Here is a 230694-nt window from a genome sequence, read left to right as displayed (position 1 = left end):
TTACCACTGTAGAGGTGATTGTGTAAATCAGTTGAGACAATGTAGATTTTGACAAGAAGGGAAACACACACTAAAACCAAAATGTCTACTTTTCACAATGAACAGGTGAGAGTAATGAAACTTCCCACAACTAATTTAAAAAGGCACATATGTAATTAAATGGGAGGCAAGTGGAAGATGGCATTTCTTGAAAATATGTTGGTATTGTAAGTACATGATCAATTAGAAAACTAGCCACCATGCGTAAATAAATTGAGCACTGGAACACTCAGGCTAGGAAATATGCAGAGAAACAGTGTGGATTATTATTACTTTTTTTTTTTTTTTGCATGACTCAAGAACACAACTGGGCATCACTTTTTAAAAAAATTAAAAAATAGACTAATGCTGATGAAATATTGCAATAAAACCCATTGAGCAAAATTCTTTAGCATATTCTTACTGATGCAAAGTAAATAATTATACCCAGCTGTAATCATCTGGCTAGCCCGGGTAGGTTTTTACTTGCAAGTCTAAAATAAGCAGACGCATATTATTTTTAAAAGGTCACTTTTTTTTTTTCCAAAACATAGGAATTCAATATTCTGTGGTCCTTTGATGAAAAAGTTTCAGAGGAAAATATTTAAATCCGATAAAAAGCAGAAGTTTGATGTATCATAACAATTTGGTGCAATTTAGTCAGCTTTTAAAAAAGTCTCAATTTAGGAAAATTGTGCAGCTAAATTTTTTAAACCCTAAAGGAATGTGTGTGAGGCAGCTTTTTTGGAATTAACAGAGTAGCATTAAACTGATATTATCTTGCCAAAGTTTCAAACAAAAGCTATCAAGGCTTTATCTAATAACTGCAAAATTCAGGAGGAATTTGAAAACTCTTAATTCCATGAGACATTTTACACAATGATGTTCAAAACCGACTGGCCCATGGATGGGTATTTATAACAAAACCCCAAAGAAAAACATCACAGAACAAAGCCAAAATTTTGTTACTTTACACAGAGACTTGAGGGACAGGCTAAATGGAATAGGTGATTCCAACTATAACTGCTTTAATTCACAATTTAGTCATGTAGGTTACACATTTGTCCCTAGTACAAGTGCACAGCCATCTGAGCAGAGGAAATTACATTTGGAAAGTAAGAAATAGAAAAAGGGGAAATGGTTGGAATTGTTTCTAGGGTCAATTCTCAGGGTGAGCCAGAAAGCAGCTGCAGAATCACCCAGACACAAATATCTGGAAGGATGTGGTTAAAACAAAACAACGAATTCCGCTATTACAGAATGTGATATCAGTCAGCCCTCAGCAGCCCTCAGGGCCTAGAAAGATTGGTGATTTAGGATCAAGACAACTATGAAGCCACATATTTGTGTGAATGTTTATACTACTTCACATTCACCCATACTCTTTTCTCAGGTGATTTAGCCTTTCCACTTCTCCTTGCTAAAATGGGTGGCCGCAACTTCCTTATTTTCAACATTTAGGAACATTGCAAGGGGGAAAATGCAGACAATAAAACCACATGACATGAGAAGCAAAAAAGTTATCCAGCTGAGTTTGGCAAGTCTGTGCAAGGCTTCCACTGCAAATTCAAACTCCAGCCCCCCTGAAAATTTCCTTTGGTCTCTTCAAGCTCCGTGTAGCCTATAAAGCAAGACAATGGGTTTTCACGCACTTCTTTAGCTGGTTAAGAAAATTACGACCCCAAACAATCTTTTTGGGGTGGTGTATGCCAGTGGTGGGTTTCTACCGGTTCGGGCGAATCGGTAGTGGCGGTGGCAGGAGGCTCCGCCCACCCACCTGGATGCATCACGGACGCTCTGCGCATGTGCAGAAGGTTCTGCAAATGTGCAGAAGCACCCCACGCACGAGCCCTCACAGTTCCTAACCGGTAGTGAAGGTAAGTGGAACCCACTATTGGTGTAAGCTATTTATCTAATGCATTATGTGAAAGAAACAGATTTAAAAAGATATGAAAATATAGAAGTTTCTTCTCCAAGGGCCCAAACTAAGCTGGAGCAGACTTCCACCAAAATAAAAGACACCTTCAGCATAAAACACTGACCAGCGTATAATGAAGTGAGAAGATGTCATTTAACTATCTCCTTCATTAGCCTTCAAACATTGAAATAAACTTTAATTAAAACTACATTCTGAACGTATTCACTAAATAATAACAATGAGGAAGGAGCCATTTTCAAGAAGAAGAGATAAATGGGACACACTTAAAAATCTGGTTTAAAAGCTCCTATTCTCACTATCTAAACAGGTTCATCTCTGCTACCAGGTTACTGGGATGGGCAAAAAACAGTTGAAAAGCTGTGGGGAACTGACAAACCAACACAATCAGGCTTATCCCAGAAATGTGATTAGCTTGTTTAGCCATCTCAGTACAGCAGTTCAGAAACATACACAAAAAACAACCAGAATGATGAGAAGACATATTGGAAACAATAAACCCTGCTAAAAAACTTGATGTGCCTTAAGTCTTTTGTTTTAACTGACTCCATCATAAGTGGTTAATGAAATACGCATTGCTGGCTTCCAATACCCCATCCATTTTCTCCAGGATAAGAAATTTTTTTTTAAAATTCCATGTTGCATTAAAAGAGAAGGGTGGCACGATGCAAGTATAGATAAAAGCAGGAGAAGGAAATACAATGAAACATTATTTACACCTCTTTTCAGTATGAAGTGGACAACAAAAATAAAATATTTACATACCGGTAAACAAGTGTTTCTACAAGAAACAGCCAATCCATCTGGACTAGATATATACACAACTTTCTTCTCCTAAGAAAAAAAAAATATGGAAGGAGGGGGGGTTGGGGTAAGGTCTTAGTTTATGCTATGAGCCAGATGATTGAGGCCATAACTGTAGGAAAGAAACAGTTCCCTTAATTATGTGGGTTCTGGATTTTTTCTCCTCAATACCTATTGCAAGGCAAACAACACAAGGAAAGGGAGGTTTGATCTGAATGGCACCAAACAATTACTTTTCAGAATTGGCTATTGTAACCTTAAGTGTATGGTTGGAAGAATAAATGGCTGATGGAATTAGGAATAAATCATCTGAAGTCAGAAAAGTTTCAAATCTTTGCACATGGTAAAAAATATAGCTAAATGGAACCAGGAAGTGATAATCCCCAGGTAATCTTGGCTATATCTAGCAAGGATTCAGGGAAAACTCTGAAAATCAGAAAAAAGTCCACTTAGGAAAGGATTTACTTTCAGAACTGTTTTCATATTCATCTCAATAAACCTAGAATGATTTATAAAAGAATCCAATGGTTTAAAAAACTCAACTATAAAATTTCAAGGATTCATCAACTCTTAGCTACGTGTACCATTATGCCCTTCAAGAACATTGAACATTGAATGGTCTCAAAATCCTTCATGGGCTTTTCTTGGACCCTGCAATTCCTAAAGTTTTATTAACTGACCTCAACACGCTGAAGATCCTTAAACTGAAGGGAATCAATTTTGTTTAGTGTACCCCTAAGTGAACAGGAGGCTCAAACTTTTTGCCAAATTTAAAAGCAGAACTAACGTATAGGCGATTAAGATTAAAGCTGTTCTTAATCCAAGGAGGGAGAGGTATTTAACTGATACCTGTTTTGGAACTGGATCAAAAATGACAGAAACACCAATGTAAAAGAGAAGGAGAGAACCATTTCTGATTGACTGGAAGAAAAGGAAATTTTTCACTGATTAGGAACCTGAGGAGAGGCAAATGGAAAACTTCTAAAAGATTCCAGATGGGTTTTAAGGCGACTGAGAACTTTCCCACGTAACTCTGTTGGAAGAGATACTAAACTACTGGTGAAAAATGGGATGAGCAAACAAAATAAATAGGAATGCCAGGCTTCTGTTTCAATTCAGGGTCCCCCGACAGTTTTCTGTGCCACATAAGCAGGGAATCTTGTTCTCTTCAATTGGGAATTTGTAGTCATATGTAATCTCCTCATTGATGCTGATAGGCTGCTTGGAGTAGATAACAATCTTCTTCTGGGACTCTATCGTGATGACTTTGGCATAGCAGTTGGGCTAAAGAAAGGAAAGACAGACGCTCTTAAGGAAGAGGCTCTTAAAGAAAGCAGCAGGCCACCTTTCAAACTCCATTCTGTGGTTGCCATTGCATTAGAAAGGAAATAGAACCCAAAGGCCACTTGGGACTGAAACAAGATGCTGGGAACCAGGGAAGTGGCAAGGGAAACGTATGTTCCTGATTGATCAGCATTCTGCGAATGAGTTCACGAGGGCTCTTCCCCTTTCCCCTACACCACTGTCCCAAGACATTTCTTGATGGTGCAGATAGACACCTAGAGTCCTGATCCTGGCAAGACTTTAAATGCGATTAGGCAGAGAGCAGAATAGACTGCCCTATTCTAAGGAGTGCCAATATATTAAATGCTAAGTCTGTTGAAAGAATCTTTTCTCTCTCATGCAGCCACATGCCCATCCAAGATGTTCTCTATAAAAGGCTAAACTTAGCACAGAACAGACAGCATCAAGAATCACAACCAGGGACCATCCCCATATAACTCACCGTGCAGCAATGATTGATGAAGCGAGCAAGATTGCCACACTTGGTAGCATCGATGATAGTGTCATGGTCCACACGGAAAAGATAGCTGCTCCCGATACCTTCCTGGGCGTACCGCTTTTCACGCATATCAGCGACCATCTTTGAAAAGGAATGAGCATAGCAGAGACTCAGAATAGAAGTGAAACCTCCTTCCTTGGGGAAAGGGGAGGGGGAGGCAGTCCTGAGACTGTTCAAACTACAACTGCGCAGTCTTCCAACTAGTGCTCTCCATGCTTTTATTCAGGTGGATGCAAAATCAGCTAGCATTTATTCAATCCATCCTCCAAACAAGCTCTCAGCATTGAGAAAGCATGGCTATTCCATGCAGCCTTCACAGTGCCCTCTAGTGCCAATTAGCTGCATGTGCCTCCCACAGACCAACACTAAAAGCCTTACATGAATAAACTCAGGTCAAGTTCCCCTTAATTTCACTATATATGTTTCATCTACTCTAGCTGCTGCACATTTTCACCATTTATAAAAAAAAACAATAATAGGTAATTTAATGACAAAGTAGAAGACAGGCAAGGGACGAGGTCAGCTTCCAAATAGGAGCCAAATAGTTCTCTTGATATTATATCACAATCAGAAGCATCAGAGGAAAAAAGAATCTGTAACTATGGCATTAGCTGCCTTGGAAACCATTCAAACTTTATATTTTATTTTTTTAACAGGCTCATATATATGAAAAGACTGGGGACTTCCTTAACTGTATAGGGTTTAGCATCTCACTTAAAGCTTGAAGAAAATAAAAGCTATGGATTGAAGCTGGAAGCATGAGTTGGACTACTCCATGGATGGGGAACCTGAATCAGCCCACAAACTCATTGCTGAATGACGAACTGATTTTTCAGAGTAAAAACTGAATTAAGATGCCCTAAACTTTTAAATAAGCTAAGCATGTCTAAAATTCAAGCAAGAAACAGAAAAGAAACATTAACAAAAGTAGGAACTTGAAAAATATGAGGATTAAATCATGAAAAACTCTGCTCTGCATATCACTGCCAGTTATCTACTACTCAACTGGGCTGAAAAAGAAAAAGCCTCTGCAAAACTTTTAGAAATGGCTATCTCACCTGCTAATCAGAAAATATGATGAAGAATAACGAAAAGTACAATAGTGCTATTAAAACTAGAAAACAGCATAAATGAGTGACATTTGTAAAAATTAAAAGTATGATGATAGAATGTTGATAGAGGACTAGCACATATTAGTAAATCTAACCATATTAATCATCTAGTGTTCCATCTTCTAGGTTTTAGTATACTGTGTTTGTTATTTTAATTCGGTGATATTTATATAATAGACTCTTAATATTCTCTTACATAGGGGCTTTAGAGTATTAAATGCAGATAAGAGAGAACAAAATAAAAAGAATATGATATTCTATCAATATTGCAGATGTTCAGGTGTTAATGTTCCAAGCATTATAACTGTCTTTTCTTCAAAATTAAATAAAATCAATGTATTAAAAAACAGCACACATTAAATTACAGTAATAGTTTTGGTCATAAGGTAAATTACTCGTTAAAAATCTCCATCATGTTGTTGCCTCCAACATCTGGCAGGACTGATGAAGGTATTAAAAAACAGAAGTAGTGTTACTTTACAGAGGTTGGACTGCTTTTGCTTACCTGGCGGATGTTCTGCCCCACATATTCAATGACCATTTCATCGGCAGCGATTGGCTCCATTGCAAACAGGCCCCACTCGTGAATTCGACTCCGTCCAAACCGGAGTTTCTTTTTCCGGAACTGCAGGGAAATATAAGGAAGAGGGAAACCCCAGGAATGGAGTGTAAATTCTTTATTCTGCTGCCTGAGAGAAATTGCCTTGTGTACACAAAAAATCCCAGCATGTAAACTGGATTTTATTATTTCCCAAAGGTGCTTTTTTTCAAGAGGTATCTGGACTTTCTGGGGGTGTTTTTTGAAGATGTTTCACTTCTCATCCAAGAAGCTTCTTCAGCTCCTTTTTCAGAGCTGACGAAGCTTCTTGGATGAGAAGCGAAATGTCTTCAAAGAAAAACTAGAAAGTCCAGTTGCCTCTTGAAAGAAAGCACCTTTGGGGCAACCATAACCTGGATGACTGAGAACCTCCATAGGATTGTATAATGATTTTATCATTTTTTTTAAAATATAGGATGATCAGTCCTCAAAATTCTAAAGGGAAGTTGCACCAAAAAGGAAATGTGTCTTCAATTTTGGCCAATTAAAAAATAAAATACCTAAAATAAATGAAAAGGGGAAAGAGAATTATTTAATTTACAGTATTATCACTATTCATCTGCTTAAATAAAAAGATGCTTTAATATATCCTACGCTTAATGGAAAACGTCATCAGGCAATATCATTCAACTAAAGTTTACTGCCCCAATTTTTTCCATCCACAATGCTCCCAACCCTAGTTGACATCTTCTCTTCCATTTTTTTTTTCAATTTGCTTAATAAAATTGCTTTGGTACCTTCAGCTGATTAAGTTTCAGAAGGTCACTATCGAGGATGGCAGAGGTGCCAATGGCACTCAGCAGACGCCTTTGTTCAGATCTTCGCTCTGACAAGATGCGGTTGGTGCCCTGGAAAGACACAACAAGCTTGTTAGAAATAATGAATGTAAAGGAAGCAGTCAGGGGAAAAAAATTATTTTTTGAATTATGGATGTATTCATCCTTGGCAAGATGACAATGCCTTAAGGTGGACAGTGTTTCTCTCTGATAAGTGTTTCTTTATCTTGGCAACTTTACCGCCCTGAGTCCTTCAGGAGTAGGGCGGTATACAAATTCAATAAATAATAATAATAATAATAATAATAATAATAATAATAATAATAATAATAATAATAATAATAATAGGTGTGAACTTTAACTCCCAGAATTCCCTGGGACATCTAACTGGGGAATTATGGGAGCTGAAGTCCACATCGCTTAAACTTGTCAAGGTTGAGAAATACTGCTCTATGGCAGCAAAAATGATACCAGAATTTCTCACATATTCTATTTATCGCACAAGATCCAAAATAAACATACAAACTATCAATTTGCATATTATACTGAGAACAGTTAAAGCTTTTCATATAGTCTCCAATGCTGATAGTGCCTTAGGAGCTACCTGTAATACTTTTAAATTTTGCAATTTTGAGTATTCTTTTCCATAACACAGTAAGGCTTAACTCCTATACATTGATAATCTATATGCCTATAAAATAATAACTTGTAAGCCAATAAATAAATAAATCTAAATACTGAAATCTCTATAAATAAATCTAAATATCATAAATGAACCATAACTACTTCTAAATTATGGTATGGCTAACATATGCATGAACCATAACGTGAAATAACATTAACAAAGGTTGTTCCTTCTATAGTTACTAGGTTAATTAGTTGGAGCAATGACATGACATAAAATGAGAGCACACTCAACATTTCCACTTCACATAAACTGCACTTCTGCATTGCTTTCCCATTCTTCTGCTTTTTTGCTATTGGATTTTCAGTTTTAAAAACAGTTCCAATCTTTATTAATAAAGGAAAATGGCTAACAATTTTAAGCAATGTCTTGTGAAACCTAAGAATACTGAAGAATTGCTGAGAAACATTCCCAGGTTGCTGGTGGTGGATCTTCAGCATCTTAATCTTAACACCTCACTTGTCAATGATTACAAAATGTACCAGTAGGAAATTTCACAATTTAAAAAAAACCTAGTTAGACCACAAAGCTGAAAATGGTTGAGAGTGCTTCTCTCGCACAAGGTTTAAGAATTATCGTGGTGCAGAATTTTTCACTGTGGTTTATAGCCAGTCCTAGTCTTTATAATGTGTGACGGTCTACCTATGCTCATTGTATTTTGATGGTTCCATGAGTTATTCTGGAGTCAGTGCTGCACAGAACATGCTAAACAGATGAGCACATCACAAGAACAGGGGCCAAACCTGGGTATCAGCGGTGTCCAACTGCTGCACCGTGACTGGGCACATGTCAAGGTATTTGTCCTTCTCCTTCTTACTGATGTGGTAGTAGCCCTCACTACGGGCACAACCTGTTTGATGTTCCCGAAGGTCAGATGATTTCCTCTTCCGTTTGGGATTTGCGATGTTTGTGAGTGGAGGCAGGGAAATCAAGGAGAAGTATCATATAGAACTGATGACGTTACCTAGGTAGGTAGTGAAATGTCTACAAACAAACAATCAACCTCAGAGAGCACCAAAAACTCCACAGTTCATCCCTGAGCTACATATATTCTCATCTATTGGAAGACAAATATGAGCAGGAAGTATTGCCCCAAATACTTCCTGCTCACACAACTCTCCTTCTTTAAAGGCCTTGGACCAACAGGAAGGGAGGAGAAAACAGCCGTTTTTCCCCCTCCAGAATTTATATCTTTATATGTAAATAATCACAAAAAGAAGAGCCCTCCCCATTGTGCATCCTACTGTTTTTAAGACAGCATTAAAGCTGAATATGCAAATCTTGCAATCTTTGATTTTTATGACAGTTTTTTTTAAATACAAGCAAGACACAATTTAACAAACACAATTGGAACTGGCCACTTCGTTAAGTGAAGCAGTCAAAGTGAAACTGTGACTGTGATTGTGATATTACTTCAGCTAATCCTTTGTTTTACAAACCCATGAAGGTCTTAAATGCAAGGATTAGTCGTAAAGTTACTTTATCATCACAGTCATAATGGAAACCAGTCACTAATTCAGCCAGCTGCTAAATAAGAACTACATGTATCTTCTGCAATTTGTTTTAACCAGGTGGTCCAAAACTTTTGAATCTAGCATAGTAGTAAAAAATAATCCCAGTTTCAATATTTGCCATCAAACACAATCCAATCACCAACTGCAATTTGGTAAAAAAAAAAAAAAGAAAAAATGGGAGACTGAATATCTTTGGAGATTCTGTCACACAGGTCATATTGTCTCAAGGATGCTTTTTCAAAAGGCAACTGGACTGTTGTTTTTTTTTTTCCTTTGAGGAAGAAGTAGTTTCATTTCTCATCCCAGAAGCTTCATTGGTTCTGGAAGGATGGTGGGGGCGATGGAAAGAGGGACTCCTTCAATCGCCCCCACCATCCTACCAAAACCGATGAAGCTTTTTGGATAAGAAGCAAAATGTCTTCTTCCTCCTCAAACAAAAAACAGTCCAGTTGTCTTTTGAAAAAGCACCTTTGAGAGGAGACTGCATATTCAGCTCTGGAGGAGAGATAGTTATCATTGCACTTAAATATGATCTTGTACACCAAAAGTTCTGTTGTTTTGGAAAATAAAATTATTTATGCTGTATACTCCATGTTTGATAGAATTTCATTAAGTTTGCTCAATGAAGTCTAATAGAATCTGAAATTAACTCTTTTCCTACTTCCTTTAAATAAAATAGGTAATATAGTAGGAAGGATAGAAAGCCCTAGATCAGGGGTGTCAAACTGAAGGCCTGCCGGTCAAATCTGGCCTGTGGGGCCGTCCTGGAAACAGCAAAGGACTGGCCTGCGGTGCCTCTGCCAGAGAAAATGGAGCTCAGGAAAGCCACGCAAAGCCCTCCCAGGATGTGTTTTTGGTCCCGACGGCCTCCTACAGCCCTCTGACAGTGAAAACGGAACTCAGGGAGGGGGGCAAGCTCAGTTTTTGCTGGCAGAGGGCTGCAGGAGGCCATCGCAGCCAAAAATGGAGGGCACACACGGCCCTCCCAAGCTCCATTTTCACTGGCAGAGGGTTAGCAAAGCAAACTAAAAAAAATGATTCCCCTTTTGAGCATGCAAGAAGGAAAGAAAGGAGAAAGAGAAAGAGGAAAGAGGAAAGAAAAAGAAGGAAAAATGGGAAGAGAGCAAGGAAGGAAAAATAAGGAAAATGGGGAAGGAAGAAGAAAGGAGAGTGAAGTGAAAGGAAGAAGGTAGGTAGGCAGGTAGGAAGGAAGGATTATAATGAATGAGGGTCTGAGGGAGGTCCTGCCTAGCACTTGGTCACAACAGATGCCCCCAACACGAGTGACATCAAGCTGGACATGCCACTCTGCTCCCCCTGCCCACCGTCCGAGGTCAAACACAACCATGATGCGGCCCTCAATGAAATCAAGTTTGACACCCCTGCCCTAGATGTATTGACACTGCAGATTCCATCTTGGTTAACAGCCAATCCTTCTACCTAGAGAATTGCAGATCTTTGAAGGAAAAGAAGGAAGAGGACTAGAATGTGCAACAAAGGATTCCCAGGAGAACTCAACAAAATATAATACCCAGAAATCTCTGCTGATGGTGTGATAAGAGAGTGCTAAAGTGGGATAGAGAAGCTGTCCATATGCTGAACTACAATTCCCAGCCTGGCCTGTGCTGAAGAACACTGAAAACTGTAGCACAGAGGCACCTGGAAATCTGCAGGTTTGCTATCCTTTCAAAACAAGTACAGGAGAGCCACAGCCTACCCACAAATCTAACACATATTTCAGGAAGGATATTGGTATGCTGGACCCAATGAGTGTCATTCAGCCAGTCTGTGCTATTGTCCTCATGCAGCAAGCGCTCGTACGTCAGCCTCAAGTATTTCATGTCTTCAAAATCTAGCCCTGAATTCCAGATGTCATACAAGATTGTCATCTGTTCAAATTCACTGCGTGTCTCATAGACTGGAGGTGGAAGTGGGGGCTGGGCAGGGGTGTGCTTATGTGAATGAGAGCGCAGAGATCTCCTACGAATCTCCCCTTCGTCACTGCTGTCAAGGCTCTCGTCATCATCTTCCTCTTCCTCCTCTTCCTCCTCACTCTCAGAAGCGAACAGACTCTCTAGGCCAAAAGATAATGCTCCTGGATCTTTTACGGCCTCCTCCTTTAGGCCATATGGAAGTTTCTTCAGTGGCTGCTGCTGGTCTGGGACAGCAGGTACCTTAGGCTTTTCAAGAGGTTGGGGAGGGGGAGGTGCCAGTGCCAGAAGATCACCCACTTCAGATTCAGTTCTGACTTCATTGGCATCTGCCACGATCTCCTCAGGAGCCTCCAGAACCTCACTAATGTGCTCATTATATATGTCCATCTGCAACAGGTCAGCAGAACCAAGCAGCGTTGCTTCATCGTGTTTCCGGGAGACTGGTGCTGCACGCACTGCCATGGCATAGTTATGCTCCATGAAGATGCTGCTGACTTCAAGGGATATCATGGGTGGCAGAAGCAGACGCTTCGGCTCCTGAGATTCATCTGAGGTCTCCTCCAAATCCTTTCTACCTGCAACAGTGGGCATCTTGAGAGCCACATCTGCCAATATGGTCAGGTCAGGCTGATTCGCCAGCTCCAGTAGTGAGGAAGCCCCCATCTGCTCGCGCATGAGCAGTCTATCTTCCTCTGGGGGTTGTGGTACCCTCAAATGTTCTGAGCTTCGGGAGCGAGAGCGGTTTCGGGACCGACCGGTTGGCATATCCTCTGACCAACACTTTACAAGAGAAGCGTGGTCTGCTGGCAGGTTGCTGATTGTCCTTTGACTGGCTTTTGGCGGCTCCCGCCTGCGGCTTGGAGGAGCCATTAGCTTTAACAGGGTGGCTGTGGGAGGCAAGGGGCACATGACTGGAGCCGGGGCATCTGAGGTTAAGGACACTTGGGGTGGTAGCATGGGTTCCACAGGAACTAATGGAGATTGTGCTTCCTCTGCAGGGACAGGAGGAGGAGGTGGGGGTGGTGGGGCTAGGAGACCCAAACGTGCTGATTCCAGGGGCTTCTCCAAGGTCCCTTCATCCTCACCAGGAGCTGAGAAGGACACCGTTTTCCGGCGCTTCTTGGGTGGCGGCAGAAGTGGGATGGGCGAGGAAGGTCGTTCTTCTTGTCGTGTTCGCTCTTCTGGGGCTGTCCAGACACCTTTCTCCTCTGTTGCTGGGACTAGCAAAGTATCGTTCTGAGGTAAAGTAGGCTTCTCCTCAACAACATGGCCTATAGGAGGGAGATAAATTTTATGTTAGTGATTTAACGAGTCCTTTCGGGGCTAGGTATAAAGATGTAAAAAAAAAGTTTTTATTTTCAGCAATGAAGAGACAAAAAGAAAAAGTATTTATGGATTCTTGATTGGTCTATTTATTTAAATGGGGATTTTAATATTAGATTGCTAACATTAAAGAAGCAGGACAGGAAGAGTCTTGATGCTTTTGAATTGGTGTCAGTCAGCCCTTCCGGGTAAAGCAGACAGATAACACAACTAGATGAACTAAACCTACTTTATTGAAAGGCTACATCAAGAGAATTTTGCAAGTCTGAACGTAGAAAACTTCCCGATGCCACTTTTACTTGCTTGATTAATTAGGGGATTGGAGGCTAAAACATATAAAGAATGGTTGCTGGAACTCGGTATGTCTATTTTAGTGAAAAGAAGGACTAGGAGTGACATGATGGCAGTGTTCCAATATCTCAGGGGCTGCCACAAAGACGAGGGAGTCAAGCTATTCTCCAAAGGACCTGAGGACAGGACAAGAAGCAATGGGTGGAAAACTAATCAAGGAGAGAAGCAACTTAGAACTAGGGAGAAATCTCCTGACAGTTAGAACAATTAACCAGTGGAACAACTTGCCTCCAGAACTTGTGAATGCTCCAACAGTGGAAATTTTTAAGAAGATGTTGGATAACCATTTCTCTGAAATGGTATAAGGTTTCCTATCTAAGCAGGGGGTTGGACTAGAACAGTGTTTCCCAAACTTGGGACCTTTAAGAAGTGTGGACTTCAACTCCCAGAATTCCCCATCCAGCATGGCTGGCTGTGGGATTTGGGGAGTTGAAGTCCATACATCTTGAAGTTCCCAAGTTTGGGAAACACTGGACTAGAAGACCTCCAGGTCCTTTCCAACTTTGTTATTCTATTCTATTCAATTTATGAGAGTGGGTCTTTTCTAAGATTCTTCTCTGACTGTTAAGCCACTGGGATCTCCTCCCTCTCTTGTCTGATTGTTTCCTAGGCAGCGTCTCTTCCCCCCTTTCCCCACATTCCATTAGTGTTGCAGAATACCACAGGCAGTCAAAGAAACAACCAAATGGATCCTCTAAAGAAACCTGAGGCACAATGACCAGTTCTAAATTACCCAAGATAATCCAAGTTACCAAGATTTCCTCCCTTAAATATCATTTTTAGATTGCAATAACTTACTGTAATCCCTGTTTTGGCAATCAAAGCAATCATAGTTTCTCCTGGGTAAGGCTTTAATGCAAAATCATATCAATACCATGATGGGTGTGTACAACATTCCAGCAATTCAGACTTGTCTTGAGATCAAACACTTCTAACACAGTTAAAACAGGGAAATTGGGGACACCGACGTCTCCTAAATTCTGCTGAAGATGTTATCTAGCCTGGTAACAAAATGTTTGGAAACCAACCCACAAGCTCAGAGAATGAACCTCCACCCTCATGGTTAAAATAACTTATTTCACAGTCAAAGCAGCTAGTTTGCACAAAAAAATTAGCCATTCTGAGTGTAACCTTTTGGTGTTTCAAATGCAGATAGTCCTTGATTTATGACCACAACTGAACCCAAAATTTAGGTTGCTAAGCAAGACATTTGTTAAATGAGTTTTGATCCATTTTACGACCTTTCTTGCCACAATGAATTGCTACAGTTCTTAAATTAGTAAATGCAAAAGGTGATCACAGGACCCCAGGACACTGCAACCATCATAAATATGAATCAGTTGTCAAACATCCAAATTTTGATCATGTGACCATGGGGATGCTACAACGGTTGTAATGTGAAAAACGGTCTTAAGCCACTTTTCAGTGCCATTTTAACTTAGGTTACTAAACGAACTGTAAGTCGAGGACTATTTGTATGAAACATTCCACATTTCATTTGGAATGTTTTGCATTTCCCTTAACATCATCATGTCCAAGCAAAATGAACCCTTCTCCCTATTCCTATTCATGATAATTTATTATTAATTAGGCTGATCTGTTATCAATCATTCAGCATGGCCAGCATCTATTAGTCTGTCAAAAGGATCTTAGGCTGTGAGGGCTCCAGGTGCAACAATAGTGATGGTGAGGTGAAAGAGAGACATGAGAATTTCTATAGGAGTGTAAAAAAAAAAAGATGCCATATGATTTGGTGACAAACTGAAGATGGAAAGACAGATGTCAAAGAGAACATTAAGGTTTTATCTCTGATCAATAGGGTAGATTATGTCATTGTCAATGGGCACTGAAAGCTCATACAAAGAGGCCAGAGTTAAAATGGGTTAATCTTGGGCATATCAGTTCCGAGGCAGTATCAGAAAAACACTTGGAAATGTCTGGTGCAGAAAGATAGAACTAAGTGTTATCGGCAGAAAAGTGGCACCAAAAACCGCAATATAGAATTAAGTCACCTAGGGGCAGCATACATGTGTACAAACCCGGAGGTTGTTTTTGAATTAGTGGCTGCAAACAGGGCAGATTGCTCCTAGCTTCAAAGCACAGGAATCGTGATAAGATGCAACTGCTGTCCTCCCCATTTCTCAACCTTCATTCTGGAAGGACCAATAGGCTTTTCCGAGGGAAACCCAGAGCTTAGCATCTCACCTTGAAGCAGAGCTGCTTCTGACTTCTTCTTGCCCATCTCAATGTCTGTTGCTGGCCATATTCTTTCTTCTGTGCGTCCCAATGGCTCCGATGGATGGATATCTGTGGCAGAATCATCTACTTCCTCCATGCTCTCAACCTCATCCTCGTCAGATGATGACGAAGATGACAAGGAAGATGAGGAAGAAGAGCTGCTTTCAGAATCAGAGGTGCTGTCACTGTCCTCGTCAGACTCTTCATAAGGTGAATACTTGGACGAACCATCGCTATCACGATCTGTGCCAAGGATAAAGAACAAATAAAATAATTCCAAGATTTTCCACATGTTGCATGATGACGGGTCCAGAATTTAGCTTTCTCAGGATTCCATTATTATTACTGTTATTGTTTCAAATGAAAACAATACTTTTCAATGTGAGAAAACTGAAGAAACAGGAAGGCCAGACTTTAGACACTTGGATAATTCTTTGTCCTTCTTTCTGAATGGAAAATACCTGCAAAATATTTTCTTTTATACACTTATAGGAAAATAAATAAGGCCCAAACTGAATACTGTACACTGAGTTTAGTTTGGGGTTTTAATCAGTTTAAGCAGTGAGTAGCACATGGATATATTTGTATTAGTAACACTGCCAAGTGCTGATGTCCTGCTGACTTGTGGGACAGAGAAATGCTCTGAAAATGATAAGAATGGAGGGGAGATAATCTTGGAGTGGTGGAGGTGGCAAGTGCACATTTGGAAGAAGTGAATTCATTAAAAGCTTTATTAAACACATTTCTAAGAATTTGAAATGATTTGTTTAAAGAATTTACCTGGCTACCCACTGCAGCTCTCCAGACAGCGGACAATAAACCAAAAAACAAACAAAAACAACCCCAACAACAAAACAAGATAAACAGTTTCAATTTAAGCCCAGCTTTAACCTCCATAGGTATCAACAAATTGTTATTGTAATTAGCATGATGATGTAGATAATGGAATGTCACCATGTATGCCAGCTAATGAGGTCTCGTCAATTAATTATTAACTGAAAAATACCTTCAGATTGTTCCCTCTTTCTGCTGTGTCCTCTGGCACGTTGTTCATCTTCATGACGCCCTTCCTCTTCCTCCTAGGAAGATGGTGATAAAAAGTTCCTCAATGACAAGCCTATTATCCACTCATCCCCCAAAATGCATCCATAGCAAAGTCTGGCTAGAATTTCCAAATCACACAGCAGTAGATTTATCTCGACATTTAAGGCTTGCAAAATTATTCTGAATTCTGCAGGGGAATGATTTCCTTTGGGAGGCTTTTTTGGAGAAGCATGACAAGAAAAGAAAGGAGTTAAAGTTATCCTGGGAATCAGCACGCCATCTGACCAAGCACACAAGGGTAACAATGTGAATGTGTTACAGAAGCTAAGCCTTCTGTAACATATACACATTCAAACTGTCTCCAAGCTAATTTGTGGTGGGAACCAACTGTACATGGACAACCAAAAAAATATCAAGAATACATGAACATAATGCTGGCAGGAGCAGCTCAAACAATGTTAGTTTCCTCTCACCTTCTCTGAGGAAGAGTCCTCAGATGCCTCCTCTCCTTCACTGTCCAAACAAAAAAGTTTTCGACGCTTTCCTGGACCTTTGATCCTTTCATCGTCCCTCTTGGAGGTCTTGGGTATCTGTAAGGATTTTTTATCTGCAAAGTGGAATAGAGAGGCAAAATTAAGCAAGAGACACCAAGGAACTTCATCTCTCTTTCCTGCTGCAGCCATGTAGGCTCAGCCTCTCCCAAGACAATGAGACCAATGGACCAATGAGGAAAAGCAACATTAGCATTCTCAAGCGGGTGGTAGTCTCTAAACCTCCCTGGGCGGCCCATTCCATCACAGCTGGCCAAACCTATCTTGGTTTCATTTTTTTTTATCCAGTTCTGCATCACATCTATTCAGACTGTAACCCAGAGGAAGGGACAGACTGGTTTTTATTCAGATCATGGAAACTTTCCTGGCTAAAACAAGAGATACCGGTGCTTTGTAAGGAAATAAAAAATGTCATCCTCTTGCTGATTATAAAAGGTTAAAGAGTATAAACAACAATCTGGAGATGAGGCAACGTACCTTCCTCATCCTCTTCGGCAAGAGTAGAAGGGCGGGGCTGCTTCACTTCAATGCACTCTGAGATTTCAGATGGTTCTTTCCTTTTCACCTGCGGCAAAAGGAAACAGTGAGTTTCCTGAGTAGAGGATGTTTCAGATGGCAGTCAAACTAAATCATTTGCCCCTGAAGAAATATGAGTCTCACTCTGTACAGGCTTCCAAACACAGAAAATACCCTGGCCTTTAGAATGGAATGGAATAGAATAGGATTTGAAAGGGACCTTCCGAGCTCGGAAGGATGGAAGGCTGAGTCAACCTTGAGCCGGTGAAAACTGAACTGCTGGCAGTCAGCAGAATGAGCCTGCAATACTGCACTCACTTGACAACTTCCTCATTTAACAAGAAAAATTTTGGGTTCAATTTGGTCGTAAGTCCAAGACTATCTAATAATGAATAGAATAGAATAACAGAGTTGGAAGGGACCTGGGTGGTCTTCTAGTCCAACCCCCTGCTTAGGCAGGAAACCCTATACCATTTCAGACAAATGGTTATCCAATCTCTTCTTAAAAACCTCCATTGTTGGAGCACCCACAACTTTTGGAAGCAAGTTGTTCCACTGATTATTTGTTCTAAGGAAATTTCTCCTTAGTTCTAGGTTGCTTCTCTCTTTTATTAGTTTCCACCCATTGCTTCTTGTCCTGTCCTCAGGTCCTTTGGAGAATAGCTTGACCCCATCTTCTTTGTGGCAACCCTTGAGATGTTGGGAAACTGCCATCATGTCACCCCTAGTCCTTCCTTTCATTAAACTAAACATACCCAATGCCAGCAACCGTTCTTCGTATGTTTTAGCCTCCAGTCCCCTAATCATCTTTGTTGCTCTTTCTATTCTTTCTAGAGTCTCAACATTCTTTTTTACATTATGGTGACCAAAACTGGATGCAGTATTCCAAGTGTGGCCTTACCAAAGCATTACAAAGTGGTACTAACACTTCACGTGATCTTGATTCTATCCCTCTATTTATGCAGCCTAGAACTTCGTTGGCTTTTTTGGCAGCTGCTGCACACTGCTGGCTGATATTTAAATGGTTGTCCATTAAGACTCCAAGATCCCTCTCACAGTTGCTACTATTGAGCGAGGTACCACATATACTGTACCTGTGCATTTTGTTTTTCTTGCCTAAATGTAGAAACTTACTTTTTTCACCATTGTCAGATATAGCACCCAATGTTCAAGTTTGTCAAAATCCTTCTGTATCTTAAGCCTATCTGTATCTCAAGCCTTACCTTGAAGGAGGGGAGCCCGAGGACTCCTCGAAAGCCAGTCCCAAAGCCAAAGCTCTCCAGGCCACCAGTCCCACCACTCTTGGCCCAATCCACTAGGGAGAGAAGGGCAGGGTCTTTCAGTTTGGTTTTGTCCTTCTCCTCTTCCTTGGCTAGCTGTTTAACAGTGTTCTGGAAAGGCTAAAGACAGTAAGATTGCAGTGTTGATTATAGAATGATTCTAAGCATAGTGGAAGAAAATAGCATTCTGGATGTGGGGAATAAAGGAAGGTACACAATAGAAGAGTCTTCCAAAGTAGTAAGCTGGCCCACAGAACTAAAGTCTGAGAACTATTTTATTACTCTCAAAGTTTATGAAAGAACTCACTTCTTATAAAGGTTGCCAACCTATATGCCTATATACTATTGTCTTTGTCTTTCTCTCTCTCTCTTTCGCTCTCCCTTCCCCTCAGGCCCAATATTGCTAAGCTACTCAGATAAACAATACAGGTAGTCCTCAACTTACAATCACAATTGAGCCCAACATTTATGTTGTTACGTGAGAAATATGTAGTTATTTTGCTCCATTTTATGACTTTTCTCACCAAATTTGTTAAGTGAATCACCACAGTTCTTAAATTAGTAACACAATTGTTAAGTGGCTTCCCCATTGACTTTTCTTGTCAGAACGTCACAAACATGGATCACGTGACTCTGAGACCCTGCAACCATCACTAAATTAACTGTTGTAAGTCAAGGACTACCTATCTCCCATTTCCTTCCAATTTGCCTCAGATGGGTGGCAACCCAAAATCACCTTGGCCTTTTCCTCTTTGCACTCCCACCACTTGTCAAAGGTGTTGAAAGCCACATTCTCAACCATCTTGCGATTGAGGTCTCGCTGCATGATGTTCTTCATCTCCTGCATGAGGGTTGCAAGGACACTGTCCACTACAGAGGCGTGTGGATCTTCAGGAAGTGGTGGGAGCGGAGCCACCTCTTCCTGATATCCCCATGGAGCTGTCCGGAAATCAAGCAGCCTCTGTGGAGGGGGGAGAGGCGGCTGCTCTGAGGAATGTTGTTGTTGCTGCTGTTGTTGCTGCTGCTCTGAGGTCCCAACTGCTGATGGCTGCTGCATGAAAAGCTGGTCTCGCTGGAAGTGGTGACTGCCCTGCTCCAGTAAGTACCCAGCACCGTACAGAGGACGACCACAGAAAGAAGCCGCGTCCCGGTGATAGGAGAAAGGATCCTCATACTGGCCTTTGCTTTGACGCAGCTGCTGAAGGCGGCTCAGCATCTGGGTTTGCATCTGGAAGGACATGGGCATCCCACCCCACTGGTTGCCAAGCCGGTTCATGAGCTCCATGGAGTTGACAAAGTCATAGATGTGGGGAGCACCACGGCCCCCACCCACCACATTTGCTCGTCCTCTGAAATCGGACAGGCGATGACCCAGCCGGGGACCAACTTGGCCAAAATTAGAGAGTGAATGGGTTTTACCCGCCAGGTGAGGGAGGGAGACGGACATGAGAGGCTGGATTGGATAAGAGGGTGGTGGTTCTGGATGATGGTGGGAAGTAAAGGAGGACACCCCCAATTGCATGTGGCCCAGAACTGATGGCATAATAGAAAAATGTGGGTCGGACACCCCTGCCACAGGAGTTGGAGGCTCAACTTCGGCTTCATCTTCGGAAATTTCCATGTCTTCACCTGAAGACTGCTGAGATGCCTGATTAAGAATCAGAAGGAAAGAGAACAGCAAAGAAAGTGATAGAGTGAATAAACTGGGCAGATAAGCTATTCACCTGAAGGCAGTTCAATCAACTCTCAGTTCGCAAAATATTCCCCATTCCTGCATTCTCCTCATCTGCCCAATCTAATAAAGCTACTGATATTCTCGGCTTAAAAATCAAGAAAAACAGAGCCACATCATCCAAACTTTAAAATACTTGATTACAAAAAGGTTACTAGTCTGATTTCTAGTTCTAAACTTAACATGGGTTAAGTAACCCATTCAGTTCCCAAGAACTGATTATCTGCAAGATCAACAAAATTACTATCTGATAAGCATGCAAATTAAGCTAACATACTATTAAAATAATTCACATTATATACACTTAAAAACTGCAAAGTTTTCAGTGCATACAGACAGGGGAAAAGTACACCTATGCATCTAGCAGGCTTGTGTTCAAAATTGCAGAATAAAACTATTCTCTGGCTGCTCCATTTTATTGTCCTAATATTCTTTGGGCACTAAACATACTATTTCTTTCAGGCCCATTTAGGAGTTTTTCCTAGATCCTTAAAAAAAACAAACCACTTGTGCTTTAGCAAACTTCCAAAGACATCAGCCCTGAAACATTCTTCTGTGTGAATGGTGCTGTTCTGCACCAGAAGATTGCTTGTTCAAAGACTGCCAATAGAGAACTACTCACATCAATTCTATTAAACAAAACAAAAAGCAGATTCCAAATCCTGAAAACTTACTCTGTCTTGCCCATTAGCCTTCGGGGATTCGTCTCCTGCTGCCACATCCATTGCTGGCATCACATCTTCAAAGCTGACTGGAAGAGGTGGTGGTGGGGTGCAGGGGCCATGTGGCTCTGCTCCCTTGGTCCCCACTTTCTCTTCCTCTTCCTCTTCGGTGTCTGAATTGAGAAAAGAAAACTTGGACCGCTGCTCCTTCAGGAGCATCTCGATCCGGGAGTCCAAGCTGCTGTGCTGAGCAAAGGGTACGCTCTCATTGGTAGTCTCAGGGACAGGGGAACCAGACCGGGCTGGTGAGGTCTGCGCAGCAGGAGAATGAGATCGGTCATCAATCGCTGGGGCTACGGTCACCGCTGGGCTGATGTTCTCTTTAGTTTCCTGAGCAAGAAATTCTGTGGGAGGAAGGGAGTTGGCTGCAAATGTTTCTGCTGTGGGGAGCAGCCGGTAGTCCTGATCTACAGCATGGGGTTCTGCAGGCACAGAGAAGGGCTCTGGGGTGGCTGTGTAAGATGGGTAGAGCACACTGGGTGCTGGGAAGTGTTCCACACTCTGCTGGGCAAAACCATGACTGTTCTGGAACTGAATGCTTTCCGATGCTGTTGTCACAGAGGATGAGCAAGCTGCAGTGACAACGCAGGTGGAAGGAGTAGTGGTGGTGACGGTAGATGGAAGAGTAGGATCATCCCGTTGAGAACGTTCTCTGTGTCGGGAATGGAAGCCAGAGTCCTCCCTTGGATGAGAGCGATGAGAGGAAGAGGAGGAGGAAGATCGCCCTGAGGTGGATGAGAGGCGCTGATATCGGCTACTACTGGTTGTGGCTGCACTACTGCTGCTGCTGCTGCTGCCGCCACTGCCAAACTGCTGACTGTAAGGGGGGTAGTGATGGTCATTGCTACGGTAGTGAGTGGAGGAAGATGAAGAAGAGGATGAGGATGAGGATGATGTGTAGTGCCGGCGGAAGTACGAGTCTGAAAAGCTGTTCTCATGCCGAGAGGATTTGTATGACGTTGACTCTGGCTGGTAGCTTGAGTAGCCTGGGGTCCCTTGCCTTGGAAAGGAAAAAAAAGAAGCAGTTCCATGAGCACCTGCCCATCTTTTCTGCCCACCAATGAACTGGCTCTGAAAAGCTCATATACTATTTAAGATCATTTCCCCAAATTTTGTCTCAAGTGGGGGGAGGGAGGGGGAGAAGAAACCCTTACCTGCTAGAGTAGGCAGAATCCTGTGAATATGGAGTTCCTCCCCGAGGGGTATATGGAGTCCCCTGGGACTGGGGTGTATACTGGCCATAGGAAGAAGGTGTGTCTTGTCGGCCACTGGAGTATGGAGTGTCTTGAGAACAAGGGGTTCCGTTCCCGGGGGTTAAAGGCATTGCATTACTCGGGTACAATGAATTGGCTGAATGGTGTCTTCGAGATTCTGACTATAAAAAGAATAATGTTGACAATCGCTTGATATCACTTCTTGCCCAGAGTTCAAATTTGTGCAATGCAAAGCCATGTCGTTCATGCCACACTGCCTAATAGGTAAGCATCTGTCTTAGACGATACCTAACATTTTTTTTAGCTCACCTACTTCATTTACCAAAATGCACATATGGCAAAATTGAAGACTGTGCTACCTAAAGCAAGGCATCAGTTACTACCTATAGGACACAGGAGAGTTGCAGATAGGCAATGAATGCAGTTCAGCAGAGGGAAGGGAGCCTAGTTGTATCAAGAAAGCAGAAGTTAGTAAGAATTTTTCTCTTATTGGGCGATCAAACAATTCTTAAACAGAGCAAGTCTTAAAACCTATAGGGGAGATCTTGTGAAGAAAAAGGGGAACCTAAACTAATCTAGTAGATTCAAATAAGTTTCTAAAGCTACCGAATCAGCGGAGAACTTCTCATTCAGCATTTTGCTTCCTGTTGGGACGGTCTGGGGTGTGAAAGAGCCATTCACAATCAGTTCATAATATTTCATACGTTGTTGACCTGTAAAAACAAAACAAAAAAACCCCACCAGTTTATAGGAAGCAGATGCCATTCAAAATGGGGGAAGGGGGGAGGGAGGAGAATACTAAATTAGGAAAACAACTAAAGGAAAGTCATTACCTTTGATGTCAAGCTGGGCATGGATGATGTTGCCCATGACTGAAGTGTTGTGCAGGTTCTTGACTGTCTCCTTCGCCCCCCTTGTGCTGGTGAAGAGCACCTTGGCCAGGCCCAGGTGCTTACCATTCTTTGGATTATACAGTATCTCAATTTCCTCAATGTCACCATACTTTTTGCACATCTCACACAGAAAGGATTCCTTGATGTTATCATTGAGCCGGGCAAAAGTCACCTCCTTCAGAGGGATCTGGCCCACATAGTACTCATCTAGCTGCAGCAACAACAGAAATCAAGATGGGATGAGGAAGCTAAAATCAACCTCCAGTTATGTTACATACCAATAAGTAAGAAAATATTCAACTGGCAGATGGCAAAAATTTTAAAGAATGCTGATAAGGATAGACTCAGAAATCACAGTTCTGCTGGACTAAACTTCGGTCAGCTGGGTCCAGGTGTCTGGCCCTTGAAGTAAATGAAGCAGATATTTCTCCATTTAAATCCCTTATCATATTATTTCAAATACAATTTATTACCATTTCCCTGGCAGTAATTTCCAAAACTAAAATGGGCACTTTTATATACACTCACACACTTTGGATATCCTTTATTTACAGCCTCTGAAGATATCCTGTACTTCTTTGAAAGACTCTCTTCTTCTATTTTTTACAGTTGAAGCACACATTTATTATCCATTGATATTTTACCAAAATGCATCCAAAAGAAATACAGAAAGTCTAACAAAATGCAACAACATGGTCCACCCACCTGGGAGCCACTATTGCTGTTCTTGCTCAGTTTTGAAAATTTTAGTTTTTATAAAAGCTCTGTAGCAATCTCAGCATCAATGCCAAAGGAGGCAGATATATAAGCTTACTTTTTAAAATTGACAGGGCTCAGTTTCCCTATCAACTTACTCTTATCTTTCAACCTTCTTTATCCTGAGGAAATCTTTAGAAATGAAAGGAAATCCCAGAATGCATTTCCAAGGAATACAGGTGTAATACTTGGTGTTGTGCTAATGGATCTCGAAGCTTTAAGAGAACTGGAGAAAAATGATCTATAACCAAGTAAGCGTAGCTTACCTTAAACTTTGGGACAGGAAGAGAAAGATCTCTGGTTTTGGACCATTTCCTATGTCTCGGATCCTGCACAACTTTTACAGGAGTGTGACCTGAATCCTTGAGAAAAGATTAGAAAGTAATGATGATTCAAAAGCCTTATTGACAAAATGGCATTAAGTAGTTCTTGATTTTTATCAAATTAATATAGTTGCCCATTTCACAAATCTGACTCTAGGAGGTGTACAATAAAAACAGAATTAAAAATAAAACTTTTAAAGTCATTAAACAATTAAAACATAAACATAACTATTGTACATTATCCAGATTAATATTATTGTGAGATGGGCAACACATCATTTGCAGCAAAAAAAAAAAAAAGTCATACAATCAAGCATGACTCACTTAATGACCGTATCACTTAGTAAGTTGGGAAGCTTGGTTCACAATTGTGGTCATAAATAAAGTACTACCTGTATACGGATTCACAAATGTCAAATATATAAGGCACTAAACTTGACAAAAGGTTTAAAAATCACTCTGGAATAATTTTCTTTCCAGGTTCTCAATGTCTTTGAAATTATTTTGTCTCTATTAGTTCTGCTGCTTGGAGACATACCCAGGTAAAGTAATGTTTAATAAAGAAAAACCTCACAGGCTATGATGAATGTGAAATTAACATTCTGTACAGGAAGAAAAACAGTGAATAGTAGAAAAGATTCATTCCACTTCAAGTAACATCTTATTTCAAGGAGACAGCAGCTTGAAATCCCACTGAATTATAGAATGCAGAATTTTTTTTGAGTTCTTTTGATTTTGTTTGTGCTGTACATTGTTAAGCTAAAACTGGCATTATGAATTTAAGAAAAATTAAAGATGCATGTGATATACAGTCAGGTCCAGAAATATTGGGACATCGACACAATTCTAACATCTTTGGCTCTATACACCACCACAATGGAGTTGGAATGAAACAAACACAATGTGCATTAACTGCAGATTGTCAGCTTTAATTTGAGGGTATGTACATCCAACTCAGGTGAACGGTGTAGGACTTACAGCAGTTTGTATATGTGCCTCCCACTTGTTAAGGGACCAAAAGTAATGGGACAATTGGCTTCTCAGCTGTTCCACGGCCAGGTGTGTGATATTCCCTCATTACCCCAATTACAATATGCAGATAAAAGGCCCAGAGTTCATTTCAAGTGTGCTATTTGCATTTGGAATCTGTTGCTGTCAACTCTCAAGATGAGATCCAAAGAGCTGTCACTATCAGTGAAGCAAGCCATCATTAGGCTGAAGAAACAAAACAAACCCATCAGAGAGATAGCAAGAACATTAGGCATGGCCAAAACAACTGTTTGAAACTTTCTCAAAAAGAAGGAATGCACCGGTGAGCTCAGCAACACCAAAGACCTGGGAGACCACGGAAAACAAGTGTGGTGGATGACCAAAGAATTCTTTCCCTGGTGAAGAAAACACCCTTCACAACAGTTGGCCAGATCAAGAACACTCTCTAGGAGGTAGGTGTATGTGTGTCGAAGTCAACAATCAAGAGAAGATTTCACCAGAGTGAATACAGAGGGTTCACCACAAGATGTTTGCCAAACAACATCTAACAAAGCCTTCACAGTTCTGGAACAAGATCCTATGGACAGATGAGACCAAGATCAACTTGTACCAGAGTGATGGGAAGAGAAGCGTATGGAGAAGGAAAGGAATTGCTCATGATCCTAAGCATACCACCTCATCAGTGAAGCATGGTGGTGGTAGTGTCATGGCGTGGGCATGTATGGCTGCCAATGGAACTGGTTCTCTTGTATTTTTTGGTGATGTGACTGCTGACAAAAGCAGCAGGATGAATTCTGAAGTGTTTCGGGCAATATTATCTGCCCACATTCAGCCAAATGCTGCAGAACTCATTGGACGGCGCTTCACAGTGCAGATGGACAATGACCCAAAGCATACTGCAAAAGCAACCAAAGAGTTTTTGAAGGGATAGAAGTGGAATGTTATGCAATGGCCAAGTCAATCACCTGACCTGAATCCCATTGAGCATGCATTTCACTTGCTGAAGACAAAACTGAAGGGAAAATGCCCCAAGAACAAGCAGGAACTGAAGACAGTTGCAGTAGAGGCCTGGCAGACCATCACCAGGGATGAAACCCAGCATCTGGTGATGTCTATGCGTTCCAGACTTCAGGGTGTGATTGACTGCAAAGGATTTGCAACCAAGTATTAAGAAGGGAAAGTTTGATTTATGATTATTATTCTGTCCCATTACTTTTGGTCCCTTAACAAGTGGAAGGCACATATGCAAACTGCTGTATGTCCTACACCGTTCATCTGAGTTGGATGTACATACCCTCAAATTAAAGCTGACAGTCTGCAGTTAACGCACATTGTGTTTGTTTCATTCCAGCTCCATTGTGGTGGTGTATAGAGCCAAAGGTGTTGATGTCCCAATATTTCTGGACCTGACTGTACATGACTCTATATTCACATTATCTCCTGCCTAATTCAGAAGTAGAATAGCATTAAAAAATATATTCAGGCAAAATCAGACAACCATCTAAAACTGAATTATCAGAAAATGAGTTCTATCAAACTTCAAGCACGGTATATTAGAAGAAATGAAATTTAGAAAAAGTAGTGTTCCAATTCTAGGGGTGTGCAAAATGTTTTAACCACAAATTGTGAAATGTCCCATGCTGAGTGCAAGTTGTCTGTTGCTTTTAGAAGTGTTTTGAGCTTCAGAGTTAAAATACTTCCAACATTTGGCATAAGTCATAAATTTATTTCTGGATTCTTCTCAATGGTACTTTTTCCACAAATCAAGCAATACAGAAAAAACATTCCAATCCTAAACTAGGATACACTATATATTTCAGATTAAACCATACTGAGCTTAAAGTAGACTGTTCTAGTCTTTATTTCACAACCTGAACTGTTTGTTTTAATACTGAGAAACTCGTAGTAAGATATCATTGGCATTCGGATATTTAATATTTCATGATGCAAATATTTTGACTGAAAAAATTTGCATACCTCAATTTGATACAGATTACAGTGGAATATGTTTTATATTTCAATGGGATTTCAAAATATTTCCTTTTCAGGAAATTAGAAAAACAGCATGCTGAAGAAGACAATGTTAAGCATCAACAAATAATTATATCATGGAGGGCTAAGTGTGTAAAAGAGAAAATATGTAAGTGTGATTAGCAGTTAAGAAACAAGGACTGTGATTTTCACAGTGCTTCAAGATCAGTTTCCATTTCTAAGAATATCTTCAAAGGAAGCCATTTCTCTTTTATGATAGCTCTTATTAAAGAATTGATTGGGACTTTAAAAATTAACAGAGAATTTTATTTCTGGAACTCAGGGCCTGTCTCTTCCTTGAATTAGAAAGGAAAATATGGTTGTCCTGAACTTCTCCATTTGCTGTTACACAGTACACATTGAATAAACAGGCTTGGAAACATACCAGCACTCTTTCATAAGCCTTAATCATAATGCACTTTTCTTAATGTTAAAATACATAGGAACTAACTTTCTAAGAAACATTCTTGGAATTTTTGCCTTCTTAATCTACACAGAAAAACCTATGATCAACATGTGTTAGAAAAAGAAAGCAAGTTAAACTCCTACTGATTTTAGTGGACTTAAATGCTTGAGCATGCTAAGAAAATCACTAGCTACTATGAGATTTAAGCAAAAGCCTAGATACTATGTAAATTCAGTCAACTCCTACCTTCCCCCTCACTAAAATCACCACTTTTTTTTTATTCCTAGACCATCAGCAGGTTCAAATGAACCACAGGTCTATCAGAGACAACACGCAAGGTCCATTAGCCAAGTTTCACAGCAGAAATCTAGTGCATGCTAGATAGTACAAAATATTATTAAAATTGGCAAGTGATAGAGTGTAGATGATGTTCCTAAAAGCCAACCTCAATATGACAGAAGGAAATATCAGAATTTTTGGCAATGGCCCTTTTGAAAACTATGGAAAGTATTCAGGTTCTTGTGTTAGTTAATTTACATAATTTAAATGTATAATGACACACACAGAAAAAGAGCAATATGGAATAGAGAGCTTGTGGCAGTCATGAAGAAGCTGGACAAAGATCAGTACAGAACTGACTCATCCAAAGATTTGTGTCACACTGCACTGGATCTGCTCTCATGTAAGAGATGGAAAGCAAACTAAAATGTCAGCAAAATACAGTGCATGAAGAAAACAGGAAAAGCAATACATAGAATCTGGAAAAGATATTAAAAGAGGACCTAAAGATATTACCAAATATTAGACCATCCATCCTCAGCAGGAATGACTCACATGCTTTACAATTTAGTAAAAATAAAAAAATAAAAAAAAACCAATACTGTCCACTTACGTTAGTGCTGAAATGCACTCCATCATAGCGGTAGATCTTGTGCGGGCCATCCTTAAGCATAGGATCAACAATGAGCTTGTAGTTTCTCCACTGGAAGTTAGGGGTTTTCTGGAAGTCACCCCCACCTTCCTGATCCATTCTGACTCATTTACACTGCAGGATGCACATGGAATCAAAGGAATATATTAAATCACATGCTCATTTCCAGCAGAATTAATTTCAATGAGAGATTCTACTGCCATCCACCTTTGAAACTTTCATACTCAGAATCACTGTCTAAAGATATCTTTCTGTATATAAAGGAACCAGAAGTTTTAATATTAAGTACTGTGAAACAATCTGTTCAAAATTTCTCCTGCATCTATTTTAAGATCTATTTAGCATTCCCAGAGCTACTTACAGCATTCAGAAGGCTCAGTGGCTTATGCCAAAGTACCCGAATGTGCAAAGTTGACTTTGAAAATAGCTGAACTCCAGTTGCTATGTTCACATGATATCCAAAGTTATAAAGCCTAGTTAATGTACCTGCTCACCCTTCCCTTGAATAGTGCTACTAAATCTCAAATACTTTGATATTCTTTGTCTGGCGCTCTATGGTCAGTTTACCATAATTGTCTCAATACAAGAGACAATACTTCTGACTGAAACAACCTACTAAAAGTTGGGGTCATTTTCTTTCTTCAAGGAACCAGTGGACATATTTAAACTAATCAAGGCTTGTAGTCTACAGTACAAGGCTAACGTAATTCAATACTTAGAACAGAACAGAACTGCTAGGACTCATGATTCTGTAGTCTTATTTGTTCAGAGGCAGAGTAAATCTGCAAAATGCAGCAGATATAAATTTGCTTTAAAGTGTTTAAACGAGAACATTCAGACTTTTTAACTTATCTTTTTCTGAAAAGAAAAGTAAACCTCTATTTCTAATGACTGAAGAAATATTTGGTTAGCAAATGATGTGCAATCTCAGAAACTGAAGTATGATCAAAGTAAGACAGGACTTTTGTTATATGAAGAAACAAAGAAAAATAAGCTGATACCAAATAGTTCTTGAAAATCAGAAAAATAATGATTCTTTAATAAAATTGAACTATTGCCTTATGGAGGTATTTAGAAATGGGATATCTCCTCTATTCAGATATCCATCCCTAAATCAAACAATCTTGGAACTGAATGTAGACAGATGCCTGACCAAAAACTGTTGGGAAAAACCTCGTAGTAGTATATACTACAATATTATAAAATTATCAATAATTTTTTTTAAAAAAATCCCTAACTATAAGTTTTAATTTATTTCATTTTCACTTGACCCTAAATCATAACTTTTGTGTCAATGTATTCATAATCTGCCAGATGATTTTTTTTTAAAAAAAATATTGAATTAATTTTAAGTAGCAATGCAATCTTGGAAACCGTTTTAATTTACATTCTACTCCTATATGCAGCTGTTAATTGCATAAGGACAGGCATACATATCTCAGAATACATAGAAATTATATCACAGTAAAAGAAAGGAATAAACTTAAACCTGATGTAGATGATCTCTTCTGTGGTCAAACTACTGGTAAATTTCAATGTATAGCTATACAAGTATTTTTTTCTCCTTCTCAATAAAACCAGATAAGAGTGCGTTCATCCATAACTTGAAACAGAATATCTAAGAGACTAAGAAAAAATAGAAAAGTGTTTTAAAAAGCAAGCAACATGACATATTCTCATGAGGGATTCAAAGTTGAATTTTGAAATATTTTCAGACAGTAATCTTATAGCATTCTGAGTTTATATGCAAAATTCTGACGATAGATTAAATCTAGATATGAGGACCCAAATTTTAACTTTTGGGGATGACCACTTCCATATGAAGAAATGTATATGTTCACCAAAAAAAAAATAAAAAAAATAAGATAACCAAATTATTGAAATAATTAAAAAGTGAACATTACAGCTATTATTTATAATCAAACAAAATGGAGCAAACTAAACCCATAAAGAATAATCTAAGCTATGTTATAAAATTTCCTGTGGGGAAAATTCCCCCCGTTTGGTTCTTTTGCCAAGGGAATAATAAATAGCATAAACATATAATATTCTCTAAGCCTACAAAGCCTACGGACAAAGATTTGCCTTCATTTCAGTTGTCTATGTAGACAACTGAATGTTTCTACCTCAAGTATTTACCCCCCTATTTTCTTTACAGCTAAGAAAGCCCATCTTCAATCTCTGATTTATCTAAAGATAGTTTTAATTTCTTGATGCTTCTTTATCTTACAGAGAAGCCTTTCCAATTTCCAATTTCCTGCTCTTCTCAAGCAATTCTCTTAATTTTCCCATCTCCACAAGGAAGATACCATCTGCTTCTCCTTAGCCTCTCAATATCTCCACAACTCAATTTTATTCCCTTCTCTACCCTTATCTTTGACTCCCAGTGTCCCCTCTACATTGCTCTCCCACTGTATTGCTATCATATCACTGCTTGGGTTCCCCAAGGCACACAAGAAACACCTCTCTTACCTCATCCTATCTCTTCTAAATACCTGCTAGATTCTCTCCCCCCCCCCATTCACCTGAGGCTCAGCTCAGTTTAATGGTTGGCACAAAAACTGTACAAAGAGGGGTGAGTTAAAATTTCGGCTGAAGGAGGGTGCCTGGGGGCAGGGCCCGGATTGGAAGCATGGAACAACCCTTTGTACTTTGAGAAAGGGGGTCCCTCAAAACCATCCATCCCTCCTCTGCCCAAACGCCTCCCTCACAACTTTTAACGCCAAAAGCTCCCCCTTTTTTTCAGTCACTCTCCTCAGCGGAACCGTCTCGTCCCATCCTTGGAAAGGTGTCCAAAACTGTCCACAACAACCTCTCCTGAGCTTCCCCGGTTTAGGAGGCCTAAGAAACACAACCTTCTGTGCACATGAGAACATGCGTGTGTGGGGTGTGTGTGTGTGTGTGTGTAGGGGCTGCGATCCCACCTCTCTCTTTCTTTCTCTTTCTCTCTCTCCTCAGCCGGGACCCTCCCCCTCCTGTCCCGCCATCTCCCCCCACCTCGCTCTCTGAGGGCCCTTCCCTGCACCTCCTCCTCCCTGGACCCCATTTCGGTTATTTCCCCCCCCCACTCCCAATATTACACCTTCCCTTAACCCCTCCCATTTCCAAATCCCCTCCCCCTCAGCCTCCTCTTCCTCAAACCAGCCCCCCCCCTCAGGGTCTTTCCCCTCTCCATCATCAGGTATCCCCGACCCCGCCCACCAGATGCGCGCTCCCTCATCCCCGCCCGCCCGCCTACCCCCCCCCACCACCACCACACTCCCCCGCCGCCCAACACACCCGTCACTCAGGCGCGAGCCGCTCCTCCGCGGCGTGTTCCCCCCCCCCACACACACACATACAGCCGTGGCGGTGTGTGGGTAGGGGCGGGGGGGAGGGGTATCTCGCGCTGCGAACCCTCGTCGTCCAGCCCCCCCCCCCACAACCTCCGTGCGCGTCACCTGCTCCTACCCGCTCCTCCCCCCCTTTTCCTCCGTTCAAGGGGGCGCACGCGCGGCCCCCTCCTCCTTCTGCTGCTGCTGCTCCTCCTCCGGTCCGGCCTCGCGCTCCGCCGCTGGCCTTGCCTTTCCTCCTCGCGCCCTGTGAGGGAAGGACGAGGGGAAAGGGGGAGAAGAAGAAAAGAGGGAAAGGGGGGAAAAAGGGTGACAAGCCGCCGCTTCCACCGCCACAGACAGGGACCAAGGGGCGGGGCCAACGCACTCAGGAGAAAGCGTCTCGCGATAGGCGTCGCGAGAATCGCGCTCCTCTTTTTTTTTTTTTTTTTTTTTTGCCTCCACTAAACCCCGCCTCCGCGCGAGACTGGGCCCCCGCCGGATCTCCTTTTGTTCCTCTAATCGGTACTTTCGAGGCAAGCGAGGAGGAAAAGAAATTCGTTTCTCGCCTCCTGGCCCTTCGAGCACGCCGGGACGTTTGGCCGGAGGCTTTCGGGAGGCTCAGCGGCGCTTTGGGATTTTTTCCGGCGTTTCCACCGAGCGTTCCCTCGAGGCGAATCGGTGGTTCCGAAACGGCCGCTAGACTCCGACGGAGGGAAGCGAGGCGGCGATTCCGTCCTCGCAGATTCTTCCCTGCCTGACAGGAAAAAAAGACCTGTCATTTCAGGGACCCGACGGTTCGCCCTGGCGTCGTGATGCCTTGTAGGACGAGAGGTGGCCCCGGTGGAAATTTTTCGCCGAGGGCGAAAGGGCGAATCGGCGTGAGAGAAGCCGCCGCTCCTTCTAACGGGACGGGCGATACTTTTCGCCTCAGAGGAGAAAGGCCGGCGCTCCTTTTGCCGCGACAATGAAGCCAAAATGGAGACTTCGGTCCCTCGAAAGCCGCTTTTGGCTGGTTCACTCCCAGCTAAAGCGGTGAAACCTTCGTGGATTTCAGTCCCAGAAGAGAAACAAAACAGAGAGGATGCCTTGGCTAAGCGGGACAGATTTTTGAAAATATATTTTAATTCGCCATGTGGCAGAATAGTGGTTTTTCAACACAGTTGCATGGGCCTCAGCGTCCACTGGGGAATCCAGCAAGGAAGAGCACAACTATATCTCTGCGGTATTGCATAAAAATCTATTGGCTTCCCTTCGGGATGGGAGACATACAGTTGGGGGGGGGTAAAAAAAAGGGGGGAAATACAGGTAGTCCTCGATTTACGACCAGAATTGAGCTCCAAAATTCTGTTGCTAAGTGAGACATTCCACCTGCAGCAACTAAAAGCAAATAGCTGAGGGCTGTGCTAATACAGGTAGTCCTCAACTTACCACCACAAGTGAGTCCGAAGTTTCTGTTGTTCAGTGAGACGTTTAAGTGAGTTTTGCCCCATTTTACAATTTTTCTTGCCACAGTTGTTAAGTGAATTTCCCATTGATTTTGTTTGCCAGAAAATTGCAAAAGGGAATCACATGACCTTGGGACACAGTAACAGTCATAAGTATGACTCAGTTGCTAAGTGTCTGAATCAATGGTGAAATCTTCCCGTTTGCTACTGGTTCACTGCCCGTGCATGCGTGGTGTGTGCCAAATGCGCATGTGCAGTGCACGCTATGCACGTGTGTGCGTGCACAGTACACACCAAACGTGCTATGCACGGAAAAAGGAAACTTGGGAAGGTAAGTAGAATGGGGGGGTAGAGAACAGCTGTGCCACACAATTTAGATTCACTAGAAAGCAGGTTTTCCTGCTTTCTAGCAATTTTAAATCACATGGCACAGCTGATTGTCAGAAATATCGGTTTGGACCAACCAGTAGCTTTTTTTTTTACTATCAGTTCGCCGAATCGGTAGCTTTTATCACTACTGGTTCGCTCGAACTAGTGCGAACTGGTAGGATTTCACCACTGGTCTGAATTTTGATCACATGATCATGGGGAATGCTACAAAAGTTATAAGTATGAAAAACTGTCATAAGTCACTTCTTTTAGTGCTGTTGTAACTTTGAATGGTTGCTGAAGGAGCTGTTGTAAGTCGAGGACTACATATATTGCAGTCCTGTCAAATAAAGATACATCCACCCCCCCACCCTGCAGCCAAAAAAAAACATACCTTGAAGACTAACAAATTAAGGAGGTTCTGTGCCCTTAAAAGATGTGGGATAAGCAGAAATCCATCCCATGATTAATATGCTAGAAAAAGTGTTGTTGCTTCATTTGTACCGCCTTCAAGTAGAATGTCAGTAATAATTTGACCCGTTACTAAATTATCGAAGTTTTGCCAGCTCTAGAAAATACGGTACTGGGAAAGCTCATGGTAAAGCCAGATATAAAGTTCGCTTTGACTTATTTGCATGAGCTTTCTGGAACTAATAGAATAAATGTTCCCAGATATTCCTTCTAATTAATGCCCAAGGAGCCTGTTAAAGTCTGTACTAGAGATGTAACAATGCATATAGGAGGTAAAAATGCAACAATAGTATGCTTTCCTGAAAATTGATATTCAATGCTTACTTATTATAATAACAGTATTTTTATTATAACAATCACTGGCATGATGATGGTTAGATTTTTATATTACAATCCTTGTTGTTAACACATTGGTTTAAATATATAAGTAATATATTGCTTAATACGCCCACAGAAAATTACTTTTCTGGAAGGTTAAGCAAATAATGTTGTATGGTATGGAGGATGATGTGGAATTTTGATCAAAGAATGGGATCCAGAACATGGATGTCAAACTCATTGAGGGTCGCATCAGGGTTGTGTTTGACCTTGGAGAGCTGGGAGATGGTGGCCAGGGTGGTGGTGGTCATGGTGGCCGTGGCCGGGCAGAGTGGCCATGATGGGCATTTGACACAGACTCAAGAGGCATTTTTTTCTCTTCTTTCTTTCCACAGTTCTTTAACCATTTTCCTATCTCTTCTACAAGATACTACAGGCATATTACTTATTCTTCATCACTAAACATTTTATTTCTAAATTTATACCTCATTATTTAATAGTAAATTGCTTTTCCAGGCAGAAAAACTATTTATACTATTGTATTTTTATTATTCAACTACCATATTTTTCAGAGTATAAGAGGCACTTCCCCCCCTCCCAAAAGAGGCTGAAAATTTGGGTGTGTCTTATACTCCAAATGTAGCTTTTTGAAAGCTTTTTTTCAGCCCTAACGAGGCGCTAGCGAATGAAATGATCTTCTGAGCTTCGCCTGCTTTTCTCATTTCTTCTCTCTCCAAAGATCAGCTGTGCTTTAGAAGCTGTTTTTTAACCCCAAGCAAGAGATAAAAAGCGTGTGTGCACCCTCAAAACCAGCAAACTAATGTGCTGAAGCTGACCAGACTAAGGACGCTAGCCAGATGAATACCTGATAGGCATTTGCCCCGCCCCCATTTTCCTCCCCAAAACAGCTGAGTCTTATACTCCGAAAAATACAGTAATAATAATAATACAACAGCATAAATAACATGATAATATAAGATCTAACAGCAGAGGTAGATTTTCAGGATAGTAAATAAAAATGGCTGTCAATTTTAGATGGTTGATTGCAGATTAAATGGACCTATAATAGGTAAAATCTGGCATTAAACTGTAGTATTAACATAGGATGTTGCTTGTTTTCTATCCAGATCAGGCACTTACTTGAGGCCACATAATTGTAATCCAGTCCAATCCAGTCCTCCTGCAGCACTCTGCCGGGTGAAAATGGGCCATGAAAAGCAGGGGTGAAATGCTGCCGGCTCATGGGAGCTGGTAGTGCCAGCGGCAGGTAGTTCGGAGAACTGGTAGCGCCAGCGGCGGGAGACTTTGCCCCCCCACAACCGGGACGTTGTCACGTTCCGGTTTTGACCATCTGCACATGCGCAGAAGGCTTTGTGCATGCACAGATGACAGTGCATGCACATCAGCGAACCAGTAGGAAAGGTAAGTACATTTCACTCCTGGTCTGGAGGCTACACAGCCCGTTTTCGGCTGGCAGTGCACTGCAGGAGGCTGTGGAGGCTGAAAACAGGCTGTGGGGGGGCCCCCGCACATAGCCCACCCCTCCGCGGCTCATTTTGGCCGGCAGAGGCACTGTGGGATGGTCCTTTGATATTTCCAGGCCAGCCCCATGGGCCAGAATTAAGCACCCTGAGGGCCAATCTAGAACAACATTTCTCAACCTCAACAACTTTAAGATGGGTGTCTCAAAGTGCTTTTTCAAGAAGCAACTGATCTTTCTGGTTTTTCTTTGAAGACGTTTTGCTACTCATCCCAAAAGCTTCTTCAGCTTGTTTAAGATAGGTGGACTTCCAACTCCCAAAATTCCCAGCCAATTGCAGGCTGGGGGATTCTGGGAGTTGAAGTCACACATCTTAAAGTTTCTGAAGATGAGAAACACTGATCAAGAAGATCCAGATACATGTCGCCCCTCACCATAGATGTTTGCTGGGTGATTTTGGGCCGGTCACTCACAGCCCGATTTATGTCACAAGATTATTGCTGGGGGGGAATAAAGCAGGAGATAGTATTTATGCTTGTGGTATTTGAGCTCTTGAAATAGGCTATGAATACGAAATGAATGACCAAACAAAATTCTGTGAATGGCTTATAGGACATGGGAATTAAAATGGTGAAGTAGTTTGTTCATTGTACTGGAACATATGAAGAAATTCCACTAAGTATTAGCAAATCAGAGGACAGGTATGTGTATGTATGTGTATGTATGTATGTATATGTATGTATATATATATATATATATATATATATATATGTATGTATGTATGTATGTATGTATGTGTATATATATATATATATATATATACACACACACACATATATATATATATACATACATATATATATATATACATATATATATATATATATATACATACATACATACACACATACACATACATACATACATACATACATACATACAGGCCATATATATGTATAAAAGGAAAAAAATGGAGAGTGGTTTAAGAGAAAAGGTGATTGGGTAAAGGACAGGCAGAAATTAGTTTCCTATAGTTGAACTCAGTTGAACTGAGTTTTTTACTGTAAGCCACCCAAAGTCACTTAGATGAGATGGGTAGTATAAAAATATGTTTAAAAAATTCTGGATTATTTGTAAGTGTTCTGTAAGAGTTTAATATTCCCAATATAATAATAGTATATTTGCCTAAAAGAAAAAACTGGAATTCTTTTTTGCAATTTTTTTTTTATTGAAAAAGTTTTATAATTACATTTTCTCCTCAATTTCCCCCCTAACCCTCCCTAACCCCCCTTAACCCTCCCCTCCCCCCCAGACTTCCACAAAATATAATCCAAATCAAAATCTCCTTTTTATAACACTTGAACCCTTCCACCCCCAGTCTATTTTTCACATCTTCACAAAATTCAATTATTCTATCCCTATATAATACTTTCAGTTAAAAGCTATCTGATATTTCCTAGTTTGATATTTATTCTGCACATAGTCTATCCACTTTTTCCACTCCCATACATAAGTCTCTTGTGAGCGATCTTTTAAATATGCTGAAATCTTCGCCATCTCTGCGAAACTGGCCATCTTCAAAGTCCATTCTTCAATAGTAGGCATAGCTTCATTTTTCCAATATTGACCTATCAGTAATCTCGCTGCTGTTATCATGTACAATATCAACTTTGTTTCACCCAATGTAAAACCCTTAACTATACCCAATAAAAACAATTGTGGAGAAAACTGGATTTTTTTCTTCAAGACATTCTGCATAACCCACCAAATTTTTATCCAAAAAGCCTTCACTTTCTTACAAGTCCACCACATATGATAATATGTGGCATCTAGGCAATCACATCTCCAGCATTTTGGTTGAACATTAGGGTACATACACGATAATTTCTTAGGATCTAAATGCCATCTATAAAACGTTTTATAAAAATTTTCCCTCAAATTCTGCGATTGTGTAAATTTAACATTCTGAACCCATATTTTTTCCCATGTTTCCAACATCACTGGTTCTGCAAAATTTTGTGCCCACTTTATCATGCAATCTTTAACCAATTCAGTTTCTGAATCCCTTTCTAACAAAACATTATAAACCCTTTTAATATGCATTGGACCTTTCTTTTTTATGTGTCTAACCAATTCTTCCTCATGCATCATTATACCAATTTTTTGGTCCTCTTTCCATCTCAATTGAAGTTGATTATACTGTAACCAGGTTAAATTAATCCCTTCTTCCAACAGCGTTTCTAAAGTCTTGAGTCGCCATCTGCCCGCATCTACAAAAAGAATTTCTTTATATAACCCCCCCCCCGAGTGACATTATATTTGTATTCCACATGATATGACCAAGATCCAGCCATAACGGTATTTTGTAATCCCATTTGAGTCAGTGCTTCTTCCAAACTCTCATCAAAGAGTTTCTAAGTATGTGGCTTTTGAATACGTTATCCACTTTGTTCTCATAAAATAAGTAAGCATGCCAACCAAATTCAAGATCAAAACTTTCTATATTCAATATTCCAGTCTTTTTCCTTCCAAACCAATCACTTGCTTGCGTCAAAGCTGCTGCTTCATAATATAATTGTAGGTTTGGAAGTTTAAGACCTCCCCTTTCTGGAACATCTTGCATAATTTTCAGTTTAACTCTCGGCTTTTTCTCATTCTAGACAAATTTATTCAGTCCTCTTTGCCATTCTCTCAATTGTTTATCACTTTTAAGCACCGGAATCATTTGAAACAAAAAAAGAAATCTTGGCAAAATGTTCATCTTAACTGCTGCTATTCTTCCAAGTAGAGACAGCTGCAGTTTTTTCCAGGTCTCCATATCTTTCTGTACCTCTCTCCACAACACCTCATAATTATTTTGAAACAGTTTCATATTTGATTCTGCAACCTGAACTCCTAGATATTTAACCTTTGGTACTATCTCAAAACCTGCCTTGCTTTCAAGTTCCTGTTTTCGATCTTGTGTCATATTCTTAACTATCATTTTAGTTTTTTTCTGGTTCAGTCTAAATCCTGATACTGTACCATATTGTTTTATAATGTCTTTCATCTGGATTATTGATTCCATCGGCTGTGTTAGGGTAACAACCAGATCATCTGCAAATGCCCTTATTCTGTAATACTCTTGCCTTATCACTATTCCTTTCAAGGTGCTCGAGTCCCGTATTGTATTCAACAAGACTTCTAATGTTAAAATAAATAACAATGGGGATAACGGACAACCTTATCTTGTTCCTTTTTCAATATTAAAGTCTGTTGTCAAACTTCCATTAATAATAATCTGTGCCTTTTGTTCTTGATAAATTGCTGAAACCGCCTGTATAAATTGATCCCCAAAGTCCATCTTTTTTAAAGTCTTTAATAGAAAGTTCCAATCCACTCTATCAAAGGCCTTCTCCGCATCCAAGAAGACCAGCACTGCAGGGATCTGTTTATTCTTCTTGAGATATTCCAGTAAATCTATAACTTGCCTTACATTATCCTTCATGTATCTGCCTTCTATAAATCCCGCTTGATCACAATGAATCCCCTCTTGAATAACTGGCATCAACCTGTTGGCTAATACTTTTTCCAAATATTTTATAGTCATTATTCAGAAGAGATATTGGTCTAAAATTCTCAGGTTTTTTAGGACCTACTTGCTCTTTCGGTATCAATGAAATATATGCTGTTTTCCATGATGGGGGTATTTTACCCCCTTGTTGTATACTGCAAAATAAATCTTTAAGATGTTCAATCATTTCTGCTTGTAAAGTTTTATAATACACCGCAGTTAGACCATCCGTCCCAGGAGCTTTAGCTGTTTTCAATTGTTTAATTGCGCCAAAAATCTCAGCTGTTATAAGATGATTCATTCTCTCCTTTTGTTGATTAGTAATTTTTGTGACTCTTTTATTTTCTAGATATTTCTCTATAAGTCCATTCTGTGTATCATCTTTGGCATATAATTTAGTATAATAATCTACAAAAACTTCTTTAATTAATTTTTGTTGAGAAATTTCCTTCCCTCCAATATCAATACTATCAATGATCCGTGTACTCTGCTTCTTCCTTAGTGTATAAGCCAACCATCTGCCCGGTTTATTAGCGTTGCAAAATGTGTTATGTTTCGCAAATTGTAAATTTGTTGCTGTTCGTTCCGCCATAAGCATTTGAAATTGATCTTTCAGGAGTTTTATAGCTCCTCGTATTCTTTCATCTGTTGGGTTTTTTATAAGTAACTGTTCTTTATTCTTTATTTCTGCTTCCATTTCAGATCTTTTCTTTTGTTGATTTAATTTGTGTTTAGAGTTCATATGGATGAGTACCCCTCTCATATACGCTTTACTCGCATCCCACACGATTTCAATAGGGGTACCCTTATTCAAGTTCATTTCAAAAAATTCTTTCATCTGCTTTTTAAATTCTGTTATATTCTTTTCATATCTAAATAAATTTTCATTTAATCTCCATGATCTTGTCTCACTCTTTCCCATCTCAATTTCTATCCATATTGGTCTATGGTCAGTTAAAGTCCTTGGAAAAATCTTTGTTCTTTTTGTTTTTATGAGTAGGTCAGCTGATAGTAAAATAAAATCAATCCTAGAAAAAGATCTGTGTCTATTTGAGAAAAAAGTAAAGTCCAATTCTTTTGGGTTATGTATTCTCCAAATATCTTTTAATTCCAAATCTTCTTTCATATCAAAAAAAGTCTGTGGTAGTCTAATCCTTGACTTCGCCAAACTCTTTTTATCTATTTTAGAGTCAATTACACCATTCCAATCTCCCATAATTAAAATTGATCTATAGTCCCATTGCAATATTTTAGAATGCAGAGTTTTGTAAAAATTGTCCTATTGTTGATTAGGAGCATAAATTCCAATCACTAGAATTGGGCCACTTGCTGTGTACAGTTCAGTTGCTATAAACCTACCACATTCATCTGCTTCTATAATTTTAGCTGACAGTCTTTTATTTATATAAATAACCACACCATTCTTTTTTTCCAAATTTGAAGCTATAAAATGTGTTCCTAATCTTGAATTTATCAGATATTTTTGGTCTTGTGTTCTAATATGAGTTTCTTGTAAACAAATTATATCATTGTTAAATTGTCTCAAGTATGTAAATAATTTCTTCCTTTTCTGTGGTGAATTTAATCCATTCACATTCCAAGATAGAAACTTAATCGTCATGTACACTTTTTTGAAGCGACAAGCACATTTGCCCAAGATTTTCCGAGTCGGTAGTCTTCGGCTTTGCTCCCCCCATGGCTTCACATTCTTGTATATTACCCTTGACTCCTTTCTTATATTGCTGTGGCTTGGGCCTTTCCTGTTGTTGTTTTTCTTTGAGTTGCTTAGAAATTGCTCGAGTTATACGCTGATCTTTAGCTTCACACATCCGGGCTAGGTCCAAAGCCACTTCTCTTGTAGTCTTAGGTGGTTCAGTCACAATTTTTGAAGGAAGATCTAGCAGGGGCTCATCCAGAAAACCTCCTGTAGCTCCCTGCATTTCCATTGCCTCTAGTTCCAACTGCTTAGGCTTAGGCTGCTCTTCCATCTCTCGCTGAAATTGCTTCTCCTTATCACTCTCCTTTATCTCCAACACAGAGGATGTACATGGGAATGGTGAACTCTCTTTAAAGACATTAGAATAGAATTCTTCCACCTTCTGAACAGTATTTAATCAGTATCTTTCTCCCTTATACCTCAAGATTATACCAGTTGGAGCATCCCACCTAAATGGAATTTCTTGTTTTTTTAATTCATTCAGTAGAAATCCAAAATCCTTTCTGTCTTTTAACATCTTAGGTGGTAGCTCTTTATAAACTCCAATCTCCTTTCCCTCCACTTGTACAGCAGAGAGAAAAGACTTTTGCAAAATATCATTTCTCATTTTTCTGTTTGTAAAGTATATCACCACATCTCTGGGCAATTGTCTTTGGCTGGCCACCCACGAATTCACTCTGTACACTTTATCCGTTTTGCAAAAAAATCTCTTCAGGGCTAATCTTTAACAGCACAGCTAGAGCATCAGCACAAGTCTGTCTCAGGTCTTGTCTATCATTCTCTTTTAAGCCCCTCAACCTTATGGCAAATTCCATAGACCTGAACTGCATCATTGTAATCTCATTTTCAAGTCTCTGCATTTTATTGTCAGCATCAAAGATTTTATAATCAGTCTCCTTCATTTTGACATCCATTTCTGATTTAAATTCTTCCACCTTAGCATCAGTTTTAATAATTGCTTCTGACAATCCAGTCACCACTGTCATTAATTTTTGGGTCACCTTGTCATATTTTTCTTGCACCACCTCTTTAATTTCTTTAATCTCCTGTTTAATTTCCTGTTGTGACTTTTTAAAGTTTTCATCCAAATTTTCATCTTGCCTCATCAGAGCCTGAGTAATGAAATCCTTTAAACTTTCAAGATCAATCTCTTTTTTCTGGCTCTGCTGGCTGGGAGGCTGCTGTTCAGGTTTATGTGTGGGGGATCCCCCCCCTGCCGCCTTCACTTCCTGTTTAGTCTGCTTAGAAGCCATCCTGCCACGTAGTCTAGCTTTTCCAAAAAAGGAAATCCTTTTTCCCTTTCCTCCACCACAAAGTCCTCTAAAAAATTCCCCCAGGTTTAGTCCAATTAAAGGTGAAATTGAAGCAAAATCAGGCTTATTTTTAAAAGAAATTTTCTTTTCCTCCGCTTGTTACAGACAGTGCTACTTTGTAACTTGTTAGAATAACTTTACTAATCCACTCTTGCTTTCAGCTCATTAACGCTGAAGCCGGGCGCCATTTTCAAGAGACTTTCATTCACTCTTCAGTTTTAAAATTAATCACAGGGCTAGTAATACTTGCAGTTTCGTGGTTCAAGTTATGTTCCACCCTGTTTGTTTGAATTTGCTTTGTTTTCAATGGAAAGGTTGCTCCTGCCACCTTGTTCTACGCTGGGTAGACTCGTCCCACGCTGTCCGGAGTCTCGGCGAGCTGAAAGGGAGCCGCGCCTGTTTCCTCCCCAGAAGCAAAAAAATAGCTATCTGGGGGCTCACAGGGGCTCAACCTGCTCCTCGCCGACTCTACTCCACTAATCCTTCGGATTGGGGAACTTCCGAGCCGCTTCTCTTGATTGAAGCGGCTCTGACAGGCAGCGGGGCTGGCGGTCCAAAAACGGGACCGTCTTTCATCGACAGGAAGCAAACCGGAAGTCACCAGTGTGCCGCAAATTATAATAATAGTATATTTGCCTAAAAGAAAAAACTGGAATTCTTTTTTGCAAATCTTTTTGAAGGCTGGACATCTGCTTATCTGTATTTTAAGAACTTCAGGTATCTTTTGAAATATTGAAGCAGCACTTTACCTCTATGTTGAGCTTCTTATTGTTATTAAAATAATAAGAGTTACTTATTAGGTGGATGGATGGATGGATGGATGGATGGATGGATGGATGGATAGATAGATAGATAGATAGATAGATAGATAGATAGATAGATAAAAATAAAATACAGTAAATAAAATAAGACTTGGGTTATTTCTTTCAAAAAAGAGAGAAGCAAACATGAATAAATTCTACAGCCCTGGAACTTTTGACCATTCAGAAAAACCTGGTTAACATAATTGCTTTGACACCCAGCTAAACTGTAAAGTTAGTAAACTGCTTCCTAGCTTTGAGGAGTAATTATTTCAATGCAATAGCTTTTTAAATTTAAAAAGCATTTTTAAAACTTTTTTTTCCTCTTTAAATGGCTTGACATCTAAGTATATCTAGTTGTGAATGGTGGTGAACAGCAGCATTCTAAAATTTAGAATAATAAAGAAACCCAATTTTCACTATGTATCCATTTACTAACCTTGAAATTCTTTTGATGTGGTGCCTAAAGAACTACCTGCCATCTCATTCCTATTGTCCTTATCAAAAGGGGATATAAATTGGGATCATAATTAACATTCACATTATGAAATTAAAAATGTAACAAAAATATTTTTAACATTTGAGCCAGAAAAATTATATGTGTTTATATGTGTGATAAAAAATGGTGTCCGTGTTGATACGGTGAAAGCAGACATCTGATTTCAACATATTATAGTATCTTGCTTCCTAAAAGCTGCTTTGCTTTGAAATGTGTGTATGTAGTACAGCACTATTATTTTTTTCCGCTAGATGGCAATACTGTTAAAGTCTAACATTTAGCATCTGGCTGATCCTTAAAAAGATGACTGACAGGCAGAAATAGGATGGTTCTTCCTGGTTTTGGCTTCTATCTCTTTTCAGAAATAGTCGCCTTTCATCTAGTCCCTTATTACTGTAGTTTTCAAAACCCCTTTTGTAGTTGCTTTAGCTGCATGATTTTATTTCATGTAATATAGCTTTAGAAAGGATGGCCAGTTATACACAGACAACCTGTTCCATAATTACAAGAATCCTTTAAAATAAATTATGCTGAGTGAAATAATGGCTTGTAGTCTTCAATACAAGGAGCCTGCTGAGAGAAGATCTGGTTCTTCCTAGATCCTAGTTTGATTCTTGCCATGATTGATTTCAAGCAGAGTTCAATTTAGGCATTTCTGGAATTTCAAGGGGAAAGTGTATTGTCTTATGCTGCACTGAGTAGGCTTCATACATGCTACACTTCGACCAAAGGTGTGGGATGTTTAAAACCTCTCTTTCTCTTGTATGTAAATTACAAGGTCTTTACCCAATGAAGCCCAAATAAATACCCATATCTTACAAGCAACAGTGATTTGAAGCAGCAGCAAACAGGCCCAGCCTAAATACCAGTTCCTACTTGACAGACAGTAAAGAAGATGATTATAACATAAATAGGCAGGAACTGTTACCTAAACAAAAGCAGTTTAAGTCCAAAACAGTGAGATAACATTTGGAAGTGGTTCAGGCAGATGCCATCCTTATTCACTGAAGTCTAAGAAGGAGGAAGTGATATAGCACAATATTATTATTATAGCCAATCTCAATATAGTTTTAGCCTTCCTATGGAATTTATTTCCTGGTCTAATTTATTTAGTGAAACTGACACACGGCTATGCCAATAACCCTTGAGCAGAATTGATTGCCACAGCAGACTTTTCATTTTTACAAAATGTTAGGGAATAGCAGATAGAGATATATATAGTTTTTTTAAAAATTGACTTGTTGACATGAAGATTGACCCCTGGCCAGTACATTGTCATTATTTTCTTGGGAACAGTAAGGATATGCCATCCCTTTGCTTTCTCCCAGCATGTTTTTTGGGCTTCCTAGTGGTTTCAGATCCAGTTAACTCTTGAGATCAGCAAGATCAACTATGTGTACAACCTGCACTTACAAATGATGATGCAGTAGTGGTCAAATTGTATGATTTAACAAATTCCTACCTGAATACAAGATAACATATCTATGGTACTAAGCTATATGTGATGTCTTTCTGCTAATTTGAATGATGTTTACTCTTTATCTACAGCTTTTAATAGATTCAAAATAAATGCAAGAGGCTGGATATATTTCCAGTTGATTCACTGCTATGTTTTTTCTCTATACTACGGGTGTTACACTTGCAGCGTCAGGCCGTCATGTGACGTATTGCAGTTTTTTTCCCTTTGTGGAGCTGGGATGGCCATGGCCTGCGCGTGATGCATCCGGCCTATGGGCCACTAGTTTGACACCCCTGCTCTATACAGTAAACTTGTATTGTTAGGCCCAATTGACTTGTTAGGCCCAAAATTAATTGGACAAAGCTAATTCTAACCCTTCTAATCTTTTGGACTGTAAATAGATTGTCTGCTTTCAATAACTATGGGTTCCCCTAAACAGCTGCCTTAAGAATTTGAAAATGCAGATAATATATAGTGACAAAGTAAGGGAGAAATACATCTATTCTGTTTCCCTCCCCCCTCATGTTTCAGTTAGCATTTGAATTGTGAGAAACATTAAATGGAAATTATATGGAACTATTGAAATTTATTTATTTATTGGTTCGATTTATATGCCGCCCTTTTCCGGAGACTCAGGGCGGCTTACAATGCGTTAAGCAATAGCCTTCATACTTTTGTATATACCTGCTTAGTAGGGCTTTCAGCCCCCCATAAGTGGTGTTCTTTTTTATACAAAGTCAGCTTATTGCCCCCACAAACCGGGTCCTCATTTTAGCTACCTCGGAAGGATGGAAGGCTGAGTCAACCTTGAGCCTGGTGAGATTTGAACTTGCAGTAATTGCAGGCAGCTGGTGCTACTTTAACAGCACTTTAGTCTGCTGCGCCACCAAATCAAGGAAAGATTTGGCAAGATCAAGAAAAATCTCTTGATATAACTGCCTGAAAACTTCAAACAGCAAAGCAGAACCCACAAATCAGAAATTCTGAATATCCCATGTTCCGCACCATCTTTTCACTAAACAGAGCAGATCAGAGTTCAATCTGCCCAAAATGCTATTCCAGTAAGCATCTGTCAAGATAGACCACCAATCTGGCCTTTTAAACTTTATAGCCCCTGCAGCAGGAAAAGTCCCTTAGGAATCTGATCTGGATTTTTTTTTTTCCTGATTAGGGATAAATTTGCATCCCACCCCCAAGATGCAACCTAAGCATCAACGATAAAATGTTTTGAGTATGTCTACAATACAACAGTGGCAGATGAAAGAGAACATCCAATCCAGGTTGAGCATGTCTCAACTTGGGTGAATCTTCCTATACACAATCCTGTGTAATAAAATCTGAGCATGTTGAGGATGTTAGTGCAAAAGTTGGGCTAAAGAACTCTGATGAGGGACATATTTAATTTCAGTCTATTATTTTAATAATTTGACTTAGACAAACTTCAATTTTTTTTTTTTAAAACATTTTATTTTAAATATATATATATAAACATGCCCCTATTGGCAGTCGCTGTCCTTCATTAATAGAAATGAGAATACATGGTAAAGCGTGTACCAAGCTCTTAATTGTGTACCATTCACAAGTGTAAAAACTCTAACCCTGCATGATTAAGATGTAAACCACCTTTGCCACTCAGATGCAATGGACTACAAAAGTTATGATCATTCCAACTCAAGAGTTAGGGAAGCTGTGTTCCAGTGCATTCAGAAGAAGCCAGGCTAGCCAAAGCTTGCTTATTTATTTATTTATTTATTAGTTCGATTTATATGCCGCCTTCTCCAGAGACTCAGGGCGGCTGATGTAAACGAAACTATTTTCTCTAATACTTTTAAAAGCCAAGCTCTGAGATGTACAAGTAATTGAGCTGGCCTCATTAAGACTAAATTCATTTTTTAACCGGAAAGTAAAGCATTGCTTGATAGAACAAAGTGTTGAGCATTTAGCAGCCACTGTGCTTCAAATATTTTTAGCAGTATCCCCAGCCAACTTCCATGCATTTTCTTCTCATTACTGCTTGCATGATCTAGCACTCTTGCTTTTCAACCTTGGCAACTTTTTAGATGCATGGACTTCAACCTCCAGAATTGAAGAATTCACCCTCCCATGCTGGCTGGGGAATTCTGGGAGTTGAAGTCCATGCATCTTAACAGTTGCAGAGGTTGAGAAACACTGACCTCCTGGGAATGTCAACTGGGCTTCCTGAACATCTAATTCTGGTTTGACACCCACCCCCACCCCCACATCTTCCTACATGTACCGGTACATCTTGAAGATGTGTTTTTCTTTTCCAATAAAACAGCTGTAGAATCCATGATAAAGGACGGGTTATTTTTATCCATTCAAAAATCTCTTTCCCATCTTTCCAAATTATCTCTAACTACTTTGCTCCCCCAAAAAATAACCAATGGATCCATGTGGCTCCTAATCTTGAGGAAGCAGAACTCTTAAGGGAGAACATCTGAGCGTTCCTGAAGAGATGAACAGCTGAAGACTGAAGGCTTAAGCTGCTCCACTTCCTGTTCAGCAGGAAACCTGCTTCCACTGTGACCGTTCACTTGGATAAAGACCCATATGTATGTCTTGTGATATATTTGATAGAGCTGCCTGTGATATCTTGCTCTAATGTTCTCACTTCAGGCACTGCCTTCTAGAATGTGGCATTTCCTGTCTACAACTGCCGCTCTCAGCATCTTCATCCATGAGATAAGATTCTGCTCCACATCTGTGCACGACAGGAAGTTGAGGAAGATGAAGAGGGGGAAGATTGGTTTTAACGTTCAGTGGCTCTTCCTACCAAGGACTGAGACTGTTCTTAAAACGCAAGAGGCAAACAAAATTCCACCCCAACCCCCAAAATTCCTAAATTGGACTTAGATTTATTTAACTTCCACCACACCCCAATAGTCTGCTTCCTCCTCTGGAAAAATACCCCAAGCAATGAAGCCATCTCCCAGTGGAGCCAAGCAGTCTGTCCTACCTCCCTCCCCCCTGCCCCCCAAGATACTGTGTGACTTTGTCTCTATAAATAAGGATCCCTAGGGAGGGGCAGACAATTTATGACTGGAGGCAAAGCACATATATGGGGATAATATGCATGTCCTAGGAATTCCTGGGTCAGAAGTCCAACTTTCTGTACTGACCCCAACTCTGACAATGATCCAAAACTGATGCCAAGTTTCCATAGAGGTAAGCAAACAAGCATTTGAGGAATGGCATAGCCTGCATGCAAGAGTTTGGCTTCAGCAGAGTGTCCTCCATCCTAGCGCCTTCCAGATGTGCTAGATCAGTGTTGGTAAACCTTTTCGGCACCAAGTGCTGAAATGGGAGTGCGCATGCATGCATGCCTGAAACTGGAAGAGCAGCTGCCCACGCACTGGGAAGGTGATCTGGTTTCTGACGCACGCATGTGCACCAGCCACCTGGTCTTCCTGTTTCTGGCACACATGCGCATGTGAAGTCCAGCTGGCCTGTGCGCATGTGCACACCAGAAACCAGATGATCATCTTCCTGGTGTGTGCATGCACACTGGGCGGCTGCTTTTCCAGTTTCTGGCGCTCCTGCACATGTGAGAACCATCTGGCTGGCACGCTGGAAACCGAAAGAGCAACAGGCGACAGCTCATATACTCGGAGAGATGGCTCTGTGTGCCACTTTCGGCACGCGTGCCATAGGTTCGCAATCACGGTACTGGATCAAACACTCTGCCTGGGAATGTTGGATTCAGGGCATCCCAAGAAGGGTGGGCGGGGGAAGGGACCAACGGGAAGAATTGCATTTAGAATGCCGAATCAAAGATGCAAATACTTCCTACCCCCTTTGAGAATCCAAGGCCAGGCTTTCTGGAGATGCAGCGACTCTCCGTTAAATTGATGAAAAGATTTGGTATTAGGGATATTTTCAGGTTGTCCAACAAGCAGCAAGGGGAACTGCACAGTGAAAACTCAAGAGGACATCAGCTTGAGAACGTCAGGACTAATTAGGCCACAATGTTAGGCCTCTTTCTTGGCACCTAGCAGCTCAAACACTTGTTCAAAAGTTAGCCCAACCAATCTTGGTTGGTGATCTCTACCATGCCATATGTACAAAGATGAGAAGAGAAGCAAAACAGCAAATGAATGGACTGCACTAACCTTTTCAAACCCACCCATTTTGAAATGTCAGAAATACCAAAGACCTTTTGATTATCTTCTCCAGTTCTGCAGACAAAGTTGAAATCCTACAGGACAAAGCAACAGTCTCATCCCTGGAGAGACTAAAGCTGTCCATTCCCTTCCCCCGCAACAACTGCCTCCTGTAAACATTTTACTGTACGATCAAAAATCTACCAAATGGGGAAGTTCCCCAGGGAAGGCTCCCTAGATTTCACTCCCTGCTTTTCAGGAGCAGCCCATTTCAACAAGTTCTGATCTTGAAAATTGTCTCCTAGGAAATGCAAACAAATGTTATTGGGATATTGGGAGACTGTGGAGTGACATCAACATCACAGCTTTGGGGTTAAATTCCAACTGTGGCAGTTACTTAACAGTATTTCCATCGAGACAAAATCAGGATACAACCGACGGCGGGGCCTTTCTCTCTAAAAGTTCACGTCAGTTGCAGTTCAAGTGAGGCTGCCAACTCATACCACTTGCAGAGATGTGGCTTCTCCGTCCAACTGATATTTGATCTGGTTAAGTTCTTCCAGCTCTTGCTGGTGCCGATCAGTTTTGTGCCCCACCAAGGAACGGTAGAAATGCAAAGCAAAAATGATGAACACGACGCCAACTGGAACCATAATCACCGTGGAGGCCATGGCAGCGTTCCAGCCAGAGCTGTCTGTAGAGGTGGTGGCATTGCCATCATGGAGCCTCTCCGGAGCGCAGCACTTCCTGCTAGTTCCCATGTTCCCGACAGGCATAAACTTGACCCAGCAAATCAACACCACTTCAGTGAGGAAGAGGAAGATCCCCAAGGCCGTGGAGAAGCCCCAGGCCAGCTCAATGTAGTGGTGCATTCGTTCGTGGGGAGACTCGTTGACCGAATTGAGGTTGTGGATGTTACTGACGGCTTCGATATTGGGCAAGATGCAAGTGCTGACCATAAGAGCAAAGAGATGGACGGCCACCAGTACCGTCGTGCAGGCACTGAAGGCGACCAGGAGCTCCCAAGGGTAGTCATAGTCTTCCAGTTGCACCTCCACCATGGCTACCTGGAGAAAGATAGATTGTTGTAACTTAAAGAAAATAACCATTGGAGGTCGTTCAATGAACTTCCTGAGTTACTGCAAATGTGAGCCCAGCTTTTAATTATTATTTTTTTCGCTGTCAACTTATTTTTAAAAAGCCCAATATCTTGATGCTGTCTTTATTCCAGCAGGATAGCCCACTACTTTTCTAGTTTTACAGAGCAAATAATTTTGGGGGGTGGGTAATGGCAGATGTTGATTTAGAGACCTTCTTACGAGTGTTCAAACCTTCAGTTGGTCCAAGGACATTTACTGGAAAGTAAACGATACTAGTAGCCATATTAGCACCAGAAGCTTCCATGAATAAGGTTTGCAACCCATCACCAATTTTTCTGTGCCTCCAGATGTTTTTCCATACCCACACTACTTTCGAGCTAATTTTATGTAGTGGTTAAGGCAGTGTTTCTCAGTTTAGCAACTTCAGGATGTGCGGACTTCAACTCCCAGAATTATCCAGCCAGCCACGTTAGCTGGGGAATTCTGGGAGTTGAGGTCCACACCTCTCAAAGATTACAAGATTAAGAAATACTAGGTTAAGGCATCAGGCTAGAAACCAGGAGACCAGGAATTCTAGTCCTGCCATGGACATGGAGCCTTGGGCCAGCCACTCTCTTAACCCAAGGAAGAAGGCAATGGTAAACGACTTCTGAAATCTTGCTCAGAAAATTGCAGGGACTAGTTCAGGAAGTTGCCACTGATCAGAAGACATCATAAAAATCGAACAAGTAGAACAAGCCACCTGTTTTTGTCTTGGGGTAAAGAGGCTGGATGGCTGGTTTTGCAAAAAGCTAGAGTAACTAGACTCTATCCACGCCCTCTATTTTTATTTCCATGAATACAAGGTGGTCACTGTCATGCTTGGAGACCTTGAATCAACGAAGTAACCAAGACTGGTGCTTTGCTTCGCTGCATGCAACTTCCCTTTCTTTATATATCTTTTTAAAAACCCCTCATAATACCTAGGAAGCTTTGTTGTAAACACAGCACAATTTGCCTAACTTTTTTTTTAACCCACCCTGCTTTGAACTCAGGCGAAGCCACAGGAGCAAAGTTATTCTAACCCTGTTTGTTCAGAAATAATTCCCTGAGAGATCAAGGAGTCCCGCTCCTCAGTAGGTCTGTTTAGAATGCCGGCTTCCAGTTCCTTCCAGAGACATACACGGGCTTTGTAATGTTTTCTTTTTAAACTATTAAAAGAAAAATGAAAAACATAGCAAGAGCTGAAGGGAAAACGTGTTAGCTACACTCACATTGGTTTATGCAATTTATGCTCCCATGTCCAGATCTAAATCATCTTTAACAACTTTTAACCTTAACAACTTTACATTGGGTGGGCTTCAGCTCCCAGAATTCCCCAGCTAGCATGGTTGGAAATTCTGGGAGCTGAAGTCCACACAACTTAAAAGTTGCCAAGTTTAAGACCTTCTTCAATCTGGTGCCAGCCTGGTTTGATGACCATCTATTATCCCGTAGCCTGGGATAATAGGAGCTTAAGTTCAACACATCTGAACAGTCCACTTATTCAGGTGAGTATCCCTCTCTTCCTCTCTCTCTCTTTCTCCTTCTCTCACTTTCTCTCTCATCCACATCTACACATGAAGTCCTCAATGGGGGCAGTTACAGGCAGCCATTGACTTGCAATAGTGTTTAGGGACTGTTCAAAGTTACAACAGCACTGAAAAAAGTGACTTATGACCATTTTTCTCACTTACGACCATTGCGGCATCCTCATGATCATGTGATCAGAATTTAGACACCTGGCAACTGACTCCTATTTATGACCGTAGCAGCATCCCGGGATCGTGTGATCCCCTTTTGTGACTTTCTCACAAACAAAGCCAATGGGGAAGTCGGAAGTCACTTAACCACCGAGTTTCTAACTTTACAACTGCAGTGATTCACTTAACAACTCTGGCAAGAAAGGTCGTAAAATGGGGCAAAACTCAAATGTCTCACGGAACAAGAAAAATGTTGGTCTCAATTGTGGTGGTAAGTCAAGGGCTACTGTATTAGCACGGCCCTCAGCTATCAGCCCTCAGTTGTGCCGTGGTGCTGGTGTAATGACGGAGGCCCAGCCAAGTTTAGAATAGAATAGAATAGAATCTTTTATTGGGCAAGTGAGATTGGAAACCCAAGGAATTTGTCTTGGTGCATACGCTCTCAGTGTACATAAAAGAAAAGATATGTTCATCAAGAGTTTGATCAAAGTCTGCCGTTTTTAACCAAACATGTTTTTTTCAGGAGGCAACTGGACTTCCTTGTTTTTTTTCCTTTGAAGACGTTTGGCTTTTCATCCAAGAAGCTTCTTCAGCTCTGACAGTATAGTGGGGAATGGAAGGATTTAATTCCTTCCTTAAGCACCTTTGGGAAAAACCATGAACTGGATGACTGAGAATCTCTACAGACTGCTGTTTTTAAGCTTCCTTGGGGCTGCTTAGATCAGGGAACTCCAAACTCGGCAACTTTGAGACATGATAGGCTGACTAATTCTGGGAGTTGAAGTCTCCAAGTTTTAAAGTTGTCAAGTTCGGAGACTCCTGGCTTAGAAGATGATCCCAATTCTCTATGAGTTGATTGGAACTTGATGCAGAACAAGAGTAAATAAATCTCGCCGGTTATGTTGCAGTTTAACCACCCCTGCAGAAAACTCAGCTGCAGAAAGAAGACCGTGTGCAATTTGTCCTGGTGCTTGCCTCTACAGCCAAGTATGATCTGTAGTGCCTCTTAAAGCTATTAATCCCCAACTTGGCACATGAGCGTGCTGCCTGATGAAAATTGGGGGAGGGGCAGTGTCCCATATTCTGGTCTGACTGGTTATAGCTCCAGCTTTGGCTTAAGTTCCAGTTCCTTGGCAGTTTCCCCAGATAATTTGGGGAGGGGGGGAGGAGAGGAGGGAGATGGAACAGGCGGCTGGCTTTAAGCCCCAGCAAAATGGCTCCCTCCATCTCATTCAACACCTTCTGGCAGATGCATAAACAGGAATTGTATAAAGCTCTTGAAAAGGGGAGCCTCTCCAGACCCACAAAAGGAAGTCTCTCCAAGCACTTTGGTGGGTCTCCCAACAAGAAGGGGGTTAATATGTCCCAGGAAAGTGCCCAACTGGAAGCCATGAATCAAGTTACTGGATAGGAGGGGGAAGAGAGGCAACGGATGAACAGTTTATTTTCCAAAAGTGGGCCACAGTTAAATGGAGCGGTGACAGCTAGCTGGCCGAAAGTCCAACAAGGTAGCACGTGCTGCCTGGCTGAGGATAAATAAGAAGACTTGAAGGAGGAGGTAGAGGACACCGACTTCATACTCAGTTGCAGGGTGGGAACATCCAGCTCTAGATTTTTTAATGGCGCCCTCCCCCCCTCCCCCAAATCCTAGCATTAAAAACCCCTATTTGGAGTCTCTTCTCTTGTACTTCCTGCTTTGCAAGAGAAACGGGGATCTCCCCACTGCACAGACACCTCCATTTAAAAGTTGGGTGAAAGAACAGGTAGTCCCTCGACTTAACAACAGTTCATTTAGTTGACTGTTCGAAGTTACAACAGGACTGAAAAAAAGTGACTTTTTCATAGTTGCAACTTTGGCAGAATTCCCCATGATCACATGATGAAAATTCAGATGCTTGGCAACGGGTTCATACTTAGGACCGTTGCTGTGTCCCATGGTCACGTGATCTCCTTTTGCGACCTTCTGGCAATGGGGGAAGCTAGATTCACTTAACAACCGGATTACTAACTTAACAACTGCAGAGGTTCACTTAACAACTGTAGCAAGGAAGGTCATAAAATGGGACAAAACTCACTTAACCAATGTCTCAATAACAGAAATTTTGGGCTCAATTGTGCTTGTACTTTGAGGACTACTTGTAATGATATCAGAAGATGAGTGTTTCTCAACCTGAGGCACTTAAGATGAGTGGACTTCAACTCCCAAAATTCATGCTGGCTGGGGAATTCTGGAAGTTGAAGTCTGTCCATCTTAAAGTGGCTCAGGTTGAAAAATAATACATTAGACTTTTTTTCCCCTAAGAATTTGAAAACCTGGCCCTTGGGCTGCCTACATGTTTTAGGAATGACCCAGATGACAATCTCATCAGTAGGTTGTGGTTTAGCTTTGTCAACTTTATTAAGAAGTTCCATTCTGAGAGCAATTGGGTGAAAAATGCAATTCAGATCCCAGAGGGACTTTGACAAAACATTCCAGTTTTGGCTCTTACAAACTCTGATGGGCCTCCTGCCAGCAGCGGCCTCTATTCCCACAGACTGAAAGCTGCCTCATATTTCCCTCATTTCTATTTTTTGCAGTTGCTTTAAAGATGCAATCCTATTTCCTGAAACCCAGGGCAGACCAAAATTTCTAGCCCATTCTCAGGTGAAGCTGCCTTGTTAAAAAAATAGAGGTAGCCATTGATTTACAGCCACAATTGAGGCCAACGTTTTTGTTGCTGACGGAGACCGTTGTTAAGTGAGTTTTGTCCCATTTTACAAGCTTTCTTGCCACAGTGGTTAAGTGGAATCACAGCAGTTGTTAAGTGAGTAGTATGGTTGTTAAGTGAATCTGGCTTCCTCATTGATTTTTCTTGTCAGAAGGTCACAATGGGTGACATAACCTGGAGACACTGCAACCCTCCTAAATATGAACTGATTGCCAAGCGTCCAAATATTGGTCATGTGATCATGCGGATGCTGCAACAGTCATAAGTGAAAAAGGTCGTAAGTCACTTTTTTCAGTGCAGTTGTGACTTTGAATAGTCACTGAACTAATTGTTGTAAATCAAGGACTATAAGAATTCTTTCTGGATCACCACATATGATCCCACTATAGTCCTTAAGCCTCCTAGCACACCTCCAGGTGCGTGGAATCTGCTGAGAAATACAATTTTTGAGGAGAAGGACTAGAGGTGACATGATAGCAGTATTCCAATATCTCAAGAGTTGCCACAAAGAAGGAGTCCAAAGCACCTGAGGGCAGGACAAGAAGCAAAAGGGTGGAAAACTAATCAAGGAGAGAAGCAACCTAGAACTAAGGGGAAATTTCCTGACAGTTAGAACAATTAATCAGTGGAACATATTGCCTCCAGAAATTGTGGATACTCCAACACTGGAAGTTTTTAAGAAGAGATTGGACAGTCATTTGTCTGAAATGTTATAGGGTTTCCTGCCTGAGCAGGGGGTTGGACTAGAAGACCTCCAAGGTCCCTTCCAACTCTGTTATTCTGACTATATCAAGAGACATTTTTTCTCCAAATTACCTTATTTTTGGGAGTATAAAACGCACTCCCCCCCCCAAAGAGGCTGAAAAATTGGGTGTGTCTTATACTCTGAATCAAAGCTTTTTTTCAGCCCTAACGCGCTAGCAAGTGAAAATCTCTGTGCTTTGCCTGCTTTTCTCATTGCTTCTCGCTCCAAAGATCAGCTGTGCTTTAGAAGCTACTTTTTATCTCCAAGCAGGGGATAAAAAGCATGCACGCACTCGCACGCTCAAAACCAGCAAACTAATGTACTGAAGCTAACTAGACTAAGGATGCTAGCCAGATGATTACCTGGTAGGCAGATTTTCCCCCCCTATTTTCCTCCCCAAAAACTAAGCTGCGTCTTATACGTCTTATAGTCTGAAAAATACGGTAAGTCCTGCAGGGCTAATCTATTTTCAAACTCTGTAGGGGCTGGTTTCTTTCAGTAGGTTGAATGAGAAATCTCTCTCCACATGCTTCTGTAGGATTTCCACTCTTCAACGGTCCTACTCTGAGGCCGGATTCAGACTAACAACAGAGAAGATCAACAACAACTCAGTATATTGTTGCTGGTTTCTCTAAACCAGTGATTTTCAGCCTTAGTAACTTTAGGATATGTGGACTTCAACACCCAGAATTCCTCAACCAGCATGCATACTGGCTGGGGAATTCTGGGAGTTGAAGTCCACATATCTTAAAGTTGCCAAGATGGAGAAACACTGCTTAAAAATATACAAATTGGAGCTCTGGCAGAGGAACTGTGACAGGTTGCTTGAACCAAAGTAAAATGAGAATTTACAGTATTTTTCCCTTCCTTAAAATGCCACTTTCCCACAATTATATTTTGGTGGGGGGAAATTTCCAAACAGAAACTCTTGATTCTGGAACAGGCCTTGCGACCAGTTCAATACTCAGCCTGAGCTCCCTGTTGCTTTGGTTTCTAACAACTAAGATCACACAGTTTTTGCCTTAGGATCTGGCAAGGTACACGGCAAGGCTTCCGAAGAGTTGTTTGATCCCACCCTTTCTGTAAGAAATTATGGGTGGCATCCAATGACCCACCCATATTTTGTAATCCCAAACAACAACCCAGTGAGGTACTTTATGCTGAGATGAATGTCAACCTCCAGGTCACACAGCTGCCCTCGCGACTGGATTTGAATTCATTTCAAAGTTCACACTTGGTTATAAGTGGGGTATCCATATAAATATTTGGAATAAACAAATAAATAAAGTTGGTCACAATCCAACCAGTCAGAACTCTCGAGCTTTTAGCTTTACCTCTGGATGTACAGACTTCAATTCCCAGAATTCCCCCCATTAGCAGGGCTGTTTCTAAGAATTCTGGGAGGTGAAGTCCCCAGGCTGCTCTACCTGCTATCCCTCGCTATCTATGATGAAAATAAAGCAATGCATATTAAAAACTAATCTGATGAAGCAACTCAGGATCACTATATGGGTGAAAGAAAATGTGTTGTATACAAGGCTCTGTAGAAGCAGAATATAGACACACACACACACACATTTATTTACACCTAATAAATGAATTCAAATTCCTTAATAGGTATGGATTTATGCAGTAGCATAGAACCCAGCAGTTTAAATAATAAATATTTAACATGTATGTATATAACATGTGTATATGTGTGTTATGTCTGTGTATGCTTTTTAGAGCAGGCAACAGAATTTCATTTATATTGTGTGCCAATGTGCCCACAGAAAAAAATGACAATAAATCTTAACTTGTCTTATCTTACATAGATGCATACATATACCCTGTTTCCCCCAAAATAAGACATCCCCTGATAATAAGGCCAATCAGGCTTTTGAGCGCAAGGCAATAAGGCCAAGCGCTTACCGTATTTTCCGGCGTATAAGACGACTTTTTAACACATGACAATCTTCTCAAAAGTCGGGGGTCGTCTTATACACCGGGTCTCGTTCTCCTGTAACCAGGCAGATCAGCCCGAAAGGCTCTGACGAGCCTTAAATGGCTCTGATGAGCCAAGCTCTGACCATCCCAGCTGAGTTGCCTGATTAGCAGGCAACTCAGCTGGGATCGCCAGAGCCATGTAAAAGGAAAAAAAAATTCCCCCTCCAGCTTGCTTATCTTAGCTGCTAGTCGCAACGCTTGCCTTGCTTCGCTTGCCTGAATCCATTTCATCAGCAAGCCACTCCCTGCCTGCAATCAAGCAGGCAGGGAGTTGTGGACTTCAACTCCCAGAATTCCTCAACCAGCAAAGCAAAGCTGGCTGAGGAATTCTGGGAGTTGAAGTCTACAAGTCTTAAAGTTGCCAAGGGTGGAGACCCTGTTCTATTGGGTAAGTTTTTTTCCCCTTTGGGAGCTTTAAAAAAATAGTTAATTGGGTTTTTTTTTAGTTGTTCTTTTTTAGACCTAGCCATTTAAAGTTTAGGAAGTTTTAAATTTAGCTTTCATATAAAAATAAAAATAAAATAAAATAATATTTGTGCAGCTTTCTGAGATTTAGTGTATTTCTGTAGTGTTGCACTCTAACTACACAAACACACAAAATCTCACAAAGCTGTATGTGGAATTTTGTGTGTGTAAAGTGTGAAAGTTGGGTTTTTGGGCTTTTTGTGGCTGTGTGAGGTTCCTGCTTGTTGCAGGGGCCATTTTGGGTCTAGCACAGCTGCTTTTACATTGTGGGTGAGCCAGTTGATGTTTTTTAATTTTAATTTGGTGTGCGTTGGAAGTGGGGTAGTCTTATACGGCGAGTATAGCCCAAACCCTATATTTTAACAGGAAAAATTGGGGGTCATCTTATATGCCCAGTTGTCTTATACGCTGGAAAATACGGTATTTCAGGGTTCAAAAAAATATAAGACAGGGTCTTATTTTGGGGGGAACGTGGTATATACATACGTGCATATACACACACATACATATACACAGTTCTCGAATTACAACTGTTCATTTAATGACCATTTGAACTTACAACGGCACTAAGAAAAACTGGCTTATGACCGATCCTCGCACTATGACTGTTGAAGCATCCCCATGGTCATGTGTTCAAAATTCAGGCATTTGAAAACAGGCAGGTATTTAACAACTGCAGTGATTTGCTTAACAGCCATGGCAAAAGGTGGTAAAATTGGGTGGAACTCACTTAAATTCTGGTCCCAATTGTGGTCATAAATCAAGGACTACAGGTAGTCAATCATATCTGAGGTCCCCCAGCTGGTTTTTTGTACCTAAAAGAGGGCGGCTGGGTTGCTTAAGAACTGTAGCCTAAATCCATCAGAAGAACGCCAAGTTAAGAGGAGCTGTCCTAGGAAACAGTATTCCAAATCCAGCAAACAGATAGAAGAGGCTGAGCCCCAAGTTGGTGGGAGAAAGTGAGGTGTAGGGGTTAACACACAACCTCGTATTTACAGTAGTGGCCAAATTGTCGAAACCTTTTGGGAAAAGTTATTTTTGAGGTTTGATGGCTAATAACACCACTTTTTTTTTTTTTTTGGAGTTTCAAGATAATCATATTCCACTGCTGGAATAGCCTGGGAATAGCCCAGACCTTAACCCAATTGAAAATCTATGGAGCCGACTAAAGAAACATGTTAGTCAGAAGCGACCCAGCAATAAAACTCAATTAATAGAAGCCATCATTCAATCTTGGTTTCACATTATAACAGCTGCAGAACTAAAAGATTTGGTTCACTCAATGGGAAGACGTCGTAAGGCCATAATTCATGCTAAAGGTTACCCAGCTAAGTATTAACTGACATAATTTTTGTATATCTCGTTTTTTCTATGGTGATCATTTTTGCATATCTCATTTTTTCTACGTGTTTCACTTTTCTTCTTTATACTATAGGTGCTATTCTAATAGCAAATCCCTCATAAAAGTTATTGCATTACACTGTTGATTAAATTGTCTTTCCATTGATATATAATTTTATGGTACTACTCCAAAAAACAGTGGTGTTATTAGCTAGTTTTAGAAAATACACTTTTCCCAAAAGGTTTCCACAATTTTGGCCACTACTGTATTTATTTATTTATTTAGGAGATTTATATTGCCACTTATTTGCACATGGCGACTCAAGGCATCTTACAAGAATATACAACATCATAAAAAAACAATAAAACTGATAAAAGAGAGAATCCTATAATAAATTAATAATAAAATAAAATAACCCCCCCGTCCCAGCGACAACACATCATACGAGCCATTTAATGGGCTCCATCCTGGTCTGCATTCCTCAGGCACGCTGGCAGTACCAGATCTTCAGCACCTTCCAGAAGAGTGTCAGAGTGGGGGCCATTCTAATCTTTGGGGGGATGATGTTCCAGAGAGAGGGAGCCACCACAGAGAAGGCCCTTCTTCTGAGTCCCACCAGGTATATATCTCTAGGCCTAGGGTATTGTTAGCAGATGGGATCTTAGAGATTTGTCGATGAAGATTCTCAGTCATCCAGGTAGGGTTATCTGAATGTTGAGTCATGCCAACTTCTTTTCTTGTTGGTCCAAAACATTTAGCTGCTTTTCCAAGTATCTTCCTCAGCCCGAGCAAGTTGGTTAGTGGGGATCCCATAGATGTCTTCCGGGGTAAGAAATGAAACCTCCCTGGAGGACATGTATGGGGTCCACCTAACCAACTTGCTCAGACTGAAGATGCTACTTGAATAAGCAGCTAAACATTTTGGACCCACAAGAAGAAACATCTAGTTGGCATGACCTAAGCAAGATGACCTAGAGATTCTTAGCCTCCAAATTTGGCCCCTCTGGCCAAGGATGCAAGGTCTTCCAAGAGAACCTACCTACACTTAATCCCAAACTGATGAGTGGAGATGGTAGTGGAGATGGGTACAACCCAGGATTGCAGGAGGAGAAGCAAATACAAGATCATCGAATTCAGGAAGCAAATAATTGATTGGGTGGTCCATGCAACACCCAGCAGTGGAAATCCAGACACATCCCTCAGATACCAACAGAGGGAAGAAGATACATCAAAGGTTTTTGTCATCAAGACTGTTTCTGTTTCCATGGCCTCCTAGGAAGAGCATCACAGCAAGCAGGAAGACCAACCTCATCCCTCCCACCAGCTGAAGGTGCGGCTGCAAGAGACTTTTCTTTACCCTTCCTGTAGATCTAAAGAAAAGAGGAACCCCCCTCTAATATAACAGCCAGAGAATTAAGACATGCTGTGTTGGCTGGGATGTGAATATCTTTTCAAAGCCACCTTTGATCTAAGAATTATTTTTGGTGGTGGGGGGAAGGGAAGTTAACAGCACATTCTCCCCCTCCCTTTCATACAACCATGTCCAGTTTTTCAAAGATTCCCTGGACTTCTCTGCACTTTTCTTGCCAAGGTTTTTCAGAAGTTGTTTGCTGTTGCTTCCTTCTTCAGGTTGAGAGAAAATGACTGGGCCAAGGTCCCCTTCCTGGCTTTGTACCTAAGGTAGGATTAGAATTCATGGTCTTCTGATTTTTAGCCTGATGTCTTAATCACTAGACCAAACAGCACATTACCTTTGACCATATATGGAGCGTAACCGTCTCTGAGCACACAAGGAACACAATTCCCTTCTGAACAACATAAATTCTCTTTCATAGGATTGCATCATTCCAAAGCCTCTATGCATTTAAAAATAAAACATAGCCATGCTCATGTTTTTGCCAACAATGAGGTATTTTCTGTTCCAGCAGGATCGATAAATTAAATCTGTCCAGCTGCCCATCCGGTTAGAACCAATATGTTAGAACCATATTTAAGACTTCTGGAGAAACTGCCTGACTGCTGGGAAAATAATACTACTTTACCCCAAGGAGTATATGTAATTAATTAACTGTGGCCCAAATTATGGCTTTTTAACTATCACTGCCAAATTAGAAGCATTCTCAATCTTGGGAAGGCTGTGTAAGATTCCAAGACCTGGAAGAAACACTAGAAAGTTGGTCAAATATGTAGACAAATATGCAGTTTTCATATCTGCACAAATTCCTTTTCTCCAGTTTTCTCATTGTAATCGCCTATTTGGTGACACCAGCCCCCATAATTGCCACTTATTTGAATTATTTTTTTCAAAATAACCCCCACTTTAGATCAATATTTTTTTTCTTCTTCTGCCTGTTAAAGAAGCATTTTACAACTTTTCTTGCCACAGTTGTTAACTAAATCATTGCAATGGTTAAGTCAGTAACACAGCTGTTAAGTGAATTCCCCCATTGTCAGAAGGTCGCAAAAGCTGATCACATGATTTAGGGGTGAGTTCTACTTACCTTTACTACCGGTTTGCAACGGGGCCATGCGCGCATGAGCAGAGGTGTTGTGATGATGTCAGGGTCAGGGGGCAGAGCCTCCCTCCGGTTTTACTACCGGTTCTATGGAACTGGTCAGAACCGGGGGCAACCCACCACTGACATGATCCCAGGACATTACAACCGTCATAAATATGAATCAGTTGCCAAGCATTCGAATTTTGAGTATGTGACCATGGAGATTCTGCAGTGGTTGTTAAGTGTGAAAAATGGTCATGTCACTTTTTTCAGTGACATTGTAATTTTAAAGGGTCACTAAATGAACTGTTGTAAGTTGAGGATTACCTGTGGTTAAAAAAAAAATCAAAGATGCTTTGAGGGAAAAATAATTCAGGAGACTATTGTGTTCTAGCTAGACCTGTTGTTCCAGAGCTGGGAACAGAAATAGAAATAATAGGGATAGGACAGGGCAGGATAGAAAAAACAGAGTTGGACGGGACCTTGGAGGTCTTCTAGTCCAACCCCCTGCTTAGGCAGGAAACCCTACACCACTTCAGACAAATGGTTGTCCAATCTCTTCTTAAAAACTTCCAGTGTTCACCCACCAGCTGAAACTGGTAGGATAAATGGCAACCTATTCAATTAGCTTTCTAACGCTCTAAAGCAACTTCCCCACCATTTTGGTTCCTAATGAATGTGGCAGGCAAACAAGAAATCAAAACCCTGATTAAATTTCCTTCATCTGCCATGTAGCTCAGCAACCGATCGTAATCAGACAGGCTGTGTCATTAAACACAGTGAAAAGCTGACGGCCTCAGGCGGCAGGTGTTGGCAGGTGTTGGCAGGGACAGCAAAGTCAGCCTTCCAGATTCCCCTGATCATCCCAGGCCTTCCCTTCTACTGGAGCCCAAAGCTCTGCCTCACAGCCAGCCGCCTTTATAGCCTGCTAAATTACCCTTCTGTGTTGGGTGTGGCCCCAAATGCGGAAATGTAAGGCTCTCAGCATATCTGGCCTGGAGAAAGGAAACTTCTTATTTTTCATTCAGGCCACCTCTATCTTGGTCACCATATTGTACAAAAAAGGTTGCTGAGTCTCTGAGCAACTAAGATGATTAAGGGCCTGGAAACTAAAACATGTGAAGAAAGATTGCAAGAATTGGACACAGCTAGTCTAGAGATAAGAAGGACTAGGGCTGACATGATAGCAGTGTTCCAGTATCTCAGGGGCTGCCACAAAGAAGAGGGAGTCAAGCTATTCTCCAAAGAACCTGAGGGAAGGACAAGAAGCAATGGGTGGAAACCAGGGCCGGATTTAGATGAAAAGAGGCCCTAGGCTATTCCATTTATGAGGCCCTTTCACCTATAGTGAAAGTGTAATTTTAATTTTGCTAACAATTTGAATGTAGGCCCCTCTTGATCTTGAGGCCCTAGGCTGAAGCCTAGTTAGCCTATAGGAAAATCTGTCCCTGGTGGAAACTAACAAAGGAGAGAAGCAATTTAGAACTAAGGAGAAACTTCCTGACAGTCAGAACAATGAATCAGTGGAACAACTTTCCTCTAGAAGTTCTCGGAGCTTAAAAACTGGAGGTTTTTAAGAAAAGATTGGACAGCCATTTGTCTGAAATGATATAGGGTTTCCTGCCTGAGCAGGGGGTTGGACTAGAAGTCCTCCAAGGTCCCTTCCAACTCAGTTATTCTGACTATACCAGGACACCATACCTAGTTAGAAACTTCCTAACAATGAGAACAATTAACCAGCGATACAGCTTCTAGTTTTAAGATAGAAGAAACTGGACTACCACTTATCTGAAATGGTATAGGGCCGTGATGATTAAAGTTAATGTAAATGAAGCGGGCTCTGATAGATGACCACTGGATAACTTTCTATTCACTCTATTCTAAAAAGCAATGCATCCGGTTGGAAAAAGTACAAACTCAGCCAAAATCCTTTTGGTTCCTCTAGGAGGCCTCTAAGTTGTCAGAAGAAAGGAACATTCTAATGACATACAGCTTAAAGGTTGGTTAGGTCAAGGGGATCCACATGAGTTAAAAGTTGTCTATCGTCAGAAGATGATTTGAGTCTATGCTTCAGTAATCTACAAAAAGAATTATAACTGTTTTGCAAAGAAACTCAGTAATTAGGAAATGTCAATTAAAAATGACAAATGTATATGACCATATGAATTGCTGAGTTAACAGAATCCTTTGTCTAGAAGGGTATAAAACCATTGTACCTAATTTCTGTCTTTGTTCAATGCTTCATGTACAGAGCTTTGAACCTATTGCGCAATATACAAATTGTCTCTGATTAATCCAAAAGTTGTGTTTGTCTTATTAAATCCACAACAAAGTGTTGGCCGGAAGTGGCACGCAGAGCCATCTCTCGGGCACGCTAGCCATCACTTGTTGCTCTTCTGGATTTCAGAGCGCACATGTGCACTGGCCAGCTGGTTTTCATGCGCATGTGAGCGCAGGAAACCGGATGAGCAGCTCCCTGGCATGCATGTACACACCGGAAAGCTGAGTTTCCAGTTTCCGGTGCACATGCGTGCTGGCCATCTGGTCTTCGTGCATGCATGCGCGCCAGAAACTGGAAGACCAGGTGAAGAGCAGGAAGCTGTTTTTCTGGTTTCCAGTGCTCCTGCGCATGCGCACCGGGGATTTCTGGCACATGCGCACTCTCCCATTTTGGCACTCGGTGACTAAAAGGTTCGCCAACATTGGTATAGGGTCTCCTGCTTGAGCAGAGGGTTGGACTAGAAGACCTCCAAGGGCCCTTCCAGCTCTATTCTCTATTCTCTGGTCCCAGTTTTCGACCTAACCCAGCTAATAGGACTATTGCAAAAAAAAAAAAAAAAGGAGTGGATGCAAAACCTTATCGGTGAATCTGAGTCCTCCCGGAAGAAAGGAGGGACAAAGGTAAATTAAAATATACTGAATACTGAAATTGTGGCAAAAGAAATGTTCTATGAGGTTCTTAGGCAAAAGATCCTCTGATGTCCAAATTTTATTTATTTATTTGCAAAGTTTATTGGCCATTCATCTTACTGCAGGATAACCCTGAGTGGCTTAACAATCTTAAGAATATAAAAACTATGCAAAACCTAAAAGACAGGAGAAAAAATATTGTATTTATAGGCCACCGATAGCAATCCTACATATAGGCAATCCCTGGTAATTGAGCCCAAAATTTCAGTTGGTTAAGTGAGACACTTGTTAAGGGGGTTTTGCCGCATTTTACGACCTTTCTTCCCACAGCTGTTAAGTGAATCACCGCAGTTGATAAGTTACCAACCCGATTGTTAAGTGCACCTGCCTTCCCCATTGACTTTGCTTGTCAGAAGGTCACAGAAAAAGATCACATGATCCTGGGACACAGCAAAGGTCCTATATATGAACCAGTTGCTAAGCAGCTGAATGTTGATTGTGAGGATGTTTCAAAGGTCGTAAGTCTGACAGATGGTCATAAGTCACTTTTTTCAGTGGCGCTGTAACTTTGAACGGTCACTAAATGAGCTGTTGTAAATTGAGGACTACCCATATTCTCAGAAGGCACAGCATAGCCACTGCTAGTGTGCCAAGACGGTTGGACAGTGGATGGTTTCAGGGGGAGACTCTCTGTACAGCTAGTCCTCGACTTACAAGCATTCATTTAGCAACCGCTCATGGTTACCATGACACTGAAAGAGTGACTTATGACCAGTCCTTGCATTTACAACCATAGCAGCATCTCCAAATTCAGTTGATCAAAATTCAGGCTCTTGGCAATCCGCATGTATTTACAACAGTTGCGGTATCCTGCGTTCATGTGATTGCCGCAGGCAACCATCCCAGCCAGTTTCCAACAGGCAAAAGCAACGGGGTGGGGGTGGGGGGGTGAGCCGGATTCGCTTAATGACCACATGATTCGCTTTACAACTGCAATGATTCACTTAATAATTTAATGCACACGCTCAGAGGCTTTTGGGGCTTACAACATTAGCAGAAGCCTGGCACTCCAGAATTAATTCACACACACACACACACACACACACACACACACACACACAGGGATCGAGCACCGTGCAACAAAAGAGGAAAAAAGTTTCAGCAAACGAGCTCTTCCCTTTTTAAAAAGTCTTCGGTGGCAGCGCCAAATAAATCAGCTTTTGGCTCTGAGGCGTGGGGAAGTAGCAGAAAAGAAAAGGCAAAATGTCTGGGCCTTCGTCAGTAGTGGTGGTGAATTTCCTAGTGTGTTTTTAAAATCAGTTTATCAGTTTTCTTTTTTGTTTTTGAAAACAAAGTAAGGCTTATTTTAAGGTTTGTAAATAAAGCCGGGGGTGGGTAAGGGTGTATGTCTCAAAAGGTGGAAAAAGTTAAAGTCCTTTAATCCAACACAACTTCCTCCTCCTATTTTCCCCACAACCACAACCCTGTGAGGTAGGTCTGGCTGAGAGAGAGAGAGAGAGAGAGAGAGGGAGGGAGGGAGGGAGGGAGGGGGAGAAAGAGAGAGAGAGAAAGAGGAGAGAGGGAGGGGGGGAGAGAGAGAGAGAGAGAGAGAGAGAGAGAGAGAGAGAGAGAGAGAGAGAGAGAGAGAGAGAGAGAGAAATTTTACATAGTTTTTAATTATGGCAAACTGCCCAGAGTCATGAATTTGAGAGGAATGGGCCACATAAATTGAAATAATAAATACAGTATCCAGAAAGGTTGGGCTGACATGTTTGGGCATCCCCAACTTTATAGAGAGATTCAGACTACGTACATGAAAGTAGCCTTTTCCCAAGTAGAATGCTCTTGGTAGTTTTGGACTACAACACCCATCATTTTAGCCAGCTGTATTGTGGACCATGGGATCTGCACTCCAAAACTTTTTGAAAAGCATGACTGGGTTGGGAAAAGTCGGGAAGGAGCCTGGAAGCTGCACATGGCAAACGCTCCTATCCCAGAGCCATATTTTAAGGCGGTGTTAAGTCAACCTTGGATACTTTAAGGCGTGTGCGGACTTCAATTCCCAGAATTCCCCAGCCAGCTGTGCTGGCTGGGGAATTCTGGGAATTGAAGTATGCATGTCTTAAAATGGCTGCAGTTAAAACAATGTTTTATGGCTTGGAGAAGATGCCACAAGGCTGTTTGCGAGGGGAAACATTGGGCTAAGCCACAGGAAGAAAAACAGTTCTGAACAGTTTTGCAAAGCTCAGGATTTTCCCAGCCACGAAACATACTTCCAAATTTTGCACCCCTTTGGGAGAAGCATAGATCCAGAAAGTATAGATCCAGAAAGATCTGGAGCCTGCTTTGATGTTCAAGATTAGCCAGTCTTGGATTGATCTGCTCGGTCAGATAAAAAAAATTGCACTGACTTCTAAAAAAATTAGATAGGGGTCACCCGAGGCATTTAACCTCTGAACTTTTTCTGGAAGAAGAGATGTCCTGCTATACCAGGGATCCCTGAAGGAAAAGCAATGGGAAAGGGGTATTATCTGGAGTGGGAAGAAAGGCCCAGAATTTCCCCCTCTTCTTTTTGCAGGAAATAGCAAACATATGAAACAGGAGCCTTGTGCCCGCATTTTCTACTAGCAGCACCCACAGGTAGTCCTTAAATACTAAAAAACAGTTCATTTAGTGACCGTCTGAAGTTACAACATCGCTGAAAGAAGGGACTTACAACCGTTTTTTCACACATATACAATCCTGACAGCATCTCCAGGGTTACATGATCAAAAAAGTCAGATGCTTGGCCACTGACTCGCATTTATGAGGGCTGCAGTATGTGATCACTTTTTGCAACCTTGTGACAAGCAAACTCAACAAGGGAATCCAGATTCACTTAACAACCATGTTATTCATTTTAAACAAGCAGCAGTGAGTGATTCACTTAACAATTGTGCAAGAAAGGACTTCAAATGGGACAAAAAAAAACCGTCTCTCACTTAGCAACAGAAATGTCGGGCTCGGTTGTGATCGTAACACCGAGGACTGCCTGGGTTTGTCAGCGATGCGCCCGCAAGACACATGGGCGAGGGTGGGCAGCGCGGACCACCGGGTAGAGCGAGCCCAGCGTTCCCCACCAAATTTATTTATTTTTATTGCTCAAATTTATATACCGCCCTTCTCCCGAAGGACTCCACCACTAACCCCAGCCCCCCGATCCGGCGTCGGGTCATCCGGACGGCAGGCGCTTCCATCCCGTCTCCTTACTCACCATGGCAAAGCCGGAGAGCAGAGCCGAAGTGCGGCTGGAGGCTTTCAGTTTGGCCCGGCTGAGATAAAGCCGCCGCCAATTCAAGGCGTGCAGCGAGTGTTGGTTGGCGCTCATCAGCTCCAGGTAACTTCGCCGGACGAACTCCCGGTAAGTGGCGGAGACGCCCAGCGGCTCAGACGACTCGGGGTTCAGCGGCTCCCGTTCCCCTTCCGCGCCTTCGCCCTCCGGCGCCTCGGCTCCCCCGCCGGGTTTCATTGGAGCTGCAGAGGAAGGCGGGCGAGCGGGCGGGCGGCTGGCAAGCACCGAGGGGCGGCAGGCAGGGGCGCGCCCTCCTTTGCTCGCCGGGCCGAACAAGCAAGACACGGGCTGACCGACCCCGCGGGGAAAGCGAGCCGAGCGCGGGGACCGGGAGAAGAAGCGCGGGGTCCCCGGAGACGGCTCACCTTCCGGGCGAGGCCAGAAGCGAATTGCACGGAGGACGCGAACGGGGGCAGCAGATCCCGAAGGATCGGAGCCGGCGGAGAGCTCTCGAACAACGGCGGGGGGAAAGGAGGGAGATTCCGCCGAGGGAAGCGAAGCCCGGACGCGGAGCGGCGCCGGGGGAAAAGTTGCGATTCGTGCACGGGCGGCTGCGCTGCTGGGTGGGGCGAGGGAGGGAGGGAGGGAGGCCGGACCGACAGACGGGGCGGGCGGGGAGAAGCCGCGGGGAGTTTGCTTTGGGGCTTAAAGGGGAAGCGGCGAGGAAAAAGGGGCGGCGGCCGCCAGCCGCGGAAGTCGCTTCTCCGCTGGGTTGCTTAGCTGGACGTGGCCAAAGTGCAACATGTCTGGTTGGGAAGCTGAGGAGGTTGTTGGGGATTTGGACCGGAGACCACCAGGCGATCCCCGGGATGCAGGCCAGGGAGGTAAACAGCGGACACAGCCAAAAGCAAACAATCGGGCAGAAGGTGGTGCCAAATCACTTCTGAACAGCGTGACAGGAACAATCTTTTTGTCCCAAAGGTTCTTTTTCAAGAGGCAACCGGACTTTCTGTTGTTTTTTTTCTTGGAAAACGTTTGGTTTCTCATCCAAGAAGCTTCTTGAGCTGAAGAAGAAGCTTCTTGGATGAGAAGCCAAACCTCTTCCAAGAAAAACAAAACAAAACAGAAAAGTTGCCTCTTGAAAAAGCACCTTTGGGACAACTACAGACATTCTTTAAGATTTTACACTAAATAATAGCTGCTAATCACCTTCTAGCTGATTTCCTGCTAAATAAAAGCAGGAAATCAGCTAGAAGGTCCAAGTGCATCAAAGCCGGGCGGTACCTTCCCCAAACTTGTCAATGTCTTTGGAATTAGGGAAGTTGTAGAGCATCACCCCCTACCACCCCCCCCAAAAAATTCCAATTGGGAACTGCAAATGCAGATTTACTCAAAAGTAGGCCCTCTGTGTCCAGTAAGGATTACTCTAAAGAGGAAATAGGAATGCAGATGTGATTGCATACTGCATTTCAGAGACAACAAAACAGATATTAGTTAATCGTTAACCATATGGAAAGGTTTATTTTAAAATGGTCGGTCTGAAATGTACAATGTGGATTTTAAAGGGTGAAGCACCTTTTTGAATTCTTTGCTGGTATAATCGCAGTGACTTTTAACCCTGGCAAATTTAAGAATTCCCCGGCCAGTATGTAGCAGTTTGGGGCAGCAACAAATCTTTTTTCGTGGATATTTCAGCATGGATAATCACTGGTGGTCTCCTTTCCAAGTGTTAACTACATTGGTCCTATTTAGCTTCTGAGCCAAAACAAGGTCACGAGCCTATGGCCAACAGTTTAGATATCTTAAAACTAAAAGTGTGCACAATGTTTCAAGATGAAAATCTCTTAATCCTTACTCCTGAAATGTCTCCAAATCTGAAATGATTCTCTTCCCAGAACAGTTTTTACAAGATTGTAGTAGGAACTGAACTTCTGTTTGAGACTGAAATGCATCAGCCATCGTGGTGAAGGCGCCAGGCTAGAAACCAGGAGTCTCTGTGAGTTCTAGTCCTGTTTTAGGCATGAAAATCGGCTGGTTGACTTTTGGCCAATCACCAGAAGACTGTGAGTTCTAGTCCCACCTCACAGAATTGTTGTTGTTGTGGGGAAAATAAGAGGAGGAAGGTGTGTTGCATATATTCGCTGCCTTGAATTATTTGTAAAAATAATAAAGGCAGGATGTAAATAAATAAAATAAACTTGGAAGTTCACCCAAATTAAACTCTTTCTTCCTTGGACTGTCTTGTGACTTCTATTCGAATTCTCAGAGGTGGCTTCTGCATTTGGCAGTTTTTTGTTTTGATAGCTAGAGATCAGGTTGCAGAATCCCGCATCTCATCTCTAGTCATGGAAATTCACTCTCCGTGTCCAAAAAAGCAAATTTCTCTGCCACTTCAGTGTTTTATGCAGCTATGATAAATGTTATTTAAACCAGGCCAATGTGGGAAGCCAATCTGAGAGAGGTTGGGAAAAAGGGGAGAAAACTAGAAAGAGCAAATGAATGGGGCAGGAGGGGAGCAAACCGAAAAATTCAAGTTCAGAGAAAAGGAGAAGTTTTCTCTCTGCATGGAGTGAAACGAGGTAAAGTCAACAGCTTTCAAAATCAGGGGTGTGTGAATTGAACAGAATTAATCTTGAAACAAGGGCAGATCAGTTTCAAACTGTGACTGTCCCCCTGTGGCAGACATGGAAACTGCAGGGAAGAAGCTGCCGTCCTCTGGAGGACAGCTAACACTTGCCATGTTTTTCCCCAGTTTAAGCAACTTCTAATGAATTTCACGTCTTGTCTTGTACTATCAATAGAGACAGGTATGAGCAATCCATCAGAATGGTGGGTACAGTTCACCTTGCCTAAATTTCCAGAGCAGAGAGAAATAAATGTTGCATTATGTCGTGTCCCCACTTACAAAGTTATATATAACATTTGCGGGGGAAATAGTGGAACTTATTTTTTTACATAGTGTATGTCCTGTGTGAGTTCATAAACTTATAAGAACACAAGGAGGCAGCATGTGACCTGTTTCCTCCTATTATTGGGACTCATCAGATGTATACAACCAGATATTTGAGGACAGCCCCCTGTCTGAGATGGTATGGGGGTCTCCTGCTTGAGGAGGGGGTTGGACTAGAAGACCTCCAAGGTCCGTTTCAGCTCTATTTTGATTGATTTGACCTTCAGAGAAAGATTTGGCTACATGAGTTTAATGAGTCTCAATATAGACTTGGAAAGGGATGCGGTGGCTCAGGGGCTAAGACGCTGAGCTTGTCGATCGAAAGGTCAGCAGTTCAGCGGTTTGAATCCCTAGTCCCTCATAACGGGGTGAGCTCCCATTACTTGTCCCAGCTTCTGCAGTTCGAAAGCACGTAAAAAATGCAAGTAGAAAAATAGGGACCACCTTTGGTGGGAAGGTAACAGTGTTCCGTGCACCTTTGGCGTTGGATAGCGCTGGCTCTTCGGCTTTGAAATGGAGATGAGCACTGCCCCCTAGAGTCGGGAGCAACTAGCACATATGTGCAGGGAAACCTTTACCTTTAAAGACTTGGAACCACGCTCTCTGGTGGTTTTTTTGAAAATGACAAATGTATTTATGTCAGCTCTCATCCAGCCACTGGACTGTATTTATTGATCAAGCTATAATCTCACCTTTCATTCAGAAGCCCGAAGAAGCATAGATACAGCTTCCTCCTGTTTTCTTGCAGAACAACCACCAGAGTAGATGGTTGGGCTGAGAGCGACTGGCAGATGGCAGAAGGTGGACTCCTGACCCAACCCACCCCTCAACCCCACTGGCTTTCATCTTGCTCCAATGCCAGCTAGGAGACCCATAAAGCTCCTGAATATTTCCTGCACCTATTGGTCATCTTGGTTGTTCAAGCTTGATGATGATCAATGTTATTTGAAGAACTGGGTTGAGGAGAAGATGGCTACCTTAAGAGCGATCTGAATTTGACTAAAGCAACCACGAGTCTTGCAGTATTATAAGAGCCTTGGTAGTACAGTGGTTTAAAGCACCCTGTTATTAAGACCAGATGCCTGCAATTTCTGCAGGTTCGAATCTCGCCAGGCTCAAGGTTGACTCAGCCTTCCATCCTTTCTAAGGTAGGTGAAATGAGGACCCAGTTTGTGGGGGCAATAAGCTGACTTTGTATAAATATACAAAAAGGATGAAGGCTATTGCTTAGCGCATTGTAAGCCGCCCTGAGTCTCCAGAGAAGGGCGGCATATAAATCAAATAAAAATAAATAAATAAATAAAATAAAAATATAATGATATAATCAGTGGTGGGTTTCTACAGGTTTGCACCGGTTCGGGCAAACCAGTAGTGGTAATTTGGCTTGGGTTGCCGAACCGGTAGCGACTGCTGGCTGGCCACGCCCCCCAAACCGGTAGCCCGCTCGCCGCTTGCCACTCACTTGCCCCGCCCACCTGCTGGGAAACGGCTGGCAAAGAGGCAGCAGCTGGGAAGCTTCTTGCAGTTGCATCGAAAAAGAAAAAGCCTCCGAGTTGCTGAAAACTACTGGAGGTCGCCAAAAAAGACACTGCCATCGCATCCCATTGCCTGCTGCGTCAGTCTGAGCACAACACAGCAGGCAATGGGATCCGCGTATGTGGCCGGTGTGAAGAACAGGGCGGTGACGGCAGTGGCTTTTTCAGTGACCTCTGGTAGTTTTTGGCGGCCTGCGGCCAGCCGCTGCCTGTTTGCCAGCCGCTTCCCAGCAGCGGTGGCTGACTGGAAGCTGCCGAAAACTACCGGAGGTCAGCTTGCTTTGCGGACTCCGGACCAGCCGCCACAGGAGGAAGGTAAGCAACCTGATGAAAGAGGTGGGGGAGGGGGAGGAAGTGGGGGAAGGACTAGAGCTGCTGAAGGAGGGGAAATGGGGTGATGCGTGAAACTGGCGAAAGGAGGGCGGGGCGGCATGGAGGAGGCGGCTTTTGATAGATTAGGCCGAGCCTGAGCAGAAAATAAGTAGATAGGTAGAAATTCAAAAAATTTTCCTATCTTTTTCTGTGGGTGTGGCTAGGTGGGGTGGTCATGTGACTGAGTGGCCATGGCTGTGAGTGACATCAAGTTGGCCATGCCCACTCAGTCCCATGACCAGCAAGCCACGCCCACCAAACAAGCCACACCCACAGAACCGGTAGTAAAAAATTTTGAAACCCTCCACTGGATATAATGATTCTGATATAATGTGTCTACTCATTCAGAGAGATCTCAGTCAGGCCAATATTCAATCAACGAATTAAAATGGACATCCTTCCACTAAAATTAGGCCTCCATAAATGCGTTTTGCCTCAAGAGACCCATATGATTCTTAGTTGTTTCTCCTAGGACTCGGAAACCTCACAGAAAATGTAGAAAGACACAATTGGACCAGTGGTGGGATTCAAATTTTTTTACTATCGGTTCTGTGGGTGTGGCTTGGTGGGCGTGGCATGGCTTGGTGGGCGTGGCAGGGGAAGGATACTGTAAAATCTCCATTCCCTCCCTACTACAAGGGAAGGTTACTGCAAAATCCCCATTTCCTCCCAATCAGCTGGGACTTGGGAGGCAGAGAATAGATGGGGGCCGGGCCAGTCAGAGGTGGTATTTACGGTTTTCCGAACTACTCAGAATTTCCGCTACTGGTTGCCCAGAACTGGTCAGAATCTGCTGATACCCACCTCCGTTACTGGACATGGAGCACAAGTTCAACCACTATTCATGAAAACAGGTGCACAATGGAGGAGACAGCTACCTCCAAGAAAACAAGATCTTCTTGTCCATTAGGCTCAATATTGTCCAGATAAGAAGGTGGCATCTCAGCAAGATTTCAGAAGGAACTCTTGGCTTTTTTGCTGTCAAGTTTGATAGTTCTACCAGCCTACATTAGTTCATGCCTATTTGAGCAGGTTCCTAGAACCTCGTCCTGCAAAATCGTCTCCCAGAGAGCATTGGCTTGTAGCTTGTCACCAAACAACCTTTGTCTTGTTGTCTTGTAGGATACCAATCTGATATTGCAAAGGAAACAAGTGCTTCCGAAAGTTAGAAAAGTATGCTGACTTTTCTTAAGAGTTTTTCCTTCTTAGCAAAAAAGCAGAAGTTATCCTGCCTCTACTTCCTCCTTGAGAGGGGAAGAAACAAACTCCTGTGAGATAGTTCTCCATTTTGGTTGGTCTCATCACCGCTATTATGGCACTTAATGGCCATCAGAATCATTCTCAGCCTGCCTCAGGGCTGAGGAAAAACAGACTGAACCCTGCGCCAGCACCAACATTAGACAATATGAGGCAGCCAACTAGTACAGGTAGTCTTGGACATACGACCACAATTGAGGCCAAAAGTTCTGTTGCTAAGCAAAACAGTTGTTAAGTGAGTTTTGTCCCATTTTTTAGCCACCGTTAAGTACGGCTGAGGGAAGGACAGCCAAGAAGATGATAGGAAGCTCTCTTCCCGTTATTCAGGATGCTGCTTATAAGCGCTATGTGCTTAGAGCTCAAAGCATTGATAGAGACCCCACACACCCACTTCATGGTCTGTTTCTGTTGCTCCCTTCTGGGAGAAAGTTTCGAAGTATTTCTAGCAGGACTTCCAGATTCTATAACAGCTTTGTTCCAGTGGTGAAATCCAATTTTTTTTTTTACCACCGATTCTGTGGGTGTGGCTTGGTGGGTGTGGTGTGGCTTGGTGGGCGTGGCAGGGGAAGGATACGGCAAAATCCCCATTCCCTCCCCACTCTAGGGGAAGGATACTGCAAAATCCCCATTCCCACCCCACTCTGCGGCCAGCCAGAGGTGGTATTTGCCGATTCTCCGAACTGCTCGAAATTTCCACTACCGGTTCTCCAGAACCTGTCAGAACCTGCTGTATTTCACCCCTGCTTTGTTCCCTAGGCCATCCGTCTGGTAAATTCGCAAGATTCGTTTTTCTCGCCATGTACATGTATACATCCGAACTAGACTGTGTTGTTTCTCTGTGTCATATAATATATGTGGGGTATATCTATAATTTTGTATTTATTTATTTATTTATTTATTTATTTATTTATTTATTTATTTATTTATTGTCATGTTTATGTAGTGCATATTAGAGGTGGGGACCCATTGAGAGCTGTGGCAATGAAATTTTATTTTAATGTAGGGCGATTAGTGTGCATTCAAAGTGACAATAAAGTTATTCTAAGTTCTAAGTGAATCACTGCAGTTCTTAAATTAGCAGTGCGACTGTTAAATGAATCTAGCTTCCTCATGGGCTTTGCTGGTCAGAAGGTCGCAAAATGGGATCTCGTGACACTGCAATGGTCTGAATTTTGATCGCATGACCATGGGATGCTTCAACGGTCATGTGAAAAACAATTTTTTCAGTGTCATTATTTTGAACTGTCCTTAAACAGATGATTGTAAGTCAAGGATACCTGTAGCTAATCCTGAGTTTTCTGAAACGTGGCATATTTTTCTACAGGTAGTCCTCGACTTACAACAATTGAGCCTAACATTTCTGTTATTATGCGATACATTTGTTAAGTGTTTTTTCCCCCATTTTACGACCTTTCTTGACACAGTCGTTAAGTGAATCACTGTGGTTGATAAGTTAGTAATCCGGTTATTAAATGAATCTGTTGACTTTGCTTGTCAGGAGGTTGCAAAAGGGAATCACGTCACTTTGGGACATAGCAATGGTCAAAAGTATGGACGATTGCCAAGCAGCTGGATTTTGATCATATGATCATGGGGATGCTGCAAAGATCGTAAGTGTGAAAAATGATCATAAGTCACTTTTTCAGTGCCATTTTAACTTTAAACGGTCATTAAATGAAGTGTTGTAAGTCAAGGACTACCTGTACTGGATTGGAATTGTACTGCCAGGGAAGTGTGAGCTGGCACTAAGTTAGAAGGTGGCTTTTTTGCTACAACAACTACATTATAAACCAGAGTAGAAGAATTCTCACATCTCCTCTTTGGTTTAGGCTTAAGTATGCCCCAATTTAAGCAGCTTTGCCTTAATCTGGGAAAGGAGGGGAAAATGTTGTAACAGAATAACAGAACACAGAATAATAGAATTGGAAGGGACCTTGGAGGTCTTCTAGTCCAACCCCCTGCTCAGGCAGAAAATAGGTTCGTGATGGCGAACTTATGGCATATATGCCACAGATCGCACAGAGTGCCCTCTCTGTGGGCACGCGAGCCGTCGCCCCAGTTCAGCTCCGCCAGCTGGTCATGGGGTCTCTGCCATGCATGTGTGGGGGATGACGCATGTGTGTGGGGGCTGCACATGCATGCGTGGGGGGCAGGGGCATGTGAGGAGCGAGGTGCATGCACAGGACGGGGCACATGCAGGGAGCCATACATGCATGTGCGGGGTGGGGTGCACGCACAGGGACCACACGCATGCATGGGTGCAGGGTGCATGCAATGCAATGCACACATTGCATTTTGGGGGTTTGGGTGCATGTGCACACATTTGCGCGCTCGCACACTTTGGGCACTTGGTCCGGAAAAGGTTAGCCATCACTGCCCTATACCATTTCAGACAAAGGGTTATCCAGTCTCTTAAAACTAGAAGCTGTTCCAGAATGGTTGTCCAATCACTTCTTAAAAACTTCCAGTGTTGGAGCCTCCATAACTTCTGGAGGCAATACGTTCCACTGATTAATTGTTCTGTCAGGAAATTTCTCCTTAGTTCTAGGTTGCTTCTCTTCTTGATTAGTTTTCCACCCATTGCTTCTTGTCCTGCCCTCAGGTGCTTTGGAGAATAGTTTTGACTCCCTCTTCTTTGTGGCAACCCCTGAGATATTGGAACACTGCTATCATGTCTCCCCATAGTCCTTCTTTTCATTAAACTAGACATACCCAATTCCAGCAACTGTTCTTTATATGTTTTAGCTTCCAGTCCATCTTTGTTGCTCTTCTTTGCATTCTTTCAACATTTTTTCTAATATTGTGGTGACCAAAACTGGATGCAATATTCCCAGTGGGGTTTTACCAAGGAATTATAAAGCTGTGCTAACACTTCACATGATCTTGATTCTATCTGTTAATACAGCCCAGGACTTCAAGCATATCTGATCCAGCTTCTACATCTCTGAATGGACTGAGAAAGGTCCCTGCTTGTAAAATTACACATTAGAACTGTGCAAATGTCTCCCACAAAGTCTTGCACAATGGATTGGAAACAAGCCTTCAAACGAAGGAGCCCTTCAGACCTGCATACAGCGGTTGCCCCCTAAGATGCTCACACATACACAGCTGCTTTGCTTTTTCTTTCTTTCTTCTTCTTTCTTCACAATGAGGCCAAAGAGCTGTGTGCACACATTCAGAGGAGCATCTTACAAAGGCTGGGGGTTGGGGTGGGGTGGAGTGAGAAGTAGCTGCTTTAATAATTTAGGGAAAGGTATTTAGCACACGCTGCTACCCATTGAAGAATAGTTCTTTGGAAGGACTGACGCAGATCTGTTAGCAACACCGGTCATTGGATTTTCCTTTTATTTTGGCTAATTCCACCCCACCCCCATACATGCACCTTCTAGTGGGGTAGATTAAATATTGGAGTTGATCTTCCACATCTCACATGTGAGGAGGAAAGGGTGACTGCAAATGATAGTAATAAGCCAAGCCTTGCCAAAGCATCACACAACTAATGGTGAGAAATTTAAAGAGGATTATTGCTATGTTTTAAACCCCTTTCAACTAGAATCTTGGTTTTTTGGCACACTTGCAACCATTTCTATGTTGGCCACAACTGCACCACCTGTTCTCACCCATAGAGCATAGAATGAAGGGACCTTGGATCTAGTCCAGCCTCCAGGTTCAAGGCAGGAGACCTTATACCATCCTGGACCAAACCTGTCCAGTCTATCCATCAATCAACTAACCATCAATACATCCAGTTTCAGTCACCACATTACAAGATGTTTGAGACTTTGGAAAAAGTGCAGAGAAGAGCAGTTAGGATGATTCAAGACCTGGAGACTAAGACGTATGAACAGTTGCAGGATTTGGGTTTGGCTAGTCTAGAGAAAAGGACTAGGGATAACATGATAGCCGTGTTCCAATATTTGAAGGCTGCCACAAAGAAGAGGGGGTCAACTTACTTGACAAAGCACTAGAAAGCAAGAGAAGAAACAATAGATGGAATCTAATCTAGGAGAAAAGCAACTAAGGAGGAACTTCCTAACTGTGAGGACAATCAACTAGGGGAAGAGCTAGCCTTCAGAAGTTGTGGGTGCTTCATCACTGCAGGTTTTTAAGAAGGGCAACCACTTGTCTGAAATGGTAGAGGGCCGTGATGGCGAACCTATGGCACGCATGACAGAGATGGCACATAGCACCTTCTCGGTGGGCATGCGAGCCGTTGCCCCAGTTCAGCTCTGCCACACATACGCGCGCACCTCCCGTCGGTCAGCTGGTCTTCAGGTCTCTGCCATGTATGCATGGAGAGTACATGTGGGGGGCCATGCATGCATGCACAGGGGGGCAGGGTGTATGCAGATCCCCTGTGCACAAATGCACAGAGATGGGGCCACACATGCATTGCATTTTGGGGGTTCGGCCATGCACACATTCATGCTTTGGGCACTTGGTCCGGAAAAGGTTAGCCATCACTGGTATAGGGTCTCCTGCTTGAGGAGGGGATTAGCTAGAGCAGGGGTATCAAATTTGCGGCCCGCAGACCAGATGTACTGGCCATGCTCTCCCAGTTTAGTGAAGAGGGGGAAAATCATGATACGCCACGTGATCACGTGATGAGTTTGACACCCCTGGTTAGATTAACAAAGTCTCTTCCAGCTCTAATCTATTGTAAAAATACAAGCCAGGTTCTGCTAAGACTTGTAATTAGGGTGGATGGTAGGGAAACATTTCAAGATGGGTCTTGCTAATTTAACTTTCAATTGGCCTCCAGACCATCTTAGCGACTCTGGACAAGAAGCATTCAACGTTAGGACTCTTTCATTCGTTCTTTGGATTTCGAGGGCTAGGACAAAGATAAACATGGTTAGAAACTAGCCTCAATATGAACAGGTGACTTTCACTAAGGCTTTCACAACTCCACTTTCTATTGTCTCGGTTAGTTTAATGTAGACAAGTGAAAATGTCAAAATAGTAGTGTCCTTTGGGGAACCTAGTCAGATCTTTGGATCTCAAGCCATTTTAACTTATTTATGGGACCAAATCACAAATGAGATGGAGGGGATGTTGCCGGTACACAATCTAATCAAGTCTGTAAGACTGGTTCAATTTTCTTACCCTGAACTAACTGATCACAGCCTGGAGTTAACAAAACCTGCCTTTACTCCTTTTTGATACACTGCCAATCCAGAACATCCGACTTGATAAAATCATGATTAATATGTGGGTAGGCTAAACATGCGAACACGTCCAGCCCATAGAACTAAGGCCAAAGAGAGGGGTGCTTCTAATTGTTCCTACAATGAATTAAGCTACACTGCAGTAGCAGCTGTCATTCCAGTCTATCCCCAGAAGGCTGTTGTGAGAAAAGGATGCTTTGTCCATCATCCTTGGCTCTTTTCAAGACACACATTTAATCCAAAACAAGAGCTTGTATCTCACTGGTTCTCTTGCCCTCCTCTTTTAAATTCTCCTTGAGAAGTGCCTAATTTTGGTGCAAATATAATATGGAGAATCTTTTCATCTCATGTTGTGACTCTTACTGCAAATGACAACTGTTACAGAAATTTAACACAGGCACCCCTTAAAGAATTGGGGTACCGATTCACACCTAAGGCTTTCCTTCAATTTTAATTTAACTGATTAAAGGTACCCCTTGTACCATCACCCCCGAAACAGGAACCCTCAAGGAAGCATTGCTAACAATAACAGAAACGAAAAAAAACCAAAATAAAACCTTTGAAAAAACCAAAAGAAGAGTTTATAAAAAAATATTTCCAGAAAATATAAAATAGAAACCCATCGAAAATTAAAAAAAGAAAATAATTAACATTCCCCCCAAAACATATTTTTTTTTTATTCACAACATTTCTTTTGCAAGGAGATAGAATTGAATATATGTTTGAATGTGCATGATATGTGTGTAAAAGGGGGGGGGGGTAGGGAATAATGAAAAACAAGCTTTTAAGATCAAAACACTTTCGGTTTTTTGATATTTTTTTTTTGTTTATATAGCAAACAGTTATTATACAATAATAGAACCCCTGAAATTCAGATTGGAACCTGGTCTCACGTCCCCCTCCCTCCCCATTTGTAGAGTCCCAAGGGGCCGGGATGGAGATATGTAGGTGGTCAAACATCACGGAGACGCATCGCTCCAAAAATTGGATTTTTACATTTTTATTTCACCACCCCCCCCTTGCTTCCTTTCCCATCCCCAGCAGTCTTTGTCTCAATTTCTAGGTGAGGAGCAATAAGTCTATGGAAGATTAAAAGTTGTAGCTGGAGGATAAACAATTGATCAGTGGGAGATGATGGTGGCGGTGGAAATAGAGCTTTGGTCCACTGAGTTGAGGGGGATGTGTGGGTGTGTTTGTGCGTGTGTTTCTTTGGGGCGGGGGGGAGGAGACCTATGGAATAGCTCAGCCTTACCCAACTCGATCTTCTCTAAGGGATGGTTGACCACAACATCTACCACTTGCAGCCAACAAACAGGCTGGTTGGAAACACCAGGACGTAGACTCCAACACACCTGAGGTTCAAGGTTGATGGGAGTCTTGGAATACTTTCTGAAGCTACATCGGGGGGGGGGGGGGAGGGGGAGGGTAGGGGAGACACCGGACATGTTTCTCCATGTTCCTTTTTCCATTGGGATTGAGAGACGGGCCTGCACCCTGATGCAAGCGCCTGTCTTTGGAGTGATAATGGGTGAGGAAAACTGAGGTGAGGGTTAGGGCGATGGAAGGGAGAGCAATCACTTGTGTCCATCTCTACCCAACACTGAGCCATGGAGGCCTCTCCACGCTGATCCAGTGGGCTTCCCGCCCAACATGTGCAGTCCCTAAAGCAGCAATCTAGAGCAGGAGTGGGCAATGATGGCCCCTTTACCACCCGTGGACTTCAATTCCCAGAATTCCACAGTCAACATGGCTGGCTCAGGAATTCTGGGAATTGAAGTTCATGGGTCGTAAAAGGGCCGTAACTGCACACCCTTGCCCTAGAAAAGTAATGCAACCCTTGGATGGCATTCCCACATTTTCCCCTCTCACTCTTCACCGTTTCTTTTTAAAACCTGAGGTATTTTTCTTTTCTTTTTTTTTTTCAAGAGTTAAAACATCCATTAAAAAAAAACAATGGTTAAAAAAAATAAACAAACCTCAAAAGATATGCTTGGAAAGAGCACTTCCCTTGGCTGCTGCCACTCTCTTCTGAGAAGGGGAAGCGGATGACGGGAGGGTCACCATGGAAGCCCCATCTCCCACCCCAAATATCTGGAGTTAGATGGCTCTTCCCTCTTAGTGTATACATCTCCTTTTACATGAAGAGTGGAGGCCCCAAACCAACGAGGATGCTGGTTGTGTGGAATGAAACCCAGTTTCCTTGTTTGCACCATGGAGTGTGGGAATGGGACGCGGGCAGGACCACTAAATTGAGGACAGGCCATACAGTACATATTTATGCTGTGCCATAAGATCTGGAAAAGACCCACTGACACCCTCCCTCAAATATATAATATTTCCACCCAAACGTAGCCCCAAAGACTCCACTCCTCAAAATCGTTTAATACTTGCTCTGTAAGAGTTGTGAGTAAAGGAGAAAATACTCCTAGGCAGAAGGAAAACAAAACAAAAAACAAAAAAACAAAAAAATTCTCCAGAAATGGAGTTGGAGGAGAAAAAAAAATTAAGATACCTTGGCCCTCTTTGGTTAATGGAGTGAGAGGGAAGGACTTTTGTTGAATCAGACAAATGAAAAAAAATAAAAATAAAAATAAAAAAGGAAACAACGAAACCAATTTTCTTAAAACAATAAAAAAAGCACCCAACAGAACCGTAAAAATAATAATAAAAAAAAAACACAACCCAACACCGAAAACCTCGCCTCCGATTCCACAAGCTATCGCTGCGTTTTTTTTTCAAGTAATGCTTTAGTAATAAATGAACGTTCAAGTATATATTAAAAGAAAAAGAAAAAAAGAAGATAAGTGACCAAATTGTAAATCAGTCTTGTGCCATCCTCCCCTCCACAACGTGCACAGAAAATTGGTGCGTGCCTGATGCCATCTGAAAATCCAGATGAAGCACAGGGTGAGAAGGATGGCGGGAAGGGTGAGGGAGGAAAAAGAAAGAGAGAGAAAGAGAAGAAAAGGGAGGAAGAGAAGAGGAAGGGAGAAAAGAAGGGCTTTTTGGAAAAACAAACAAAAACAAACCCCATTCTAGCCAAGAGAGGAGAGTTTCTGGACTGGATGAATGATTTCTTTTGCTGTACTTCCCTGATCCAGTCCAGACCATTTCTAGCAAGACGAAAGGATGGCAATAAAATAAAATAAAATAATAAAATAAAATAAAATAAAATAAAAAAATAAAATAATAAAATAAAATAAAATAAAAAAATAAAATAATAAAATAAAATAAAATAAAATAAAATAATAAAATAAATAAAATAAAATAAAATAATAAAATAAAATAAAATAATAAAATAAAATAAAATAAAATAATAAAATAAAATGGGATGGTGGGAAAGACAGAGACGGGACAGAAGAAATGAAAGAGTGAAAGCGAAATGGACAGAATTGGGCACCTTTTGGAGAGAATGAGTCCCCACCTGACCCCAAAAAGACGAACGTGGCCAAAGGGACGGAGAGAGCAGCATTGAGCAACGTGCTCCCCGCCTCCAAGCAGAAGGAGCATAAAGGACCGAGAGCAGGCCCTGCGTCGGTCCAGGACATTCGATTTGCACCACTTTTCTTTTCTACAGTATTTCTCTCCCCACACCTTTAAAAGAAAATAGAGAGGGGGAGGATCCCACATGCATACATACCCAAGCAAATACACACACACACACACATGCACACCCGAACATCTGGATAGGGGAGGTTCAAGTTTGAGATTCGGAGGCTGCGGAGAGCGGCCGGAATTAAGAGAAGGGCCGGCCAACTCCTGCTCAACAATAGTTGGCACTGTGGGTAAGGAATGCAGGCAGACCTCCTTCCCTGCTCCCCCTGTCCCCAAAGTGGTTATTAAAGCATATGGTCCAAAAGATTAAAAACCAAGAAAGGGGAAGCTGCATGGACTTTTCTGTCCAGAGTCTAAAAGGAAGATTTCAAAGAGAGGAGAAACAGGAAGGAAGGAAGGAAGGAAGGATGCTTCTTGGAAGAAGTGCTAGGAAGCCTTGTGGAAAAGGGGTTCCACAGAAGGTGGAACAACAGAGCTGAAAAGAGCTGCAGGATCCATCCAGCCTGCCAAGGTGGGATGAAAACAGCCTGGGAGGGAATTTCCTCTGGGAACAGCCCAGCGACCTGAAACAATACTGTAGACTTGTGTTTTTCAACCTCGGAAACTTTTAAGATGTGCGGACTTCAATTCCCAGAATTCATGCTGGCTGGGGAATTCTGGGAGTTGAAGTCCGCACATCTTAATAGCTGAGAAACACTGTGCTGAGAAGACACGTTGCCCGAGGGCTGAGGGGGCTTGGAGGGAGAGGGAAGCGCTGATTTTAAGGACTTTCCTCCAAGAAGGATCCCAACACAGGCCCCGTGAGACAGGAAGTTTAGGGCCTCCCTTTCACACATGCTAGTTTACTCCTTTCTTTTCGACAAAGCATTCTGCCTTGTCCCTCTGCTCCGTGAGCAAAACTCTTATTTCCCCACCTGCTATCCACACTGGTCAAAAGCAGTGAAGGCACACACTGACGTGTGTGTGTGTGTGTGTGTGTGTGTGTGTGTGTGTGTGTGTGGGATGAAACTTAACTTGGCAAAGGAGGAGAAGCCTAAAGCTTGGCGAGGGACTCCGTCCACATGTGTGGCTTGCGAGCGCATGCATATGTAGGTTTAAATGCGTAAACAAGACAGCAGCAGGTACACTCTGCGTATAGAACGCAGCACATGTGTTTCACGGTGTGGGCATTCAATGAGGCACCGGGGAGGGGTGTGTGTCAACATTTGGCAGGGCTACATCCCCAGGAGGCCTCAGCTGCATACTGGGATCGGCTGGGAGGGAGAGCAAGGAGAAGAGAATCTAAAGGGAAAGATACCTATCGAGATGTTTTCTGCCTCCAATTGATGGGCGAGGAGAGAATTAGGGGTACAAAGGGCACCGATGCAGGAAGCAGATCAAATGGATGTGCCGGCTCCAGAAACTATCCAGTGCTGTGGGAAAGAGACAGCGGTAGAGGCAGGAGGGAGCCCCAGCAGGTACACAGTGGGAAAAGACAGGGCAAAGGAATTCGGAAATCAGCTGCCTGGTTCTTGCTTGGCCCCCTTGGAAAACCACACTGCAGATGCACAACTGGGGAAGAAAGGAAAAGGAACTGGGTGGGCAGGCTGACAAGCACACACACGCACGCACGCACCCTTTAAAAATCATCAAGGCAGCATGTGGGAGGGGGGAGGACTGATGAGGTTGGAGTGCACATTTGCATTGGACAAGGAACAGGCCTGGAAAAACGTAATCTTTCCGACCCCATCAAAGAAGCTGCCTTCCTCCCGAGCCAGCATTTCAAGACTGAATGTCAACTCCCGCCCTCCCCTGCCGCCCCGAGATAACGGGGTATACCAATGGTGGCACGGAAGGATATTTGGAGGCGGGGGAGGGGGAGGGAGGATGCAGTGCATGGTGGGAGGAACACATTTCCCCAGCATTGTAAAGCGACAAGGCTACCCCGGACCCCCACTTACTCCGCGGCTGTCCAGGAACAAGTGGATGGAGCAAAAGGCCACCCGGCCCACAGCGGGCCAGGCCCAGGGAAGGGGGCACGACTCCCCCCCCGCCCGCACCCTCTTTGCTGCACAAGTAAGGGGGTGGAGATGCCACTCCGGTTCAGTGCATGGCTTTAAGTAAAAAGGTTCTCTCAGAGTCCGTGTCCGACGGTCGGACTGGTGAAGTTGAGTCTTTCTGCGCCTCCACCCCAGGGCGAGTATTAGCTGTCCTTCAGCAGCAATTTCTCCTCGGGGCAACGAAAAGGAGGTGAGGATGCGCCAGGGGCGGGGGGCACGGCGCCACTGTTGGAGACCGAGTCCTCGGCAAATCGGGCACAGGCCTCCGTCGTGATGTGGTGACAGGAACGCAGGTCGATACGGGAGAGGCGTGGACAGCGGCGGAAAAGGGGCAGACACTGATCCGTCAGCCGGTTACATCCTGTCAGGGCAGGAAGAAGGAATAGCAATAAGACTTATGGTATATACCGCCCCGCAGTTCTTTAGAGCAGGGGTCCCCAACCCCCGGTCTGTGGACCAGCACTGTCTGCAGCATGCCAGAAACAGGTCCGCGCAAACAAGTGAATCCCCATCTGTGGGATGCAGGCAGCATGTAAAACCACACACCCCTTCGGTCCATGGAATAACCTCTCTCCATGGAACTGGTCCCTGGTGCCGAAAAGGTTTGGGGCCACTGCTTTAGAGCGTTCTCTAAGCAGTTTATGTAGTCAGTATATTCAGCAATGGGTTTCATATTATGCTACTACTGGTTCGCCCTGCGCACACACACTTGCTTCCACGCATGCGCCGGGCCTCAAAAACATGCCTAAATAGGATGGCATAGAGCCGGGGTGGGGTGGGGTGGGTGTTGGCCCACCCATGATTTCTGCTACCGATTCGGGTGAACTGGTCCGAACTGGCTGAATACCACCTCTGAGGATATTGCTGTCAACAATTGGGTCCTCATTTTACTGACTTTGGAAGGACGGAAGGTTGAGTCAACGCTAAGCTCTATCAGAATCAAACTCCAGGCTGTGGGCAGAGTTTGCCTGTAATACTGCATTCTAACCTCTGCATCACCAAGGGTCCTCCAGAACAGGAGGCCATGAAATAACAATGGTTTGAGACCATGTTCTGAGATCACAAGATAGCAGATCCTGCTGTGGGGAGATGGGGCCTGGCTAAGGAAACTGGACAGGAATTAGGGCTGCTTTTATAGGGGGAAAGACAATTCGCCTCAACAAATTAGTAACAGGCACATTCTTAGGAACATAGACAATGAGTGGCACGGTGGGACAATGTCACCGCCACCACAGGTAATCCTCAATCTATGACCATAATTGTGTCTAGAATCACGGTTTTAAGTCATGATGGTTGTTAAGCAGATTCGTTTAATAACCATGAGGTTTGCTTAACGACTTCCATAAAAATTGCTGTAAAACTGGGTCTGGCTTGACTTACAACTGCAGCAATTTACAGCAGAAGCTCCAGTTCCAATTGTGATCTTAAATCAAGGACTACCAATATCATCCAAAGACCCTATCTGGTAATGGGACCTGGACAAGGGGCGACAGGAGAAAAACAGGGTTGCAAGCGTGCCATGGAAGGAAAAAAAAGAAAAGAAAAAAAGAACTCACCGGTGAGGTTGAGTTCAGCGAGGGTCTCTCGGAGTGGAGAATTAGCAGCGGTCAGCAGGTTAACAGACTGGTCACCTACATGGTTGCAGTGGCTCAGGTCCAGTTTGGCAAGCTGAGGGGTGTGCCGGATTACCAAGCGCAGAGATGCGTCTGTGATGTCCAGTCCGGAGAGCCGTAGTTCAGAGACATTCTGGAGTCGGCCCCGGCTGTCTGTCTGGCCTAGCAGGGTGAGAAAAGAGAGGGGAATGATCCTCACGGGAAAAGCCGGGACCTTTGCCCTGAATGGCAGGTGCATGACTTAGTTAAAAAGCTTATTTTAACAGGCTTGGGCAAACGACACACATTTGTTTCACTGGAGAGACTAGGACAGGGGTCGGCAACCTTAAACACTCAAAGAGCCACAAAGGTCCTAACTGGAAGCCCCCGTTCAATTTTGGAGCCGACCGGAAGTCCAATTCCCCTATCACTGTCTCCTCCTACCTAGCACGGCGTCCTTTTTCCTCTGCCTGTCCTATCCAAAAGCCCTATCAATTGTGGAGCCGACCAGCAACAGGGAGCCGCAGCAGAGGGATGAAAGAGCCACATGCGGCTCAAGAGCTGCGGGTTGCTGACCCCTGGACTACGACCATGGAGTCCATCAGATTTTCTTTCCTAAAATGAAGAGGCCACCCGGCTCTCTCCAAACCAGACGTATTGGATGCCCTCAAACTGCTTCTTGACAGAATGAATTTGGGATGTTCCTCAGTGTCCATGAAGATTTTGCCGTGCTCTGGCAGGACTCCAGGCAAAAGGATCTCCAGTGCAATGCTGCCTTTGCAGAAGCTTCCCAGCCTGGAAGCACTCAACTGGCAATGCAGGGAAGGATCCTCTTAGCCTTCTCCCACCTTGTTCACCTCTTCCCTACAGGAGGGCCATGAAAGGAGATTTTCTGCCCTGCTGCCTCCCCCAGACACCTGCCAACAGCAGCTGCTGGGCGAGTGAAATCTCACACGTGCTGAGGGAGCTTCAGGCTAGCCATCTCTAGCAGTTTTAGCCGCCCAAACTTGAAGGCTCTTCAGGACATGGAATGGACTCTGGGCTTGGTGCCTCAAGTAAACATGCAGCAGCAGCAGCATCTGCAGCTGTTCAATCCTGGGACACCCCAATTCACAGTTCAAGAATTCAGATTGGGCTACTCCAGCCTGCAGTGCACCAAAGGCCCCTATAGGAGCTGAGAGATTTCTGAGACACAATAGCTGGAGTGGAGATTGCAGGCAATTCTATGCCAGAAGTGATAAACTCCAAGTCTTGTGGTAAACCAGAAGGTTTGCAGAATAATGGACATACGTTTTGTCTAAGTATAAGGAGAAACATCTTGGTGGCAAGATCTGCACATCTATGGATTTTCCATTTCTAGAGTTTTTGAAGAAGAGGATGGACAAGCCACTTCCCTTGGTTTAATTGGTTCACCTGCATGTCGCAGAGGACTTCACTAGATGATCCCAATCATTCCTTTTGATTTTACCATACCTGTAGGAGATGACCAGGCTGAGCCCGAGGGAGGGGTCAAACGTGTCATTAGTCATGAGTCCCTTTGCCACCCACAAGATTATCTAAATCCAGATCGTCACGAATTCCTTATTTACCATCAAATTGCTTTAGCTGTTAATAGATTCTTGTAGAGCGCTTAAATTTACAAAAACTCTTTATACCTATTTGAACTGCCTGGATCTCCTGACTTCTCTGGTGCTTGACAGTTTCCCAACAACTTGATACAAAGGTCCACCTAACACTCTGAATCATAAACTGCCCCTATCATGGGCTGTGTTGTGAGATAGGAGAGATTAAAACGGGAACGGCTAGTTTGAAACTCAGTGCACTGTTTTGAGTACAGCCAATGTTGGTCAACTCGGAGCAGGTGCTGACAATTTTTCTAGAGGCTTACGTTCAGCCTGCCTCCACAACCACTTTTAAAGATCGGCAAAGCCTTGAGAGATTTCATGCAGCAATGTCAACATCCCGCAAGATTTCAGCCGTTCTCACATCTAGGTATCTTACGAAACTTCTTTGCTGTGGGGAATGGAAAGGGGGTGCCGGAGGGTACCTATGGATTACCTGGCAGGCTTTTCCACTTCCTTGGGTTGGGAAGAAAAGGTGGTAAAATAGCTGCTCAGATATCCCTGCCCTCCCTCTGTCCTAGAGATCATTCCCTCCAGTACAGGTAGCTTTACCAGGCTTGGCATCTGTGGCAGGCAAGAGCAGCTCACGGAGATGAGAATCCTTGACATCCTCAATCCAACGCAAATCTAGGAGCTGTAGGGAGGGGAAGTTGGCGGTGCCGAGGGCCGACACGGAGCACCAAGAGCAGCCTGTTAGGATAAGCTCCTTAAGGCCTGTTGGGAGAAGAGAACGTTAAGTGGGGGGAAAGAGAACCTTACAAACAAGCTATTTCTCTCTGCTCCTAACCACCCCCGCCCCATGGCTCCTTCCCCTGTATTCCCACCATGAACTCACCTTTCCACCCCAAAGTTTTGATTCCTGCCTCCCAGATCACATCCTGTCGTATACAACAGAGTTCCCCAACATTTCTTGCTTTGTGGATTGGCGGGGGGAGGGGGAACGGGGATAGCTCAGGCAAATGGTCGGCAAGCAAGTGTGTGTGCAGCTCCATTTACATGAGCAGCGTGCACACGCATCTGCCACTCACACAAATGAAGTGTGCACACGTATATGCTCGGCTATTTCCATGGCGCAGTTGCAAATCAGTCACAGCCCACTAGTGCACCCCACAGGTTGGGGATCCCTGCTATACGATGTTTCCGGAAATGCTCTTCTCACTTTTGTGGGTTAATCCTTATCTTTATCCCACAAATCAAAATGGCTGTCCTGGTTTTGCTGTTGTCCTCAAATTCCACCCCTTCCTACAACTGAGCTGCGCGAGCTACGTTAAGACTAAGTTCTCAGCCACATGCCACCTCCCTGGCTCCACTTGAGAGGATGCAAGTGGAAAAGGAAAAAAATCGCAGGATTTAGAGCTATTAAACCTTATCAAACCTTCCCTGGCCACACAGATAGCTTAAGATTATTTATTGTGGTTTTGGCAAAGCAGCAGTGTTCTCAACCAATCAAACAGAACAGAGCTGGAAGGGCCCTTCGAGGTCTTCTAGTCCAAAGCGCTGCACAAACAGGAGACCCTATGCTATTTTACACAAGTGACTGTCCAGTCCTTATGCCATCCATCTTGTAAATTCACAGGATTCCTTTTTTTTTCGCCGTGTATATGTATACACTCAAACTAGACTGTGATATTTTCTGTGTCATATATATGTGTGTATGTGGGTTTATGCACAATGGTTATCTTTTGAGAGCTGAATGCAACGAAATTTCATTTTGATGTATGTTGATTAGTTTACATTTAAAGTGACAACTAAGTTTTACTCTAGTCCAGGGATGGCTAACCTTTTTGCTGTCGCGTGCCAAAAGCAGGGGGAGTGGGGGGGAGTCGCGCGCGCATGTGACCCCCACCCATAATTCAATGTGCCCAGCTTCCCTGCGCATGCGTGCGCAACCCCTCCCGCGCTCGCCCTGCTTTTAGCACATGATGGCACGGTGGGCACGTAGGCCCATTTTTTGCCCTCCCCAGGCTCCAGAGGCTTCCTAGGAGCTTGGGGAGGGTGAAAATGGCCTTCCCCACTCCCCAGAGGCCAGAAACAGCCTGTTTCCCAACTTCCAGTGGGCCCAGAAGGCCTGAAAATCAGTTGGCCTGTGTGCACATGCGCACTGGAGATAAGCTAGGGCAACGCTCGCATGCCCACTAATATGGCTTCACGTGCCACCTGTGGCACACGTGCCATAGGTTCGTCTCTTGGCTTCTATTCCATTTCATTCCATTTTTTATTAAAAACCTCAAGCGATGGGGCACCCACAGCTTCTGAAGGCAAGCTGTTCCACTGTTTGATTGTCCTCACTGGTAGGAAGTTTCTCCTTAATTCCAGGTTGCTTCTCTCCTTGATTAGTTTCCATCCCCCCCCCCTCTCCCAAGCTGTCATTTGAATTAGGACATCTAGGGTCATCACTGCAGTGGAAATTAGCCTGGCGCAGGTTCTTTGCTTCTTGAATTTGTTTCAAATTAAGAATTTCCTGCGCCCAGAAATTCTGGCTATCTGTCCCTTTAAAGCCTCGAGACTGTTCGATTGCCTTTTCTTACATCCAGATTAACACGAAGGGCAGGGACTTCAGATCGCGAATGCCTCCCCCAATCCTAAAGGGTTAAGCCAACTTAAAGAGAGAGGGCCCTTGAGAACTTCGTTCAGGTTCAAACGAAGACACTGGATTCACTTTTCCTTAAATAAATATGCGGAGTTGAATTCTCTGGGATAACCTTTGGAATTTGCATTTCTTGATTCAAGCACACCCTTGTTCCAAATGGAATTCAAATCTGGTGAGATTTGGCTTCCCTCTAGCTAGGCCTCGACTTACGACCGCAACAGAGCCCAAAATTTGTTGCTAAGCGAGACATCTGTTAAATGAATTCTGCCCCGTGTTACAACCTTCCTTGCCACGGTTGTTAAGTAAAATCACTGCCGCTGTTAAGTTAGTCACAAGTTTGTTCATGTGAATCTGGCTTCCCCACTGAGACTTTGCTTGTCAGACGGTCGCAAAAGGGGATGACAGAACCCTTAGACACTGCAATTACGTCGTAATTACGAGACAACTGCCAAGCATCCGAATTTTGATCATGTGACCACGGGGAGGCTAGCAATGGTTGTTAAGTGAGAAAACCCATCATAAGTCACTTTTTCCGGTTCCGTTGTAACTTAAAACGGTCACTAAATGAATGGTTCTAAGTCAAGGACTACCTGTAGTGATTTTGGCCAGAGCTGTCTTTTTTTTAAAAAAAATCTCTGGATGGCATCTGGGAGTTTTGCAGAATTGTCAAACCCTTGAAACAACTGGATTTGGAAATAAAATATAAGTGCTCAAAAGAAGGAAAGCGTTGGCTACCACCTCATCTCTCTCCCCCTTAAGCCTCCCACCTCCCCCCAATTCGTCCCCAAATATACCTTGCAACCTGTTCAGGAGCCACATTAGCTGCTTCTTGGAGATGTTGGTCCAGCTCAGATCAAGACTGGCTGGCTGTCTTCGGATGATTCCGCTCAGCATGGAGGGAGTGATAGATTTCCGATGGCTCAAGTCGATGTACGTCCAAAGCCGCTTGTCACAGCACCTGGGAGGAGGGAAGGAAGGCCAAAAGGAGACAATGATTCACTAAGCTCCAGAATCGTTAAGAGTCAGAAAGAATTACAGATAGTCCTCGACTTACGACCACAACGGAGCCCAAAATGTCTGTTGTTAAGAAAGACATTTGTTAAGTGACTCCCCCCCACCCCACCCCACTTTACGACCTTTCTGGCCAGTTGTTAAGTGACTCACAGCAGCTGGTTAAGTAAATCTGGCTTCCCCGCGGACTTTGCTTGCCAGAAGGTCGCAAAAATTGATCACGTGACCTTTGGGACACAGTCACAGTCATACACATGACTGCCAAGCATCTGAATTTTGATCACATGATCATGGGGACTCTGCAAAGGCCGTGACTGTGAAAAACAGTCATAAGTCTCCCTTTTTCAGTGCCGTTGTAACTTTGAATGGTCACTAAACAAACTGTTTTAAGTCAAGGACTACCTGTATTTCTAATTCCTCAGCAGCGGAATCCAAATGAAAGCAACCCAGAGAGATGATTGTCCAGCCTCCATTTGAATGCATGCACTGAAGGTCTCTCACCACTTCTGCAGTTTGCTGGTTCCATTGCTTGAACTGCTACATACATACATACATACATACGTACACACATATATACACTGTTTCCCCCAAAATAAGACATCCCCTGACAATAAGACCAATTGGGCTTTTGAGCACATGGCAATAAGGCCAAGCGCTTATTTCAGGGTTCAAAAAAATGTAAGACAGGCTCTTGTTTTCGGGAAAACATGATGTGTACATGTATGTGTGTGTATATGTGTTTGTTATGTATACATATATATGTGTTTGTGTGTACGTACACTTTTTACCTACTTTTAATATGGTTAGCCTCCCATGCATTTGAAATGGTCGAATCAATCTAATAAAATGTACAAAATAAATACATTACCCTTAATTTTTTTTTAAAAAAAATAAACACCGGTAACTTTTGTCCTGGTCCCATCTGTTACTGGGGTGTGTGGCCTCTGACATACCGTTCAAAATGCAAACAGAGCCACCTGGGTAAAAGTTACGTATCCCTCGATTAAAGCTTTGATTCATTAATCAGCATACTTATATTCTGAGGGAGCATGAAGTTGCTCAGAGGCAGGTACATGGAAGATTGCCTTTATCTATTTGTACGATGCTGTTGAGGCAGGGGTGAAATGCTCCCGGTTCGGACAGGATCGGGCGATCCGGTAGCGATTGTGTCAGATGCTCCAGAGAACTGGTAGCGATGGCAGCGTGAGGCTCCGCCCACCTGCCCGGGTGTCATTTCTTCCTGCTTTTAAAAGGTAAAAAAAAGGCTCTGATGACCGCGTGCCAAAGCTGTGATCATCAGAGCCTTTTTTTAACCTTTTAAAAGCATTTTTTTACAACCTATTTGGACGAATAGGTTGTAAAAAAAATGCTTTTAAAAGGTAAAAAAAGGCTGTGACGATCACAGCTGTGCCGGGTGATCGTCAGAGCCTTTTTTTAACCTTTTAAAAGCATTTTTTAACAACCTATTCGCCCAAATAGGTTGTAAAAAATGCTTTAAAAAAGTAAAAAAAAAAAAAGTTGGCCACGCCCATCCAGTCACATTACCACCACCCCCTCCCCCAAAGCCACGTCCACTGAACCGGCAGTAACAAATTTTACGTTTTCACCACTGTGTTGAGGTCAAACTGGAGCAGAAGCATTTCTATTTTATGACCTATGATTATAGAAATAAGTCTTCAACTCTGACATGGGAAGTTTTTCAGTATGGAGAGAACTCATTCCGTACAGAGACGGCTACCCTGAATAAATGGTGATTTTTTTTGGTATTTAGGGAGGAGAATGACGAGGGTCACATGGGACATGATGCACAAAACAGCTCAGGGACTAACCTGCCAAGATGTGCAGTGCAGAACTCCCTGGTGCATGCATATAAATTGTACCTCTGTAACCTCCATGTTAATTGCCAGTTTTTAATGTTGCAGAATCCAATCTGGGTCGATCACCGGGACCAGAGGTTTAATCTTCTGAGCTTTTGGACTTGTGCTGGAACCCCCATCCTTGGGGAACTTCTCTCTCACCTTTCTGTTCACCTGAGGATGAGTCCCAGCACGATCTGAAATCTCGGAAGATTAAATCTCTGGTCCCGGTAACTGACTCCCAATATTATCCTGGGACACGTGCTTTTTTGCCTTCATTTGTGAGTTTTTAATTCCATTAACAGTTGGCCTCTTCATGGATTTCTGGGTATTTATTTTATTTTATTTTATTTATTTGTTTCAATTTGTATACCGCCCTTCTCCAACAGGACTCAGGGCGGTGAACAGCCAGAATAAAAACAAAACATACAAAATTTAAAAACAGTTTAAAATAATTAAATATTTTTGGCCGCAGTTTAAAACAAACCCAATTTAAAATCAATTAAATTTAATTGATTGGGTATATGAGCTGTGGTGGCCCAGTGGTTAGAGTGCAGTACTGTAAGCTACTTCAGCTGATTGCTAGCTGCAGTTTGGCAGTTCGAATCTCACTAGCTCAAGGTTGAGTCAGCCTTCCATCCTTCTGAGGCGAGAATAATGATGACCCAGATTGTTGGGGGCAAATATCCTGGCTCTGTAAACCGTTTAGAGAGGTCTGTAAAAGCACTGTGAAGCGGTATATAAGTCCAAGTGATATTGCTATTGCTAACTCTGCCCACTGCCAGGAATTTGATCCTGACCAGCTCAAGATTGACTCAGCCTTCCATCCTTCCGAGGTCGGTAAAATGAGAACCCGGATTGTTAGAGGCAATAGGCTGACTCTGTAAACTGCTTAGAGGGGGCTGTAAAGCACTGTGAAGCAGAATATAAATCTAAGTGCTATTGCGATACACACTTGCCATTTTTCTCCCTCGCCTCCTCATTTGTTCACAGAATGTGCTTGTTGAACCCGAGCCTCCTATCCTGCTGGAAGAAAGGCCGGCCAAATAGCGGATCAAGATAGCCCTGTGGTCTGATATTCATTGCAAAGAAAAGGGCCAGGAGGCAGCCATCAAATTTGATCCCACAGCCTCTTCTCCCCTCTTAGTCGACCACACCATCCACTGTGTTGTTGTGTGTATGTGTCCCCCCCGCCCCTTTTACTTCTCTAGCTTGCCAGGTCAATGTCTCTGCTCAGTCGCTCACTCACCAACGGCTCCATGTCCGGCACACCCTCATGCAAACGCATAGCTCCCGATAGCTGAGGTACTGGAAAACGGCCAACCAAATGTCCCGCTGCACGATATGGTCAGAGCCGCTGTCCAAGGGCAGGGAGTCGGGTTCAGGGCTGTCTGGGGGAGGCCGGATCACGTGCCTCTCCAGCTGCAGCAGGGGCTTGGGAGGGGACGGCACCAAAGGCCAGTTCAGAAACTGAGTCCGGGCTACCATGCGGAGCCCTGTCTGTCCAGCAGGCCGGCCGGCTTTCCGGCCTCCCGCCTGCTGCTTGGCCCGTTCGCTCCCCCTGCTGGACGGGCGATGATTGTTCTCTTTCTCCTGAGAGTTCCCCCGAGCTTTGGGCTGTTTCCCGTTACGTGTCGTCTCCGAGCCGCCGTTGCGCCGCCCACCCTCCTCTTCGTCCTCCTCCTCCTCCTCCTCGTCCTCACTGGCACTGAAGCCCAGGGCAGCCAAGCGCTGCGAACGGGTGGTTGGGGAGTTGGCTCGGCTCGACACCCCTCCGCTAGAACCATCGGAGCCCCGTGAATCCGTGTCAGAATCAGAGTCCGAACTAGAACTGGAACTGCTGCTGTTCTTCACCCGCTCCAACATCTGGCACATCTGCTTGAAGCGCTCCAACTTCTCCCGCTGATGGGACTTGTCTGTCTGGGCAGAGGGCTCCAAAGGCCCCGGTGGTCCCTTTGGTTTCTGGCAGGAAAGGAAAGAGTGTGGTGAAAAACTTCTCAACCTATTCAATACAGGTCCATCCTCGACTTACAACTGTCTGTTTAGTGACCGTTCGAAGTTACAAGGCCATTGCAAAAAGCGATATGACCATTTTTCACGCTTATGACCGTTGCGGCATCCCCAGGGTCATGTGATCGAAATTCAGACACTTGGCCATTGATTCACATTTATGATGGCTGCAATGTCCCGGGGTCATGTGATCACTTTTTTCAACCTTCTGATAAGCGAAGTCAATGGGGAAGCCAGATTCACTTATCAACCGTGTTAATAACTGAACAACTGCGACAAATCACTCAACTGTAGTGAGAAAAAGTCACAAAATGGGGCAAAACTCACTTAGCAATTGGATTTGGCAGCATCACAAATTTTGGGTTCCATTGTGGTCGTAAGTCAAGGACTACTTATAACTGCTTAATTTGGCTTTTTGCAACCTTACCTCCTCCTTGTGGCTGAACAGCATCTGTTGTCTCTTCTCAACTAATACAGCTACAGCCATATTGGGAGGAGCGGGAGAGGACATCATCAGGATAGGGAAACAACTTGTAATGTCTTAAATCTTCCTTCTGAATATTATTGTTCTTAAAGTAGCCAGCAAAATTAAAACTAGAAATTTGGACTCTTAATAGGAGGTGTTTTTAGGGTCCTTACACTTGCTCATGTAAACCACACACCCTTTCCAGGAAAACACACAAAAAAAAGACAATACCACTGTACTTCAGTTAAGCCTCAGCTACACTTCTTTGGATTTTTATGCCAGGTATCAACCCATTTTATAAATAAAAATTTTCCAGTATGAGAAGAAAGCAACCTTTAGTCGGTTCTCTAAATATGCTAACTACAGTTCATGGCTAGATAGTCAAGGTTACTAGGAATGTGTTATCTGTGGGAGTGCCAAGCAAAAAGCATTTTGTAATTCAGATCTGTAAGGGGAACATATGATAGAAAAGTAAAATAAAGATAACTTTGAAATAAACAAAACTGCTTGCAATTCCCCAGAGCTCAACTTTTAGAAGCACTAGGCGACTGTTAAAGCCAACAGCAGACAGGAACAGCATGAAAGCTGAATCATTACAAGGAGCCTTGGTAGTACAGTGGACTAAAGCACACTGTTATTAACATCTGCTGCTTGCAATTACTGCAAGTTCAAATCTCACCAAGCTCAAGGTTGACTCAGCCTTCCATCCTTTCAAAGGTAGGTAAAATGAGGACCCAGATTGTGGGGGCAATAAGCTGACTTTGTATAAATATACAAAAGTATGAAGGCTATTGCTTAACACATTGTAAGCCACCCTGAGTCTCCGGAGAAGGGCGGCATATAAATTAAAGCAAAAACAACAACAACAACAAGAATTAATTAACTAAAAGAATTTGCTTTTATGACAAAACCATGCTCCCTCCACTCCATGGGAAAAAACCTCTCTTCACGGAACCAGTTCCTCGTGCCCAAAATATTGGGGGTCGCTGGCTTAGAGTACTGTATGAATACAGCTGACCTCTCTTGCCCCAGATTTGCCAAGATCTTAAGTAAGGGCGCAGTTTGTCCCAGGGGCATGAGCTGATCCCCTCCCCCTCACTCCCTCCCGGCTCACCTCTAAGTCACTGGCTGTGATCTGGCTCAGGTGAATGGACGGGTGGGAGATGGCCCCCTTCACCTCGAAGTCACCACCGCCCATGCGGCTCCAGGTCTGCATGGAATCCAATTTGTTTCCATCAAGTGGTTGCTCGGCGCCCTTAAAACAAAAATAAACGGCACAAGTGAAATGGGCTGCGGGAAGAAAAAAGAAAAAAGAAAAGGAAAAAAAGCAGGAAGAAAGATGAGTGAGAGGCGCCAGTCACGCAGCTGCCAAAAACGGGCTTGGCGCTCGCCCTTCAACAGTGGCCAGGATGGAGTGCGGGGACCCCTGATGGCCTTCGAGGGTAGTGCAGATCGCTTCATCTTTCAAGCTCACAAATAAAAAGACATCTTTTGATGACTCAGTTCTTGGGAAAAGGGCCAAATTAAAACAAAAAAAAAAAGGAATTGGCAACAAAATGCCAGCCATTACTTAATACATAAAAAAAAAAAAAGAGTAAATAGGATGGAAGGGCCTCGTGGGTGCCATGAGGGTAAATATCACTCTGGCAATAATATGCCTGGAGGAGGAGGACCACACCGTACTGCAGTCTTCTTTAGCTTCCTGGCATACAGGTAGTCCTCAACTTACGACCACAATTGAGCCCAAAATGTATGTTGCCAGGTGAGATATTTGTTAAGTGAGTTTTGCCCCGTTTTACGACTTCTCTCGCCACGTTTGCTAAGTGAATCATTGTTAATACCGTTGTTAAAAGTCAAGCTGGTTCACCTATTGACTTTGTTTGTCAGAAGGTTGCAACTGGTGATGATCTAACCACAGGACACTGAGACGGCCATAAATGTGAGTCAGCTGTCAAGCATCCGAAGGTAAATCACGTGACCACGGGGATGCTGCAATGGTCTTAAGTGTGAAAAACGGTCATAAGTCCCGTTTTTCAGTGTAACTTTGAACGGTCACTAAGCGAACTGTTGTAAGTCGAGGACGACCTGTACTTAATTCCTGCTTTGCTTAGTCCCAGCAAGATCAGGCATTGAACAATATGTAAATGCAAAGCTGATGAATTTCATCTAAGCACATCCTGTACATGTAGTCCTCAATTTCCAACCAAACTTGTTTAGTGATCAAACTTACAATGGCACTAAAAAAAAGGGGGGGGGAGGACTTTTCACACTTATGACCATTGCAGCATCCCCGTGATCACATGATCAAAATTTGAATGCTTGGCAACTGACATGTATTTATGACAAGAAATGTTGTAAAATGGAGCTAAACTCCCTTAACAACTGTCTTGCTTAGCAACAGAAAATCATGGTTGTAAGTCGAGGTCTACTTGTAGAGACAGTCTTGTGAGTCATACTGGTGGAGGATAGAGTAACTCCACATGGATTCATGACCTGCCTGGCTCTTGTTATCAGGGAAATTCTTCCTCCATTTTTTTTGGGGGGGGGGTGTTAGCTCCCCCTTGGCATCTTATCCACAGGCCCTTCTTGCATAATGAGACCCAGCCAAGTGAGAAAAACCAAACCACTCACCTTTTTCAAATGTTTTTCCCGAGTACCTTTCAACTGCAAAGAGAAAGAGAGAAGAGAATGAGAATTCTAAACCAGAGCATGTTACTTAAAGTAACCTCTTCTAATATCAAAAGTAAGGAATTTGGTGTTCAGAATATTGGGGGGGGGGGGGGGAAACACCTAGAGAACCAAATTAAGCACTTAAAAAGCACAGAGATCCAGAACGTCTTTCCACTGGCTGGAAAGTCCACGAGTCTTAAAGTTGCCAAGTTGGACACCGATTTAGCGCGCAGGAATAAAAGTATGACTTGCTCATACGTCTTTTTTTGGAGTTGTCAGAGCTTCCCCAGAATGGAAGTGAGCAAAACAATCTGGAAAACTGGAATCCTGGTCTCACCATTTTTGCTGAACTGTGACTCTCAGCATGCTGCACAAAGCCCAGGATGGCTCTCAAATCCACACAATTCAACACACCCTCAATCCAGAGATTCCTACTTTTAAAGACTGGAGCGGAAAGAGATCTAGTTTGTACAAGGAATATATAAACTGGAATAGCGCACTGTGGGTAGAGGCATAAAATCACAAGGCAGGACTAAGTACAATCCCTGGTGTAGTTAGCATGATTCCTTCAGAGAATCAGAAAGTTCCCCTTGATCATCAACTTTGATAGAAGTAGCACAAAGACCGCAAATTAAGATCTAGCCAGGTGATCTCTATATGGGTATGGATCCATCACCACATGGAGGAACACCAATGTTCCCCAACAGCATCATGTGGCTCACCGAGGTGTAACAGGTGAGGTCAGAAAAACTGAGCCAAGATGCCCAACAGTTATTTGTATGCTGCCTATTAAGTCTGCAATAAAACAACAGGAGTAGTTGCTAAAACCAGTTAACAAGCAACACCATAACAACTTTTGTTGCCCAAGCCAACAGCTCCCCCCGCCCAAAATGCTATCCATCACCCCATCACCACCACACACACCCACACACAAAAGCTTTGCAGAAAAGCATAGCCTTAACTGCTGTGCTAATTAACAGCCTCAGTTGGAACAGGGAAGGGAAAATAATTTAATTGGGATCAAGTAACAGATGTCGAGAACTTTTGGAAGGGGAGTAAGGTAGACACAACAATAAATAAAGTGACATTATTAGGAGACATAGGGGTGTGGGAATCAAAGGGACAAGAACAAAACTTTGATTCTTCAAAGATTCCTTGCGATGGCCCAGGAGCCTGTCAGGCACAGATGTGACACGTTAAAAAAAAGTGGGGGATTTTTGGGCTACGTGGGAAAAGAGACACAGAGCTGAAGGAGAGATAAGCAGGTCAAAGAAAATTACTTTGCCCTAACGAAGAATGAAGAGATCGGAAGAGACCACAAAACGCAATGGAGGTTGTCCAACTGAGGTGAAGTGGAGGGACATCCGTGCTGAAAGTTGGGACCAGGGGTGGAATTGGACCGGTTCGGGTGAACCAGTAGCTCCATGATCAGCAAACCGGTTCACCCCTACGATCAGATGGGCCCACCCAACTGCCCGTGCTATTTTCCTACCTTTATCTTCTCAGCTGATTCGCGCAGCAGAGCAGATTGCCACGCTTCAGTTGTGTTTCTCCCCCGAAGAAACGCAGAAGTGAAGATTTCTTCAAACTGTGCACACACATGCGGCGTGCGCATCAGGCACGCATGATCACCGAACCGGTTGTTAAACCGGGAGGATCCCACTACTGGTTGGGACTATCAAATACATTCCGGATGACTGCTTTTATGCCCCCTCCTGTAAGTCTGCTGAGATCACCTGGCATCACCAGCATGAGAAATAAAACTTTTGGATAGTCTAGGCAGAACCTTCTTGACAGCTTCCCTGCTCCACTGGGCGGTTTGGAGGACACGGCCCATCCTCTCTAAGCCAACGTAATACCCGGGGCTGAGGAAATGGCTAGTCTTGCATGTCAAGTGGTTTTAAGCTTGCCCAACAAGAGCACACCGAGTAGGCTAAAGAGTGAGAAGGATCCTGGCCTTGCAGACACAACATGGGGCCTAACAGTCATAGGCTGAAGCCATTCACCTTCTTCTTGGGTCCCGTCTCGGGGGCTGGGAGCTCCTTTTTCCGCTTGTGAGCACCCGTCTGGACTGGACTCTCCTCAGAGGGCGGCGGGGGCAAAGGCGGTGCTGGTGGCAATTTCTTCTTGTTCTGAGCAGGCTCATCAGTCAGCTTCCACCGGACCCCTTCCTCACCATTGTCCGAACGCCGCTTCCCTGTGCCATCCCCTGAATCCTGAGAGGGGGAACAGAAGGGAGGCAGAAACAGGCTCACATGCTGTGTGTAAAGGTAAAGGTTCCCCTCGCACATATGTGCTAGTCGTTCCTGACTCTAGGGGGTGGTGCTAATCTTAGTTTCAAAGCCGAAGAGCCAGCGCTGTCCAAAGACATCTTTGTGGTCATGTGGCTGGCATGACTCAACACCAAAGGTGCATGGAACGCTATTACCTTCCCACCAAAGGTGGTTCCTACTTTTCTACTTGCATTTTTTTTTAACGTGCTTTCAAACTGCTAGGTTGGCAGATGCTGTGACAAGTAACAGGAGCTCACCTTGTTATGCGGCACTAGGGATTCAAAATGCTGAACTGCCGACCTTTCGATCAACAAGCTCAGCGTCTTAGCCCCTGAGCCACCATGTCCCTTACACTGTGCATAGCTTCTCATTTTTTCCGTCCCATTTTGATGAATAAGCCACAAGAAGGATGCCTTCACCGGGCACGCTCAATCAAAACCAAACAGCTGTTTATGGCTTAACCCAGGGGGTCCCCAACCCCCGGTCCATGGCATGCCAGAAACTGGTCCGCGCCAACATGCGAAGCCCCATCCGTGGGATGCAGGCAGCACACAAAATGACACCTTCTCCAGTCCACGGAAAAACCTCTCTCCAACTCAACCTGTCCAATCCTCACCAATGCTTTCAGGACACAAAAACATTGCTCAGCGGCAGGGCTGAGGGAAGCAGGCCAGATAAGGATTTTTCTGGACAACGCATCAAATGGAGCCAACCAAATTGTTCTGCACAAAGGCCCGAAGCAGAGGGTCTATCCTACAGATGGTCCTCATCTTTACAGGTAGTCCTTGACTTATGACTGTCATTGAGCCTGGGATCACAGTCATAAGTTGTGCCATTCGTTAAGCAGGCTGTTGCACGTCTGACCCCATATGATGATATTTTTTTGTTGGGATCATTAAGCAACTGCAATCGTTAAGTCATTGTCTGCAATAGGCAGGGAAACCTGAAATGAATACTGTTTCCGGCAAAAAGAAAAAGAAAAAAGCCATAAATCATGGTCACAGGATTGCAGGATGCTACAAATGGCCATTGTGAGTAGAGGCAGAAAGTGTCCAAAATGCGATCATGTAACCATGAAGGGTGGTAGCCGTAAGAACCATGGGGGGGGGGGAAGGGGGATCCATTGTAACTTTGAACAGTCCCTAAGTGGCCAGTCATAACTAGAGGACTACTTGTCTTAGCTACAGAGCATTACTCTTCTTCAGGGGGAAGGAAAAACTATAGAAAAAGGATGCCAATCCAAGGTATGGGTGTGAGTAATTAAAACACGAAATAAGGGGGAAAAAAACTCTAAGAGACCCAAATGGATCCTCCTCTCTCTCTCCCCCACCCACCCTGCTTTCCCCTGGTTTCAGAGCAAATGATCCTGAAGGGGCTTCTATCCCACCCACTCTTTTATTCTCCCTTCTCTAGGATGACACCCACCTCCCCCCCCCCCAAACCACTTACTTTCATTGATTTGCCTTCTCTCTTGCACTTGGGGCATTCCCAGCAGTTTGGAATTTCGTTGTTGATGACCCCTTCAGCGATTCCCATCTGCAAAGAGAAAGACCGGTGCAGGTGAAGGGAGTGGGTGAGATATTCCTGAGTGGGGGGTGGGGGTGGGGACTATGCAGTGGTTCTCCTCTCTCACCTTCAAGCAGCCTGGATGCACAATCTCATTGCAAATGGTACACTCCATGAGTGACAGGTTGAACTTCTCCTCTTCACCCTCTACTGTGTCCTCTTTCCCGGCCTCCCCACAGACCAGGCATACAGCCGTGTGAGGTAGAACTGGCTGCAAGGAGACAAAGGACGGAAGTCAGATGTAAGAAATGCAAAATAGCAATAGCACTTAGACTTATATACCACTTCACAGCGTCATCCAGCCCTCTCTAATGGTTTATAGAGTCAGTATCATGCCCCTAACAATCTGGGTCCTCATTTTATGGAAGGATAGAAAGCTGATTCCACCTTGAGCCTGCGAGAATTGAACTGCAGTCAGCCGGCAGTCAGCAGTAGCAGCCTGCAGTAATCAAGCAGGAAAGCTCTTTCTACTACCCCTAGTAGACATCAATCGTCTTTGGGAATTTTCCTGGAGGCAGCTGAGCCAAAGGAGGCCAGCTGGGACCCCGTCCACAAACCTTCCTTTGCTCGCCTTTTAGCAACAAATAAAACTGGACTTTAAAAGCTGCACTTAAAACATTACAAATCCAAAAGGAAGGGAGCTTTTCGCTTCTCGTCTCACAGGAAGTTTTCTAAACAGGGTGCTTCCAGCTTACAATATTTTCCGTGTGAAACACATTTTGCACCTTGTTTTTAAAATATGGGTCCCAGCCACAGGAAGAAACAGGACAGGATAGAAAAGGAAACAGGAGGGGTTCATAGCAGCCTAGTGGATGAAACATAACTTCAGTCACACAGACACGAGAGAGGGGTCTGCACCTGATTTTCCAGAACAACTTCATACATGCAGAAAAGGCCTTGGATGACTCAGTTTCTGAGCTGCACCGTCTCAGGGAAGTGGAGTTCTGCGGGGGAATGTTCAAGAAAGAAATGGCTGCATGCAGAAAGCTAGCATATGAAGTGGGCAACCACTTAACACTCTAGCTTTTTCGACATGATATGGATTGTGTTTATTTGCTTTGTGCAGTACATCTCTGCCTTTACTTACAGCTCTCAGCAGACGTGAAAGATGCAGAAAAAGCTAAGGATTAAACCACATCAGTCTGCAGACAAGAACTATATGGAAAAATAATCATGTCAAGAAAACTAGTTTGAAACTCTTCGGGCAAATTAACTTTCCACGCACTTTAAAAGCTTCTTTTTTTTAACCCACCAAGAAATATACACAAACTCTAGAATTGGGATCCTGAAGACGGGTTAGGGATGAAACGTACATTCTTTTTCCTTTTTATTTAAGCTATGGGAGAGCTGGAGGCAAAACATGTGTCTCTGTTTCTTTTTCTATTCCAATTTGAGGATTTGGGAATATTTAGCCGAGGGAGATCAGATCTGGAGCACATTTTTCTTCATCCTCAACAGGATGAGGAACCTTTGCCCTTTAAGACGAGAGGGTCTACGACAACTCACCACGGCCAACTCACCATGGCCAATTTGCTGTGGGGCAAGAGTTACACTAATATCAAAGCAATAGTGGAATAGAATCATTAAAGAAACGATGCCGAAGAAAAAAATGAAATGCGAATGGCAAAAATCAAAAATTATTTTAAATAATTAAATTGAATTGTTGAATTGTCCTGCAGTGATTTATCTCGTGGCAAGTTGGCCGTGTTGAATTGCCCCCCAGTGAGTTGGTCGTGGCGTGTTGACCGTGGTCAAATGGCCGCGGTGAATTGTCTCATTCCCAAGACGAGGCACCCCAACTAGTAAGCATCACCAAGTCGACTGTTCTGAAGAGCTCTGGTGGCGCAGTGATTAGATTGCAATATTGCAGGCTAATTCTGCTGAATGTCAGCAGTTCGATCCTGACCGGCTCAAGGTTGACTCAACCTTCCGTGTTCTTCCGAGGTTGATAAAATGAGGACTCAGATGTAAACCACTGAGAGAGGGCTGTAAAGCACTGTGAAGCGGTATATAAGTCTAAGTGCTATTGTTATGCAGGAGTCGAACAGTTAGACATTGCATGCAAATAGAATTCCCTGCCATGGGTCACCATTGGCATTGGCTGCCTTGACTCTCTCGCTTACCGCTGTGCACTGCCTCTGCAGGCAGGACTGCTTCATGCGTCCAGGACCCCCAAACTTCTTCATGTCCTTACAGAAATGGCACTCCCCACACTCTGATCGCAGGCACGCTTTACACTTCCGGCACCGCGTCCGCCGCCGGCGAGCTCCAGCCCCTGCCCCTTTGCTGGACGACATTGGCTATGTCCCGCTTCAGCTACTCTCTGGGCTGCAAGGAGGAAAGGCAAAAGAGGCAAACCAGGCAGGTAAATATGGTGCTCCAGATCGGCAAGATGAGACGGACAATGAAGATTGGAGGTGGGAGTGGGGGAGGAGGAGAAGGACGTGCAATACAAAAGAATAAAGAGTCTCATATAACTGTAGTCCCTGACTTACAACAGTTCGTTTAGTGATCATTTAAGTTATGACGGCACTGAAAAAAGTGACTTATGACTATTTTTCACACTTATGAACATGGCAGCATTTCCTTGGTCACGTGATCAAAATTGAGATGTTTAGCAACTGGTTCAGATTTATGACGGTTGCAGTGTCCCGCGGACACGTGATAACCTTTTATGACCTTATGACAAGTAAAGTCAATGGGGAAGCCAGATCCACTTAATAATCATGTTAGGAACTTAACAACTGCAGTGATTCACTTAACAACTGCTGCAAGGAATGTCGTAAAATAGGGCAAAATTCACTTAACCACTGTTTTGCTTAGCAACAGAAATTTTGGGCTCAATTGTGGTCATAAGTCGAGGGCTACCTATATACCCATTAGGGAGAAAAAGAAAACACATTGTTAAGGAGAAAAATGTCCTGCAATCAAAGTCACACATGATCAGCCATCACCAATACTGGACAGGAGAAAAAAAAAGTCAAAATTAATCACAGCAAAATGAATCTGAATTTAAAAAATGTTGCATCACTTTTTGATTTAAAAGGATGGTTTAAAATCAGCAGTATAGGTAGTTCTCAACGTACAACCATGATTGAGCCCAAAATTTATGTTGTTAAGTGAAAATTCTTTAAGTGAGTTTTGCCCTATTTTACAACATTTCTTGCCACAGTTGTTAAATGAATCACTGTAGCTGACAAGTTAGTAGCCTGGTTGTTAAGTGAGTCTGGCTTCTCAGAAGGTCACAAAAGCAGATCACATGACCCCAGGACACTGCGACTGAGTTGAATGAACCAGTTACCAAGCATCTGAATTTTGATCTCATTATCATGGGGATGCTACAAAGGTTATAAGAATGAAAAATGATCATCAGTCACTTTTTTCAGTGCCGTTGTAACTTTGAATGGTCACTAAATGAACGGCTGTACGTCGAGGACTACTTGTACATTCCCACACAAAATAGGTGCGATGATATTAACTAGCACACTGATCTAAGAACATCGGTTCTATGAAAAAAAGAAAACCAAATCTAGGGGCATAGAGAGTTGGATGACTGGATTTAGTTCTAGCAGGGCCGTTTAACAGAATTTTTCAGGGTCATTCTCAAGTTTTCAGTTGATCATAGATCATGAGTTGCCGACTGTCTGTGTGAACACTGAAGGTTATGCAAAGAGCTCAAAGGCAGGAACTCCTGGAAAGCTAACTGAAATTTCTCTGCTACCACAACCTTAGATAAGTTAGGACAACGTTCCTCAATCTTGGCAGCTTGAAAACATCTGGCTGGGGAATTCTGAAAGTTGGGAGGTCCACATCTCTACAAGTTGCCAAGTTTGAGAAACACTGGTTTAGGAGCCAATTAGGCGAAAACTTCTGCCTCTTTAAAGAACTCTGGCACTGCCTAATAGTTGTTTAAAAGAACGCAGATTTAATCCACTGTTTTTCAACCCTTGGCAATTTTAAGATGTGTGGAGGTCAACTCTGAGAATTTCCCAGCCTGAAGGTCATACATCTTAAAGTTGCCAAGTTTGAAAAACACGGATTAATCGAAGAGCAGAATAGGCTGCTCTTTATACTGCTACACATAACAATGCTTATTCAGCTCTGCAACTGGAGAAAATTATCCAAACTCACTGGAAGAAACTCTCAACATGCACAGAGGAACACTTTTCCCCTCAAGAATAACATCAGAACTTTTGCGTGTGGCTAGTTTTTTGACTGTGCTCCTCAAAACGTATTCGCATCTCAGGGATAAACCATTTTGCTAGAGCAGGGGGGAAAAAAGTGATTTGTTTATAGCCTCCTAATTTCCAAGGTATTTCCTCCACTAGGGTTCAGCTAAAATCAGAGGCAAATCTTAACCACATCATGATGGTTACAAACATGGCAAAAGTAAAAATAAATTTTTGACAGGTATTTAAAGTCCAAAGATCAATGTATCATGGCAACTGTTGTCGTCCAGGTGAGGTGAATAAAATCCAACCATGTTTTTCCAGGTATACAAGTAGTCCTTGACCTATGACTCCAATTGAGCCCAAAATTTCTGTTATTAAGCAAGGCAGTTAAGTGAATTTTGCCCCATTTTATGACCTTTCTTGCCACAGTTGTTAAGTTGATCCCTGATGTTGTTAAATTACTAAGTGAAACTGGCTTCCCCATTGACTTTGCTTGTCAGAAGGTCACAAAACGTGATTCTGACAGCCCCTTTGGCATAGCATCCTGAACTCCATTGGAGACAAAATATTTGGTGCACTATATTACATAACAATGAGTATAATATAGAGCCATTGTGATTAGCAGCAGCTGACCACAAAGTAGGTCTTGCCATCTTCATTAAGGGTATTATGCAAATAATGTACAGGCAGTCCTCGACTTACGACCACAATTGAGCCCAAAATTTATGCTGTTAAGTGAAACATTTCTTAAGTGAGTTTTGCCCCATTTTAATTACACAAAAGGCCATCACATGACCCTGGGAAGACTGCAACCCTCATAAATATGAGTCAGTGGCCAAGCCTCTGAATTTTGATCACGTGACCATGGGAATGCTGCAGCGGTCTTAACTGTGAAAAATGGTCATAGGTCGCTTTTTTTCCAAGGCCGTTGCAATTTCGTACGGTCACTAAATGAACTGTTGTGAGTCAGGGACTACCTGTAGATGAAAAGAGGAAAAAGAAAAGCCTTAAAAAAAAAAAAAAAACCGACGTAGGCACAGTAAAAGAGGGAAAACAATATGCAGTTATAAAAATGGTAGGACGTCATTGCAGATTACAGGATTGAAGTGCCACATCTCCAAAAATGTGGAAGACTGATATAAGAACAGTCTGGGAGAGATCCTGAAATGGCTAGAGAGTTGGATCTCGTTTCAACATCTCCCTCTTTGAGGGAGATAGCAGTCTCAGAAATGTGATGATAGATAGATAGATAGATAGATAGATAGATAGATAGATAGATAGACAGACAGACAGACAGACAGACAGACAGACACAATGCAATGGATCTATTACAGGGTGTTAAACTCTCATTATCACGGCGTCATCATGTGACGTATCGCAACTTCCCCCCCCCCCTTTGTTAAACCAGGCGTGGGCGTGGCCAGCGCGTGACGCATCCGGCCCATGGGCTGCGAGTTTGGCACCCTGATCTATTATGTTAAATCAAATGATAGGGCTCTTTTACTTTCTGTCTTCTCCTCCCACCAATGTAATGAAAGTCACCATGGTTTATAGATATTCTCACATTGTTTTCATAAAAGAAGCCAAAAAGAAAATAGGCCAATTTTTCCCAAGACACAACAAACAGGAAGGAGATAAAAGAGGAGACATGAATCTATAAATGAAATAAAAAAGCTGCTTTCTGTATTGCTTTAGAATGATTTAGAGATATGCAGATTCTGTTTCGATGTCATTATCCAAAATAGGACTCTTTCAGAAAAAAAATATCCTTGACAGCAATTATTTCAATCTTATGAGAGCCAATATCAAGAAGATAAAAAAGAATAAATTTGTTGTGCAAATTGAGAAGAGTAAGCGATGTCCCCAAAATCCCGAGCCTATTTTTTTTTTTTAAAAAAAGCTTCTAATTTGGTTTAACCATGAAACACAAATCAAATTCAGACCCAAAGCTCACCCAGCAAGGTTAAATGTGTGGACTTCAACTCCCAGAATTCCCCAGTCAGCATGCAGTTGAAGTCCACATATCTTAACGTATCTGAGATTGAAAAACATTGTTCCAGATTGATTCCTAAAACATAAGAACTTGAGTTCTACTTTCAGAAGAAGAAAGTGCGACTGAAAAGGTGAGGGTAGAATTTGAGAAAAGTGTCAGGAAATTGAGATAGCGTAGACTGGCAAGGACAACAATGAAAGGAAAAAAACCCAAATTGAAATTTTGCAGATCAATCCTCAGTTAGACCCCCTGTAGATCTGTCAACCAGAAAATCTGTGAATCATAGAATCCGAAGGCAAGAACTCTAGAAGACAAAAGCATTCTCTCTGCTTTTTTTTAAAAAAAATGGCAGCATAATAGAAAAGCAATATATTTCTCAGGTCTTTTTTCTGTTGTCCAGAAAGATAAGAGAAGGATGGAATAATGGAAAAACAGAAATACAAAAGAAAGCAGGCAAAGCAACTTTCTATTATCAACTGCAACTACTACGGAGGACATGCTTACATATAAAAACTTCCACTGATGAGTGCGTGGTTTAACCATGTAAGAAAAAAGACATAATAATTCAGGAGGCTCTCTACCACTATAACTTAGGTCCATCAAGGATCAAAGATTAGCGGCTCAGATTATGATTTTTTTTTAAAATCCTATTTTTCATACGAATAACCAACAACATTTAGGTCCTATCATTGCCAACCAATGCTATGAGGGGGACAGGAGAATACAGAATGCCACAGGTCAGGACAAAATTATTTCAGACTTTGTGAGAGAAAGAAAAAAATACAGTTGCCATGTTCAAATCTCAAGTTCCTTTTTTGGTTTCTATTTAAAAATGAAACCATGCAATGTGGCCCTTAAAATTTATTTTTTATTTAGCATATGGCATGGCCCTTAAATTTTTTTGACTGTGACAGGAAACAAGAGGAGAGGAGAGGAGAAAAGGGACACAGCAAAAGAATTAACTATATTGGAGACTCATCTCATCTGAGGGTCAGAAATGAAACAAACCAATTCCATACTGAAAGGGAAAATCGTGAACTAATAAAATAGAATAGAAATATTGTGAAGGGGAGATGCCTTCATAAGCTGCCTGGGGTCTTTTTATCAGTGTCCCAACAGAGCTGGGAAAACCTATTGATTTCTAATAAGGAAGAAAGGGAGAGAATCAGACTCTACAATGAATAAATAGTTTTCTATTTCTAAAAACACACACAAAAAAATCTGTGTTATTCTGAGGATTAACCCAGGAGACAGCAAGATACAGTTAGGTGGAAGAAGGCACATAAAAGAGAATCAATGAAGGATGAATGACTATCTCTCTCCTGCTTGAGCAACCCGTACTCATCCTACCTAACACACACACACACACACACATTTATACACACACACACACACACACACTTTCTGTTGATGGAACATTTTGTCTCCTGCCATCATTTCACCCCACACCCCACCTCTTTCTTCCAAGCATTTAAGAGCAGGCAAAACACTGAAAGGGAAAACAAATGTATGTATAAGGGAACTTGGCTCCGATACCTCATCACGCCCCAGCCTGGCTTTAGAGCTGACAGGCCCGGTCTTGGCAAGGGTTCCCACACACCTCAACCTGGCCTTCCATGATGCCGGTTGCTGGGTTCCCCCTCAATTCTCTCCGCCAGCTGCAACCTGCTTGACACATCTTTTCTCTTTGAAAAGCCTTTAAGTCAAGCTGTTTGGTGGTGGCGATCCTCCTCGGCTCAATCCTTCTGGATCACGCCGCTTCCTGATGGACATAACCGGAGCCATCCTCTATAGAGGGGCCCCTGAAATCGGCGTGAAACGGCACCTCCCCTCTCTTCCCTTCCTTTCCTCCCCCCCCCTCCCCGGTTAAAACATGAGAAATACACAGAGGCAAGAGCGTTTTACGGCTGGTAATTCCTTCCCCTGGAAATCATAGAGGAGAAACTTTGGTTCCACGTTTGCCCCCGCGTACCCCAAAGCCACACTGCTCATCCCCTCTCCTTGCTACCTCTCAGCTCAAGCCTACCTAGAGGTGACCAGGTCCCTTGGAAAAACACCTGGCGAAATGATACAGCCTAATCTTGATTTCTTTATTTTTCCTTTCACGGAAGGAACAACAAAAATCTGAACACTCCAGCCCAAGGTGACAGAACAGAAGCTGGAAAGGAAAGAATATCCAAGAAAACAAAACAACAAAGGAGATTAAAATGAATAAGAAAAGGGGGAAAACACAATAGTAGATCAGGCACGGGGTGGGGGTGGGGGAAGAGGAAGGAGAGGCAGTAGAAGCTCTAGATTCCACCCTCAGCAAAAAAATATTTGTGCAACCAGCCTGATAGCTTAACATCCCTCCCTGGTTTCTGCATCTGAGTTGTTGTGATGCTTTCACATGCTGTGTGCATTACCTACAATCTACCCATGTACAAATCTATATTTTGGGAAGTGGGCTCGCAAAGCATGGGCAGCCCTGCTTAAAACACTGAGCTCCACAGGGTTGGAAGGAGAAGGGCTAATTAATTTGGAATGGGAAGATTCGGTTGGGGGGAGGGGAAGGGAAGGGAGAAAGAATGTGCCCCTTAAAAAAAAAGAGTCGGAGGTTTTATTCCTTGGGGGAAAAAAAACATTCTTTGGCAAAGCCAAAAAGGGAGGGGGAGGGAGAGGGGGAAGGAAGCAGAGGAAGGATACAGACATACCTTTGGGAAGCGCATCTAGGCACCAAAGACTCTTCCCCGTCCATCAGCAGCCTCCAAAAGAGAAAAGATGCAGCACATCTTAGAATTGTTACACACACAACCCAGGCAGACACAGGCAAAAAGGTGCCAGAGGATGGGAGGAGAATGGAGGCGGGGAGCCCCCCTCCCTTTCTCCTAAAACCCAAGGAAAGGCTTAGGAAGTAAGGTAGGGGAGATGGGTTACTCACCTGCTGTGTGGCCATGGGGTGGATGGCGATTCTAATGCTGGATTTGTTGTCATGGTGGGAAGTGAGGGAAGGGGGGGGAAGAAGACACAGAGAGGAGATCCAGCCAGTTGCTGAAGGATCTGTGTGTTGCGTGCGGCTCCGAGTCACCCCCCCCTCTCCAACAAAAATGAGGAGTGGGGTGGAAAAAGGGGAAGAGGGGCGGACCAATCTCCCCAAAGAGGCTATTACAAATTCATAGCAGCGGTTTCCCCCCCACCCCAAACACACACTCACACACACACACACACACCTCTCCCCCTCTCCAGTTCTATCCTCCACTATTTCCTGCTTTGCCCTTGGGAGAAAACAAGGGGATGATATGTGAGAAGAGTTCTCACCCACCCACCCCCCCTCTGCCCACCGTGCAGTAATCAAAGAGGGAGCTCACACACTGGGCCACACACACACACACACAACCTATTGGGGGGGGACACCTCCTGCACCCCTAATTTGGGATAAGAGCATTGGCATTCCCTAGGCGGGTGCACCCTCCAGTCCCCCCCCCCACTAGCCCTCCTGGCTTCCTCTTGACTCCTCCTCCTCTTCTGCCCACCACTGAGATTTTCCTCAGTTGCCTGAACACCCACCCTCCCCTTTTCAAATGCAGGCAAGACCACTCCCCTCGCTCTTGCTGGAGGTGGAAGAAGAGGAGGAGGAGGAGGAGGAGGAGGAAGGGGCTCTGCCCTTTCTGGCTTCTTCCTCCAACTACATCTCCCTTCACTTTGCAGCAGGAAAGGGGAGGGGGGGTGTCTGGAGCTGCGCCCCCTCCCCAATGATCAGCTCACACAGCCTGTCCCTCCTTTCCAATTAAGGGCTCATCTAGGGCATGGCTGGTCCTCCCCCCCCCAGAAAGAGTCCTCCCCCCCTTCAAAGCAATGCCAAGGGGGTGTTTTTTGGGGAGGGGGGTCTGTTCACCCTGCGAGACCCTGCGGGGTTGGGTGGGATGGGGGGCTCTCTCAGCTCTCCCCCTCCCCTCCCTGCTAAGAGAGAGAGAGAGAGAGAGACGCTGGTGCCCCCCCCTCCCTCCCTCCCTGCTCCTTCCCTCAAGGGGGCTCTGCGCTGCCCGGCTGTCCCTCCCCCCACATAAGGGAGGGCTTTAAACCCACCCGCCCCCCTCCAGGTTGGCAAATCGGGGAGTGGGCTTCAGACCCCGCCACAACTCCTCCAAGAGGAGAGAGCGAGGCTCCACGGTCCTGGCGGGGCCCCCTTCTCCCGTCTCTCTCATTCTCTCCCCTTCCTTCCTCCTCCTCCTCTTTCGCATTCACTCACTCATTCGCGCATACTGATGCACGCATCTCACACACATCCTCGCATACACACACACACATATATACACACAAAACCATCATGGCGGCCCCAGGAAGCCCAAAAGGGGAACGCTCGTCGCGCGCGGGCTGATGGGAAAGGTAGTTTTTTCTACCGGGCCTGACACATCCGGCTCTATGAGCGCTGGGGAGAAATAGGGACTACAGTTAATATGGCAGGATAAAGTTCCGCGCAAGGCAGTATGGGGAGTGTGGTTTTATTTTCCGGCTCGATGCCTCGGGTGCCTTTAAGTTGCTATGGCCAAAAGAGGTGTTTTGGACTACAGCTGGGATGGCGGCCGGCCGCTGGAACGACACTTGCTTCACGGGAAGGGTAGTTTTGCTTACGCACCGTATCGTATTGCGTCTTGCTTTCAAAGTATTTGGGCTCCATGTAAGATGGCCACTAAGCATCATGGGAATGTAGTTCTTCTCTTCACGGCCCGTCCCTTCATATCGTTATACCTTTGGAGAGCATCTGGACTACAATTAATATGGTGGGCGAAGGGTGGGGGGAGAGGAAATTCAGTCGAATAGAACTGTGGGAAGTGGTTTTAGCGTTTCAAAGACTGACCAGATCCTCACTTTCAATTGAAATTAATAATTAACTGTGGCTTATCTTAATTACCAATTTACACCCTGCCTACGCCAATCCACATGTGTAGAACCGCCCCTTTCTGTTTTGGTCTTGAGTATGTCTGAGCATGTGCAGTTTTTTTTTTCCCTTTACGAAGGAGGAGATATTTGGATTTTTTCTTAAAGAGGAAAGAACTTGCAAATAAAAATGGACCAGTTGTCAAAGTGAATTCAGAAATAGATCGAAACTGCTAAAACTCAAATTTATAATGGCCATTTTAAGGTGGACTAAGTAATTAATCCATTTAAAATCCATTTGGACTAGATGACCTACAAGATCCCCTCCAACTCTGTTAATTTGTTTTTAAAAAAACCATCAAATTGTGTTCCAGTGGCTTTAAACAAGATACAATTCATGAGCAATATTTCAAATGCTGAGATAAACATTTCTATTAGGAATGGATATTCTAATTGCAACTGAATAGCAACATACCCAGAGCTAAAGCCTGAATCTGGCAATTTAAGTTTAGCTGTGGCTTGACTATGCATTAATGCATTAATTTCTTCCCAAAAACCCTCGGTTGTCACAATTTATTGGTGTAGTTTATCTGTGGATCCAAGCAGTGTGTGGCCTTTTGCAATTGACTGATTTTATCAATGCAAATTTTTTAAGTGCCATCCAAGATTTTTTGGGCATGGCACCCAGTGTGCCCATCACCCTGGGACTACCACATTCAATTTATGCCATACTGTAATCTTTCCATTTCAATTTCCAGATCTTGATACTTTGTGATTGTCACCAATCCTTTGTCTTTGATGTTACTATCCCCTGGTAATGCCACATCAATTATCCACACGTTCTTTTCAACCAACTGTACCTGGTGTGTTTATCATTATTACTTAACCTGCTCATCTATGTAAATTTTCTCCCTTAAATCTCATAGAAATAAACCCTAGCTAAATGTTGCCTCCTAGTGGTCAAACATGGTGACTTCTAATGTGAAATCGCCTGTTTTGAATGTGGAACTGAGCTGTTTTCACTTTAAAACACTTTTGGACTGTCGAGACCCCCATAAGGACAAAACAACCAAGGATATCTCGCATGCCACCAATGCCCTCTTCCAATATTGGCTGGTTCTGTGGCCTTCAGTATTTCTGTGTCTCTGTTCTTGCCATCTGAGATGCAGTCTGAAAATGTTTTTGGTGCTGATTTCAGTTGTTCGTTTGCACACATTTTATTTGCCAACTAGGGCACATTATCACTAGGCCACAAACCTCACACTCGCATTGATGATGTTCCTTAGTTGGGTAATGAAATGTTTGCAGTGAACAAACAAGCTCAGATAGCACTAGGAACTCTACAATTCCTCTCAGCTATAAATATTCTACTGATAAATGTTTAGAAGATGCCTCCTTGTGAAAGTTGGATAATTCACAATCTCAACAGGGAGAAAAAGATCAGGAGTCTGGAAGCATCTTTTCCAATGAACACATTTTATTAAAAGGCATAAGCTGAGTGCACTAAAACCTCTGTTCATTAATGAAATGTCAGATTTCCCACCAAAGGCTATCTTCTTTCAATGTCTACAATAATGAACACTGGGAGTTGAACTCCACACATCTTAAAGTTGCCAAGGTTGAGAAACACTGGCTTATGTGGATATCTTGGTCACATGAATCCCCCCCTTTAGAAATTGGTCCTTATGGAAAAAAAGAAAGAAAAAAGAAGAGATAGTGCTTCAGATAGACATACTGATAACTTCTGAAATTGTCAAAAAGCCCAGGGGAATTGGTATCTTTGAAGACTGATTACCAAATTTTGAAACCTGGGTATTATTAATGGCACAGATTTCTAATTCAATTGATCACCGCTAATCTCCTTTCTCTCTTGCTGCATTCATATAGTTGGTAAACAGGCCTGTTCTCTTAATTTTCCAGGGCCTCATCAGATAATCATGGGCAAGATATTTCTTGGTCAGGCAGGAAAGATTCAAAGCATACTAACATTGGAAGTTCTCAGGTGATCCGTTCTGTTCATTAAAGGAGAAGGAATGTCTTGCTTGGAGCAGCCTATGAATCCATGCCATAGTAGTAGAAGCAGCTATGCTTCTGCCTTACTAACAGCCATATCTACATTCGGCTCCAGAGTAACCAGTAAGCCTGGGAGATAAAAGAAGGCAGAGGATGTTGCTGACATGTGTCTTGATTTCCCATAATGCCCTGGATACAGTAGTATTACAGAAGTATTACAATTCTCCTGCAGCATTGTGAAAAATTGATGTGATGGCTTACTACTGCATCCACATGGAGTGACGCTGGTTAATATTAACCTTTCTGGAAACCTGTCAGACAGGACCCTGTAAAATAAATTAGTTCTGACCATCAGTGTTATAGTCACAGACAGTGTTCTACATAGTGGGTCATATCTTAATCAGAATGTTAAACTGAGATTGGAAAATTGCTGATGTGTTTTTCAAATTCTCACTCAGCCATGAAATTTAAGGAGAATCTGGACCAGTCACTTTGTCTTAGCCTGAGCACTCCCGGAAAAAAAAAATTAAATCAACTATTCTCTATACCCTAGTTAATTTAACTTGCTTGCTATAAGTATAACCTAACCAACTTGCTCCCTAACCACTTTTTGCAATCTAAAGTTCTATCTTTAAGGGAGAAATTGGACAGAAGATGCACTTAATTATTGTGAAAAACAAATAAGAAGGAAACAAGGATATACCCTATTTTCCCCAAAATAAGACATCCCCTGATAATAAGCCCAATCGGCTTTTTGAGCACATGGCAATAAGGCCAAGTGCTTATTTCAGGGTTCAAAAAAATATAAGACAGGGCCTTATTTTTGGAAAAACATGGTATGTATTAGGAACATTTCTGACAAACAAAAATAAAGTTTTTAAAATAGGCATGATGCTCCTGCAGAAAGGATATTAATTTTTAAATAGTTCTCCACAAAGAGGTGGGCTTAGTTGGACAAATGCTATGATGAAGATCTTCAAATGTGTAAAGCTAAAAAGAGATCAAGATAAGCTTTTACCAGCCTGATGCTCTCTGTACGTGCACCATCATCTAAACCAGTTGATTAGACTTCCAAAGGAATAGTGGAAAATCTTCTCTACCATGAATGGAACTGAAGGACACTCACTGCTGATGGCTGATTTAAGCCAGTGTCTCTCAACCATGGCAACTTTAAGATGTTATTACTTTAAAGTAATGGCTGGCTGGGGAATTCTGGGAGTTGAAGTCCACATACCATAAAGTTGGCAAGGTTGAGAAATACTGGATCTATGGCAGGGGTCGCCAATCTTTCAGACCTCAGAGACCACTAAATACATAATTTTAAATCCCGCAGACCACTAATATGAATTTTTTTAAAAGATAAATAGTATTTAGTGCAATATAAAAAATGCAAATAATTTTTCTGTGGACCACCAAAATTTTCTCGCAGACCACCAGTGGCCAGCGGATGATTGGCTGGTGACAGCTGATCTGTGGGATTCCTGGAAACTTGAGTTCAACTGAAAGGAAAACTTACTTTTAAGTGACAGCCTTTTTACTAGAAATGAATAGCACGAGTCAAAAAGAGGGCTGTGAAATATCTACAGACCCCTCACATCCCGGGCATAAATTGTTTCCACTTCTATCGTGAAAACGACATTATACAGCACTGCACACCAAAACAACTAGACACAAGAACAGTTCCATCCCCCCTCCCCCGCATGCCATCACTCTATTAAACAACTAATTCCCACAACACTGTTTACAAAAACTATATTACTATTATTCTTCTCATCCTTCCTATTACCTATCTCCTTTCTACTTATGACTATAACCTTGTTGCTTGTATCTTTATGATTCATATTGTCTTATTTAGTTTCCTAGTATGATTTTGATTGTATTTAGTATCCTATGACTATCACAAAGGGTTGTATCTTATGATTCATGATGAATATATTTATTATGACTATGATCATGATTTATTACTTATATTTTTTTTATGTACACTGAGAGCTTATGCACCGAAGGCAAATTCCTTGTGTGTCCAATCACACTTGGCCAATAAAGAATTCTATTCTACAAATAGCAATTAAGTAAGATTCATAGGCAGGGTACAACCAAGCATACACCTTTTCATACACACCACATAACTTCAAAGTAAGATCTGGGGGCACGCAACGTCCACAGGCCAAACCTCCAAAATATACTAATGTGGAACTGTAAGGCTTTCTCACCTTCATTCAGGTTCACATGCCACATGAAGGCAAAGTGTTGTTTTGCTTGTTTGGTTGAGCAGGTTGTGTGAACTCTGCCTGAAATGTTGTTCCAAAACCCCATAGGAGGCATCTATAACCGCAAGAGTCCAAATCCTCAACGGAACTATTTCTTCCCCAAGCCGGAATGCGCACCGTGGAAATTCTGCAAGCAGGATTTAATAACAGAGTTGGGAGGGATCTTGGAGATCTTCTAGTCCAACCCCCTGCTCAAGCAGAAAACCCTTATACCATTGCAGACAAAGGGCTGTCAGGTCTCTCTCTTTCTTTGCATTTTTTTCCCTGCAAAATCTGGGGCTGTAACGCATCCCCCACTGGCAGGGATCCGCTGACCCAAACCATCAGATGCAAAAAAAAAAAAAAAAAAAAAAGGAACCCTGTGTCAGAAGAGGAGTTAAAATGATAGAGCCGGAGTCTCCTCCACTTCCTAGACCAGAAAGAAGGCAGCCGATGAAGCTTGGAGGGACATTGAATTGGGATGGGAACTTCCTGCCGACGGCGGGATGGTGGTGGCTTGGAACGTGCGCATGCGCGAACGGGCACACAGAGGCCGTGAGGTTTTCGTGCCTTTCCAGCAGCTGGAGGGGGGGGGAATGGGTGGAGAAAGGGGGAGGGTCTCTGAGAGCCCCGCCCCCCCAGAACCCCCTGCCCGAGGAAAAAGCGGGCTGGGAGGACGCTGGATCCCACCTACCCACCCCACGTCTCAAGGGAGGACTTTTTATGCGTGAGTATCGTTGCCTTTTCCTAGCAGAAGTTAGTCTGGGTAGAGTTTGGGCTCCCAGCTGGAAAATTGGGGTGGGCGAGGGGGAAATCTTTGCTCCCTCTGCCCAGATAGGTGGGATTTAGGAAGGTAGGTTGCAAATGGGGAGATCTCTCTCTCTCTCTCTCTCACTCTCCTTCCCCCTCCCTCCCCCCTTTTTTCCTCCCCCTCCGTACTTTCCTCTCCCTCCCTCTCCCTCTCTACCCCTCCCCTTTTTTCTCCCTCCCCCTTTCTACCCCTCCCCCCTTTTAGTTCCCTCCCTCCCTCGCCCTCCCCCTCTTTACCCCTCCCCCCTTTCCTCCCTCCCTCCCTCTCCCCCTTTTGTACCCCTCCCCCTTTCTACCCCTCCCCCTTTTAGTTCCCTCCCTCCCTCGCCCTCTCCCTTTCTACCCCTCCCCCTTTTCCTCCCTCCCTCCCTCCCTCTCTCTCCCCCTTTTGTACCCCTCCCTCCCCCCTTTTTTCCTCCCCCTCCGTACTTTCCTCTCCCTCTCCCTCTCCCTCTCTACCCCTCCCCTTTTTTCTCCCTCCCCCTTTCTACCCCTCCCCCCTTTTAGTTCCCTCCCTCCCTCGCCCTCCCCCTCTCTACCCCTCCCCCCTTTTCCTCCCTCCCTCCCTCTCCCCCTTTTGTACCCCTCCCCCTTTCTACCCCTCCCCCCTTTTCCTCCCCTTCCTCCTTTCATCTCCCTCCCTCTCCCTCCCTCCCCCTCTCTACCCCTCCCCCCTTTTAGTTCCCTCCCTCCCTCGCCCTCCCCCTCTCTATCCCTCCCCCTTTTCCTCCCTCCCTCTTTCTACCCCTCCCCCCTTTTAGTTCCCTCCCTCGCCCTCCCCCTCTCTACCCCTCCCCTTTTCCTCCCTCCCCCTTTTTACCCCTCCCCCTTTTAGTTCCCTCCCTCCCGCCCCCTCCCCCTCTCTACCCCTCCCCCTTTTCCTCCCTCCCTCCCTCTCCCTCCCCCTTTCTACCCCTCCCCCTTTCTACCCCACCCCCCTTTTCCTCCCCTTCCTCCTTTCATCTCCCTCCCTCCCTCCCTCCCTCTCCCTCCCCCTCTCTCTCCCTCCCCCTTTTCCTCCCTCCCTCCCTCTCCCCCTTTCTACCCCTCCCCCTTTCTACCCCTCCCCCTTTTCCTCCCCTTCCTCCTTTCCTCTCCCTCCCTCTCCCCCTCTCTCCCCCTCCCCCTTCCTCATTTCCTCTCCCTCCCTCCCCCTCCCCCTCTCTACTCCCTCCCCTTCCCCCTCTTCTTCTCTACCCCACTTCCCACTTTTTCCTCCCCCCCTTCCTACTCCCTCTTTAAGAAGAGACTGGACAGGCGCTTGTCTGAAATGGTACCCTGTTTCCCCGAAAATAACACATCCCCTGATAATAACCCCAATCGGTCTTTTGAGCACATGCGCTAAGATAAGCCTCCCCCCGCCCCGAAAATAAGCCCTCCCCGAAAAAAATTAAATGCAGAGCTGGAAATCAGGTAAGACGGCAAGAGGAGAGCCACCTTGCTCCACGCACCCCAACATAATAAGACCTCTCCAAAAATAAGGACAAGCGCTTATTTCGGGGTTCAAAAAAATATAAGACAGGGTCTTATTTTCAGGGTATGCAGGTGACTTACGACCGCAATTATTCTGCCCAGTTTTTATGTTGCTAAGGGAGAAATTTGTTCATTTGCCCCATTTTGTGACGTGCCACAGTTGTTAAGTGAATTCACAGCAGTTGTGAAATTAGTAAGACGATTGTTCAGTGAACCTGGCTCCCCCCATTGACTTTGCTCGTCAGAAGGTCGCAAAAGGGGATTGTGTGACACACACATACACACACACACCGGGGATGCTGCAACCTTCATAAATATGAACTTGTTGCCAAGTGTGAGAATTTTGATCACGTGGCCACGAGAATGCTGCAACGGTAGTAAGTGAGAAAAATGGATTTGTGAGACACATTTTTCAGTGCCATTGTAACTTTGAGTGGTCACTAAATGAACTGTTGCAAGTCGAGGACTACCTGGATAGGGTCTCCTGCTTGAACAGGGGTTGGACTAGAAGACCTCCAAGGTCTCTTCCAATTCTATTATTCTGCATTCTGTGTTCTTTCTCTCTCTCTCTCTCAACAGGGGTGATGGGATAGGATAGAGCCAATGTTGGGACCCTGGGAATTTCCATGGCTTGTTACCAGGAATGGGGAGGGGCAGTTTATCAATCCCCTCATGGTGGGATGGAAGGGCTGCCTCATCCGATACCTGTCAATATAAATCACCTTCCTGTTTAGTTGCCCCAAGGAGGAGGGTGACCCACTCATGGGTAAATGGCATGCACTGTTATGGCATCATTGTTCTTGGAGACAGGAATAGTAGAAGTGGCATCGTAGCAATGGGTAGGGCTGGACAAGCTTGAGAAAAGATGCACCAAGAGGCTTTTTGTGAAATGGGCCAAGGGGATTGGAGAGACCCTAGTGAAAATGCCCCACTGTGCAAGCCTGGAGGAGGCCACGACTGTTGCCCCTGAAGTTATTGTGGGGTTAATGTGAGGACAGAAGTCTTCAGGCTCCTAGAGGAAGGATGGACATCAATTAATCCTATTTAATCTAATCTCTCTCTCTCTCTCTCTCTCTCTCTCTCTCTCTCTCTCTCTCTCTCTCTCTCTCTCTCATCTATCTATGTATCTATCTATCTAATCTATCTATCTATCTATCTATGTATATCTATCTATCTCTATATCTATCTATCTCTATTTCTATCTCTCTCTCTCTCTCTCTCTCTCTCTCTATATATATATATATATATGTATATCTATCTATCTCTATCTGTATATCTATCTGTCTATATCTATGTATATCTATCTATCTAATCTCTCTCTCTCTAATCTCTCTCTCTAATCTCTCTCTAATCTATGTATCTATGTATGTATCTATCTATGTATCTATGTCTATCTCTCTCTCTGTCTCTCTCTCTGTCTCTCTCTCTCTCTGTCTATCTCTGTCTATCTTTCTATCTATCTATCTATCTATCTATCTATCTATCTATATCTATCTAATCTCTCTCTCTTTAATCTCTCTCTATCTAATCTATGTATCTATGTATGTATGTATGTATGTATGTATGTATGTATCTATCTATCTATCTATCTATCTATCTATCTATCTATCTATCTATCTATATCTATGTCTATCTCTCTGTCTCTCTCTCTGTGTCTCTGTCTCTGTCTCTCTCTCTGTCTATCTATGTATTTCTATCTATCTATCTATCTACCTACCTACCTACCTACTATCAGGGAGTGGTGCGGTGGCCTAGAGGTGGAGCTGTCGCCTCACAATCAGGAGGCCGTGAGTTCAGTCCTAGGTAGAGGCAGATATTTCTCTCTTTGGGCACACTGAGAATATATCTGATGAACAAAACTCCACATTGGCTACAGGAAGGGCATCTGGCCATTAAAACACTCTGCTTACTACCAGTCAGTTGCCCAGACTCCACCTCGCAAGGGATTATGGGGTCGTTAAATGAAGATGATGATATATCAATTGAAGAGAGTATGTGTAGCTCAGGATTGAGTGGTAGAATCCATGGTGCTTTTTGAGCTTGATTGTTTTCTTGCAGATATTTCATTACTCAACTAGGTAACATCTTCAGTGCTCAAAGGAATGGGTTTTTCCCTCTCTGTTTATATACAGATGGTCCTCAATTTATAGCCATTCATTTAGTGACCATTCAAAGTTACATTGGCACTGAAGCCGTCATAAATGAGTCAGTTGCCAAGTGTCTAGATTTTGATTGCATGACCATGGAGATGCGGCAATGGTCGTAAGTGTGAAAAACAGCCATAAGCCATTTTTTTCCAGTGCCATTGTAACTTTGAACAGTCACTCAAGGACGGTTGTAAGTCAAGAACTATCTGTAGTATATCTTCAATCCCAGCTCACTTTCAGGGTTGTTGAAAAGATAAAGTAAAGGAAGGAATCCCTGTTAAAAGCAAAATAAAAAGAATAAAATAAACTTTTTATGAAGCAGGTCGATAGAGACAGTAGAAAGTTTGCTCTAAAGATTGGAAGCAAATTTTCTATGCTGGTCAGAGAAATATATTTGACAGTCGAGGAATATATTTACCTTTTATGAAGCTTGGAGGTAGATCTTGATGACCGAGGGAGGATTTGAATTTGGGTGTCTACAGTCCACGCTATTGGCAGTAGCAATAATATTTATTTATTTTATTTATTTTATTTGATTTTTATACCGCCCTTCTCCAGCAGGACTCAGGGCGGTGGACAGCCAAAGTAAAAACACAGCATACAAAAATTAAAACGGTTTAAAAGATATTAAATAATGTTGGTCCACAATGGTCTAAAGCACCCTGTTATTAAGAACAGCTGCCTGCAATTACTGCAGGTTCGAATCTCCCCAGGCTCAAGGTTGACTCAGCCTTCCATCCTTTCTAAGGTAGGTAAATTGAGGAGCCAGATTGTGGGGGTAATAAGCTGACTTTGTATAAATATACAAAAGAATGAAGGCTATTGCTTAGCGCATTGTAAGCCGCCCTGAGTCTCTGGAGAAGGGCGGCATATAAATCAAATTAAAAAAATAAAAAAATAATTTTTTTTTAAAACAACCTAGTTAAAATTAATTTCAAATTAAAACCAAAGGATGGGATCAAGCCAGCCCGGCTAGATGAAATAAGTGAGTTTTAAGGGCCCGATGAAAAGTCCGGAGGTCCAGTATCGTGCGTATCTCTGGGGATAGGTCGTTCCAGAGGGCGGGTGCCGCCACAGAGAAGGCTCTCCCCCTGGGGGTCACCAGCCGACATTGTCTAGCTGACGGCACCCTGAGGAGGCCCTCTGTGCGAGGGTACTGGCCGGTGGGAGGCAATTGGCGGCAGAAAGCGGTCTCGTAAATATCCAGGCCCTAAGCCATGGAGCGCTTTAAAGGTGGTCACCAACACCTTGAAGCGTACCCGGAAGACCACCGGGAGCCAGTGCAGCTCACGCAGGAGAGGTGTCACATGGGAATGCCCCGTCGCTCCAATAATCCCCCGCGCGGCCGCATTCTGGACCAGTTGGAGGCTGCGGGTGCACCCCAAGAGGAGCCCCATGTAGAGAGCATTGCAGTAGTCCAGGCGGGAGGTGACGAGTGCTTGAGTGACCGTGCGTAGGGAGTCCCGATCCAGAAAGGGACACAAGACTTATATACTGCTTTACAGTGCTTTACAGCCCTCTCTAAGCGGTTTACAGAGTCAGCATATTGCCCCCAATAATTTTACCCACCTCGGAAAGATGGAAGGCTGAGTCAACTTTGAGCCTGGTGAGATTTGAACTGCCAAATTGCAGCCGGTCGGCAGTTGGCAGAAGTAGCCTGCAGTATTGCACTCTAACCACTGCGCCACCACGACTCATAGCAGAAACATAAAATGGAGTTTAAAACATTTATTGAATCATTGTTTATACGTCGTCAGGTTTAGAGCCCATCCATCTCTCTCTCAGTAACTGAAAATATAAACATTTCATTAAAAAAAAACACATTCATATTTATTCTTTTATAATCTTTTTGGATCTTGCTAGAGGATGGCAGGACCACAGAGAATGAAAACTGGGAAGAAGAAGAAAAGGAGGAAGAGGAAGAATCTTCACTTGCCTATGAAGGCCAGGACCTCAAGGTCCCTCTACAACTCCTGGAGTGGGAGGAGGCATGTGAGGCTCTACACAGCAGGAGTATCCAGAACGGGGACAGGAAAGCCAGGCTCCAAAGGGAGAAAACCTCCAGGGGGAGCTGTTCCTGGGGTAACCAACATTGTCGTTTTGGCTATCGCCATGCGGGTACCATCTCCCCCTGATTCTTTGACTGCCCCAATTGCGAGAAGCGGTTTACTCTGAGGTCCCACCTGATCCGACACCAGCGGGTACACACGGGGGAGAGACCGTTTGGGTGCTAATCCTGCACCAAGAGCTTCTCTCAGAGGTCGGACTTAGTGCGCCACGAACGCACACACGCCGGGGTCAAGCTGTACGGGTGCACCCAATGTGAGAAATCCTTCTCGGAGAGTTCCCATCTCATCCGCCACCAGCTGATCCATTCTGGGGTGAAACCTTTTAAATGTAACGTGTGAGGCAAGCGATACGGGGACAGCTCCTACCTCACGGTGCACCAGCGGGCCCACACGGGGGCTCGGCCTTACTGCTGCGCTCGCTGTGGCAAGAGTTTTGGCCGATCCTCGACTCTCATCCGTCACCAGCGGGTTCACGGGGACCCAGCGCCTTTCCCTGGGGAGAAGCCTCATCCCCAAGGTATTTGGACCGCATTTGCCTGCCTGTCGGGCGATGGGGTGGCAGAGCCACTTCTCGCTCCTCAGAGGATGTCCGCGTCACTGGCGCAATCCCTTGCGTCGTCTGTGTGTCCCTGCCGCCCCCTCCACGGATGGACCCCCGTTCCATGAGGATTATGGGATGGCAATGGGTGATAGAATGAAAAGAATGGCAGAGAATCATAATGGAGTTGAGCCTGCTTTGAAGAAGAGGGCCAAGGATTGGATGAATAGCGGGGATCACCTTGGTTGCTAGGGTTACCTAAGGCAATCCGATGGAGGAATAACTCCTTGTGAGAGCTGATGGACCATGTCAAAAAGGTTGACGGAGGGTAGAAGAAGCTCTTTGGCTGAGAAGTATTTCATAGTTGGGAATGACGAGAGTTAAATAACTGGAGGGTCTTTTGCTTATTAAAGACAATTCAATATTGGGGATTATCAGAAAGGCATAACAGGACATCCCAAAGGTGCTTTTTCAACAGGCAACTAGATTTTCTTGTTTTTTTTCTTTTGAAGACGTTTTGCTTCTCATCCAAGAAGCTTCTTCAGCTCTGACATTCCTTGCAATCTGCGTCCTTTTGCTTCCAACAACCCTCTAAAACGATGCAAAGGACCAGCTGTCTGCAAGGAATATAAATCCTTCCATTCCCCACTATCCAGTCAGAGCTGAGGAAGTTTCTTGGATGAGAGGCGAAATGTCTTCAAAAAGAAAAAAAACAAGGAAGTCCAGTTGCCTCCTGAAAAAAAGCACTTTTGGGACAACTATGACCTGAATGACAGAATCTTTACAGAGTTTTAGCACAACAGTTTTAGCACTCCAAATCAAAAGATCAATTGATTGAGTTACAAAATTGAATCCCTTGGTTTGGCTGGGATAATTAACTGCCAGAAGGATGTGTTGATTGCCAAGGCAATCCGTGGGGCGATAATTTGGTTTCTAAAGCAACAATGCAACATTGAAGAATGTGGTTGACCGATCAGTTGCACGGACAGTTGCATCCTGTGGCCAGAATAGGTTGTTTTGGGCAGCTGGTAACTGAGAAAAGAGTATTGCCTTGGTATCCAGTTAACTAAAATAGTGGGAGTTTTTAGTAAACCTTTTTGGTTGCGAAAAGAGAAGGATAAAAAAAAATTGGCCATGTCATTGTAAATGGTTGGTTGTCATGGTGATAGAAGAACATTAAATGGGTTGATGGCTAAAGGAGTGGAAATCAAGGGACTGGATGATCAGCTTTATTATTTGGCTGCTTCACCAAAGGTGGGAGGACAGCTGACTGAGATGAAATGTTCAGCAATTATGTGGTTGTCGTCAGCATATGCTTACATAAGACCTGATGTTTGCTGATTTGGAATCCAAATGCATCTTGGAAATGGTCTGCTTTAACCAGTTTATTATACCCATCTACCCCAATCTGGTGCCTCCCAGGTGCATAGGACTAGAACTCCCATCAGTCTAGGTCAAGCCCTAGCTGATGCTGAGTTGCCCGATTAAAATGGAAAGTTGGGCGGAAGCCACAATTACTACACAATTGTTAGGCAAGTTAAATTTGTGTCACCGTCTTTGACTGTCCTTTGGAGAGGGTTAGGCTTATGAGAAGGGAGCAGATCATTCAACTCTGTTGTTGTCTATATCAGGGGTCTCCAACCTTGGCAACTTTTAAGACTTGTGGACTTCAACTCCCAGAATTCCACAGACAGTTTTATTTATTTATTTATTATTGCGATTTATATGCCGCCTTTCTCCCTGGGGACTCAAGGCGGCTTACAAAATGACAAATTCCAATACAAATCACAATGAAATAAAATTAAAATCAGTAACCCAATTAAAAAATGATTTAAAATTATACCAGTGTACCCCCAAACGGATCAGTTTAATTGGCGGAAGAGCCACGTCTTCAGCTCGCGGTGGAAGGAAAGAAGGTCGGGGCCTGTCCTGAGCTCAGTGGGCAATCCATTCCAGAGGGTCGGGGCTCCCACAGAGAACGCTCTCCTCCTGGAGGCCGTCAGCCGACATTGTTTGGCCGACGGTACCCTGAGGAGGCCGACTCTGTGAGAGCGCACAGGACGATGGGAGAGCGGCTGGAGATGGTCCTGCAAGTACCCCGGGCCTAAGCCATGAAGGGCTTTATAGGTAAGCACCAGCACCTTGAAATGTATCCGGAGCGCCACCGGCAGCCAGTGCAGCTCACACAGGAGAGGTGTTACACGGGAGTATCTAGATGCCCCCGTAACTACCCGCGCGGCTGCGTTCTGGACTAGCTGGAGCCTCCGGACGCATCCCAAGGGCAGCCCCATGTAGAGGGTGTTACAGTAGTCCAACCTAGAGGTAACGAGGCCATGAGTGACCGTGGCGAGGGCATCCCGGTCTAGAAAAGGGCGCAACTGGAGCATAAGACGCACTTGTGTGAAGGCCCCCCTGGTTACGGCCGTCAGATGGTCATCCAAGGACACCCGAGAATCCAGGAGGACACCCAAGTTGCGGACCCTATTGGAGGGAGCAAGAGTTTCTCCCCCGATCATTAAAGATGGAACCTCCAGATCCAGGGATGCCGGCATCCACAGCCACTCAGTCTTGGAAGGGTTGAGTCTAAGTCTGTTCCTCCCCATCCAAACCCGCACCGCTTCCAGGCAGTGGGACATCACGGAAAGGACATCCCTAGGGTGGTCGGGTGGAAATGTAAAGCTGGGTATCATCAGCATATTGATGATACCTCACCCCAAAACCACGAATGATCTCACCCAGCGGTTTCATGTAGATGTTAAAGAGCAGAGGGGAGAGAACCGATCCCTGAGGCACCCCACAAGTGAGAGGCCTCTGGGAGCATCCCTGACCCCCCCGCCCAAACAGACTGCAGGCGACCAGAGAGATAGGAGGAGAACCACTGTAAAACAGTGCCTCCTAACCCCATCCCCCTGAGCCGCTGCAACAGGATACCATGGTCGATGGTATCGAAAGCCGCTGAGAGGTCAAGATGGACCAGGATGGAGGAACAACCCCCATCCCTGGCCCGCCAGAGATCATTTACTAGGGTGACCAATGCCGTTTTCGTGCTGTGGCCACGCCTGAAACCAGATTGGTAAGGATCCAGGTAGTCTGTTTCCTCCAGGAATTGAACTCCACAAGTCTTAAAGTTGCCAAGGTTGGAGACCCCTGGTCAACATTGCTTGGTGATGGGTCTTCAGGGAGGTCTTTTCTTGACTGAAGAGTCCTTGGTGCTCTCTCAGCTTGGTTGTTTGCTTGCGGATGTTTTCGTTACGCAACTAGACAACATCATCTCTATCGTTCAACCTAAGCTGCACATATTCTATTAGAACTTTGATTGACTTCCTCCTGGACATCTCAAAGATTGCATGGAGGAAGATTTTCTACCCTGCCCTGCAGGACTTCAACGTTGCATGATCAGACTGTATGTGCAAAGCTGTATACAGCTACAGAGAGGGTGAGGAGGGCACCACTGTACAGGTTGCCCTCGACTTGCGACCACAATTGAGCTCCAAATTTCTGTTGCTAAGCCAGACATTTGTTAAGTGAGTTATTGCCCCACTGTATGATCTTTTTGGATGCCGTTGTTGAGTGAATCACTGCAATTATTAAATGAGTAACACGGTGGTTAAGCGAATCTGGCTTCCCTCTTGACTTTGCTAAGAGAAGGTTGCAAAAGGAGTTCATGTGACTCAGGGACACTGCAACCCAGTGCCATAAATACGAGTCAATTGCCAAGCGTCTGAATTTTGATCACATGACCATGGGGATGCTGGAATGGTTGTAAGTATGATTGTAATGGTTGTAAGACCGCCTGCTGCTACCGATGGCCTCCCATCGACCTGTGCGCTCCCACAGAGAGGGCCTCCTCGGGGTGCCATCAGCCAAGCAATGTAGGCTGGTGACCCCCAGGGGGAGGGCCTTCTCTGTGGGGGCACCTACCCTCTGGAATCAGCTGCCCCCCGAGATAAGGAGAATCCAAGACCTCGGTGCCTTCCGCCGTGCCCTTAAAACCTTCTTTTTCCAACAAGCCGGGCTGGCCTAACACTTTTTAAAATGTTTTTAATTGTCTGTTATTGTTTTAATCATAGGGCCAAATTTATATATATCTTTTTAATTGTATTTTAATGTTTGTAGTTTATGTTTTTACTTGGCTGTTCACTGCCCTGAGTCCTCAGGGAGAAGGGCGGTATACAAATTTAAAAATAAATAAAACAAAATAAATAAATAAATAAAGTATGAAAAAACAGGCACCAGTCTCTTTTCAGTACCATTTTAACTTCAAATGAAATGTTGTAAGTTGAGACTACCTTTCTGTACCCCTTATAGCTCTATAACTGCAGTGATTCACTTAACAACTGTGGCAGGGAAGGTCATAAAATGTGGCAAAATTGATTTAACAATCAGTGACAGAAATTTTGGGCTCCATCGTGGTCGTAAATCGAGGACTACCTGTATCTTCCTACAAACCCTTGGAAGCATAAAGGATGAAGTTGGCTGTTGCTTGAAAGTCAGAATCCTAGCATCAAATTGGTTCTTTCACAGCAATGTTTCATTGCTATGACGCCAGGATATCACTAGGAGGTTTACAAGGCCAGTTTGTCAGGTGGGGAATTCTGGGAATTGAAGTCCACATGGTGTCCAAGCTTCTAAGGTTAAGAAACACTGCCCTAATCAGAGGGCAGAGGAAAGAATCAGATTTGATTGCCATCTTTACCATGCACTAGAGGTAGTCCTTGAATTACGATCATCATTGAGCCTGCAATTACGTTCTTAAGTCATGATGGCCCAAAATCAGGTCATCATGTAAATCAGATCCGATTTTATGCCCTTTTTTTGCTGCTTTCATTAAATGAACTGATTGTTCTCTATGGGGTGTTTTTTTGCCAGAAAACAGAAGTTAAACACTGATTTTCCTCCCCCTCAAAGGAAGGAACCTTCCCCTACCCCCAAAGGACGGGTGGGGAGAACAAGCAGATATCAGAATTTCAAAATTGGGTCGTAAGTAGCTTTTTTCAGGTCCGTTGTAACTTTGAACTGCCATAAGTTGAGGACTATATATGACTAATTTTTTTCCCTTCTAATTTAGGCTCCCCCTCCTACTCCATTCTCCACAGGAAATGACTGTTTCCTGAATTCTTCTAGAACTTCCTTCTCCAATGGATAATAATTCAAATTGTTCCTTCGGTTATGGGAGCTGTAATCCAACACACCTGGAAATTGCCAATTTTCATTTAGCTTCTGGGAAAAGGAGGAGGATAAAAGTTGTTAAGGGTTAATGGTTGGGGCTGGTACCCAGCTTGGGAATAAACCCCTTTTAGATGAAAAATGTAGTAGCTTTGGACTTTTTCAGTTCCAGAAGACAACAAATGTATTTATGGCTATTTGTGTATTCTTTAACCTTCTTGTTTTCCTGTGCAGTAAATACTTAGTTTAACAGACATCGGACTTGTCATTTAACAGACATAGGTGATAGACAAAATCTGTTTTTGCTCAAAATGTGTCTGCCTGTGTGTAAAATCCCATCTGCCGCTTGTATACACACATAAAATCCCATTTGTGTTTAGTGGACATTCCTCTAAACTTTAATGGACCACCCCTCTGCTCCCATCAGCCCATTAAATTGGAAGGTTGGCTCCATTTGTGCCCTGGGTATTTATTTATTTATTTATTTATTTATTTATTTATTTTTGAATTTGTATACCGCCCTTCTCCCTGAGGACTCAGGGCGGTGAACAGCCAGATAAAAACACCAGATACAAATATTAAAACACATTTAAAAATATATATAGATTTGGCCCCGTTAATTAAAAACGATCAGCAAAACAGAACAATTAATAAAACCCTTAAAAAGAAATTAAGCCAGCCCGGCTTGTTGAAAAAAGAAAGTTTTAAGGGCACGGCGGAAGGCACTGAGGTCATGGATTCTCCTTATCTCAGGGGGCAACTGATTCCAGAGGGTAGGTGCCCCCACAGAGAAGGCCCTCCCCCTGGGGGTCACCAGCCTGCATTGTTTGGCTGATGGCACCCCGAGGAGGCCCTCTCTGTGGGAGCGCACGGGTCGGTGGGAGGTCGTCGGTGGCAGTAGGCGGTCTCGAAGATATCTAGGTCCTATGCCTCTGGAGCCTGGGGAGGGTGAAAAACGGGCTTACTGGGCCCACCGTGCCATCGCATGCCAAAAGCGGGGGGAGCGCAGGGGGTCGCTCACGAATGTGTGGGGTGGGGTGCATTGAATTATGGATGTGGGCACATATGTGTGTGACCCCCTGCACAATCCCCACTTTTGGCACACGACAGCAAAAAGGTTAGCCATCTCTGCTCTAGCAGATCGAAGATCATGAGCCCAATGTTGTGCAACTGGTCCACAAGGGGGCAGCACTCAGATACAGTATAAAAACTAGGAGATGTTTCAGGCAATCTGTATAATCTGCAATAGCGGAGAAAAAAAGAGCATTGTTACTGAATGGAAGTGTGGCTGTCTTTATGAATGATAATTGTGCATTTCTTTCCATTGAAGTCATAGAGGGTGGGTGGAAATTCTTTGGATGAGCTTCAGGTTATGACATCAGTGGGAACTCAGTGGCTATCTTAGTTCCTAGGAAAAAGTATCACTTGTTTTATGAGCAACGGGGTTGATTTTGCTTAGCAACTTCTTTAGCAACAATCATTGTAGACCATTGTAGTTTAGCCCAGATTTTAAAAAGCTTATCAATTTTAAGAAGAATGGACTTCAGCTCCCAGAATTCCTCAGCAATGTGCTGGCTGGGGAATTCTGGGACTTAAAAGTCCATTCTTCTTAAAATTGATAAGTTTGAAAAACTGGTTTGGCCTATTGGGAACCAGGATTTGAATCAAACCATGATTTGAATCAAACCATGATCAGGCAAAGTATGCTAGGGTGCAATCTGGGAGCACATCAAAAGTGTGGAGTACTCATTTTGAAATTTATGGCATGATCTACAAATGAAAAAGAAGGTAGGAAAAAAGCTGTTGGAACAGATAGAAAAAGCATTCAGAGGACCATAATCCTGCAGATCTATCTAGGTTGATATGGTTAAATGTTGGTTAAGGAGTTTCTAATTACCCTCCAGCCACAGAAGCTCCCTGGAGAACTTTCGATCAACCACCTTCTTTTAGCCTAACCTACCTCACAGGAACGTTGCAAATAATTGCGTGTAACCAGAATGAATAGCAATAGCAATAGCATTTAGACTTATATACAGCTTCACAGTACTTTACAGCCCTCTCTAAGCGGTTTACAGAGTCAGCATATCGCCCACCCAACAATTTGCGTCTTCATTTTACCAACCTCGGAAGGATGGAAGACTGAATCAATCTTGAGCCAATCAGCATCAAACTCCTGGCAGTCGGCAGAATTAGCCTGCAATACTGCATTTTAACCACTGCACCACCACGGCTCTTAGGATAATAGTAGGACAATTATCAAATAATTTATAGCAGGACAGGAAACGGCACCTCAGTAGCTGCTGTTTGTTGTCTTTCTTTCAATGAAAGCTGGAGATCATTTTTGGATTTTTCCTCCGCAACTGTGCTGATTAGTCAAATCTCTGGCACATGGGTGTACAGCAATGGCAATATTGCAGGGAGAGTGTGTCCAATTATTCACCCGCTGCTAAACTCTCAGATCTAAAACACACCCACGCATACCCAACATTGAAAGTGCCCTTAATTCAGGTTTTATGCTTAAGCAGGAGGAGGTGACTATCTTCCCTTTCTCTGGACAAGCTGCCTTCAGATTCACAGAATTTTTCCTCAGTATTGTGTCACCAATGCATGAGTGATCCTGAAGAGTCCGATTGTGTCATCTCTACACAATGTTAACCCTCCTGCTTCCCTCCTTGGCTTGGCGACTCTGCTGCAGCCAAGAATTTTTGCATGGGTTTGCATTTAGCAAAATGCAGTTTGCTTTGACTCCATCCAAGGAGTTCCTGAATTGAAGCTTGAAACTCAGGTAAGATTCTGTGCAGTTTCTTTGTTGACATTTCATACATTTAGAGATCACTTCCTGGTTTAACAATTGGGCCAGGCATTCCTGGTCTTTTAAGCATCAGATTTTCAGCAGAGTGGCCACTTAAGTGCCAATGCACCAGCAGGTTATATTAAATTAGGTGGTCTTAATATAGGGCTTTATCAGACCCCATTTGGAATATGGGTAGTCCTCGACTTATGACCACAATTGAGCCCCAAAATTTATGTTACTAGATGAGAAATTTGTTAAGTGAGTTTTGCCCAATTTTACGACTTTTCTTGCCACAGTTGTTAAGTGAATCACTGCAGTTGTTAAATTAGTAACCTGGTTGTAAAATGAATCTGGCTTCCCCTTTGCTTGACAGAAGGTCACAAAAGGTGATCACATGACTCCAGAATACTGTAATCTAGGAACCAGTTGTCAAGCATCCAAATCTAAATCACATGACCATAAAGATGCTGCAATGGTCATAGTGTGAAAAATGTCCATGTAGGAAGTTAGTACCCACCCCTCTCTAGAAAAATGAAATATTTTAGGATATATTAATGTAGGAAGTTAGCACCCACCCCTTTCCTAGAGGAATGAAATATTTTAGGAAATATTAAAAAGGCAGAATATTATATTTCCCTGGTTGAGAAATGGAGAAACATGTTTTAAAGACAAAGCAGCTCCCACCTTCCTGCCCCCCCACCTTTGTCAATGAACCATCATCTGCAACACAATAGGACCCATCTAGCAACAGAAACTAACACAATAGGACCCATCTAGCAACAGAAACTCACCACATGGCACCTGGGAAGATTACATCAGCCAGCAAGGCTAGCTAAGACCCCCCCACCCCCTGGGAATCTGACAACCAATCAGGATACTCTTCCTGTGCCCCAGGAAGTCCAAAGCTCAGAGAGGGCATAAAACCAAGGCACGCTCAGCATCTCCACCCTTTTTCTGTTCAGGAACTCAAACCATGTGATCCTGTCCACCATCAAACCATCTTTCCAAGCAGTCTCCATGTTTCCAGTGTCTTTCTCCTCACTTGCAGCTGAACCCAGAAGGATATTTCTTCTAACATTCATAAGTCATTTTTTTCAGTGCCGTTGTAATTTTGAAATGAACTATTGTAAGTCAAGGACTACCTGTACTGTGTCCAGTTCTGGAGGTAAGGTAAAGGTAAAGGAGTCCCTGAGGATTTTACTTTGCTAATTGTTGCCAACTATGGGGGGGCAGTGTTCATCTCCATTTCAAGGCCATTGGGCCAGCGCTGTCTCAAGACATTTCCACAGTAATATGGCCAGCATGACATCACATACTGCTGTTACTTTCCCACCGAAGTGGTACCTATTTATCTACTTGCATTTACATGCTTTCGAACTGCTAAGCTGGCAGGAGCTGGGGTGAGAGCAAGAGCTCACCCTGTTTTGGGTGACTCATTATCTTGAATGTATTTGGGTCAATATTAAAGGGGGGGGGAATGACATTGCATAAAGAACTCTCTGACAAATCAAAGAACAAAAAGGACAAGTATAAAAAGTGGAAAGAGGAGCACATAATTAAGGCAGAATATCAGCAAGCCCAAGCCTACAAAGATGAAGTGAGGAAAACTAAGGCTCACAATGAACAAAGGCTTGTGACAAAAGTAAAAAATAACAAAAAAGCTTCTTCCAACATGTTAAAAAATAAAAAAAAAGTCAAGGAAACAATTGGTCCATTGCTGGAAGAAAGTGGCAAGAAGGTGACAAGCAATAGGGAGAAGAAAGCAGAACTACTTAACTCATTTTTTGCATCTGTTTTAACACAAAGAGAAAAAACAGTCCAACCTATCAAAAAACAGATTAAAATAGGGAAGAAAATGGTAAGTGAGCACCTGCCTACCCTAGACAACTTCAAATCACCAGGACCAGATGGATTACACCCCAAGGTTCTGAAGAAACTGGCAGATGAGATTTCAGAACCACTGAACTATATTTTTCAAAGATCCTGGAGCAAGGGGAACTGCCAGAGGACTGGAAAAGAGATGATGTAGTTCCCATCTTAAAAAAAGAGAAAAAAGTATAGATGCAGGAAACTACAGACCTATCAGCCTGACCTCAATATCAGGGATCCTGGAAAAGATAATCAAGCAATGAATCAGTGAACACCTAGAAGCAAACAAAGTAATAACCAAAAGCCAACATAGGTTTGTCAAAAACAGATCATGCCAGACTAATCTTATTGCATTCTTTGACAAACTGACAAAATTAGTGGACCAAAAGAATGGTGTCAATATAATTTACTTGGACTTCAGTAAGGCATTTGATAAAGTAGACCACAGCCTACTAGTAGATAAAATAAAAAAATGTGGGTTAGACAGCATCACCACCAGATGGATTCATAATTGGCTGACCAACCGCACTCAACGTGTAGTCCTCAATGGAACTGCATCTTCTACATGGAGGGAAGTATGCAGTGGGATACCCCAAGGCTCTGTTTTAGGCCCAGTACTCTTCAACATATTCATCAATGACTTGGATGAGGGGATAGATGGGGAACTCATCAAATTTGCAGATGACACCAAGTTGGCAGGAATAGCCAACACTCCAGAAGATAAGATTAAGATACAGAAGGATCTTGACAGATTTGAATGTTGGGTGCTATCTAACAAAATGAAATTCAATGGTAAAAAGGTTCTACATTTAGGCAAGAAAAACAAAATGCACAGGTACAATATATGTGGTACCTAGCTCAATAGTAGTAACTGTGGGAGGGATCTTAGAGTCCTAGTGGACAACCATTTAAATATCAGCCAGCAGTGTGCAGCAGCTGCCAAAAAAGGCAACATGGTTCTAGATTGCATAAACAGAGGGATAGAATCAAGATCACGTGAAGTGTTAATACCACTTAATAATGCCTTGGTAAGGTCACACTTGGAACACTGCATCCAATTTTGGTTGCCACGATGTAAAAAAGATGTTGAGACTCTAGAAAGAGTGCAGAGAAAAGCAACAAAGATGATTAGGGCCTGGAGACTAAAACATATGAAGAACGGTTGCAGGAACTGGGTATGTCTAGTTTAATGAAAAGAAGGACTAGGGGTGACGTGATAGCAGTATTCCAATATCTCAGTGGCTGCCACAAAAAAGAGGGAGTCAAGTTATTCTCCAAAGCACGTGAGGGCAGGACAAGAAGCAATGGGTGAAACTAATTAAGGAGAGAAGCAACCTAGAACTAAGAAGAAATCTCCTGACAGTTAGAACAATTAATCAGTGGAACCACTTGCCTCCAGAAGTTGTGAATTCTCCAACACTGGAAGTTTTGAGAAGATGTTGGATAACCATTTGTCTGAAGTGGTGTAGGCTTTCCTGCCTAAGCAGGGGGTTGGACTAGAAGACCTCCAAGGTCCCTTCCAACTCTGTTATTCTGTGATACTCTGTTGCTTGGTGCTCAAGTCTCAAACCCTGAACTGCTGGCTTTTCAGCCGACAGAAAGTTATTCATAAATTGACAACAAAAATGGTGCAAGGTCTGAGGAACAAAATATCAGGAGAAACTGGAGGAACTGAATATGTACAGCCTGAGGGACATAAGGGAAAGGGAGGGGGGAGGACATGTCTGAAACCTATAAATATGTTGAGGGTGTGAATAAGGTTCTAGAAGGGAATATTTTCAATTCCAAGTAAAAATCAAGAACTTGGGGGGGCATGATCTCAAATTGACAGGAGGAAAGTTCAAAAGTCACTTTAGGAAGTATTACTTTGTGGAAAGAGTAGTTGAAGTTTGGAACCAACTTCCAGGGGGAGGGAGTGGGCTGATCATCAATAACTGAGTTTAAACATGCTTTTCTGTTTTTCTGTTTCTGAGTTTGAACAAATTAAAAAGGCAAGCTAGTCTGCTTTGAGCTGCAGAAATGTCCAAAAATTCCACAAAACCCTTAGAATAAAATTGAAAACAGCCAGTGGCTGCAGCCAGGAGTGAAATGTAAAATTTATTACTACTGGTTCTGTGGGCATGGCTTGGTGGGAGGGGGGTAATGTGACTGGGTGGGCGTGGCCAACTTTTTTTTTTTTTTAACTTTTCAAAGCATTTTTTCTAATGCTTTGAAAAGCTTCTGCCGATCAGGCAACTCAGCTGGGATCGTCAGAGAGGCTTTTTAAAAAATGCTTTGAAAAGCCTCTGCCGATCAGGTAACTCAGCTGGATCGTCAGAGAGGCCTTTTAAAAAATGCCTCTCTGCCGATCAGGCAACTCAGTAAAAAAAAAAATAGTCTCTGATGATCGTGTGGCTCAGCTGGGATTGTCAGAGACTTTTCAAAGCATTTTTTTTACCACCTCTTCGGCCAAGAGGTTGCAGAAAGAATGCTTTTAAAAGTAAAAAAAAAAAAAAGCCTCTGATGATGGTGCAGCTCAGCTGGGCATGGTGGTGGTGGGGGCATAGGGATTTTTGCTACCGGTTCTCCGAACCACCTGCTGCCATCGCTACCGGATCGGGCAATCCAGTCTGAACCGGGAGTATTTCACCCCTGGCTGCAGCCCTCACCCCTCAGGGGGAGTGTGTGTGTGTGTGTGTGTGTGTGTGTGTGTGTGTGTGTGTGAGAGAGAGAGAGAGAGAGAGAGAGAGAGAGAGAGAGAGAGAGAGAGAGAGAGAGAGAGAGGCTGTGTTTGTTACCTGAGAAATAGGTATTTTCTGATTGTACACATGATTTTTGGCTTCTCCCACCAGCTGGAGTAGTTAATTCTTTGCTTACTAAATTCTACGAATGGTTAGATAAAAGGAGGATAGCTGAGACAAATGTGTAGTGTTAGACTAGAATTATATACGTTATTATAGATAAATATGTATGTGAATTGTATAGATAGGTATATGTAGGTATAGATATGTATAATTGTATAGGAATAAGGTATAAATTACTATTATTATACTATGTTTAAATAACAAATAAGGTGTAAGGAATATATTATTATGTTATCATTAGTATATTATGTATTAACTTAAAGTATTGGAAGATGCTTAGGACCAGTGATGTCATATCTATGTCCAATGTTTTTAATTTTGAACTAGTAATAAAAAGCTTTTAAAAAAATGCTTTGCTTACTATATTAACTTGCTAGGATTGGGGATCGGGTTTTTAGCCACAAATGATGGTTGACAAGCCACATTATCTGAATTAGCACAACATGCTGAGCTCAAAGGAAATAAAGGCAGGCTTTAGGTTTTTCAACCAGGCCTGGTCAAGTCATCACCACTCACCTTGGTTATCTTCTTCACCTCAGAAGACCCTGAAATTTGGTGTATCTAAGCCAAAGTCATGCACAACAAGGTAAATCCATGGGGATGATGCAAATCAATCATTTTATGACCCAAAAGTGCTTTCTTTCAAAGGACGACTGGACTTTCTTGCTTTGCTAGAAGATGTTTCACTTCTCTTCCAAGAAGCTTCTTCAGTTCTGACTGAATCAGAGGTGGTATTCAGCCAGTTCGGATTGGTTTGGGCAAATCGGTAGCGGAAATCGCGGGTGGGCCTGCCCACCTGCCCTGGCTCTATGCCATCCTATTTAGGCACATGCAGAAGGCGTGCGCGTGAGCAAAGTGCCTGCACAGAAGGCTGGGCGCATACGTAGAAGGCGCGTGTGTGAAGCGAGCATGCGCATATGGGGCGAACCGGTAGTAACAAAAAGTGAAACTCACTGCTGGACTGAATGGTGGAGAATGGAAAGATTTTTACTCCTTGCAGTCATGTGGTTGTTAGCCCTCTTTCCGAGAGTCGTAGAGGCCACTCGGAGGTTTATCTCTGCCCTCAGGGTCATCTGAATCCTCTAGTCTGCATTGTTTTTCTGCAAATCCTTTCATACTCCTGCATGCTCCTCTATGAAAGGATTTCCAAAAAAAAGAAAAGAAATGCAGATTACAGGATTCAGGTGACCCTGAGGGTACAGATGAGCCTCCAAGTGGCCTCAGTGACTCTCAGAAAGAGGGCTAGCGACCACATGACCGCATGGAATATACTGGAAATCCTTCCGTTCTCCACCATTCAGTCAGAACTGAAGGAGCTTCTTGTATAAGAAGCGAAACGTCTTCCAACAAAACAAGAAAGACCAGTTGCTCAGTTGAAAGAAAGCACCTTTGGGACATCCGTGACCTGGATGACTGAAAATTTCCAACAATCATTTTATGACTTAACATGAGGGTCTGGTTGACCTAACGTGCGAAAGCAACAGATAGATTTCCAAACACCTGCCAACTATTGTACCTTCTTTTAGATTAAAGCATTGTATCTTTTTAATATCCATAGGGATATTTCTGAGGCACAGAAATCCTTACCTTCATAGTTCTTCAAATCCATGGCTCTTTAAGTTCTTCAGATTGATGATCTTCAACAACCGACGGGCTCTCTTTGAGCTTCAGAAGCTAATCTGGTTAGCCTTGGATCAGGGATGGGTTCTACTTACCTTTACTACCAGTTCGCAAGGGGAGCGTGTGTGTGCGCTCACTTTCCTTGCTTGTGCGCTTGCATAGATCGTACCTTATGACGTCTAGGCGGGTGGGCGGAGCCTCCTGCCGCTTTTATTACCGGTTCGCAAGAACCGGACAGAACCGGGAGCAACCCACCATGTGCTTGGATGGTACCCCGAGGAGGTCCAGAAATGTTGGCTAGATTAGGAAGTGGGGAAAAAAAGTCAGTTGGAACAGCTAAAGCGTTCCCAAGAAAATTATATGAACGTATCCATGCAATCACCAAGACCCAAGCACAATTTGAGGCAGTTTTCACCTTTTTATTAGATGTTATATCGATGTTCTCTGCCCCGTATTTCCCAATCGATGGCAATCTTTTCTTTAAACCGGTGTTTTTCAAATTTGCAACTTTACGATGTGTGGACTTCAACTCCCAGAATTCCCCAGCCAGCATGCTGGCTGGGGAATTCTGGGAGTTGAAGTCCACACATCTTAAACTTGCCAACTTTTTTTTTTTAAAGTGCTTTTAACAGTAGCTTTAGGAGTACAGACAGTCTTACCTAGAAATCAAAAATACCCAGTAGTTTACCAGGTAAATCCTTTCTGAAGAATTTCATTTGTATTCCTTTTTTTAAGTCACTTTTTTCCTTAAAGGTATAATGATGATTCATTCTGCTGAAAGGAAAAAGAAATCTATTTTTAGCCATCCAGCATTCCATCACAGAACTGAGGGACACTCAGTTGTTTATTGTCCGTTAAATCAATAAAGCATTTCCTGCTTTGGGCAGTAAAGAATGATTTGAAAAACCCACAGCTTTTGCCTACGCTGTTTATCAGACGTGTTCTGTTGATTGATGATTAAAGTTTAGGGTATTCTCACTTCAGCGGTTGTAATCAGTTTGATGTTTTTTTGTTTTTTTTTAAAGAGAGAGGAATGGGAAATGTGTTCATTTTTTTGAGATAAGGTAAAGAGGATGTTTTGGCCTCCTTTCTTTTTATGAGGAGCGGGAATTTAGTGACAAAAAAGGATTTATGGAAACTAAGCCCAAGGATCCAATCATATCTCTCCATTGTAGAAAGTTAGCATCCACCCCTCTCCTAGAAGAATGAAATATTTTGAGGAATATTAAAAAGGGAAGATTATTATATTTTACAAAAGGGAAAAATGGAGAAACATGTTTTTTTTAAAAACACCTTTCTTAATAGCCCTCAGTAGATGTCAGCACTTAAGAGATAGAGCTTATTGAAAGAAGCCAAGTACAGTAGAATCTCTAGTCACGTCCATAATTCGTTCCATAACTTTGGTTACAACCCGATTTGGTTGTGACCTGAACCTAATTTTGGAAATTTGGCACTTACCAAAAAAAAAAAAAAAAAAAAGGTGCAGAAAGGACAATCGGCCACGAAAAAAAAAATATTGTGAATTTTTTGGTCAGAATCCGATTTGGTTATGGTCGGAAGCGTTTGTGACGAGAGGTTCTACTGTATCTAGGTAGCTCTATTCATAGGCAAAAATTCCCTGCAGCAAGATCAGAACAAAGGTAGGATTAGCCCTCACCCACAATAGGAATTGCCAAACGCCACTTCATTGCACTAGCAGTCCAAACTTCAACCAAACCTGGGAGCTCAGACAACCTACAGAGCCAGCTATGACCCCTACAACAGCCAATAGAATACATGTTCTTGCACAGCAACAGGAAGTTCAAGTGCAAAGCCCAAGATATATAACATCCCACCTCCCAATCTCAACTCCATGTGGTCAGCTGCACCAGAACCACCCATGTGGTTCTGCTTCCTCATTAAACCATCTTTCCAATCAGCCTCCATGTTTTTAGTGCCTTCCTCATGGCTTGGAACTGAACCAGATGGATATTTCTTCCAACACTATGATCTTGGCAAGACTGGCCCTCTGCTGTCTCCAATCTTACAATGTTGGGTGCAAGTTGAGAAATAGGTAAGCAGCCGCTAAACCTTGGAGACTGTTGCTGCCACCTCTGAGTGGAGTGGACCACCAGACAGTGAAAAGTTGAAGAAATGTCAGATTGTTTGGAAGAATGACTTGGTCTTCTCAGAAATTATGGCACCTGAGGAACCCAGAATATGTTGTCCTGGCCTTGTACAAAGAGTAGAATGATATCTATGGTAGCTTGCCTGGGAATACTCTGCATCTTGAAGTTTGACTTGACCCATCTTGAGTAGTGTTTCTCAACCTTGGCAACTTTAAGATGTATGGAGTTCAACTCCCAGAATTCCCCAGGCTGACATTGATCTCGTCTAGTGATTCACAGCTTAGGTCTGGTTGCCCTAAGGATGAGGAGAATTTAACAGCAGTTAGGCCTGCCTTTAATTGCCCGGCAAGCTGTCTGGGGAATTCTGGGAATTGAAGTCCAAACATTTTAAAATTGCCAAGACTGAGAAACACTGACCTAGAGATATTTTGACTTTTGCCAGATCCATCCTTCCTTCCTTCCTTCCTTCCTTCCTTCCTTCCTTCCTTCCTTCCTTCCTTCCTTCTCCCAGGCATTTAGACCAGGAGATTGAGTCAGCTTTGCTTGAGGATTGATTTTTTTTTTCATTCTTCCATATCTCAAGTCATATTGTGTGTGTGCTCGTGGGGGTGTTTTGCTAATTTTTACTGTTGGCTTTACTGTAATCCTTGTAGATTGTCTAGAGCTTTTTTGATGAGATGGGCAGCTGTACACCTTGTTTAAAGGACTATTGCTAATCTTTCCATTGGGGTCTGTCTGGTTTTTAATAATCTGCTATCTGAACCTGTTGTGTCTAGTTCAACACATGTTGGTTAAAGCCAATTATGATTTATAATTAGCAGAATAATAGCGTTGTAAGGGAGCTTGGAGGTCTTCTAGACTAGTCCAAGCCCTGCTTAAGCAGGAGAGCTTACCATTATTGGACAAATGGCTGTCCAATCTCTTCTTAAAAACCTCCAGTGTTGAAAAACCAACAACCCCACAATTGTGTATAAATCAAGAATTATCCCATTTTTGGGCTACCTACTCCAGGCTTAACTGCTGTTAAATGCTCCCCATTCCTAGGGCAACCAGACTTGAGCTGTGAATGAATAGACTAGATCAATGTATAAACCAGCCTGGGGAATTTTGGAGATTGAAGTCCAGATATCTTAAGGTTGCTGAGGTTGGGAAAAACTGATCTGAATTGCCAAAAAATGAAGAAAAACAAGTTAGAGTTCCCATAGCTTTTGCTGCCATCTAGTATCATCCAGATTCTTGTAGACCAAATCTGGTTGCCCACCGCACTTCTCTTGTTATCAACATAATTGCCTTTGTCACCAACATTACAGGGAATATCTTATTCATTAGATGTGCAGCCTAGAAACTCATCCCACCTCTAGCAGCGAATGTGGAGAAAGAGAAACTGATAAGGGAGTATAAAATAATCATTCGGGAATGTAACATTAAAGGGATGATGTCTGACAGATTGTTTGTTTTACAAGCTGTAAAAACATAAACTTCTTTCCTCCTTGATTCAGACACAATTTCTCTGCAAGTCATTCATGAAAAGCGTCAGCTTCCTTTTGATCTAACGATGGCATTAAGGAAGAATGGGGATGGGAAAACTTTTTGTAAAAAGTCCCTTTTGCTTTGCTTAGTTAGCTCAGCACCTTGGGACCCCCAGGAAATCCAGACAATGGTGATTAATTCTTTGCTCCCTCTGGACTTTCCTGTTTCTCTTAAATCTGTTTGGGTTCCTTATATATCACATTTGCAAAGTGATTTTATGCATGGGATTTCATCTTATTTCTACTGCACTCGGTTGGGCTTAGTCTCAATATAAGTGTGCGGAATGAACTGTATGTGTCTTTTCCCCCCAAAAAAGTTTTTATTTTATTTCTCATAAACATATTTAAATGTACCATCATTTTCCATTCATCTTATCTTTTAACTTTCGGGGCTGCTCTTTTACCATTTGCCCTCCTTTATTTTACCACAACTTTTCCTCTTATCCTCCCCTTCTCTTCCTTCCTCTATCTCCTTCCTACTTTCTTTGTTCTTCCTCTCCTTCTCTTTCCTACTTCCCCTTCCTTTCCCCCACTCCTCTTTTCTTCCTCCCTTTCTGACTCTCTCTCCTACTCCTCTTTCCCCTCCCTTTTCTTCCTCTCCTTTTCCCTTTCTTCTCCCTCTCCTCTCCTCTCTTCTCTCTGAATATTGGATAACAACTCCCATTCTCCCCAACTCTTCCTAGAGATACTGGGCCAATGAGGGTCCCAACCATTCCCTCTCTTCGGTAAAGCAGCTTGTACCCTTCGGTAAATATATTCAAGAGATATATTGCTGTTTTTATGCTTATCAAACTCTCTACTTAATATAGTATAGAGCAGGGGTGTCAAACTTTTTTTTTTCATATATATATATATCCACCCCAAACCAGCCCAGTGATGTCCTCGACGTGATGTCCCATTGCCTGGAAGTGGTACGGACCTGGATGAGGAGGAACAGGCTTCAACTCAACCCTGCCAAGACCGAGTGGCTGTGGGTACCAGCATCTTGTTCGAGATGTTCCATCGTTGACCATCGGGGGTGAAGTGTTATCCCCTGTGGATAGGGCTCGCAACTTGGGGGTCCTCCTGGATTCACAGTTGTCTCTGGAAGACCATGTGACAAACGTGACCAGGGGGGCATTTGCCCAGGTTCGCCTTGTGCGACAGTTGCACCTTTACTTGGACCAAGATGCCCTACGGACTGTTACTCATGCGCTGGTCACCTCCCATCTTGACTACTGCAACGCTCTCTACCTAGGGCTGCCCTTGAAAACCACTCGAAGGCTTTAGCTAGTGCAGAATGCGGCCGCGCGGGTTGTGATGGGAGCGTCCCAACACTCCCATGTTACACCCCTCCTGTGCGGCCTCCACTGGTTACCAGTTGCCCTTCGGGTGAGGTTCAAGGTGCTGGTTATCACCTATAAAGTCCTTCATGGCCTAGGCCTGGGATATCTGTCGGATCCCCTGCTGCCAGTGACAATCTCCAATCGCCCGGTGTGTTCCCACAGACAGGGCCTCCTCAGGGTGCCGTCGGCCAGACAGTGTCGGCTGGCGACCCCCGGGGGAGAGCTTTCTCTGTGGGCGCACCCACCCTCTGGAACCAACTTCCGTTGGAGCTCTGGATGGCCCCTGACCTTCGCTCGTTCTGCCGCGAGTTGAAGACCTGGTTGTTCCGTAGCCTGGACTGATGGGGGTTTTTTAATGAATTTTAAATTGTTTTAAATTGGGTTTTAATTTTATATTGTTTTAATAAGGAATTATGCATTTTACTGTTATGAGCCGCCCTGAGTCCTCGGAAATAAGGCGGCATATAAATTGCATAAAATAAAATAAATAAATAAAATAAACTCAAGGCCCGCAGGCTGGATCTGGCCTATGGGGCTGCCCTGGAAATAGCAAAAGACTGGGCCATGGTGCCTCTGCCAGTGAAAACGGAGCTCAGGAGAGCCGTATGCGCCCCCCCCACCCCCAAGCTCCGTTTTCACTGGCAGAGGGCTGCAGGAGGCTGTTGCAGTAGGAAACAGACATTGAGCTGGCCACACCCACCCTGGCCACGCCCCATGCCCCCACTCCTGAGGTCAAACACAACCCTAATGCAACCCTCAATGAAATTGAACTTTGACACCCCTGGTATAGAGTTTCCTGCCTAAGCAGGGGGTTGGACTTGAAGACCTCCAAGGTCCCTTCCAACTCTGTTATTCTATTCTAATATTATAATTTCATTTGGTCTCAGCACACTGTGTGAAGCTGGGGATATAATTTATGACCCGTGTTTCATAGATCTGCACAATCTATGGCATGTTTGACAAACTGTGGTTAAAACAAAAATGTCTTAATATATCTGATTGCAAGATCGATCGATTGATCTATCTATCATCTATCTATCTATCTATCTATCTATCTATCTATCTATCTATCTCCATCTCTCTCTCTCTCTCTCTCTCTCTCTCTCTCTCTATCTCCATCTATCTCTATCTATCTATCTATCTATCTATCTATCTATCTATCTATCTATCTATCTCTATCTCCATCTATCTATCTCTATCTATCTATCTATCTGTCTATATCTATCTATCTATCTATCTATCTCTAGCTAGCTATCTATATCTATCTATCTCTAGCTAGCTATCTCTAGCTATCTCTATCTATCTATCTATCTCTATCTATCTATTTCTATTTCTATCTCTATCTATCTCTATCTCTCTATCTATTTCTATCTATCTCTATCTATCTATCTTTATCATCTCTCTCTCTCTCTCTCTCTCTCTCTAACTATCTATCTATCCATAGGCTATTACATATTTATACAATGTACACAGATATACATTGTAGAGTTAAATAAGAAGAAATAAAATACACAAGTATATTTGTTTAAGAAAGTGCAAAGCAGAGCCAGGATAATACACCAAATATAATACAGAATTAGTTTGATAACATTTCAGGTGCAGCCAACCAATTTGTTACCTGGAAGTCATTCTAAGAATATTTTATTATTATTATCATTGCCGGTATTTGGACTGCAGGTATATCTAATTGCGGTACAAAGCCAGCGCTCATCACTAATTGGTGATCATGAGTTCTAAGGAATTCAAGGCAGTTTGTCTTTCATCTTCCACGTTTTATGTTCCAGATAAAGTCAATGAGGTTGAATGACTAACAAAAGGAGGTTTCTGAGACCCATATCTCCTGATACAGAACAGCTCTCTTAACTCAATGTTTCTTAACCATGGCAACTTTAAGATGTGGTGACTTCAACCAGGGGTGGGTTCTGTTTAGCTTTACTACCGGTTCGCAACAGAATTGCGGCATGCACGAGCGAAGCGAGCGTGCGTGCCTTGCTTCTGCGCATGCGCAGATAGCTGATGACAACATCCGGGGTGGTCGGTAGGACCTCCCGCCGGTTTTACTACCGGTTCTTGTGAACCGGTCTGAACCAGGGGCAACCCACCACTGATGCATGCGCTTCTGCGCAAGCGCAGAAGCTTCCTGATGACGTTGGGGGTCGGTGGATGGAACCTCCTGCCGGTTTTACTACCGGTTCTATAGAACTGGTCCGAACCGGGGGCAACCCACCACTGACTTCAACTCCCAGAATTCCTCAGCAACTGGGGAATTCTGGGAGTTGAAGTCCGTACATCTTAACGTTGTCAAGTTAAGAAAGACTGCCCCTGATCTTCATCACCCAGTCTTGCTGCATCTTTGGGCAGCATCGACTCTCTGGAGATGTATACCTCTACTTCCTACTTACCTTCATCTACCTAGTGGCACATCCTGATTCAGTACTATACAGGTGCAAAATGCTGTCTCAAATGTGCTGCCCTTTCCTGACATTTTGTTGGAAGAAATATCCATTTAGTTCAGTCCCAAGTGGGGAGAAAGACACTGGAAACATGGAGGCTGATTGCAGAGATAGTTTATTGATGGACAGGAACACATGGGTTTGAGGTCCTGGTGCAGCTGAACACATGGAGTTGAGAGAGAGAGAGAGGTATTTATACCCTCTCTTGGGCCTTGCCCTTGAGCTTCCTGTTCCTGTGCAAGAAATGTATTCTATTGTTTGCTATAATCAGACTCCCATGTGGTCATGTGGGGTCAGTTTGTCTGAATCAAGTTTGAAGCCTGCTGGGTGATGCAATGAAGAGGCTTGTGTCCTGAAAGGGTGTTGGGCCATTCCTATTGTGTCTTAATGGCTTTCCTGGTTTGGATCTTGAGTGAGGGCTGATCCTACCATTCTACCTAATTCTGCCTTTGTTCAAAATATCCTGTCTTGAATGGATTACCAAATCTGCATTTCTGAAAGCTGGCCTCATCTTAGTATCTGCTTGGGGTTAGGGAACTGTGGCTCTGAACTTCTGTCTCCCTTAAGATTTCTATTTCTCTTTTAGAGGAAATATAATATTCTGCCTTTTTAATATTTCCTAAAATATTTCATTCTTCTAGGAGAAGGGTGGGTGCTAACATTCTACAATTTGATAACAGCTAGGTATAGAGAATAGAGAGAGCCCAGTCAAACATTCATCAATTTTACTTTATTTTCCAGATTATCTGGTGGAACCTACTTGCAAGAACTGGAGAGGGGAAACTGAGGCTGAGAATCCTGAGGGACAGAGTGGGGTATTTCTACTAGCAGACCTCGTGTATTTTTATTTTTTTTTGCCAAAGAAAGACACACACACTGAGGCTGAGACACACACACATGTGCTAGGAGATGGAGGTCGGAGACAGGACAATGACATAATCTAAGATTTTCTGCCAAATCTGATTAATCTCCTGGATGGATGAATCCAGCCCATCTCCCTCCAGGAGTTTGCCGTAAATAACCCAGAAGGTGGAAATTCTATTCGGCTGATTTTTGATTGCCTGAAATCCAGGAAGTCAATGAACTGGTGTCACTCGGTGTCCCCTTCGGTTAAGGGATCAGCCCTGGCATGTAAGAAAGTTTCCAGCAGCTGGTATCTGTTGACATATGATGGAGTATGTGGCAAAGGCAGTCTGAAGAGCTTTGGCCAGAAAGGGAATACTGTAGAAGGCCAGAAGGAAAAGCCAGTGGCAGCAATAAATGACACCTGTTGGATTTTGGTCTGCCATGCAAGCATAGGAGCATGGCTGGGGAAGGTGTGTGTGTGTGTGTGTGTGTGTGTTGGTAGTGGTGGGGAATGGCAACCCAACCTTCTATTTTTGTCACATTCATCAGGTGCCAAGTCTGTTCCTCCCACCTGCAGGATTTAGTTGTTCTCACCTGGACGCCCTTGTGGCACCAGGAACCTCGGCATCACCTGCTGATATTTGCTGGGCTGCAGGACGATTAAGCAGGCGGGCATCTCCTCCTCCTTTGGGGCTGGGCCAAGAAGGGTACAGTGCTTGCTCTCCCTCACTGCCCACCCCCCAGTGCCTCCTGTATACCCCATGGAGTTGGAATAAAACTCAGGAGTGGCAGCCTGCCCAACTCTTTCAACAACTCCTCTTTCTATGTCTTCTGCAATTTCTATGCAAATAGTAACCTGATGCCAGGACGTGCGGAGAGACCTGTAACTGGCAGTTGGTATGGCCCAACCCGGTCCAGAGTTATTTGCCCGCTCGCCATCTCATTTCCCCAGCTCTGATGCCCCATGGGTTCTTTCCTGCTGAGAGGGTATTTTTCCCCATTGTTAGTAAAAGTGGCATTTAAACTTTCCCTCATTTCACCATCGTCCAGGAAGCCCCAGGTATACAGGGAAATGTATGACAGCAGCAACTCCCCCCCCCGCCCCACTCTCAGGGGGAGGAAGTGCCAGTATCTGAGTCTTGACACTATCCATGGCAATAGCGTTCCTTCCTGGAAACACCTGGACCAAAACATTGGTAAGGTTTTGGTTGTAGGCTTGGATGTGAAATGGCTCAAAATTCAAGACTGGGAGATCTGGTGGCTTGGGTGGCCCGAACGGTGGGCAGAAATTCAACAGGGTATTACTACCTAACTGCAACAGGAAAAACTTTTCCTGTGGGGTCCTTGCTGCTCTCTGAGCTTGATTGTTTTTTTTGCAGAGGTTTCATTACCAAACTAGGTAACATCATCAGTGCTAGTTGGGACTGGCTCTCTCACTCTGCTCTCTCTGCCTCTTCCTACTAGTGCTGATGATGTTATGTAGTTTGGTGATGAAACGTCTACAGAAAAACAACCAAGCTCAGAAAATACCAAGGACCCCACAGTTCAACCCCTGAGCTGCAATTATGCTCTTCTAAAGCTTTGCCTGTTGGAGTTCTGCCTATCGGGTGCCACTCACTTTGGGGAAGCCTTTCAGCGTGGATTGCAGCTAGAAATTAAGTTTATATTTATTTATTCATTTATTGAATTTATTTGCCGCCCATCTCGTAGCAAATAACTCTGGATGGAGAGTTGCTCCCATTGTGGAGTTAATATCAGAGGTTGATCTTTCACTCAGGACCCAATTAGAATAGAATAACAGGGTTGGAAGGGACCTTGGAGGTCTTCTAGTCCAATCTCCTGCTTAGGCAGGAAACCCTACACCACTTCAGACAAATGGTTATCCAACATCTTCTTAAAAACCTCCAGTGTTGGAGCATTCACAACTTCTGGAGGCAAGTGGTTCCACTGATTAATTGTTCTAACTGTCAGGAGATTTCTTCTTAGTTCTAAGTTCCTTCTCTCCTTGATTAGTTTCCACCCATTGCTTCTTGTCCTGCCCTCAGGTGCTTTGGAGAATAGCTTGACTCCCTCTTCTTTGTGGCAGCCCCTGAGATATTGGAACACTGCTATCATGTCTCCCCTTGTCCTTCTTTTCATTAAACTAGACATACTCAGTTCCTGCAACCGTTCTTCATATGTTTTCTTCATAATTCTTCATAATTCTGAGGAAAGAATCTGCTGCTTTGACAGATAGCGAGCAATCTGCCCATCCTCAGTCCAAAAATGAACAGGCTGGGCTCCCTGCCATTTTCACACCCTTCCGAGGCAGCCACCCACTTCCTCTCCACTTCCTCTTCTTATCTTTTCTCCAGTCTGCCCCATCTTGTGGCTGAGGAGATTTGGCCAAAGGGATGCCTGCCATGTACTGTGGCAGCCTGGAAAAGGTGTCGGAAGTCTTGGCGGGGTGGAAGTGGATAGCAATTTCTTCTGCCTGGCTATGTCTCTAGTCCTGTGTTTCTCAAACCTATCTACTTTAAGACGTGTGAACTTCAACTTCCAGAATTCCCCAGGATGGGGAATTCTGGGAGTTGAAGTCCACACGTCTTAAAGTGGCCAACTTTGAGATATGCTGGACTAGAGACATAGGATAAGATAAAAAGGCAATGCATGGAAGGACACTTCAATTCCTACTATGGATGAATGGTTGCAGAAGTTGATGGAGTTGGTGGAAATGGCAAAACTGACTATTTTGATTAAAGAAAAGAACATAAATACTTTTGTTTCCATATGGAAACCGCTTCTGAACTTCATGCTCCATATGGAGAAGAATGAAACTCTGACTCTGGGTTTTACAGATTAGACTGATAGATCTTTATAGAAATGACTTGTTCTTACTATTATGGAAAAGCAAAAAGCTGTGATTTGATGTCAATGCCTTATTTTACTGTAACAGAGAGAGTCGGAGGTCAATGTTTCTTTTTCTTTTTTTCCCCCCCTATTTTTCCTCACTTCCCTTCCTCCCTCCTATCCCCTCCCCCGCCACTGTTCTTCTATTTACTTTTGTACTTTGTATTTTATAATATTCTATAACTTAATTTAAAAAAAAAATTTAAAAAGAGGGGGAAAAAAGGCTATGCAAAGGGCTAGGATTTGTTGTGCAGAGCATTTAGGACTCAGCACCTGCCTGGGGCATCCAAAGCCAAATCCTGCCTAAGAGGACCCAATCTTGATAAAGCAACCTGAAGCATCCTATCTGTCGGTTTGACAGCTCGTAGCTTACCTGGGGGTGAAATAATCTGCCCTGCGAGCTTCCAAATATCTTCGTGAGTGCTTTTCCTTTCTTTCTCACCTGTCCAGGAAATTCAACAGCTTTCACTAGCGGCCCCACCCTTTCTCACACGCCTTCGCATCTCTGCCAGCAAACCCCCGCTTCTGTTTTAGGAGCTAGAAGGAAGAGTGAGGTTATTTTACCCCCCTTTTTCTCCAGTGGGAGTGTTTGCTATCAAGGGGAGGGACCAAGGGCTGGGAAATTTCAGAGGGGATAACACCTTGGGGACTTTCTATAAAGAGCTGACTCTTGGAAACTTATGTACCAACCACGAGCTGCCATCTCCTCCGGCACAGGGAGCTCCCGGTTTGAAGAGAAGGGGTGGGGGAAGAGAACAGAGTTGAAAAGACACCTGAGCATCTTTCACTCAGAAAGTTTTTTCTTTTGGAAGAAGAGATACCTTCATCCACCATTAGGGGGTGACAGATAGGAGCTGGTCTTTGCGAGGGACTCAAGACGTTGGCCAACTTTTCTCGAAAGCTAGTCATGAATCCGTGTTTGGGTAAGTCTTCAGGATGGTCAGTTTGAGGCTGACAAATCTGTGGGGATTGAGAATACTTTGGGGAGTGGGTAGAAAACTTTGAAGAACATTGTGACCCTACTGTTGGGGATAGAGTTGGTATCTTTAAAGTGAGGGGTATCTATTGTGATTTTTCTTTCTTTCTTTGATGAAGAAGGTGAAAAACCCAGCTTTCAGATTTGTTGAGGTGTAAATGCCTGAGACAACCTGAAATATTTGTAAGTGAACCTCCCAGGTGATTCCCCATGAGGAAAAGCCTAAAATAATAAGCAAAAGCATTGACAATTTGCTGCTGCATGTTAACAGTATTCAACAATTTGTGGTCTCAACATTTCTTAGGGAGCGAGGTTGTTCCTCATGAGGCAACATGGTTGGAGTGGAGTAGTGAGGGTGGGTTTGCAACCACGTCATTTTGGCTCCATCTCAGGTCTTCGTGTTGATGGGAGCGGGTGTCTCTTGTTGCATTCCCAAGAAGAAGATATAAGAGAAGGAAGGTCAGGAGAGCCACAAAAGTGGGAAGAGGAGGCTGAATTTTGAACAAGACATGGGTTTCTGAAATCAGCATCATTGGATTTAGCTAAGACCCCAGTTCCTTCAAAAGGATGACTCTTGCCTTGATGGCTCCTTTATCCTTAAAACATAGCAAGAATGGTTGCTAAAACAAATGAAGAATGACTGCAGGAATTGGGTATGTCTCGTTTAATGAAAAGAAGGACTAGGGGTGACATGATAGCAGTATTCTAATATCTCAGGTGCTGCCACAAAGAAGAGGGAGTCAAGTTATTCTCCAAAGCACGTGAGGGCAGGACAAGAAGCAATGGGTGGAAACTAATCGGGGAGAGAACCAATCTAGAACTAAGGAAGAATTTCCTGACAGCTAGAACAATGAATCAGTGGAACAGCTTGTCTCCAGAAGTTGTGGGTGCTCCAATACTGGGGTTTTAAGAAGAGATTGGACAACTATTTGTCTGAAATGGTATAGGGTTTCCTGTTTGAGCGGAGGGTTGGACTAGAAGATCTCCAAGGTCCCTTCCAATTCTGTTATTCTGTTATTCCTCCTTTCTATTGTCACTGGTTCATTGGCCTTCCCTGAGCACCTCCTTCTTTATGATGTCCTTCTGGGTAGTCATAAAGATGAGCCTTATTAAAGAGGGCAAACACACATGGGTGGCAATGGCTCATTGGTTTTCTCTCTTTCTCTTTTTTTCCAGTTACAAGCCTCTTCCTAATATGTGCCAGCCTGCTCCACGTTGCCTTCCCTGAAAGGAATGGCTCTGTTAACACTGCCATCCACCAAACCTTCAACTTGGCTTCTCATCTGAAAGGCAATAGTTCCGTCCTCCTTGAGACCTACGTAAGTCATTAATCCTGAAAGATCTGGAGACCTTAAGCAGGTTGCATGGATTTTTGCATCTGGGGGTCCGTAAATGTTTTTGGGGAATCCCAAACTTTCCTTGGGAAATTGATTCTGTTCTCAGGGTAACAAGAAAGATCACCCATCGGAGCAAAGAAACATTGCCTGGTGTTTAATAGGTGACATCCTCAATTGATGCTAGGTCCAAGAGAACAGAACAGCCCCCCTATCTGTATGTACAGGCAGTCCTTGACTTAGAACAGTTCACTTAGTGACCGTTCAAAGTTACAATGGGAATGAAAAAAGTGACTTATGACCATTTTTTCATAGCTATAATCTTATAGCAGCATCCCCAGGGTCATGTGATCAAAATTCAGGTGCTTGGCAACTGGTTAGTACTTATGATGGTTGCAGTGTCTGTGGGGGTCATGTGATCCACTTTTGCGACCTTCTGACAAGCAAAGTCAGTGGGGAAGCCAGATTCACTTAACAATCGGGTTACTAATTTAACAACCGCAGTGATTCACTTAATAAATGCGGCAAGAAAAGTCGTAAAATGGGGCAAAACTCACTTAACAAATTTCTCACATAGCAACATAAATGTTGGGCTCAATTGTGGCCATAAGTTGAGGACTACCTGTACTAAGTGTGCCCACCATGAAAGTTATGGTGAATTCCCTGAGTTATATCCTGCAGAATTTCTTAATAAGAAAGATGAGTACATTTGAAAAATCATTGCTCAGCAATGATTGTTAAACAAACGTTTTTAAAAAGCTTATTCTCTGCCAGACCCATTCTGCTGTAAAAAAGAGAATTGCCTAACAATTTCCTATCATATATTTTTTCTCTGTATTATTTTAATTTATTCATCCATTTATAAACCGCTTCAATCAAGGCAATTGTAGCGAGTCTTCAAAAGCAATAATTGTAGCCAATACAATTGCAATAACACTAAAATGAAATAATACACTTTTTAAAAAATGTGGTGCATAATTTAGTAAGGTTAAAAGGTAAAGGTTCCCCTTGCACATATGTGCTACTTGTTCCTGACTCTAGGGGGCGGTGCTCATCTCCGTTTCAAAGCCGAAGAGCCAGCGCTGTCCAAAGACATCTCCGTGGTCATGTGGCGGGCATGACTAAACGCCAAAGGCGCACGAAAGCTGTTACCTTCCCACCAACCGTGGTCCCCATTTTTCTACTTGCATTTTTTATGTGCTTTCAAACTGCTAGATTGGCAGAAGCTGGGACAAGTAACGGGAGCTCATCCCATTACGTGGCAGTAGGGATTCGAACCGCTGAACTGCTGATCTTTCAATCGACAAGTCTTAGCTACTGAGCCACCGTGTCCCTAAGGTTAGAAAGTAAGATTAGAAAGTGCATATTCCTGGCATCATCAAGTTCTATGTCTCATCCGAGTCCTAAAGGCCATCCAGAACAGCAAAATTGGAGCTTCAGAAGTTCAGGAGAACTTCCTTGTCATAGGGGTCAGATGTCTCTATAAAGAATGCCTGCTTTTGGACTATTCCCAGTGAATCTTTTGATCGCAAGGGATCTCCAATTGGCATTCTGTATGCCCTCAGACTGAGTAGACAGAATTCTAGAGATGGTCTGGAAGATACCAAGACCTTGAACCAGATGTAGCTTTATGGATGATAATCAGGATCTTGACTTAAACTTGGAAACATCTTGGTAATTGCCTGGTTCTTGTTGCATGGCATAACAAGAGTGTTCAGTATGCCTCTGGATCACTGCATTTTGCACCTCTCTGTTGCTAGGCAGTCTTCAAGGATAACCCCGTGTAAAGTAATTTGTGGTAATCTATATAGAGGATGATAACTGCATCCTGTTCCAGATGCGGCCATAATCAATGCATTAACCTTAAGCTGAGCAAAGATCCTTCAGCAGTAGCGCTGAGGCCATTAGGACCTCAGGTCAATGGTGAAGTCCATTTTTTTTACTACTGGTTCTGTGGGCGTGGCTTGATGGGCATGGTGTGGCTTGGTGGGCATGGCAGGGAAAGGATACTGCAAAATCTCCATTCCCACCCCACTCCAGGGGAAGGATACTGCAAAATCCCCATTCCCTACCTACACCTGGGGGAAGGATATTGCAAAATCTCATTCCCAACCCACTCTGGGGCCAGCTTGAGGTGGTATTTGCCAGTTCTCCGAACTACTCAAAATTTCTGCTACCGGTTCTCCAGAACCTGTCAGAACCTGCTGGATTTCACCCCTGCCTCAAGTGTCTTCTCCATGGGTGAGCACCATTCTGTTGAGAGTCCAGGATAGTATAATCCCAGATTTAGAGGGTTTCTGAATAAATATCTATCTCATCTTTCTTGGAGTGAATCAAAGCCTGTCCTTTTAGATCCTGACAGTCTCCAAATTTTGGGTCAAGGCTTCTTCCACATCCTTCTTTTGATCCAGAATGGAGATTTATAATTGGGTATAATCAGGAGTGGCCTTCAAAAATTTTAGCAAGGGGTTCTCTGCCTGGTTGCTGGGTGGGCATGGTCATGGTAGGTGTGGCCTAGTCGGCCTCCTGCACCACGACAGGGGGTGGGGGAAAGCATTTTTGCCCTCCCCAGCCTCCAGAGGCTTTCTTCGAGCCTCCGGGAGGGTGAAAACGGCCTCCCTAGGCTCTGGAGGCCCTCTGGGGAGGGCCAGAAACAGGCCTATTTCTGGCCATTCCAAACTTCTGGTAGGCCCGTTTTTCACCCTCACTGCCCTGCACTTACCTGCATCCAAAATGGGCCGCGTGGGGACTCCTGGGAGGGGTGGGGTGGGCAGGGCCAGCCAGGAGTGGGATTTGGGGGTTCTCCGAACTGCGCAAATCTTAGCTAGAGGTTCTCTCAAACCCCTGCAACCCCCCAGCAGCCCACTCTGGGTATAATTTGAAGACAGATTGGTGACTCCTCACTCCATATTGGTGGGTGATCTCTCCCAGTGGTTGTTAAAGAATAGCGAGGAGATGAATGAACCCTGAGGAGCACTTAAGCGGGTGACTTCTTTTCTGGCTGACAACCAACATGAACCTTTTGTAAAATGGTTGTCAGACAGAAGGTTGTAAGCCTTCTGGCTGACCCAATCTTCACGCCCCAATCTTCATTGGTGGTTCAGGAGCACACTGATCAACTTGCACTAAAAGCCACTGTGAGTTCTACAAGACAGAGATGGTCAGAAGTCTATCATCAAAGTCAGTACTTCTTAATCTTAGCTATTTATTTATTTATTTATTTATTTATTTATTTATTTATTTATTTATTTAGTCAAACATGTACAAGTTAACAGGTATAAGTATAAACATGGACATGAACACAGGAAATGAGTACAAATAAATGGGGCAGTAGGACAAGGACGGTAGACACGCTGGTGTGCTTATGCACGCCCCCTTTATGGACCTCTTAGGAATGGGATGAGGTCCACGGTAGACAGTTTAAGGTTGAAGCTGTGAGGGTTTGAGGATGTAACAACGGAGTTGGGTAGGGCATTCCAGGCATTGACCACTCTGTTGTATTTTCTGCAATCGAGTTTGGAGCGGTTTACCTTGAGTTTCTTCTATCTGTTGTTTGCCCATGTATTATTGAAGTTGAAGCTGAAGTAGTCATTGACAGGTAGGACGTTGTAGCAGACAATTTTGTGTACTATGCTTAGGTCAGACCATAGGCGGCGTAGTTCTAGGTTGTCCAAGCCCAAAATTTCGAACCTGGTGACATAAGGGATTCTATTGTGAGCAGAGGAGTGGAGGACTCTTCTCGTGAAATACCTCTGGACCTGCTCAATTATATTAATGTCTGATATACAGTGTGGATTCCAGGCAGACTTTAGGGTGTCTGGACTTCAGTTCCTAGAATTCCCCAACCAGTGTGTTCTCTAGGCATCTTAAAGTTGCTAAAGTTGAGAAACACAGATTTTAAGCTTTGTCACAAGTCATCCATGAGGATAAGCAATATATTTTCAGTCCTGTGTCTTGATTGAATAGTATAGGCTGTCATGTGTCTAGATAATCCATGTGTTACTTGACTGGCCCTACCAACTTCCACACCATGGAGAGGTTGATGCAAGATAGGAAAATGTTTCTCACTCTTTCTTCCATCTTTCTTTGCATCAGGAAAAAAAAGAGGAGAAACTAGCTCTAGCATGCATTTTGATTGACAGCACAAGGAGCCGTTAGGTCAAGTGCTCCATACTTGAGTTATAAAAAGCAACAATTCTTCTGTAATTGCACAATATGTACCTTTTTGTCAGGAAATAACTCTAAGAAAGGGACTGACCCAATAGTGGTGGAGAACACGCAAATTATTCATATGTTGTTAAACTACAATTTACACTGCAATCCAGTGAGCAGCTAGAGATTACAGTTTGGCAAACTCTGAAGTGGACTTCTGTAATCGTGCATTCAGCATTGGGTGTGAACATTAGTTCCTGAGAATTCTGGAAAGCGAAATTGCAACTCTGGAGTGTTTGTGCCTGACCGCAGTGATGCCGAAATAATGAAATGCCTCTTGTGACATCAGAAAGCAGGCAGCCTTCTTTTGTAGTGGTGCCCAAATGTCACGCAAAGGAATCTGAGGGATAGAGGTTGTGTTGTAAGGCATATTTTGTGCTCACCTACGTGCTATTAGAGAAGGCTGCTCTGAAGGGTTACCAGGACCTTAAGCACCTTAGAAACTGGTCCCCAGTCAGCCCCTACATCCAGGGGTGGATTTCACTTACTTTTACCACCCGTTTGCTGCGTGTGTGCACGCTCGCTGTGCATGCACTTTCCACACATGTACCCGGCCTTCCGTGCATGCATCTGGCCTCAAAAACATGCCTAAATAGCACAACGTAGAACCTGGGTGGGCGGATGGGCCTGCCGCAATTGCCGCTACTGGTTCACTCAAACCGGCTGAATACCACCTCTGCCTTCCAGAGTGCCAGTAGGACATGCAAGACCGATGCCAAAAACGCTAGGGCTGCAGGCAAAGTGTAGATCTCCAGATGATGGAATCAAGTGAAGGAATACAGGTAGCTCTCGACTGACAACCACAATTGTGCCCGAAATGCCTGTTGCTCTGCAAGACAGTTGTTAAATGAGTCCCTCCCCCCATTCTACGACCTTTCTTGCCACAGTTGTTAAGTGAATCTGGCTTCCCTGTCATCTTTGATTGTCAGAAGGTCACTAAAGGTGATCACATGACTTTGGGACACTGCAGCGGTCATAAATAAGAGTCAATTGCTAAGCGTCTTGCTTTTGATCAAATGACTATGGGGTAGCTACAATGGTCATACAATGGTGAAAAATTGGCATAAGTCACTTTTTTCACAGCTGTTATAACGTTGAATGGTCCCTCAATGAATGGTTGTAAGTCAAGAACTATCTATAGGAGAAAATCCTGGATATGTTGTAGAGAAGACAGAACCCAGGAGCCATCCTGGGTTTACCCCCAAGCCTCTCACTTGAGACACTCTTGGGGAGATGTCCAAGATCAGGAGGTGGACCCTGGTGTAGGGAGGACCCAGCTGGAATAAATCTTCAGACTGTAAGCCAGAAATATTCCTCTCAACTGAATACTGCAAATAAACGATAAATGCATGTGGGAAGTTTTGTGCTTCTGGGTTGAAGTCTTCTGTACCCAATGGGATGCCTTCCAGGTGTGCTAAGACTCCCAGAGTTTGTCTCATTCTTGAGACGTCAAATTGGGCACAAGGCTTCCTTGTCCCAGTAGCAGGAGAAAAAAGGAAGGGGGCTTCTGCAGCCACCAGAGTCCCTTTGGGACCACGGCAATGTCAGAAAGGCAGCTGCCATTATATGCACTTCCTGTTTGCGACAACTTGTAGTTTTGTAGAGCGGCGTCATGTGGCATGATGGTTATGGGACTCAGTCACTGGAGGCTTTCAAGAAATGATTGCACAACTGGGATGGAATAAGGACTTCTGCAAAGTCCCTTCCAGCAATAGGAGCCTGTGATTCTGTAAAAAAGGAACAAAGAAAAAAGAGAAAGGGGAGGGAGGGAGGGAAGGAAGGAAAGAAGGAACTTTGCTCCTGGAATTCTGGGTATTTCATTGCTGGAGGTTTTCAAGAAGAGATTGTCCAGGCATTTGTCCGTGATGATATAAGGACTCCTGCTTTGGACAGGGGGGTTGGACTAGATGACCTCTGAGGTCCCTTCCAGCCCTAGGTTTCTATGATTCAATTTGTTATTGCCATCAGAACCAGCTAAGAAACACTGGGTGTCACTAGCCTATTGTCCTTGTTAGTGTGTCTTGGCTTTGCAACACGATCAGGGCTGGGGGTGGGTGGGTGCGGGGGGGGGGGAAGAGAAACCCGTTCCCCTTCCAACCCGTTCAGTTGGCATTATTTTCATCCCGCAGAGAGTGGCTGGGTGCCCAACTATTTCCCATGCTTCGCTTCTTCAAGTTGCCGAGGCCTCAGATGCCAGACAGAGTGAGGTCATTACAACCTTACAACCTAGGCCTAGGCAGCCAGCCAAGATGCCTCCAGTATCCCTGTAATTGCTCAAGGTGGAACTGTGGTTGAGTGATCTGTTTCTGGGTCCTTCAGCCCACCCTGCCAGGAATTCCTAAGGGATGAAGAGGCTGGGATGGATCATGGAAAGCCTTTCCCCACAACATTACTGAGAGGTGACAAAGCAGGCGTCCACATCCTGATAATTCATTTACAATATTGAAACTTTTGGAAATCCCATCCCATCTTTCGTGTGTGTGTGTATGTGTGTGGTAGACTCTATAGATTTTGGTCATTTTCCTGGTAGCTTTCACAGACCTTCGGTACAGAGTCCTCGACTTGCAACAGTTTCCCTTAATGACCGTTCAAAGTTACAACGGCACTGGAAAAAAGTGACTTACAACCAGGGGTGAAATTCTATACGCCCCGCCCTGCGCATGCATGCATGACCCCCCCTCCCCGTCCCCCGCTCCTGGTACACAATGGCCCAGTAGGCCCGTTTTTCTTTCTCACCTGGCTCTAGATCCTCTCTATGCATCTGGGGAGGGCAAAAACAGCCTTCCCCACCCCCTTGGAGGCCCGAAACGGCCTGTTTCCCAACTTCTGGTTGACAGGAAGTGACATTTTTTGTTGTCCCCAGCCTCCAGAGACTCCTAGAGAGGCTGAGCTGGCATGCCAGGTGACATGGCTCTGTGTCCACCTGTGGCACACGTGCCATAGGTTTGCCATCACGGTCCTAGCTTCTGCCAACTTAGCAGTTGGAAAGCATGTAAAAAATGCAAGTAGAAAAATAGGGACCACCTTTGGTGGGAAGGTAACAGCATTCTGTGCACCTTTGATGTTGAGTCATGCCAGCCACATGACCATGGAGACGTCTTCGGACAGCGCTGGCTCTTCGGCTTTGAAACGAAGATGAGCACCGCCCCCTAGACTGAAACAACTAGCACATATGTGCAAGGGGAACCTTTATCTTTAGTTTAATGAAAAGAAGAACTAGGGGTAACATGATATTGGAGCTCTCCAATATCTAAGGGGCTGCTTAGATATTGCATGGGTATTCACTTAACACATATGACAAAAAAAGTGGTAAAGTGGGGCAAAACACACTTAACAAATGTCTCACTTAACAACATAAATTTTGGGCTCAATTGTGATCATAAGTCAATGACTACCTCTATATTAAGTTTTTCAGTCAATACAAAGTGAGTTTAAAGGTTCTTGGGTGATCTTTTATTGAGCATCAGGTCACTTTGTATTGGCTTATTTTCAACAAGGTGGCTGCATTGTAGATCCTGGAATCACAGAAACTGATAGAAGACCCTCAAGAACACATGCTAAAACGGAGTGCCCTGGTTTTATTTCATTCTCTGTTTCTTCCCCTTGATCAGCTCCATTACCGTTTTTGGGCCTACTGATGTTGTTTATTTTTAAAATTAGATTTTTTTACTCTGCATTTTGGTTAGGTGCTCAAATCAACGGTCCTAGTTCTGTCTCAAGAGCATCTCTTTTGCTCCACAGCCACAACAGAGCGAATAAGAGAAGGAGAACAGCTCATAGCCGCCCCATGAATGCCCATAACTGAGAATTGATTAAAATCACCGTCTGTCCAATGACACTCCAATACTTTAACAGTATACCAAAGGAGATGGTTCTCCTTAAGGTTTACTTTTTGGAAGATTTTTGTTCTATTTCTAGAAAACTTTGAGTATTCTAATAATTTCTGCCAATATTCCCTTTAGTGGGCATGGAGTAGATCAGAGATGGGTTTCAGCAGGTTCTGACCGGTTCTGGAGAACCGGTAGCGGAAATTTTGAGTAGTTCGGAGAACCGGTCGTAAACATTCTGACTGGCCCCGCCCCCATCTATTTTCTGCCTCCCAAGTCCCAGCTGATCGGGAGGAAATGGGGATTTTGCAGTAACCTTCCCCTGGAGTGGGGATCGAATGGGGATTTTACAATATCCTTCTCCTACCACGCCCACAAGCCACATCCACCAAGCCATGCCATGCCCACCAAGCCACGCCCACAGAACCAGTAATAAAAAAGTATTACCTGGAGTAGATCATTTGGGCTCTTCAAGGAGTGGAGATTACTGTTATCTTTGTCCTCTCTGCAGACACAAAGTCAGCAGTGGATTTCACGTTTTGTTGCTACTGGTTCACTGTGCGCGCACACACTCACTTCGCTTGCATATGCACCTTTTGCACATGAGTCCAGCCTCAAAACTGTGCCTAAATAGGACAGCATAGAGCCAGGTGTGTGAGTGCATCTGTGATCTCCGCTACTGGTTTGCCAGAAGCAGTACGAACCGGCTGAATACCACCTCTGCACAAAATCCTCGATTTACAACAGTTCATTTAGTGATGGTTTAAAGTTACAACTGCACTGAAAAAGTGATTTTTCCCCCCACACTTACAACCTTTGCTGCATCCCCATAGTCATATGATCAAAATTCAGATGCTTGGCAGCTGGTTCATATTTATGACGGTTGCAGTGTCCTGGGGTCATATGATCACTTTTTGCAAACTTCTTACAAAGCCAGTCTTGTAAACTAGATTTACTTTACAAACCATGTTACTAACTTAACAACTGCAATGATTCACTTAACAACTGTATGTACCCACATATATTATATGACACAGATAAACAACACTGTCTAGTTCGGAAGTATACATGTACATGGTGAGAGAAACGAATCTTGAGAGTTTGCTAGGCGGATGGCCTAGTGAACAAAGCTGTTACAGAATCTGGTAGTCCTGCTAGAAATACTTCGAAACCTCCTCCCAGAATGAAGCAACAGAAACAGATCGTGAAGTGGGTGTGTGGGGTCTCTAACAATGCTTTGAGCTCTAAGTGCATAGCGCTTATAAGCAGTATCTTGAATGACGGGAAGTGAGCTTCCTCTAATCTTCTTGGTTGTCCTTACTACTCTCTGTATGGACTTTCTAGCTGAGGCACTACTGCCACCGAACCAAACAGTGATGCAGTTTGTTTAAATAAACTCAGTTGTGCCTTTGTAAAAAAGTGGCCCTGACAGAAGGAGAAAGATGTGCTCTCCTCATCTGATGCAGGAAATGCAGACGCTGCACATGCATTATGCTCACTTTATGTTTTCTCCTGATATCTGTATCATTCTGTTTCTTCTCAGCTCAGACACCAAGGTCCTCCATTTACGGATAAAGACTTCCACACTCAGGGACTAAATTGTGATGGATTGCCGGTGGCTGCCATTTCTTTCCTGGAATGGCGAATCCTCAATGACCTTGACCGTCTGGACAAGAACTACAAGGCTTATAGCATTATCTCAGAATTCTTGCAGCTGGTCTGGGATGATCAATTTGAACTCAACCCCACCGAAGATGGCCTTCTAAATATGCTGAAAGATACCCGGATGCAGGTACAGGGCCTTGTTAACAACTTGACCATCATCATATCTGCCTTGAGGGCCCCACCCTCACCTGTTTCTGACCCTCTCACATTGGACGTAGTTAAAACAAACACCTTTGAGAAAAAAGTTCGAGGATATGTGGTGTGTTCCACCTACAAGCAATGGATCGATCGGACCGTACGAGATTTTAATCTTCTTGTGAAGAAATATCCTCTTTAAGACTTATTCAAAGTGTTTTGGGAGGGGAAGATAATTCTTACACCCCACTGTTTCTTATGCCCCATTACAGATTTCTCAGGGAAAGGCGGAAGACAAGCACGCCATAATGGGAATGTTCTTGCTAGGTTAAGTCAAACTTCTGTTTTGGAAAAACCCCAGTTTTCAAGTCTTCAGAAGAAACCAAGAATGCTCTGAGCTGATTGGTTTCCTCTCTTGGCTGTGCATGGTGCTGATTGGCTCTCTTGTAATGTTATTAACAGTCAATTCTGGAGCATGGGGAGGTGTAATAATTGAAGGAAGGAAGCCAGTTGTGACCTTGGAGATCTTCTTTTACATGCATCTTTTGATTTGATAAGGTTTAGGGAATGTCTCTTGCATCTGTGCAATGGTGCTTGACTGAAACCCTGAATTGTTCAGTGGCAAACTGAATTCATCAGAGATTTGCAAGAGCTTTCATTTTGTGAATTTCCTTTGCCTTCTCTTTCCCTACTTCAATTTCTTTTGTGTAGGGGTGCCACAAGAAGAGGGATCCCAAAAGTCAAAATGGTGGCCTCTACCGTGCGATCAGATCCGCACCCTGTCCCTGCTCCTTTGCAGTAAAGCATGTTTTTAAAAAGTGGGGTGGGACTTAAATCATGTCATTGTGGCTGCCATCTTGACTTTTTTGACCTTTGGGGTAGATTTATGGTCTATGCTATGGATCTTCTTTAGCCATTCTGGGAGTCCTGTTTGGGGTAAAATGCAACGACTGCTACACTAATAATACTAATACTAATATTAATAATACTAATAATAATTTATATCACAGAGATATTTAGATGCATTATTTATATAATATTTAATGATAGACCACAAAGGGGATTTTGTCTTTACTTAAGTCTTACTTAAGTTTTTACTTAGTCGAAGATGTTTTGGTGTTTTGGATAACAGTTACCATGAGCTAAAACTGTTCCAAAAAAGTTATGTGTGATTTTAAAAAAAATGAAAAATAAATGGCAAAATAAAGGGCAAAATGAAGATGGTACAAAAAATGAAGATGATACAAAAAATGCTTTACATGATAGTGGAGTTCTATTTTTTGAGCTATAAGATAGTTCTATCTTATAGTTTGCAGCTATAGTTACTGATACCAGATAAACCTCTCTGCTTGTTTCAAAGTTGATATGGATTTTATACAAATGTGCAGGACTGAATTCTCCAGAGCAATTCATGCACAGATTTGCTATCTGGTTTTTTACATTTTAAGACTTTCGCATTTGTATAGATGAATTGACTTCATGAAACAGGATTTTTAAGTAACTTAAACAAATAAAATGTTCTATTTTTGATACCTATGTCTCCTGTGGAATCTCCCAGTGTTTGTTTTCTACATTTGTACACAAAAATTTATTTTGTATAATAAATATACATATCTTAAAACGCATGCTATGTCTTTCTTGGGGGAAGGTTTCGGCAAACTGGGGTCCTGGGTTAAGGAGAAATAATATTGTGGGGACAATTACAACCGCACTCAACGTGTAGTCCTCAATGGAACTGCATCTACATGGAGGGAAGTATGCAGTGGGATACCCCAAGGCTCTGTTTTAGGCCCAGTACTCTTCAACATCTTCATCAATGACTTGGATGAGGGGATAGATGGGGAACTCATCAAATTTGCAGATGATACCAAGCTGGCAGGAATAGCCAACACACCAGAAGACAGGCTTAATATACAGAAGGATCTTGACAGACTTAAACATTGGGCACTATCTAATAAAATGAAATTCAATGGTGAAAAAAAAAAGGTTCTACATTTAGGCAAGAAAAACAAAATGCACAGGTACGGTGTATGTGGTACCTTGCTCAATAGTAGTAACTGTGGGAGGGATCTTGGAGTCCTACTGGACAATACTTAAATATGAGCCAGCAGCAGCTGCCAAAAAAGCCAACACAGTTCTAGGCTGCATAAACAGAGGGATAGAATCAAGATCACGTGAAGTGTTAATACCATTATATAATGCCTTGGTAAGGCCACACTTGGAATACTGCATCCAGCTTTGGTCGCCACAAAGTTGTGAATTCTCCAACACTGGAAGTTTTTAAGAAGATGTTGGATAATCATTTGTCTGAAGTGGTGTAGAGTTTCCTGCCTAAGCGGGTGGGGGGGTGGCAAGTGGGGGTTGGACTAGAAGACCTCCAACTCTGTTATTCTATTCTATTTGAAACTTCTGGGCTGTAAGTATCTGGATTCCCACTAGGTGGTAACTGAAAGTTGGCTTTTAATTTTGCTGCCATCTAGGGTTAGCTGGATTTTTGCATCCTATTTTTTTTTCTTTCTAATGCAATTGAAGGATCTGATTGTTTTGGATCAACCAAAATCTATTTGGTTGCTGCAGGAATTGACCAATCAGCTTGTCGTCTGAGATTTACATCATGGGTTGAGAGACACTGGCACCCAGTCATACCTAAGGCAGGACTAGAATTCACTGACTTCTGGTGATTGGCCCAAAGTCACCCAGCCAGTTTTCATACCTGAAGTGGGACTAGACTTCATACTCTGCTGGTTTCTAGCTTTGTGCCAAAGAATCTGCCTTTTGTATCTTGATTCTGGTAGCTAAAATCTCAGCAAAAAGAGGGAGCTGAAGTGATCTTGCAAAATCAACTCTACAGAGAATACAAAGAGTATTTAAGTCTGGGTGTATACATGTGACACTGACATGTATAATTCGTGTAGTTGGAATTTCATGCAGTCCAATGATGCGTGTTTGTAAATACTGTGTTTATGTTTTCACATTATGTACCAACTGGGCCAGTAACGCTTGTTAAACAGGGCTTAAAAGGAACTAAGCAGTGCAGTATCCCACTTGAATGAGTTATCATGAATTTCTTAAGGACTGAGTTTCTTAAGGACTTAGCATAACTGTGTAGGAAGTTAGCACCCACCCCTCTCCTAGGAAAATGAGATATTTTAGGAAATGTTAAAAGGGCAAAATATTTCCCCTAAAAGGGAGGCAGAAACTCAGTCCCCCCCCCCATACCTTTGTCAATGGGTCATTAAGACCTGGGCCAGTCTATTCTACATTACAAAGATCTACCTCCTTCAGGCAGAGCCATAGTAGGAATTGCCCAAAGCCGTTTCATTACATCATCACCCAGCAAGATACAACCAAGCCTGGGACTCAAAAGACAACCTACAAAGTTATCCCTGCATGGCCACATGGGACTCTGACAACCAATCAGAACACAAGCTCAAATTCAAAGCCCAACAGAGGGTATAAATCTCTTTCTCTCTCACTCTCTCATCCATGTGCTTTTTTTGCCCAGGACCTCAAAACCATGTGGTCCTGTCCAGCATTAAATCATCTTTCCAAGCAGTCTCCATGTTTTCAGTGTCTTTCTCCCCACTTGGAACTGAACCCAGATGGACATTTCTTCCAACAAATGGAATAAAAGGCAGTGTTGGCTGGATAGCAGATAAATTGTGGATTAATTTGTCTGTGAAAGGGGCCTTAATTGCTCATAAAGCTTATACATTATTAATTTATTTACTTTTCACATTACTACAACAGTGTGCTATGTTGTCCTAAAAATGTGGTATAAAATGTAAAGGGCAAATTAATGGATTACTGTAAATCTTTGGCTAGAATTCTGTTTATATTTGGCCAGGAATCAAAACTCAGCCAAAACTGAAAACTGGAAGCAACATTTTTGCGGTTTTCATGTATGTCTTTGCTGCTGCCTCACATGAAACCTGTTTTCCTTCATGTTCCAGCATTGTCTGAAAAAAGGATCTTCCTGAGGTTGTCCCAGGATATGATTTAGCTGTCTAAGAAGATCTAGAACAGTGATGGCGAACCTTTTCGGCAGCAAGTGCCCAAACCGGAATGCACGCCCCGGCCACCTGGTCTTCGGATTTCTGGCATGTGCATGCGTGCCAGCCAGCTGGTTTTTGGGTTTCTGGCATGTGCATGCGTGCCAGCCAGCTGGTCTTTGGGTTTCTGGCATGTGCATGCGTGCCAGCCAGCTGGTTTTCGGGTTTCTGGCATGTGCATGTGTGCCAGCCAGCTGGTCTTTGGGTTTCTGGAATGTGCATGCGTGCCAGCCAGCTGGTCTTTGGGTTTCGGGCACGTGCATGCGTCCAAGCCAGCTGGTCTTCGCATGTGCCAGAGCACTGGAAACCCAAAGACCAGCTGGCCAGGGCGTGTGCACGCGCTGGCCACCTGGTTTTTGGGTTTCCGGCAGGTGCATGCACTGCAGCTGCTCTTTGGGTTTCCAGTGCTCTGGTGCGCATAAAGACCAGCTGGCCAGCTCGCATGTGCGCATTGGAAACCCAAAGAGCAACTGATGACGGTGTACATGCCCACAGAGAGACCTCTGTGTGCCACCTCCTGCACGCATGGCATGCCATAGATTCGCCATCATGAATCTAGAATCATAGTTTTGTGGAGTCGAAAGGAATCAGAAAAGTTATCTAGTCAATATGCAGGAACACCTGTTATGCTCCTGATCCCTTTGCTGCCTGCTTTTAGATGGGAGAGAAATTAACCTGCCCTTTTGATTGACCCCTTGTCAATCGAAAAAGCAGGGTAATTCTACCCCCTCAAAAAATTATCCAGCATTGACAAAACGGCATGCTGCTTTTAATTGGTCTTGGTTTCGCTGGCTGATTTACTTTTAGCTTTGGCTCTTGTTCTTGTTTTGTCAAGGCTTTTTCGATTTAGCAAAGCTTTTGTGTTTGTTCTTAAAATGGGCGGAATGGAAATACGTCTGCCGAGTCTTACTTGCTTTCTTGTTTGCTTTCTCATTTGCTTGCTTGCTTATCTCATGGCTTTTTTCTTCTTTTCTTTCTCCAACATGACTTAAAGGGCACTTCCTCTATCAGAGGCCAAAAGCTCATTATCCTTGAAACGAGCTGCCTCTCGTGCAGTCAGCTCTGCGTCACTTCTCAGGAAGGGAAAGGGATGCCAGAGCCCTGGCAGGCCATTGAAAGAGTTTCCCCAGTCTTGGAAATAAGAATCTCTTGTTCCTGGTGGGTGTGGGAGGAGAGGGAGGGCACAAGCTACGTCCAGCTTTCTTTTCCTCGGAATTGAGTCACTGGCTTTTGAAATGATAAATAACAACGGATCTGATTGGGATATTTTGCATCCCTCATGGATGGAAACAGCTGAGCGAGGAATGGAAGTCAGGAAGGCTGACGGTGGCTTCCGAAACTCGGACCCCCTAAGTGGTGGCTTCTCCAAACGGATTGCCGTGTTCGGTTTCTCTTGCATGCCCACTTCACAACTGTTCCTTCTTGCCATTTCCCACTGAAAGACTTGGCCACTGCTGCCCCCTGATGGGTGAGCCTTGGCACGTTTTATCCCCAGCTCTTCTGGCCTCGGTGGTGTGGGAAGAAATATCCATCTGGTTCAGTTCCAAGCTGGGAGAAAGACGCTGGAATTATGGAGGCTGATTGGTTTATTGATGAAGCAGAACTATATGTGATTCTGGGGCAGCTGACAAAAATGGAGTTGAGAGTGGGTGGGTTTTTATACCTTCCTTGGGCTTTATATTTGAACTTCCTGTTCCTGTGCAAGAACATGTCCTTAGGTATTTTATTGGCTGCTGTCAGATTCGTATGGGGTCATGGAGGGGTTACGTAGGGGTCATAGCTGGCTCTATAGGCAAAAGAGCAAATGCAAATCCTAGGTGTTTGTCTGAGCTAATATTGTCAATGTTTTGTTTGTTGCTTATCTGTGAAATTTTGTTTGTTTTGTTTGTTGCTTATCTATGAAGTTTGGACTGCTGTGGGATGATGCAATGAAGGGGCTTTGTTCCGAAAGGGTGTTGGGCAATTCCTATTGTGCCTAAAGGCTTTCGTCCTGTGTTGGATCTTGGGTGAGGGGCTGCTTCTCATCCTACCATTCTGCTTTTGTTTCAAAATATCCTGTCTTGAATGGATTACCAAATCTGCATTTCTAAAAGCTGGCCTCCTCAGTTTCTGCTTGGGGGCTATTAGAAGCAGGAAGCAGGGTTGCTTCCTGCTTCTAAAAACATGTTTCTCCATTTCTCCTTTAGGAAAATATAAAATCTTGCCTTTTTAATATTCCTCAAAATATTTAATTCTTCTGGGGTTAAGTGCTGACTTTCTACAGTGGCATGGAGTTAAACTGGAAGAGCGGGGTCCCAATTCTGCCTTCGTGGGCAGAAATTCAACAGGGGCAGCTTTTTTGTATCACTGTCTCTCTTTGATGGAGGAGAGGAAGGCAGTTGTGTGAGGCGTCTCAGGGTAGAGGTGAAGGACTATCACTGTAATCTCCTTGGAGAATGGACCATTAGTGTCAAGTATTTGCAAGCCATTGGCACATGTGTCATATAGACACCAGTGGAGGCAGATTGTGTCTCCACCCCTGTGTGGAAAGGAGGGGCTTACCCTGAGTATAAAACCTCCTCCAACCTTTTCCACCTTGCTCTCTCCATCTCTCTCTTTTCATGTTTGTTCCTCATGAGACTTGATCTCTGTTGTACATAGTTAATATGATTTATTATATGAATAAATACGTTTAAGACATTTATTCATGCATCTGCCTCTGAACTCTTCTATGCTCCTGGGTGTTTCTATGATCCCAACTCCACAGAATGGTAGCAGAGGGAATGGTAGCAGAACTCCATTCCAGGAGCTGTTAAAAAGGCAAGATGCCCTCCAAAATAACCTGTGAGAGAAACTCCCCTGTTGTGACCAGAGGCCTTCAACGGAGGAGAACTTCACATCAGCCCCAGTCTGAATTGCCGATGGAAAACATCGAAGGGGATTTCCATCCTGCTACAACCTGGCAGCCAGAGGCCACCCAGATGCAGCAAGAGATCCCAGGGGCTGAGCCAAGCGATGCTGGAGAAGGCTTCTTCAGCACTCACGACAAGGGGGCAGAAGGACAAGATGAAAGCCTAGAGAGGCAAGTGGCTGAGATGTCAGAAGAGGAGTGCCGAGCAGCGCTCGCCTCCCTCATGAAGACAAGGGCAGCAGCCAGAAAGAGGCCTGAGGAGGCAGCACCAGAGATGTCTGCCATCCCAGTAAGGCCTCCCCTGCCTGATCTCTCCAAGATGGTGCCTGCCGCCAGAGAGACTCTCCCCTCACACAGTTTCCCGCCAAACAAAATGGTCACCAGCTCCCTTCTGGAGCCAACTTCCCCCAAGATGGCTGCTCCCCTGGGCACTTTGCCAGAACCACAAGCCAGGCCTACAACGCCAGCCAGTCAGTTCAGCATTCCAGTGACCCAGAGGACCACTCCGAACCTACAAGCCCCTTGCCAGGCCGCGCCTACCACGGCAAGTATCAAAGAAGCCATAGAGACCCTGATCACCGCCCTGGAAATTAGGGAGCAACCACCCAGCCACCCTGAGGTCCCAGACACACCTCATCTGATGTGCCTCCAGTCTCCTGAAAGATCTCCAGGCCTTCTTCCAGCTAGTCCAAGGTTTTCCTGCCACACAGCTGATTTTTGGGCCTATGCTGAGGCTTCAGCCAGGCCTGACTTCAGAACCCAGAGAGGGAGATCAGAGCTCCAACAAGAAAAGGCTTTGGAGCATGCTCCATTTCCTGCACGTGCCCAGTTGCTTCAAACTACAGAAAGACTACAAGAAGGAGCCAGACCTAAGCAATCGATCCCAGGTTTAGGGATCCCAATGCCATTCACAACAGGCTCTTTTCAGCCCTTTGAACAACGCCCCATGCAGTTTAATGGCAATAGTTTTGTAACTTTGCCAAATAATTTTGAAAAATTACATTTAAGTGGTCAGAATTTTAAAAAATGGTGTAAAGAGATTCAGATAATTCTCTTAAGAGAAAATACTCTGGACATGATCAAAAGACCACCTCCTTTACCTTGGAGCCCTGAAATTGAGTTCCTACATAAAAGAGCTTACACAACCCTGTTAAGTTCTATAGCTCTTTATGCCAGTCTTTCAGATGGCCTCACAGCTCAGGAAGTTTGGACTGCCCTATATAATTTGTTCCATAGTGACAATATGGCTGCAACCAGCAGATTGTCAAGAATTTTTCACAATTATAAACTCAAACCTGGTGTCAAGATGGGGGAACATTTGGCAACGCTTAAAGACATGAGGAATGAGTTTATACAGAGGGGGGAGCCTGTTCCTGAATCCACTTTAATTAGTGTAATGTTGAACTCCCTAGACAAATCCTGGAGTCCCTTCATTATTTCTCTAGAAGGGGTTTCTAGGGAACAAAGAAATATAGAATATTTTTCTGATCGCTTTATTGAGGAAGATTTAAGGTGCAGAGATGAGGAACAACAAGAAATGAAGGAGGCATACCACAGGCCTAGGCCTCAGAAGAGCCGCCAGGACACAAGTGAAAGGATTAATACCCTTCCCACCTGCTTTGACTGTGGCATGCAAGGTCACTTTAAAAGGGAGTGCCCTCACTCTAGGGCCAACACGGCTGGACCTAAGTATAATAAAAATAAAAGAGGCCATGGAAGAGGGGGAGGTGGTCATAAAGGATACCAATTCTGTAGTGTCACAGGTGACAATCTCACCTCCCAGGTACAGGATGCAGAGGGGCTGTGGCTTCTTGATTCAGGTGCATCAACGCATATAGCTAACAAGAAGCAACAATTTAAGATTTTACACCCACTCAAGTCCTCAGTAAAAGTTGCCACTGGGGACAAGGCAGAGGTAACTGGGGAAGGCGTGATCAATGTGCCTAGTATAGGAGATGTTACTGGGGCACTGTATGTTCCCTCAATCAAGAACAACCTTTTAAGTATTTTAAAATTGACTGAGGATAAAAATGTAAAACTGGTATTTGAGAAGGGTGGAGGTTATATTTTCGAAAGTGGGGATGTTGTTGGCGATATTGTAAAAATCAACAATTTGCCTTATTTTTCCCCAAAAGCAAAGATCAAAAGGCATAAGACACCTAATAAGAGGGCACAGGGCTAGCACCCAGATAGAGCAGAAAGCTCCTGTGCCAGTCCCCAGGTTATCCAAACTCAAGGATGCTGGACCTAATCCCAATGAAGCTCCTAAACCGGCTCCTAGGACATCCAAAGCCATTAAGGCTGAGCCCATTAAGATCACAACTCCTCAGCCAACCCTGAGAAAGTCTAAGGTGACCATTAATCCAGTGTCTACTGTCATTACTGCACAGTCCAAGACTGGTAATGATAAGATACATAAGATTGACAAAGTGTGCATGGGTAAACCTTTACATTTGGATTGTGCACATATATTACACCACAGGCTCGGCCATGCCAGCTTCCCGGTTATTAGGAAAATGCAAGATTTTTCCGATGGCCTTAAGATAAAGAATTATAGTACCTATTTAGAATGTGCCATCTGTAAGGCAGCCAAATCAAAAACTGCTGCTATACCTAAGGTTTCTTCCCGAAGTGCAAGGTACCCTTATCAGCTGGTACACATGGATTTGGTTGGTCCTTTTAGGCCCTCCCTTGGCAAGGGGCATTATTTTTTAACGGTAGTCGATGATTACTCTCGTTATGGCCATGTATTTATTTTAAAGGACAAAACTGAAGTCTTTACCAACTTCAAATATCTTTACAACCAGTTCAAAATGCAACACAAGGTGTGCATTGCTCAGGTGCAGAGTGATAGGGGAACTGAGTTTACATCCAGGACTTTTGAAAAGTGGATGAAGGAGAGAGGTATCCTCCATTTTAAATCATCGCCTCAAACGCCTTCAGAGAATGGCATTGTAGAAAGGAGAAATGGCGTGCTGCAGAATGTCATGAACTGCTTACTTGCAGATGCCGACATGAGATAAGGTTTTTGGACAGAAGCGGTCAAAATGGCTAATTATCTAGTCAACAGGACATGGAGTAGTGCCATTAACCAAACCCCATACTTCCTGGTCCATGGAAGGAAACCTATCCTCTCATACCTGAGAATTTTTGGTTCCTATGCCTGGGTCCATATTCCCAAGCACCTCAGAAGAAAGGGGGGCAAGGTATCGAGGAGGCTCAGATTTATAGGTTATGCAACCAGCAGCAAGGCCTCTAGATTTGTAGACAAAAATAACCTTGTCATTGTCTCAAGATCAGCTTCCTTTGAGGAGGGGTCAAATTGATCAAGAATTCATTCCAATGAACTTGGTTATTCCCCTATTAGAAATGACACTGAACTACCAGCACCATCTAAAGGGGATGAACCAACATACTCCAAACTACAGACCAGCGAAGATCCGGATGGTGATGAATCCCTACCTGACTCTGACAATTTGGACAAGCAATCCCTGGGTGACTTCACACCTCCTGCCTCACCAAAACGTCCATATCTTCGCAGCGCCTGGGACAGAGGCCTGCCTCATTTTGCTTGGAAAGATGCATCTGGCAGCTCCAATTCTGACACCGATGCTCCGGATGACAGTGATGATGGTGAGTGGCAATTCCCCAGACAGTCAAAACACTCCAATAAAGGGGTGCCACCCAAAAAGTTGGACATTGGCTGTGTGGCCTCGGTCAACAACGTTACCATGGCCCCTAAAACATACACAGATGTCCTCCAACTTCCCGAGGAAGAACAGCACAGGTGGAGAGTGGCAATGGAGCGAGAAATGGACAGTCTTAAAAAAATTGAAAGTCTTCATCCTCATGGAAGTCCCCAAACAGAGGAAGGCAATTGGCACCCATTGGGTCTACAAGGTCAAGCCAATGCCCAACAACAAACTCCTTTATAAGGCCCGGCTAGTAGCACAAGGCTACGCACAGCACTACTTACAGGACTTTGATGAAACCTACTGCCCCACCGTGAGAGCAGAAAGTGTGAGAGCTGCTTTGGTCACCGCAGCAGCACATGGGGAACACATTTTTCAATTCGACGTGGAAACTGCTTATTTACACGCACATCTAAAACAAAAAATTTACATCAGAGGTGCCCCCGGATTCCAGCAGCAGGAAGGCCACACCTGGCTTCTGAAGAAAAGTTTGTACGGACTCAAACAATCAAGCAGAATGTGGTACAAATGCCTGACTACAAAACTCAAATCACTGGGTTTCCATCCATCTCCAGCTGATAAATGTACCTTCACAAGGGATACCAAAGGGGGGGCTAGAGAAAGTCCTAGTGTATGTCGATGACCTTTTATATATAGGGACTGACAAGGGGGGATGTAATATATTTGCCAGGACTGTACAAAAAAGGGTTGGTTGGCCATTAAAAAGCTATTAAGGTATCTCAAGACCCCAGCAGATTACGTGCTTCGCTTGGAACCTGAGAATAGAGACAAGGCCCAATTAGAATGCTTCGCGGATGCGGACTGGGCCGGAGATACCAAAACCCATAGGAGTACTTCGGGCTTCTTGGTACTGTTAAATGGGGCACCCATCTATTGGCATGTGGGACAACAGAAATTTGTTTCGTGCTCCACCCTGAGGCCGAATTTGCATGCCTATCAGAGGCAGGGAACGATCTGATATGGTTTGATGCCTTAATCTCTAGCATCTGGACACCACCGACTTTGCCCATCCAAATTATAGAAGACAACACCGGGGCCATAGGCATTGCCAAAGCCTATGCGGTGGAGAAAAGGTCCAGACATATTGATATCCGTTATCAAAATGTTTAGACAACTAGTAGAGATGGGGTTTATATCTTTAACACACTGTCAGACCAAACATCAAACAGCTGACATTTTCACAAAACCTCTACCAGTAGATAGGCACAAAGATCTGTGTAGGAAGTTATGTCTCACAGTGTAAAATCCGTTGTGCATTGCATTAGTGTGTTTGCATGCCATTGGTTCGCAAGGAGGGGAACTGTCAGGTATTTGCAAGCCATTGGCACATATGTCATATAGACACCAGTGGAGGCAGAGAGTATCTCCACCCCTGTGTGGAAAGGAGGGGCTTACCCTGAGTATAAAACCCCCTCCAACCTTTTCCACCTTGCTCTCTCCATCTCTCTCTTTTCATGTTTGTTCCTCATGAGACTTGATCTCTGTTGTACATAGTTAATATGATTTATTATATGAATAAATACGTTTAAGACATTTATTCATGCAACTGCCTCTGAACTCTTCTATGCTCCTGGGTGTTTCTACGATCCCAACTCCACAATTAGACAGTCACATTCAGTTGTAATTTTGGCTCTGTGTGCGCCATTTGTTTTCCGCTGAGCATTTTAGTATGTAGAAATATTCCTCAGTGGCAGTTCTGGGTGAGTATCAATGCTTTGGATCAGTGGTGAAATCTAAAAATTTTCGCCACCGGTTCTGTGGGCGTGGCCTGGTGGTCATGTGTCTGTGTGGGTGTGGCCAACATGATGTCACTCACGTCACTTTCTTTCTTTCTTCTCTCTCTCTCCTTCTCTCTCTCACACGCACTCACACACACACTTGGTCTGAGCAGCAGCTGCTGCGGGAGAAGAAAGAAAGTACTCTGGGAGGGTGGGCAGCCTGGCCTGGAAACGGCGCATCCCCCGTCATTGGCTGGATGCAGACAGCGGGACCCCAGGCGGAGGGGAAGGCAAGCGGACGGCAGTTACCCAAAGGCCCCCCAGAAGCTGAGCGTGCCAGGCCCAAAAGGCGAGTGAGCCTCGCCACGCTCCCCCAAGGCAGCTCTTTAGCCGAGCACAGAGGGTCTTCCTTCCCCACCGCCAGTGTTGGCCTTACATCTGCCCGCCCCCGGGGCTGCCCATGCACACCCCAGTGGAGAAGTAGTCTCGACTCCAGCGGCAGCAGTGGGAAAAGGAAGAAAGTGAGCGTCCCCTCTCAGCACTGGCGGCACCACCCTTCTCAGCCCCAGTGCAACGGTTGCATCTCCCCCAAGGGCCGCCGGGCCAGCAGGAAGCAATTTTCTCCCACGCAAAGGCTGGATTCCCATTGCGAGTGACAAGAAAATTGGTCCTTGGGTGGGATGGGGAGGGTTTCTCTTCCTTCCTCGTGAATTAAAAACCCATGTTAGAGCTGCGGAGGAGGAGGAGGATGAGTGGGGCTTGCTGCACAAAAGCCCCAAAGGCTGTGCAAAGTTGCAAACCTTGGGCGAGTTTGCAAAATGAACTCAATGAACCCCTCAAGGAGGAGGAGGAGGAGAAAGTCATGGTTGTTTTGCCTTCCCTCTTGTTACTCCTAGTCCTGTCCAGCCTTGAAGCTGGCGGAGGAGAAGATGATGATGAGGAGGATGGCTGCTTGTTGTGATGCTTGCATTCTTCCCCCCTTGCATGGGCAGCATCTCAACCTTGCAACCGCCATGGTCTGCCCCGCGCAAGCTGCAGGCGTTGCATTGGGGCATTGGAGGCGAGCGGAGCTGTGGAGCAGTTTTGCAGAGAAGATACAGTAGTGCAGTGGCAGCTGTCCATGCCCTGTTTCTTGGCAGCCAGATAGGAGAAAGGGGGGAGGGGAAGGGGGAGGGAGGGGGTGGCTGTGTCTTCCTGGCCTTTACTGTGCTTTCTCCCCTTTCCTCCTTCCCCTAATTGCTTCCGAAAGACGCAAGAGGCACGTCAGGCAAAAGTATTGTGGGGAATTTTTGCAGCAGGAGAATAAAAAGGTTCTAACAGACCTGGCTTGTCATGGGGGTCCCCCTCCCCTTCTTTATTTGTCTGCCCCTGCCATGTCTGGTCCCTTTTTGTTAAGTTCACTCCTCTCCAGCGCTGGCACCCCTCTCAGCCCCAGTGCAGTTGCTGCGTCTCCCCCAAGGGTGTGGGGGTCAGGGTTAGCTGGACACCGACCTCAGAAGGCCAGCGGGTGTGGGGAACCACCGGGAAGGCAGCATGGAAGACAGGCAAGCATGGCAGGGCTGCGGGGAAGGGTGCTAGCTCCTTCCCCACAGCCCTGCCATGCTTGCCTGCCTGCCATGTGGCCTTCCACTTGCCAGCCTTCGCAAGCGGGCCACCGGGATGCCGGGAAGGCTGCATGGAAGGCAGGGAAACATGGCAGGACTGAGGGCCGCTGACCAGTTCGGGGATGTGGCCAGCCAGCGGTTGCTACCGGTTCAGCAAACTAGCCTCAATCTCCGCTACTGTTCACCCGAACTGGTCTGAACCAGTAGCATTTCACCCCTGCTTTGGATGAATATTTGTGTTTGTTTTGACTGATTTGCTCAATGAGGACTAGTCTCTTGCAAATGGTGCACCCCAAAGGCCTAGCCATCAGGTTTTCCCAGTAGAGTTGTGTAGAAATTTGTCACCCACCCCTCTCCTAGAAGAATAAAATATTTTAGGAAATATTAAAAAGGCAGAATATTATATTTCCCTAAGGGGAGAAATATGCTCTTGGAGATAGAAAGCAGCCCCCACCTTTCTTAATAGCCATCAGCAGATGTTAGCACTTAGATAGCTCTATTCATAGGCAAAAATTCCCTGCAGCAAAGTCTGAACAAAGGTAGGATTAGCTCAGTGGTGAAATTCAATTTTTTTTACTACCGGTTCTGTGGGCGTGGCTTGATGGGCATGGTATGGCTTGGTGGGGATGGCTTGATAGGCATAATAGGGGAAGGATACTGCAAAATCTCCATTCCTACCCCACTTAAGGGACAGGATAGTGCAAAATCCTCATTCCCTCCCCATTCCTGGGGGAAGAATATTGCAGTCTCCATTCCCACCCCACTCTGGGAGCAGCCAGAGGTGGTATTTGCTGGTTCTCCGAACTACTCAAAATTTCTGCTACCAGTTCTCCAGAATCTGCCAGAATCTGCTGGATTTCACCTTTGGATTAGCTCTGACACACAATAGTAATTGCCCAAGAAGCCCCTTCATTGCATCAGCCCAAACTTCAACCAAACGTGGCTCAGACAAACTCCTAGGATTTGTACATGGCCGCATGGGAGTCTGATAACAGCCAATAGAATAAATGTTCTTGCACAGGAATAGGAAGTTCAGGTGCAAAGCCCAAGATAAGGTATCAATACCCCCAGCTCTCAACTCCATGTGGTCAGCTGCCCAGAACCACCTATGTGCTTCTGCTTCATCAATAAATGGACTCTCTTTCCAACCAGCCTCCAGCCTCCATTTTGTCTCCAGTGCCTTTTTCCCAGTTTGGAACTGGACATGGATATTTCTTCCAATAGTTGCAAACTTGACAGTGAAGAAAGAGTGATTTCCCTACCTTTTCTTCTATGGATTAATAAATCCCTCTCCATCTATACAAGTGAAGGAGGACATGGCTGTACTAGGAAGATACCACTGGGGAATTGGTGAGTAGCATATGGCCAGGAAAAGAGCAAAGAGTGCCAAAAGGTAGGAGAAAAAAGTGGAAATCCAGATCTCATTCTGGGCCATGGTAGTCATCCTTTTTGGAAGAAGAACCTAACGAGAAGATTTCAGAAAGTTTTTGTATCAATTTATATAAATATCTCACCATTGCAATTCTAGATAATTCAAAAAAAGATGTAGGATAGAAAAAACAAAAACTAGTTGAAAACAAACAGTCAGCCTTATAAAGACCAGATAAGAAATATGGACAGATATGTTAATTCTATTTTATTGCAAAGTTACATTAACAGACTCTTCTGTTAATGTCTGAAAGTACAATTCTCCCGCTGTCTCCTTTATAGCCCAAGAATAGGAAGGGTCCAGAGGTGGTATTCAGCCGGTTCACACTGGTTCAGCCAAACCAATAGTGACTTCTGGCTGGCTACGCCATCCACACGGTCGCCCAGTCACCCGGTTGCTGCTCGCTTGCCCCGCTTGGTTGCTGCTCGTTCGCCCCTCTTATCCGGTCACCACTCACTCACCCCTTCTGGCCATTCGACACTTGCTCGCCCTTTCCTACTGCGTTCTGTGGGCGTGGCTTGGTGGGGGCTGGTGGTCATGTGACTGAGTGGCCATGGCTGTGAGAGACATCAAGTTGGCCACGCCCATTCAGTCATATGACCCCACACACTAGGTCACACCCACCAAGCCATGCCCATATAACCGGTAGTGGAAAAATTTGAATCCCACCATTGGGAGGGTTAGGGTTAGGGTTAGGATCCTTCAAAACCCTCTTTCTCCACCCACTATGCAGCTGTGGACTATACAACTTATTATCTGATTTTTCCCTGGGCAACATTTCTTTGCCAGATCTTTACAGAGTTTACAGATTAACAGAGTTGGAAGGGACCTTATAGGTCATCTAGTCCAACTCCCCGCCCAAGCAGTCTAATCTTTTTGTTTTCCAAACACTGCAGGGCGGATCTATAAAAGGGCGCTGAGGGGCCCTTTTATAAACTACATTCTCAAGCATCCGGATATGTCAGAACCTTTCATCATACAAGTTGATGCAAGCGATGTGGCTATAGGAGCCATTCTCTTACAAAGGAATACACAACACCAGTTCCAGCCTTGTGCCTATACATCGCGTAAACTAACATCGACAGAGAACCGGTAGTGGCGGCGGCTGGAGGCTCCACCCACCTATTCAGGCATCATCAAAAATGCACTGTGCATGCGCAGAAGCGCCACATGCTTGCGAAGTGAGTGCATGCGCCCATGCACTTCCAATAGCAAACTGGTAGCACCAGGATTTGAATCCCATCTCTGGTAAATTCCCCTTCTATTCCCTCATCTAAGTGGTTCATGAAGATATTGAAGAGTACTGGGCTTAAGACGGAACCTTGTGGCACCCCACTGCTTACTTCCCTCCATGTAGACTTATACCCATTAAGGACTACTCATTGAGTACGGTTTGTCAGCCAGTTGCGAATCCATCTGGTGGTGATGCTATCTATCCTACTTTTTTCTAGCTTATCAAGAAGTAGGTTGTGGTCTACTTTGTCAAATGCCTTGCTAAAGTCCAAATATATTATGTCCACCGTATTTTGCTGGTCTAGTCACTATGTTGAAGAATGAAATAAGATTGGTTTGGCATGATCTGTTTTTAACAAACCCGTGCTGACTGCTAGTTGTTACTTTACTTGTTTCTAGATGTTGGCAGATCTCCCAAGGTCATTCCTACAGACATACCATTACACAAACCCAGCTCCAATCATAAGAATGAGCAATAGTGATGGGTGTCATCTAACCTCCAGATCCCATCACTGAGGAGACTTCCAAAGTCTTTAAGGACTTCTGAAAAAAAAAAAAATTATCAGGAGGAATGATGACCTAGAGCAGGGATCTCCAAACTTGGTAACTTGAAGACTTCAGTTCCCAGAATTCCTCCATGGCTGGCTGAGGAATTCTGGGAGTTGAAGTCCATAAATCTTAAAGTTGCCAAGTTTGAAGAACCCTCCAGATCTTGAGGGAAGGAAACTGAGACAGCCTGCTTCTTGGGTCCTGCCTGATCCATAGATCCTGGAGCATGCCCACCCTGTGGATCTAATGAGGTGGGAGAAAGAAAGGTAGTCTATTCTGACCCCATATCAGGCAGGGCTTCAGAGGTGACAACCAATATATTGAAATTATAACTTGGCAGTCTAATGGAAATCAGGACAGCAGCTGGGGGCTGTGGTGTTACGTGAATGTACTGAGGTATACCCATAACTCATATAAATATATTTTAATAATTAGCCAGGTTATTATTACATTACATAACTTTTGAGAATAAAACTGAAATATGTTCTGCCATTTGTTTTTTTGACAATCTGCCACAAAATAACAGCAACGGTGCAGATTCTAGCTTCTGAGCAGTTGAGAATCCTATTTATATTAGATAGGGTTGAACTGATGTAGTGTTAAAATGAAAAAACCCAAATGTTCACAGATGAGGAAAACCAAAGTCCGCAGGAAGAGTGGAGATGTATTTCATTTCCTCAAAGCCACCTGGACAAGTTTTTTTTTTTTAACCTTTTTACTTGGACTGTTTTCCAATGAATAGGTGCAACCAGGAAATAGATGAATTGAAACGAACCATGAATTCCCACTTAAAGTTTAACTACCTTTTCTATGTATTGGTTTTTCTGGGTCTGGAGTATTTTTTCCCAGAGCAAATATATTTGTCAGATAAAGGAGAACAATGCCAAATGTATCTTGTAAATTAGCCGAAATTCATTGTTTAACTTTGGTAAGGATTAATATAATGCATTTCAGAATTATACTATGGCACACACTTCTCAAAAGAATGCTACAACCAGAACAATACTTACATTTATTTTTATGTTCCTTTTGTTCAGAATATGATTCATCTCTAGTTGCCCTTCAAACAAAATAAAGGTAGCCCTCGATTTAAGACTACAATTGAGCCCAAAATTTCCATTGCTAAGAAGACAATTGAGTTTTGCCCCATTTTATGATCTTTCTTGTCACCGTTGTTATGTGAATCATCACCGCAGTTAAGTTAGTAACACAGTTGTTAAATGGATTTGGCTTCCCCATTGACTTTACTTGTCAGAAGGTCGCAAAAAGGAATCATGTGATCCTGAGATACCTGTTGTGGCCTGTCAGTGGCTTGTACAGCTAGTAGCTGATTCCAACAGCGAGGAGGCTGGTGTGGTGCTGCGCCAGCAGCCTGTGCAGTTGGCACTTGAGTGGGACAGTGAGGAGGCTGGAGAAGATGTGATGCCAGAGGCGGGGATTCAGCCAGGGCCTTCAGAACCTCCAGAAGCTCCCTTAAGTGAAGAGGAAAAAGAGGAGGAGCCTCTTCTCGGGTGCACAGAGCTGCCAAAAGGCAGGAGTGGCTCCTCAGGAGGAGGTCTCCTCGAGAGTAAGGAGTAATTGGCCACTCCCTTAGCCTATTTAAGAAAGGACAACAACTGAGGCAATTTGCAGGGAACAATTTAGTTCACTCTCCTTCCCGTCTTGATCTTAGTTCTCTGCAAATTGCTTCTGGGCTTTCTGCCAACCATAGTAAGATTACAATTATTTATTATTTGGATTCTTGTCGGCTGTTTAGAACATTAATTAACAGCCTTTGTTTGGAAAAAAAAACCTGATTTAATTTAGTAAACTGAAGTTTGTACAGACTTTGTGTGTGCTGCGTTCTTTGGGGTCCGTAGCTGGGCCAGAACAACACCGCAACCATGGTAAATGCAAGTAGTCCTCGATTTACAACTGTTCATTTAGTTCAAAGTTACAACAGCTCTGAAAAAAGTGACTCACCACTGTTTTTTTACACTTACGATTGTTGCAGCATCCGTATGATCAGATGATCAAAATTCAGGTGCTTGGCAACTGACTCATATTTATGACCGCTGCAGTGTCCTGAGGTCAGTGGTGAAATTCAGCTGGCTGTATCTGAATCGTGCAATCTGGTAGCGCCAGTGGGGGAGGCTCCGCCCCCACCTGCCCAGACTTCATCACGTCCCGTTTTTGACACTTTGCACATGCGCAGAAGGCTCTGCGCATGCGTGGAGGAGGCATGCGCACTTACATTTGCAAACTGGTAGTGAAGGTAAGTGAATACTACCCCTGCCTGGGGTCATGTGACCCCCCTTTTGCGACCTTCTGACAAGCAAAGTCAATGGGGAAGCCAGATTCACTTAACAACCGTGTTACTAACATAACAAATGCAACAATTCACTTAACAACGGTGGCAAGAAAAGTAGTAAAATGGGGAAAACGCCCTTAACAAAAGTTTCAGTTAGCAACATAATCTTTGGGCTCAATTGTGGTCATAACTCAAGGACTACCTGTATTTATGACGGTTGGCAAGCATCCCAATTTTGATCCCGTGTCCGTAGGGATGCTGGATTCGTCATGTGAAAAACCTTCATAAAGGACTTTTTTTCAGTGCTTTTGTAACATTGGTCACTAAACAAATGGTTGTACGTCAAGGATTATTTGTAGACATTAGATGGGGATAAAACTTTTGATAGTCTCGCAGAGCTGCATCCAGATATTTGGGAGACCATGTTATGTCCTGAAGCTGGGTACATCTCTCTTTGACCCAACTTGGCATTGCTATCCTGCAGTGGTAGGATTCAAATTGTTTTACTACTGGTTCTGTGGGCGTGGCTTGGTGGCGTGGCTTGGTGGGCGTAGCAGGGGAAGGATACTGTAAAATCTCCATTCCCTCCCCACTCCAGGAGAAGGATACTGTAAAATCTCCATTCCCTCTCCACTCCAGGAGAAGGATACTGCAAAATCCCCATTTCCTCCCAATCAACTGGGACTCGGGAGCCAGAGACTAGATGGGGGTGGGGCCAATCAGAGGTGGTATTTACCGGTTCTCCGAACTACTCAAAATTTCTGCTACCGGTTCTCCAGAACTGGTCAGAATCTGCTGAATATCACCTCTGCTACCTATGTCTAAGATTGTGATGTTTTAATTTGAGGGTGGGCCATTTGGCCTGCAAAGTAGAAGCCTCTAATTCTGCAGGTTGGCATTAGAACTGGGAAAAGGCACTTGCACACCGCAAATTAACTTGTGCTGTAAACAGATGTGCACTTTGGGTGGAAAGCAATAAATATATGAAATAAGGACTGAAGGACCTGTAGCTGATTGTGGAAGTGATCATTCAGGAACTCCATAAATCACGATAGGGTTGGCTTGTTTTTGACTTTAATGATTTAAGGGTATTCAGGCAATGGTAGCAACAATCATTCTTAATTGCTTTTAATTGTCTTTATATTTAATGTTCAATGCTGCCCACAGTCACCTGTTGATATGACTGGCTATGAAAATCAATTAAAATAAATCACACTTAATTATGACTTAGTAAGATGTGTGAATTAGAGAAATATTAACTCCGGATAAAACCTATTTTTAAAACTAATTTAAAGTCCAGTTTGGCCCCCAATGACTGATACAGCCCTATCATTCATTGGCCGTTACCTTCAGCAGATACGTTGTTTAGCCTGCCCAATTGACATGAGATTTCTTAGTGGTCTCCCATCATACTAATAATAATAAGATCCAACTATCCAAGTAATAATAAGATTCAACTTTATGTAGCTTTTGGAGAGCAGACAGGATTATTCAGATGCTCTCATTTAGGTGAACTTTTTAACTTAAGATACTCTGAAACTAATTCCTAGTGATTTCATTCACACAACCATGAAGTTTTCTTGGCAACAGAAGAGGTTGTATTGAGTTCTTAAAAGCAAGTCTGTCTAGTACCCTGTTTTCCCTAAAATAAGACCTCCCCAGATAATAAGCCCAATTGGGCTTTTGAGCGCATGCACTAAAATAAGCCCCCCCCCTGAAAATAAACCCTCCCAAAAATAGTAAAACACATGTGCAGCCAGTCCCCGCCATTTCCTCTTAGGGTTAGGGAGACAGAGCTGGAAATCAGGTGAGATGGCAAGAGGAGCCCCATCTTGCTCCACACACCCCAAAATAATAAGACCTCCCCAAGAATAAGGCCAAGTGCTTATTTCGGGGTTCAAAAAAATATAAGACAGGGTCTTATTTTTGAGAAAACACGGTAAATTACATGTACGTTGCAACAGAATAAGAAGAAGAAAAGACAAAAAAACTATACATTCTACTAAAATACTTTTATTACGATTATAAATTTAAGTTTTGCTCTATATACAATACATATATAATTAGAAAACCATATAGAAATAAATATTTCTTTAGCTAGGAACATACATCCTAGAGGAAAGAAACTCCACAACTGGAATTTTAGCTGGAAAAGAGAAAAGATAAAAATTCACAATGCTAATAGCCTTGGAGGCGTTTATAAAGAACATAGCAAATATTAAAACTAATACATAAGGAAAAGCATTTAAAAAACAAAAAATCCTCCCACCAGATGTTACAACCCTATGTGACAACTTATCATTAAAAGAGGATGGTGCTATTGAGAAACAGTATCAGTGAATGGACAATAAACTGTCCAAGTATTTCAACATTGAAATACTGCTTAACGCATTGTAAGCTGCCCTGAGTCCCCGGAAAAGGGCGGCATATAAATCAAATTTAAAAAAAAAACATTGAGGACTAGTTTCTTAATAGTCAGTATGATTTAGATAAATGTTTCTCAACCTCAACCAGTTTATGGTGGGTAGGACTTGGAATTTCCCAGCCAGCATGCTGGGGAATTTCCTATGCTGGCTGGGGAATTCTGGGAGTTGAAATCCACACATTTTTAAGTGGCTGAGGATGAAAAACACCGATTTAGAGGGGAGAATGGACTCGTTTCAGAAAATCCAAATTTAAGCAAACTACTAAAATTCAATCACCTTAGGAAGCTGGGTTTCCTCTGTATTTTAAACATCGACTGAATCATATTTCCCACCGGAGCCTACAAGCAAACGCATAGCTGCATTTCTCATTAACACAGTCAGGAAGGATTGTGCATTGAAGTGAATATTGGGCTGCGTATTTGCAAATCTGCCTTCCAAATGATGACCCTCACATCTCCCTTGGCTTTCTTGGCACTTGCCAAGGAGAAAGATGTGATTAGACCAGAATCTGCTGTCCAGCCTACAAGCCAATCCCCTCCTTGTTGCCTATAGGATTATGGGAGCTGTAGTTCCAGAGAAAAGCAGATTTGGAGAAGCTCATTTAAAGAAACTGGCCAGTTTTACACCCATGAAGAGTGAAATGGAAAACCTCGTGCTTTGAAAACGTACCATGCCATCCCTTCAGGGTTCTCACTGAGTAGAAAAAGAGATTCCTTCTCCCCACCGGGAACATATTAATAAGCTAAGTTATCTACCACGCAAGGTTCATGTGTGATTTCAGAGCTTTTACACAGCTCTCAGATGTATACAGATAGTCCATGACTTATGACTACTATTGGGATCAGAACAGAGGTCGTATTCAGCTGGCTCGAACCGGTTCGCCTGAACCGGTAGCCCACCTGCCTTGGCTCTATGCCATCCTATTTAGGCACGTTTTTCAGGCCGGGTGCATGCAGTTCATATTTGCAAACTGGTAGGGAAAGTGAATGGTACCCCAGACCAGAATATTTGTAACTAAGCAGGGCCGTTATTAAATGCATGCCGGCTGACAAATGCCTGAATTTTGATCATGTGACTGTGGGGATGCTGCAACAGTTATAATGTGAGGAACAGCCATTAAGTCCCTTTATTCAGGACTGTTTTAACTTTGAACAGTCACTAAACGAAACGGTTGTAAGTCAAGGATTACCAGTAATTGGTCCAATAGCGCGCACACACATATATAAATTGTTAATTGAAAGTCCTTGTTTCCTAAACTTACTGATCTGAAGATACGTTTTCTTTGGGTTGTTAACCTTCAGCCTGGTTTGTTGTAAGACACGTTAACAGTTGGGCGAACCACATGCACTCCTCTTATGCTTCAATAGCTGCAGGGGTGGACTGCTGGGGGTTCGAAGGGGTTCGGGAGAACCTCTAGCTAAGATTCTGTGCAGTTTGGAAAACCTCCAAATCCCACTCCTGGCTGGCCCTGCCCACCCCGCCCCTCCCAGGAGTCCCCACACAACACGTTTTGGGTGCAGGTAAGTGCAGGACGTGCATGGAAGCTTGGGGAGGTTGAAAAATGGGTCTACCGGAAGTTCGGGAAGGCCGGAAACGGGCCTGTTTCCAGCCTCCTGAGGGCTTTCAGAACCTGGGGAGACCATTTTCACCCTCCCGGAAGCTTGAAAAAAGCCTTCGGAGTCCGGGAAGGGCAAAAATGCTCCTCCCCCACCGTGGTGCAGGAGGCCGACTAGGATACGATCACCATGGCCACGCAGAGGCCAGGCAGAGAACCCCTTGCTAAAATTTTTGAAGCCTACCCCTGAATAGCTGCAACCCTCTTTTAACCTGGTTACTAAATAAATCCATTTTCTTGGACAGAACATGTAATAAGCTGACCCAAGCAAGCCAAATTTGCACAACAGGGTAAGATGCAAACAAACCAGCTTAAAACTAAGCAAGTTTGAGTACATTGTCTGACAGTAAGGATTGGATTTGCAACTGACTCAGTGGTTAAAGGTGCTGCGTGCTGATATTTTGTGTGAACTCAAGAAAACGGATAGATCGAGCCGAGCCATAGTTTAGAGAAATACCGGGGGCGTGTTGTGCACCCTCCATATTTCCAGCCCTGCCTCTGGTCAATGTGGAAAGAGAAGCATTTTCAGACAGGATATTTCTTAGTTAATAAGGCTATGTCCTTTTCACATCTGTTGACCCAGTCTTGGAAGAGATGGCAAACGTAGTAGCCTGTGAGTTTCATAAGGAAGGCGTTGTCAGATTCCAGAGGCTCAGCAGGTACAACTGGACCTGGCACGATGCCCAGGGAAGACATGATGGATTTAAGGTTATTCTCCAGACCCAAACAGTGCAGGCGCGAAGAATCGAGCTTACGGTGTAATTCATCTTCCAATGGATTCAGATCCATTTGCTGGCATTTCACGCTGGCTAAATACACCTGCAAATTGGAGAAGGCGGAGGCATTCTGCTGCAGCCGCTCCTTGTCGGTGAGACCAAGCCACTCTGTGGTAGACAGGGTTGGCAACGGGAGTCCTGGAAAGGGCTGAATGGTTGGGTTGAAATCGGGGTCACCAAAAGGTACCCCCTGGTGATGCACCTAAAACAGAGAAAAGCCAGACTGTCAGTTCTTTGAAAGGTGGTTTCTTGGATCGTCAGAAAGTGATGGAATGCCTTCTCATTATTGCAAGTAGCCCTCAACGTACAATTACAATTAAGCCCAAAATTTATGTCGTTAAGTGAGACAGTTGTTAAGCGAGTTTTGCCCCATTTTACGACCCTTTTGCCACAGCTGTTAAGTCAATCACTGCTGTTGTTAAATTAGTAACCTGGTTGTTAGGTGAATCTGGCCTCCTCGTTGACTTTGCTAGTTAGAAGGTCGCAAAAGATAAAGAGACATCGATATTTTACAATGTGTGGGAACAGTGGTATAACTAGATGGAACAGAGATAGATTGAAGATAGATAGTTATTAAGTACAAGTAATAGATAAAATAAAAATGCAAATACGTACAATTTAATTTTTGTAAATAATGCACGAATTATTGTCACAAGAAAAACACCACAATTAGCTGTTGTTGAGTGAAATAATTTTTTATGTTTTTTTTATTAAAAAGTTTTACAGAAGGTTTACATGTTTATTCTCCCCCTTCCCTACCACCCCACACCCTCCCCTGCTTACCCCCACCACCCCTCCCCCCACTTCCCCTTCCCATCCGCCCACCTCCCCCCCCTTCCCAGAACAAATTACAGGGTATAACATTCAACAATCATAATCCATCCTAAACTAAATAATTATAACATTCAGCATCTCTTATTCCTTCAATTTCCTAATTACCCTGCTAACTTAATTACATAAAAACACAAGTAAACATTTGTTTTGAAAAAAATGCCCAGGTCCTTCGTTCAGGAGATTCAAATCATTATCAATTTGCAATCACTAAAGTTCCTTCTTCTTTCCTACCTTAGAAGCTTTGTAAATTAAATAAAATACATTTCCCTCCCTTCCTGTAGACAGAGCCCCCAAAACAGTGGTGGGATTCAAATAATTTAACAACCGGTTCTCTGCCCTAATGACCGGCTGGGTGGGCATAGCCAGGGGTGTGTGACAGGCAGCACTTGACCTCCTGCACCCCCCTGGGAGAAGAAAGAGGCCGTGGGGGGGAATGTGCCGTCCCCCTACAGTCCATTTTGGGCCTAGGAGGCTTCCCTGAGCCTCCTGGGAGTGAAAACGGGCCATGGAGGGGCACACAACACCCCCCCCCCCGTGCCCCGTGTTTGGCCTAGGAGGCCTCCCTGCACTTACCTGGGAGCCACAATGGGCGCGTAGGGACTCCTGGAAGGGGTGGGGCAGGAAGGAGGTGGAGCCAGACAGCAATTTAACTACTGGTTCACCCAAACCGGCTGAATCCCACCACTGCCCATACCCTCCATTAATTTGTTCCACTTATATTTAGGACTCACGTAGTTTGACAGCAGTTGTCCTGAGCTGAATTGCATGCTGAGGGTGAGATTGTGTGTCCTTTCAATCTCTAAGGCTATTTCTTGCTGGGTGCTTCTTGCTTCAGAGCACATTGGCAAATCCACTGCAAGAGAGAATCAAGAGGACCATTAGACCCAAGAACAAATAACTAAACATTCAAATATTTGTATCAATAATACCATAAATGCTGTTCTGCTTTTTTTGCAGGCCACAGAACCTGCAAAAGACAACAAGGGTAGGTGGAGAGAGTTAAGAGACAGAAAAAGGAAATCAATTCATCTTAAATAATAACTCAAATTTTAGAGTACAGCATCAGAAGTGAGGAAGAATGAAAAGCACTATACAGCAGTGTTTCTCAAACTTAGCAATTCTTAGATGTATGAACTTCAAATCCCAGCAGGATAGCTGGGGAATTCTGGGAGTTGAAGTCCAGACATACTAAAGTTGCCAAGGTTGAGAGATACTTCTATGCAGTACAGGTAGTCTTTGACTTACAACAGTTCATTTAGTGACCATTCAAAGTTACAATGCCACTGAAAAAAGTGATTTATGATTGTTTTTTTCACTTATAAACTGTTGAAGCATCCTCATGACCACTCGATCAGAATTCAGATGCTTGGCAACTGACTCATCCTTATGATGGTTGCAGCATCCTGGGGTCATGATCCCTTTTTGCGACTTAACTGCAGTGATTCACTTAACAACCGTGCCATGAAAGTTCACTTAACAAATGTTTCACTTAGCAACAAAAATATTGCGCTCCATTGTGGTCATAAGTCTAGAACTACCTGTATCTACCTATGATATCAATGGCACCTATCCTGTGGAAGCTCATCTTGGGGCATAGTGGATGCCTCCTTAAAAAAAGAAGACAAAAAGGACAGCAATATTGAAACTGCGGCTGCCGGGGCCTTGGATCGAACTGTGCCTTTACGGCCTTTGACCCGGAGCGGATCCCGGGTTGCCCCTTGGTTTACTGAGGAGCTCCGGGAGATGAAGCACCGGAAAAGACGCCTAGAGTGGTGCTGGAGGACTAGCAAGTCCGAATCTGATCGAACACAGTTAAGAACTTATATTCAGTCCTACCTAGTGGCGATAAAAGCGGCAAAATGCTTGCACTTTTCCGTTCTTATTACATCTGCGGACAATCGCCCGGCCGCCCTGTTTAGGGTGGCTCGCTCCCTTCTTAATGTGGGAGTGAGGGATGATCCTTTGCAGGGTAAGGCTGAAGAAGTTGTTCAATATTTACAGGATAAAATTGCTCAGATTCGGGAGGGCCTGGACTCTGACTGGGCAGGGTCCGTTGAGTTGATGGGGACTGGTCCTGAGCATGTTATCTGGGATGAGTTTGAGCCTGTGACTCCTGATGATGTGGCCCGGATTGTGGGTAGATTGAGCACCGCCACGTGTCTGCTGGACCCGTGTCCCTCCTAGTTGGTCTCGACCTCCCAAGAGGTTACATGAGGCTGGGTTCAGGCAGTAATTAATGTCTCGTTGAGAGAGGGAATCTTGAAGGAGGCGGTGGTGAGACCCCTCCTCAAGAAGCCTGCCTTGGATCCGGCTCTCTTTAAGAACTATCGCCCAGTTTCTAACCTTTGCCTTATGGCAAAAGTAGTTGAAAGCGCGGTGGTGCGTCAGCTCCCACAATTTCTGGATGAAGCGGATTACCTGGACCCATTTCAGTCCGGCTTCAGGCCCAGTCACAGCACGGAAACGGCATCGGTCGCGTTGATAGATGATCTCTGGCGTGCCCGGGATAGGGGTTACTCCTCTGTCCTGGTCTTACTTGACTTCTCAGCGGCTTTTGATACCATCAACCATGGTATCTTACTGTGACGGCTAAGGGGGTTGGGAATGGCAGGCACTGTTTTTCAGTGGTTCTCCTCCTACCTCTTGGGTCGTACGCAGTTTGTGCTGGCAGGAAAGCATAGGTCGACCCCTAGGCCCCTACCTTGTGGGGTGCCGCAGGGGTCGGTTCTCTCGCCTCTCCTGTTCAACATATTCATGAAGCCACTGGGTGAGATCATCAATATGCTGATGATACCCAACTTTTTATCTCCACCCCGCATCACCCCAATGATGCCCTTGACGTGATGTCCCAGTACTTGGAGGCCGTACAGGTCTGGATGGGGACGAACAGACTTAGACTCAACCCCGACAAGACCGAGTGGCTGTGGCTACCGGCACCCCGTTTTGTCCACTATGTTCCATCACTATCCCTAGGGGGGGAGGTGTTGACCCCCTCAGAGAAGGTACGCAATTTGGGAGTCGTCCTAGACCCACGGCTTAGCTTAGAAAATCATTTGACTGCAGTAGCCAGGGGGACTTTTGTCCAGGTGCACCTGGTTCACCAATTGCGCCCCTTTCTGGACCGAGATGCCTTACTCATAGTTTCTCATGCCCTCATCACCTCTCGTTTGGACTACTGCAATGCACTTTACATGGGGCTGTCCTTGAAGAGCACTCGGAGACTTCAACTGGTGCAGAATGCAGCCGCGCAGGTTGTCATGGGGCTGGCTCGGTAGTCCCATGTTACACCACTCCTTTGCAGTCTGCATTGGCTCCCGGGTGTCTTCCGAATTGCACTCACATTTAAAGCCCTACGTGGCCTAGGACCAGAGTACTTGCGAGACCACCTCCTGCCACCGGTAGCCTTCCATTGCCCGGTTCGCTCCCACAGAGTTGGCCTCCTCAGGGTACCTTCGGCTAGACAATGTCGACTGCTGACCCCTAGGGGGAGAGCCTTCTCTGTGGGAGGCCCTACCCTCTGGAATGCATTACCCCTGGAGCTCCGGATAATCCCCGACCTCCGAACTCTTCCAGCGGGCGGGCCTGGGTTGACTCTAGACTGATTTTGTAGCTTTTTAAATTCTTAAATTTGAATTGGTATTCCCACATTTAACCTTATTTATTGGATATTCTGTTTTAATTTGTCTTTAACTTTTGTATTCTTTGTTTCTTATTGTTGTGAGCCACCCTGAGTCCTTCGGGAGAAGGGCGGCATAGAAATCCAATTAATAATAATAACAACAATAATAATAATAACAACAATAATAATAATAATAATAATAATAATAATAATAATAATATGCCTGAAATTAGTTCGAGATCCAAATAGTTTTCCAGAGGCAGCCTATGGAATTGTGAAGTAATGCAATAATGCAGAAATTGCCAGTCCCAAAAATCACTCAGGCAGGATCTCTTGCGAATTGCAGCTGTCATTAAATAAAGATCTCCCGTCACCTGTTCAGCAAGCATGCTCTCGGGGCAGCATTCAAAGCTGTAAAAATAAAATGCAGCCAGGTAGAAAATTCCTGGCCTTTTTTGCATGGCTGTGTTTTCAAAAGAAACTCTAAAAGCAGGAAGTTTTTTTCCCCTGTTAGAGATTTGTTATTTTGTGCCATACAGATATAGTTGGCCTGTAAACTCTTAGAAAAACAGAAACTTTGTTCTATTCTGGTTTGGAATGTTCCCTCCTTCCCATGACCTGTGCTCTTTTTGGACACACCTGTAGATTTCAGCACATTTCCCCCCCCCTTTTTAAATTCTATATCAGTGTTCAAGGAAAAGGACTTTGAAACTGCAGGGTTATTAGAAGGACCAGGAATGATTGTCAAAGCACATTGAAGTTTCTGACACTTGCTAAATACAGAAAAGAGGGAACTCCTCCATTGACTGCAGGATATCCTATAGTTGCTATCATCTGGTCCAGAAGCTTCTAAAATAGTACAGAGGAGGAACTTCTGTTGACAGCATTCAGAAGATCACCCTCTGAATGCAGGGAAAACCCAAATCCCAAGTAATTCAGTGTACAAAACATGAAAAAAACCCTCTGAAGCTGTGCTATGAATTTTCACCCTTTTTTTTTTTCATCTTTCAGTGGAAAAACAGAAGAGGTTGATCCTATTAATGCATGGCCATTGGCTATTCTTGAGCCTTTGATGAATGGACAAGAACATTCATTGTTCCAGACAGCAAGGCCATTGCATTATCTGGAGGACCAAGTTGGAGAAAGCTGGCATGTACAAACAGCAAAAACCAAGAGACTTCCCTTCCTTCTTAACCAGACTCTAAGCCTCCCACTGAGATAATTTCTATGCAAATTGTTTTATCTAGCAAAGGCAAAATTGTGCCAAGCTCCTAATCTTTCCTAGAATGACTCCCTTTTAAGTTCCTTCAACTTAATTCCACTAGATTGCCAACTTCAAGACAAACCTTATGAAGTTTGGAAAAGCTCAGGATCATGGGTTACTGATGGTAACTTGAAGGAACCTGGTGGCAACCTTTCAAATTAACACATTTTATTAAGATCATAAGCTTTTGTGAGCCACAGGTCTTTTCAACAGCCAGCAATAAAATGTCTGCATATGTTTTTCCTAGTTACCTGGGGGAAGACATTTGTGGGACTGAATGGTAAAACCTTTTATATAACTTTGATAAAAATGTTGCCCATTCCACCTACTACCCTAATCCTTTCCTATGGTTTCTGGTTTCCTGTTAGAAAAAGACACCTCAGACCAGAGTTTCTCAACCTTGCCAGCTTTAAGATGGGTGGACTTCAACTCCCAGAATTCCCCATCCAGTTTACCTGTGGCTGGGGAATTTTGGAAGTTAGTCCACCCATCTTAAAACTGGCAAGGTTGAGAAACACCACCTAAGACAATCAAGACACAGATGGATTGTCTTCAGAAGTTGGGAATCATGAACTTTTTAGAACTTCAACAACCAGAATTCCTAGCTGGTGTGGAATTCTGGGAATTATAGTGCCAGTATATTTGGAAAGTGCCTGGTTCAAGAAAGCTGAGACAGCAGGTGATAAAAGTAGAGAATGGAATGAAGAGTAAAGAAAAAATCAGGATGATTGCCAAAGGACATTGTCAAATTAGGACAGAGAAGAAAGATCTATCCATAGTTTCTAACTATAACTCTATGGAGCTTCTAAATTCAAAAGCACTGTATCTGACCTGCAGACTGCATGAAGACATAGAACACAAGACAAGGGAGGTATATTTGGTTGGACGAAGGAGAATGCTATGTTTGCTCGATTGCTCTGCTGTTTTATCTGGAAATACCAAATCTTCTCCCTGGCTATTCTAAATGCAAATTGTACATTTTTGTGCCAGGTGTTCTAACTGCCAAGCAGTAAATGTCTTTTAAAATTGCCATCCAAGATCAATGATTAACTCCACCTTCAAGTTCAAGATATGAGGTCATCAGAGTCTTTACATCTCTTGATCTTCAGGGTGGGGGGGTAGCAGAAAGGAAGAACGAAGAGAGCAGAACATTCCAGAGGTTTTACAATGAAGGAAATAAACTGGACAGAGCACATGAAGAACCAAAGAGGGTGGGCAAAATATATATGCTTAACATGCAGATAAGGAAAAAAAAACTGTCCAAAAGAATCAAGGAGCTCTGGTGGCTCAGCAGACTAAAGCACTGTTATTAACATCCACTTACATCTGCTGCCTGCAATTACTGCAAGTTCAAATCTCACCAGGCTCAAGGTATATAAATCAAATTTTTTAAAAAAAGGTTGATTCAGTCTTCCATCCTTTCTAAGGTAGGTAAAATGAGGACCCAGATTATGGGGGCAATAAGCTGACTTTGTATAAATATACAAAAGTATGAAGGCTATTGCTTAGCACATTGTAAGCCGCCCTGAGTCTCCGGAGAAGGGCGGCATATAAATCAAATTAAAAAAAAAAAAAGAGAGAAACCCAAACTTTTCCCACATCAAATATATTGGCTCAGGACTCCCATCATCCCCAGCTGGCTTTGGACACACAAATGTTGTGAAGTTGCAATTCAGTACTAGTCAGAGGCAACATGTTAGGAAAACACTGCTATTGAAGGAGAAGGGTTTTCAAAAGCTAAGCTTATACAAATCTACCTTCTTTCGTTGTGTGAACCAGGCAATGGGAGTTAACATGTCATGTGACTCCATAGAAGCTGGACTCGTTCAGTCTTAATTCACTCAACTGTTCCTGTGGAAACCTGAAACAGCACTGCTAGTCATGTACAAAAGTCTAGTGGAAGGTCACCTAACTTCTTAAACCATGGTTTGCTTCACAGGTTTTCCTGCACCAACTGGGTTTGGGCTACACTAGAAACCATAAACCCAAATTTATAGAAACCAAGCAAGAAAACATATAATTTGGATTAGGATGTTGCATGCATCCAAATAATTATGACTATTTCTCAGTTCATAGTCATGCAACATTATCAAAGTTCAGAATTCTTGGGAGATGAATGATGCAAAATTTATCATTAGCAAAAAGTTTTAATTATTTGCAGAAGAGGTTTTTTTTTTTTTTTTAAAGCTATGAGTTATAAAGTTTTCCAGCAACAGTGCTAGGAGTTGAATGCTAATATGTTACCTAGACCCCTGCAAATTAGGGAATGTTAAACTTTTACTACAGCTGGGAATTGGAGGTAATAGGTCCCCTAAGGCAGTGGTCACCAGCTGGTGGTCCGTGGACCACTGGTGGTCTGTGAGAAAATTTTGGTGGTCCACAGAAATATTATTTGCATTTTTTATATTGCACCAAATCAGAGGTCCTCAAACTACGACCCCTGGGATGGATACGTGCAATGAACGTTTGTGTTGCTGCAGAGAGTCTCCCCTTTTGGGGTCTTTTTTGTGTGGGTTGGAGGGGGGCAGAAATTCCGACTTGGGGTCTGCTTCAGCCTCCTGGTGCAGAGCTTTGGGCAAAGGCTGGAGGGAAGTGCCGCTGGTGGCGAAAAGCCGGACAATCTTGTTTCAGTGGGATTGCATCATGGCCTGGAACTGGCTGACCATCTCATCCCACTGAGCCTCCAAGTGCCAGTATCTGGCCTTGAGCTCCCACAGGTCTTCCCTCTGCTTGGAAAGTCTATGCTCATAGTCTTCAGTGAGGTGCTTCTGCTGAGCCTCCTTCTTGATCAGATTCAATTTGAACTATTTTGCCAACACTTTCTCGTTGGTAGCTGCTTAGCTCCAACAACTGCTTCCTGTTAGGACCCTAAGGATGGGGGGGAGCAAGAGAGGAGTGGGTGGGAGGGGCAAGTAGAGGCTGGTGAGGTGCCCCTTGACGTGAGTGACATTGAGTTGGCCACACCCACCTAGTCACACAACCACCTAGCCACGCCTACCCAGCCGGTCATTAGGCAGATCATATTAATGGTCCGCGGAATTTAAAATTATGAATTTAGTGGTCCTGGAAGTCCAAAAGGTTGGGGACACCTGCCCTAAAGTAATCCAGCAATAATCATGACATTATGGAGAGAACTGAACCTTGGGACTTTCATCACATTATTGATCTGCTTCAGGGCTGCTAAATTATGCTTTGTTTTAGTAAACCATAAATGATTCAGGTCTCCTCTAAGTAAACCCTTACTCCTGGTTGACAAACGTTAAGCACAAATTTAATAGAAGACTTTGCAGGTTGGTAATGTGTGTGAATGCTGCTGTGGCAGTACATGAGCAGTTCTGAGTGACACAGAAGCCAAACATGATGTTCTTACATACATGAAATACATTTCAACCAAAAAGCAGCCTGGCCAGCTTTCGGAGAGCACTTGTGTCCCACTGACCTGGATTCATCCTACCAGTAAAAGATCATTTATAACAGCCATAATCCTTAAGGGTATTTGGAGCTTTGCTATTTTCAAGAAGTGACTGCATGCGTTGACGTGCTTGCAGGAAAGGTGGTGGTTCAACCGGTAAAGTCCCTCCCTCTGCTTTCTAAATAACTTCAGAGAGAATCCAAAGCACAGGTCTCTCTCTCTCTCCCTCTTACAAAAAGCAGCTCTAACACCCGCTCCCCCCCCCCGAAAATTGGTTATTATCAAACGGTATCGGGAGGAGAGGGAAGGGGAGGGGCGGGGAGGAAGGAGAGGAAAGGTGAGGCAGAGCAAGGCAAGGCAAGGCGCTCAATTCCCACGACTTTGTAAAAAGAAATAAGGAAAACTACTTGGCGGTCTCTACCATGCTAAACTAGGCTGTGTGGCTTTGTTGACAGTCCAATAAGTGGAAAATGCAAGCTATAGGATCCGTTGGGGGAACCCGGTCACCGAGCTGACAGAAGGGTCCAATATTTAATTATAGATTTAATTATGTTTTAAAGTATTTTAATGTTTAAATTGTATGTTTTTTAATCCTGGCTGTTCACCTCCCCGAGTCCTTCGGGAGAGGGGCGGTATAAAAATTTAATAAATGAAATGAAATGCAGTCTCCAGCTATTTTCACCCCAAGAATCGCTTTTTTGGTGAGGTGGGCGGGCATAATCAAATCAATCAATCAATTATCAATCAATCAATCAATCTCTCCCCTTTGGCTTTTCCCTTCAGCCTGCCAGCCGAACAGGGAACAAAAGCGGCCGATTGGGGTTAAAACTTCGCCCGAGAAGGACCCAGCTGCCTTCCGCTGCTCCCCAGCCCGCTTCGCTTCGACCTTCGCAGCGCAACCCGAGCCTTTGGAATCGCGTCGGTGGCAGCGGCTGGGACGCTCGCGATGCCCTTTGGAGAGGTTGCTTCCTCGTGATTTTGTTAGAAGAGAGCTGCCACCCGAGCTGGGCACGAGATGGAAGCGCTCCAGAACCGCGCAAACAGCGGTGGCTAAACGCGAGGTTGGCTTCGAATCCTTTTTAACCGAATTCCCCACCTCCCCACCCGAGTCCCGTCCCGCTTCGCGGAGGGAAGCTTGGAGACTCCAAGGAAAACTTTGGGAAAGCGCAGGCTTCTCCTCGCTTTTCTCTCCCCCCCCCCACACCCCGTTTTTTGCGGACTTTTGCCGTACCTGACAGCACTTCCATCCTGCGACCCTCCCCGGCGCCGATTCCCGCCACTTTGTGGCTCGGCTGGTTCCACGCCGGACCTTTTATGAGCCGCTGACCACTCCCCTTGTCCTCGCGCCGGCCCGGGATTGAGGATTCCAACAGGCTGAGGTCACTAAACAGCCTGTCTCCTGCTGTGGGTCTCAGCACCGGCGGCTGCCCTTTCATCTCCTCTCCTCCCACCCCCATTACCCTCACCCTCACCCAACACGCACCTGCTTTGGGCAGGAATGTGCGGCTTGCTTAGCCGATGGGGAAATAGATAGATCTAGGAAGGAAATGGGTGGCCGGTGGGACAGCTTCATTTCTTTCCCAGGAGAGAAAGGGAAATAGTTCATTTATGGAGTGGTAAAAAATTTAACGCATATTTCCCCCTCCCCAGTCGAATTTTTCTGGGCGATTTCCAGGAAAGCACTCTTTATTAAAAAAGAGAGAGAGAGAGAGAGAGAGGAATAGTATAGGGTGGAATCGGAAAAAAAAAGCAGCCCATAAACGAGAAAGCAGCCCTAGCCTTCAATGAAAACGGGAATAACGTTTCCCCGTTTTTGAAAAGTGATTGAAATATAATAAAAAGCCCATTTATTTTTATTTATTTATTTTTTATTTTATTTTAATTTAATTTGTATACGCCCTTCTCCCAAAAGGGACTCAGGGCGGTGAACAGCCAAAATTAAAATACATACAATACAAAAGTTAAGATAATTAAAAGAGATTAAATCAATCGGCCTCCCAATTTAAAATCCCAAGTCTATAAAATTTAAAAATCCCATTAAAAACCATTTAGGCTAGGCCGGCTTGCTGAAATAAATAAGTCTTCAGGGCCTTACGGAAGGTCCGGAGGTCCAGGATCAGTCGTATTCCAGGGGGTAGCTCATTCCACAGGGCGGGTGCCCCCACAGAGAAGGGTCTCCCCCTGGGGGCCGCCAGCCAACATTGCTTGACCGACGGCACCCTGAGGAGGCCCTCTCTGTGAGCCGGTGGGCCGGTGGGAAGTTATCGGTAGCAGCAGGCGGTCTTGTAAGTACCCTGGCCCTAAGCCATGGAGCGCTTTAAAGATGAGAACCAACACCTTAAAGTGCACCCGGAAGATTTAGGAGCCCGAGAAAAAAAGTTTTTTTGCAAGGGGGTGAAATGATGCTCTTATGGACATCTGTTCAGCATCTCTGGGGAAAGGTGTTTTCTAAATAGAGTGTCACCCCACCCCACCCAGAAAAAGCTCTGCGAGGCTCCAAAATTGTGGGACTATAAGGAAAAGACTGTATTGTCTTTAGTGAACAGAAAATGACTGTGGATTTAAGAGAATTCAGAAAGTGAGACGGAAGAGGAAAAGAAGGAGAGAAGGAGAAGAAGGAGGAGGAGGCAGAAAAGGTGTAGAAGGTGTAGAAGAAGACAAAGTCATAGAACAAGATGACATAGAAGACGTAGAAGAAGAAGAAGAAGATATAGAAGATGTAGAAGTAATAGAAGAAAACATAGAAGATATAGCAGCAGGAGCAGCAGCAACAAAAGAAGAAGAAGAAGAAGAAGAAGAAAAAAGAAAGAAAGAAAGAAGAAAGAAAGAAAGAACAAAAGAAAGAAAGGAAGGAAGGAAGGAAGAAGAAGAATTTACTATATTCTTGCAAAACTATGACAACAAATGTATTTCATCTTTTTCTTAGAGGGAAAAAGTTAGTCTTTTAGGTAAATTGAATTGTTTTGGGTTGGGGAAAATCAAAAAAGAAAGGTGGTAATATATTTTTGTCTCTTGCGATAGCATACTTTTATCTGTTTTCCCAATGCTAAAAATAGAAACGGAAACTGCGGGAAAAAAAAGATAAGCTGGGTGGTTTAAACGTGGATGGGAAAACACCAAGAAGTCATGGGACACCGGGAAGTCATAAAAAAATAAATTCTTGTGCAGAATATTATCTAAATGTGTCTATGCTGTCACCTTAACTGAACTCAGTAGATAATCAAACTATATTTTTATATTGTACTCACATCCTGCCTTTCAGCCACATTGCTAAAGGGATTGGATCAATGAATCACTATATGAAAACAAGATGAAATTGCAAATCCTAATCAATAACTTTCAATAAGTTACCACAAAGGGATAAGGGACCACAAAAAGTCATTCAAGGTTTCAAAAACAACATATTTTAATGGCTGGAGGTTTTCCTAGATTGCAGCCCATTTCATTAGATGCACGAATGTAGAATTTTATGCCCCAATAAATTCAAATGCCTTTGAAATGCCACAAAATGTTTCTGTGTAGTTCACCTGTCATGCCAAGCCCCGCCTTACTCATGCCAAACTGCATTAAATTGGGTTTCATGCAGCAAAATAAAGCCAAAATAAATAAATCATGTCATTCCTTATCCCTGGTGTCATCTGTGAATCTGTTCAATGATGGCGTGTGAGCCTAGCCATCATGGTCATCCCATATTTCTTTCATTGTGTAGATCTATGTTTTTTAACCTAGGCAACTTGAAGATGTGTGGACTTCAATTTCCAGAATTCCCCAGTCTGGAGAATTCTGGGAGTTGAAGTCCACGTATCTCCAAATTCCCACAGTTGAGACCAACATAGACACTAAATGAGAGCTGCAAATGTTATGCTATATAAAAGAGCAAATAAACTGACCCCAGGAGAACAGTTCTAAGAAATGAAATTTTAATTTAATTTAATTGCATTAAAACATGAAGAATTCAGCCATCCTGCTGGGCAGCACTTCAGATTTGAGGGTTGAAATATGAATGGAAGCACAGAAGGAGCCCACCCATCTGCAAGTCCTTGTATCACATGGTTCTTTTCCTTGGGCAACTGTTCACCTTCCGGAGTCCATTGGAGTACAGGTTGTCCTTGACTTACAACCACAATTGACCCCAACATTTATATTGCCAAGTAAGACATTTGTTAAGCGGATTTTGCCCCATTTTATGACTTTTCTTGCCACAGTTGTCACGATTGTTAAGCGAATCTGGTTTCCCCATTGACTTTGCTGGTCAGAGGGTCTCAAAAGAGGAGGATCACATGACCCCAGGACGCTGCAACGGTCATAAGTATGAAACAGTTGCCAAGCATCTGAATTTTGATCACATGATCATGGGCATGCTGCAAAGGTTGTAACTGTGAAGAATGGTCATTAGTCACTTTTTTCAATTCTGTTGTAACTTTGAATGGTCACTAAATGAACTGTTGTAAATTGAGGACTACCTGTACAAGCAAATAAATAAACAAATATACAACTCTCAGGCTGCCTTAAGGAGTTACAGAGAGGAGGGGGTCAAGCTATTTTCCAAAGCGCCTGAAGGCCAGACAAAGAATAATGGATGGAAACTGATCAAGGAGAGATTCAACCTAGAAATAAGGAGAAATTTTCTGACAGTGAGAACAATCAACCAATGGAACAGAAGTTGCCTTTGAAAGTTGTAGGGACTTCATCACTGAAGGCTTTCAAGAAGAGACTGGACTGCCGTTTGTCAGAAATGGTGTAGGGTCTCCTGCTTGGGTGGGTGGGGGGTTGGACTAGATGACCTACAAGGTCCCTTCCAATTCTGTTAAACTGTACTGATAGCATGAGTGATGGTACTTTGGAAGAAGATCAAGGATGATCAAGACACATGCTTGGGACATTTATATATGTCAAATCTTGGATAATACCAAGCAGTCCTCTTGGGGACCCAGACCAATCTCAGTGGGGCTTCAGGCCTGAATCTAAAGCTCCAATGTCACTCCACAAGAAGGCAACGCATCCTGTGGATTGTCTTGGTAGCACTTTTGATCTCATTCTCCAGGGAACATTCGAAATCCCTATTTCTCTGTTGTTTCCGAGAGACTATCCGAGTGACGTATTCCAAAGCAATTAAGTTTGAATAGCCTGAAGCAGATAACTAGAGATCTTGGTAATATTGTATTCAGCCAGTTGGTTTTTTTAAGGCTTATCCCCAAATGAGGGATTAGATATAGAGGCAGTCCTCGGTTTACAACTAAAATTGACCCCAAAATTTCTGTTGCTACACAAGGAAGTTATTAAGTGAGTTGTGCCTCATTTTACGATCTTTTTTGCTACAGTTGTTAAGTGAATCACTGCGGTTGTTAAATGAATCATGCAGTCGTTAAGTGGATCTGGTTTCCCGCATTGACTTTGCTTGTCAGAAGCCAGCTAGGAAGGTTACAAATGGTAATCACACGATCCAGTACAGTGCAACTTTCCTAAGTACATGCCAGTTGCCAAGCACCTGAGTTTTGATCATGTGAATATGGGGACGCTGTAACGGTCCGTGTGAAAAATGGTTTTTTCAGTACCATTGTAATTTCAAATGGTCACTCTAAGTAATGGTTGCAGTGGAGGATACCTTTATCTTCGATTTCTTGGGGAAAATTATTTTATTATGTTGTTACATTGGAAAAAGTTCTGTGAAGCTGTTCAACCAGGAAACGAAAGTGAAATATTGAAACTATTTCTATTGTTTCTTTACTTAGCAATTCGTTTCATTGTTTTAGTTAAGGCCAAAACCATTCTACTTATAAAATAAGTAACACTAACACAGGGGTGAAATATAAAATTTGTTACTACCAGTTCTGTGGGCATGGCTTGGGGGTAATGTGACTGGGTGGGCATGGCCAACTTTTTTTTTTTTTTTAACTTTTCAAAGCATTTTTTCTAATTCTTTGAAAAGCCTCTGCCGATCAGGCAACTCAGCTGGGATCATCAGAGAGGCTTTTTTAAAAATGCTTTGAAAAGCCTCTCTGCCGATCAGGCAACTCAGCTGGGATCGTCAGAGACTTTTCAAAGCATTTTTTTAACCACCTCTTCGGCCAAGAGGTTGCAGAAAAAAAATGCTTTGAAAAGCCTCTGACGATCCCAGCTGAGCCATGCGATCATCAGAGGCTTTTTTTTTTTAACTTTTAAAAGTATTTTTTTGTTGGAAGAGATTGTAGAAAAAATGCTTTTAAAAGTTTTTTAAAAAAGCCTCTGATGATCATGGGGCTCAGCTGGGCATGGTGGGGGGGGGGCAGGGATTTTTGCTACCAGTTCTCCGAACCACCTGCTGCCATTGCTACTGGATCGGGCGATCTGGTTCGAACTAGGAACATTTCACCCCTGCACTAACAGCTATCAAATTCTTACTGTGTTTTATGTATACAATTAATAGGTAATAAAAGCATAAAAGAATATCCAAGCTTCTGATCCAAGTCATTTCCCTTTATGGAAATCTCCCCTCTTAGCATTTGAGAATCCCTCAATCCCTCAACAATAATAGGTATAATTTTATCGTGGACTCTCCAGATCTTCTAGGCTGCAGAAATAAGGATAGTTATTCAGAGGGGAAGGTCAAAAAAGTCAAGATTGAAGGCACAGCTGTGTGAGCTAAGTCCATCTCTTTTTTCTATAAGTGTGAGATTCCCATAGGTGCTTTACGGTGTGCTGTAGAATGTTAATTTTATGGGTCAAGAAGGATCAAATAAAAATGGGAGCAATGATAAATGATATGCTGTGGATGTGATTGTTGTTCAGTCACTAAATCTGCGTCTGACTCTTCGCGATCCCATGGGCCATAGCAGGACAGGTCCCCCTGTCCCCCACTGTCTCCCAGACTTTGCCCAAATTCATGTTCCATCATGTGGATGAAACTATTTAACCATCTCATCTTTTGCCCTTCCCATCTCCTTTTGCCTTCTCTCACAAAAGTAGGGTCTTTTCCGATGAGTCTCCTCTTCTCATTAGGAGGCCAAACTATTTGAGCTTCAGCTTCAGTATCTGTCCTTCCAAAGCAGGGATCTCCTAACTTGGCAACTTTAAACCTGGTGAACTTCAGCTCCCAGAATTCTGAGAGTTGAAGTCCACCAGGCTTAAAGTTCCTAAGGTTGGAGACCCCTGTTCCAAAAAACAGTCAGGGTTGGGTTTCCTTTAGGATTGACTGATTTGATATCCTTGCAATCCAAGGGACCATAATTTGAATGCATCAGTTCTTTGGTGCTCAACTTTCCTTATGGTCCAACTCTCATAGCCATGCATTACTACTGGAAAAACCATAACTTTGACAATGTGGACCTTTGTCAGCAAGGTGATGTCTCTGCTTTTTTTACCATGCTCTCTAGTGATATGTAATAGTTTAACTATTTCAACATTGCCATATGTTGATTTTCCCTCTGCTTTCTGCTCTGTAACTTGACTGTAATCAAGTTTTGTGATGGTGGTTTTCTCTGGGAAGTTTCACCCAGACCTATACTGATCATTCCACTGAAGGAGTTAAGAGGGTGTGTTAATAGCTAATAGTTAATTAATATTTATTAATTATTTATTAATAATTATAAAAATAAATAATTATAATAATTAATAATAATGATAATAGTTAATAGCTGTTCCCCCCAAGATGTCTCCGAGCATATCAGTCCTAGTAGTATACCTCCAGGATTTAGCCTACCCCAACACATATGGGTGACATATAATAGAATTAGAACAACTCATGGGGTGTGTGCTGACTCCCTGTATAAATGGGGAAAGACACCTTCAGCACAATGTGATTGCGGGGCCCCTCGACAGACTATCCAGCACATAGTGAGGAAATGCCCTAACAGAAGGTATCCAGGAGATTCTCGGGACTTCCTCTGCATAACAATGGCAGCTACTGACTGGATCTCCAAACTCGACATTAAACTTTGAAATGTTATTTCTGTTTTCCTTTTAGGTTTTCTTACTGCTTTTTTATTGTTTTAATTGTTTTTAACCTGTAAAAATGAACTGTTTTAATACTGTGTGTGACCAGCCATACGCTAAATAAATAAACAAACAAACAGGGTGTGTTTTCTGGTATGTCTCGAAGAATATCTTCCTATGCCAACTAGGAAAGATCTAAAATTTAAATGATCTTCTAACACTTAATAATGAACTTAGTGACAGTTCTGCTGGCTAATTAACACTATTCCAATTGGTTTCTATTTTGGTAATACAAAGAAAGTTGTGTTTCCTCCGGCTTCCTTCTTTGATAAGGAGACTCATTTATTCTTATCAGGGCCAGAGACAGATTTGATTGCAACTGTATTTTCAAAACATGCAGAAAGCCTCAGGTTACAGTCATAATGATGCCTTTGTCCCCCTCAGTAATCTCCTTTCCATTTAGCAAAATAACTGGATGAGCAGCGCCCTCTGCTGACAATTAATCCAGAAAAGTTTTGTTCTGGGTGAAAAAGGACTGATTCCAAAAGAAGAATATATGGGAGTGGAGATCAAAGTCATGCTAACCCTAAGCTTTACAAATGCAGTGGCTACATCATAAATCTGCAAAGAAAGGGGCAACTTCACATACTTTGCTGATCCATAAACTACCCAACTTTGGCCAAGCTTAGCATGTTGTCAGAACCAGGGGTGGATTTTATTTACTTTTACGAATGGTTCACAACGGGCGCGCACAAGTTTCTGCGCATGCGCAGATCACCTCGGATGACGTTGTGGCGGATGGGCAGAGCCTCCTGCCGGTTTTATTACTGGTTCTATAGAATAGAATAGAATAGAATAGAATAGAATGGAATGGAATGGAATGGAATGGAATGGAATGGAATGGAATGGAATGGAATAGAATAGAATAGAATAGAATAGAATAGAATAGAATAGAATAGAATAGAATAGAATGGAATTTTTTATTGGCCAAGTGTGATTGGACACACAAGGAATTTGTCTTGGTGCATACGCTCTCGGTGTACATAAAAGAAAAGATACGTTCATCAAGAATCATAAGGTACAACGCTTAATGATAGTCATAGGGTACAAATAAGCAATCAGGAAACAGTATCAATATAAATTGTAAGGATACAAGCAACAAAGTTACAGTCATACAGTCATAAGTGGGAGGAGATGGGTGGTGGGAACAATGAGAAGATTAATAGTAGTGCAGACTTAGTAACTAGTTTAACAGTGTTGAGGGAATTATTTGTGTAGCAGAGTGATGGCATTCAGGAAAAAACCTGTCCTTGTGTCTAGTTGTTCTGGTGTCCAGTGCTCTATAGCGTCGTTTTGACGGTAGGAGCTAAAACAGTTTATGTCCAGGATGTGAGGGGGTCTGTAAATATTTTCACAGCCCTCTTTTTGACTTGTGCAGTATACAGGTCCTCAATGGAAGGCAGGTTGGTAGCAATTATTTTTTCTGCAGTTGTAATAATCCTCTGAAGTCTGTGTCTGTCTTTCTGGGTTGCAGAACCAAATCAGATAGTTATAGAGGTGCAGATGACAGACTCAATAATTCCTCTGTAGAACCGGACCAAACCGAGAGCAACCCACCCCTGGTCAGAACCCAATTTAATGTTGTCATCTTGCATATGTCTGCTCTGATGTACATTTCACACATTCAGAGGGATTTTCTTAGTGAGGAAGTTCATCTAAGAGTTTAGCTGAATTATTTTGAACCTAAGACTGTCCCAAATTGAAGAATTGAGGATTTCAGCATCACATTCAATTTCTCCCTTAGATATACAGGTAGTCCTCAACTTACAACAGCTCGCTTAGTGACCCTTCAAAGCTACAACAGCAGTGAAAAAAGTGCTGACTTATGACTGTTTTTCAAAGTTATGATCGTTGCAGCATCCCCATGGACACATGATCAAAATTCAGATGCTTGGCTACTGACTCACATTTATGACAAGTGGCAGTGTCCCTGGGTTATGTGATCCCCTTTTGCAACTTTCTGACAAGCAAAGTTAATGGGGAAAACAGATTCACTTTACAACCGTGTTACTCAGTGGTGGGTTCCTCCCAGTTTGGCCCGGTTCTCCCGAGCTGGTAGCGGTGACGATATAACTGTTTATTATTATTGCTTAATAACTGTCTTGCTTAGCATCAGAGATTTGGGGTTCAGTTGTGATTGTAAGTCAAGCCAAGTAACTGTAGCTTTCCAGATTTGGCCCTGGACCTACCCAGTATTGGTGGGAGATCCTCAAACTAACAAAGGTTGGATGTTTTTGACCAAAAGAGAGTAGGAAATGACTAGAATAGCATCAGATAAACTTCAGGCCAACTTCCAAGTTATAGGCTAACTTGCCTTGGTTATCCTTCTTTCTTATTTTCTTCTTTCTTGTTTTTCTAAAAAAAAAAAATAGTCAGGGACACCTGGCTAGATATGTATAACAAGCAATCATTTTATTATTTTGACTTTAAAATAATAATGTACAGGTTTGCTCAAAGAAGATCCTCCCCACCCTTGGATGGTAAGACCACTGAATTATTTTGATGTATTGCTCATTGCTCATTCTGTTGTAATAAACATAATTTAATACCCATAGTAAATTTTCCCATAAAGCATGCAGCTCAAATATCGGTGCGTCATCTCTTTGGATCCCCAAGGAAGATTATAATGTAAAATAATCTCCTTGCATTGATTTACATTTTTTTTAATTCTGATTGTTCTCCTGTTTTGCTAACTTCCCACCATTTCTCAACACACCAGACCAACTTTGTGTTCCTCTGTACACTTTCCAGTTCTCCCAGTCACTAGAGGGCGCTCACGAAGTTTGAAATATCTATTTTTTTTTTTTAAAAAAAAGCAACCTGAAAGAACTATATTATAGTTCTTCCGTTTGCGAACTGCTTTTTTTCCGTTTTTTTTTTTTTTACCCCCTCCTTTCTCCTCTTCCTTTTTTCGGGCAAAAGGAGAATAGCTAAAGAAGCCGAACAGAGACAGGAAGAATGGTGGAGACCCAACAGAGGGAAGAAGTATATGAGGGCTGAGATAAGAAAGATAGAGATAGAGAGAAGGGGGGAAAAAAACACATTAGAAAACAAGAGCAGAGGGGAAAAAACAAGAACTGGAATAAACTGATGCAGGAAGATTGATGGATGGCACAACAGAGACAAGTGGCGGGCAAAATTTGATGGATTAAGAGCAAAGGGGTGTGCATTCATAATCTTTCCAGCATCCAATCATCACTGTGAGCAAAAGAAGATAGGGGGTGCAGAGAAACCAATCAAAGAAAGAAAGAGGGAGAGAAATGGGATAAAGAGAACAAAAGAGCACAACTCAGAACTAACAGCTCAGAGAGAAAGCTCCCGATTGTCTGCCCACTCCATCCATTGCAGCTTTCCAACTCTCCAAACTTCTGATCTCATGTCAGGACGTGCCATTCGAGCCGAGACGAGGAGCCGGGCAAAAGATGACATCAAGAAAGTGATGGCTGCTATTGAGCATGTCCGGAGATGGTGAGCACAATTTGGGGATGCCGGGGGGGGGGGGGGGGGGTTACCGGTGGGGAGAACTTAGGTGAGAAAGCCACAGGTTGCCCCATGCAGATCTGACTGTGTTTAGGAGGGTTCCAGACTGGCACAGGATGGGTGATCTCAAAACATTTGGAGGGTACCACGAAGGCCTGTTTTGGAGGGAAGCAACTCCTGGTTTTGGGGTGTTGATTATGGGCAGGGGTGGGTTCAGGGGTGGATTCTATTTACCTTTACTACCGGTTCGCAATAGGGTCGCATGTGCACGCTTGCTTTGCTCGTGCACATGTGCACTCTTCTGCGCAGGTGCAGAAGCTTCTGCACCTGCACAGAAGTGTTCTGATGACGTCGGGGTTGGTGGGTGGAGCCTCCCACCAGTTTTACTACCGGTTCTATAGAACCGGTGCGAACCGCGGGCAACCCACCACTGGGTGGGTTCTATTATCTTTACTACCGGTTTGCAACAGGAGCGTATGCGTGTGCTTGCTTCGCGCGTGCGCTTCCGCGCGTGCACAGATCATCCATTATGATGTCCAGGTGAGTGGGCGGAGCCTCCCGCCGCTTTTACTACCGGTTTGTAAGAACCGGAGAGAACCAGAAGCAACCTACCACTGATTATGGGTCTTTCCACCACGTCTGCACAGCATGTGTACTTCTGTGCACATGTGTAGCATGTGTAGATCAGTGTTTCTCAACCATGGCAATTTTACTGGCCATGCTGGCTGGGGAATTCTGGGAGATGATGTCCACCTGCCAAGGGTGTTAAAACACTAATCTAGATAGTTTGGAAGGCTTGCTGAAAGCAATTTGGATCATCAGGTGTTTTTCTATGGCTTTGATCTCAGTGCTATCTGCCCAGGAAGGTGGGATACGATAGTTGCACCCCAGATGAGCTGGCCAAATGTTCCTGTGTCCTGGAAGGGATTTCTGGAAATGGTTTCACTTTCTCCCTTTTCCACCAGAGCAGCTGATCCGAGTGCCTGATGTTATATATTGGGTAATTTTGTCTTGCCTAATCCTTCCCCTTTCCTCATCAAATCGTCACACCAGAGGCTGCAGCCACTTAACAGTTTGAAAGCCGGTGGCTTTTCCGGTATGGGAGATTATAGTCTGGCTGCTTTTTTTGTTTCTATTGAATCTGAAATTATCAAAATGGTTTGATTCTGCTTTCTGCTAAATGTGATCTTCAGCTTTGTCATGATTTCACGTGACCTATGAAGACACATATAGGTTGCCAGGGAGAAGAGAGAGAGGAAAGAAAGCTAAAGGAAGAAGAGGATAGGCCATGAAGTGGTGCTGATATACAGCAGTGTTTTTCACCCTTGGTAGCTCGAAGACATGAATTTCAACTCCCAGAATAAGAGAGTTGGAAGGGACCTTAGAGGTCTTCTAATCCAATCTTCTGCTGAAGCATTTCAGAAACCATTTCAGAAAATGGCTGTCCAATCTCTTCTTAAAAACCTCCGATGATGGAGCACCCACAACTTCTGGAGGCAAGCCGTCCCACTGATCAATTGTTCTCAAGATCAGGAAATTCATCCTTAGTTCTAGGTTGCATCTCTCCTCGATCAGTTTCCATCCATTGCTTCTTGTCCTGCCTTCAAGTGCTTTGAAGAATAGGTTGACCTCTTCTTGTTTTTGGCAGCCCCTTAGATATTGGAACACTGCTATCATGTCACCCTTATTCCTCCTCTTTATGAAGCTACAAGACATATTTAGTTCCTGCAACCGGTCTTCATGTTTTAGCCTTCAGTCCCTAGTAGGCTGGCCGGGGAATTCTGGGAGTTGAAGTCCATATGTCTCCAAGTTGCCAAGTTTGAAAAACATTAACACAGAGTGTTGATCAGGTTCATTTTCTCCCTGGAAAGATATCTTCCCAGACTATCCTTAGATTGTCAGAAAGATATTGGAAAATCAAGATAGATGGAAGGGGATTAAATACTGTTGGGAAAGCCACATAACATTAGGATAATATTTTATAACACCTCAAAGAAATTGCAATACTCTGTATAGGTCCAGAAGCTAAACATGGTTATACTTGGTTAGTGAATGAATAGGACTCCACTAGAAAATCACAGGAATCTAGGCTAGTCTGGAAAATTGGGAGAAAAACTTTCTGCAAGAAGGCAAAAGTAGAAGAAATACTTCATTCTGAGAGTACTATATGGTTGCATCAGTGGTGGGTTGCCCCTGGTTTGGACCGGTTTGCAAAAACCGGTAGTAAAACTGGGGGGAGGCCCCACCCACTGCTCCGGATGTCGTCACCAGCGATCTGCGCATCCTGTTGCAAACTGGTAGTAAAGGTAAGTAGAACCCACCCCTGGGTTGCATCCATAAATTTATCAGCAGCTAGCAGTTAAGATGCTGGATTTGTTGACCGGAAAGTTGGCAATTCAAGGTCCCATCACTGTGTGATGGGATGAGGTCCATTCTTGCCACAGCTCCTGCTCGCTTAGCAGTTCGAAACCATGCAAATGGGAGTAGATAAACAGGTACCACTTTGGTGGAAAAGTAACAGTGTTCTGTGCACCTCAGTGTATAGTCATGCTGGCCACATGACACTGGGAGTGTCTTAGGACAACTCTGGATCCTTTGGCTAGAAACAGAAATGAGCATCACCCCCTCCCCCCCAGGGGGAAATCTTTACCTTTTAAAAAAATCTAAGTTCAGAGAAGATTTTACTTTTTTAGTCCAACACCTCCAAAAGTCACAAGTGGAGAATTCATGCAAGCGTTCCCATTTTTCTCTTTCTAGGGAAAAGCGTTGGGTGACGGTGGGAGACACCTCTTTACGGATCTACAAGTGGGTGCCTATTATGGACCCTCGGGATGAGGTGAGAAAGAGGCTGCCTGGTTTCTCATGAGGGGCTTTAGTACTTTTAGTTTCACTTATTTGTTTCCCTCTCTTCTGTTGCAGGAAAAAAGACAACTGGGAAGTAGCAAAGAGCAACAGCCCACCAAAGAGAGAAGGTTTTCTCGAAGCAATCCTGCTCTGCTCATGTTTGACCTGAATGGTACATTTTGGGACATGAAAGGGAAAAGAAAAGAATATTTTCTACTGTGTTTCCCCCAAAATAAGACTGGGTGTTAAATTAATGTTTGCTCCAAAAGATGCATTATGGCTTATTTTCTGATTAGGTCTTATTTTGGGGAAAATACAGTACTAAACATCTCTGTCTGGTTCATGATCTTAACTGGGGCTTATTTTTGGGGTAGGCTTATATTACAAGCATCCTGAAAAATCATGCTAGGGCTTATTTTCCAGTTGGGTCTTATTTTCGGGGGAACAGTATTATTTTACAAGGGCCTTGTAAAATCTGGCATCTTGGGCCCTCCCTACACAGGATACAGATGGTCCTTGACTTACAACCACAATAGAGCCCAAAATTTGCTAAATGAGACAATTGTTAAGTGAGTTTTGACCCATTTTGTGACCTTTCTTACCACAGTTGTTAAGTGCAGATGTTAAGTTAGCAATATAGTTGTTAAGTGAATCTGGCTTTCCCATCGACTTTGCTTGTTAAAAGATCACAAAATGACCTCGGGACACTGCAACCGTCATAAATATGAACAGTTGCCAAGCATCTGAATTTTGATCACGTGATTATGGGAATGCTGCAATGGTTGTAAGTGTGGAAAACAATCAGAAGTCACTTTTTCAGTGTTGTCGTAACTTTGAATGGCGTGCTGCAGACTAGTCCATGGACTGGGGGTTGGAGACCTCTGCTCTACAGTATTAGAGATGCTTTAGCCCAGTGTTTCTCAAACACACCTCTAGGAGGTGTGGCTTTCAACTCCCAGAATTTCTTAGCCAGCTGACCTCTATGATATAGGTCAGAGGTCAGCAACCTGCGGCTCTGGAGCCGCATGTGGCTCTTTCATCCCTCCGCTGCGGCTCCCTGTCACTCAAAATATGGACTCTGACTGGGTAGATGCAGGTGGGGTGATGGATGCAGGTCTTGAGAGTGTTATCTGGGAAGAGTTTGATCCAGTGACCCCTGAAGACATGGACAGGATTCTGGGTAGACTTAGCGCAGCCATATGTTTATTGGACCCGTATCCCTCCTGGTTGGTGCTGGCTTCCCGGGAGGTTACATGAGGTTGGCTCCAGAGGATTATCAACGCTTCTTTGAGTGAGGGTTACTTTCCCGCCGCCTTGAAAGAGGCGGTGGTGAGGCCCCTCCTCAAGAAGCCCTCCCTGGCTCCAGGCGTCGGGAGAACTCTGCCTTTTGCAGAGCCAGGTGATGGGACCGGACCAATTAACGAAAATAACAGATTATCCGCTTCGTGGTGAAGGTTGTTGAGAGTGTGGTTGTGCGACAGTTTCCCCAGTACCTGGATGAAGCGGTTTATCTTGATCTGTTCCAGTCGGGCTTCAGACCTAGGTACAGCACGGAAACGGCATTGGTCGCATTGGTTGATGATCTCTGGAGGACTCAGGACAGAGGTTGTTCCTCTGTCCTGGTCCTATTAGAACTCTCAGCAGCTTTTGATACCATCGACCATGGCATCATGCTATGCCGGTTGGAGGGGTTAGGGGTGGGGGGCACTGTGTTGCGGTGGTTCTCCTCCTTCCTCTCTGACCGGTCGCAGTTTGTGTTGACGGGGGGTCAGAGGTCGACCTCGAGGCGCCTTATATGTGGGGTGCCACAGGGGTCGGTCCTCTCACCCCTGTTGTTCAACATTTATGTGAAGCCGCTGGATGAGATCATCCGTGGTTTCAGGGTGCAGTACCATCAGTACGCTGATGACACTCAGCTGTACATCTCCACCCCGGACCATCCCAATGATGCCCTTGACGTGATGTCCTGGTGTCTGGAGGCCGTGTGGCTCTGGATGGGGAGAAACAGGCTCAAGCTCAACCCATCCAAGACCGAGTGGCTGTGGTTTCCGGCGTCCTGATATAGTCAGTTGTTGCCATCTCTGACTATTGGGGGCGAGTCATTGGCCCCTGCGGAGAGGGCTTGCAACTTGGGCGTCCTCCTGGATGCACGGCTGTCCTTAGAAGAACATATGATGGCCGTGGCCAGCGGGGTTTTCTATCAGGTTCACCTGATTCGCTAGTTGTGTCCCTTTCTGGATCAGGATGCCTTGCGCACGGTCACTCATGCCCTCGTCACTTCCCGCCTGGACTACTGTAATATTTACATGGGGCTCCCCTTGAAGAGCACCCAGAGGCTTCACCTGGTCCAGAATGCAGCCGCACGGATGATTATGGGAGCGTCATGGCGCTCCCATGTAACACCTCTCCTGCGCGAGCTGCACTGGCTTCCGGTGGTCTTTCAGGTGCGATTCAAGGTGTTGGTTACCACCTTTAGAGCGCTCCATGGCTTAGGACCTGGATATCTACGAGACTGCCTTCTGCCGCCAAGAGCCTCCCACCAGCCAGTATGCTCCCACAGAGAGGGGCTCCTCGGGGTGCCGTCGGTCAAACTGGTGGCCTAGTGGCCCCCAGGGGGAGAGCTTTCTCTGTGGGAGCACCTGCCCTCTGGAATGAGCTCCCCCCCGGAGATACGGATGATCCTGGACTTACGAACTTTTCACCGGGCTCTAAAGACTTTCTTATTTCACCAAGCCGGGCTGGCCTAATTTTTAAATTTTTAAATTGTTTAATTTTAATCTGAATTTTAATGGGGTATTTAAACTGTTGGGCCAAATTATTTAATTTACTTTAAATTGCTTTTAAATTTTGTATTTTGTATTTTTACCTTTGGCTGTTCACCGCCCTGAGTCCTTCAGGAGAAGGGCGGTATATAAATTTAAAAATAAAATAAAATAAAATAAAATAAAATATGCATTACAACCGCCAATGTGTGACACCCGCCAGTAAACAATTGATTGAGCTTTTCAGCCCCCGGTAGGCCAACCATGGATAAATCCAAGAAAAGAAAAAAGTTTCAGAAGAAAACAGAATGTTTAATTCAACTACATCAGAGTTGGGTTTCAGCAGGTTCTGACCAGTTCTGGAGAACCGGTAGCGGAAATTTTGAGTAGTTCTGAGAACCGGTAGTAAAAATTCTGACTGCCCCTGCCCCCATCTATTCTCTGCTTTCCGAGTCCCAGCTGATTGGGAGGAAATGGGGATTTTGCAGTAACCTTCCCCTGGATTGGGAAGGGAATGGAGATTTTACAGCATCCTTCCCATGCAACACCCACCAAGCCACGCCCACCAAGCCATGCCATGCTCACCAAACCACACCCATAGCACTGGTAGTAAAAAATTTGAAACCCACCACTGAACTACAAATGCTAGTTTTGTGGCCACTCAAGAAATAGTCAGGCATGGGAAGGGTTTTGTGGCCCCTACTGTTTTCTTTTCTGTGGGAAACGAGTCCAAATGGCTCTGAGTGTTTAAGGTTGCAGATCCCTGATATAGGTAGTCCTCGTCTTACAACCATTTGTTTAGTGACCGTTCAAAGGTACAATGGCACAAAAAAAAAGTAATTTAGAACCTGTACTTATGATGATTGCACGATCCCCATGGTCACATGATCAATTCAGGTATTTGGCAACTGGCACTTATTTACAATGGCTGCAGTGACCTGGGGTCATTAGACAGTCATTTGCGACCTTGCCAGCTGGCTTCCGACAAGTCAAGTCAATGGGGAAATCCAGATTTGCTTAACTGTCAGGATCTTCATCTTTGGCCAGGCGCCTTGCTGGGTTCCTGCCATCAAAGGGGAAGGGAGGTAGGGAGGCATTTGGGGCAATCCACACCTGTGTATTATCTAATGGTGGGAAATGGGGAGGGAGAAGTGATAATGGAAGTAGACCATATCACCAAACTGGCTTATACCAGGATATCCAAGATCGAGGACGCAATGTTATCAGTTTCACATCACAGAGTTTCTCAAAACATCATATTGGCGTCGCATTGACTGAGGGGGAGAGATTTGGAGTTGTAAAAAATAGTTTTATTTATTTTGCACGGAAGCACCTGACTCTGCCTGACTTTGCTGCAACCAGTTTCTTTCAGTAAAAGTCTCTTTGCTTCATGAGTTTTACTTTCCTGGGAGAGCAAACTGGGGCAGGTCTGACATTTAACAATAGCATGATTCACTTGACAACGCAGTGATTTGCTTGCCAATGTTGACAAAAAAAAAGGAAGTAAAATTGGGCAGAACTCACATAGCAACCGTATTCCTTAGCAACAGAAATTTTGGCTGTAAGTCAAGGACTACCTGTACATTCCTGCTTTATGGTTCTATAAAACCTTTGGCTTTTTTGAATGCCCTCTAAACTACAATTTGCCTCACCTGGGCATAGCTGCTGGGAACAGAGCTTCACCTTTTCTCATTCCACCTCTTGGTTCCATCAGGCCCTCATAAGACATCAATGTACACGGCCACTGGACCTGGAGTCTCCATGCAGTGATCAAAAAAACTTTCCCAGTTTCCAGATACAGTTCTTTATGGCCCTGTTTCTGTTTTCCACCAGATGAGAATAGCAACCAGAGTTCGCTTTCGGAGACGTCCCTGCTGAAAGGAGGTGACACCAGCCCCACACCTACCCCGGATCGAAGCCAGACGGTGACTCCCACCCCCTTAGGAGATCTGAAGACCGAAGACTTGCAGCCCCCTCTTTTGGGGCAAGAGGGAGGTAGGTTCATCTGGGGAGAGATCTCGTGGCATTAAGCAACAGCCCATGTTGTCTTGTGTTATGGTCTTGCTCGATTTATTGGAGAAGGAGGAGGAGGAGGAAGAAGTGGAGGAGGAGGAGAAGGAGGAGGAGAGGAATGAGAGGGAGAGGAGGAGGAGGAGAGTTTCTCAGCCTTTGCAAGTTTGAGGATTTGTTTGACTTCAACTCCCAAAATTCTCCAGGCTGGGGAATTCTGGGAATTGAAGTCCACACATCTTCAAGTTGCCCAGACTGAGAAACCCTAAAGTAGAGTCTAATAGCTTTGGGAGACAGGAGAAAGAACCATGCAAATGTTAGATTTCAGGCAGCTGGGTCTGCGGAATAAATGGGACTGTGGAAAATGTCTCAGAAGGGACCCTCCCTAGTTACTTTCATTGTAAAGGCGAGAGGGGAGAGCTATAGAATAGAATAGAATAGAATAGAATAGAATAGAATAGAATAGAATAGAATAGAATAGAATAGAATAGAATAGAATAGATTTTTTTATTGGCCAAGTGCGATTAGACACAAAGGAATTTGTCTTGGTGCATATGCTCTCAGTGTACATAAAAGAAAAGATACATTTATCAAGAATCATAAGGTACAACACTTAATGATAGTCATAGGGTACAAATAAGCAATCAAATCATACTAGGAAATAATCAATATAAATCGCAAGGATACAAGCAACAAAGTTACAGTCATATAGTCATAAATGGAAGGAGATGGGTGGTGGGAACGATGAGTAGATTAATAGTAGTGCAGATTTAGTAAATAGTATGACAGTGTTGAGGGAATTATTTGTTTAGCAGCGTAATGGCATTCGGGAAAAAACTGTTCTTCTGTCTAGTTGTTCTGTTGGGCAGTGCTCTATAGCGTCATTTTGAGGGTAGGAGTTGAAACAGTTTATGTCCAGGATGCGAGGAGTCTGTAAATATTTTCAAAGCCCTCTTTTTGACTTTTTGACTCAGACTTTCAAGATTCTGTTAATGTAACTGTCAGCTTCAAATCAAACCTGGCAGAAGCCATTTTTCTATTCCTCAGTTGCCACAGTGTGGGGCGGGGGGAAGGAGGATGGAATGCTTTGCTAGACACAACACAGATCTTTCTCATGAGAACCAAGGTCAACGTGACCTGAGACTGTTGGGAAAGGAGTTATTTCTTTTTTTTTTATTAAATGTTTCTTTAAAACAAAAAGAAAGCTTTAACACTTTTTCTGTTTCAACAGTTTCGCATCAGTCAAAAATTTCATACTTATATACTTTTTCCTCCCTTATTTCTACTATATCTTTTATACATATACGTCTAATATTTATTTATTTAGATATATACATAACAATACCCATGTACCCACTTCTATTTCCACAGTTTTTGTTTCCTCATATTAGCAATTATACTTCAGCTCCTATTTCGACCATTATTTAATTTTTCCCTTCCTTTTATCTCTCTCCTCCAATCATTCATACCATTTCTCTCACTGAAACAGCAGGAAATACTTTGAGTTGGTTTTGCATTTGATCATGCCGATATGATATATCTAATAGAGAAGTTCTTTGGGGAAGTCTCTAGTCTCAGAGTTCTGATTGGCTTGGATTCGTTAGTCGGAACCATGACAGTAACCGTACAATAAAGTTAGAGCTAGTACTTCTGGGTGTGCTTCTTGTGTGGACTCTATATTTGCAAGGCAAATATACAACACCGATAGTCCTCGATTTACGACCACAATTGAGGCCAACATTTCTGTTGTTAAGTGAGACATTTGTTAAATGTCTTTTGCCCCATTTTATGACTTTTCTTGCCTCAATTGTTAAGTGAATCGCTGCTGTTGATAAGTGAGTAATCTGGTTGTTAAGTGAAACTGACTTCCCCATTGACCTTGCTTGTTCAGAAGGTCACAAAAGGGGATCACATGACCTCGGTACGCAGCAAAGGTCATAAATATGAACCAGTTGCCAAGAATCCAAATGTTGATCACATGGTTATGAGGACACTGCAATGGTTGTTAACTATGAAAAACGGTCATAAGTAACTTTTTTCAGTGCTGTTGTAACTTTGAACAGTCACTCAATGAACTGTTGTAAATCGAGGACTACCTGTAGTCCGGATAATTTGACCAAGATTGAAGCTAGTGATCCATCCTGGCTGATCCAGCAAGCCCCCAGGACTCCCTGCCTGCACGCACTGATAGCAGTCATCCCGCCCCAAGCAGACTAGGGCCTGACTAGGTGGCTCAGTGGCTAAGACACTAAGCTGGTCAATCAGAAAGGTTGGCAGGTCGGCAGTTCAAATCCCTAGTACAGGTCTCCTGCGTGAGCAGGAGGTTGGACTAGATGACCTCCAAGGTCCCTTCCAGCTCTGTTACTGTTAGAATCATGCTTTGAAGATCCATAAGGCTGAGGTCTGGAGGATAGATGAGGTTATTATCTTTTCAATCATGTTCAACTCTTGACAATTCTGTGGGCCAGGTCTCTCCATGTCTTCCAATCTTGCACCAGTTCTTTGAGTTTTCTATGCTCGTTCTGGTATTAGCTTTGATGGTAATCCAGCCACCATCTTCCTTGATGGCCTGGTTTCCTTTTACCCTTAACTCTTCCAAATAAAATTGCTTTCTCTAGGGAATTCCCCTTTATGACGTGGGCAAAGTAAGTGAGATCAGTTTCATGATTTGGCCTTCTATTGACATGCCTGGTGTGTTATACACTCCAATATTTCCTTATTAGTCACTTTTGCTGTCCAAGGAATATCCAGGAGTCTTCTCCAGCACCATAGCTCAAATATTTGTGCTCAAATATGTCTCCAAAAGACATATTTCCTCCCCCCAAAAGTGGGTGAAAATTGCGGTGCATCTTATTCACCGAACGTTACCAAAGCCCTGCCCACTCTCTGGCCCCCACCCTTCAGCCATTTTCGGCCTCCTTGCGTCGCATTTTCTGTCTCCGCATGCCCCGTTTTTGGCCTCCGTGCGTTGCATTTTTGGCTAATTCCAGGTGGCGGGGATTGGTGGTGGTGGCGATGGTGAAGATGGGGCATGCGCAAAAACGCAACTTGCGGAGGCCAAAAATGTGACATGTGGAAGCCTCCTGCGGAGGCGGAGATGGGTTCTGGCGATCCTCGCAGCCTGGAACAGCTGATTGGTGGTATTCCAGGAGGCCAATCCACCTGCCAATCAGCTGCTCGTGCTGAATCAGGCTGCGGTAATGTGCTGAAGCTGACCAGGTTGTTTGCTATTTGCTGCAAGGAAGCTAGCCAGGTGAATACCATTGGATGCTAGTAGGCAGAGGCAGAATTTTTTTTTCTTGTATTCCATCACAAAAACTAACATGAGTCTTATACTCCCAAAAATACGGAAAGTTGATTTTCTTCCCGTCTTGCTTTTTTAAGGCCGAACTTTCACAACCATAGGTAGCTACAGGGAACACACTACGTTTGGTCACCAGGCTGATGTCCCTGCTTTTCCAAATGAGGCTAGCAGGGGAATAGACTCCAAACCCAGGAATCTGGGGGTAGTGATGGCTCAGTTTGGCTTACTTAGTGTCCTCCCTCTCAAAAACAACTTTTCAACCCTCACCTCAGCTGTTTTCCTTGCTGTGGTTCGAACTCTGTGTTCAACCATGTTTTATTCTTGTCCCTTGTTTATTGGATCCCTGGTCCCTTTTTAAAAATAATTTTATTTGTATTGAGAATTGTACCTAAAGCAAAAAAAATATCTAAAGAAAGAGAAAGAAGCCATTTTTAAAAGTGGATAATTAAAAGGAAAAAGAAAAAAGAAAAGGTATGAAATGGAATAACCTCCGACCTTCTTTTCAATAGATCTTTACAATCTTATCACCTCTCTTCTTCCTTCTTGGATGCTATACAAATTCCTTCAGTCCCGGCACTTAAAATCCACATTTTTTCCATCTTCGAAGTCATAAATCATCAAATCATTTTGTTTTCTCCTTTCACAGAAAATTGCTAGATGGTTTCCAGTCTTTAAAAAAGAGTCTTCGTTGTTTTTTTCCCTCTAACCCAGTAGTTATCTTTGCTATTTCAGCAAATTCTGATCTTTTCATATCCATTTCTCCATTTTTTAAATCTCTGGTCTGACTAATTTTCCATTGCTGTCTTTAGCTTTAGGTAAAAAGGATTATTTGCTTCTAAAATTTGTGCCCTTGTTTGCCTGTCTCTGGAATTCTATATGCAGAAGGCCCAGAAAACTTCCTAATATGATGCTTTGGGAAATTGGGGCTTTTCTGTGTGCTGGTATTCATTGACATTTGACTGTAATTGAGCCTGGAACTCCCATCAAAATTGTTCAGTGAGGCACGCCCAATTTTACAACCATGTTTGCTGTGGTCGTTAAGCGAATCTAGCTTTCTTTATTGACTTTGCTTGTCAGAGGCCAGTTGGGAAGGTCACAAATGATGATCACATGACCTGCAACCCTTGTAAATACATGCTGGTTGCTAAGCACCTGAGTTTGGATCATGTGACCACACAGACCCTCTAAAGCAGTGTTTCTCAACCTCAACCACTTGAAGATATGCGGACTTCAACTCCCAGAATTCCCCAGCCAGCAATGCTCGCTGGGGAATTCTGGGAGTTGAAGTCCGCACATCTTCAAGTGGCCGAGGTTGAGAAACATTGCTCTGAAAAGTGTGAGGAGTAGCCTTAAGTCACTTTTTTCAGTGCCATTGTAACTTGGAATAGCCAGTATGTGAATGGCTGTAAGCAGCGATGTACTACTGGTATTATGTACTACCAGTTCGCCGTGCGCGTGCACCAGAGGTGGGTTTCAGCAGGTTCTGACCAGTTCTGGAGAACCGGTAGCGGAAATTTTGAGTAGTTCAGAGAACCGGTAGTAAAAATGCTGACTGGCCCCTCCCCCATCTATTTTCTGCCTCCCAGCTGATTGGGAGGAAATGGGGATTTTGCAGTAACCTTCCCCTGGATTAGGGAGGGAATAGAGATTTTACAGTATCCTTCCCCTGGAGTGGGGTGGGAATGGAGATTTTATAGTATCCTTCCCCTGCCATGCCCACCAAGCTGCGCCCACCAAGTAAAGCCACGCCCACAGAACCAGTAGTAAAAAAATTTGAAACCCACCACTGGCGTGTACGCTTGCTTCCTGCACACGCGCGCCTGGTTTGCGTACGTGCCTGCCTTCCATGCATGCGCCTGGCCTTCCGCATATGCGCTTTGCTCATGTGTGTGCCTTCCGCGTATGCGCCGAGCCTCAAAAACGTGCCTATACAGAGCTGGGGTGGGTGGGTGGACAGGCCCACCTGCGATTTCCGCTACCAGTTCGGACGAACCAGTCCAAACCGGCTGAATACCATCTCTAGTCATAAGTTGACGACTTGTAACTCATTTTCCTTTCCTCCAGAAGTTCTTGCAATTTTTAACACTTAGCGAGAACTGCAATTATGCTCTAATAAAATTCTATATTGTACCACAGCTATATTTAAGCTTTTCTTTCTCGCTGTGTTATCCTATCCAACTTTTCTATTGATTAGCTAAATTTTCAGTTTTGAACCTTAGCATAAATCTCTTCCCCCAAATCTACAAAAAGTAAATTTTGAGGATGGATGTTCGTAAGGACAGGAGAAAGAAAGGCAACATTTTTTCAGAAAATCTGCCGGGATTTGCCTGTTTTTGATTGATTCCTTTTCTGCGTACAGATTCTGGGGTGCTCCTTCTTGAGGGAACCGATGACCCTCCCAAACTTAGCAAAGAAGAACCAGATCACAAGACGTCTGATTTCCAGGTAACTGTGCTGATTGTGGAAAAAAGCTGAGAATTCTGGGGGAGGGGGCAGGAAGTCAAAAAATTCAAGATGGCCATCACCATGCAAACAAAGCCCCATCCTTTTTTTTATGTGTGAAAATGAGGAAATTATTATGAACAAAATGCTATCAGAAATTTCTACTCACAATTAAGCAATCTCCATCCCTGATCAGGTGTCTTCCAAATACAGTGCTCTTTGTTTTGTCTTAACGATTTTCTTACTTTATTTTGTATCCTAAAATTTTAACAATTAAAAACTATTTTTTAAAAAAGAAAAAATATATATTTAAAAATGGTCAATGAGATCTATCACTTTGGAGCTTTAAAACTTTTTAACGCCCTCTTGAATTTAATAAAACATGCTTACATGCTTATGGATAGCCCTCAGTTTATGACATAATTGAGCCACTGGTGAAATCCAATTTTTTTTACTACCGGTTCTGTGGGTGTGGCTTGGTAGGTGTGGTGTGGTGTGGTGTGGCTTGGTGGGTGTGGCTTGGTGGGCATGGCAGGAGAAGGTTACTGCAAAATCTCCATTCCCACCCCACTCCAGGGGAAGGATACTGCAAAATCTCCGTTCCCTCCCCACTTCAGGGGAAGTTTACTACAAATCTCCATTCCCACCCCACTCTGGGACCAGCCAGAGATGGTATTTGCCGGTTCTCCAAACTGCTCAAAATTTCCGCTACCGGTTCTCTAGAATCTGTCAGAACCTGCTGGATTTCACCCCTGAATTGAGCCCAACTTTGCTTAAGCAAGTGACTTTTGCCCCATTTTATGATCTTTCTTGCCACGGTTGTTAAGCGAATCACTATAGTTGTTAAGACAGCAAGATGGTTGTGAAGTGAACTGGGCTTCCCCATTGGCTTCGCTTATCTGAAGGTCACAAAAGGGGATCATATGACCCTGGGACACTGGAACTGTCATAAATGCATGCTGTTTGCCAAGCATTTGAATTCTGATCACGTGTCCATGGGGAAGGTGCAAGTATGAAAAACAGTCATACGTCACTTTTTTCAGCCCTGTTGTAACTTTAAATAGCAATAGCAATAGTGCTTAGACTTATATACTGCTTTCCAGCTCTCTCTAAGCAGTTTACAGAGTCAGCATATTGTCCTCAACAATCTGGATTCTCATTTCACTGACCTCGGAAGGATAGAAGGCTGAGTCAACCTTGAGCTGATCAGGATCAAACTCCTGGAGTGAGCAGTGAGTTAGCCTTGCAGTACTCCCTTCTAACCACTCCGTCACCATGGCTCTTAGTGAATAGTCACTAAACAAATGGTTATAAATTGAGGACTATCTGTACTCCCATGGCCCAGAATTGCAGGTTCAGGATTTATCTTGTTTTCCTGTAAAAAAAAAAAAAAAAGAGAATCCCTTCGCACAGAATTTCCAAAGCAGAATTTCTGAATATTTGAGATGCACAAATGTGGAATCAGATTTTAAGTACAATGTTTTGGTTTTCCCCTTTATCTAAGAGACATGTTTAGGCTGGAAAATCTGAGATAGAAGGTGACTGTCAACTTTGAAATGGATTGGGCCTTTCGGAGCCATTTTCTCTGTTTTTCAGCTTGACGCACTTTGGGGTGGGGTGGTGGATGGAGCGAGCTTTGGAATGTTAGACCAGACATCAACAACTTACTATCTTGTGGGAACCAAGGCCGTCCCAACGGGTGCTGACCAGAGACTGGAAGAGGTTACCAAGGAGACGCCAGGACACCTAATTGGACAATGTGACTTGTGACAAGGAGGAAGGGAGCTGTCTATTCTTTAACTATACTAAAAGAGTGGGAAATAGCCAGAGCTGATTTGGCATTTCAAAAATGCCGAAAGGCCATAGTAAAGCAGTTCTTTGAGAAAGCCGAAAGTCTCAAGAGTTGCTGGATTGTTTGGGTTCATTACTTGAAACCTTGATAGTGAGTTGAGCAGGGGTGGGATTCAGCTGGTTTGGACTGGTTCGGGCGAATCGGTAGTTACAGCCAGTGGCTGGGCCCGCTCAGCCTCTCCCGCCCTCTCCTGTCCTATATTTCCTTCTCTCTGGCTCAGCTGATTCATGTAGCACAGCTGATTTCTGCGCCTCTGCTGTTCTACTTACCGGGGCTGACTTAGAAGGTAAGCAGCTGAGTTTCAAATTGCACGCTGCATGCAAGCACATTAGGCGCACGTGCGTGAAGCCAGTGCACGCGTGCAAAGCGCACACTCACAGATTCAGCCCACCATTGGAGTTGAGTGTTAAGATTAGGGTACTAAACTCTGGGAAACTTGATGACTGGCTGGGAAATTCTGGTACAGGTAATCCTCGACTTACAACAATTCATTTGGTGACTATTTGAAGTTACAACAGCACTGGAAAAAGTGACTTATGACCGGTTTTGACACTTACGGCCATTGCAACATCCTTATAGTCACCTGATCAAAATTCAGATGCTTGACAACAGACTCATATTTATGACGGTTGCAGTGTCCTGGGATCACCTTTTGCAAACTTCTGACAAGCAAAGTCAATGGGAAAACCAGATTCACTTAACATAACAACGGCAGTGATTTCATCTACAACTGGGGCAAGGAAGGTCGTAAAATGGAGCAAAACTCACTTAACAAATGTTTCACTTAACAACAGAAAGTTTGGGCTCAATTGAGGTCATAATTAGTGTAGTTGTAGTTGAAGTCAGCGCAGAGTTGCCAAGCTTGAGAGACACAGGTTAAGAGCTTTCTTTGCTTGTCTTCCAGGCCACGGACAAAGCAACTTGTTTGGAACCCACCACAGATGTGAAAAAACGAACCTCTGAAATGGAGGAGTCTTTCTTGTTAGAAGGTCCCTCCTTGAAGCGGACCCGTACGAAGGAACCAGCTTTGCAGCCTACCCCACCCTCTGAGGTTTAATTTGAAGCTTCAGGCCTGTCCTTCCCATTTCTTCTGATAGATGGATCTATGTGGGAGAACATGACATAATGTTAGCTAAATATGGGTCCAAACCACCTGCCTGCAACATGTGATTGCTATAGTACTTCCTTCTGCCCCCTTGTGACAACACTGTTTACATGAAGCATTCATGTTTTATGCATGCATGGGAATGAAATATGGCTGTGGGAAGGGAGGCCTACGACCAAAAGAAATCATGTAGACTTGCAGAAATAAGAAAAGCTGTTTACCTTACTTATGTAGAAGTGTGATTTATATATTGGGAATACGAGACAGTAAAAATAAAGGTCTGTTTTAAAGCACACGTTAGGAAGGTCAAAATCTTTCTAAAATTCTATCTTCTAGCCTAGTTTTTCAGCATGAAAGAGCAGCCTGTAATTTAAAAGCAAGGCTAAATTTTATATCCATTCCGAAGCCAAATTTTGCAACAAATTTTGGGAAAAGAGCAAGTTGCACAATTTAATAATGCTAAAGTTTAGGGTACCAGAGGGTTAAAAAAAAAAAAAACCTGGAAAAGGCATGCAAGATATGTCTTTGTTACGGATAGCCATTTGTCTGGAATGGTAGAGGGCCATGATGGCAAACCTATGGCATGTGTGTGAGGTGGCATGCAGAGCCCTCTCTGTGGGCACGCACACCATCGCCAGCTGCTCTTCTGATTTCCGGCATGCACACGCGTGTGGCCAGCTGGTTTTCACGCATGCCGGAAATCCAAAGATCAGGTGGCTGGCCTGCATATGAGCACAGGCCAGTGGTCTTTGGGTTTCCGGTTTTCTGGCGCGTGCACATTCCGGTTTTGGCCCTTGTTTCTAAAAAGGTTCGCCATTACTGGCATAAGTTCTCCTGTTTGAGCAGGGGGTTGGACTAGAAGACCTCCAAGATCCCTTCCAATTCTATGTTCTATGTATTCTATGTTCTCGGTTTGCGGATGACAAACCCAATGCTGTTTTGCCAGCAGAGAAAACAGATTGAACTTTGATGTGAAGGATCAAATAAGGCCTGGAATTAAGCCTCCCAATTGAAATGGTTAACCTTTGCTTTAAAGCAGGAATGGGCAACTATGGTCCCTTCATGACCCGTGGACTTCAACTCCCAGAATTCCCGAGCCAGGCATGCAGGAATTCTGAGAGTTGAAGTCTACAGGTCATAAAGGAACGATAGTTGCTCACCCTGCTCTAAAGACTCTTTCTATAGAGGCATGTAAAAAATATGCAGGGCTGCCATCACGTGGGTTCAGCGTGACCATCTTGATTGTCTTGACCTCTCTACAAATGCTTCTGGATTCTGTGTACCTGAGACACCAGGCTTTATATTCTGAGGAGAATTTTTCCCCTATAGTTATTTCTGTTGCTGAAAACTTGGGGTTGGGGTAATTAGAAAAGTCAGGAGTCTTGTATAATGTAAAAAAATACCCCACTAACCCACTTATAACAGGAAGGTTTCCTGCTTTGATTCAGTTGCCACCTCAAAGATGCCCCATTTATGCCCACTGCAAAGACTAATTGGTAGAGAAAGGCAAACAAGGCAGACCAACATCTGGCCTTTGCTCAGGGGTTGAAGGATCCCAGGGGAAATGTGCAAAGCTATAGTTTGTTGGATAATAACAGGCAAAATGAAGCTTGCTTATGGTATCTCCTAAGGGATAATTCCAGCCAAATGAATGTGTAGCATGTTTAGGAGCTACGTTTATAGTGTCATGCTGTAATTATGTCATTTGCACCAACTGCATCATTCAAATTATTTGCATCCAGGTAGTCCTTGATTTATGACAGAAGTTTCACACTCTAGTATAGGTAGGCCTTGACATACAACTATTCATTTAGTGACCATTCAAAATCACAATGGCACCAAACGGTGACTGTTTTTCACACTTACAACTGTTGCAAACATCTCCATGGTCACATGATCAACATTCAGATGCTTGACAACTGACTTTATTTACTGACAATGCTGTTTCCTGGAGTCATGTGTCAAGATCACTTTTTGCTATCTTCTGATAAGCAAAGTCAATGGGGCAGCCAGGTTCACTTAACAATTGTGCTGCTAATTTAACAACTGCAGTGATTCACTCAACAGCTGTGGCAAGAAATGTCATAAAATGGGGCAAAATTTACTTAACAACTGTCTTGCTTAGCAACAGGAATTTTGGGTTCAGTTGTGGACATAAGTCAAGGACTACCTGCATAAAGTCTAGGGCTGCATGTAAAGCACCATGACATGTGTGATGTCATACAGTCCTCACAGATATTAGTGGTGCAGTTACAACTAGAGAATAAAAATAATAATGCTTTCTAACATTTTAGAAAGGAATAAGAACTGTAGACTGCTTACTAAAGAGACAGAATTCATGATGTGAATGCATTTTTGTCCTTCGGTCTTCCACTTCTTAAGATTGGCCAAATTTCAAGTGTACACCGGTATATTTTCTCCAAGTGTGTTTGAAACACTACGATCCAGAAATTGTGACAGTCCACATCGACAATCCACATAGACAAGAAACACTTGTGTGCATTATTTGGCAAATGTATGTGGCATTAGGAAGTCATTCACCAAATGTGGATTTGCCTGAAGAGATGTCATTGTATCCATTCAATTTGACCCATAAGGTATAGTTGCATAATTTCTAAAATGCATCTAAGTTCTCAGTGGAGGTTTTTCATGTGTGAAATCATTCACACATCACGAATGAAGACATTCATTCATAAAAGGTTAAGGCAGTAGTAGCTAGTGAAAGTGTAGTATTATTTGATTTAGCAATAACATTCTAGCATTTTTATATCTATGGTTTTATAAGTGTCTAATTTTACATTGTAATTTTCATAGCTTATAAACTCTTATTCCTCATTCAGAAATCTGTAGTGGTTTTTTTTGTCCTAAAAGAAAAAGTGGGTGTTTCTTAAAACCAACATTTTTTGCATGCATGGAACATATTTTGTCAACGCTAGTTTTTAAATGACCTCTCATTTCTCAAATTCTGGAATAGGTAGGCCACATTTCGCAGGCCCTGGGTGAGCTCAGTCATAAAACTCCATTTTTGGACCTTTAGGGATAGCTGAGAGGGTGATGGCCAAATCTGACCCTAGGTTCTGCCTCAATTTACCTTTTCCAATAAGTAACCAAGTTGGAAGATCATTTAAAAGCAATTTATTATACTCTGATAAAGTAGGATCTCCCAATAGGCATTGGGACAAAGTCCACTATTTTGAATGGAGTTAACCCCATGCTACTGTGGACAGCATTATTGTACGTGACGTCGGCGAAAGGCAAGAGCCCAATTGGACTGCTGATAGTTCATGTAACACCTCAGGTACTACTCTACCATGGCGTTCAAATGTTCTACCCCCCCCCACTTGTAGCTAGATGAAAACTGAGGTAATGTTTCTGTCGAGACAACCTCAGCTGCATATCAGTGGGAATGTGCCTTGTTTTGACTGAGATACTAGCTCCTTAATGCAGCTGCAAGGTTGCTGTCAGGATTCTGACAGATGCCCTAATTAAATCATGAGCCTGAAGCCAAGCTTCAAAAGAAATCCAGTTATTTATTAGGAGCTTCACGCTGGACCAGATGGAGCCAAATGTGATCTCAGTTAATTTGCGCTTTGATTCTTGCTGTCAGGGTTCCAAGTAACACCCCCAACGAAATAAAACTAGGAAGCTCTTGAGTTTGGAGAAACCCAAATCTGAAAGATTCCAGGTTTTCCCCACCCAAAGGAAAGTTCAAGTTCCTGCCCATCAACCACATATCCATCACGTAGTCCAATCTAAGCACTGTCCCAACTGGGGATGCTCCCAATTCCAGGCGCCCAGATGCAGGGCAAGATGTCCTTGACTTTCTGAGAAAGGAATGTTATTATGACTATATATCTCACCCTGGCTCCATACAATCCCCTCTCCCAGTTTCCCACAGCAGTAAACGTGGCAGGCCTGAAGATCCAACGAAAAAGATGGCTCCCAGGCCTGACACTGACCCTGTTTCTCCTTCCCCCTAATATGCGTCATTAGTTGGAATGTGCCTTGTTTTGACTGAGATAGCAGCTCCTTGATGCAGCTGCAAGGTTCGCTTTCCCATCTCCCTTGTCTATGGCAATTTGAGAGCAGGTCAGGGATGCCTTGTGGGTTGATACACTATCAATCAATTCATACAGCACCAGGATAAAAAGTTTTCCTACATTCCAATCTGTAATGATCAACCCTTATCTCCATTTTAAAAGAGAGAAAAATAAGTCCAATTAAAATACAAAGTATGTTAGTTAACAAGTTACAAGTCCATGTCACGGGCCCCTCAAGGCAACCATCTAAATGACATTGGCTGATTCTGAAAAGCTAATATAAAATAATGTCTGGTTAGAAGTTGGATGGAAGATAGCAAGAAATTTCAGACTGAAGAAGTGAAAAAGTTCCTGGAAGAAGGCAACATTTTCACTCTGTCACATTGTTCACATTGGGTTCATTTGAATTCATAAAACTAGGTTAATCCATAACCACAGCTCAATTCACCAAAAGAATCAGGTCGTAAAAATAGAGTTACTTTAGGCAATTCAGGGCTAGTTGGACATGAAGACCAAATAAGACCTAAAGACCTTGATTTAGCAGAGAGCAGTTTTATCCAAAATTTCAGCTGATTAAACATGCTCTTCATTCCTGAATGCACAACAAGCGTTCTGAAGCTATAGAAGATGTTCCATGCTGTTCACTTAGACCAGAGGTACAAAAATTGTAGCTAAGCATTTTTTCTAGACACCAAATGCCCCCATGAGTTCAGCCAGTTTTCTTCCCCACTAGACAACCTGGTTTCAAAGAAGAGAAATGGGTGTAGTGAAATATTTGCAACTGCTTCAGCCTTCTTTACTCCTTAACTCACCCACCCACACCCACCCAGCTTTTAGCATGTGAACAGGCTGGATATACTGTAGCTCTAAAGCATATGAAAATAGCATTCAAATAGTCCAGGGGTGGCAAATCTTTTACTCACAGAGTACTGAACAGGTGCGCGCTTGCATGCTATCTGCGCTAACGTGCGGCTCCTCCACCGTGTGCTGTGTACAATCGTACCATCTGTACACGCACATGGCTTTCACGTGCATCCCCGTGCGCTGCGTGTGCAATCGCACTATCTACATGCACACGGCTTTCATGTGGCTTCCTCCGTGCGCTGCGTGCACAATCGCACCATCTGTGCATGCACAGGAAAGCTCTGAAGACCAGCTGGGTCCCCTGAATTGCACTCATGCGCATCAGAGGCCTGAACACCAGCTGGGGTGCACATGTAGCTGCAGGTGAGTTGGGCGACAGCTTGTGTGCCCGGAAAGATGGCTCTGCATGCCATCTTGGGCACGCATGCCATAGGTTCGCCATCACGGAAATACTCTATTCAACTAACTAGACCTGTGATTCCAAACCTATGGCACACGTGCCACAGGTGGCATGCGGAGCCATATCTGTGGGCATGCGAGCATTGCCCTAGCATGTGTGCATGTGTGTGCTGGCCAGCTGATTTTCAGGCCTTTCGGGCCCACCGGAAGTCAGAAAATGGGCTGTTTCTGGCCTCCGGACAGTCTCCAGGGGGATGGGGAAGGCCGTTTCCGCCCTCCCCAGGCTCCTAGAAAGCCTCTGGAGCCTGGGGAGAGCAAAAAACGGGCCTTCTGGTCCCACCAGAAGTCGGGAAACAGGCCATTTTCGGCCTCCGGAGGGCCTCTGGGGAGGTGGGGAAGGCTGTTTTCGCCCTCTCCAGGCTCCTAGAAAGCCTCTGGAGCCTAGGGAGGGCAAAAAACAGGCTTACCGGGCCCACAGTGCCATCACGTGCCAAAAATGGGGGGAGCCCGGGGTGGTGGTGGTGGCATGTGCACGCACAGGGGGTGAGGCACATTGAATTATGGATGTGGGTACATGCACGCACGACCCCCCACTTTTGGCACGCGATAGCAAAAAGGTTAGTCATCACTGAACTAGATTATGGTGTAATATAGGGTTCTTGGAGGTCTCTGAACTTGTTTGTTTTCTTGCAGACATTTCATTACCCAACTAGGTAAATTCATCACTGATGTCAGCACTGATGTTACCTTACCTAGTTGGGTAATGAAACCTCTGCAAGAAAACAAGCAAGCTCAGAGAGCACCAAGGACCCCTCGTGTCAACCCTGAGCTACTAATATTCTCCTTCATCAGTACAATGTCATGGCAAAGCCTTCCTTAAACAATGGGCCACAGGGCAGAAAACATCCTGCAGAAAGCACAGCTCCACAACACGGGTGCTTTCGGCCGTTCCAAGAAGGCTCCGCACTCACCTGCACCACTCAGGTGACCCCTAGGACACAGGCAACCCTCCAAGTGGCCTCAACAACAACTCTCTAAAAAGAATGCAAATGTCCAGCTGTTTGCAAGGAATATAAATCCTTCCATTCCTCACCATCCAGTCAGAGCTGAAGAAGCTTCTTGGATGAGGAGCGAAACGTCCTCAAAAACAAAAACAAAAAAAACAAAACAAAACAAGAAAGTCCACTTGCTTACTGAAAAAGCACCTTTGGGACAACCATCACCCGGTTTGGGACAACCAACCTCAGTCTTCTGTGTTTCCCAAACTTGGGACCTTTAAGAAGTGTGGACTTCCAACTCCCAGAATTCTCCATCCAGCATGGCTGGCTGTGGGATTTTGGGAGTTGAAGCCCATACATCTTGAAGTTCCCAAGTTTGGGAAACACTGTGAGACTGAGAATCTCCATAGACATTAAACAACGTAGCTTTCTATCAGGAAAGGCTGAGGATGCCATCTACCGATGGCGGCTTGCCTTGCACTAGAGAGAGAGAGAGAAGAGAGAGAGAGTGTGAGAGAAACTTGATTTGTGTGTGTGTGAGTGTGCGTGCGTGTGTGCGTGTGTATGCGAGCCCGTCCCTGATTTCTGAGGAATTACTTTTGCAACCGACTAAAAAATGAATCCTCTCG

General features: G+C 43.6%; 6 protein-coding genes, 2 long non-coding RNA genes and 1 pseudogene across 12 annotated transcripts; 4 read left to right on the top strand and 5 right to left on the bottom strand.

Annotated features, from left to right (window-relative positions):
- Nucleotides 1-1022: 1022 nt before the first annotated feature.
- SETD1A (SET domain containing 1A, histone lysine methyltransferase) lies at nt 1023-32423 on the bottom strand. 2 transcript variants are annotated; one of them, XM_034419818.3, is made up of 20 exons: nt 31972-32423; nt 30011-30147; nt 28483-28635; nt 24107-24202; nt 23025-23295; nt 22798-22904; nt 22132-22352; nt 20930-21977; nt 19260-20171; nt 18467-18643; nt 17205-17292; nt 16650-16783; nt 16139-16211; nt 15100-15375; nt 11037-12491; nt 8516-8685; nt 7049-7159; nt 6219-6338; nt 4545-4682; nt 1023-4042 (listed from the first exon to the last, which is right to left on the bottom strand). In XM_034419818.3, the coding sequence occupies exons 3-20, from the start codon at nt 28618-28620 to the stop codon at nt 3869-3871; spliced, it is 5709 nt and encodes a 1902-aa protein (XP_034275709.2). In that variant the 5' UTR covers nt 28621-28635; nt 30011-30147; nt 31972-32423; the 3' UTR covers nt 1023-3868. The 2 variants fall into 2 exon arrangements, with proteins under 2 accessions (XP_034275709.2, XP_034275710.2); XM_034419819.3 differs by lacking the exon at nt 31972-32423 and adding an exon at nt 31801-31959.
- Nucleotides 32424-32936: 513 nt separating this feature from the next.
- On the top strand, nt 32937-52905 carry LOC148113925 (uncharacterized). The gene is made up of 2 exons (XR_015734188.1): nt 32937-33057; nt 52725-52905. It is a non-coding gene; the product is annotated as an uncharacterized LOC148113925 (long non-coding RNA).
- ORAI3 (ORAI calcium release-activated calcium modulator 3) lies at nt 49705-68750 on the bottom strand. Its single transcript, XM_034419840.3, has 2 exons — nt 68109-68750; nt 49705-50447 (listed from the first exon to the last, which is right to left on the bottom strand). The coding sequence occupies exons 1-2, from the start codon at nt 68361-68363 to the stop codon at nt 49878-49880; spliced, it is 825 nt and encodes a 274-aa protein (XP_034275731.1). The 5' UTR covers nt 68364-68750; the 3' UTR covers nt 49705-49877.
- Nucleotides 68751-84829: 16079 nt separating this feature from the next.
- FBXL19 (F-box and leucine rich repeat protein 19) lies at nt 84830-112253 on the bottom strand. Of its 2 annotated transcripts, XM_034419820.3 has the most exons (13): nt 111744-112253; nt 111517-111567; nt 104782-104986; nt 102726-102869; nt 102542-102628; nt 100826-101035; nt 98781-98813; nt 97264-97404; nt 94923-95635; nt 91601-91764; nt 88769-88930; nt 86559-86777; nt 84830-85363 (listed from the first exon to the last, which is right to left on the bottom strand). In XM_034419820.3, exons 3-13 carry the CDS (start codon nt 104953-104955, stop codon nt 85146-85148), a joined length of 2265 nt encoding a protein of 754 aa, XP_034275711.1. In that variant the 5' UTR covers nt 104956-104986; nt 111517-111567; nt 111744-112253; the 3' UTR covers nt 84830-85145. The 2 variants fall into 2 exon arrangements, with proteins under 2 accessions (XP_034275711.1, XP_034275712.1); XM_034419821.3 differs by lacking the exons at nt 111517-111567; nt 111744-112253 and adding an exon at nt 110360-110663.
- Nucleotides 112254-115137: 2884 nt separating this feature from the next.
- LOC117666840 (uncharacterized) lies at nt 115138-118456 on the bottom strand. Its single transcript, XR_004591913.3, has 2 exons — nt 117907-118456; nt 115138-116019 (listed from the first exon to the last, which is right to left on the bottom strand). It is a non-coding gene; the product is annotated as an uncharacterized LOC117666840 (long non-coding RNA).
- A 130-nt stretch (nt 118457-118586) lies between these two features.
- LOC117666839 (uncharacterized) lies at nt 118587-125283 on the top strand (annotated as a pseudogene). Its single transcript, XR_015734186.1, has 2 exons — nt 118587-118669; nt 124236-125283. The product of XR_015734186.1 is annotated as an uncharacterized LOC117666839 (transcript).
- Nucleotides 125284-151328: 26045 nt separating this feature from the next.
- LOC117666860 (cardiotrophin-2-like) lies at nt 151329-162788 on the top strand. The gene is made up of 3 exons (XM_034419864.2): nt 151329-151344; nt 152574-152716; nt 162314-162788. Exons 1-3 carry the CDS (start codon nt 151329-151331, stop codon nt 162770-162772), a joined length of 618 nt encoding a protein of 205 aa, XP_034275755.1. The 3' UTR covers nt 162773-162788.
- A 21257-nt stretch (nt 162789-184045) lies between these two features.
- Nucleotides 184046-197308, bottom strand: LOC117666842 (cardiotrophin-1). Of its 2 annotated transcripts, none has more exons than XM_034419845.3 (3): nt 197226-197308; nt 188431-188552; nt 184046-187067 (listed from the first exon to the last, which is right to left on the bottom strand). In XM_034419845.3, the coding sequence occupies exons 1-3, from the start codon at nt 197239-197241 to the stop codon at nt 186615-186617; spliced, it is 591 nt and encodes a 196-aa protein (XP_034275736.1). In that variant the 5' UTR covers nt 197242-197308; the 3' UTR covers nt 184046-186614. The 2 variants fall into 2 exon arrangements, with proteins under 2 accessions (XP_034275736.1, XP_087749980.1); XM_087893854.1 differs by lacking the exon at nt 197226-197308 and adding an exon at nt 190118-190441.
- A 9450-nt stretch (nt 197309-206758) lies between these two features.
- BCL7C (BAF chromatin remodeling complex subunit BCL7C) lies at nt 206759-226607 on the top strand. Its single transcript, XM_034419843.3, has 6 exons — nt 206759-207433; nt 210203-210281; nt 210365-210461; nt 214885-215046; nt 220725-220810; nt 223564-226607. The coding sequence occupies exons 1-6, from the start codon at nt 207342-207344 to the stop codon at nt 223714-223716; spliced, it is 669 nt and encodes a 222-aa protein (XP_034275734.2). The 5' UTR covers nt 206759-207341; the 3' UTR covers nt 223717-226607.
- The last annotated feature ends 4087 nt before the right edge of the window (nt 226608-230694 follow it).

This window comes from Pantherophis guttatus, chromosome 4 (genome assembly GCF_059756535.1).
Source record: "Pantherophis guttatus breed Tessera chromosome 4, ASM5975653v1, whole genome shotgun sequence".
NCBI lineage: Eukaryota > Metazoa > Chordata > Lepidosauria > Squamata > Colubridae > Pantherophis > Pantherophis guttatus.
Note: the sequence above shows the minus strand (reverse complement) of the source record. Positions and strands in the feature narration are given on the sequence as shown.

Bases quoted from the DNA above. Each gene is read 5' to 3' on its own strand.
- FBXL19 (XM_034419820.3), bottom strand. From the start codon at position 104,955: ATGTCGTCCAGCAAAGGGGCAGGGGCTGGAGCTCGCCGGCGGCGGACG. The intron at 97,405-98,780 runs GTGAGTGGTTTG...TTTTGTTTTAAG, and splicing joins GGGAAAAACATTTGAAAAAG to GGCGCCGAGCAACCACTTGA. The intron at 86,778-88,768 runs GTAAAGCTACCT...TCACCCTGCTAG, and splicing joins TGCCACAGATGCCAAGCCTG to GCCAGACAGACAGCCGGGGC.
- LOC117666842 (XM_034419845.3), bottom strand. The intron at 187,068-188,430 runs GTGAGTCCTAAA...TCTCTGTTTTAG, and splicing joins GACAACTGCTGTCAAACTAC to GTGCATCACCAGGGGGTACC.
- SETD1A (XM_034419818.3), bottom strand. From the start codon at position 28,620: ATGGATCAGGAAGGTGGGGGTGACTTCCAGAAAACCCCTAACTTCCAG. The intron at 20,172-20,929 runs GTAAGTTTTCAG...ATTCTTAATCAG, and splicing joins AGGCTAATGGGCAAGACAGA to GCATCTCAGCAGTCTTCAGG. The intron at 18,644-19,259 runs GTGATTTTGGGT...TACTGTCTTTAG, and splicing joins GCAAAGAGGAAAAGGCCAAG to CCTTTCCAGAACACTGTTAA.
- BCL7C (XM_034419843.3), top strand. From the start codon at position 207,342: ATGTCAGGACGTGCCATTCGAGCCGAGACGAGGAGCCGGGCAAAAGAT. The intron at 215,047-220,724 runs GTAGGTTCATCT...TTCTGCGTACAG, and splicing joins TCTTTTGGGGCAAGAGGGAG to ATTCTGGGGTGCTCCTTCTT. The intron at 220,811-223,563 runs GTAACTGTGCTG...CTTGTCTTCCAG, and splicing joins ACAAGACGTCTGATTTCCAG to GCCACGGACAAAGCAACTTG.
- LOC117666860 (XM_034419864.2), top strand. The intron at 152,717-162,313 runs GTAAGTCATTAA...GTTTCTTCTCAG, and splicing joins CCGTCCTCCTTGAGACCTAC to CTCAGACACCAAGGTCCTCC.
- ORAI3 (XM_034419840.3), bottom strand. From the start codon at position 68,363: ATGAAACCCGGCGGGGGAGCCGAGGCGCCGGAGGGCGAAGGCGCGGAA. The intron at 50,448-68,108 runs GTGAGTAAGGAG...ATCTTTCTCCAG, and splicing joins TGCTCTCCGGCTTTGCCATG to GTAGCCATGGTGGAGGTGCA.